The sequence below is a fragment of the Lissotriton helveticus genome, chromosome 9 (assembly GCF_964261635.1).
Source record: "Lissotriton helveticus chromosome 9, aLisHel1.1, whole genome shotgun sequence".
Classification (NCBI taxonomy): Eukaryota; Metazoa; Chordata; class Amphibia; order Caudata; family Salamandridae; genus Lissotriton; species Lissotriton helveticus.
Window position 1 is genome coordinate 1249034016 of NC_136070.1, and position 288358 is coordinate 1249322373.

General features: G+C 46.9%; 1 protein-coding gene across 3 annotated transcripts; it reads right to left on the reverse strand.

The window, feature by feature from the left end:
* Positions 1 to 862: 862 nt before the first annotated feature.
* On the reverse strand, positions 863 to 236088 carry LOC144782429 (solute carrier family 26 member 6-like). Of its 3 annotated transcripts, none has more exons than XM_078661782.1 (20): positions 235992 to 236088; positions 174013 to 174185; positions 157435 to 157574; positions 151346 to 151456; positions 143926 to 144092; positions 127471 to 127635; positions 125688 to 125840; positions 123155 to 123237; positions 119765 to 119912; positions 116064 to 116177; positions 114450 to 114527; positions 108233 to 108328; positions 94962 to 95068; positions 93460 to 93529; positions 74431 to 74523; positions 60086 to 60220; positions 56793 to 56990; positions 52891 to 52945; positions 23543 to 23676; positions 863 to 1492 (listed from the first exon to the last, which is right to left on the reverse strand). In XM_078661782.1, exons 2-20 carry the CDS (start codon positions 174156 to 174158, stop codon positions 1469 to 1471), a joined length of 2217 nt encoding a protein of 738 aa, XP_078517908.1. In that variant the 5' UTR covers positions 174159 to 174185; positions 235992 to 236088; the 3' UTR covers positions 863 to 1468. The 3 variants fall into 3 exon arrangements, with proteins under 3 accessions (XP_078517908.1, XP_078517907.1, XP_078517909.1); XM_078661781.1 differs by lacking the exon at positions 235992 to 236088 and adding an exon at positions 235434 to 235632; XM_078661783.1 differs by lacking the exon at positions 235992 to 236088 and adding an exon at positions 207482 to 207515.
* Between the last annotated feature and the right edge of the window lie 52270 nt (positions 236089 to 288358).

Here is a 288358-nt window from a genome sequence, read left to right on the forward strand (position 1 = left end):
AGACCTAAACCTTCCGGTTGTCAGTGCCTGGATACCCTCACTGGTGATTAGCTGTGCTTTATAAGTCCTGTTTGGTGATTTTATTTGAATGGTTCATTAGGCGCGCTTAAATACTTTAACAGTGCTGGGGTTTCTTCATATTTTAAGCCCCTCACCTGTTCCTAGGTTAACCAGGAGAGCAATTTTTTTTAGGGACAATAGGATTTTGTTTTCCAAAAACAGAGCTTGAGCTTTTGTGGAAATTGTATTTTCTGGAGTGTGTTCTTGCTTCTCACCTGACCCTTGTAAAATCAGGGATCTCATCTCCCTGATGCTTCATTTTTGTTTTTTTCAGCATCCAATCTTTTATTTGCAACTGCATTCAAATGATATGAAATGTACCACGCCAACACATCTCACAGTTGGATGCATGCTACAAGTAAATGAGTGTGGTTTTGGAGAAGTATAAAGTATCATTTCTTGAAGCAACCTTATTAATACATGGGCCTTTGTCGCCAGTGTTGGAATTCTGAAAGAAAGACTGGACTCTGTAAATAAGTTGAGTTGTAGTTTATTGACCATCCACTCTCCTCACTGGAGAGCACACCAACATTCCACAGAGAGCTTCAATGTGGGGGAAACCAACAGGGACGGAAGGGTAGGGGTGGTCAGAACATACCAACAGCTGATTGCAACAGCCTTGCTGCTGCATTCTGGGATTTTAAGTACTTTCTGGTTCGGGTCCATCACAGTGTGGTCATGGACTCGATGTACCTCCAATTCAAAATTGAGAACACCAAATACCATTGCATGTAGGAGACATCAACGCTTTAGCAACAAGTCTTGCTAAGCAATAGCACAAAGCACCAAAGGATAAAGGCTATTTTAAAAAGTTATTTTAATCATATGCAAATTATTCAGGAAATTTAAATCTTGATGGACAAGAGTAGAGTGCTACTTCCAGGTTCATGTCATTGGAAGTAGACTGAATCAAAGTACACAATATGGTCTAGTGGAGTACGGTCCATGGTGCCTCTCCATGTCGGAGGCGTTACGAAGATCCTGCTCCGAAGGAAGTGCAGCAGCAGAGGAGCTATTTTCATATGTGATTTTAGTGTTATTTCACCTGAAACAGAATGAATCACCCCATTGATCTTCAAAAGTGGATATTCTACCATACAGTAAAAACCATGTTTTACAGCTGAACGAGCACAGAATCTAGCTCCAAGTGATCATTTGAAGAGCACGGTTCAAGGAAGACAATGTACACGTGCCACTGGGCACGGCTATACCCGGCTGATGCGCCCATAAAGTAGCCAAACTGGTCCTGGGTTTCAGCTCAGGAACGTCTTCACATCTTCACAGGAAATGGAGCCATCCAGGGTGGTGACAAGAACCCCCATTAGCTGGTCTCCAGTCAACGTCACAAACCTGTGCAGACGACGGAGACACTCTGATTCCCTCATGTGCTGATTGGCTCATTCGCTGGTTACATTCTCGTATTCGACAGGTCCTAAAAAAAAAAAGAGGATTTTTTAGAAAGACAATGAATAAATGCTACAAGTCGATGTCACACATGTAAGATTCTGTGCTAATGCAAGAAATCAGAGAAGCAGAGAATGCGAGAGAGCACAATAAATATTGAAGCACATACATCGACTTCTTACCATAGACATTTGGTGATGGTTCAGAAGTTGGTATTGAAGCCTCAACCACACGTTTTGTTATAAGCGGGCTACTTTATCAGTCGATTGTTGCTCTACCTAACGCAGGTTTGTTTTGGACTACACGTAAATAGATTTGATGGGACAGCCATGAATATTACTAACTGCAATAAGCCTCACTCCATTCTCTGTGAGCAATACACTACCTCTCATTATTATTAAAATAATGCTCATCTAGCCTCTATCAAAACCATTTATCTCCTTGTTTATTGTGATAGAACCTTCTGAGCCCTTACTGCACTAACCCCTGCTCTGTCCGCCCACAGTAACTCGGAGCCTTCGTGATGGAAATTGCTCCTTTTTGTTGCATCCATAACTATAGGACACAAAACAGGCTTGCTGAGGCATTAGAAGTGCTTTAAAAAGGGGGCGTGGCTTGCGCGCCGTCTGGGATGGCAGCTAGACGGCAGAGCTCCTGCGCTAACCGCCGCTTCTCCATGCTTTCCGGCAGTTGCATCGGGGGATAAACGTAGCGAAGCCCACATTTGGACACCAGAATATGAGGTGAGCCTGGCGCTTAGTATTTCAGCATTTCTAATGGCTTTCCTGGGCTAAAACTCGGCGCAAATCGATTTTCGGATTCCGGCCGCCATTTTGTTTCGCGTTTTCAGGCGATTCTCCCCTCAGCTACATGGCTGTATGGAAGGTTTCTCCCCTTCAACACTTTTCTTGGCTGCCATTTTTAATGCAATACTCTTCTATCCTTGGGCTCTAATTCCCCACTAATACTGCCTGTGTGGTTTTTCCTGCGCTTTTTCTCCTCAATATGACGTCTGACTGAATTTTGCCGCCAATTTGAATACATTTTTTCATGTTTTTCCTCATTTCATCCTCCTGGAAACCTGGACATCCATCTGTGCAGTAAACAATTGATAATTTGAGCCCCTTTTTCACATTATTTTTACTTCTATATGGGGAAATTGCTCAATCTTAAGCTCTCTGCAGCAAAAAAATCAATTATATGCTCAGACTCTGACTCTACTATTCAGGATATGGAAGACAATCCTGCTCCAAGTACTGATTTGCGACCTGGAACTTCTCCCAAAATGCATTCTGCCAGCAAGCTTCTAACAACGACAGTATCTACCAAACGTCTAAAGAAAGACCCACCCTCTCCGAGCTCTGCTTCTTCCTCATCCTCTATGGATCTCATATTGGAAGAAATACGTGCCCTCAAGCCATTTATGGAGATGACCACTAAAACTTTACAAACTATGCATGATAAATGGTCTTCGCTGGATTCTCGTGTTCTGATCCTAGAACAATCAACAGAATCTCTTCACACTTCCTGCTCTCTTATTTCTTCGATGGAAGTGGATATATTCCAACTCAAACGTCAAGCGGAGGATTTGAAAAATCGAAACCGCAGAAACAACCTTCGCCTTTATGGTCTTCCAGAACTTTCAGAGGGGTCAAATCCTACTGCCTTCTTTCAAACTTTTCTCCCGAAGATTCTGGACTTACCCACATCATTTACCATCAACATCCAAAGAGTCCATAGACTGGGTCCCAAAGTGTCTAACAAGCCTCGAGGTGTCATCATGTTGTTCTGCAATACACTGATGTTCTACAGGTTCTCTCAGTGGCTAAAGCTAAAAAGCAGATTATGGGAGGGTCATCGCCTATATCTGTCACAGGACGTAGCTAAAACAACAGCGGACCCTCGGAAAAAGTTTCTGGACATGCGTCCCCAATTGCGAGCCCTCAACGCTAGATATGGCTTGCTCCACCCCTGTCTCTTCAAGGTCACTTACAAAGACAAAACCACCACGTTTGAAGATCCAGTTCCTCTACAAGAGTTCCTTCGTCATCATTGAGCAGATGCAATGGACGCCTCTGGAATTGCTAAGTTGCTTAACTGGTTTTTATAATGTTTTAATTGGTTTTTCATAGCGTTGGTTATATGGTCATGTTTTATGTCTTCTTGGTCTTTAAATGCTGTTCTTGATTATTCCCTTTTGTACGCATATTCCCCTTCTTTTCTCATGTTTCCTTTTCATATTTATCACCCTCATTTCTCTTTTTACAGATGTCTGTCTTCCTTCCTTACCCGATGTGCCCCTTCTGTTTCGTATACTCCAGATGTTTTGTAGCGGTTGTTTGGTGCGCTCTCGTTGTCTGCCGTCGTCATCTTTTGGCGTCGTCACCCTCATTTTTCATTTGTTCCCGTATGTTTTTCAGTTGTCTGTATTGGACTTGTACTGTCTTCTTGTTCCATATCCTTTTTTCTCTTTCTATACTCTAATGCTCTTTTCTCTTTCTTCTTCTCTTTACTTTCATCTTCTCTTTTTTTTACTCTCTTATTCTCTTCATTATTTTTTTCCTTTCTATTCTTTCTTAGTTGAGCTTGTGAGCTAAATTAACTTGTTCATGTTCTCTTATTGATTTCAATTCCGAGTTACTACATGGAATGTTAAAGGTTTAAATAATCCAATTAAAAGGCATCGGGTATTGTCTCATCTTGCTAGGCTTAAGTCTGATATTGCCCTGATTCAAGAATCCCACCTTTCAGATAATGAAGCCTCCTAGCTTAAAAGATGTTGGGTGGGTCATGTTTTTAACTCCCCTGCTATGGGCAAGAAAAATGGCGTTGTGATTTTATGCCATAAAAAATTGAATGTTCCTCTTATTTTTCATGAATTTGATGATAATGGCCAATGGGTGATTGTTAACTTACTTATAGATAAGATTCCTATTGTTATTTTCAAAGTTTACGCTCCTACTGGTGTTGATAAATCCTTCTGGCCTTCCATCTCTGAAAAACTGTATTCTCTTAACTATGATTATCTTATTCTTGGAGGTGATTGTAATCAAGTCCTTGATCCTATCCTTGACCGTAATTCTAAAGTTAAATTTTGTACATCCAAAATGCACACTCAATTTACCAATTCTATACATCATAAAGCTCTAGTCGATATTTGGAGACTATGTCATCCTGACATAGAGAATACAGTTTCTATTCCCCTTCCCATCATTCCCAGTCCCGTATAGATTACCTTTTCCTTAGTAAATCACTAGCTCAGCATGCCACTTCCTCTGACATTGGGTCCATTTTAATTTCAGACCATGCTCCTGTACACGTAGATATCGATCTCATTCCCTTCTCTCCTCATCCTGGTCGATGGAGATTTAATAACTCCCTTCTCCTTGATTCCAATTTTTGTACTAAATTTACTGAATTTGCCACTGAATTTTTTCTGATCAATCATACCCTAGATTCATCCTTTGTTATGATATGGGATTCTTTTAAGGCAACTGCTCGAGGCTTTATTATTAATTTTGTCTCACAGAGGAAGAAATCCTTGGAGACTAAGTCGACCCAACTCCTTAATAAAATAAAACTCCTTGAGAACACGTATTATCATTCCAATACAGAAGTTTCCCTCAAAGAACTTATTGATGCCAAAATTACGTTTAATGAATTAACTACAGATGCAGCCTCAAATTACTTGTTAAAATGCAATTCCCGCTATTATGGAGGACAAAATAAAATGGGAAAATTGCTTGCCAATTATTTGAAGGTAAGGAAGGAGAGAACTAAAATTAATTCTATTTAAAGTCCTACTGGTGAAGCTTTATTCAAAGACAAAGATATTCTCCATGAGTTTGTCAATTTTTATCAAAATATATACACCCCTGAATCCACCCCAAATTCGTCCGATCTCCTGTCTTATTTTCAATCTATTCCTTCCCCTCCTTCTGCTCACATTGATTTTACCTCTTTGGATTTGGACATCTCTCTCAATGAGATTTCTCACGCTGTCTCAGTTTTACGCCGGGGGAAAGCACCTGGCCCCGATGGATTTCCCATTGAATTTTACAGTCACTTTGCTTCACTTCTTTTACCAAATTTACTTCTTTTATTTCAATCTTTTTTAGACACTGGTTCCTCTCAAGGTTCATTTCAAGAAGCTATGATATGTTTAATCCCTAAAGATGGCAAGGATCATACTCTCTGCAAAAACTACTGCCCTATTTCTTTGGTTAACCCAGACTATAACATTTTTGCCAAGATGTTATGTTAAAATGTTATGTTAAAAATTCTTGTAGAGCGCACTTACACCCAACGGTTTTATGGCGCTAGTGGCAAAACAGAGACAAAACAGAGAGAAATGCAGGCAACAGGAGAGAAGAGAGGAGAAGGGGGACAAGAGTACCTAATCATGTGCCATACGGAACAGATAGGTTTTCAGAAGTGATCTGAAATGGGCGTAAGAAGTAGTAAGTCTGAATTCTAGAGGGAGCGCGTTCCAGAAGGAGGGAGCAAGGAATGAAAATCTGAGCCCTCCATACTTCTTGCACTTAAAAATGGGTGTCGTGAGCAGGGCGAGATGGGTGGACTGGAGGTTGCGCGATGGAGAGTAATGATGGAGGAGAGAGGAGATGAAGGCTGGGCCAAGGCCGGCCAGGGCTTTAAAAATGATACAGCCTAGTTTAAATTCACAGCGCTTGGCTACCGGGAGCCAGTGAAGGACTTTAAGCAAGGGACGGCCATGACGGTGCCTGGGCAGACAATTCAGCTGGTAGGCAGGGATACCGACAGAGGGAATTGGCATAATCTATCTTGGAGATTACGAGAGCCAGGAGTGCCAAGGTGAGGGCCTCCGTAGTCAGGAAGCGAGATATCTTCCAAACCTTACGTAAATGAAAGAAACAGGAGGAGACCACGGCATTAATATGAGGCTTCATCAAGAGGTCCTTGCAAATGGTGACTCCGAGGCTTTTAGCAGAGTCAACAGGGCGGGGAGGAAGGCCCAGGCATGGGGACCAAAAGTTGGAACTCCAAGGGTTGGAGACACCCCGATCAGGACCAACTCGGTCTTGTCGGGGTTGAGCTTCAAGTGGTTTCCCCCCATCCAGTTGCTAATAAAACACAGGGTGGATTGAAAATTGTGGATAGATTGGATCGATGAGTCGATGTCAAAGACCAGCTGGATGTCATCTGCATAATTAAATGCAGTGACATTACAGCCTCGTAAGGAACGAATAAGAGGGGTGAGGTACAAATTAAAAAGGAGGGGAGAAAGGGAAGAGCCCTGGGTGACGCCACATGTCAACCTAACTTTCTCAGCAGAAAAGTGGGAGAGACGGACAGCCTGGCGACGGTCGCTTAAGAAAGAGCGAACCCACTCGAGGGCCAGCCCCTGGATGCCGGCATCACTGACACGGCCGACCAGGATGTCATGGTCGACCGTGTCAAATGCGGCCGACAAATCCAGGAGCACCAGGATCTGGCTAGTCTTAAGGTCCGCCCCCCCTCCGCAGCTCCTCCATCACAGAGTATGACCGATTCAGTTGAGTAGGCGGGTCTAAAACCAGCCTGTTGAGGGTCGAGAAATTGGGTGCGTTCGATGAAGGAGCACAAAAAGTTGGTGACATGGGCCTCCAGAACTTTACTAAGGTAGGGGAGCAGGGAAATGGGAAGGAAATTGCTCATGAGAGACGGGTCAGCGTTAGGTTTCTTTAAGATGGGCACTACTTCAGCGATCTTAAAGGAACTGGGGACCGAGCCCATTTTAAGTGAGTCATTAAGAAGTGTCAGAGGGGGCATAGGACAGCCAGTGAAGGCCCCTTGCAGGACATGAGGGGGGCAGCAATCAGTGGGGGAGCCAGAGGCCACCTTTTTTAGCAGGGCCAAGAATTCCTCCTCAGGGATCGGGGGTATCTGATTGACTGAGTGGGGGTTGGAGGTGACAGGGGTAGTGATCGGAGTAGGCAAGGCTGAGGGAATCTGACAGGAAATACTATTTTTAATTTTTACTATGTTATCAACAAAAAAGGAGTTAAGGGAGTCACAGAGAGCCTGAGAGGGAAGGGGTATAATGGTCACCCTATCTGGGTGCGACAATTCTGCCACAATAGAGAAGATATATTTTGCTTGCTTATATTCTTTGAGCCGAGCCGCAAATACCAGCTTCTTCTCTGGGGCGTAATCACGCCGCCAGCAATGCTCGGCTTGTCTAAGCTTAAGTTTCATAGCTTTGAGTTCCTCTGAGAACCATCTTTGCGCGTCGTGGGGGCGTTTTAGTTTGACACGTTTAAGGGGAGCTACAGTGTCACTAGCTGATTCGAGCCATCGCCTTAAGCCCAGGGCCTGGGCGTCTAAAGAGTCACACTCAGCAGGGGGGGGGGAGACCCTGAGTAGGGTGACAAATTCACCAAGGTCGGCCCTATTCCAATTCCTGGCAAAGAGGTTTCCCTCGAGGATTCGGCTGGTGTGAGAGATAATGGCACAGGAGAACGAGATAATAAAATGGTCAGACCAGGGGCAAGGAAGAATGAGAGGTGTGGAGATATCCAGGTTAGAACGAAGTCCAAACCTGGTCTAAGGTATGGCCCTTGATGTGGGTTGCTGATTGGATATGTTGAGAACAGTTCATGCCGACTAACAGGTCGGTGAAGGTAGATGAGCAAGCGCTCTCTCTGACGTCAGAAGGCCAGTAATTAAAATCCCCTATAATCAGAATTTTCGAATTATTTATTACCAGCTGGGAAAGCATGTCACCAAACAGTGAGGGGAAACTGGGCATGGGCTGGGGGGGCCGGTATATGGGGACGCAAATAAGAGGGGCCACCGAGGATTCAAGTCTTAAAATCAGGCAATCAATCAGAGGGATGGTGGCCACATCTATCGAGGAGAATCTGATAGAGTGTTTGATGATGGCTGCAACCCCACCACCCGGCTTGCCCGAAGATCTATTAGCTTGAAGGATGTAGTAGCCCGGCGGGACTGCCGCGAGAATGTCAGGAGATGACTCCTCGTTAAGCCAAGTTTCGGTGACCAGCAGTATATCTGGTTTCTCCGCATCTAAGAGCTGAAAGATCTCCAACTGATGTTTAACCAGCGAGCAGGTATTCAAGTAGCTCACCGTAAAGTTGGAGTTTACATCTCTTTTAGCAGGAGAAGGAGAAGCGGGCCGAGAAGCTAGCAGGGGAAGTGGAGGTGTCATATCCAGGGGGGGGTTAAATTCCAGGAAAGCCTTCAGGGACAGAGGAGTCCCAGAGTTTCAAGTCTAGGAAATATGGTGGGGCAGAGGGGCCAGTGGTCATGCAAACGTATCAACTCTGGGGCTGGGTAAAAAATAAAATTGGCAGAGTTTTCTGCCCCTGGCCCCGGCCGCCGCAGACAGGCGCAGACGGGCTTACCTTTGGCGTGCCTTCGGTGCGTCAGTGGCGCGCCCGCTGCGCGCGAAGTTTTAAAAGGTACAGAACTGTAGTAAATTCAACTAAAAAGAGCAGCAGAGGGTACAGTGGTAGAACGGGTAACAGAAGAGCTCCGCACCTCACACAAGCTCGCAGTCTGTCCCCAAATGCACGAGCGGGTCCTTGTGAGTGCTGCCACCACCCTTCAAGCACCGCAAGGCACCCCACGCCTCTGGTCGATTTATGGCTTAGCCCCACCCCCATCTAGACCGCAGCGAGCGGCCCCACCGGGATCCGGGTACCTCACCCAAGATGGCGCCTGCCCTCCACAACAATCGGCACGTCAGCCGCGGTGGAACGGGGCAGGGAGGCACACCCTGGAGCGGTAGCTGGTATTGAATCACCCGCGATGTTGGCTCTCAGAATGGATCCACTGTTACCTGACTTAATTGGCCCGGAACAGTCAAGTTTTGTCAAGGGTAGACTCTCTTCTGACAATTCTCGCGTCTTCTTTAATGTCCTGAGTAAAGCTTCTTCGCTTAACCATCCTTTGGCCGCCATCTCTCTTGATGCAGAAAAAGCATTTGATAGGATTAGTTGGGACTTCATGTTTCATGCTTTGCAATGGGCTGGTTTCCCTCCTAAATTCATTACTTTAATTCTTTGCTTTACTCTGGTCCCCGAGCCTCTATCTTTGCTAATGGTATGGTCTCCGATTACTTTTCCTTGCATAAAGGTGTTAGGCAAGGCTGCCCACTATCTCCTTTATTATTTGTTCTGGCCCTGGAACCTTTTTTGACCAAAATTCGACTGTATGATAATATTTCTGGTTTCCATTTTGGTTCTCAACAAGTTAAGCTTTCTGTTTATGCCGACGATATTCTTTTATATTGTTCTGACCCTCAATCTTCTCCTCCTTTCTTCCTTCAACAGGTCTCTTCTTTTTCTCAAGTTTCTGGTTACCGACTTAATGTAGATAAATGTGAGATTCTCTCCTTAAACAATTTATGTCAAAAACATCTTTTTGAGCAATCTGGTTTCTTTTGGCAACCCTCTAAGATTAAATATTTAGGAATTTGGTTTGCTCCTCTTTTGTCGGAAACTTTGAAAACAAATTTTGATTCTATACTTAAAAAACTTGACTCAGCTATATCCCGCTGGAATCCTCTCTTCCTTTCTTGGTGGGTCGCCTAGATTCTATTAAAATGATGTTATCTCCGCTTGTACTATATACTATTTCTATGATGCCTGTCCATATTCCTGGTTATTACTTTAAGAGAATTGATGCTTCTCTACAAAAATGTCTATGGAAAGGTAAATGTTCTCGCATATCTCTGACATCTCTGAAGAAAGATAAATCCTATGGTGGTCTTCGCTTTCCTGACTTTTCAACTTTATCATCATGCTTTCTCATTGAAACAAGCTGCTCGTTGGATTACCACTGATTTCTCGTTTTACCCCCCTTTATGGCTAAAAATAGAATATTCCTTCTTCTCTCCCTTTGACTTTCGGGAAATTCTTTCTTTCTCTACCAAATTATCATTTCTTCGCCACCCTGTTACATCACATTCTCGTACTCGACTTTTACCTTTTTTATCCTCCTCTTATCCATCTCTTCATTCCATTGATCTCCAACCTATTTGGCATAACAAGCATATTCAAATTCCTAATCACACTATTTACTGGAAGTCCTGGCATTCCAAAGGTATAAAGTGGATTTCTCAGCTTCTTTCTCACAATCAACCTCTTCCCTTCTCGGAACTTAGGTCTCAATTCTCCCTTCCCCTATCTTCTCGCACACAATATGACTTGCTTTATCCTGTCCTAGTTCAATATATCCAATCTTTACCCATGTCCACTGCTATTCCCGTCACTTCTCAATCCATTTCTTCCGCATTAGATCAATCTCCATCTGCTTCTTTTCTTTATAAGTCCTTTCAATCTCTCTTAGATAGGCCTAAAACTAAAACTGAATTAACCTGGGAGAAAGACTTATCTCAGGATTGGTCAATTCCTCTCTGGGACAAAATATCGTTTAAGATTCATAAGACCTCCAGAGCTGCCAACACTACTCAAACCCTTTCTTTCATTTACAATCGGATTTTATTTACTCCACTAACTTTGTCTATCTTCTCACCAGATACCCCTTCCACATGTTGGTCTTGTGCACATCCTTCTGCAGATTTAAAACACATGCTTTTTGAATGTCCCCCCATCTCCCAGTTCTGGAACCGCGTTTGGTCCCAAATTCAATTAATTTTCCATGTCCAAATTCCCTTCTCCATCACTAATGCCTTTCTAGGTACTCTCTCCCCTATATGGCCTCAATCTTCACAAAACACTAAGCTCCTTGACCTCTTAATTGCAATTGCATTCCACCTCATCACCTCTAACTGGAAAGATGCGAAGAATGTCACCTTTCGCTCTTGGTGGAACGCGGTTTGTTTTCACCACCGACTAGACACCAATTATTGTCACTCCCATCTCCTTAGCAATCAAAAGGGATCTCCTGTGGCTACCTTTATCTAATTATCTAACTCTATTTACTTCCCCGCCCACCTCATCCACATCCCACTCTGATGATGTAGGTAAACCTCCTTGAATTTCTTCCCATTGCCTTTTTTACCACTACCTTAATTAATTGATAGTTTTTATCTTTTTGACATGATGTTTCTTTGTCTCTTTTGCTTGATTATGCTTACGATGTTGCCTTCTCTTTGTAGAATTTTTGACTGATTTTCTTCTATGTCTCTTTATACTTTACTGAGTTTTTTATCATTATGTTTTTTATCATACATTTTGTAAGATCATAACATTTACCTGTTTTCTTCATTTATGTTCCTGTTTTTTGTTCTCAATAAATTCAAACTTAAAAGAACCACTTTAAAATAGCAATTTCACTACTAGGGGGCGCAAATTACCATGAAGTTGAACTTGATGGTAATTTGCAAAAACTAAAGTGCATTTTTCAAAGTTGTAGGTTACACACACATGCCCTCGGGGCATGTGTGTGCGCAACATGTGTGCACAGAGAAATTTCAGGGTTGCAACAGGGTGTCCTTTGGACAACCTTGCACCCTCAAAAGTGCATGCGCAATTTGCGAGTACCTATTGGTACTCGCAAATTGCGCATGCAAACTCCCATTCATTCCTATGGGCCTGTAGGGCCATAGGAATGAATAGGAAGGCATTCCTTAATTGTGAGTCGCAATTTGCGAGTCGCAATTAAGGAATGTTTAGGAATCGCTATTGTAATAGTGATTCCTACACGCGTAGGCTTTTGAGAGTCCTTAATTGCGATTCCTTAATAATCGCAATTAAGGACTCGCAAAAACCTTTCTTGATGCATGTGCCTGTTAATGTTCTAATATGTGCATCTCACTCTGTCAGGCTGAGAACAGAGCCTATTGTGTTTCTACCCCCTGCACTGAAATGTCTGCATTTTAAACATGCGATTTCCTTATGGATGGCCCACCATGGCGTTAATAGTAGGTTAGATGTAGTATAAAAAGGCAGCACCAGGCTCTGGGCAGCACCTTGATCCTGCCTGTTCTCAGGTTTAAACTTTGCAGGACAGACGCTGTGATGGATGCCAGAGCTGAGCATCAGAGACGGGTATGCATGAGCCTTTCCCTGAGTGCCTTAAAACCATCTCTCATTGACAGCAAATACATAGACTGGAATATTTCTACATAGCAAGAAGGTAAGTAATGGTGCCCTGAAGAGTTCTGAAAAGACACCGCAGGCCGAGTAACCAATCGGCACCTGCCCGAACACCCCAAATTCAGGTCACATCTATTTGGGTGCTGCAGGAAACAGGGATGTAGGCCTTGCTTGTTATTCAAAAGCACTGGTATCAAGCTAGTTTTATTTTTATAATTTTAGTCATCGTCGTTGGTTCAAACATTCCAAACTGGAAGGTGGTTTATCATATGACAGTATTTATATGCAGACCACATCAGAGTAAACAGCGGAAGAATTAAGTGCCAAAGAGACATTTCAAGTTCAGCATGCCCTGAAACTCACCTGAGGGTTTGATCAGTGTAAAGTGCTATTTAATTTTTAGAACCAGTAAAGCTATACTTTCCTGCCACACTAGTTCGCTTGTTGAATTCAGAAAAATAATACATGGCATTTTGAATAAGGCTTTTGTGTAACAAATTAAATGTTTTATTTACAGAGACATAATCCAAGGAAGAGTTATTAATATTTACAGTAGACTGTTGTCATAAGCAACATGTTATTCACTAGGTTTATTTGTAGGCTATATACATACGAAAGCATCAACATTATTTTCTTTAACCTGCATAATATAAGTTAATGCCTTGTTTAATTCCTCCAATGTATTTAACCTTCTTGAAATGTGACAATATCTCCATCTGTTCCGCATAGTTCCTAGAGGCGATTAGTTGGTGTGGAGGCACTATGGTAATTTATAAATATATTTGTGCTACTATTGTCGATTTCTAGGTTATGCTGCTTTGAAGAGTCTTTTGTATGTTAGGTATCAAGGTCAACAAAAAGTCAGCCTTGGGAAATCAAGAGAGTGAGACCTCCTTCTCCGGGTGAAAAATGTTAAAAAATAGTGCACACAATCCTTAGTCTATAGGACACACACTCAATTTCTGGCTGGATAATTTACTATTAAAAAAGAGACTACACTATTTAACATCTAAATCCACCAGGTTCATTGTAATACAATATTTTGAATTGATGCTATGTGTGTAGTTATTAACACATTATTTTCCTTAAACAGCTACTTGTGCTCATCTGACCTAACAGGAGTGGTAATAATCACTATATGTCCTTAACCCAGACTCCATCACCAGGGCACTTATTTGTGGTGCGCACTCCCACAACAATGCGTCTTTTTCATTTGTTATCAGCTGCACTGACTCTTATGCGTGCACAATCACCAACACATCTTCCCTTACAAAAATGTCCTCCACAAGCAGATACCATACACCTTTTTAGATTTCCCCTCACAGTGCTTGCACTATGTTTGTGAAATGTACTGTATTCAATATATCTTAAAAGGGACTTACATCCTGCCTCCTCTTCTTGTTGTTAGTTTACTTTTCCTCCATTTTATTGGTTGTAGACTTTTCTCCCTTCTGTATTTCTCTTATCAGTTTCCCAAGGCCCAAGTATTCATTCCCATCCGCTTTGGAGGCTGGAACTTTTTCTCTTTTGGTAAAGGCTGCATAGCCTTTACTGTTTACATTTTGTTATTTTTTCCTGGCTGCATACATTTAATGCATGCTTGTGTTTTGTTGTTTTTCTCATCCTGTCTGCAAACAATTCGAATCTGCTTGAGACGCTCTGAATATTTTACTGAATTCCTGCTTTCCTTTTGGTACAATAACCTGTTCCCTTACCTTTGTGCCGCCAAGGGACCTCGTGGTGAAGCCCTTCCAGTGCCCAAACAATTATCACCTTCTCTCCCGCGGACCGCAGACTGCCGGGGCACTACAACCCCCAGAAGGCAGTGCGGCCGCGCAGGAATTGCCGCAAGAGGACCGGCGCTAAGTACAAAATTACCAGTGAGACCCCGTGGCGCGGGATGCTCTGAATATTTTACTGGATTCCTGCTTTCCTTTTGGTACAATAAACTGTTCCCTTAGTATTATTTTGTAAGTACTACACTCAAGAACGCGTAAGGTGGATTAAGCAATATCTGAAGCAGGGCGCATGGCGGCAATACCGCCGAGCTTATTTATCTTTGCAACAGCTGGATAATGAATATTGCACTGTAATTATAACCGTTTTTTTAAAGAGTATATTGCAGAAGCGGAATGTAATAACTTGTTAGCCATGGTATGGAAAGAAATAAGTGCCATTTTATGTACGGTATACCCTTTTATATATTACAGATGTACAGTTTTCTTTTTACTGTTTGTATAGATTGATGTATTTTAAAAAGGACACTGTATGAACTTGACTATCCTTTTTAACTGCTGCTTTTATGATTTTGTATTTTTGCTAAAATCGAATAAAGCATGATTTGATTTGATTTGATTTGTTACATTCTTGGCCTCCAACGTCTTGCAACTCATCATGTCATTTTTTGGACCATGCATTTATGCCTTTGAACTACTTATCTCACTTTTTTTTTAACACGCAATTGGTGAAATATTGTTGTGGCAGCAACATACATTTTAGGCATTTTGCGGACTGTAATTTTGGTTTAGTTAAAAAATCTACCCTCTGATGCCTTTGGATTAATTGGCTTGTGCTTTGTACCTTGCATTCTGTGAAATATTTTCATGGCAGGAGCACACATTTTATGTATTTGATGCCTGCATGTTATTTGCTTTAACTTTGGACCCTTCCTTAATTTATTACAGTCAGAACTCTGACTCCTTTCAAATAATTCTCATTTTTTGGGAACATTCCCTTTTGTGAAATATTGTCATGGCAGGAGCACATATTTCATGCCTGTTTGCTGCCTGCATGTTCTTGTTTTTTTCCAAATACTTTCCTCTGATGCCTTTAAAGTACTTATCTCGCTCTTTATCACATATTCTGTGGAATATTGTTAGGGCAACAGCATGCATTTTAAGCGTGTTGGCCGACTGCAAATTATGTTTTTTTCACATTTTTCACTCAAAGGCCTTTAAACAAATTATTTAGTTTTTTCCACCACGCATTCTGTGAAATATTGTTGCGCCAGCAGCACGCATTTTATGCATATTTGCTGTCTGCATGTTTAGGTCGAGCCTGTCCCATTCCGCAGGAATGGATAGGATCGAATTCAAGTGCTCGATCGGCTAGTGAAACCACTGGCGTTTCTACACAGTGCATGTGAGGTCACGTGGCCACAAAGCGGGTCACGTGACCACACAAGCACGCGCATCTCCCTAATCTGCCTGCCTCCCCTCGCTCGCATTCACGCCCCAGGCTCTCCCACCCCCATCCGGCTTCCCGGCTTCCCTCCTCGCTCGCTCACATTCACTCCCCAGGCTCTCCCACCCCCATCCGGCTTCCCGGCTTCCCTCCTCGCTCGCTCGCATTCACTCCCCAGGCTCTCCCACCCCCATCCGGCTTCCCGGCTTCCCTCCTCGCTCGCTCGCATTCACGCCCCAGGCCCGAGGACCTTCGTTTTTTTTTCCGGAGAAATGAAACAAGGCGCTTTTGTCATTTAAGCTTACAACTAAGAGCTGCTCTAAGGATCGAGGCTCGACACCAGCTGCAAAATCTTGCCATCACTCTTATGTCGGACTAACAAAAGCGATGACACGGTTTACACGGCCACATCCCCAGGCTCTCCCACCCCCATCAGGCTTCCCGGCTTCCCTCCTCGCTCGCTTGCATTCACTCCCCAGGCTCTGCCACCCCCATCCGGCTTCCCGGCTTCCCTCCTCGCTCGCTCGCATTCACGCCCCAGGCCCGAGGACCTTCGTTTTTTTTTTCGGAGAAATGAAACAAGGCGCTTTTGTCATTTAAGCTTACAACTAAGAGCTGCTCTAAGGATCGAGGCTCGACACCAGCTGCAAAATCTTGCCATCACTCTTATGTCGGACTAACAAAAGCGATGACACGGTTTACACGGCCACATGGCAGTGTCGCATTGAGATCCATGCACAGCCCATGGGCCTCCCACCAGAGCATGAGAAACCCACACGTGTCCCTTCGCTCTGACTATACCCGCACCTGCTCCCCATGTAGCGCGCTCTGCCCTGGTAACCCCTGAAACAATGCCACGTTCGGGTGGCTCCCTCGCCATCTTGATTTATTCTATCCTCTCGCAGCTTCCGGTCCAGACTGCTTTATCTGGGTGGGTAAGGGAAGGGGCTGGTCGGAGCATGTGTCGCCTCAACGCCAGGCAAGCTCCAACAAGGCACAGCCTCAGATGCGAAACAGCACAGAACGTGAATAAATATACATGTCCAGCAGAAGGTATGCACACCGTAATGTAGCCCAGCAAATAATTTATTTTTACAAATATCACTTACTTTAAATCTCGAAGTTTTTCAACCGTAGTTATTTTAATAACACTGTGATGATGAAAAGCTTACCCAACAACGCTTTAAAAACACAAAAATAAATAAATGCTTTTATTTGAAGATGCAATTTACAGATTGACCAAAGTTCTGTAAAACGGATGCACAGCCGACCACACTATCTTACTGGCGCAAATTTAAATCTCTCATCCAACTGTAGCCCTCTCAAAGTACGTGAATGCAAACCACCATAATCTCTATATTTCAAAACAAGCGTATATTGTACGACCCGTACAAATGTGCTTTATACATCAAATAAATCACGTTAGTGCCACTCGGTTGCAGGAAACTGACATTTCAAATAACTACAGTAAAAAAATTAAAAAAATGTTAAAAAAAAATTCTCAACTGCAGTACTTAGTAGAAAATAAATATTTCCTGTTTTGAATGAATCCTACAATTTCATATTCACTCTCCTCATTCAGTCAGGTACCGTGAAAGGAAACAATTTCCTTTTATCACTGCTCAACAAAGGATTGCAACTAATTCTATATGAACATAGATCTGAGCAAACACAATCATTGCCCGTTGCAAAGTATTACATGCAGATCTACCCAAGATATCCACTGACAAGATATACAGACCTGCTGCAAAACATAACAAGCATTGGCATAGCCTATAGGTCTCGCTTGTGGGACCTTATAAGTATTTAGTTACAAGGATATTGTGCTGCAAAACAAAATACTTATAAGGTCCCACAAGCGAGACCTATTGGCTATGCCAATGCTTGTTTTGCTTTGTCTTTGGCCTTTTGTTTAATTTATTACATTCTTGCCTCACACGCCTTCCAAAATGCTCTCGTTTTGGCACCATGCAATTTGTGACATATTGTAGTCACAGCAGCACATATTTTATGCATGTTTGTTGCAGGTGGAGTCCATATTTAAAAGGGCTTTTTGGGCTAACCTTCGATGTAACCGCGCCCAATAATTTCACAGTGCATTCACCAATCAACCACTCACCCTTCGCAAGGACAAGCTTGCAGCCCCATTCCCCACGCACATTAAAATTAATAATACTGTGCGCTTACACTGTAAAGAGCCAGATGCTTCAGCAGCGATAGCCAGGGCGTAGGGTACAGCCCCCCACAAAATCTCAGTTACCTGCAGAGCTGTCTGTTTTCTAAATAAAGCAAGCTTCAAAGGATTTCATCGTCTTCTTTTATTCCAGACATTTGGTTTTATAAATTTGCTGTTATAGCGTTTATAATAAAAATAAATACTACAATAATTTGCCTTTCTTAAAAATCAAGTCCTAACACTTCAAGACAGTTTAAATAAATTATATTGCACAACTATACACCAAACTACAACTTGCACAATTTTTTTTTATTATTAATCACATAGGCGAAACCGAATGCATTTACCAATGATTGTTTACTAGCAGTTCTGACTGCCTATATGCCCACTTTGTGCATACTGGATTGGGACTATAAAGCTGCAATGATCAGAGATGTATCTATAGCTGTATGGATCTTGGCATACTGACAGCAGATGCACCATATAAGTACCCTTTGCCTCAGCACCTACACAACTGGCACCACCAGAGAGGGACGGGGAGGGTTAAGGAGCCAGGAGAGCTGCCAGTCTGTCCATCTCGGCATGTTTCATTGTGTATGAAATGATGCAACTAATTCCCAGCAGATTCACTTTACTACAACTCATCCCCAGCAGCTACACTACACTTCCAGCAGCACTGACCCTCTCCAACTAGGTCTTGCCAACATTCCACCTCCTGCTGTTACCCCAAAAGCAAACATACCCCTCCCTGAAAATCTCTAGAATTTATCCCATCCTTTCAAATAGGTACCCCGATCCTCGTATAGCTAGATTCAACCCCGCTCCTATGATACTTAGATTCACCCCGCCCCACTGATAGCTGGATTCGCACCCGCCCCTATAATAGCTAGATTCACACCCGCCCCTATAGTAGCTAGATTCACCCAGCCCCTATAGTAGCTAGATTCACCCCGCCCCTATAATAGCTAGATTCAACCCACCCCTAAAATAGCTAGATTCACACCCGCCCCTATAATAGCTAGATTCACCCCGCCCCTGTAATAGCTAGATTCACACCCGCCCCTATAATAGCTAGATTCAACCCGCCCCTAAAATAGCTAGATTCACACAGGCCCCTAAAATAGCTAGATTCGCACCCGCCCCTATAATAGCTAGATTCACACCGGCCCCTAAAATAGCTAGATTCAACCCGCCCCTAAAATAGCTAGATTCAACCCGCCCCTAAAATAGCTAGATTCACACTCGCCCCTAAAATAGCTAGATTCACACTCGCCCCTAAAATAGCTAGATTCACACCTGCCCCTAAAATAGCTAGATTCACACCTGCCCCTATAATAGCTAGATTCGCACCCGCCCCTATATTAGCTAGATTCACACCGGCCCCTAAAATAGCTAGATTCAACCCGCCCCTAAAATAGCTAGATTCACACTCGCCCCTAAAATAGCTAGATTCGCACCCGCCCCTATAATAGCTAGATTAACACCCGCCCATATAGTAGCTAGATTCACACCAGCCCCTATAATAGCTAGATCCACACCAGCCCCTACAATAGCTAGATTCGCACCCGCCCATATAGTAGCTAGATTCACACCCGCCCCTATATTAGCTAGAGTCACACCAGCCCCTATAATAGCTAGATCCACACCAGCCCCTACAATAGCTAGATTCACACATGCCCCTAGAATAGCTAGATTCACCCTTCACCTCTGTAGCTAGGGTTCACCTTGCCCCACTGAAAGCTAGATTCATCCCCGCTCCTCTAATAGCTAGATTCACCCCCACCCCACAGATAGCTAAATTCACCTTTGCCCCACTGAAAGTTAGATTCACCCCCACCCCACTGATAGCTAGATTCACCTTTGCTCCCCATCCACAATATTTTTCTTATCTGTTCCTTGCTACTGGTGTCTTTTGCCTCTCAGCCCCTACAACCTCCTTTAACTTCCACTGTCCACACTCACCCTCACTATCCACATCTTTTCTCATTATCAGCAACATTCACATGCCCCACCTACAGGTCTTGTTTGTCTCACTTCAAGCCTCACCACATCACCAGTCACATGAGGGTCTGTGCTCAGAACCTTGCAGAAATTTCCTGGCATCACTGAAAGTGCTTCTATGTTTGTAACGCACAAGCCAACACCTGCGGATACCTTGACGCAACTGTCAAAAATGGATGCCCGGTCAAAACTCCCCCAAAAAAAACCATAGACTAAGATGACAGCTATTGCCAAGTCTTGAATAGTTTTCTAAATATCACTACAGAAGTCTGCAAGTGAAGAAGGAATGGTCAAAAGTTCCAACCTCTAGCAGCAGTACCAGAGAAAGCCCTGCCCCCCAGGGTGACCTGCTGTTGCCTGGGGTGAAAATTGCAAAAAACACAGTTGATGGACAGAATGTAGAACAATGTCATACATTCACCCCAGTATAAGGATCTGGGCCTAAATCCATCGTTTTTTTACACTCCACACCACCCTGGGTTAGACACTGGCTATACACAAATCAGCTCTGACCCTGTGCCTCATGGGAACAGTCCAGTCCGAACTACCAAGCCATGTCTTTCCCAGACCGGAATCAAGCATCCAAGGACCGGTTTCTGGCTATCAGCCTTCATCAGCCTGGATAGCTTGACTCCAGTGGTGTGGAGAGCCTGGGACTAACGTCTGAGCATACCCAGCCCACTCGGGGTGAAAATTGCAAAAAACACAGTTGATGGACAGAATATAGAACAATGTCATACATTCACCCCAGTACAAGGATCCGGGCCTAAATCCATCGTTTTTTTGCACTCCACTCCCCATCCACAATATTTTTCTTATCTGTTCCTTGCTACTGGTGTCTTTTGCCTCCCAGCCCCTACAACCTCCTTTAACTTCCACTGTCCACACTCACCCTCACTATCCACATCTTTTCTCATTATCAGCAACATTCACATGCCCCACCTACAGGTCTTGTTTGTCTCACTTCAAGCCTCACCACATCACCAGTCACAAGAGGGTCTGTGCTCAGAAGCTTGCAGAAAGTTCCTGGCATCACTGAAAGTGCTTCTGTGTTTGTAACGCACAAGCCAACACCTGCGGATAACTTGACGCAACTGTCAAAAATTGACGCGACTGTCAAAAATTGATGCCCGGTCAAAACTCCCCCAAAAAACCCCACAGACTAAGATGACAGCTGTTGCCAGGTCTTGAATATTTTTCTAATCATCACTAAAGATAGCTGCAAGTGAAGAGGGAATGGTCAAATGTTCCAACCTCTAGCAGCAGTACCAGAGAAAGCCCTGCCCCCCGGGTGACCTGCTGTTACCTGGGTCCAGAAGGAGGTTGGGATTTTAACCTTCTTTTTGGAATATAGGTCACAATGTGTTCTGCAAGAGGCTTGTTAGACTGAGCATCAAGAGCTTTATGTGGTAGGCAAAATGAATTAAAACTAATCTTTTGCTGTTCAGGAATCCAGGGCACAGAAGCCAAGCTGAGCAGGTGGAATCAGATTACTTTAGGCTGAAGATAAGTCGTGCCACAGAATTTTACAGGAGTTGGATTTGCTGAGCTGGTTTAGTAGGCAATGGAAGGTAAACAGCATTACGAAAGCTCAATTTTTTATTTTTTTATTCTCTTTTTATTAAACAGTTGTGATAGTACAGTGGGTGTCCAATCTTGAGGAAATAAATGGATTTCGGATCTGGATGTTTGGGAAAGGGAAAACCAATACAGAATCCACCTCAGAGTGCGGTGATGGGAAAATCACAAACTTACAGCGGCACTGATATGAGCAGATATTGTTGGACAGGAGTAAAATGTGACACTTAGATTTTTAACAAAATTTGCTAGCGTGGGTTGTAAGCAAACACTTTAACCGTATACTTCTTTCCTTTTCATACCCTGACACCAGGGCACGTGCAAGGATTTTTGAAGCTCTAAGTGAAATTAAACATTTGCACCCCTCCCCCCTCCTTCATGCCATGTGAAGTAGCCAAGCCACACCTGACTGAAGAGACCCAAATAGACTGAAACTGGTCTTGGGTTACTTGCGTTCTGGTTCAGTGAGAACCTTAGCAGTTCGGCCTGGACTAGTCCATTCATCTAAACCCTACCTAGTTTATATAGATTGCAGCCAGACGTTCAGCAGCTGTGTGGCAATACTGCCAAACAAAGCTTCATTGTGCCAATAAACAAAGGTAGGTTTTCCTGCATATCTTATGACGCTGTCGGGTTTTCAGTAGGGGTGGGCGGAATTTGCGTAATCGCGTTACGCAAATCTCCGTGAAATGGTAAAAAACTTCGCGAAACACTCAGAAATTCCACGAACACGCGGAATTGCTTGTTCGCGATACTTTTTTCCTATTCGCAAACACTGTTTGCGTGCTGGGGGAAATATCTCGCAAACACGCATTTTGAAAACACGAACAAGCAAAAAATTTCACAAAGTTGCGGAAGGCAGAATTTTGGACAATTTTGCGTTCTCCGCAGAATGCGAAATTACCCAAATTCCACGAGCGAAACGGAATTTACCACCCAGGCCTAGTTTTCAGTTTGAATTCAGTTATTCAGCAACTCCGCTCAGGACCCTGTCCAAGTGTTCTGCCCTTTCCTGATTCTGGCCTCTATATATACCTCAATCCTCAATGAATCCTTCGGAGGAGTGGCACTCCTGCTCAGCTCTAATATTGTTACCTTGGTGCTACCAATGCTTCTTTTGCAGAAGTGCCCAGAAGGCAAGCAAAGGTACTGTCGCTGCTTTCTTCCAAGTTGCATCAGCAGAAGGCAAAAAGACCTTGTGATTGTGAAGATATGTAAACAAGAGAACGGAAAGCGTTCTTTGTCTGCTCTGTTAACATAAATAATGTCATATTTCGTATAAAATACGCCCACCAAGCACACATTTTTTAGCATTATCATTCAGACAGTTCACGCCTAAGCTGTAAGCCTGTCACGCATTCCTTAATGTTTTAGCTTACTCCTCTTGGCTTACAATCACGCCTGCCTTGTATGTCCCAGGAATATTTTGCATGAAAAGCCCTGCCTCCTACAACACTCTTTTGTATTGTTTTGTACTGCAGGTCATTCAACTTTCATTGCCTTATGTGCCTTTTTGTATTCTACTGCACCGGTAAAGTTTCAGTAATATATATCCCTCTTCCTGTACTCCACTTTACCTAAATTACTTGTAATGTATTGCTCCAGCTCCTGTTTTATTCCATCCTGATATGTAATTATGTTGTTTACTTTGATATTTCACACTGCTTTTTCCCTACCCTTGTTTTTATGATTTTATACCATGTTTGCCTTATACTATCCTGATCATGTAAAGCGCTATGATACCTCTGTGTCTAGCCAGCGCTATATAAAACGTTTAAAATAAAAAAAATAAAAAAAGAACTTACTGGCTAGCGAGTTGCCACTCCCGCTTTTGAATGGATCTTCAAATTCGGCGGCCATTTTTAAAGATAGGGAGGTCAGTCGCTACCAATTGGACAGTAATTTGCACTCTTACTTTCGATTGGCTGCCAATTAGTCTTTGACAGCTATTGGTTAACAGGCTTACATCATTCACAAATGATTGGATAGCGAGGTCTGCACTCTTACACGGACGGAATTTGCACATTGATTATTTTACTACATTAAATGCCTTTGAGGTAAATTAAACCATAAAAATGTGCTATCGTGAACTTACCTTCATTTCCTGCATCATAAACTGTTCATCTCTCGAGAAACAAGTCACCGCGTCGTGGACAGAGGGGAAAAGTTTAGCCTTTGTGATGACTTCGCTGAACAAGTTGCCCGTCTCAAGTTGCCTAATCACGGATTCTGTTTTAAGAATAAAATTTAATTTCATAATTCCATTAATATTTTTTTCACATTAATAAAAACAGAGAATATGGAGGCAGCATCTAATAATGTGTATTGAAGTATGGAGAGTCAAACAAAATTACATACAGAGCGGGGTACCACTGCTGGCAGACTCAATGGCGTGTCTGCCAATAGTGGGGCGAAACGTGTAGTCGAGAGCCAGGAAGAGTCAACGAAAGTCATCATGACCAATAGCGACAGCAGTAGAGTAGATATGCAAGTCAAAGCGTAACATGTGCACCATGTAATAGAAAAGGCACCGGAGTTTGGTAGTAAACAGGGCCAGATTGGCCGTAGCGGGCAACAGGCATTTCCCCAGCGGACCGCCAGGGTGGAGACCAGTTTTGGCCCACCTGGGAGGCCGGCTTTGTTAACAGGGGCTGGTTTTGCAGCATAGCTGCAATATCAGCACCCTGTAACAAAATTCGGCCGAAACTGGCCCTAGCAAATAGCCGGCCGAGCAGTTCCCTGTCCGGCCCTGGTAGTAAAGACAAACTATTGCCGCCTCATAACGGCACAGTCTACTCACGCAAGGAAAGGACCTGGTTGACAGAATAAGCATGGCGTCCGAACAAAGCTTCCTAGCTCCTGACCCAGGCTGAACCCAAAGCAGGGGCAGGTTGGACTGGGGGGAACGGCATTATCAACATGGTCAGAACCACGCGTGCCGCAAGAACACCAGCGTTACCACGCATATGCCTTTACCATGCATGTGCCTTTACAATGATTTCTGTCGTAAACGCATAGGCGTAGTAAAGGGAGTCAGTAAAGGGAGTCAGCGCTCTAGACTTGGAGCAAATAGGCGGGGTGAGAGGTGTTGGAGACTTCCTGCCCAGCTTTCTGCTTACTTCCTGCCTGCCTGTGACTTGGTGAGTAGTTTTTTGGGTAGGGTTGAGGTCGGGTTAGTTTTCAGGTCTGGATTTTAGGGCTCAGGGTGGGGGCGAGGGCACTTTTAAGGGCTGGGTTATAGGGCTCAGGGTGGGAAGCTGGGGCAGTTTTAAGGGCTGGGGGAATGATTATTAGGGCCCAGGGAGGGAGACTTAGATGTAACCTTTACCACTCATTTACCTTTACCCATCAGGCCTTTACAACGAAATTTGTTGTAAAGGCATGCGTGGTAAAGGCATGGTAAACACTGCGTTATTAAGGCATGCAAAGTAATTGCATGTGTTGTACCATCATACAACCCGGACTAAGTTTAGTGGTCCAGAGAAGGGAAGTTTCTGCTGCTCTCACCCGTCATAGTCTTATTTTCATATGATAAAAACACATAAGTACATAAAATAACTCCAGAATGCAGAAGACAGTCTTACAAAGAATATAATATTGTGCATTAATGGTAGGAGTGAAAAAGAACCAGTATATGCTTTCGAAGAAGGATATAAACTAGCAAAGTGTTAGAGTCGAAGAGCTTCTCGACTTACTGAAATGGATCTGATCTTCATGTGCCGACATCCACTAGAGATATACGAACCGTATACGGTGAGGCTTGTGAAAGTTAAGTTTAGGTAGGTGATTATATTTTTGTACAGAGCACCATTATCAGAGGAGTCTCTTGGCTGTGAGGATTACATGTTGGTCATAGTGGGGCAACAGAGACAACAAACAAAAAGGGGGGGGGTAATCACGTGGAGCTTGTGAGCAGGTCAAATGCCTGAATCTAATAGGAGTAGAGAGGTCGAGGAGTTAGTGGGGGCAGGAGCCCAGCGAGAAGGGCCTGAAGGGCCTGAAGGCTGCAGCCGACTGATAATCTGCATTTGAACATACACGTGATACTGTGTTGGTGGAAATGACACTAACCAGAGCGGGCTGGAAGATGGAGAGGACGAAGGCAAAAAATGTGGTGGTGGGCACCATCGGGGGTAAAATGCTGGTGATGCATAATAAAGTCATTAAGCTACAAGCAAAAAGCAGTGAAGCATTAGTGGAGGAAGCCAAATGTAGATTATGTTACAATGATCTAAATTAACTGGAATTTTCAGAGGGAACCTAAAATATCTTTGAACAGTGGATCCTGGAAACTTTGATACCCAGAGGACTATGCGTGACGATCTCCATTGAGAGAGCCCACCGGCTGCTGGTACCTCCTCCCAACCCTGGGGCTTCTCCACCAACAGTGAAAGCCCCGTTCGTACATTTTAGAGCAAGATATGTGATACTGCTAGGGCAAGAGATGGCCCAAGGGTTGCAGTACAATGGATTTAGAATTCAAATATTTCTGGATTACACACAAATAATTCAATGTCAACATAAATCCTTTGAGGCAGTCAAATCGTGCAGGAATGGACTGAAATGCAGACTACAGGCTAAAGTGCATTCACTCAAAAATGGTAAATCACAATTTTTAAATCACAACCTAGGATTAGATAGAGGGCTGGGAGACACATAAGTGACTCCACAGACATACAAAAGCCCAGGATGAATTCTCCGGGGACACCAGCATGTTTGACAGACGCATTGGCGTTACCTTTGAGAAACTGTGGAAATCTCTCTTGGGGCCAATTGTTGACGGAGATCTTATATCTTGGCCGCATTTATCAGCTGTAACTGGTAATTCGATCTCAAAGTTTAAATATTACCAATTAACAAGCTGGACAAAAGCAGTCGGAAAAGACCTGAAAGGGAATTCGTATTTACCATTAAAGATTTGCTCTAAAAGCAATACAGGAAAGGAGGGGGCAGATTGGTACTGGCTATTGGTACAAAATGGAGAAGAGGAGCAGGCCTCATTTATGGAAATTTGGAAGAAGGACTTGCCAGATGAAGATCTTGAATCTATGGGGCAAGTATCAATGTCACTTCTTTGGTCATGTATAAATGCCGCACCATTAAAAAAAGAATCACCTTTTTACAGCTCATAAAGCAGATTAAGACACACTTAAGACAAAATCCTAACTTAAGTCTGTCTTAAGACAAACTTAAGACAAAATCCTAACTTCTGTGAATACCAAAAGTAGTAAGTTTAGGATTTTGTCTTAAGTTAGTTCTGTGAATCAGGCCCCATATGTTTTGGAGCTGTCTGGTAATATATGAACTCTGGAACAAAGTGGGTAAGACCATATCAGATGTTATGGGGATGGAAATAAAATTAACTTCTAAATCAGTAATTTTTGGGATACCTCCTAGTGGGGGGGGGGGGATAATTTAATACTAACAAAGAAGCATAAAGCTTTGTTTTTTACCCTGATTCTTCTAGCTCGAAGGGAATTATGTATTAAATGGATATTAGCATGCCCTCCCACAGAGAACGAATGGATTTATTCCATTCAGAGGACAGCACGTCTAGACCAAGCAGGCAATTTCACAAAAAAGACCGAATATTGGGAAATCTGGGATAATTGGGTTGAGACAGGGGCTTGACATATATTATGAGGAACTGTTTTTTTAAATATTCTAGTTTATTGGTTTACATTTCTGTAATTGTTATGTAGATCTTGGTGTTTCTGGGTCCTATGATTAATAATATGCTTCAGACATGGTCCTGGGTACTGGTCTGAAAAGGGACACTCACTGGTAAGTGAGAATATATGGGCCGCTTTCCTTTTTAATATTGTGGTTTTTAAACCCTAAAGAAGTGGTCGAAGGTGCGGCTCAGGAGATACATAGTATCCTTTCTCCTCTGTAGGCGTGAAACCGGACCGGTAATTAAAAGTTCATCCTTCAGACACTAGAAGGGGTCAGAAAAGAACCATCTTTCTTGTTTTTTATGGAAGCATATTATCTTTATATGAGGACGAAAAAAAAAAGCCCAGGATGATGGAGCATCCAGAGAGAAGGAACCAGCTGTGCTGCACAACACAGGGGAGCTAGAGAACGGAGGTCAAGGAAATGCCACCGATCATCAGAATCCTGGTGAATGAAGAATCAAGTCTGAATGTGGAGAAGTGACTCTGTAAAGAAGTGGACACTGACAGCAAAGAAGCGTACGTGCAAACACAGTTAGAGCAGCAGGTGGGATGACTAGAACAGAAGACTAAATGACTGGTGGATGATGAGTGCCTCCCTTTTGGTCCCTAGAGGACTTGGGTGGTGCCGAATGGTGGGGGGTGGTTTGCCTGGACCTCGGCCTGGACTACGTGATACACTGAGTGGATAATGTAGATTGGGATGGTGGAGGTGGTGTTCGGTTGGGTGGAACTTTAGAGAGTTATTTTAATTAGAGTAGATGCAGATATGATTGAGATTTTTATGGTCCGTGAGGGGGGGGACATCCTTTACGACGTGGATGTTACCCCGCAGTACTGTTACGACACGTCTTTACAACACGTCGTAACCACGACTTGCGCTGGAGGGCGCTCTAAGATAAGGAATAGTAGATTTACTATTCCAACACATTCCCTACTGTACGTAGTCTGGTGGTGGGATAGTAAAGTAAACTATTCCTAAGTCCGCACCCCTACAGCGCAAGTCGTGGTAACGACTTGCGTTGTAAAAAACACGTTGTAACGGTACGCGTGGTAATACCACGTGTTGTACCGTCGTACATCCGTGAGGGGGAGATGGAAGGGATTTATACACGGAGTGCTTCAGGATGGTGTAGCAAAGAGCAGTGTAGGTAGATTAAATGGAAGGGCGGTGTAACTGAGGGATTAATTGGCGAAGTCCTACTAGTATACAGAAGGTCCAGTCCATGGTGGCTGAAACACGTGGTAGATATGTCCTAGTGCACAGAGTGCTACAGGGTTCAAAATATCTGCCTGCTTAATATGAACGCCCCCATGGTCCCCGATAAGCCCTTTGCTAAGTCGATGGACACAGTTGCCCATGGCTTCATATTCTCATGATGTTGTTTGTTGATGGGCAAGGAATTTCAACTTGGGTGGTTTGGAATGATGCAATGAAAAGAGGCTACCTTCCGAACACCATGGAGGAAATGTTGATTGAAATGGTGCCAAAACCAGGGGAATACCCAGAGTGCTTTGAGTCCTAAAGGCCACTCCCGATGGTCCTACTGGACACCAGAATCACAGTGATGATAATGTTGAAGGTGTCACCAGACCTGATCCACACCGATCAATTAGGATTCCTCTCTAACCGTAATGCCATACACAATCATATAACTGTATCTAATGGACTTGTGCATTATTGTGATAATTAGTGGGTGCTGGGTCATTTGTCCTGGTGAAGGTTACAGAGTTTTCTCCTGTGTGGAAGTTTAATGTGACTGGTCTTCCAGATTCGTGCCCGCTGTTTTGTACTTATAAACCTACCATAGTGATAGGTGTGTCCTCATATTGCCTCATTCTTTTTTTGTAAATCACTCGTAATGCCTTAGACAACCTGCACCCGAGGCCCATGTACAATCCTATCTAGATAACATTGAAAGGAAATACAACGCGGCCGCCCTCGACGTCAAGAAAACCTTTGATTCAACATTATGTTCCAAGACCTGGAGAAACACAGCCGAACCACTAATCTGGTCAGTTAGATCCAACAGCTATTTACAAGATGCCGAGCATGGGTGAAAATGAGTAAGGAGGTCCCTGTAAATGGATAGCACTTGTCGGGTTGCCCATTATCACTGCTGCTGTTTGCACTGGAAGCGGAACACTTGGCTTTTATGCTGCAAGCCAAACTGAGAAAAAGGGGAATAAAGATAGGTGAGGCTCTACATGTAGTTTCGCAGTATGCCCATAACATGCAGGAGTTAAAGACTCGCAAGGCTCCATCCCAGACTTATGGAGCCCCTTTGATGAATACGGTCAATATTGGGACTGCACACTAATTGGTCAAAATGCAGTATTTTTCCATTATGCAAGTAGGCAGATCATGGGAAAGGTTTGCCAACCTAAAATGGAAGATGTCTGCACTGAAATTTCTAAGCATACACGGGACATGTGAAGTAAAGACATGCGTAGAATTGAACACAGAGCGGGTCAATGAGGTAATCTGCGAATCCCTATCATGAGGGGAAGCAGAGCCATAAGCAAAATGGCAGTGATACCACAATGTCTAGATATGGTTCAGGAAACGAAAGGGTGCCACTACTCAATAATCTTAATGTTGTGGTTGTAGGACTGGGTTTCAAAAAAAATTATTAGGGCAAGGAGAACGAGCTCCCTTGTTCGTCCTTCAGACATAACAGACCCTACATAAAGAGGCAAAAGAAACCTCGAACAAGGATGGGAGAAGATGGGGGGCCTTTATAAGGAAGATGAACGGAGCACCGTTGTGGTGGGATGGAAGTAGTAACGAGTTAGAAGCTGCCCGTTACTCTTCAACGCCAGGCTGTCTCAGGGAATATGACCCCTGGGTGGGATTCCTTGGGAGACCCCTGAATCTGGCATGCTGGCAGAGGTACTATGACATAGGGAACAACCATTATGGAGGAAACCATCCAATACAGAGAAGGGAACTGAAGTAGACAAGAAAGTCTTCTACGAAGGAGGAAGGGCTGATACACCCACTTGGTGTCACACTCGTACAACGCAGTCTGCACCACACAGCAGAACCAGTCTGTAGCGAGACTTCAAAAAGATCAAGAAATAACCCAGAGGCCTGGCGTCGGCCAAGATGGCCGCATAGAAGGAGAGCTCCGCCGGGGCCTATGCAAAAAGCCCACACAATCCTGAACTTCTCCTGAGTTGCGGTGTAGCGGCGGTCCGCAGCGACGTCAGCAACCTACTGGATCACATTGAGCCCGAATTCATGGAGCTGCACCAAGTTACGGCTGAAGCAAGCACAGAACAGGCCGCGAGAGCGCACACAGGCCCCAGGAGGTGAGGGGTGGTGCTCCCCACGCATATTATCGGACCGCACACACTACCAGAGCATTGCGGTACCGAGGGCCCTGTAAGAGATCGACGGCGTGTGGCCCCGCCCTACTACCAAGTTTGAACGTTGGGCTCCAAAATAAAGGGACACTATTGCCGAAGCGTCGATGCCCTCAATAACTCGCTTTCATCTGCCCGGTGGAGGAAGGCAGGCATCCGACCTTCGTCCTGGTCGGCTCGCCTCAACAGTAGACTCAACAGACCACGACCCTGAGCAACCACCTATGCCTCGGGGCAAATACAACTTTGCAGAGTCCCCTGCCACTTTATATCAACGCAGAGCGATCGCCCTCGGCACCAATCCACCTGAGTGACCTGATTGGCAGTAGCGACGACACCCGCACCTCAACGGCCTACCTGAGAAGGTGATTCTTCCAGGACGTACTAAAGGGATTAAGTATCGCAAACTCACAACCTGGCTCCGAGGGCAGGGGACCGGGCCAAGTTGGCAGACTCTACTACCAATACCGCCAGGCGCACCACAGGCAGCAGAGAAGTGACCCCCTGGGGGACTGGCCAACTCAGGGACCCAACCCAATTGCCACAGGGAGTAGGTGGAGCAGAAACAAAGATACACCTACCAAGGTGTGGGGTCTCAAAGGCAGATCTCCTCCCATCTGCCCTTCCTTCCTCCTCCGTGGAGTTCTCGTCAATGGCAAGTACTTGTCGTGGTAATCAGAACCGCCTGAAGGGAGCAAGAGAGTCTGGGTGACCGCTGGGAGCCGCTCCTTACAACCCTCACTATATCGCCATGAAGCTGAAAGGGGCACAACCGGTGCAGTCGAACTAACTGGACAAATACACGTGCCCGAAACAGACACTACAGGACGAGGGGGTCCCGGGTAGCCGGGCAGACACCCCTGAGCCATCTCTTGGCTCAATCATGGCAGCCATCCAGGTATTGGGGACTATGCTGGAAACAAAAATTGACAAGGTCTCAATCGAGATGAACCTTCTCAGGGCAGATATGAATAAAACATCAGAATAGGTCACCACAGTAGAAAAGAATGATACAGAGCTGCAATCTACCACACGTAAACTAGAAGAAAAGGTACAACAACTAGTCCATCAACATCGTTAGGTGGCCCTGAGACTAGAAGACCAGGAAGGTCGGGCCCACCGGAACAACATCAGAGTGGTGGGGGTCCCGGAGGAACTTGAAGGGCCCAGTATGGACCTCTTTCTCGAAGACTTAATTCTCGACCATCTTAAACCAAAACGACTCTCTGCCTGTTTTTATGGTAGAGAGGGCACATAGAGCCCCGGTCCCTCTACCCAAGCCTGGCGCCTCCCCGAGAACTATCATTGCCAGGATCCTTAATTACACGGACCGAGACGCCATCTTGCAAGCCGCACGGCTCCATGGGGACCTTTCACCCGAAAGCGGCACTGTGAGGTTTTTCACAGACTTGACCCTCAAGGTGCAGCAGGAGCGACCCTCCTTTGACGGAGTGAAGCGAGCCCTCCGAGAAAGAGGCATCAAATACATGATGTTCTTCCCGGCAAAACTCAAGATCATATCTAACGGACGATTTTGGTTCTTCACAACCCCATCGGAGGCGCAGGCCTGCCTGGATGAGAGGTGCCCACAGGCGACGGACCTCCGTACAACAGATAAGTGGAGGGCAATTGCGAGCGCTCACCGGGCTCATCAAACGGGCGGGGGGACTGGACGATCGGAGCTACTCGAGAGACTCGTGAGCACTGATCCTGCCGCTAGGAACAATGGGACGCTTGGACATTCTAAGCCTCTAACAGTACATACTATTAGTAATTGCAAGTAGGGTGAAACTTCTTTATTGTTGGCCTCGGGCTGTAGATCTACTGCTGCACTGTGATGTACACTCTTTAAATTGGGCTGGCACAGGCCTCAGGAGCCTCACTGAGGCGACGCCCGGCGACCCCAGCACGAGTTGATCACTTTTTTGGTGCAACAGGCACTCTGCTAGTTGGGGATGTGGGTAGTTTCAAACTTAAGTAGCAGGGTAGAAGGGAGGGGAGAAGGCTTATGGGAAGTTTTGTTTGGTTAATCTGTTGCAAATTGTTTGGCCGCTTGCTTGTACAGGTATTATTATCCTGTGTTTTGGACCACACAGTACCACATTGCAGTTTGAGGGTGGGGGGTGGCCCAGCACTGGGAAGATGGGGGGTGGGGATAGATTTTAGATTGCTACAAAGAATTTTGAAATATAGGGAGGGCGGTTGTTGGGTGGGAGATAGATGGTCATGCCTTACACAACTTAGATTGCTAGAACTGGGAGGACGAGCAATAAACATGCATCACCTTACCCTAAAGGAGTAAGCATTGGGACAAGAGCCTTAAGCTCCTAAGTTGGAACGTTAACAGACTTGGAGAAAAGGTGAAACGAAGTATCGTGCTCCAATACATAAAACGATTCCAAAGGGGATGGACAGAGCGCTTGAACAAATCAAACACTCACCCCCAGTTAACTGATCTGGGTTTAATCCATCATCATTCTTTAGCTCACTCCACCACCCCAGTTCAGACATGGCCATATGCAAATCAGTTTGAGTCTCTGCCTCATGGGAACAGTCCAGCCCGAACTGCCAAGCCATGTCTTCCCTGGATGGAAACAAGCATCCTAGGACCGGTTTCTGGCTAATCAGCCGTCATCAGCCAGGCTAGCTTGAATCCAGTGGCAAAGTGAGCAAGGGACCCATGTCTGGGCATACCCTGCTAACTTAGGGCGGACAAAGCGATACCAAAGGGGATGATGAACGGAGCGCTTGAGCAAATCAAACACTCACCCCCAGTCAACTGATCTGGGTTTAATCCATCATCATTCTTTAGCTCACTCCACCCCCCCAGTTCAGACATGGCCATATGCAAATCAGTCTGACCCTGTGCCTCATGGGAACAGTCCAGCCCGAACTGCCAAGCCATGGCCTTAAACCTATGTAGATTACACAGCATGTTGGGACGACTGGACACGATCCGGGAAGAAGCGATCATGGCCTTGCTAGACGCCACTATCGCGTTCGACACTATTGAGTGGCCATACTTATTTGCAGTCCTTAAGAAGTTGGGTTTCGGCCCTTGTTTCATTGGGTGGGTACAGCTACTCTACTCTGCCCCTTTGGCACAAGTAGTAGTTAACAACAAGAAATCTGGAATATTCACCCTGGGTCGTGGGACTCGGCAGGGCTGTCCACTCTCGCCCTTACTTTTCGCTCTCTCATTGGAACCGCTAACGGCAAGATCCACTGATCAGGGGGCTTAAGTGGACCGAGGGGTTGAAAGACCGTATCTCACTGTATGCTGATGACATTCTCCTATACCTTGCATCTCCAAAAACATCACTGCATGCAGTCCTCAATATCTCCACGATCTACGGGAAAGAATCTGAGTACAGAATTAACTGGAGCAAATCTTAGCTTTATGCCCTGCATCGGGACCCACCTATCCCACCTAAAGACTGCCCCATCCGAGTGGCACAGGCGGGCTTTAAATATCTTGGAATCGTTATCTCCTCTGACGCTAAACTCCGCTACGAGCGCAACCTCCTCCCCCCACTGCAAAGATTGAAGCAAAACGCAGTGAGCTGGAAGACGCTACCGATCTCATGAAGAGGTGTGGTGCCGTGGCTAGGGCGACTGACTCCGGAAACTGGGGTTCACGGTTCGATCCCAGCAACCGGCGGCAGATTAGCCCAGCACCATGTAACTCTGGGCAATAGCTTGCTTAATCTTCCCGACGGCCCCCAGCGCCTAGAGACCCTTAAGGGTGATTGTACGCTTTACAAATGTGGATTTATTTATTTGTTTATTGCTGGGCAGAGCTGCACTCTTTAAAATGATGTCCCTGCCACACTTCCTCTATGTCCTGCAAAACTCCCCGGACCCAGTCCCGGCCAAATATTTCCATCAAATAGACAGCATTCAGCGAAAATTACTGTGGGACGGTAGACCCCGAATAGCCTTACACAAACTTATATGTAGTTGGTTTGATTGAGGTATAGGGCTCCCAGATATCAGAAAGTACTACGGGCGGCCCACCAACAGCCGTAAACCACTGCACTTACCGCCCTGAGGATGATCCAGGGTACAGAATGGACAGATGGATACTCCCCGGAGGCAACTTCAATGGAGCGCTCTACTCCAAACTCCGCAAATACTGTGTAACAGGACCAACAAAACACTCAGTCCAAGTTTGGCCCGCAGTGAACCGTAACCTAGGGCGGGACCGAAAACTCACACTGGCCACCCCGCTCTGGGATTCGAAACAACTTGGCACCCTGGGAAGGTCAAAGGGGTTTGATAAATAGAACCTCATTGGGTTATCACAGATCGGCGACCTATGGGAAGCAGGCACAGTGGTGGCCTTTGACTCACTCAAGCGCACACATCAGTTGGCAGACACCGAATATTTTAGATACTTGCAAGTGACACTCCCTCCAAATGACCCGGACAGAGGGAAGATCCCACCCGACTCCTCTACACTGGAGGACAGATTGTTTGACGGTTATCTGCCAGATAAAATAATCTCCCTTACATATAAAGAACTCATCAATAACACTACAGGCCCCCTTGCGCCGCTGCAGGAACGTGGGAGAGGGATGGGTTGGGACTGGACGAGGAGGAGTAGTAGAAGGCAACAGCCTTGCCACAGGAAGCGGCGATCTCGTCTAGATTGCGCCTTGTTCAACTTAAAATTTTACACAGAGTGTACGTCTCTGGACCCAGATTAGCACAAATGGGTAGGGCGACGGATGGACAGTGCAAGAGACTATGTGGTCACGAGGGTTTATTTCTGCACATTATATGGGAGTGTGGGTACGTCCAGAAATATTGGAAGAGGGTACATGATTGTATGAGTGAAGTACTGGAAATCGTGATTAGGCCGCAAGCAAAGAGATGTCTCCTAAATGTGCAGGAACCCAGAGATCTTAACAGTAAAAAACAAAACTATGTGCAACCCTGGGTCAAATGGTGGTGAAGAGAAACATTGCACAACTATGGGGGGCAGCAACACCTAAGCTTAACGCCTGGAAAGTAGATACGAACTGGTGCATGATCAGGGAAAAAACCGTCTACGTTGCACGTGGCTGCCGAAAAAAGTGAACTAATGTTTGGGGAAAATGGAATGCCTATCGCGGATATATATGTGAGCCTCCTGTTCTTTCTTCACAAGACGATCCAACAACACCATAATTAGAACCACTCACGCTGTCTTAATGAAAAAGTGCTTTGTAATGTGTAATTGTAATCGCTGTACACCTATTGTCCGTACCCTGAAGTATGTAGTTATGCGAAGCTCTGACCATCAAATGTTTATTAAAAAGAACTGTTAAAAAAAAGAAATAACCCAGAGTCAGTGCAGGTTTGTAGAGAGGACCACAGTCTTCCTTTGAAACATTAAGCGCAAAGGACTGTGGTTCACTGGCCTTCTGAGGCAATTCAGTGCGAATGTAGCACCTACTTGGAGAGCAGTGAGAGAGAGACACTTTTAGCCAGTTACACAACCTGGCAGTGCAGGTTCTCTGAGGGAGAGGGGAGGAGATCAGCAGCGCCTGAAGTTTCGGGGTAGAATTTGTGGCACACCAGTAGGCACCTTCGCCTCTCCACTCTCTCTTCTTCCTTCAGTGCTAATCTTTATCAAAAGTTAAACAAGCATTGCGGGGAGTGGTGTTGTGTGGAGCGGAGTTTTGCTGCGTGGAGTGCCGATGCATGGAGTGCCGTTGCATGGAGTTTCCATGCTTGGAGTTGGGTTGCGTTGAGTGGTGCTGTGTAGAGTGGTGTTGCATGTAGTTGGGTGCACTGTGCAGTTGAGTGGAGTGGCATTGCGTGAAGTGGCGTTGTGTCGAGCGCAGTGGGGGTGCATAGAGTGGCATTGCATGGATTGGTACTGGGCAGAGTGGCATTGCCGTAAGTGCCCCTGCTTGAAGTGGCGTTGCATGGAGTGGCGCTGTGTAGAGTAGCATTGTATGGAGTGGTGAGTGGTGTGCAGCAGCATTGCCTAGATAGAGTGGGGTTGCATGGAGTGGTGTTGTATAGAGTACACTGGTGATGCGTGGTGTTGCGTTGTGTGCAGCAGAGAGGCACTGAGTAGAGGGGTGTTGCATGAAGTGGAGTGGTGTTGTGAGAAGTGGGGTTGTGTGGTGTGGAGTGGCATTGCATAGAGTGGCGTTATCTTGAGTGTTGCTGCATGGAGTGGAGCTGCATAGCATGGAGTGGGTTGGGTAGAGTGAAGTGCACTTTTATGGAGTAGAGTTACGTAGAGTGAATTAGGCTTGCGTGGTGTGGCACTGCATAAAATGGTGTGGATTTGCATAGAGCAGGGTGGCGTTCCAATAGAGCGGGGTCGGGTGGTGTTTGTCTGGAGTGATATTGTACTAAGTGGCATTGGTTAGAGTGTCACTACTTGGAGTGTTGCTGCGTACAGTGTCACTGTGTACAGTGTCGCTGTGTAGACTGGCACTGCCTAGAGTGCCAGTGCTTGAAGTGGTGTGTAGAGTGGCGCTGTGTAGAGTGGCATTGCATAGAGTGGTTTGCGGCATGCACTTGTGTGGAGTGTAGCAGAGTGGTGTGGCGTTGAGTGGAGTGGCGTTGTGTAGAGTAGATTTGTGTGGAGCGGGGTTGCGTGGAGCAACATTGCGTGGAGTGGCGTTGTGTCGAGCGGCGCTGCGTGGAGTGATGTTGCCCTGAGTGCCAATGCTTGGAGTGGCATTACATAGAGTGGTGTGTGTTGGGTAGGGTGAAGTGCAGTTGTATGGAGTACAGATGCATTTTACGTTGCATAGAGTTGCATAAAATGGAGTGGCGTTGCGTAGAGCATGTTGGTGTGGCAGTATATGGAGTGACATTGTACTGAATGGGGTTGCCTTGAGTGTAGAGTGGCACTGCAAAGAGTGGAGCTGCAGGGAGTGTCGCTACATAGAGTGTCGCTACATAGAGTGTCGCTACATAGAGTGTCGCTACATAGAGTGTCGCTGCCGTGAGTCCCAGTTATTGGAGTGGCATTGCGTGGAGTGGTGCTGTGTAGAGGTGCGTTGCATGGAGTGGCGCTGTGTAGAGTGGCATTGGGTGGAGTGGCGTGTGGCATGCAGTTGTGTGAAGTGGAGCTGCGTGGGGTGGTACTGCGTGGAGCAGAGTTGTGCGTAGTGGCGCTGCATAGAGTGGCACTGCATAGAGTGGGGTTGTGTAGAGTGGTGCTGCATAGAGTGTCGCTAAATAGAGTGGCACCGCCGTGAGTGCCTTTGCATGGAGTGGCGTGTGGAGCGGCGTTGTGTGAAGCGGCTTTGCGTAGACTGGTGTTGTCCTGAGTGTCAGTGCTTGGAGTGGCATTGCATGGAGTGGAGTGGGTTGGATAAGGTGAAGTGCTGTTGTATGGAGTACAGTTGTATAGAGTGAATTTGCGTAAAATGGAGTGGCGTTGCGTAGAGTAGGGCGGAGTGGCAGTGTATGGAGTGGCATTATACTGAGTGGTATTGCCTTCAGTGTTATTGCTTGGAGTGGCATTGCCTGGAGTGGCGCTGCGTAGAGTGGCGCTACGTGGAGTGGCCGTGCGCGGAGTGGCATGCAGCATGCAGTTGTGTGGAGTGGCGCTACGTAGGGTGGCGTTGCGTGGAGAGGAGTTGGGTAGAGTGGTGCTGCCTATAGTGACGCTGCATAGAGTGGCGCTGCTGTGAGGGCCAGTGCTTGGAGTGGCGTTGCGTGGAGTGGCATTGCATGGAGTGGTGTGTGGCATGCAGTTATGTGGATTGGAGTGGAGTGCTCTAGGGTGGTGCTGCACGAGCAGCGTTGCATGGAGCTGCACTGCTTGGAGTGGCATTGCATAGAGTGGAGTGGGTTGGATAGGGTGAAGTGCAGTTGTATGGAGTACAGTTGCCGGGAATTAATTAGCATTGTGTGAAGTTGTGTAAAATGGAGTGGTGTTGCGTAGAGCGGGGTGGCGTGGTGGTGTATTGAGTGGCATTGCCTTGAGTGTTATTGCTTGGAGGGGCATTGCATAAAGTGGCGTTGCGTGGAGCAGAGTGGTGCTGCGAGGAGTGGTGTTGGGTGAAGTGGGGTGCAGCGGGCAGTTGCATGGAGTGCAGCGGCGTGGAGTGGTGTTGCTGGAGTGGTGTTACGTGGAGTGGCGCTGCGTGGACTGACATTGGGTGGAGTGGTATTGCGTGGAGTGACATTGCGCGGTGTGTAGAGTGGCGCTATGTAGAGTGGCATTGCCTTGTGTGTCATTTCTTAGAGTGGCGTTGCATAGAGCGGAGTGGTACTTCATGGAATGGAGTTATGTGGAGTGCCTTGGCGCTGCATGTAGTGGAGCTTCGTGGAGCAGTGTTGCGCTACCTAGAATGACATTGCCTTGAGTGTCACTGCTTGGAGTGATGTTGCATAGGGTGGAGTGTGAGGACCGTCTGGCTGGATTGGGATGGGTAAAGAGGCTAGATAGAAGAGAGTGAGTGAAGAGACATCTATTGCAAATAAGTGGCCAGGGCATGCACCAAGGCTTCCCAGAGCTGAACACAAGGACAAGGGAAACAGGGAAAGGAAGGGTTAACCACCTGTACATGCCGCCGCCACTGCCTAAGCAAACAGAGGCAGGCAGTGGGGGGAGAGCTGGTGCTGGAGGGGGATTCACAGTGCAAGGTCTCTCTGCCATGAGAAACCCTCAGCTGTGTGTGTGCTTGGAGGGAGGGGGAGGGCTCCGAGGGAGGGGGAAGCCACAAACGGGCAGACAGAAGGGATTATCAATGCCTTTGTGAAGCCGAGCGAAGGGAAATGAAAAGAGAGTGCGCAGGAACAAACATATATGAAAAACAGAGCACTGCCACAGTAACAGGGGCCGTTGCCTGGGAGGGTCCAAAACGGCAAAAGGCAGGACTAATTTACCATAATCACCAAACAAAAGCAGGCATTGAAGACGGGCAGTAGCAGAAGCCAATAGAAAAGATGGGAGGTTCTTCACCCACACATACCAAATACACCATGCCTCGCAGAGCAGCGCATGCGCACTGCGCTACGCTCAACCTAAAATTAACCCCGGGTGGATACCTCCGTTCTGCCTGCGGAGTGTGCAGAGATTTGCCTACTCCGCATTCCGCAGAGAACGCGGAGTAGGCAAATCTCCACACACTCCGAAGCGGAGTTGGCCAGCCCCCACCTCCTACCCCCCTATTAACAATTGATTAAAACTTAAATAAAAAGAGTTTGAAGTAAAGAAAAAACACTTCCCTTGGTTTACCTAAAATAGGATTTAAATTAAGGCTTTCAAGGCTTAATTGATCCATCACAAAAAGCCAGAAACAGACAGGCTCTACGCAGACCTCTTCAGTGGTTGCATTAGTCTACTGAGCTATCTCATGAGTCCCTCTCATCAGCTAAACTGAATCCTTTGATCTTCAACTCATTGTATCTCATCAGAGGCTTAATCCCTTCAGCTGAGCAAAGGTACAAGATGGACAAAGAATGAAACGTGCCCATGTTCTCGCTAGACTCGTTTTCAATTTAGGTCTCACCTGAGACAGCGTATGCGCCCTCCCTCTCCAGATCTTTTATTACTTAAAAAATAAACTAAAAGGGCTTAGAGTCTGTCCATTACTGACCACTGTCTTTACAAAGATGTGTATCTTTATCCCCAGTGTGTATAGTCCTATTAGATGTTCTTTATTCAAAAGAAAAAAACATTTATTCTCCATTATATAGGGCTTTAATGATGCCTTCTGTAAATTTTCCAAGGATATCACATATGATTACTTACAAGTGTCAGCTATTCAGCTCCTCGTTACGTCATAGGGATACACCTTGCCACAAAGTCCCGAGATTCATATAGGATTGATCTTAATGCAGCCAACACGTGTTTCGCCCTTTGAATGGCTACCGAGCCTAGGACTTCCTCAAGGCTCAGAATTGTAGGATTCGATATTAGGAAGGAGTTAAGATGAAATCACAAGGAATCCACACGTTTTTTGGAATCCAAGACAGGAATGACAGTCCTAAGAAAGGGCATTTATCCTGTGTCCGACATCTATTAAGCAATAACTATTCGAAAGAAACTTGAGAATTCCAAATTATTTCATCTTAACTCGTTCCTTACATAGAATCATGAACATCTGAGCCTTGAGAAAGCCTGAGTGCTTCCCCGTACACTCGGCCCAGCTGCCTCCCACCAGAAAAAAGTGCTACAACACAGCCAGCGCTGGCCCTGTGCCATAGTGATTTTTTTTCCCCAAAGCGATGGCAAAGCCAATATGTCTGGCGTATGTGTGATCTATTGCCATTGTCAATGCTTTCGTTTTTTTGCCATGTTGTACGGCAGTGTGGCTGCTTTCACCATTGATGAAAGTTCAATAAAAAAAAGTGTGATGACAGGGCCAACGTAGACTGCGTAACAGTGCTTTTTTAGGTCTCGCTACGACGAACGCGCGCTAAGCGCGTTCTCGACGCGAGAACTATAGTCGGCGTCTCAGCCCAAAAACCAGCATGGAGACAAGACCTGGCCGCGCAGCGTTTCCCCATAGGGATAACGTTGGGCGCGTCCGCTTCTGCCGACAGCATGGCAGGAAAGATTCGGATCGCGTCGCGGGCCTCGTGGAATGCAGGGGGAGTCTGCAGAGAGGCGCTCGGCGCTGATAAACAGGCAGGCTTCAGGCAAGAGACACCACACCACTTGATTCGACGTGGGTTAAGCAGAAGGGCTGCTGCTCCGAACTACCTTTGCAAACGACCTTACAGCGGCCCCCCATGTCACCCTATTGATATGGGTTGGATTCAGAGCACAATTCCCCCCCCCCCTTACAGAACCCCACCCTAGGGAAACCGCTCACTCTCCAGGGCCAAATCACACGTATGAGCCAGGGGCTGCAGACTATTCCTTGCACCAGGGGTAATGCCCTGCGAGCCAAATCAGAGAAGCACAGACGTGTCTGCTGATATCACGCGCCAAGAGGCCACGTAGGATGGTGCTATGTGGAAAAATATATCACGTAACTTAATATCATCATCTAACATCCATCTCTGCCAGAAATCAGCGCGCGCCTCGGAATGCCTCTCCGCCAGAAGAGCTGCTGTAGAATCTTACGGCTGGGAGACTTACAGAATCAAGAGAAATCAAACTAGTAATAATAAAAATTACTCGAAATTGTGATAAACTCAGGGAGGTTTTACAGAACATTTTCGGTTAAGAGCGAGAATATATATAAGACCTCGGAATAGTGTGGAATTGCACGCTGCTCACTTTGCAAGAAATATGCTGAATTCTTCGGTATTAATGCAATTGTTGTTTGCGTCCTTGGCCTGCTCTGAAATTCATAGCAGCCTCTTATTATGGTATTGTATTGTAAGTGCATTTATATAGCTCCTACCATCACCGACGAGGTGCTAAAAGTAGAACAGCCTCTGGTGTAAGTGAGAATAGGCTCAGACAGAGGGCACTTCGGCTCATGGGTTTAGCTATCAATGGTGCAGGAGGTGCAGTTTCACCGGGACCCAGGGGGCTCACTGGATCACTGTATCCCGCTTATACCTGTCTTTTAACTGCCAATCCAGGGAATGTTGAGGCATTTTCCTTCTTTGCACAATGGCCGGTGTTACGCCACTGCTTTGACCACGTCATTACCTGCATGTATATTCTTGTGTTTTTAACGTCACCCTCTGTGCTTTCACTTATGCAATGAGGCTGTCCAGCAGCTGCAGCCCTTTTACATGAACCTGATGGGCGAGTGGGGCGAAGGGGGGGCAGATGGAATTGTGACTCAGTGGGCATATTATATATTTTCTCACTAAGGAAAGGTTGTGTATTTCTCTCACTTCCGCAGTATTCGATGTCTTTCAGTCTCCGATCTTGAGAGAAATTTGATATGTTTTTTTTATTTATTTATTTTTACTTCGGTGATGCTCCGATCTTTGCCCCTGCTGCCATCTTCCTGTCCCTTCACTAGTTTTATAGTGACGGAATCCTGCCCTGTTCGAATGGAATGACCCTTTCTGAAAGGTCAGTTTGACTGAAAAGTAATCATGCCCTCAGGAGCGTTCTCATGCCCTCCAGGATGGCATCGCCCTCCACTGATGTATTGATCTAACCCCAATGGCAGAGGCAGTGTAGCGCCACCAGATGCTCTTGTAGTTAGTTCCCAGGGAGGGACACGACTGCTTCTAGAGTCATGCTGATGAGCGTGGGCATGCCAAGAAACACCCATTTCTTTCAGACATTTCCATGCACTGTTCTGTTTATTAACTCTTCGATATCTATTACGTGTTGAGTGCAGTGCATGTATGTATAAACAAACAAGCATTTGCAATGCAATAGGTCTCGCATTTATGCGAGTTTAAGACATTTGCATTGTAAATGACAATGCCTTTTATTTATGTTTTGAAAACAAAAATAAAAGGCGTTGTTATTTGCAATGTCAATAGCTCAAACTTGCGCAAATGCGAGACCTATTGCATTGCAAATGCTTGTTTTTATTTTACTTTTAGCTATGCAGCAACTCAGATGTAAAACATGGCTATAAAACATGGACAAAGCCAATAGATCATGCACAGGGACAACTTAAGGATTTGGGGGCCCTGGGCCAAACGTATTTTGTGGTCCCCTTTTTGCAACAGCTTTGAATTTATGATCCAGTTTCAGCTCTTTCATGCCCCCTTTGGCCGGGTCACTAACGGTGCAGAGGGACACTAGTCCAAATTCTAAATATATTTACATCTAATATTTAGGGCTAATGATGTGTATTTTCAATACTGTAACACAGCAGCATCTCACAGATATTACTGTAAATAATCGGTGACATATTAATATGTGACGTCCTGTTCTGATCTAAAAGAAACTTTTTGCGATTTTTTATGAAACAAACATTTATCTGCAAAATGTCTGTAATAGACACACACATCACCCATATTAAAAATAAATTAAAGGATGACGGTATTTGAAACAATATGTTTAAGAATTGTTCAAGGTCATCACTGCACGACTCTGCAAATCAGAGCTGGTTCTTTCAGCCCCTCCCCCCCCCCACCCCCCACTCCCCCCCACCCAAAAGGCTTGGGCCCTGGGCCAGAGCACACTTTGCCCTTGCCTTAAAACATCTCTGATCTCGCATAGGCAAGACCAATTGACTTTGTCAGTGCTTGTTTTAACAAAAGCTTGATCAGCATCTGAATCACATTCACTCAGCCCTATTGCCAAGAAAGCATGTCCCTCGGCAGGCCTCGTGCAATCTGCTTCCCGAAGCCAAACCACAGACAATATATTGTGCCTTCCCAGTACTTCATTTGAGCCGGTGGTTTCCGGTGCTGGGCACCGTCATACTTAATTATCAGCACCGGTTCTAGTGACAGCCCCGGCTGCTATCTGTTAAACTTTGAGACGAGCACAACACGTGTTTACTAAGTCAAATTGCATTGAAAATGAACTATGCCCGTCTCTCACGCCATTATAATAGCCTGGTGGCCTTTAATAGTTAGGGGTGTGATGTTTAGGTGTCATGTTGGTGCCATAATTGGCAGCGCTGGCAGAGGCAATGTTGAAGTGAAAGCTGAAAGGTCAAGCTGAAGTGGTCTTCCGAGAAGGGCCCTGGCATTTTTTTTTTTTACAAATGTAGAACTGTCTTCAGCACATACTCTTCGCTCTCTGAGTACACTCGTCACTTCCTGAATCAGCTTCCCTTCAGCTCCTGGCTCTTGTCCGCCTTAGTCGTCGGTTTCACGGGCGCTCAGGAGTACCATACATTAAGGACCACCGGGCATATTTCAAATGGATAGACTGCAATTAAATTAACTTCGCATTAATTCGGCAGATATATCGCACAATAATCTTATGGTTCACAATTTCACATTCATGGCATTCTGGCGCCACCCTGTGTCTAGTGTTAGTATGACAGGTATGCAACTCAAACGTATTTGCAGTTAATTAACACTTTCTCTGCAGCTTAATTTTACTAACATATTCCCTTATTGTGTTCTACATACCTTTTTCCAGGTAATCACTAGTGGTCTTTAGTAAGCATGGACCACCTTGCAATTAGATATAAAAAAAAACCTGAACATAAAGCAAAAGGAAAATTCTACAAACTAGCTTGCAGATTAGTTTTCACTTCCACTTGTTTAATTTTGTAATTTATAAAATAATGTGGTCCTGAAATTACAGAATCAATAAAAGGTTTGGTTTACTTGATATCATTTGATGTAGGTGCTGTCACTTTGGAAGCATTTTAGACGTCTCGTGATGTATGATGAATGTATCAACAGTCTCACGGTGTTACATCTGTTCATGCTCTCTCTGGCTTATGAGCAAATCCAGTAAAATCATGTGCTAAGGCTTCCTGAAAAATCATCTTAGTCCTAACTCTTGAAACCTCATAAAGCAGACACTCAGAGTGCAGACTACAAACATATTCTGCCTCAGGTTGCTTCTTGATCTTGTTTCTCCTCTGATTTGCCCAGTGAAGATGTGGTACTCAAATACCCAAAAGGTACCCTCAAGTGGTTTACTTAGATGTGTCATGGTACTGTGGGAATGTTGGCCAAGAATGACGATAGTGGTGACCCGTATATAGAATTATGCAGACTATGGTAATCCTGCTGTAATACTAAGAATCCTCAGGCATAATAAATGAGGCTAGTTTTCTGAGAAAACCACACAACATTTATTTGGCACCTAACTAGGTAAAAGGTCAGTGCCAGAACCGTTATGTAGAGCAAGGTAGGACAAATGTAGGTAGGAGGTTGTGTAACTACCAAGGCATATATTGGGATACATTGGGGTTCATAACACCCACTCCTTATCCAACTGGACGACAGAAGTAACAAATGCTAAAATATGCCTGGTTAAAAAAAGCATAAAAACAATGCTAAAATAGAAGTTTAAAAACATCCAAAAACATGGTACGTGTCAGAACAAAGCAAAAGTTAGAAAGCTCTATGAGTCCTCTAAATAGTCAATATACTGCTAGATGAACTGAGCGCGCCAAAAGTCATAGTGCTCCGTGAGAGCAAAAGAGGAAAAATAAAACAAAAATTATGTTCTTGAATTCCAATTTGGGTTGTTTTTGAAAAAGGCCAAATTGCTCCCATCACACGGAGGGTCAAATGTTTGTGTGTCCTGTGTCGAACTGAAAAGTCAGTCTTATTAAGTCGTAGAAAAGTTTTACTTTTTCTACATAATCCAAAATGTATGTTCTGTCAAAATTTAACATCTTAAAGTGGACTATGGATTTTTCAGAGTCTTTGGAGGGTGGAGCAGTGCACATTCTTCTAAAAAATTAGCAGCTCGGCTTTTCCCTTCACTTGAAAGCTCATATCCTAAAAATAGGACATTGAGGTGGGCAATATTTGATTATATTTATAGCCCTCCGAGACAAACCCCAAAATGATGTTGTTCACCCTGGCCAAATGATACAATAGTTAATCATCCGTCAGATAAATATCATCTACATAGGACAATGCCTCCTCATCAAAATTTTGAAGTAACTCTGATACTCTTGCTGAGAACAACCAGGGGCTATTAGTATACCCTTGAGGCAATCTACAGAATCGGTATTAAGAGCCGAGGGCTGAAAATGCTGTTAAATATCTGATTTCAGGTGCTATATTTTGGCAAAAGTATCCATTTCAGATATCTAGTGTTGTTTTGTATTTTTGCCGCACAATGTTATTCACTGTGTGCATTCTGTACTGCAAATATTTTCGTGCAAATGTTCAAACGCCTTTAGTCTAATACTAGACAGTATGAATTGTCGGGTTTCATTACGGGGAAAAAAAAGAATATTCATGGAAGCGGTGCATTCTCTATTACACTTTGGTATTCAAGTTGATCAAAGATTCCCCTGACCTGTTTTTTTGCATCATGGTTTATTGGGTACTGTCTCTGTGGAGTTGGAGTCGTTTTAACTGGGATCTCATGATGAGGTGACTCAGCATACCACCCTACATGACTGCAGTATAAGGCAGGAGATAGTGCTACTGCCCACTCCTGTGCAAATTAATGTTTTAGTGATTCTGGAACAAGGTCGGAGAAAGCCGGTAAAATTACTGTTTCTCTTTTTGGCCAGTCCATAACGAACTCGGTGGCCAATCTTTTTCAGCCAAAAGGATATTGTATCCATATGTACGGTTCTCCCAAAAGTGACCCTTCACTTTCCTTGGTATGTCCCCCTCCATCTGGAGTGTTATTTCATGTAACTGATGTGGGATGCTTATCCTTGTGTCAGAGGTTTCCACCGTGATATGTTCATTCAACGCTGTCACTGGAAATTCCATCAGGTTCTGGCAAGCTATTGTTACTTCTGCAGAGCTGTCTAGCATCGTCAGAGCCCATTCCCAGTGTCCTCAGTAGCCTGGGCATTTCTTATTTTAAGGTCTGCTACCTTCTTTTTAAATTGAAGTTTGGATTTTCATTTATCTTTTTCGATAATGTAGTCTGAAGTGCGATGTGTGTCTCTTGGCTTGCTCTTCTGATCTGCGTTTTGACCGTCCTTCCCTCTCCGAGTAATTTAATGAACCCTGAAAGCAACGAGAGGAATGTGCATCAGTATCTGATACCGGTCAGGTGTTTTAATATTATCACGATTTATATTTCCAGTGAGAGGGCTCTTGTTGAGGAGACCCAACCCATGATTGTGATGCATTCCGCTTGTTCTTTTCGTTGTTTGTTATCCCATTTCTTCTTGGAGGAATCGGGTGCTTGCTTTGAGTTATCCTTTTCAGGAGTACCCATTAATTGTGGTTTCACGGGTCTAGCTCCCAAATTATCTCTACCCAGCAAAGCATAGGTCTTTTCGATAATTTTAGGTAATTTTCACTTCTGTTGTGCAGGAGTGCATTCAGTCAGGCATTGGCGTATAGCCACCACTGCTACCTCCCATTTTATGTTGGCTAACATAATTGTATATACCTGGGCAAAACTGCCTATCAATTTCATCCCTAGGTCCAGGGCAGGTACTGCCCTGTGTTTTTTCTGTATTTGCTTCAATACACCTGGTGTATCTGCTATTGAAGGGGTACCATGTGTTCAGGTATAAATAGCAGCGAAGATTGTACCCCAAGTGGTACAATCCTCAAAAAGGGAGCTATCCCCTTCGGCAAGCAAATTGTCAGTATTCTGTGTTTTTCTTGCGGGCCAGTATGTGGAAACACTTCCTCAAGCTGCGCTATTTTCTGTGCTATCCAGAATGGCATTAGCTCACATTTAGTGGGCATTCTTCCCATAATTGCGTTCAGAGTTTGTTGGGTGATTTTTGTTGCAGTCCCTTGTAGTTGACCTGTTTGACCATTGGGGGTTGAAGCGTGAGTGTTCGGATAATGAACTATGGAAGATTTATGTATAGCTTTATTATTTCTTTATGAAGTGGATGTTAGTCTGCTGATGGCAATTTGTGAATGTCTGGTTGCAGTGTGTAAGCAGCTAGGACCGGCCAAGTCGCTCCATCTCTGCTGAGCGGACCGAGTCTCACTTTATCTGTTGTATGGGGAAGGGCGCCTTTATACCAGTTTATATGTTTCTGGTACTTCAACTGGACTTCTAAGTCTTCGTATGGAGAGTATTCATCTGGTATTTCATCCGTAGTATAAGCATGAAATGTATGTGAGCGTGCATCTGCAGGTGGAAATTAGACCCAAGAATAGAACACCTTTGTTCTGGATGTCTCGTGTGCCTCAATCACGAAGGTAACGGTCCCACCTAATGCTGGGACTCCAAAATCTGCTAATTTTAAAGTAAGTACATTTCTGCAATTTTCTGAAATCTTTATAGCACCTTACTGCTCTCCTTCCTCTGCTGCATTTGCTTTTAGTGCTGCTGCAGCCTCATCTAGGACAGACATCTCATAAGGAAATTCAAGAAATAGAGATAAGGTCTATGCACAATGAAGGGAACTATAATCCTTCAAACTTGAAAAAACCTACAGCCAACACATAGGGTATACCTACTCACTGTGGCAGATTTTCCCTCCTCACTAAAGACATCTCTGGGTACATGTGAGTAGGGGTCTCTGAGAAAGCATGCCTGAACTACTCAGATTTGACCATTAAATAAGAACCAAACCAACATTGGCGGTGCCATGTCGTGTAGTTCCTACAAATCTATATAGGATCTGTGCATTTAGACAAGAAAGTGCGGGATAGGTGTCCAGGCTAATACCAGACACCCCGATGGATTTCTTAGTCGGTAGACTTTAGGGTCTTGTGTCAGCATGGAAGTTTGTCCTCTTGTTTGCCCAGCGAAGATGTGGTACTTATATACCCAAAGGTACCCTCAGGGGTTCTTATTTATTTTATTTATTTATTTAACTTATAAAGCGCGCTATCACCAAAAAGGCATCCTGGCGCTGTTGAGTCAAGATAAGAGAGGACAAGAGAGAGCGGATCCGGCATCCGACTAGGTTTTGGGAATCAACCAGGTTTTGAGTCTCCTTCTGAAGACACACAGATCACTAACTTGTCTTAGCTACAAAGGGAGTTGATTCCAAAGTTTGGCAGCAGCGTGGCCAAAGGTTCGACCACCTGCCCTGACTTTCCTAATTCTGGGAGTTATCACAAGTCTTGCCAAAGAAGAGCGAAGACATCTCGCAGGAGCATACCACTCAAACTTTCTCTGCATAGAGACATGCCCCATCCTATGCAAGGCTTTGAACACTATGCAGAGAGACTTGAACTGGACTCTTTGTCTAAACGGAAGCCAGTGTAGTTCTGCCATAGCCGCTGAAGAGACAGATCTTCTAGGCCACCCCAAGGCCAGTTTGGCAGCAGTAGACTGGATCCTCTGCAACCTATCAACCAAAAATTTAGGAGACTCGAGAAACAAGGCATTACAGTAGTCAAGTCTACTAAGAATGGTGCTACAAACTATCAAAGCCCGAGCATAGGATGGAAGCAGAGGGAGGATCTTCCGCAGAGACCTAATAATAGTCAGACAGCAGGACACAGTTTTCATGACCTGTGATTCCAGAGTAAGTTTGGAGTCTAACAGGATGCCGAGATTACGGACCTTCTTCACAGGTTGAACCATGGACGAGGTAGTGGCCGGCCAGAAATTACATGGCAAGACAGATGGAATTCTATCCCTCGGACAGTAGAGCACCTCAGTCTTATCTGCGTTGAATTGCAGCGAGTTCTCTTTCAGCCAAATGGCCGTATCACGCAGGCAATTATGAAACACTTCTGTTGATATGGATTGATCTCCCTCAAGGGAGAAGATCAGCTGCGTGTCATCAGCATAATTAACTATGTTAATGTTATGCTTTTTGATGACAGCAATCAGAGGTTTCATGTAGATGTTGAATAAAATAGGGCTGAAAGCCGAGCCCTGTGGTACGCCATGCGAGATATTTGAGTAGGTGGATTCTACCTAGATGTGTCATGGTACTGTGGGCATATCAGCCAAGGACGACGATAGCGGTGACTGTTATACAGAGTTATTATGCGGAAGATGGTAATCCTGCTGTGATACTAAGAATCCTCATGCATAATAAATTAGGCTAATTTTCGGAGAAAACCACACTACATTTTTTCGACACCTTACTAGGTAAAAGGTCAGCGCCAGAACCTTTATGTAGAGCAAGGTAGGACAAATGTAGGTAAAAGGTTGTGCAACTACCTAGGCCTATATTGAAGTACTATGGGGTTCATAACAATCTGATCGGTTGAGCACCGTGGCCGCTTGACAGCATCCACCTATTTTCAGGTGTTTCCAGCACAGGGCTTCTTGTGGTGTCCCCCTCCTGGCAGAGCATCATCACTCCTGGGATGTTGACTAGCATCCTTTCCTCCACACGACAAAAAACTACTCTGATGATCAGTTCACTCTCATATCATTTCACATCAGGGCTGCCTCTTCCAAAATCAGAGCAGAAAGACTCCATCATCAAGGAAGGGAGCAGAGGAAATGAGTTTGTGTTGGATAAAATAATCTCCATCTGGCAGGATTACTGAAAATATCTTCCTGTTTTATCCATCCACAATCAGGAAACCATGACAGCAGAACCGTAACCATGACAGCAGAAAACTGACAAAAACTGACAATCACTGTGGGTAAGGATTAATTGTGAACAAGTGACCCAAACCCCCGTCTTTTTGGCTCTGCACATAAAAGAACAAATTTTACTAATGCGTGCACCATCAGTATGTTTTAAGTGCATGAAGGGTGCACTGCAATAAGATTCAAAGACAAGAAATATGCAATCAGGACTGGACACAAATAAAGGCCACATGAGGCTCCTCCCACATTCTCTTAATATAAATGATTTTGCCGAAGCCAATTGTGCCCTTATGTCCTTTAGAGAAATAATGGACTTCTAGCTAGCAAGGCACACATGTGAGACCCAACACGCCTTGGTTCTTCTAAAACATGTATACACTTAAGAGCATTGGCCAACATCACTATACCCACTGAGTAAATTCACACAAGTCTCCCATATTGTGCAAGTAGGCTCTGGGTAATATGTTAATTTGTTCACTAGAGGTGCATTTATATAATTTTTGTCATATGTGTTTTTATGTACAATGCATGAAACAGCTTTTATGTTTGTTTATATATTTTTAAAATGATGCACAATAGACTGTGTTTTCTGATATTGTACTGTTGAATTCAAGTGTACATAAGAACTCAACCTCACGTTCATTTTTGAGTAGTTATTATGACGTTTCGGTATTAGCTGGACAATTCATGATTGATAAGCAGGGTACAGCGAGGTGGAATAAAGTTTCGTTTTGAACAGATATGCCGGGAACATAGTCCGTTGTTTGTTTTTAGTGGCAGAATAGCGGAAGTTTTGGTTCTTAAGGGAGGAGGATGACACGGAAGTGCATCCACCTCCATTGTAGAACGTGAAAGGAAGAGTCCGGATCGGGCGGTAAAAATGGTTAGCGTTTTCGTATAATATTGGGTTACGAGTTACCCGGGAAGCGTCCGTAAGCACTTTTGTAAAACCGCGGTGTGCTTTTTGTTTCGCAGACGCTTGGAGAACTTCGCTCCTGACGTGCCTGAGCTCGAATATTTTTGAGCAGGTGAGACTCGTATTTTGTTAAAAGCAATGAATGCTTTTGAGTTAGTTTGGTTGCAATTTTTCGATATGTGTCCAGAACTCATGAGTATTTATGTGCTCTTGACAGGTCCGGTTAGTGGCACAGTGGCGAATACAGGAATAGGTGAGCACTCATTTAGTGAAGTTTCACCTTTAAAAAGAGCACAATAAGGATACGCTTTTCTAAGCACATGGTTGTTTTTATTTATTTTTTGCATTATTTCATTATAGATCTGAAGGCCTTTTGAATAAGGTTCAGTGACAGGAGCTAATCAAGAGCTGCATTTAAGAGGTGAGACAGGGTTAATAAGTAGGAGGCGGACTGGTGATAGGGCAGCAATGCTACATGTACATCAAGGTGATATAGGATTGTGTTGGAATAGGATATACATTTGAGATTGACGTTGGACTTCGGACAAACACTCGTGATTGATGCCAAATATGGCATGCAGTAAGTTTTGTTAGTTTAGTGAACATCAGAGGCATTGGATAAATACGTTTCCTTGTTTTGTTTCTTTTTGACAGGAACCCCTGACGAAGGGACAAGGAAGTCCCGAAATGCATTGGGTGCTCAGCTAATGTGGTTCCCTATTGTATTAATGTGTATAATTTAAATCTTATATGCACAGAAACTGTAACAAAGATGATGTACGAAAAAGTTATGATGTAAAATTGATGATACATAAGGATTGTTCTGAAAATTGAATTAAAAAATTGTTGCTTGCTTAAAACATAATTTGTAGTTGCCTGCTGGGGTTAGGCCACTTTCAGTTCTTATGGCTCTACAGAGGAGGAGTAGAACAGAAAGTCACTGTGCTGGAGATGCACCCTGGATCACTGCGGAACCCTACAAATACGACCACTTCACCACATAATTAATACTGGGAGGCCATTGGCATAACACTGTCAAGTGCAAGCTACCAAGGCTCTTTCACACATAACAGTGAAGCCATCAATAAGAGGGCCTTTTGTCCAATCTCAGAACTTCTTCAGATGTTACTAGAATTGTCCAATCTCAGAACTTCTTCAGATGTTACTAGATTTGTCCAATCTCAGAACTTCTTCAGATGTTACTAGATTTGTCCAATCTCAGAACTTCTTCAGATGTTACTAGATTTGTCCAATCACAGAACTTCTTCAGCTATTACTAGATTTGTCCAACCTCAGAACTTCTTCAGATGTTACTGGATTCAAAATTATGTGGCAGAGAATTGAGTCAGAACTTTCGATCGCTGTGCAAAATCAAAACTTCTGCGACCAGGAGTTTGTAGCAGGAAATTATCAGCTTTTGCTCTATTTTGTTGCTGGTTTTAGTTTATATACACACAAGCTTTCAGTTGGAAAATCCTATACTTTGCATAATTTTAAAGCAACAATTCACTCACACATTCACATTTTCTTTTCGGGTGTGGTATATGACTTACCCTGGCAGCCAATGAGATAAACATTCACTTCAATTTCTGCAAATTCCTTGAAAATCTAAAACCGATAAAAACAAATGTAAAGAAAGCAGAAGAGAAGCATCAAAACCCACTGGATGACTGGCCTCTCTTGAGCCACAGCACGTTCCCAACACTCAACAGTGGTAATAAATAGCATATTTACTCTCTGGACATCGGCACATACGCTATATAATATTTAAAAACGTGTACAGGACTATTCATTTAGTCAAACTGAAGGCGGAAAAAGAGGTCCATGTAACTGCAACTCAAAGAAAAAGGACAACGAGGCTTCAAAAAAGATTTTTTTGAAAGTGTGATCAAATTGTAAAATACAATTGAATTTAAAATTCGTCGCTAGCTTGAATGATTTTCCATTGTTTGGAAGGAGTAATGTTGGAGGTTAACACCCTCCCCCTGCTTATTTGTACAGTTTTAGAGAATAATTTGATTTCTCCTTCACAATATGACCATAGAGTAGTAAAAGAAATTGTGGTAATTTGGGCACCAGGAATTTTTATACTGCGCTGTATTTAAATAAATGGAATTTACCACCCGTTATACAGCCAGCTAAATAGTGGTCAACAACAAATATGAAAAGATGTAGAAATTACTGTCAGCAACCAAGCTGCTGCTGGGTATTATTCCTTATAAGTCAGGTAAATCCCACAAACGCAGCAGTAACTCTCTACGGTAATGCCAAAATTGCTACAGGTCATTTGTGTTTTATTGAGTGCAATGGCATCAATCATACATAACTTTAATGTTTCTCAAAATGTAATGAATGATCAAGCAAAAACATATTCTATATTTTAATTTTTGTTTCTCTTAGCCCACATTAAGAGGAGTCGTTTTCTGGGGAGACTGAAATACCCCTTTGCCCCAGATAGCCGTAAACACTCTTGGCATGGACAACTCTTCTCAAACTCCAGAGAGATGGAGGCACACACACACACAAAACACACACACACATACAAAACACACACACATACAAACCACTCACACATACAAAACACTCACACACTCACACTCTCTATCTCTCCTACCTTCCCATCTTAACTTTGAAGGCACAAACACTTTGTTCAGAGTACACCGTAATGTGTGTAACCTCTTTGGTTTGTTTGAGCTTTATACGTTATTCACTATATCTTTACTTACCAAATGTGTTGTATTTACGCCATGTACTAAAGCAACTTCTCAATTCCTCATTATCTGAGTCACATGTCCCACAGGAGTGGAAGCATGCTATGATTGTTCCTTTATTGAAAAAGGCTGGAGCTGATGTTGCCAACTTGTCCAACTTCAGACCAATTTCATTGCTTCCTGTTCTTTCAAAGATCCTGGAAAGGCATATCAATACACAATTAACCCAACTTGTTGAGAGCTCGGGATTTTTACATCCGTCCCAGTCAGGCTTTAGAGCACATCATTCGACCGAAACCACACTTCTAGGAGTTACCGAGAGCCTGCGACACAGTGTCGATCGCGGAGAGACATCCGCTCTCATTCTTCTCGATCTGAGCGCGGCGTTCGACACTGTGTCTCATTCCATCCTCCTTGCGACTCTCCGGTCCCTGGGAGTGGAGGGCGCTGCACTAGCCTGGATAGCTTCTTTTTTAAGAGGTTGCACCTTTCAGGTTTTCTCTGCCTCTGCCTCCTCTATCGTTTGTCCATCGGCGTACGGCGTTCCCCAGGGGTCCATACTTAGTCCTTTACTATTTAATATCTATGTGAGACCCCTGGCCACTATTGTGGAGGAAGCCGGTCTTATTTTATACTCCTACGCCGACGATACACAAATTATTTTTCCTCTCTCTAACAAAGAGTGCAACGATACCTCTGCTCTGAAAGAAGATTTGACTCGAGTATCCGATTGGATGAAGAGCAATTTTCTGAAATTAAACGGTGACAAGACCGAGGTTGTGATATTGGGCAAGGGTAAGGATCTTTGGGGCCCCCACCATTGGCCCAAGGATATGGGATCTACCCCTCAGCCCGCTACTGTAGTACGCAATCTCGGGTTCCTCATCGATGAGAAACTCACAATGAGACAGCAGGCTGTGAAGGTGGCCTCCATGTGTTTTGCCACTTTAAGATGGCTTCAAAAAATCCTTTGGATGTTGCCCCCCTCCACACAAAGAACCGTAGTCCAGGCGTTGGTTGTTTCCCGCCTGGATTACGGCAACGTACGGCAACGTCCTTTACCTTGGAGCCGACCTGACAACCATAAAAAAACTCCAGGTTGTTCAGAATGCGGCTGCCCGGCTCCTCTGCAATGTTCCCAGGAGAACATCTGCCTCTCTCGCACTTTGTGACCTTCACTGGCTCAAAATCCCGAGCCGAATCAAATTCAAAGCCCTCTGCCACGTTTTCAAAATCAAACAAGGCTTAGCCCCCAAATATCTTCAGGGCCTTATCCAGGCCTATAAGCCAAGCCGAACTCTGCGATCCTCAGGGAATGGTGATTTCTCCGTTCCTAGATTTAGGCTAGCAAAAATGGGAGGCCGCTCTATTGCCCATTTGGGTCCCAAATTCTGGAATGCCCTTCCTGTGACCCTGAAGACAGAAACCAATCTTTTTCGTTTCCGCAAGGGACTTAAAACTTGTCTTTTTCAGCAGTGAATGGAAGTTTCCTTTCAGTAAAATCAACATGCAAGTTTTTCTTCTTTAGTCTGTCCCGGAGCGCCGGGAAACCCACTGCGGGTAGCTGTGCGCTTTATAAGTTTAAATAAATAAATACATTTACCAGGTAAGTGACCCAATGAAATTCACTAGCACAGTTTAAAAGAGCTTATATCTATGACAAAGCAGGTTAACTTATTGAGCACCCCCTATATCATTCAATGGCACCGTAGCCCCTACAAGTAGCTGTTGACCACCATAGTCAAAAACCATGACAATTTCAGGTTCATCCTCTAAAAATCACCCCCACAGGCAGCGCTAGTGCCTTCATGGCTAGGGCCATCACAAGGGATGGGCAGAGAGGGCATTGTGCCCCTAGGCCCAGCGCTTCCAGGGTCTTGCTGTTTCAGAATGATTTTTTTTTTTAGACTTGGCCAGACATGGCACTTAGCAAACATGGAAAAAGCATCCAGAACACCTTGCCTCAGACTAGACTGAGACATATGCAAATTGGCCAAGGTCCTGCTCTGATAGGATAACTCTAACGTGAACTGCCACGCCACTGTACCGCCACAACGAAGTCGCGTCCGACTGAAGAGGCCCAACTAGGCTGAAACCAGTCTTGGGTCTCTTGTGTTACGATTCAGAGAGGACCGGACTTGGGAGTTGGAGACGGATTGTTCCCAGACCTGCCAACTCACACAGTGCCACTGTGTGACACACAATATTGGCTCCTATCACACAGTCTCCTGGTGAGCAGCCGATATTACATGGTGGCAGGGAAAACAAGCAGAAAAGCACTGTAAATAGTGGTTTTCCAGCTAATTTTCTGAGGCTTTGAAGTGCCGACATCCATTAAGAGGCATGAGAACACCCCAGGACATCGGCACCAGCCTCAGCAAGTTTTTTTGTTTTTGGGAGGAGGGGCTTAGGGGCTGGGTGGGGTTCAGAAGTACCTCATAGGCACTTCTCGGAACGAGGCCCCACACCGTTTAAGGCCCTACCCACTCCTCACACAGAGATTGTTCTTCAAGTTGGCAGGTATGTTGTTCCTGTTGGAGCAGGACCAAGGCTGATTTGCATAAGTCTGGGTCTTAACTAAAGTGGCATGATTGTAAAGAAGATGGGTTGGAATGCGACCCGAGCGATTGCCAGTGGTTGGACTGTTTGCACTCATTCCTCCCATCACCATTTGTGCGTTTGCTGTATCAATATCTCATCAGATCTGAGATTGGTCGAAGACTGGTACCTGCTGTTCTACTTACATTCTTAAGAACCTTCACACTGACAGAATCCACTGAGCTGACCGCAGTCAGGTCCAGTATCAGAGAGATGAATGGTGGATGAGCCAGACCCAGGGATTTCAGTGTGGTCTCTTCGGTTGTGTTTGGGTACTTGTTGCTTTTATCCTCTATCTCCAGAACAACTCCATTGGACACTGCCATATAATCCACAGTATTCTCCTAGAAAGGAAACACATGTTAAGGTTGTACTTTGCCACTTAAAAAGTCGATTTTTAGTGATTATGACGATAAGCTTCTTTTTTGTATTTTGATATTGTAGTCTGTTCTTGTGTTGATGAAAGGCTACGTCATATTTTACTTCTAGTTAAGAATCCCCCATTCAAAAAAATGAAGGGTGGATAAGCAGGCCACCATATAAAATTACAAAACACTTACATCTACGTCTCGATGCAGGTCCAGCCCACCCCTTGCGTAGGGAGTACCAAGAAAAAGATGCCCTGAAGTTGGATGAGTCACAAGCAGGGACTTTATTTCAACATACATTTTATCGTACTTAATTGGGAGAATGTATATTGCTCAAATTTCTCCATATGGGTGTCTAAGGGATTTATGTACTACAGGGTTTACATGAGGGTACATGGTGGTTATAAAGGCATAGACAGATGTTTGCCGAAGGTGGTGGCGTAAGACAAAAGTTCATTTAAAAGATGCACACATCAAACAGAACATCAGGGTTAGACCTGGCAGCCTTAGGGTGATTTTCCCTGAACTTTGCACCTTCCTCCCCCTATTTTTGCTATCCTCAGGATTATGTGCACCTTACCACTGCTAACCAGTGTTAAAGTGGATGTGCTCACTCCTTAAAACAAGGTAATTTAAGTAGCCCTTTAGATGGGTCTCAGGTCTGCCATTGCAGCCTGTGTGTGTAGTTGTAAACTGCCATTTCAATCTAGCAAAATAAACCTTTTGTCAGGCCCAAACCTTCCTTTTTAATACATGTGAGATAACCCTAAGGTAGGCCTTGAACAGCAAGGAACCTGCAGTGTACATAAAAATGAGGACATGTACATTTAAGTTTTACATGCCCAGGTAGCGAAAACCCTTACATTCATTTTTCACTGCTGCATGGCTTACTCCATAGGCTAACATTGAAGATGCCTTGTTACACTCAAGTTGTAACTTCTAAATGGAATTAGGTATTCAATTCATGTGTGGTGTCTTTGAAATTGTGATGAAAAATCCTGTCTCCCTGTAAAGTCAAATTTTAAATTACAATTTTGGAAATGCCACTTTTAGAAAGGTTACCACCTGCACTAGGTGTTGGTCCCATAAGTTGTTAAGGCTAGGCCACTGAAACTTCAACCATCACATAAATGCCAATACGAACTATACTTCTGAAACCTTTGTTTTCTTTCATGACACCTGTACTTAATACCAGTGATCCCATTTATTTTTTCAATTCTTTAGTCATAAATTTTTTTTCAATCTTTGGTTAGAATTGCAATACACAAAAGCAAAACATGACCATATCACAAAAATACAGTACCTTACATTTAATCCACCCCAAACTATATATATTCAATAACAATACATAATAAAACATCAAGTACCACAACGACTGAAGCAGTTCCGATTTTGGCTGCCCAGGAGGAAATGCTTTTTTACAGATACTGAATCAATCATTCTAAACACCTCATTAATGGGCGAATCAACCTAACAGTGCCAGGCCGGTAAAAACCCAGGTAATGACTATGTAAGTATAAGACTGCATCTAACCCTAGGTACCAGCACCAATTATTGCGAAAACATTGGTTGGTAACTTGTCAAAGCGTTTCAAACCCGTCTCTTTTTCCGGGTTCTCCTCAGGACTTAGAACTGTAGACCACTCATGTAAACTTATTGGTAGATGCAAACACTGTTCATAACACCTTCCTTGGCTTTAGTCCACCTCTAACAACAATCTCCACATGAGTTATGACAATTCCACTCTTGATGCAATCCTTCATCTCACATGGAGAGAAAACCAATATTTATGCTGTGTGATCCGCTTCCGACGCCACGGCAGTGACGAATCGAATAGCCTTACTCCCGAGCATACTGTAAAGCTGGTCTTTGATTTGGGATCAGAGTTTGCCATGGATTTTGAGTTTGAATTTGAACATAGGTGGTTTAAGTTTGAGACAAACTAAAGACATCCAGGATTGAACGTGGTCCAATCAGCACCTTCAGAGTATGTAATTTAACATTCTTTCTTTGAAGCCCAAAGGACGATACCCTGTCTTTTAAGTGAGCACAAGTTATCCTGTTACCCAGGGAGATATTCAATGTGCACTCAAACTTCTCCCAATTACGCTACAATGTCAGACTGCCCGGCCATATTCTCATGACCGCATCCAAACCTTTAATACACGACCTGCTGATGTGTAAACCAGGCGGCCGATAACATGGCCTGGCGGACTTCGAGAACACCCTGGTGCACAAGCCATGATGGCAGGTCCATCTGCTTCCGTGGCCTCCGGCGCCTTGCCACACATTGTGAGAAGCCACAATACCAGTATCATGAATAGACAATGGAGCCCTCTTCTTTCTACCAAACTTAGTGGGAGACAAAAGCAGTACGGACAAACAATCTTGTCAGACTTGAGGCCTCATGGCAGTGCTACATACCACCATCCATCCCACACCCAGTCCCAAAGCTACTACTCGTGAGGTCTTGAGCCTGGAACATCTAATTATTAAACATTGCTCTCCATGAAGCAGCTCTAAAGGTGACGCAGGCCTGTCCTACATTTTACGAGATAAAATAAAAGTAAGGAGGCCGATGATGGCTTGCAATGCAATGTTTGCTTCTTATGGACTGTTGATACCAACAAGTAGAGTGTTGTTGGTTTACACAATGAGAGTACCGCTCTAGCCACCCGAAGATGCGTACTGCATTCCAAGTCAAGTTGAGGAGCTTGCCACTACATTAAGATCACTACAGCAAAACCCCAGAACATCGGTGTATCACGACAAAGACACCATCACAATGATGCAAATACTATGAGCTGCAGAGAGGGTGGCAGCTAGGGCTAGTGATGGAGTAACTGCTTCCATGATGTTGAGGTTCCATGTGGTTGTAGGTCAATGTACTGGCAGATGACATAGTAACACGTAAGAGCGCCCCTACTAACAAGCGATCTGGACACCAGTAACTGTATGGTTTAATCTATGGCGCACAATCACTTCTCTGTGCTTACATTATAAGGCCCGTGAAAACATGCAATGCAAAACTTTCTCCGGGCCTCAGAATGCCCAGCACCAACAGCGCTCACCTTTTTCAGTCTGCGCTTCTTCTTTTTCTTGTTCTGCTCTTTTTTAGCTTGTTGCGCTGCTTTCTCCTCGTCCTTCTTCAGTTTCTTTATAGCTTTCTTCTTCTGCTCGATCAGTTCGTCAACACAAAACCCACACTGAGGATGAGAAAGAGAGATCAAATCAAGACATGGTTTCAGCTCTCTATAATCTCTCAACTTGTCCTACTTTGGGCCACGTCGCCTAAAAGTGAAGCTCAAGGTCCTCATCCTGAGTTTGATGGAGTCTGGGCACAGTGACATATTGGCCATGTTCCTACCTTGGCAAACTCTTGGTTTCCCAACTCAATGAAACTGGGAAAACCATAGAGTTTCTAATGGCAGAGGGCCAACGGGATGCAGTGATGCTCATCCCACCCTACTGAGGCTGGGTCGATCATCAGAGGTTTTTTCCTACCCGGGTCAGGCATGAAAGGCATTGTGGGTAAATGCAGAGCAGGCCAGAAAAATCAGGTGTCTTTTGCCATATCACACTGGCAGACGCCCTTCAGGCTTTGATTCCTGCCAGGGAAGTGGGGATCTCCAAGTATGGTGAATGGTCTACTACCGGTTGCGGGAGGGGTGGTCTACAACAAGTAGAGCGGGCCAGAGGCAGGAACTGCGATGGCATTATGGGGCAGGCAGCGTACTTTAAATGAGGCCACAATTCTCCGGACTATTCTAGTAAGGATAAGTCTTGCATTTGTGTAGTGACGTTGATGCATTCATAGTTAATTCCCTGCACTGTCACTGAAGGATCCACACTACTCAATGGAGATCAAGGGGAATTGTACTGACCAGCAGTACCGTGTCCTGGTCAAACCATGTTAAAAACAACGGGTAAACCACAGTCATCCATGTTTTACTATGGAGAAACCATGAATAACAAAAGTTTCTCAACAAACAAAGGTGATACGAGGGTCCATTCGGGCTGCTCCTGCTCTCTACCGGACACACAGATGGTAAATTGTTCAATACTTCACCCCAGGTGTCTCGTGACTGTTTCTGCTATGACCTGCTTAGGCTCTGTAAACACTGATATTCTAATGTCCCATACTGGCCAAGAAAGTGTCTACCAGAAAGCTACAGTTGGATCAGGCCTCTTGAGAGTTATATAGCTGTTGACACTTGTATCGCATACAACACAATTCCTAGCAATACTTGTAAATCCTAGTGAGTGGAGAGCACGAACAGAGCTATTAACAGAATGGAGTTGCATGACTGAGTGAGGTGGCAAGGTTTAGGGTAGAAAGATAGCAGGTGAGGCTGGTGCAAGTGGTCAAAATAGAAGTTTTTTTATTTTTTCCAAAAAGACATTCAGCTGGGTGTGCTAAGTATGTGGGATGAATGGAAGTGCAGAAACTGGGATCAGTGACAGAGGCGAGTATCCTCTCCTTTTTCATTCTGGGTATCACAAAGAGATTATCTTGGTAGGAGCATGGGTTGCGGTGTTAATATATTTTTCCTGCATATTGGAGAAAGGGCCTTCCATACATTTTATAGGTGTGGCATATGGCTTTGCATGAGCTTCTGCAGTTGGTTGGGAACCAGTGTAAGCTTTTGCATTGTAGGGTGGTGGCCTACATTTTAAGAATAATGTAAACAAGGCTGGCTGCAGCATTTTTATTTTTACAAGAATAAGGCAGGCAGAGGCCTTTCCTGTGGCGCACCGACCTCTGTGGAGTAATTTCATTTAGAAGAAATTAATTTTAAGAAATTTGACCTTGACTATTAATCCTATGTACTCTTTAGGCAAGGATAAGTGTTACAGAATGTTTATTATATTCATTACTTTTTTTTCTAGATACTTTTTCTACAAAGATTCTAGGTGTGTGGCAGAAAAGTGGCAATTTTTATTCATCTTGTCCTGGTGGTCTGTGGTGTTGTGTTCCTTTGCTTCACACGTGTTAAACAAGGTGCCAGTGGAATTCTGGAAGGGTGGTTCTTTGATGATTGTAAATGTCAATTGAAGCTAGGCCAGAGAGAGGAAAGTGCTTGCACATTGCTGGGGTTCTTGATAAAAAGAATATTTCAATCACTTCACCAATGTGTGAAATTTTAGAAATTAAAACTAGTGTATATCGACAAACACAGTTGCCAACACAAACAAGCACTGGCAAAGCCAATAAGTCTCGCCTATGTAAGAGCAATTGAATTTGGCAATGTGTTTTAGCCATGTTGTACACCAGTGTGACTGCTGTTTAGAATGGCTAAATGTTAGTGGTGTGGTGTGGGGTGGAGCATTTGGAGAGAGGTACACTGAGGTAGTGTGAAGTGGGGTAGGTTGGTTTAGAGTTGTGTGGAGTGGGATAGATTGGGGTAGCAAGGAAGAACAATAGTTACTTACCTGTAATCTGTGGTTCTCCAGTATTGGTGTCTTTCATAGATACACATGCCTGAATCATTCCCCGTCGTCGGAGTGGGAGTCCCATGGTACATAAAAAAGCAATAATATGCTATAAATACATAGTAAATACCAATAAAAACAAACCAGGAAGTAAAGTAGCCAAAGCTACAGTAGAAAAAACTTCCACACCTATGACTATCCTAGTAATTTTGTATAGTCCAAAATACAGCCAACCAGGCGCCAGCACCCACCAGAAGGTTCTCCCCAGAGGCTCAGGCTCTCAGATTTTCTTGCAAGGAGTGAAGGTAAACCAAAATAGCCTAAATGCCTCGGAGGGGAGGTGGGCGGGTTGCATGTGAATCTATGAAAGACACCAATACTGGAGAACCACAGATTACAGGTAAGTAACTATTGTTCTTCTCCAGTATTAGGGGTGTCTTTCATAGATTCACATGCCTGAATCAGAGTAGTTAGCAGTACATCCGTGCTAGGCAGACGCTAATTGTAGTCAAGCTTGTCAGCATATAAGGCATACAACAGTGTAAACTGAGAATACACATATCATTTTAAGCATAGCAGAGTGCAATCATGCAAGCATGTGTAATAAATAGAATATAGGAAGCGTCTGACAGCAGTAAAAGGAGGTCGGAAACAGAGGCTCACCTTAGTTGAAAAGATTCCGTAGCACTGCTCGACCCACAGAAGTATCAGCTTCGCTGGTTGCCTCCAGACAATAATGTCTGGTAAATGTATGGCGACTGGACCAAGTAGCCGCCCTGCAGATCTGCTGAAGGGGAACTCCAGCAAATAAAGCCTTAGATGACGACATTGCTCTTGTAGAGTGCGCTCTAGGAGCTGCTTGCAACGGTCGTCCTGCTTGTGTATGGCAAAAGGCAATGGCAGAAGATATCCATCTTGCAATAGTCTGTTTAGAAACTGCCTGCCCCTTACGAATTGAACCATAGGTGATGAATAGTTGGTCAGAACTGCGCAAAGCGGATGTTCTCTGCAGATAAAATTTAAGGCACCTTTTGACGTCCAGCGTATGCAACACTCTTTCCGTCGGTGTTTGCGGGTTAGGAAAGAATGACTTTAGAATTATCAGTTCGTTGAGGTGAAAATCCGAAGGTACCTTGGGGATATACTTCGGATTAGTGCGGAGCATTACAGAGTCACTTGTAAACTGCAGGAAAGGATGGTGAACAGTGAACGCCTGAATATCACTGACTCTCCTGGAGGACGTTAAAGCCAGCAGCTATGATACCTTCCACGAGAGATATTTCAAGTCTGCCTTGTGGATGGGTTCGAATGGGTGACGCATGAGTTGTGCCAGGACCACATTTAGATGCCACACCGGAGGTGGACGGCGTACTGGAGGGAACATTCTAAAAAGGCCCTTAAAGAATTGTTGTATAATCCTCGCAGAATAAAGGGAATTGGTCCCATCCTGTCGATACCTTGAGATCGCAGCCAGAAAGACCTTCAAGGTTGCGTGAGATAGGCCTGATTTTGCTAATTGCAGGAAGAAAGGCAGAATCTCCTCCGGCTTTGCTGAAAAAGGGTGAACCCCGGCTAAGCGACACCAGATGCAAAAACGCTTCCATTTAAGACTGTTTGTCTTTATGGTAGCGGGCGCCCTTGCCTTGGCCAGAACCTCTTTGCAGTCTTCCGGGATGTTTGGGTGGGCGAACTCACGGTACTCAGGCGCCAGCCCGCTAATTTCAATTATGCTGGATCCGGATGGTACACTTGTCCGTTCTGAATGCTGAGTAAGTTCGGGATTGGATTCAGCTGAATTGGTTCGCACTCCGACAGAATAAGGAGCTCTGTAAACCAATACTGGCGTGGCCATCTGGGAGCAATTAGAATCAGTCGGCATGGTTCCCTCTACATTTTCCGCAGGACCTTGGGGACTAGTGGAATCGGTGGAAAAGCGTACGCATATGTCAGAGACCAATCTATCGAAAAGGCATTCCCCTGAGAGTTCTGTTGGGGATGCCAGCTTGCGAAGAATTGGCATTTGCTGTTGGTCTTTGTTGCAAATAGGTCTATGTTTGGTCGACCCCACAGGTGAAAGATGCGTTCCACTGTCTGCTGATGCAGTTCCCACTCGTGAGTGGAGACCGTCGTCCTGCTGAGTGCGTCTGCCAGGACGTTCTCTGTTCCCGGAACATGCACTGCTTGAAGAGTTATGTTGTGCTTTAAAGCCCATGCCCATAGGTCTTGTGCTTCTTGGGACAGGAGAAGTGATCGTATTCCTCCCTGCTTGTTGACGTAGTGCATGCTTGTTGTGTTGTCTGGTCTCACCAACACATTGGCATCCTGAATGATTGCACAAAACGCCTTGAGTGCAAGAGAAATGGCTCTCAGTTCCAGACGGTTGATGTGCCACTGCCTTTGTTGAGCAGTCTACTTGCCACTGATCGTGAGGCCTTGAAGATGCGCTCCCCAGCCCTCTAGAGACGCATCTGTAGTGATGGTAAGGCATGGTGCCTCTTGAAGGAATGCGCACCCCTTCTGGAGATGTCGTTTTTGTGTCCACCAGAGGAGAGAATTCCGCATGAGCGGTGTAATCCTGATGAGCTCTTCGAAGGTGCCGGAGACCTGTAGCCACTGTAGGCTCAGTTCCTCCTGAAGCGGTCTCATCCTGAGGCGGCAGTTTGGTATTAATGGGATACAAGAAGATATCATCCCCAGAAAAGACTTGTACAGTCGAACTGAAACTAATCTTCTTGATAGCAGATTCTGTGCCATGTGTTTGATCTTCATTTGCCTTTCCTCCGAGACAAAGGCTTGGAGCTTTTGGGTGTCCAATGTTGCTCCTAAAAAAGCTTGTCTTTGAGAAGGTTTCATTTGGGATTTGTCGAGGTTGACGGACAGACCCAGAGACTGAAACAGGTGTAGACACTGTTGTAGATGATAATGTGCAACCTCTCGAGAACTGGCCTTTATAAGGCAGTCGTCTAAATATGGGAAAATTTGAATTCCCTCCAGTCGGAGGTGTGCCGCCACCGGGGCTAAAACTTTCGTAAATACTCTTGCCGCTGACTGTAGTTCGAAAGGTAGGACCTTGAATTGGTAATCCCTGCCAGCCACCCTGAAGCGCAGGAATTTTGTGTGGCGAGGTAGAATGGGGATATGGAAATATGCATCTTTGAGATCTAAGGTGACCATGAAATCTCCCTCTGCCAAAAGATGTAATATTTCCTGAAGCGATAACATCCTGAATGTTAACTTCTTTAAATACTTGTTTAGAGCGTGAAGATCTAGGATCGGGAGCCACTCTCCGTTTTTCTTCTTTATTAGGAAAAATCTGGAGTAAAACCCCATGCCTTTCATCTTCTGAGGTACGCTCTCGATCGCTCCTTTTTGAATCATCAATTTGATTTGGGCAAACAACTCCTTCAGGTGAGCTGGAGGTGGTCCTTTCGGTGGGACATTTGGAGGAAATTTCTCGAATTCTAGGGCATGGCCCCTGGCCACGACCTCCAGGACCCATTTGTCTGACGTTATCAACAGCCAATTTGAGTAAAATTTTGATATTCGTCCTCCAATTTTTTCTCGAGAGTGGGGCTGTGGTGGTGGCAGGTGAAATGTCTCATTAGCGCTTATCCTTTCCACGGTAATTTGTCTTTCCCCTGTTTTGGGTATAAGAAGACTTTCTCTGGCCATAAGATTGGTAGCGCTGAGTGTGAAAGCGCTGATTGCCCTGTCTGTAGGAGGATTGCTGGTTATATCCACCTCTGTTAGAGGACGATCCCCGTCCTCTCGCTCCTCGAAAAGGCGGCTTGCAGAATTGAAGGCTGCCTAAGGATTTCGCAGTTTCCGTATCCTTTTTAATCGTCTGCAAGGCTTCCTCCACTTGGGGGGCCACACAGATATTCACCATCATATGGCATGTCCAATACTTTATTCTGGACCTCTTGTCTGAAGGAAGTGGAACGTAGCCACCCCTGCCTACGGAGGACCGCAGCACCCGCTAGTTGTCGAAAGGCAGTGGAGGCTACATCAACTGCTGAATCAATAATCTCTTCTGAGATTCTTTGGCCTTCTTGAAGGATCTTCAGCGCCTCAGCCTTGGAAGGCTCAGGAAGGAGGTCAATGAACGGTGCGATGTCGGACCACATCTGTTGATCATATCTTCCCAAGATGGCCAATGAATTAGCCGCTCGAACAGTCGTAGCCGCCATGGTGGAGACGCGCTTCCCAATGGAATCTAGGCGTTTGCCATCTCTGTCTGGCGGAGCTGAAACAGGAAAAGAAGGATTTCTAGCCCTCTTTTGTGCTGCTTGGACAATTATAGAGTCAAGCTTAGGCTGTCCAATAAGGCACGCAGGTGATTTGTCCGGTGCCCTGTACTTTTTCTCTGGAGGAATGGACGCCGGTGTTGCCATGACCTTAATTCCTTCTTGCCAAATAAAATCGATGATGGGAATAGACTTGATCTGTTTTCTGGGCTGGTCTTTAAAATCATATAGAAAACAGTCTTGTTCCATGTGTTCCATATTAATATGAAAGCGTTTAGTAGCACGCTCCATTAAAAGGTGGAAACTGCCCACGTCCACCAGCGGTGAAATTGAGACAGTCTGAGGTGAAGGAGAAGGAGTTTGCACCTGGTATTCATCCCACTCCGCCTCATCCGGTACCTCTCCTTCTTCTCTTTGATCATCTTCATCCGAAGACTGAACATCCACAGGCTGATCGTGTGGTGGAGGTGAAGAAGGATTTGCTGCTTGAGAAACTGGCAAAGGCTCTTCAGTAGCCGGAGTAACAGGTAGATTCAGATGGTGGAAACCTTCTATAATAATCATCCAACATATATTGTAAGTTGGTAAGTAAAGCAACTGGCACTTGCGAGACAGGGACTCTGTCTACAGGAGACGCCATACGTACAGGTGATTGTATATACTCCTGTTCTTCTTCTTCTTGATATTTTATATTTATCTCAGAAGGACTAGTGGCTGCACCGAATGTCCTTTGAACCACTTCATCCTCACTGTCGGAGTCTAGAAGCTGGTCCGGAACCTGCGACGACGATCTTTGAGGTGAAATATGTAGAGGTGAGAGGTGGAAAGCTGGTTCACGCCTTTGAACTAAAGACTGTTTTGGTGTCAAGAACACCGTAAATGGTGACCAGACTTGCAACGCAGTGCAAGATGACAATTGCGGCGTCGACGGTGGGTTCACCATTGCCGATGAGGCAGACATCAATGGTTCCGTCGTCGACGGCATAGACTTCGTCAACGGCACAGGCTTCGTCGACGGTATGGACTTCGTCGACGGTATGGACTTCGTCGACGGAACGAGCGTCGTCGACGGTACAGGCTTCGTCGACGGTATAGACTTCGTCGACGGGACAGGCTTCGTCGACGGCATGGCAGTCGTCGACGGATTGGTCTTAGTCGACGGTAGGATCGTCGTCGTCGGTATCGGCTTCGTCGACGGTGGCAACTTCGTCGACGGCGCGGAGCTCGCCGACGAGCCCGTCGACGGTATCTTCTTCGTCGATGGTAGAGCTTTCAGAGGAGTCGACGACGAGGCATCAGAGGTCTAACGGATACATAGACCATAGTTGGTGAAGAAGCTGCCATCGACATGATCATCTGAGGCTTGGGAGATGAGAATGTCACCGTCGACGTAGATGTAGAGTCGACGGAGGTCTTCGTCGATGATGAGACAGAAGATGGCGTCGTCGACGGTAAAGGAATAGTCTGAGGTGAAATTTTGTCAACTGCCTGAGGTAATCTTTTGGTGGACCGTATTTGAGGTGCAGAAGAGCCCTCCCTATTCTTGCCTGCGGGATTAGCCTTAGAGGTGGAAGGCTTGTCAGATCCCTTAGAAGGTTGATGTTTTTTAGCAACCTTAGCTCCAGAAGAAGGCAATACCTCAGACGCAGGCCTCTTTCTAGACGCTGAAGTGGATCCAGAGGCTATACTGCCAACCTCAGACACAGGATTATCAGAATCCTTAAGCTTTTGTAGCCACAAAAGCAACCAACCCTCTCTGTCTCTGAGAGTTTTCTGAGGAAAAGTCCTGCAGATCTTACAGTCCTTGACTTGGTGATCTGGGTACAGGCAATAAATACATTTCTTGTTGGGGTCCTCTTTAAAAAGCCGAAGCTTACCACAAGAATCACAGGCTCTAAACAGAGATTTCTTTGTAGACATCCTTGTAGAAAAGATCCAAAAGGAAGAAAGAGAAGAAAACTGAGCAGAGCTCAGGGAGACTCCCTTCACACGACGTGCGGTAGAAAATCTGAGAGCCTGAGCCTCTGGGGATAACCTTCTGGTGGGTGCTGGCGCCTGATTGGCTGTATTTTGGACTATACAAAATGACTAGGATAGTCATAGGTGTGGAAGTTTTTTCTACTGTAGCTTTGGCTACTTTACTTCCTGGTTTGTTTTTATTGGTATTTACTATGTATTTATAGCATATTATTGCTTTATGTACCGTGGGACTCCCACTCTGACGACGGGGAATGATTCAGGCATGTGAATCTATGAAAGACACCCCTAAAACTGGAGAATAGGGTATATTGGTTTACAGTAGAGTGGGGTAGATTGGAGCAGCGTGGAGTGGGGTGGATTGGTTTAGAGTGGAGTGACGTAGACTGGAGTTGGGCAGGTTGTAGTGGTGTAGAGTAGAGTAGGTTCGAGTGGTCCTGGGCATTACTTGCTGTCCATTCCAACCATTACTCAGGGGACTGCCGCACACAATTGTGGCTACCATATATGTGCTGCCCAGCTTTGACTTCCCCCCAACCTCTATCTCCAACTCAGCCTATTCTGTCCCCATGTGGGCACCCCAGAAGCTGCGATAGTATGCCCCCAATTGAGTGGCATGCTACAGTGGGATTTGAGGAACTACTTCAGGATTCAAGGAACCTGGGATATGAGGATCTATTGCAGGTTTCAAGGAGCCCAGCATCTATAAACGCCACTTCCAGGGTATGTCCAGTTTACTGGCTGTCCTCAATGTTAAGAAGAAGCCGCTGCTTGAGCTCTGCCCTTCAACTGTGCTCCTTGATCTGCAGGCAAGACAGTCTTCAAGCTGGACACTGAGCTCACCTGCGCAGATGTTTTCTGCTGGTCGCACATCTTGGAAACTTCCTCTGCAGCGTTACTTTAAGAATCTCCTTAGGTTCTTACAACGCTTCAACCTCTTCCAGTGCTGTCCTCCGAGGCCTCATCTTAGCGACTAGCTAGGAAAAGTTAGATTTGTTTGGCTTGAGAAACTACTGTTGGAATCTTAAACTCCCCCTTGCACCCATGTCCTGGAACTCTGCCTCTCCTGCCAAGCTGTGGTGCAACTACCGCCTCTTGGCCCTTTGCAGGGTTACTGACAAATCCTGCATGAACCCTTTTTTCTGTTCAGTGCCTCAAGGTGTGGAGCTTTAACAGCTGTGTATTGGACATCAGAATGAAACCATTTTCAGTATGATGCTCTTGCAAGGTAAAGGAACATCATTATTGATTCATTGAGTGTTCACTATGATGCATCTGTTGCTAGGTTAATAATTGGCTTATTTTTTAGTTTCTGTAGAATATTATCATTGATGTGAAGTCCAAGAAATAGAAAACAATGCATGCAACTGAAATTGATATGTACTAGTAGAGAGTAACAGCAGTCTTGGGTTCTGTTTGGCACAAACGAGCCATCTCTAGGGAGAGGCCGCAGAACACCCAAGAGAGCCACCATTTGGCGAGACAAGCTGTGTGGGCTGTGTGGCTACAATTTAACAAGGTCTCTTCTGGACCTTCTCTTATATTCCTATCTCCAGTCCCCCCTCTAAGTCACCAGCGTTGAACAGAGTCTTGAGTGCTTTTGGTACTTTCGATAGGAAATTAAACTGGTTGGTCCCACGCGGTCCTTGCAGCAATATTCAGAACCACAGATTAGAGGTAACTTGACTCTGGTAAGAGTCGATGCATTCACAGCACCTCTCAAGCAGTTGGACATGCTTCCCCTGCACCTTCAGGTTCCTGCACCCTCGCCTCATGTCTGCCCAAGGAGGAGCCTAGAGATCAGTAAACTGGGCGGGGGCCTCATGCATCTTCACACTTGACTAGGAAGTGCCTGGGTAAATGACCATCACCGTGTGCACCCTGTGCCACACTGGAGCATTGTCCAGCGATGATTCCGATTACTATTCTTGCTTATGTGCACATCATTGAATTTAATAGATAGTATGGTGAAACCAGTGCTCCTGCGTAGACAATGAGTTGAATACATTTTTCAACAGAAGCAGCAACTTATGTTAGAAACCACTATCCTCCACATGATTGTATGTCAGAATTACGCATGTGTTTAGGACGCATGCCTTTATAGGCCAGCATTAGTATGAACTAATCATAACAACACATTTCTTTTACACGCAAGTCTTTACAACAACTTGCCCTACGGGGTGCTGGAGTTTGGATTAGTATAATTTACCAATCCAACTCCAGTCTGCGTACCAGTAGGGAAGGTGTTGTTTTTTAAATCCAACACCTCTGCACCAATGCGCCCCCGAAAGCAAGTTGTTGTAATGACTTGCGTGACCAAAGAATGCGTGTTAATGACACATTTGTTTAAATGCCAGTGCCGTATATGCACAGCATGAGTCTGGCGTCGTGCTGAAGGCTGTTTCTTCCTCCACAGATTCAGTGTTTGCAGCTTATGAACATGGCTATGGTTCAACCTTTCCGGGTGTTCCTTGCATCTGTATGTGGTCTTTGTACGCAATGTTAACAGTGGAAGGAGAACTTTTTAGCAACTGTGGAAGATGACACTTTTACCAATGGAAAAAGGAAAATGTAATTCCATTCTCTATGTCCTTAACCATTATGAGTGTTTAATGAAATGCACAAAGCTGTACTAGGAGCTTGGGATAGTAATGTAATCGAAACACATTGGCTGTCCTGGATACTTACTTTCACCAACTGTTTGTGTAGTTAATAATAGGTAGATATTTTATGACATAATTTTTTTTTTTTTTAACACTTTATTTACAGTTATAGCAGTACACTGGGATCAGAAAAAATCTTTCAGTGAGTACATGCAGGTGAGTTATACATTTCCCATGATACAGTCAACAATGCTGTGCTTTCGTACGCCGCCCCAAAGTGTGTAACTCAAATCCCCACATCCCTAATGCACTAGACATTTCAATCACATGGTTTACAGAAGCAGTGCATACACTCAAGGCCTGGACATATATCAACTGCAGCAGCAAAAATAGAGTACAATCAAAGCGGGTGCGGTGACATGCGCCGTGTGATAATTTAGCCCACACCGGTAGGAACTATAACGGGGTCTGTCTGCCTGGGGTGGGCTTGTTGCTGAGCCTGGAGATGTGCCCTGAAGGGTCCCCAAACATCTTTGGGCCTGGAAGGGGGCGGAGGGAGTGTTGTTGCATAAATATCACTATTTGTGGAGCAGGATGCCATGCTCTTCAGCCATCCCTTTACCGAGGGCGCTGCCCCGCCGCCCCAGCAGATTGCCACTTCCCTTTTGGCCAGGAGTAAACTAATGGCTACGAACCTGTGGGCTGCCTGCTGGAACTGTGTAACATATCCCAGCAATGCAATCTCAGGCAACAGGGTCATAGGTACCTTGATCATGCCGCTCACCATCCCACGAATGGCCACCTAGTGCGAGTGTACGTTCGGACAGGACCAAGCAAGATGAGCGAAGTCGCCGTTCGGAGCATGGCATCTGGCGCAATGATGCGATCTGGTAGGGTCTATCCTAGTAGTCTAGCAGGGGTAACGTACATCCTACAAAGAAACTTAAAGTGAAGTAATTTGTGTCGGCTGTTGAGGGAGACCTTTTCCATGACCGCACAGCAGGCAGCCCATTGTTCGTCTGAGATCCGACCTCCCAAGTCCTCCTACCATGCCTTGCGTATTTTATCATCCTTGATTGGAATAGTAGCAGCGCATGCCTAATAAAGCTGGGACTCTATGTGTACTCCTCTCTCGCTGCCAATCACCTTAGTGAGCGGGAGGAAGGAAGGGGGCTACAGAGGGTAGTCTGGGAAGGTAGCCCACAGGGCAGAGCGAATTCGCAGAAGGACAAATCTGTCCTTGAATGTGGCGTCGGAAAAGAGAGATTCATCATAAGGGTCAAATACATGCCCGTTTGGGAATAGGTCGCCCATCTTAGTAATGTCAAATTTATGGCATGTCTTCTATATCAACTTTTCGCTAGTAATAGTTAACATTTTAGGGTTTGGGAGTGGGAGATCTGAGGAGTAGAGCAGCGGAGTGTGCGTAACATAACACAGTTGTTCCCAAGCCCAGCTAGTGGTCGATGCGGGTTGGATATCGTTGGGGTCTTTGGGGAAACCTTTCTGCAGTATTGCCGCTAGCGTGTCCAGTAGGACTAGGTCAGATTCTGGTCGGAGATATAGAATTCTGGCGTCTAGGAGGTACCATGCTTGTGCGAAACTGCACTGCGCCTCTAAATAGTATAGTCTGAGGTCGGGAACCCCGAAACCACCTCTATCGCAGGGGATCGTCATCACCGTCCGGTTGACCCTGAGATGCCCCCCCCCCCCCCCCCCAAGACCAGCCTTATTAAATGGGAGCGAAGAGTTAAAAAGAATTTCCTTGTGAGTGGACTAGAGATGTTTTGAAATAAATATAAGAATTTAGGAAGCACAACCATTTTAATGAGGGAAACCCGACCCGCCATGGACAATGGGAGTTGCAGCCATTTCTCAATCTGTGTCTCCAATTTAGCAACAGCTGTCCCGTAATTACGGCGAATAATCTGCTCCGTGTTGAGGTGTTTACGACAGAAACTTTGTAGATGACTGTGCTGCAGCATTCCAGTAATTGGCTACTGGCTATTAACTGATGATTTGGTAAGCATTACGATGAACTGACCAATCCAGGGCCTGCCTTCGGAGACCAGGGGTCATCAAATATATTATAAGTAACAGTGTCCCTGAAACTTTTCATGCACAAACTAGACAAAAAAAAGAGCACTTTTTGGGTAAGTTGCGTGAAGATTGGTGAAGCTGTGCCAAGTTATTAACAACACAAACTATATAACTATAACTAGCCATTGGCATCTATGACTGGGAAAGTATATGTGTGTGTATATATTATATATTACTATATACACACACAAAAACAAATAATGTTATGGTTAAATTTAGGGTATTGGGGTGGTTCGTGGTTAACGGTGGTAAGGGTAATTTTAGGGGTGGGCAGGGGTAAAGGAAGGTTAGGAGGTTTTTTTTTTTTAAATATGGTGTTTCGTGGGTTTACCCCATAAAAAAGATAACAAATTAAATATCTAGTTTAAGGTTTTGGCAGTGGGTAAAGGGAGGTATAGGTGATTTTAGGGTTTACGGGTAGGTAGTAGTAAAGGGAGGTAAGGGTCATTCTAAGGATTAGGGGTGGATAGGTTGTAATTTACATTATTATGCTTACCATGCTTACCATGTATGGTGAAGGCATGTGTTGTATTGTCATACTACCTTTTTGGGGGAAGAAGGAGGATAAAAACAACAATGCAGTTTAGTGTCACATATTTTGGTAACCGATATTGTAACCTTCTTAGGCTTGTAAAGCCGTGTCCTCTATTGAAATACATTATTCATCAACATTTTCTTTTCAATGAAAATGATATGTTTAAAAAGGAACATTATTTGAAATGTGTCTATAGTAAAATACATGTATGATAGCAGGTTGTCGAGCACGCAGTGAATAGTAATAATTTAGCTTTGTAAATGCTAGCGTCTTTTGGGGCGACGAGAGTGGGCATACAAATGCAGCCCCACACCTTATTCTAAAGAAATCCTTTCCTATACATTGGAATGCTGTTTAGAACACACAATAGGCTTCTTTAGGACTATGGTCGAAGCAGGCATGCATGAAGTTATCCTAGCGGTAGCATTTCGTGCCACTTTTAACTGGGGTGAGGGGCAGGTGCTCGCTTGAGAGGCTTGTCAAAATGACATTAAACAACATTACTAACCTTATTCTCTTACCTTAGCCTTTAATGCCTCGGCGTAGAGGTCAGCATTAGCGTAATGGAGGGTGGCCGAGGAACGGAAGATCTTGACACCTGGAATTTCTTTAGCCTAAAAAATAAAAATAAATAGAAAAAACAAGAAAAGAAGAAGTAAGTGGAAATTGGGTGAAGAGGGAATAAAAATGCAATAGGGCCTTGAAGGATGAGATATCGCTATGCTAGATTTCCATTAAGCGTGGATTTAACTCATATAATTTGCTGTAGATTGTTAATGTGAAATAGCAAGAACAATTATGAGAGATCACACAGACTGATATGAGGAGGGTAACCATGCATTAACTGCTATTTTCTTAGTGCGAAATGCATCCTTGTGTCCAAAATGAACCAGAGGATGTATTTTGCATTAAGAAAATTGCACTAAATGTAACAGAACAGCAACAGCAGCTGTAAGCACTCTGTTCCTGTTCTCTTGGGTTGGCATTTTTCCCTAAATTACAAAAAACTTTGCAAACTGGTGTAATTGCATAATTTTTTAATAATTTTGTGTCACAAGAGTTACGCAAAATTACTCTGATTACGCCAACATAATTAAAATGTTGTCACACCTAATTTCCAGACTGAAACATATCACGTTGTCACTCAGAATGCAGGCTTATGATTAGCTGGGGTATTCCTGGACCCCAAGCTGCACATTTTAAAGTATACTTGAGCAGACTGTACTGAGTATGGGGGCACAGCCCCCAAGAACTATTCCCAGGTTTGGGTTATCAAGTTACTCTCTAGCTATCAGTTGTATGTGTAGTTCAGAAGCAATATAGCAACAACAGTTCACCTAATACATGTGTGCCTGGTATAGTGTTTGGCGGACAGGGTACTCAAGGTACCCTTGCCATAAAAAGCTCTGTGTCCCCACCTTATTGTGAGATGGGCAGACTATAACTTTTTCCGACAGTGCTACCTTTGCTGTCAGATACATAGTCTGATGGCCCGATGGAGTAGCGGCTGTCAGAGTGAGGCCTAGTGGTCACAAAAAAATAACAATGCCCCCAAAAACATGCTGGGTGTTTACAGTCATTGTTTTTGAGGAAAAAACTCAGGCTTTGGAAGTTTGTTTCTGAAAAGCGAACAAGCTTGGTGCAGAACCAACAAAAAAAACTAGCAAGAGGGTCCTCTAGGAGCTGCGTGTGTGCGCGTGTGTTCCTACCGCCGCAAAATGAAATACATTTTAAACAAGCATTTACAATGCAATGGTCTCGGCATCATTAAAGGTAGAGCTATTGGCATTGCTCATGACATTTCTTTTTTTTTCTTTAAATCATAAATAAATGGCATTGTCATTTACATTGTCAATACACACCACTCTGCACTCCACTGCACTCACCTGCACTGCACTCACCTGCACTGCACTCACCTGCACTGCACTCACCTGCACTGCACTGCACTCACCTGCACTGCACTCACCTGCACTGCACTGCACTCACCTGCACTCACCTGCACTCACCTGCACTGCACTCACCTGCACTGCACTGCACTGCACTCACCTGCACTGCACTGCACTCACCTGCACTGCACTGCACTCACCTGCACTGCACTCACCTGCACTGCACTCACCTGCACTGCACTCACCTGCACTGCACTCACCTGCACTGCACTGCACTCACCTGCACTGCACTCACCTGCACTGCACTCACCTGCACTGCACTGCACTCACCTGCACTGCACTGCACTCACCTGCACTGCACTGCACTCACCTGCACTGCACTCACCTGCACTGCACTCACCTGCACTGCACTCACCTGCACTGCACTCACCTGCACTGCACTGCACTCACCTGCACTGCACTCACCTGCACTGCACTCACCTGCACTGCACTCACCTGCACTGCACTGCACTCACCTGCACTGCACTGCACTCACCTGCACTGCACTGCACTCACCTGCACTGCACTGCACTCACCTGCACTGCACTCACCTGCACTGCACTGCACTGCACTCACCTGCACTGCACTCACCTGCACTGCACTCACCTGCACTGCACTCACCTGCACTGCACTCACCTGCACTGCACTGCACTCACCTGCACTGCACTCAACTGCACTGCACTGCACTCACCTGCACCACACTCACCTGCACTGCACTCCCCTGCACTGCACTCACCTGCACCGCACTCACCTGCACCGCACTCACCTGCACCGCACTCACCAGCACTGCACTCACCTGCCCTCACCTGCACTGCACTGCACTCACCTGCACTCCACTGCACTGCACTCACCTGCACTGCACTGCACTCACCTGCACTGCACTCACCTGCACTGCACTGCACTCACCTGCACTGCACTGCACTCACCTGCACTGCACTACACTCACCTGCACTGCATTCACCTGCACTGCACTCACCTGCACTGCACTCACCTGCACTGCACTGCACTCACCTGCACTGCACTCACCTGCACTGCACTCACCTGCACTGCACTCACCTGCACTGCACTCACCTGCACTGCACTGCACTCACCTGCACTGCACTCACCTGCACTGCACTCACCTGTACTGCACTGCACTCACCTGCACTGCACTGCACTCCACTGCACTCACCTGCACTGCACTCAACTGCACTGCACTGCACTCACCTGCACTGCACTCACCTGCACTGCACTCCCCTGCACTGCACTGCACTCCCCTGCACTGCACTCCACTGCACTGCACTCCACTGCACTGCACTCACCTGCACTGCACTGCACTCACCTGCCCTCACCTGCACTCACCTGCACTCCACTGCACTGCACTCACCTGCACTGCACTCACCTGCACTGCACTGCACTCACCTGCACTGCACTCACCTGCACTGCACTGCACTGCACTCACCTGCACTGCACTCACCTGCACTGCACTGCACTGCACTCACCTGCACTGCACTCACCTGCACTGCACTGCACTCACCTGCACTGCACTACACTCACCTGCACTGCATTCACCTGCACTGCACTCACCTGCACTGCACTGCACTCACCTGCACTGCACTCACCTGCACTGCACTCACCTGCACTGCACTGCACTCACCTGCACTGCACTGCACTCACCTGCACTGCACTCACCTGTACTGCACTGCACTCACCTGTACTGCACTGCACTCACCTGCTCTGCACTCACCTGTACTGCACTGCACTCACCTGCACTGCACTCACCTGCTCTGCACTCACCTGCACTGCACTGCACTCACCTGCACTGCACTCCACTGCACTGCACTCCCCTGCACTGCACTGCACTCACCTGCACTGCACTCCACTGCACTGCACTGCACTGCACTGCACTGCACTGCACTCACCTGCACTGCACTGCACTCACCTGCACTGCACTCACCTGTACTGCACTGCACTGCACTCACCTGCACTGCACTGCACTGCACTCACCTGCACTGCACTGCACTCACCTGCACTGCACTGCACTCACCTGCACTGCACTGCACTCACCTGCACTGCACTCACCTGCACTGCACTGCACTCACCTGCACTGCACTCACCTGCACTGCACTCACCTGCACTGCACTCACCTGCACTGCACTCACCTGCACTGCACTTCACTCACCTGCACTGCACTCACCTGCACTGCACTCACCTGCACTGCACTCACCTGCACTGCACTCACCTGCACTGCACTGCACTGCACTCACCTGCACTCCACTCACCTGCACTCCACTCACCTGCACTCCACTCCACTGCACTCACCTGCACTCCACTGCACTCACCTGCACTGCACTCACCTGCACTGCACTGCACTCACCTGCACTGCACTCACCTGCACTGCACTGCACTCACCTGCACTGCACTCACCTGCACTGCACTGCACTCACCTGCACTGCACTACACTCACCTGCACTGCATTCACCTGCACTGCACTCACCTGCACTGCACTCACCTGCACTGCACTGCACTCACCTGCACTGCACTCACCTGCACTGCACTCACCTGCACTGCACTCACCTGCACTGCACTCACCTGCACTGCACTGCACTCACCTGCACTGCACTCACCTGCACTGCACTCACCTGTACTGCACTGCACTCACCTGCACTGCACTGCACTCCACTGCACTCACCTGCACTGCACTCAACTGCACTGCACTGCACTCACCTGCACTGCACTCACCTGCACTGCACTCCCCTGCACTGCACTGCACTCCCCTGCACTGCACTCCACTGCACTGCACTCACCTGCACTGCACTGCACTCACCTGCCCTCACCTGCACTCACCTGCACTCCACTGCACTGCACTCACCTGCACTGCACTCACCTGCACTGCACTGCACTCACCTGCACTGCACTCACCTGCACTGCACTGCACTGCACTCACCTGCACTGCACTGCACTGCACTCACCTGCACTGCACTCACCTGCACTGCACTCACCTGCACTGCACTCACCTGCACTGCACTGCACTCACCTGCACTGCACTACACTCACCTGCACTGCATTCACCTGCACTGCACTCACCTGCACTGCACTCACCTGCACTGCACTGCACTCACCTGCACTGCACTCACCTGCACTGCACTCACCTGCACTGCACTGCACTCACCTGCACTGCACTGCACTCACCTGCACTGCACTCACCTGTACTGCACTGCACTCACCTGCACTGCACTCACCTGCTCTGCACTCACCTGTACTGCACTGCACTCACCTGCACTGCACTGCACTCACCTGCTCTGCACTCCCCTGCACTGCACTGCACTCACCTGCACTGCACTCCACTGCACTGCACTCCCCTGCACTGCACTGCACTCACCTGCACTGCACTGCACTCACCTGCACTGCACTGCACTCACCTGCACTGCACTCACCTGTACTGCACTGCACTGCACTCACCTGCACTGCACTGCACTGCACTCACCTGCACTGCACTGCACTCACCTGCACTGCACTGCACTCACCTGCACTGCACTGCACTCACCTGCACTGCACTCACCTGCACTGCACTGCACTCACCTGCACTGCACTCACCTGCACTGCACTCACCTGCACTGCACTCACCTGCACTGCACTCACCTGCACTGCACTGCACTCACCTGCACTGCACTCACCTGCACTGCACTCACCTGCACTGCACTCACCTGCACTGCACTCACCTGCACTGCACTGCACTGCACTCACCTGCACTCCACTCACCTGCACTCCACTCACCTGCACTCCACTCCACTGCACTCACCTGCACTCCACTGCACTCACCTGCACTGCACTCACCTGCACTGCACTGCACTCTGCACTCACTACTCTGCACTCTGCACTCACTACTCTGCACTCACTACTCACTACTCTGCACTCACTACTCACTACTCTGCACTCACTACTCTGCACTCACTACTCTGCACTCACTACTCTGCACTCACTACTCTGCACTCACTACTCTGAACTCACTACTCTGCACTCACTACTCTGAACTCACTACTCTGAACTCACTACTCTGAACTCACTACTCACTACTCTGCACTCACTACTCTGCACTCACTACTCTGCACTCACTACTCTGCACTCACTACTCTGCACTCACTACTCTGCACTCACTACTCTGCACTCACTACTCACTACTCTGCACTCACTACTCACTACTCTGCACTCACTACTCACTACTCTGCACTCACTACTCACTACTCACTACTCTGCACTCACTACTCTGCACTCACTACTCTGCACTCACTACTCTGCACTCACTACTCTGCACTCACTACTCTGCACTCACTACTCACTACTCTGCACTCACTACTCACTACTCTGCACTCACTACTCTGCACTCACTACTCTGCACTCACTACTCTGCACTCTGCACTCACTACTCTGCACTCACTACTCTGCACTCACTACTCTGCACTCACTACTCTGCACTCACTACTCTGCACTCACTACTTTGCAGAGTAGTGAGTGCAGAGTAGTGAGTGCAGAGTAGTGAGTGCAGAGTAGTGAGTGCAGAGTAGTGCACTCACTACTCTGCACACTCACTCTGCACTCACTACTCTGCACTCACTACTCTGCACGTAGTGAGTGCAGAGTAGTGAGTGCAGAGTAGTGCACTCATTACTCTGCACTCACTACTCTGCACTCACTACTCTGCACTCACTACTCTGCACTCACTACTCTGCACTCACTACTCTGCACTCACTACTCTGCACTCACTACTCACTACTCTGCACTCACTACTCTGCACACTCACTCCTCTGCACACTCACTCCTCTGCACACTCACTCCTCTGCACACTCACTCCTCTGCACTCACTCCTCTGCACTCACTCCTCTGCACTCACTCCTCTGCACTCACTCCTCTGCACTCACTCCTCTGCACTCACTCCTCTGCACTCACTCCTCTGCACTCACTACTCTGCACGCCGCTGATATCATTGAATCTTCCACCACACTTTCTAAAACTCTATAGTCAGAAGCATAATAGGCACAGAACCAAAAGAAGGGTAGACATTGCTTAAAATAATCTTATTGTATTTATGAGAAGCAAAAGCGAGACTGTGAAATGTGCTGAGTATCAGTTTGTTAGGAATCAACAGAGTGGAGTTAGAGAACCAAGAAATAGTAGTTTAGAATCCGGGTTAGAAGGAGTAGTAATCACAAGCTGAGGATCAACGGGCGCGAAACAGCGTGGTGGGCGCGCACGACGCAGCGTGGGCGTGCACATCAGCTGAAGATCGCCGGAGCAGACACGAGTCTGCCTTCTGCCGTGACTGACCCGATGCGGAGGGAAAGAGCCCGGTGAGTGGGGGGGGGGCGGCAGAGAGAGAGAGTGTGAGAGTGTGTGTGTGTGTGTGTGCATGCATGCATGCGTGCGTGCGTGTGTCTGTCTGTCTGTGTGTGTGTCTGGCGCATGCCTGCCTGCCTGCCTGCCTTTGTGCGCGTCCACAGACCCTGGTCGGCTCGTCCACCTCTCTGTAGTCCCTTGCTAGCTTACTAGGCGACAATAGTTCTCGTTGCCGAGACCTAAAAAACGAGAGTGGTGATGTGTGTAGTGTGCACGTGCTTCACCGCAAGTGCTCCCTTGCCGGCGATCAGCATGCTATAATGCGCATGCGCGGGCGCTCTCTTGTGCGCGTTCTAGCAAGCTGATCGCCCCCAAAGTAGCATTTTTCAGAGCCCTACTGAAGGTCTCGGCCGAGACCAGCGCATGCTCTAGATCAGGCCGAGACCTAAAGAGGGGGTTGCACATCAAACTTTTCAATGCCTTCACAGGATCCACCATGTCAGCGTATCTTGTGAATGTACATAGATCACCACTGGGTGATCTCTGAATCTGGTAGGCATCAGCAAGTCAGGGTGGTGGACATAAGGTTCCCCCCCACAGTGATGGAGAGAGTAAAGACTGCCATACCCTACGTCAAGCCCTTTATCACATGCTGCATTTACTCCTGAGAGGGCTAACAGAGGTGTAGATGGTTAACAAAAGGTCACGTATCTGCCCCCTCCCATTGCACTTACAGGACCTCCTATTAAAATGTTTCATCCATGTTTTCAAGTAAAAATTAAATGTCTGCAACTCAAACCGCTACAAGAGACCAGTCACAATTAGCACTATAAAAAAAGAATGCACAAAATGAATCATTAAGTGTTATGTAAATACAATGTTACACATCCTATGCATACCTAAATGTGTAGCTAAAGCTAAAACTCTGCTCTCCAACACCACTCACAGCCACTCTGCCTCCTCCTCACACCAGAATCTGTGGCCTGCACCACTCTGCTCTTACCTGTTGATAGCCAAACCAAAACTGATCTCCCCTCATCATCCCCCACCACCTCTTAAATCATTATGCCGCTGTCCATTTTAAAGAAACGTATTTGCGAGTATTGACGAGGATAGCAACTGAATTTAAGAATAAATGAGCATTTTAAGCATTTTTAAGCCTCGTCAGATCGAAATTATATTTCCATGCAGAAGAAGTGGCTACTAACGTATTGAGAATTTGGCTTAGTTATTCTGACTACCTATCATGTTTGCTCTGTTTAATTGTTTATGCCGCATTCCATCATGACCTTGGCAAGCACAGCAATACATACCCTACAACAGTGAGAACATTTGCCTACTACTGGGACCTGCACATATCAATGCAAAGGAAAGTCACTGAAATTGAAGAACTAGTTGAGGAAAGAATGGAAGCTTAGTAAGAAGTTTAGACTGATCCTCTAGCGTAGGGAAACCACTATCGTCTTACTTGACACACACATGCTTTATCTGGCTGCAACTTTGGTGAGTCCACCCGCCACTTATGAGTTGTTGTTATGGTACAAGGTTTGTACAACTACCACACGGGGCAGCTAAAGATGCTCAATGAGTACCAAATACGGGCAGTAATTATAGAGAATTTTACAAAGGAAAAAGTTATGGATTATTCGCATAATATTTCCTAAAAGCCTGCAACATTTACAAATAAATCCACAACAATGGGAATTACATTTTAACATCGAGCTCGAATGAAAGAAAGCATTTGTTTCAATAGAAGGCTCTCAACTTCTGTTTATCAACCATGATAGAGAATACCGCCACCTTCAGGTTAAACAAGCATTTACAATGCAACGGTCTCGCCTTTGCAAAAGTTAGCGCTTTTGGCATTGTAAATGACAAATGTTTTATTTATGTGTTGGTTTTGGAAACAGATAAATTAATGGCATTGTCATGAGCAGTAGAGAGTGAGTAGTAGAGAGTGAGTAGTAGAGAGAGTAGTAGAGAGTAATAGTGAGTAGTAGAGAGAGTAGTAGTGAGTAGTAGAGAGTGAGTAGAGAGTAGTAAGTGAGTAGTAGAGTGTGTAGTAGAGAGTAGTGAGTGTGTAGTAGAGACTAGTGAGTGTGTAGTAGAGAGTGTGTAGTAGAGAGTGTGTAGTAGAGAGTGTGTAGTAGAGAGTGAGCAGTAGAGACTAGTGAGTGTGTAGTAGAGTGGTGAGTGTGTAGTAGAGTGGTCAGTGTGTAGTAGAGTGTGTAGTAGAGTGTGTAGGAGAATGTGTAGTAGGGAGTGTAGTAGAGTGTGTAGTAGAGAGTGTGTAGTAGAGAGTAGTGAGTGTGTAGTAGAGAGTGTGTAATACAGAATGTGAAGTAGAGAGATTGAAGTAGAGAGATTGAAGTAGAGAGATTGAAGTAGAGAGATTGAAGTAGAGAGATTGAGGTAGAGAGATTGAATTAGAGAGATTGAGGTAGAGAGATTGAAGTAGAGAGTGTGGAGTAGAGAGTGTGGAGTAGAGAGTGGAGAGTCTGTAGTAGAGTGTAGTAGAAAGTAGTGAGTGTGTAGTAGAGTAGTAGAGAATGTGTAGTAGAGTAGTAGAGAGTAGTAGAGGGTGTGTAGTAGAGTGTGTAGTAGAGGGTGTGTGTAGCAGAGTGTGTAGTAGAGTGTAGTAGAGTGTGTAGTGTAGAGTGTGTAGTAGAGAGTGTGTAGTAGAGAGTGTGTAATGTAGAGTGTGTAATGTAGAGTGTGTAATGTAGAGTGTGTAATGTAGAGTGTGTAATGTAGAGTGTGTAGTAGAGTGTGTAGTAGAGTGTGTAGTAGAGTGTGTAGTAGAGTGTGTAGTAGAGTGTGTAGTAGAGTGTGTAGTAGAGTGTGTAGTAGAGAGTGTAGTAAGTAGTGACTGTAGTAGATAGTGTGTAGTAGAGAGTGTCTAGTATAGAGTGTGTCGAAGAGAGTAGTGGCTGTAGTAGTGAGTGTGTAGTGAGTGTGTAGTAGAGTGTGTAGTAGAGAGTAGTGACTGTAGTAGAGAGTGTGTAGTAGTGTGTAGTAGAGAGTAGTGACTGTAGTAGAGTGTGTAGTACAGTGTGTAGTAGAGAGTTGTGACTGTAGTAGATAGTGTGTAGTAGAGAGTGTCTAGTATAGAGTGTGTCGAAGAGAGTAGTGGCTGTAGTAGTGAGTGTGTAGTGAGTGTGTAGTAGAGAGTAGTGACTGTAGTAGAGAGTGGGTAGTAGTGTGTAGTAGAGAGTAGTGACTGTAGTAGAGTGTGTAGTACAGTGTGTAGTAGAGAGTAGCGACTGTAGTAGAGAGTGTGTAGTAGAGTGTGTAGTAGAGAGTGTGTAGTAGAGTGTGTAGTAGAGAGTAGAGTGCGTAGCAGAGAGTAGTGACTGTAGTAGAGAGTGTGTAGTAGAGTGTGTAGTAGAGAGTGTGTAGTAGAGTGTAGTAGAGAGTAGAGTGCGTAGCAGAGAGTAGTGACTGTAGTAGAGAGTGTGTAGCAGAATGTGTAGTAGAGAGTAGTGACTGTAGTAGGGAGTGTGTAGTAGAGAGTAGTGACTGTAGTAGAGAGTGTGTAGTAGAGAGTGTGTAGTAGAGAGTGTGCAGTGATTTGAGTTTTACATCAAATTAAAAACGGGAACGGAACAAACTCATCCTATACATTATTGTGGTAGGTGCCCACGCATATAGGGTTAAATGATGCGTTAGATGCCACAGGTCCCACCAACACGCTTCCTTTATGATAGGAGAATGCCCAACATCGCGGAGATTTGCTCTCTGCTCTTCCCGGATATTTGTATTTTCAAATGTATAATGTTATCCTGCTAAACGAAGACGATGCTCAAACTATAAAAGAAGAGGGTTTCACAGATATGTTAGTCCTTCCGGGCAAACGAAATGACCCAAAGAAAGATCAAGTGACAGTTTAGAGCTCCAAGTGAGTCTTAATAAAATCAGTGTCTGGAACGCATAGCATCAAAGACGAGCGGGGCATCAAACTGCAGTGTCATTCAATCAAAGCTTCAAGACTTCTGAGCGCTAGCCGAGAATTATTTTTTGTGAAGCACTAATCACTGTGGAAGGTGCCCCTGCTATCCCAGATGTGAGAAGTCAGTCTGATATGAAAATAAGCAGTATTTGGAATGAATGTATTTGGCAGGGGGAAGGTGGGGCGGCGCAAGACCGTACTGACGAGTGAACAGGAGCCATTTTGTACCGAGTGATTCTGCCTGTGTGCATGTAGACAAACCAGGCAGCAGCATGAGCATGTGATTCGGTAAAATAACAAGCATTTACAATGCAATGGTTTTGCCTTTGTTAAAGTTAGAGCTATTGGCATTGCTCTTGACACTCTGAGGCTCCACTCTGCACTCTGAAGCTCCACTCTGCACTCTGAAGCTCCACTCTGCACTCTGAAGCTCCACTCTGCACTCTGAAGCTCCACTCTGAAGCTCCACTCTGAAGCTCCACTCTGAAGCTCCACTCTGAAGCTCCACTCTGAAGCTCCACTCTGAAGCTCCACTCTGAAGCTCCACTCTGAAGCTCCACTCTGAAGCTCCACTCTGAAGCTCCACTCTGAAGCTGCACTCTGAAGCTCCACTCTGCACTCTGAAGCTCCACTCTGAATCTGAACTCTGAAGCTCCACTCTGAATCTGCACTCTGCACTCTGAATTTGCACTCTGAATCTCCACTCTGCACTCTGAAGCTCCACTCTGCACTCTGAAGCTCCACTCTGCACTCTGAAGCTCCACTCTGAATCTCCACTCTGCAGCTCCACTCTGAATCTCCACTCTGCACTCTGAAGCTCCACTCTGAATCTCCACTCTGCACTCTGAAGCTCCACTCTGCACTCTGAAGCTCCACTCTGCACTCTGAAGCTCCACTCTGAAGCTCCACTCTCCACTCTGAATCTCCACTCTGAAGCTCCACTCTCCACTCTGAATCTCCACTCTGAAGCTCCACTCTCCACTCTGAATCTCCACTCTGAATCTCCACTCTCCACTCTGAAGCTCCACTCTGAAGCTCCACTCTGAAGCTCCACTCTGAAGCTCCACTCCACTCTGAAGCTCCACTCTGAAGCTCCACTCTGAAGCTCCACTCTGAAGCTCCACTCCACTCTGAAGCTCCACTCCGAATCTGCACTCTGAATCTGCACTCTGCACTCCGAAGCTCCACTCTGAAGCTCCACTCTGAAGCTCCACTCTGAAGCTCCACTCTGAAGCTCCACTCTGAAGCTCCACTCTGCACTCTGAAGCTCCACTCTGAAGCTCCACTCTGCACTCTGAAGCTCCACTCTGAAGCTCCACTCTGCACTCTGAAGCTCCACTCTGAAGCTCCACTCCACTCTGAAGCTCCACTCCGAAGCTCCACTCCGAAGCTCCACTCCGAAGCTCCACTCTGAAGCTCCACTCTGAAGCTCCACTCTGAAGCTCCACTCTGAAGCTCCACTCTGCACTCTGAAGCTCCACTCTGAAGCTCCACTCTGCACTCTGAAGCTCCACTCTGAAGCTCCACTCTGAAGCTCCACTCTGAAGCTCCACTCTGAAGCTCCACTCTGCACTCTGAAGCTCCACTCTGAAGCTCCACTCTGCACTCTGAAGCTCCACTCTGCACTCTGAAGCTCCACTCTGAAGCTCAGCTCCACTCCGAAGCTCCACTCCGAATCTGCACTCTGAATCTGCACTCTGAATCTGCACTCTGAATCTGCACTCTGAATCTGCACTCTGAATCTGCACTCTGAATCTGCACTCTGAAGCTCCACTCTGAAGCTCCACTCTGAAGCTCCACTCTGAAGCTCCACTCTGAAGCTCCACTCTGAAGCTCCACTCTGAAGCTCCACTCTGAAGCTCCACTCTCCACTCTGAATCTCCACTCTGAATCTCCACTCTCCACTCTGAAGCTCCACTCTGAAGCTCCACTCTGAAGCTCCACTCTGCACTCTGAAGCTCCACTCTGAAGCTCCACTCTGCACTCTGAAGCTCCACTCTGAAGCTCCACTCTGAAGCTCCACTCTGAAGCTCCACTCTGAAGCTCCACTTTGCACTCTGAAGCTCCACTCTGCACTCTGAAGCTCCACTCTGCACTCTGAAGCTCCACTCTGAAGCTCCACTCTGAAGCTCCACTCTGAAGCTCCACTCTGAAGCTCCACTCTGAAGCTCCACTCTGAAGCTCCACTCTGAAGCTCCACTCTGAAGCTCCACTCTGAAGCTCCACTCTGAAGCTCCACTCTGCACTCTGAAGCTCCACTCTGAATCTCCACTCTGCACTCTGAAGCTCCACTCTGAATCTCCACTCTGCACTCTGAAGCTCCACTCTGCACTCTGAAGCTCCACTCTGCACTCTGAAGCTCCACTCTGCACTCTGAAGCTCCACTCTGAAGCTCCACTCTGAAGCTCCACTCTGAAGCTCCACTCTGAAGCTCCACTCTGAAGCTCCACTCTGAAGCTCCACTCTGAAGCTCCACTCTGCACTCTGAAGCTCCACTCTGCACTCTGAAGCTCCACTCTGCACTCTGAAGCTCCACTCTGCACTCTGAAGCTCCACTCTGCACTCTGAAGCTCCACTCTGAAGCTCCACTCTGCACTCTGAAGCTCCACTCTGCACTCTGAAGCTCCACTCTGCACTCTGAAGCTCCACTCTCCACTCTGAAGCTCCACTCTGCACTCTGAAGCTCCACTCTGCACTCTGAATCTCAACTCTGAAGCTCCACTCTCCACTCTGAAGCTCCACTCTGAAGCTCCACTCTGAAGCTCCACTCTGAAGCTCCACTCTGCACTCTGAAGCTCCACTCTGCACTCTGAAGCTCCACTCTGCACTCTGAAGCTCCACTCTGCACTCTGAAGCTCCACTCTGAAGCTCCACTCTGAAGCTCCACTCTGAAGCTCCACTCTGAAGCTCCACTCTGCACTCTGAAGCTCCACTCTGCACTCTGAAGCTCCACTCTGCACTCTGAAGCTCCACTCTGAAGCTCCACTCTGAAGCTCCACTCTGAAGCTCCACTCTGAAGCTCCACTCTGAAGCTCCACTCTGCACTCTGAAGCTCCACTCTGAATCTGAACTCTGAAGCTCCACTCTGAATCTGCACTCTGCACTCTGAATTTGCACTCTGAATCTCCACTCTGCACTCTGAAGCTCCACTCTGCACTCTGAAGCTCCACTCTGCACTCTGAATCTCCACTCTGCACTCTGAAGCTCCACTCTGAATCTCCACTCTGCAGCTCCACTCTGAATCTCCACTCTGCACTCTGAAGCTCCACTCTGAATCTCCACTCTGCACTCTGAAGCTCCACTCTGCACTCTGAATCTCAACTCTGAAGCTCCACTCTCCACTCTGAAGCTCCACTCTGCACTCTGAATCTCAACTCTGAAGCTCCACTCTCCACTCTGAAGCTCCACTCTGAAGCTCCACTCTGAAGCTCCACTCTGAAGCTCCACTCTGAAGCTCCACTCTGAAGCTCCACTCTGAAGCTCCACTCTGAAGCTCCACTCTGAAGCTCCACTCTGAAGCTCCACTCTGCACTCTGAAGCTCCACTCTGAAGCTCCACTCTGAAGCTCCACTCTGAAGCTCCACTCTGAAGCTCCACTCTGAAGCTCCACTCTGAAGCTCCACTCTGAAGCTCCACTCTGAAGCTCCACTCTGAAGCTCCACTCTGCACTCGGAAGCTCCACTCGGAAGCTCCACTCGGAAGCTCCACTCGGAAGCTCCACTCGGAAGCTCCACTCGGAAGCTCCACTCGGAAGCTCCACTCGGAAGGGGCAAAGATCGGAGCATCACGGAACTAAAACAAATATAAACAAGGCAGTGAGTGCAGCACCGCCTTAGCAGTGGGATAGCAGCCTTGATAACATCGGAGCAGCCCCTGCGCCCGGCCTCAAAACAATAAAGGCAACTCTAGAATGCAGATTTACCTGTATCCCGCAAGTGATGTACGCAGATGGGAAAGAAACAAATAGCAACCTTGGAGAGCTGGCGGGGCAGGCAAACACAGCATCGGGAGACGCAATATAAATAAAATAACAGCTAGTATCAAATTATACAAAAGCCCAACGTAACGAATTGCTCAAAAAAGTCAAACATCATGTGTACATGAAGACGCAATATAAATAAAAAAAAAAAACAGCCACCAACAGATTAAAGAAAAGCCCCTCCATAGCGGATCGGTAAATAAACTCCAAACGCATCTGTTTATGCAGCATCACACAACCCACATGCCCGTAATATTAAACAAACAAGTGATAGCCGCAAACCTTATCATTTAAATTAGTTAAAAAGCCGTTGTCCGAGCACCCGTGAATTGCCTGAGAGCTGGGGTACAAGCCTTCGCCAATGCAGAACGGGCACAGAGAGGCAGCCTGCTGTGGCGGAGCGCAAAATGATGCCCCCCTGCAGAATGCGAAGAGGCCCCTAGGCTCTTGAGTATAAAGCATGCCTCGCAGATATGTAATGAGCTTGGGCTGAATAGGATCCCCCCGAAAGGCTGCAGGGTTTCTGCATGTTAGCCCCTAAAGAGAGGTAACATTATTAAAGCCGGTTTATGAGGTAATGGACAAAGTAAATGACTTCAACTAAAAAGGGTGTAAAAAAGGGCCGTGTCTTGATTTCGAGTGCTCGATCGGTTTATGAATTATGTGATGACTCGGTTCAGATATGGGGTCCAGGATCAGTACATATCCAAACGCCTTACGCTATCGGCTTGGATAGAAAGTATTGTAACCAAACTCGAGGGGACTTCAGAAGTACAGTGCCATAAAATTCAGCCATCAATGTTTAAAACTAAATAAAAAGGTAGCGTCCCAAAAAAATAAATAAATAAATACCGCCTTCGGGTAAAGTCCGCGCTATATAAAAATGCATAAATAACTAACTAAATACATACCGCAAATCACTGCCGTCACTCTGCCGGCCTGCGACCAGGAAGTCAGGCAGGCCGGCGCGTCAACAGGAAACAGGAAGTAGGAGGGCGGGAGCCTACCCCCCCTCCCACGGAAGAGCCGCGATTGGACGGAGCCGCCGTGTTTGGAGCACCGGAGCAGGCAGGAGCCTACCCTGCGCCCCGGTGCAGAAGGAGGTAAGAAGAGTCCTGCTGCCGGGCCCTGCAGCTGAGGAGAGCCGCCGCACGAAGGAAGCCGGTGAGTGCGTTGCTGAGCGGGGAAGGGGGAGGCGGGGGGCGCGGGGAAGGGGGAGGCGGGGGGCGCGGGGAAGGGGGGGGGCGCGGGGAAAGCATGTGCGGGCGGGCGGCCTTTGTATGTATGTGTGCGTGCGTGTGACTGTGGGGGAGGGGGGTGTGTGTGTGTGAGCGAGTGTCTGTGTGCCTGTATGTGTGTGCCTGCGTGTGCATGCGCTCGCCTGTGTGTGCGTGCGTGCGTGCATGCAGAGGGGTGGGGGCTGCCTGCCTGCGTCTGTAAAAGCAAGGGCTGTGAGTTACTCTGCGCATGCGCGGGGGCAAGCCTGTTCATTCCAAGCCAGCCTCAGCCAGCCTCGGGAAAAACGAAAGTAATAAAAAAGCGAAACTGACACTGCCACTGCAGACAATGCTGCGCGCTCCCGAGGTGAAATCCGGCACTGAAAACGCTCGTAACACTTTGGTGTCCACTCTCCTAAAAACGGATCACATTAGTTGTCGAGCTGACAGCATTCATGCTTCGCATGAATGCTAACGTCAGCTCGACCTAAAAAGTATTAATGAAGGGGACAAAAAAAAAAGATTTTTTAAAATACTTGGACAAAAAGAATTTTCTCATCATAAAACAAAATGATACATAAAAGGAGGAGCCAAATGGAGAAGAAATATCCCACCTACTCTGCTTTTTTCTACATAGTGAATTCATTAATATCATTATTGACACTACAGCTGGTGAATATTGACTGGTATTGAATATTACCTGTCGTAGGTCAGATGGGTGGTTAAAATTAGACAGTGACTAATCCATGGTACTTTAATATCATTAAACAGGAACAAGTCAGATTTCTGCCCTTATTTTTACCTTGTCTACCATGTGTCAGACTGGTCAAGCTACCAAAACAGAATTTCAGGCAAGCGTGTTGAGCCTGGAGTAGTCAGGAACTGGTCTTCTAAGTGACTCTTCAACTCCTCGGGGTTGCCAGGATCTAGCGATGCAGGTGATTCTTCATAGTGGAATCAGGAACAAGTTTTAGAGCTGACTCTGGCCTTACAGGTGACCATACCCTGGGGTAAATCAGGATCTAGTCTTGCAGATGAATCTCCTGCCTATAGTGGAATCAGGTTCTAGTTTTACAGGTGAATCTGGCCTCACAGGTGATTTTTTTTTACCATTGGGTAGTCAGGATGTAGTCTAACAAGTTACTCTTTGTATCCAGGGGTAGTCAGGATCTAGTCTTACAACATATAGGAGAACAGTCAGCATGATCCCACATCGCCTCGAGACCCTCACGGGTGAAGCAGCAGTGCTCTACAAATCCTGCTTGATTGATTACGGGTGACATTTTGGCCCTAGGGTAGTCCGCATCTAGTCTTACAGGCAACTTAGGATCCAGGATGAATGAGGATCTAGTTTTACAGGTGACTATTTTGGTCCTGTGGTATTAAGGATCTAGACTAACAGGGGTCACATTCCTAAAGGTGACTTATTGGTTCTAGGGAAGTCAGGATCCATTCTTACAGGTGACAACATTGACTGCATTTGCTTTAACGCAATCAGGATTTAGACTCACAGGTTACTCTTTGGATCCAGTAGTAGTCAGGATTTAGTCTTACAGGTGGAATTTTGGCCCTGGGGTAGTCCCCATCTAGTCTTACATGTGATTTCGGATAATGGACGATTAAGGATCTAATCTTACAGGTGACTATTTTGACCCTGAGGTTGTCGGGATCTAATCTTACAGGTGACTATTTTGACCCTGAGGTTGTCGGGATCTAATCTTACAGGTGACTATTTTGACCCTGAGGTTGTCGGGATCTAATCTTACAGGTGACTATTTTGACCCTGAGGTTGTCGGGATCTAATCTTACAGGTGACTATTTTGACCCTGAGGTAGTCTGGATCTAGACTCACAGGTGTCAGTTGTCCATGGAAGAATCAGGATCTAATACCAAACGTGACTTATTGGTTCTGGGGAAGTCAGGATCCATTCTTACAGGTGACTCCAATGGCTTCAAGGTAATCAGGATCTAATCCTACAGGTGACTCATTTGATAGTAGTCAGCTTTTAGCCTTACATGTGACTTTGGATTCAGTGGCAGTCAGGATCTAGTCTTACATGTGACTCTTGATCTAGTGGCAGTCAGGATCTAGTCTTACAGGTGACTCTTGATCTAGTGGCAGTCAGGATCTAGTCTTACATGTGACTCTTGATCTAGTGGCAGTCAGGATCTAGTCTTACAGGTGACTCTTGATCTAGTGGCAGTCAGGATCTCGTCTTTCCATTGACTCTTTTGACCCTAGGGTATACAAGATCGAGTCTTACAGGTGACTTTGGATTCAGTGGCAGTCAGGATCTAGTCTTTCCAGTGACTCTTTTGACCTTATCATATCCAAGATTGAGACTTACAGGCAACTCTGTGGCTCTTGTAGTGAGCGTCTAGTTTTACAGGTGACTCTTGTAACTCTGAGGTAGCCACAATAGAGACATACAGGTGATTCATTAGCTCCTTTTGTAGCCCTACAGTTTAGGATCTAGTTTTACAGGTGACTTTTCTCACACAGGGCTACACTGTGCCCCCCCCCCTTCAGGGGATTCTGTTGGTCACTGGGTAGTCACAAACTATCCTCGAAGGAGACTCAACAGATCTTGTGGTAACCAGGAACTAGTCTTATGCTTTGTTAATAAAGTTTATAACGCGTAAGATAGACCGGACCGAGATCGTAAAGAGCAGCATGAGCCGTAAAGACCACGCGAGGACCTAGTCTTACTCGTGACTAGAGGTCCAGGAGTAGTAAGGGCTCAGTGTAGTTTTCAGAATCACACTTCCAGCGGTGCTTTCACCCTCTACACCTGAGCGAGGGAGAGGTCTCCTGGACGGTGGCCACACGCGCTGCAACTACCAGTCTCCCGGAATCCAAAGCATCTCTCCCTACTGTACTACACCCACCTAAGCATCCCCAACATTAACCTTTTCTCACAACAATCAGTGAGCATTACTTTGACGCTGACTGCTGGGCTAAGACTCTGAATGTGATGACACTAATAGGTTGCTCCTGTAAACAACAGCCAAACACATCTTCCTAGTTACCAGGACAGGGCCACAATCGCCACCACACCTCAGATGGCCTTCCCACAGTAGGGTCACAGCAGTCAGTGACAGCTCCCCAATTAACATATGAATATTGATAAGTTTTTATGATTGACCACACAGATGTGCACTTTCACCTGAGGGTATTCAGCTATGTCTCTGTAGATTGCAGTTTCAGGAATCTGACCCAAGATCGAATAGCGAGGCCTGTGGGGAAAAAGAAATAAAAATCATCAAATAGAGAGCTTGCATCTTCAGACTAGACAAACATGAAGTTACTCCTTTTATTCAGAGAGATCAGTAGTGAGTTTCCTCCTAACTGCCTTTAAGTGTATATGTTGCCCTTCCGCTTCTAGTCTGTCAACGGGGTCCCTAATTGAATCACTTCCAGGTTCACTGAAAAATGGCAGACTGCAGCTTAATTAAGGTGTGAATTACCCACAACCTGATTATAATCATGAGCAACAATGCTGAAATTGGAAAAAATGTACTCCGGGAACCCATAAATTGGGGGCCAAGGTGTGGTAGAAGAAAGGGGGTGGAGTCACGAGGGCGGAAAGCAGAGTTTGACCCTCAACAAAATTTTTTTTTTCTAAAACTGCTGTACACTCTCCACAGACTACAACACATGTACCATGTACCATGATGCTACTCCTCGATGTTGGAGGGGGTGCGGCAACCTTAGGGATGCACTCCATATTTGATCCAGATCCCTTTCATGCCAGAGGTGATGATGCTGGCCCACAACTCTGAAAGCAATGACAAATAACGAATGGCACATGAGCATCCAGGGCTTGAAAGCCGAAGAACTGATGATAGTCTATCACTGGTAGGAGGGCCGAGTGCCCCGCATTCGACCAGTGGTACCATAGTTTGGGACTCTAAGGGCCACGGAATGTTTGATATGAATGACACCTATCTCATGTTTGATATCAAATGGAAACCACTCCATGAGTGACTCAGTAGTGGCCCGTCCAAATTCAGAGAGGAGAGGAGTTGACATAACGGCTAGGGCGGGCGACCTCGAATCTGGGAAACTGGGTTCGAGTCTCGGCAATGACGCTGAACATCCTGTGATTCTGGGAAAATCACTTAATCTCCGCGTGCCTAACAAAAAAAAATGTTTTTAAAATGAATGTGTCCTCATGTAATGCAACTATTGCTATGTAAAAATCTCATACCCGATTCGGGCCAGGTTTGCGCTATATAAACTCTGTAAAAAATTTAAATTAAAAAAATCTCTCCCGCTGTGCTGGAGAGCCTCTTCCACTAGTGTTGCAGCAATGAGTCACATCCTAGTGCATTATACCCAAACCCTTGCTGGAGAGGTGGTACTAGGACACCTGGGGGTCAGCGGAGTAGGCAAGAACCGCTTTCTGGAGGGGGAGGGACACTGTTAAGGGGGGCTACACCCTGCAAGCTGGCAGCATTTGTAAAAATAAATACATTAAAAAAAGCTTCAAAGCAAAGACAGAGTTGAACACTAAATAGAGACAGCCAATGGTGAACAGACACAGACATGTTGCATAATTATCTATTTAGTAACTAGGCAACAAGGTAAAAAAAAATACTGCCTGTGTACTTCAAAATCCATGCACATTCACTTCCGCTTGCTCATATTGTGGGTGATTGTACTTACAACTGTGTTTTGAAGATGACAGTGAGCAGAGCAAACACCACGGAGACAACGAGCCCCACGTCCATGTTCAGTAAGATGGTGGCCACAAACGTCACCGCCCAGACCAGCTGCAAGAGACAGGAGAAGACAGCCTTGAAAAGCAGTGCTCACGTTTAAGAGTCATGCTGTATAAAGTGTTGCGTTATGGTGAAGACAGCCTATTTTGTAATGGCAATGTGTTAGAGTGCTGTGGTTGAGACTTGCATTTAAATGTTTGCTGTGTTACCGTGGCACTCTATGGTAAGGTGTTGTTTACATTAGGAAATTACATGCCATCAGATTTCAATGCACAGACCTGCCTACGACAGAGTGGCTGTGTGCCGCAAGGACACGCAAAAGGGTTTTGCGGCTACTGATGCAGGAGGGGTGAAGAGTTAAGCTGCATGTGGTCCCTTCTGTCCTGGGTGATTGTTTTAATCTGGTGGAGGGGTTTGGAATTGACTAAACAGAAAACCCCCACCATAGCCAAGAAGAGGGCGAAGTGTTGGTGAAATTGTTTGGTGGGAGGCAGAAAGAGCCAAGGAATGTTCTGTGGACTTATTCTCCCTAAGGGCCATATGTATCATGCCCAAATGCATTCGCGTTTGCGAACGCATTTTCGCAAAATGGTATGTATCACACAAATCTGCATGCAAAATAAGGAATCACACAAATCTGCATGCAAAATAAGGAATCGCAAAATTTGCGATTCCTTATTTTGCGATTGCATTTAAGGAATTGCAAATTTTGCGATTCCTTAAATGCAATGTAAGAAGCCAAAAATGTTTGCAAAATGTCCTTAAGGAATCGCAAATTGAATTCCTTGAAAAATGCACATTTTTGCATTTTTCTAAGTGCCATGTGACGCACATACATGCCCTTAGGGCATGTATGTGCGCCACATGTGCACCCATGCATATTTCAGGGGCGCAACAGGGTGTCCTTTGGACACCCCTGCACCCTTGAAATTATTCTCAATTTGCGATTAGCAAATTGCGACTCGCAAATTGAGAATAACTTATCATTCATTCCTATGGGCCTCCTGGCCCACAGAAATGAATGGGAAAGTATTCCTTAATTGAGATTCGCAATTTGCTAATCGCAATTAAGGAATTTTAAGAAATCGCAAAAAAAAGCGATTTGGTGCAATCATACATATTTGCGATTCTCAAATAGCGATTTCTTAAAAATCGCTATTTGAGAATCGCAAAACTGGATGATGATACATAGGGCTCTAAATCTTTTCAGGGCTGAATGTGCTTTTTCACCAGAGAGGCGAGAGCCACCAAACAACATGTCCACCAGTGATGCTAGGACATCCCAAAGAAGCTTGTAGACCTGATCCTGGCATGGAGAAAAAGTGCCACACTGGTGCCGATTGCTTGACCTAAACAGTCGGTCATGCCCAAACCAGAATGCAGGACTAATTTCACTGCATCACGAACATCCTGGGAAGCTTGAATAAGGGCAGGTCAACAATGAACAGTTGGCTAAACATGCCCAACAGGTTCCAAAGGGCGTGGGACTAGGGACCTAGATGACAGCTGGCGTTTGCAGACCAAGAGCTTTTTTTTCAATCAATCTTTTTATATGGAATTTATATTAAAAGAACAGTCTTACACAACAGCATAGAAATACTGGTCCCTATAAGGCCAGCATTATTGTTTCAGCATGCATACCAATGCGCCCCATGCAGGCCCTCAATGGGACACCGGATGCATGTGAATGAGGTTGGATGTACTGCTTGCTTTTTGTTGTTAGGGTGTTGCGAAATGATGTTGAGCCGCCAGGAATTTAGACTCCGAAGAGAGTGGCTCCGTGGGTTAGTGCAGGATATTAGGATCTTGATCGGGGCATGATCAGATAGGCCCCACACATGAGTGGTCAATGTGGTTAATAGATGCAGACAGCTGGTGGTGGAAGTGAAGAAATAATGTGGACTGGAGAAGGATTTGTGTACTCCTGATAGGAATGTGAATCTCCCTGCCTCAGGACTGAAGAGTTTCCAAACGTTGGTAAGTACAAGTCTTCAGGTGAATGATGCAAGAGGGGATGAGGATGGGGGAGGCCACCAGAGTGAGTCCAGCCTTATCAAGGTCACTCTTTATAAGGCAATTACAGTCACCTCTTGTTGGACCCGGCCTCATGGCGTGGTCCTACCCCTCCCCCCTGGCGGGCCCAGGATGACATCGGCCCTCCATCGAGCCACGGTCACCCCCTGGGCACGACCCTACACGAACTACCGACGAGAGCAACCACCCTGGCAAACCACGGCTCTACCCCCTGGAACATGGCGTACCCTGCACGCCCCACCACTGCCGGTCTGGCTACCACTCCGGATCACCCCTTCAGGCCCGACTCCAGCTTGGGCCCATCACGTCCCGAGCACATGGCCTCGCCCGACTCCATCTTGGGCCCATCACGTCCCGATCACGTGGCCTCGGCCCTGGCCAAGGCCCCAGCGGAGCCCCGACATCGAGGCACCAAGATCCCCCCGGGTGGTAGAGTGGCCGCTCAACGGATCCAAGAGGAGGGGAGTTTCGATGGCCCTCCAGCCGTCCCCGGACGCCTGGTATCGATCGCCCTCCGGACTCCCTGGACACCACCATCCCGGCCCCTCTGACCCCCAGGCGCGAGGGTCCGGACATCAAAGGACTCCAGTCCTATATCTGGGCCAGCGCTGGAGTAGGACGCCAGTTGTATCCTGGAGTCAAGAGCCCTGCTGACGCTGTCGCGGCTGACCCGAGAAGAACTCATTACCCTGAAGCCTGAACCCATCTTTGGAGCCTGCTGGCGCTGCCGCGGTCCATCTTAGCTGAATCATCTTTGGAGCCTGCTGGCGCTGCCGCGGTCCATCTTAGCTGAACCATCTCTGGAGCCTGCTGGCGCTGCCGCGGTCCATCTTAGCTGAACCATCTTTGGAGCCTGCTGGCGCTGCAGCGGTCCATCTTAGCTGAACCATCTTTGGAGCCTGCTGGCGCTGCCGCGGCCCATCTTCGCCGAAACCACCTCGAGGCCTGCTGGCGCTGCTGCGGCCCCCTCTCCGTTAGAGACCATCTGTCGAGTTCTGCTGGCGCTGCCGCGACTCGACCTCTCGGAACCCCCCGGCTCGAGGATTGAGAGCTGTGCGCAGGGTATCCCGTCCCTCACCAGTATTGAGACTGTCCCGCTACCCTGTCCCTTATTTACGAGACTTTTCAGATCCCTCGATCTGCCTGTACATATCGCTGAAGACAAGCAACCTTTATTCTTGATAAAGCCTAAGAACTTATCCTCTTGTGTGGTGTCCATTTGTAGTGGTGTGGTTACTCTGCTGTACGATCCTAGGAGAGGACCCTCACCCAGGAGGCCTCTCGATAACGCTCGGCTACTTCTAGACGGAGGGGTGGACCTAGGGGTGGTCATTCAGACATCTTCTGCCTCCCCCGGGATCACCTTTCTAACATTGGTGGCAGGCGGTGCGATCCGAGCCAACGCAAATCGTACAGAGAGTGATTCACCCGCTACCGATAAAAACACACCGCGACCATGACTACTCAAGAAACCAGACCGACTGCAGAATTCCGGAAAGAGAAAATGGAAGAGTTCAGTCATAAGGAATTGAAACAATTCTGCAAAGACCTGGGGATCGCTACCACTGGCCTAAGCACCAAGGAAGACTTTAAATCGGCCCTGCAAACATGGGTGGAAGCCGAAGACACGCCACCCCAGAATGAAGATAACCCGGGCCCGAACGGACGCCCGGAGACCGATGCGTCCCCAGCGAGGGAAAGACCCGCAAACCTAGACACGGGCCTCTCCCACGAAGACGCCCGAGAACGAGAGAGGAACCGGCTCCACGAACTAGAGCTAGCCCGACTCCGGCTAGACGGAGAACTACAGGTGGCGGAAAGAAAAATAGCCCTCGAGCAACTACGGCTAAAAGGAGACCTGGAGGAGAAACGAAGACAAAGAGACCTCGAAGAAAAGAAACTCACGTTCGAGCATGAGCGTGGCTTAAAGGAACTAGAGATCAAGGCCAAGACGAATGAGGCCAGCGCCTCCGGGGTCAAGACCTCGCCCCCTCCTGTGGACACGAAGGTGCACATACCCAAGGATGTCGTCAAAGAGTACTATAAGAACGATGACATCCAACAGTGGTTCAAAGCCTATGAAGTAGCCATGACCGCCCATCGAGTACCCCTCAGGGACTGGGGCGCCGGCCTGTGGGGGAAGTTCGTCAACGAAGGGAGGGACGCCCTGCTAGAGCTCCCCGATGCCGAGATGACCTCGTACGAACACATGAAAACCGCCCTCCTCACTCGCTACGGACTCACCCCCGAAATGTACCGGCAGCGATTCCGAGACTGTAAAAAAATCCCCGGTACCACATGGGTGGAATACGTGAATTTTTATAGCAGAGCCTTCGAGGGGTGGATCAAAGGCAGTCAGGTCACCACCTACCAGCAGTTGGTCGACCTCATTATATGGGAACATCTTTCCAACAACTGCTTCATCGAACTCCGGCAGCATCTCCTCGACAGCAAACTGACAGAGCCACGAAAACTCGATGTCGAGGCTGATAGATGGGTGAGCACCCGAGTCCCCCAGAGTCCGATGGGAGACTACGGCCGGGGATCCCCGGGGAACCACCGACCACGAGGTGGCGGAGGAGGCCAGAGCAGGGGCCGAGACGCCCCCACGGGGTCCTCCCCTACCTCCACTTCGCCAGCCCTGGGCCGAAGGGGGGGCCCCTCCAGCACGACCGGGGCCCCGCCCGAACGTTACTTGCCACAGATGCCAGCGGCCGGGTCACTATGCTAATGATCCTCTCTGCCCGATGAACCAACGACCCGGCACCACCGGTCCTCCAAACCGCCAGATCGCGGACGCCGCCCTGGGTGAAGAAAGAGGCGAGGAAGAGGATGACGACCCCGAGCAGGCTGAGTGGGAGCCCGCCGCTATGTCGTTGGTGTGCCTGGGTGAAAGAGACATGATCCCCCGAGCCCCGATCCCAGGCAACACACAAAAGTACCGCCAATGGGTCACCATTAATGGACACCGGGCCGAAGCCCTCCGTGACACTGGAGCCAGCGTGACGGCGGTCCGCTGCCATTTGGTGACCCCTGAACAAATTTTGCCCAACGTCCTGTGCCCATTACGGTCAGCGGACAACTCCGAGAGCTTGTGCCAGATGGCCCGTATCCCCTTCGAATGGGGAGGAGTGTCGGGCATGCTGAAGGTGACCGTCCGGGACGATGTCCCCGTGGACTGCCTCCTCGGCAACGACCTGGAAAGTTCCCCCTGGGCCCACGTCGAGCGGAGAGAGCATCTGGGGATGCTAGGCCTTCCCGAGTGGGCCTGTGCGACCACTCGATCCATGACCGCCCGGGCCTCCGCCCCGAACGAAGACAGCCCGCCTGAAGAACCGGAGTGGCCCGCACCTCCGCTGCCCGCCGTCCCCGAGGACGCCGACCCTGAACCCAGGCCCCAGGGGCCCAACCACGAAGACCTCACCGAGCTCGCCCACCTTCCGGAACTAGCCCAATGGCGCCAAGAAGGTGGCCCCACCCGCGAGCAGTTCCGGCAGGAACAGAAAACGTGTCCCTCCCTCGAGGGAATCCGACAACAAGCCGCCACGCAAGCCGCCGGAGACCCATCGGGGTCCCACTGGGTCTATTGAGACCACGATCTCCTATACAGTGAGCAGAAAATTGCCGAACTGGGGGCCAGCCGAGTGCATGTGGTCCCCCTACGATTCAGAGACTTCCTCTTGAACCTGGCACATGACGTGCCCCTCGCCGGGCACCTGGGGCAGGACAAAACCTACAGCCGCCTGGTGACCCATTTTTACTGGCCGAAAATGCTCAACGATGTGAACAATCACTGCAGAACCTGTCCGACCCGTCAAGCCAGCGGGAAGAGCGGGGGGAAAGTCAAGGCCCCGCTCCAACCTTTTCCCGTGGTAACAACACCCTTCGAGCGAGTGGGGATCGACATAGTGGGGCCCTTGGACCCCAGCACCTCTCAGGGACACCGCTTCATCCTCATTCTGGTGGACCATGCCACCCGCTATCCCGAAGCCATCCCCCTCCGAACCATCACGGCCCCCGTGGTGGGCCGAGCGCTAATGGGGATCTTCTCCAGAGTCGGCTTCCCCCGAGAGGTCGTGAGTGATCGGGGCACAAACTTTATATCTAAATATATGCGGTCCCTGTGGCAACAGTGCGGGGTCACATATAAGTTCACCACCCCGTATCACCCCCAAGGAAATGGACTTGTAGAGCGGTTTAACCGAACACTGAAGGGGATGATCAAGGGCTTAGAAGAGCCGCTACGACGCAGATGGGATGTCCTGCTGCCCTGCCTCCTGTTTGCCTATCGAGAGGTGCCCCAGAAGTCCCTGGGGTTCAGCCCCTTCGAACTGTTGTATGGGCATCCTGTCCGAGGTCCCCTCAGCCTGGTCAAAGAAGGCTGGGAGACGGCTGTCCGAGATGCTCCACCGGATGTCTACCGGTACCTCCTGACCCTCCGCAACCAGAGTCGGAAGTTCTGGGAACTTGCCGAGGCCAACCTGGAGGCCAGTCAGGAGGAGATGAAACGCTGGTATGACCACAACGCCTCGTCCATCGAGTTCAAGCCGGGCCAGCAGGTCTGGGTCATGTCCCCGGTCGAACCTTGTGCCCTCCAGGACAAATGGACGGGGCCCTTCAAAGTGGTGGAGCGCAAGAGCCCCGTCACTTACTTGGTGGACATGGAGTCCCCCCGGAACCCCCTCCGGGTTCTACACGCTAACCGGCTCAAGCCTCACTTTGCCCGCACTGAACTGAGCCTGCTGCTAGCTACAGATGACGGAGCTGAAGACGACTCCGAGCCCCTACCCGATCTCCTGAGCACCACCGAGAAGGACGGCTCCGTCGAAGGGGTCACGCTCTCCTCTACCCTGACCCCCGGACAGCACCAAGACTGCCGAAAGCTGTTGGGGCAATTTGCAGACCTATTTTCCCTCACTCCCGGGGTCACCCGGTGGTGTGTCCACGATGTAGACACCGGGGACAGCCGCCTGTACAACACCGGGCTTTTCGAGTTCCCGACCGAGTTCGGGCCTGCATTCAGTCCGAAGTTGCCAAGATGCTAGCTCTGGGGGTAGTCGAACCCTCAAACAGTCCCTGGGTCAGTCCCATTGTCCTGGTCCCTAAAGCCGCCGCCCCCGGCGCACCCCCGGAGCTCCGGTTCTGTGTCGACTACCGGGGGCTGAATGCCGTCACCAGGACCGACGCCCATCCCATCCCCCGGGCAGATGAACTGATCAATCGCCTGGGGGCCGCCAAGTATCTCAGCACCTTCGACCTCACGGCCAGTTATTGGCAGATCGGCCTCACCCCTGGTGCACAAGAGCGATCTGCCTTCTCGACCCCCGACGGCCACTTCCACTTCAAAGTGATGCCCTTTGGCATGAAAAACGCTCCGGCCACCTTCCAGAGACTAGTGAATAGAGTGCTGGCGGGGCTAGAAGAGTTCAGTGCCGCATATCTGGACGATATTGCGGTATACAGCCTCCACTGGGACGAGCACCTGACACACCTCTGGGAGGACCTGACGGCCCTCCGACGGGCCGGACTGACAATAAAAGCCAGCAAGTGCCAGATAGGCTAAGGGTCCGTGACCTATCTGGGGCACCAAGTAGGGAGCGGCCAGGTGGCTCCCCTCCAGCCAAAGATTGACGCCATCCGGGCCTGGGAGCCCCCGGTCACCCAGGCAGCAGTCCGAGCCTTCCTGGGGCTCACTGGATATTATCGGCGCTTCATAAAAGACTATGGGAGCATTGTGGGGCCCCTCACAGAACTGACCTCCAAAAGACTACCACAGAAGGTGCACTGGACCCCCGAGTGCCAAGCAGCCTTCGAGACTCTAAAGACTGCCATGTGCACCGCCCCTGTGCTCCAGGCCCCCGACTACAGCCGAGAGTTTGTGGTCCAAACCGACTCCTCGGAGCACGGCATTGGGGCGGTCCTATCCCAAGTAAACCCTGAGGGAGTCGACCTTCCCGTGGCCTTCATCAGTCGGCGCCTACTGGCTAGAGAACAACGATGGAGCACCATCGAGAGGGAAGCCTTCGCCGTCGTGTGGGCCCTAAAGAAACTCCGGCCCTACCTCTTCGGCACCCACTTCCGGGTACAGACCGACCACCGGCCCCTGCGGTGGCTGATGCAGATGCGGGGCGAGAACCCGAAGCTACTGCGATGGTCCATCTCCCTCCAAGGGATGGAATTCACTATGGAGCATCGCCCTGGCAACGACCACGCCAATGCGGATGGCCTGTCCCGGTTCTTCCGCCTCGGCGAGGAGAACCCCCAAGAAGATGGGTGACTCTCCCCTGCCTTCAGCTGGGGGGGGACGCGTGTTGGACCCGCCCTCATGGCATGGTCCTACCCCTCCCGCATGGCGGGCCCAGGACGACATCGGCCCTCCATCGAGCCACGGTCACCCCCTGGGCATGACCCTACACGAACTACCGACGAGAGCAACCACCCTGGCAAACCACGGCTCTCCCCCCTGGAACATGGCGTACCCTGCACGCCCCACCACTGCCGGTCCGGCTACCACTCCGGATCACCCCTACAGGCCCGACTCCAGCTTGGGCCCATCACGTCCCGAGCACGTGGCCTCGCCCGACTCCATCTTGGGCTCATCACGTCCCGAGCACGTGGCCTCGGCCCCGGCCAAGGCCCCAGCGAAGCCCCGACATCGAGGCACCAAGATCCCCCCGGGTGGTAGAGTGGCCACTCAACGGATCCAAGAGGAGGGGAGTTTCGATGGCCCTCCAGCCGTCCCCGGACGCCTGGTATCGATCGCCCTCCGGCCTCCCTGGGCACTGGCTCCACCCCCCTGCTGGGTGTCTGGACACCACCATCCCGGCCCCTCTGACCCCCAGGCGCGAGGGTCCGGACATCAAAGGACTCCAGTCCTATATCTGGGCCAGCGCTGGAGTAGGACGCCAGTTGTATCCTGGAGTCAAGAGCCCTGCTGACGCTGTCGCGGCTGACCCGAGAAGAACTCATTACCCTGAAGCCTGAACCCATCTTTGGAGCCTGCTGGTGCTGCCGCGGTCCATCTTAGCTGAATCATCTTTGGAGCCTGCTGGCGCTCCCGCGGTCCATCTTAGCTGAACCATCTTTGGAGCCTGCTGGCGCTGCCGCTGTCCATCTTAGCTGAACCATCTTTGGAGCCTGCTGGCGCTGCCGCGGTCCATCTTAGCTGAACCATCTTTGGAGCCTGCTGGCGCTGCCGCGGTCCATCTTAGCTGAACCATCTTTGGAGCCTGATGGTGCTGCCGCGGCCCATCTTCGCCGAAACCACCTCGAGGCCTGCTGGCGCTGCCGCGGCCCTCTCTCCGTTAAAGACCATCTGTCGAGTTCGGCTGGCACTGCTGCGACTCGACCTCTCGGAACCCCCCGGCTCGAGGATTGAGAGCTGTGCGCAGGGTATCCCGTCCCTCACCAGTACTGAGACTGTCCCGCTACCCTGTCCCTTATTTATGAGACTTTTCAGATCCCTCGATCTGCCTGTACATATCGCTGAAGACAAGCAACCTTTATTCTTGATAAAGCCTAAGAACTTATCCTCTTGTGTGGTGTCCATTTGTAGTGGTGTGGTTACTCTGCTGTACGATCCTAGGAGAGGACCCTCACCCAGGAGGCCTCTCGATAACGCTCGGCTACTTCTAGACGGAGGGGTGGACCTAGGGGTGGTCAGTCAGACATCTTCTGCCTCCCCCGGGATCACCTTTCTAACACCTCTATTACAGTAAGAAGAGGTGCGGAGGCCAGTAGAGTAATACGGAGATGCCCTAAAAAAGATTGTGTTGTCGGCTGTGCCAAATATACAGACAACATCGTAATAAAAGATCAGTACACTAGCCTTGCTACCACCATGTACAGTCCAAGTTTGTGCGTTTTGTATAGTTGATTTGTACCAGGAGCGGATTGTGGGTAGAATTGCTACACCAATTGATCCCTTATGGAATCCAGCCTGGTATACCATGATGGATGAGGCCAATTCTCGCTTTGACTTCTTATGCTTTTCCTTGGACTTACCTTAAGACTTCAATTCTGATGAGGATATGCCGCAAGAACGATCAGGAAGGGCACATTCGTCTCAACTTTGACCTGTCCCGTCATGGACTTTTATGTTTGGCAACATAAAGTTGGCCTTGCGGTCCTGTATGGCCTTCGGATTCACAGGGGGGCTATCATCACAGGTCTTAAAGTTATGTTCCAACCCCCAGGTAAGAAAGACACAGGGGCCTGTTTGCGACAGTCCCTACGTGTTTGAATCCAGTTGTCTTAGGGAGGTGACATTTTCCCATGCACACTGGCAATTGTTTTTATGAAAAATAGGTCTTGAAAACCAAGGAGAAGCTCAGGATCCGCGTCTGACGGAGTGAAAACAGAGGACTGGACAACAGCACACATGGGTGGCACTTTTATGCTGGCTCCGCTTGTCACTTTTGGAGCGGTACGATATCTGCGCAAAGCTGCACGATTCCTCCTACTGGCATACAGGCATAATTCTTAAAAGTTTCTAGAGCCAGGAAGACTCCTCGGAAATATTCACATGGTAAGGAATCAGTGGTTAGAAGTGTCCACAGGGAAAATGGTGACAGAGCACCCTTCTGTATGGGCAGATTTTGGTAGAGTCTCCTGGTATGAAACCTATATTTTTAGAGAGGTTTCTGCTGCTAAAGGTTCATGCTGAAACTTGCTGCTCATCTGTCTGAATGTTGCCTCCTGTTGAGCATCAGACATCTGTCCTTTCTTGGATCGAAATACATGCTTGCAGCTTGCTCAGTAGTAGGTTTAAGACTATGTACTGAACAGAGTAATGATCATGTATTGTCACTCTGTTCATACTTTCATTGCACAACAGAGCACTTTTCAGATATGGTTAATTGATCTCTTGGTATTACACCTCTAGTCATGTTCCCATGGACCTCAGGTATAAATCCTACTACAACTACATTGTAAGAGTAGGACACAAGGAGGGTAATACTGCCCTGCACAAGAGAACTGCAAAGGGTAATTGTGCGGGTCTAATACTGAGGGGCTCCAACTTAGGGCTGTTGTGATCCAGGTAAGTAAAATACTGATTGCTGCTCCAGTATTTTGTGATGAAAGTCACTGGCAGTACACCCCAGAATTTCATGAAGAAAACGGCAGACTGGAAACCCTGGCAACTTAGAGAAAGAGGCAACAACCAAAGGGGCTGAAAATACACAAGAGTCAGAGATGCATCTGAAACTGGTCAAATCAGTTTAGACCTTTAAGTTCAATGAGAAGAAACGGAGGATGGTGGCCGATGCGTTTAGGAGGCTATGGCAAATCTTGATCACTCGTGCGGAGATGTGTTTACCAAGGTTTCAGGGATAACCTTTTTCAGGCCGATCAAAAATGTGTTCTAGTCTTGCGACATGATATTGTTCAAGAGTAGCAGCAGCAAGGCTACCACCAACTCCAATCTCCTGGACCTGTGACTCAAACTGCATCATCCAAGAGTACCATCTCTCTTACTCTTTGGATCACTACCGCAGGTGTGCTAAAGTGTCTTAACCTCATCCCTCTGACAAGTGCTCAGACCAGATGTGCAAATCTCATTCCGTCTCCATGAGCCTCACTCAGTTTAACCCCACAACACCATCATTTCTTCTGAAAAAACCTGAGTCCACATAAATGCACATTAAAATGCTTCAATCATAGTTTAGGCGAGAACGGTTGAGCGGTAACATATGGGAAGGACAAAGACAAACCCAGTCCTGCCTATGTGCTGATCTCTTCACTCTAGATCGCAACACAGGAGTAGTACTTGGACTTCAGAGAACTGGATATTGTCTCTATGAGCATAAACTCATCATAGACAATATAGTTGGTCAATATGTTTTCTAATGAATGATGATGGGTGCAATGCTTACAAAATGTTCAGCTGCTGCAAATCACTTGCAAACTATTACTTATTTGGCCAATGTGCCTCTCCAGACAGAAAGCAACCATTTGCAATTAAACCATGGTGGTACTCCAATCAGAACAGTCCAGACCAAACTGTCAGAAAATCTTTAAATGGAAATGCAAGCAACTCCAGACCGGTTCCAGCCTTTTAGGGCTTCAGCAGTAGGGTGCAGTTTTACTCCTGCGGCATAGTGAGCTTGGGACCCACCATGGCCATATCCAATGGCCTTAGGGTGGCGCATTAAAACAGCAAAAAGTGAGGAGTTTAATGCCTGCAGACGACTCGGCCACTGGCAATCACTTGGTGTGGCATTTGGGTCTATATCTTTTCTACGGCATGCCTTAGAGAATGTGTCACCCCTGCCCCAATAAGAGCTTTGCAATGTAGAAAACAACCAAGTGATGTACTATGTGAGCAAGACAAGTTTTAACCTGGATTAAACCATGGGTAAATATTCTTACAGATGGGCTATTGTCATGTGCAGTTATAGGACTTGGGCTACTGCACCAGCGCTATAGAAAACACACTCACAAGACTGCACTGTAGAAAGTTATTCTGTGCTTACCAAACATTACTGACACACCCATTGATCTTGAACAATGATTCATTCATCAAAGCAATCAAGAAATTAGGTCAGAGAAAAGTAGTATGTTAGTGTCATATTGCATGCTGCAAGACCAAATGTACAGAATTTAGTAGTTAGAAGTTGAGGGACAATGGAGCAGGCCTTGTGACTGTGAAAATGTCTGCATTGTTCATGGTTGGTGGACTCAGAAGACCACATGGGCTTTTCTAAATGTGGCAAACAGGCAAGGAAGGTAAACACATTTGTACATCACCCAACACATTTATGAAATAAGGCACACAGAGAACTATACACAGCATTCAAAGCCATGTTGACCAATCAAAGTGGAATGCTGCATAAAGGCTCTGAAGATTTCCTGAGAACCTGAATTTATCAGGAAGCATCTTTGACAAAGTAGTCAATGTGCATCCCACCTTAACTCCTTAACTGCGCCGAACGTTCCGCGCTAGTGCAGAACGTTCTATTGCGTGGGCGGGGCCGCGACGGCCAACGGACGTGCGCAGCACTCCCAAGGTAGTGCACACGACGGCCGTTGGCAGCAGCGATAAGGTTAACGTTCTTCCATAGACTAAGGAATGAGGTTTATGAAAAAACATTTAGGAAAACATGTTTTGATCACTGTAGGCTTGAAGTATAAAAATCAGAAAGAGATTAGCTCTAACGGCTGATCTCATCCCATCCTCACCAGGTCGATCTGGTTGGTTCCCCAGTAGAGTTGGATATCTGCAAACTGTTTGTACATTCCCTGAAGATTGGCAATGACAATCGCAGATAATACTGCCTGGAAAACAAAAGGGAAATACAGGATTGAACAATAAAGGCACCAGTATTTGATTTATTACCAATGTATTTTTCGAATTTATGATTTGCAAAGTCAAAGCCACCCATTCCTAACCATTAGAAATACATGGATGAAGTGTGGTTTAAGATATAAAATTCCAAATATCTCTTGTTGCTTTTACCTTCGATTAGCTATATTAATTTCAGGAGGTGTTTCCACCGATCAGGTACATTTATACAAGGCACTTTCTTTCACTTTGTTATTTATAGTATAGAATGATGAGTTGGGATGAGAGAGAATCCTTTAACTGGAACTACTGAGACAAGGGGTGTGTCTTCCCTTTGGCCAACTGTATTTAACCCCATCGCCGCGGGGCTAATTCCCCTGCGATGCGGGGGGCCGCAGTGCTGATAACGAGCTTGGCTCGTCATGCAGCACGGTGGAACAATTGCACAGTTTTAGAAAAGAGCTGCTCTTGCACTGGGGACATGGTTGGTATGAAACCAGTGCACTTTCAGTCAAAATCACATCATGTACCAGGCTATACGTGGGCGTAACCATGTCAAAAAGGGGCACTTTCGTACAAGGTTCATTGGTAATAAGTATTCAGTGATGTGAATTAATGCATTTGTACTAATAAACCACAAATCTTTACAGCTTTATAGAAATGGAGTGTTGCACAAGAGGAGAGGTGAGATGTAAGAGGTGAATCCTTAATGTGGCTGTACAGAGACAGTTGAAAGTGTGTTTTACTTTTCCTATCCGTATTTATTAGAGAGGTCGAGAGAGACAGAATGAACAAGAAAATAGTGTGAGTGTGTGTTTGTTACAGTAGATCATAAGATACTGATTGGCTGGCTAGTGGAGGATGGCTTCACAGCTTCTGCCCTCCACTAGGTTCAGTTCTCTTTTTTTTATAGACATTGCTTATTGGTTTTAGCAAAATAACAGCAACAAATACATAAACAAGAGCCATCCCCAACCGTGTGACAGAGGAACGGTTAGCACAGCTTGTGTCATACATCAACACAGGAGTATTACACCCAAATCGAACTCCTCCACCACTATGAAATAGGTTGTCAAGTATCTGTTTCAGTAGAGCTTACATCGTCATTTGGAGACAGCAATTTGGCCAGGAGTTTCATCCAGACTACAAAATCCCCTCCGCCTTTTCATCGCGTCTACATTGGTTTTAGTCAAACCTCCTCAGCGACATCCCATTCAGCCACATCTCCACCCATCTCTCCCAGTTCCTCCTCTCTAATGGAAATAAGGACATGGCTTCACGCTTTCGTATGAGCTGCTAGAGGGCTTGGACTGCATCCACATTTGTTTGCATAACCACTGGCGTTGGTGCGGTCCATTAATTTCAAGACATTCTCCGGGGTCGATAACACTTGGGTGATATTTAGATTTGATCAGACATCAACCAAGATTAGCAGCAATTTAGGAGACTGTCTTACAGCAATCCAAGGGTAGATGGTAAACTACTTTTTGAAACTGAATGGGGATAAACTTGTAATATATTTTAGTTTTTATTGGTGTGTGTGTTGTTTGTGGTATTATGGCTAATAATGAATTTTATGACTGACTGATACAAAGTGCTTATTCTTCACAGACACACTTCTAAGTGAAGAAATCTGAACTCTTACTCAGGGGTCTCACTGATACTTAGTCCATTCAAACCAATAATAAAGAATTTGAGCATGAAGCTGAAATACAAAAGAACATTTTTATTAACCTTGAATGAGGTGAGACTACGTCACACAGAAGCCTTAGCAACTGAATGAGGCAGTCTGCTAGAATGGTCTTACTTCACATATTATATACTCTTTATCCTGCCCCAGGCATGTAATGGAGTTGTACCAATTACATTCCTAAACAAATGGAAAATCTGGAGGGTCAGCAGGTGAGTAGCCTTTGGGGTTTTAGCAGGATATGGGCAAAACATTATAATTACATAGTTCACAAAGGTTAATCTGATTTAAATGGCACTGCAGGGCATGGCATGATTACATGTACAGTATCCTAACCCAAAAGTTAATCATTAGGAATGTCCCAAATTCAATCTCCAAAAGCCGGACAAACCTATAATTGAAAGCATAACCCATGTAATGAAGAAACATAAAAAAGAAACAGTAACAGATGATGAACAAGATAAGGCATATGCAAGGAAACTAAAAAGTTAACGATGTCCTGAACATTGATTGGCAATCTCAGACAAAGATCGATCAGGGAAATTGGCTTTGCGAGGTCAGTTTCAGGTGAAGAGGTCAGTTTCTTACAGTTCATTCCAGAGTCAGAAAGAACCCTAGTTAATGTATACATGGACTAAGAAGGCCAGGTCACTTTGTTCGCCAGGCTACCTTCACAGGCCTACGTGAGGGCAACACAAAATGGTGGCACAATATAAAATGGAGTCAGTCTCGAGAATTACAGAACCTCATAAGTCCACCCAGGGAGAGGTTCCACTGCCATGCATGGGCGCTAAATCACCCCTACATTTCAATGGAGGATTGGCTTAACATGTCACACATGGCTGGTATGGCGGTGGTTAGTGGTTCATAATGAGATCTGTGCACTATGCTATGTAAGTGCAGCATCTGTTATTGAAGCCTTTACGACAATGAACACACACCTAAATAAGCCAGACCTACTGATTTTGCCATTGGTTGTTTAATTTGTATTTTATGATGGACTTTATGTAATGTGCTATTCCTATGGCATGAGATGCATCTTTCAGCTGGAGAGGATGCAGTGCGTAATTTGAGCCGGTGATTTCCGGTGCTCAGCACCAGCATTTAATTGTCAGCACCAGGACGTTTGACAGTCTGCCAGATGGTGGCGCCGTTTATCTCATTTAGAGATCAGGGCACAAACAGTTGTTTATTCATTCAATACAACTTAAAAATTACTAATACCTGCCGCCCAAGCCATTCTTATAGGATTGGGGGCATGGGACAGTCTGAACTGTCAAACTTGAACAAGTGTGATGGTTAGCAGGTATGTTGGTACGGTCTTATACAGCTCTGGCAAGGGGCTGTAGGTTTCACAAGCTGCAGTTGCCTCTTGTCGAGGGTCCTGGCAAATTTGAAAAATTAAGTACTGAGAGGATGAGGCTATCTGATGTCAGTATTTTATAACAGTACATATGGATTTTTGCCCGGGGGATGGGGGTAACTGTAACTTGCGCCCTCGCCATTCAGCGGCTTTGTACGTTTGGAATGTTATGTTGTCACTGAATTAAAACTTTATCCAGAAAAAAACCAAAGGGTAAAGTAACGTTATAGTGAGGTGTGAATTTTCAGTGACAATGTAACATTCTAACCTTACAAAACCGCTGAAATTCACCAGTCCAGTAACTATAACTCGTGCCCCAAGGTAACTATAGCTTGTGCCCCAACATGCACAGTTTTTTCTTCAATGAATTAATTGCAACTGTGGCAGTGATATTATCAATTACATCATAGAAGATGTCACATGTGATGTCATATATATGGTAATTAGCAGTGCATGGCGAGGGCGCAAGTTACAGTTACCCCTATCCCCGGGCAAAATTCCATCATTAAGAGATGGAGCATGTGCCCCCCCCCCATCCCCCTGATTCTTGTAGAGAGGAGCAACCGAAAAGCAACCCAATGGAGGTACTGTTAAATCACCAGCAGGTACTGCAAGGAGTATAGTCAGGAGCAACAGGGGAGCGTCATTATAGCAAACCATTGGCGGCACTATTGACCCGCCACGGAGTATTAGAAGAAGCGCACTCAGGATAGACAGAGGAGAAACAGAAAAGCAGTCCACTGGAGGCACTGCCAAACTATCAAGGGGTATTATCAGTAGACTACCCTATATTAGCCTAGGAGTCAATCCTTTGAAGACATGATTAACTTGTCAGAGAATCTACACAGCTGTGAAAGGAAACAACCCATAAGAGGCAATGTTAAACAACTAACTAGTATTACTCGGATACTACCCAACAGGGAGAGAGGAGCAACAAAAAAGCAACCTAAAAGGGATGTATGATGGTACAACGCGTGCTTTTACAACGCGTACCGTTAAGACACAGGTTTTACTACGCAAGCCGTTACAACGAATTGCGTTGGGGGGCGCTGGATAGTGAATAGTTTAATTTACTATTCCAACTCCAGTCCCCGTGGAAGGTGTTGGATAGTAAATTAAACTATTACCTATCCTAGAGCGCCCTCCAGCGAAAGTCGTTGTAATGACTTTCGTTGTTAAACCTGTGTCGTAACGGTACTTCGTTGTAAAAGTTCCGTTGTAAAGGACGTTCCCCCTTAAAAGAGGCACTGTTAAACTACCAGTAGGTACTGTAAGGAGTTTATTCAGGAGAAACAGGGGGGCATCATTAGATCAACCCATTGGCAGCACTATTAACCCACCAGGAAGTATTAGAAGCAGTGCACTCAGGGTAGACAGAGGAGAAAGAGCAAGCTGTTGAATGAACTGTTAAACAACCAGGAAGTATAATATGGAGTCCACCTGGTAGCGACAGACGGTCAGCAGAGCAACTCAACGGAAGCACTGTTAAACTACCAAGTAATATATTTTACCCAGTAGCTACATAGACACAACACTGGAGGTACTGTTAAGCCGCCAGGAACTATGATACTGATTTTGCCCAGGAGTGGCAGAGGAGCAACCCATTGGAGGCACCATTACACTCCCAAGGAATAATATAGGAGTCTATTGAGGAATGACAGAAGGGTGACCCACTGGAGGCGGTGTTCAACCAGCAAAGACCATTGAATAGAGTCTCCCCAGAAGCAACCCTTTTGGAGACACTGTTGAAATACCAAGCAGATTTATATGGAATCTATCTAGGAGTGATAGGTGAGCGACAAATGGAAGCACGGCTAAACCACCAAGGAGTATTATATGGTGGAGTCTACCTGGGAGCGACAGGAGCATCATGTTGGAAACATTCTTAAACCACCAGGGAGTATTATTTGGAGTCTACCCAGGAAGGACAGAGGAGAACAAATTGGAGACACTGTTAAACCAGTGGATATATATCGTAAGGGAGTTCACGGATGATTGAGTGGTGATGGTTTTAGGGAGGGACAGAATAAAGGAAGAAACAGGGGCTATGGCCAAGGGCTCCAACAGCCCCAAAATGGGAGGACGCCACAGGGTGATGCCCTCAATCTTCCACCCCCACCTTAACGCTCTGGCTGGATGACTCAGTAGGAGAGGATCAAACAGGCAAAGGAAGCGGAGGAGTCAAAGAGCGGAAACGAGTCAGAGCGGAACGTGGAAGTCTTGGAATTCAGTGGGGAAGGACTCTGTAGTTTGGGTCACTGGACAGGGGCAAAAATGAAGAAAGGGACAGACTGGGAGAGAAAGAAAAGGATTATAAAGAGCCCTCCACTGTCAACCAAATATGTCTACACTCTGTGTTACGAATACAACAAAAATATTCTAGGACAGGAGTTAGACTAATAGACTGCCCATTGCCCCATTATTTAGACGCATATTTGTTAAATAACATTGCCCCCATACTTCTGTGGTACCCCAGCCTCCTGCATGACCTCCTTATTCCACTCTCCGCAGCTTCACCTCCCGCCCACCTCTGTAATGCTACTGCTATGTTTACAGTGTTCCTTTGCTTTGTAGCTAGGTTTGCATTGCATAAGTCCACATACACGGCTATTCTATATTTCTATGCTCTAGTAAACATTTTCAAGCTGTTGTCTCTACTATGAGGTGTGGGGAAGGAATAAATGGGGGACAAAAGTTTGGAACAGAGTTAGGAATCCATAGTTGTAGCCCTTCTCCAATGGGGCATGGTAGAAGGTGTCCCTTCCTCATTTAGTGCATTTATATACACTTCAGGAAGCATAGGGGCTAGACCTAGGGGTAATAAAGATACCGTAGTACCTTAGCCTTCCAGAATATGAGAGGTGAGAGTTCTTGTTCTCATTTTTGAGTTTTCTTCCAACACCACTTCTGGCAAAAAGTGGTTCGAGGTATTGCATGTTTACATGGAGGTTTCTCTGTCATGGCCTTGGTGGCAGAGGGACACCATCACACATGGATACAGCACAAGTTGAAAAATTCACTGAATGCCCTTTAAGAGCATAGCTGCATTGCTGTGACATACCTTGGGAAGGTGGACGAAGAGTTCTCCAGCTTTAAGGATGATTGCTAAGATGACAAGCGAAGCGATTATACCAACCAGCTGCAAAGGGAATGAACACAAGAAAAACAAGACATTCAGTTAGACACTGATAATCAGATCCTAGCCAGGAGGACATGTGTCAAAAAGTGCACTAATCCATTCATGTATGGAACTACAATTCATTTTTATCAAGGGGCTTGCATACTTGTCACAGAGGTTTCCCAGTTTACCCGCACACATTTTTCATTGCTCTACAGCCTCTTCTACACTGCTCCATTTCTCCTCACTGTTTTGCTCTTCACAAATACAAAAATCTATACAAAACAGACCCATAAAACAAAACAAAAAAAGTCAGAAACTCCAGTAGTCACTGAATTTACAAAACCTGGATAAAATAGTCATAGTAGAAATGGTTCTGCTACGTTTAAATGTTAAAATTCTAACACGCTCATCATTTCCTACTTTGTTGTTCTTACATTGGTAGATAAGTGCCTGGTGTAGGGTGGGTTGGTGATTGTTGATATACACTAGGACACTCCTTACTGTAATTCATCAGAGCTTTGTAGGGTGAATTAATGCAAGTTCTGTCACCGCTTGCACTGAGGCACTATAGCTAGTCGGACCCGGGATCATAGATGCTGCGGTGGTATGGTGACTCAGTCCCTACATACTCATGTTCTATTATTCCAAGCATAGTTCTGTTCCTGAGCTGAATCCCTGCAACACTACCTTCCGTCACTACCTGAAGGTAATACGCTGGTGACTGCCAAGCACTTAGTCAGCGGCTGCTGGCATCGAGATGTCTTAGTAAGTCGCTTAGATCCTAGTCAGTCCTATTATCTTACTTGACTAGTGTGCTACAGAGGATCATGGGGATTAAAAAAATATGTAAGGGGAGGACTTAGAACCCTAGCTACTTAGATGTGGAATATGATGTATTCCACCAGATCCGTAGGATCATTAACATTCATTTAATAGGGAGGGAAGAAGGGAGTAGGACACTGGGTGGAGGGGCAGGGGGGGGGGGGGGTTAAACAAAACAGGGTTTGAGATGTAGGGAGCATCACAATGCAGACTTGGTATTTGTGAGATCTGGGATGAGAAGGGAGATAACATCACAACTGTAAGCTATGCCATGTATAGTAAAATAAAAACATTAACCCTAAATGTGCATAATGAGGAACCCACAAGCAACTTTTGAGTTGGTTTGCTTTAGAAGATACTTAGCCTAATTGCTTGTAAAGTCACAGAACCAGTCTGCAAATCACAAAATATTGTTGTGGCGGTCTCTACTATTCCGAGGAAACACAATTAGAACATGATGTGTAATAGAATTGTTTGTTAAGTCTATAAAGCATTATGCTTATCCTTTATTTCATTGTAAAATGGATCAAATTACAATTCAATGACAATAATACAAATGTGCATAAATGGAGTAATCACAATGTACCTTAATGTACCAATATGATAGCAACAGTTCTGAAAAGTAAGTGTAAACTAAGGCGGGTAGAGTGAGCTTGGTCAAGCTTGAAACCAGCACACAAAGACCATAGTGATGAAACCAACCAGGCAGCTGTCTGACACCAGGGAACAGACCTGAGTGTTTCCTCCGGTGTTCTCCTGCACCAGGCTCCGAGACATGGCCGTGCCAATGGTGAAGCACTGAAAGAAGCTCCCAAACAGGTTGCAAAGGCCCAAAGCGATCAGTTCCTGCAAGAAAGGAAACAGTAGAGCAAAGTCAAGAGGATCCACAGAGATGTGTAACCACAGTCAATCCACCCCGGAAGCGAACCGTGCTCAATTAATGCCAAGGCTGCATGTTGTGGACACCGGCACCTACTTTCAGGGACTTTTATTCCATCATGAGAGCATGAAAGGCACTGGAATCTCTAGATCCCAGATGGAATTCACACCCCAGCTATATGGCCTCCTCCTGCCACACTACCCTTGAGCCTGACCCCCACAGCTGTTGAACGTACAAAGAGGCAACACAGAAAATAAAAAAGTTATTGCACCTTGCCACACACATTAATTTGACCAATTATCTTTCATTGCAAAGCCTCGTTGTGTGCTGCAGTGTACAGCACTGGCCTGTCGCATTTCCTGCCATGGCGACAGACGTTTCTATTGTTTGCCAAGAAGGTTCTAAGCAGTACTTGGAGGATCTGATCCAAGACACTCCAAAGATGCTTAGGTACCATGCATTTTATTTTCAAATTATCCATTCTATTTTTCTGCTGATTGATCTGTACTTTGACGTAGCGAGAACATGACATAGGTGGCTATTTCAGAGCACCTTCAACAAGACAGGGGACCAAAAGGAGCATAGCTTTTACTGTGAGTCAATGTGACCTACTCCTGAAAGTTCAGGAGTAAGTGAGGAAGTCACACCTACTTGTAGAAAAAATGTTTGTACATAGGGCCTTATGAGAGGCACGAGAAAGGAAAAAAAGTTAATGAAATATGTGTCCAAACTATCTACAAGGGTCAAAACCAAGCCAGATTTTCAGAAAGAAAAGCTGACAGTGTAAATAATTTCCATTCAGAGTCTAGTAAATGCATTTCATGCAAAGATTGTGAAAATCTGGACGGGTTCTGGTCATCACAGGCCAACGCTGGACACATCAGGTCAGAATAATACCGAGCAAAAGAACAAGGAGGATACTATTTACAAATAACTAATTGAAATGGCCGAATTTTAAGCTGGTTTCTAATTACACAATGGTCTTATGTGTGTCAACGCCAGTAAGAAGGAGGTTTTGTGGTAAGGCAGAAAGCTAATGTCACAAGTTTTTCTTACCTTTACTTATTCCCCTCAGCAGCAAAGTACAAGCTTTTACAATCTCTGAACAAGATTTAAATCAGTCTTAATACAGAATATCAATAGAACAAAATCGTGCACAACTTTCAGATATAATCTTTACTTCTGGTGGGGTGAGATGTCATGTGACCATCTGACCAAGTGCTGCTACTGGTTCATTTTTGTGTACTAGGGCAAACTCTACAACGAGCAATGCTAGATTTGATTTATCATGGGCAACAGGCGCTCTAAAGGGGAGGAGAGAGACTGCCTACAAAACAAGAGAGCATTAATAAATTATGTGTCTCATGACCCTTTCGAGCATATGATTAGCTAAGACAGTAGATGAACACTTATAGGGGAGTTTGTTGATGAGACTGAAGTTGAACAAAAAGAACTTGAGGGTTTTTTCCAGAAAGCATGAAGAATGTGAGGTTGAGACTTCCAGGAGCTAGAAACTAAATCATATGTCGTGAAGCAGTTAAGGTAATCGGTGGCACCGTGACATTCATCAGAAGCTCACGTGTATGTTGGAGCCCTGGTGTGTATTGGATTATGTATTCTACAGCCCTTGACAAAGACTGACATGATATATAATTTCTTTTTCTGGTGTGTATGTTCCCAAGAGTGTTCACTTTGCAATGGATTTGCAATCCTCAATCAAGACAAGTTTTTTGTGTGAAGAACGTGCACCATATGCCTTCAAATTGTAGAAAATGTACACAGTAGTATTTTCTGCTAGCAACTAACCGGGAAACCTGCATGTGTTGAATGACCATGTCAAGAGAATCTCTCGCCCAAAGTAAGCGTGGAGTACTGGCCGGTGGAGGACTTGCCCGGAATCCTTTTCTCCACAAAGGTCAAGGCTATCCGTTTCCTTCTGGTAACTAAGGAAACCTACCTGTGACCCCCAGAAAGAGGGGGGGGTACACAACAGCACCAATTACATGAGATGGAATGTTTGTAAAAAATTCTTTGGATAGATTACTGGGGAAAAACATGGAGGCTGGTTTGGTGCTTTGAAACACTGTTAAGTGCAGGAGAGATCCAAGATGAGAGGATCGAACATTGGAAAGGGTTTCAGAGGTTCAACAGAGACCAGGTGTCTAATGCATTAGCATGTGTCTATTGGACAGCGACGTAGAGGATATTAATTTTAATGCATCCTGGAATTAATTCAAAGGTTTGAGAAAGGGATGGGTTTCTGTTGCATTCTTTGTTGAGGTGTTTAGGGAAGAGGTACTCACACTTAATAGTACCACACATGACCAGGAAAGGTGCAAAGCCTGCAAAAGTGTTATTTCATGCGAAAATACACAGTTTGGCCAAATGGTTTTATTTCCAGAGTGGAGTAAATTAGGTAGAGCAGGGGTGTACTTTTTACGCTTGGTCAAATGCGAGATGGTACCCTTCTTTTGACTGATAATGTTTGTACAATGTTGAGAAAAGCATGCATAAGGCAGGGAGAGGATGAGAAGGAAAAAGTGGAGGAAGAAATAGGGGAGGAAGGAAAAGGGGTGGAAGGACAAAGAGGAGAAAGAAAACGAGGAAGGAGAACCATTATGAGAGAAAAAAAAGGAAACCAAAGAGAGGAAGTAGAGAAGATGGCAGCAGGAAGAGAAATAGGAAGAAGGACAAAGAGGAAGAAAGGAGAAGAGTAAGCAGAAACAAATGAAATAGGAATTCCACAAGTGGAGACAATAGAGGAAAGAAAAAGAAGAAGCTAAAGAGGAAGTGGGACAAGAGGAAGGAGGAGTAGAACAAGAGGAGATGGAAAACGTGGGGTAAGAAGTAGGGGAGGAAGGAGAAGAAGAGGATGAAAGAAGATAAAGGAAGGAGAAGGAGAATGAGAAGAGTGGAGAAAGAAGAAGTAAAAAGGAAAAAGTGAAAGAAGAAATAAGGGAGGAAAGACAAAAAGAGGTCCACAAGTGGAGGAAATGGAGGAAAGGGCATAAGAGAAAGACACAAAGGAAGAAGAGAAACAAGGAAAATGTGAATGCAGACGATGGGGAGGAGAGGGAAGAAAGGGATGAAGGAGACAAAAGGAAGGATAGAAAATAGACGAAAAGGAAGAAGCAACAGAGGAAGTCAAAATGGAGGAAGAAGAGAAAAGTGGAGAAAGATTTAGGGGGGAGAAGAAGAATAGGAAGAAGAAAAAGATGAAGATGGGCAACCATAAGGGGAGGAAACAGAGGAAGAGGAAGACGTGGAAGAGTACCAAGGAGATGAAAAAGGAAAGGAAAAAAAGAGAAGTAAAGTAAGAATAATATTTAAGAAAAATGGAAAACGAGCAGGGAAAGGAGAAAAAGAAAATAGCAGAAGAAGAGGGGGAAAAGAAGGGGAGGAGGGAAGGAGGAAGATGAGTGAAGGACAGGAAAGAACGAGGAAGAAGAGGTGGAGGGAAAGAAGAGGAAGAATAAGAATCATAAAAAGAGGAAGAAAGGAGAAGGACAAAGAGTAAGAAGAGGAGGGTGAGGTGTAGGAGGCTCATATTCACCTGGTTGCTATCCACCTTGTAAGCATGCTTCATGGAAAACATTTTGCAGACTGAGATGGTGAAGGCATACGTTACCACGGCAACCGCAAATGCATTGCCCACCAGACTCCCAAAGAGGCTACTATCCGGTACCGAGGGGGGTCGCATGCTGAAACAACAAAACAAAGTCATTCTTGTCAAAGGATTTACTTTAAAAAAATCTATATTTATTTCTAGTAAAGGCTGCTCAATTATAAAAATAATTACCTACTAGCACTCAAAGAATGGTATATCCAAGTGTGTCAGTCATAAACTGGTGGGTACAAATGGAGGAGCTGGAGTAAAGATGGGGGAGGTAGAAGAAGGGACACTGGGGTTGGGGTGTAAAGAAATACAGAGAGATCAGAATGGGGGGGAGTAGACAATGAGAAACAGGGAGGAGAAGTAAAGCTGAGAGTTGTACGGTTACAGTCGTTATTTGAGCATTCAAATGTTCTGCACTTGTAGTGTGCTAGAATTATGGCCATTCTAGTTGTGGAGTTATATTTGCAGATCTAAAATATGTAGCAGTAGTGTTACTTTCTAGTGGTAGTATGTTAGCTATAATATTGCAGATTTCAGTTGTGTAGTCAGGAGTGTAGAGCTTCATTGGAAATGTTTGGGGTGTGACAGCCCCCACCCACCCCAAATAAAAGTCTACTTGCTTGGTAGTTTGGTCTGGAGAGCCCGAGTCATAACTGCTTTGTCTGTGTCAGTTTTTATCATTGTTAATTTTTTGCTAAGAGGTTTTATCTTGTTAATTATTTGGACTGGGAAACTTAAATATACATAGTTTATCAAAAAAGTAGTACATCTGCACTCACAGACATACTCAGTGAATGGGTGTAAATCTACTACTTTTTGGAATCCACAAACATTGGCAGTAGCAGGCTTGGAAAGTTTCAAGGCATTCTACAGGCAATCCAACACCCAAAGGTGATGGTATGAATGCTTGCAAATAGACCACAGGCTGGCAATCGCTTGAGGTAGCATTCCAACCCATTGTTTTTTTGCCAACTGGGCACTCTATTCAGAGGCCTACCTAATGCAAATCAGTACTGATCCTGTTCCTTCCATCCAGAACCTTGGCCATCTCACTCCTAGAACCAGCAGCCCACGACTTTAGTTGGGATATTTGAGATTCACACCCCCTGAATCCCACTGATTACGCTATGCCCCTGATTGTTGTAGGTGTATCATGTGGTGTAGTCTGGAGTATAGCAAGTGTAATCAACACGTAGATGCCTCTTGCATTCTTTAATTATATGGAACATGTTTCAAGAAAGGAACACAGAGCTGGCTTCAAGTCTCTCCTAAGTTAGTCCCTAAATACCCATAGGGCAGGGTGCATGGTACGTAAAAAGTACGACATGAATATTTAATGTTATAAATGTACTGGCAGTAAAAAAAACAAAGTTGTTTTTTCATAGTACCAAGGTACAACTTCTAATGCTTAATTTTAGTTTTGGTGGAGCTAGAAAAATGGTTCAAGGACCCATTTAAATAGAACGTTAAAATCCAAATTAAGGGTCAATCCGCATTTTATATTACTATTTAAGAAATTACACTTTTGTAAACTTGTCATTTTCCTGCCTAAGCCAGATGGGCCTTTTTTACCAGTGCCACCGGACCGGTGAATGGCTCCCCTTTGGGGAGATGTGGATTTCTCCTAGACAGTGGACAAAATGCTTGGGTATGGAGAGATTTTTCCTCCTTGAGCCAGATGACTTGGGGGTTGTGCTCAGCCCCATCCTGAGTTTCAAATAATACCTACCCAGCCATTGACAGATGTAGTTCACAACTGGGCCTGCCTCTCTTTGTCTTACTAGCCAGCTTGGCTCCAAACCCAGTAGGACGGGAGAGGTGCCCCACAACTGGTTTGGAGAGACCTCAAAAGAGTTTACCTATTATCATAGCCACACCTTCAGGCGGGCACAGAGATTTCCGACTAGGGGAGAAGAGTTCTGCTATGTTGGATTTAGGTAGAGAAGGGCACAGTGTGACAGTGCACAGTAAAACCCACAGGAAGTATTGTAAAAGTGGGCAGAGTCAGCCCTGTGCACTTTTTTCCTCCATTGGTTAGGAGAAGAGTTAGCAGAGTTGGTTAGGAGTAGAGTTTCCCGAAACCCACAAGCCGTCACTGGGCACAGTTGTGGCAGCCCACAGCACCCTCCTCAGAACACTTGTAGACTTGTGAACAATCAGGAAGGCCCTGCTGTCTGAAGGACCTGGAGGAAAACTAGACCTCCTTCCCTTGACCCCAAGGGTTAGTTGGCTATCGCCTGTTTGAGCTATAAAAACCCAACAAGCTTTCAGAATTCTCTCTCCCTGCAACTTCCCAGTTGACCATCCCTACTGGAACTGCCCTGGACCCTACTGTTGGCCTCTGGAGAGTAAGTCTTAACCCTTAAGTGGTGCCTCCCAGGACATTTGGCTGGTGCTAGAGTGTACTACACTTGACCAAACTGCAAAAACTGGAACTTGGAAACTTTTCGCCAACTTTCCCTCCAGAGAACTGGCACGAGACCGGACTGATTGTCGACCGTCTGATTTAATTTACTGGTTTGCCCCTCTGAGGGAGATCTGACTTCCATAAAAATGCCTAAGTCTGAATGTAGATGGATTCATCAGGACCAATGGGGAGCGGCAACCCCTCGACATCGAAGCTTTCCTGGGCACAGACAACCAGCTATGAAAAGTCCCAACTTCACTGAAACTTTCCACCTGGATGAACCAAGTACATGTGTCTCACCCGCCCTCCATAGCGGTCTGCCTTGACTGTTGACTTAGCCCTAGTCTAGCACGACCATATAATCACGTTGCTGCATTGTGTTTTTTTCTGCAGCATTTTTCATTTAAACTTTAAAAATGTACATCTCTGGTTCTACCAATTGGATTTTTGCTGTTTAGGTGTCCTTTTATTTATGAAAATGTACTTTATTTTTCTACATTTGTTTGGGATTTTTCCTGTGTTGTAGGTTTACTTTATTACTGTTTGAGCACTGCATAAATACTTTAAACATTGCCTGGAAGTTAAACCGGACTGCTTTGTGCCAAGCTACCAGAGGGTTAAGGACAAGTTTATTTGGGGACTCTAGCAATTCACCCTGAAAAAGATTGTGATTAATATTTAAGGCGAGTTCACACCTCCCCCCTCAACTAACACTCCAATTTCTTACATGCATTGTATATTGAAAACAAAAAATATGTGTTTTTTCAGTGCAGAAAGCTCTTTATGTTTATGTCAGGACTCAGAACCCAAGCCAGACCTATTGGCTATCCCCACAACTGAGCAGCTTGGTTTGTGATGCACAATACACTGGAAGTGATATCCATTTTAAATTAACTATATAAAGAATTACACTAACGTACCCCACTGGTATGTCACCCACGATGGCTATTCCAAACTGGGCATGCAGCTGTGCTCCATAGGATATTCCAGTGGCAACAAAAAGCTGGAAAAAAATGAAACAAAGGAGAATACATTATTAGGAAAGAATGACTTTTCATACAATTAACATCCCACGCTATCTGAAGTCACTGGAGCTTCTCTTGTGGTATTGTAGTGAATGTGGCATATGATGTACCATTGCAAAATGAATAGCAACACAGAGAACCAAGGGTTAGTAGATGCGCATATAGGTAATGAACGGTAGTATAAATAATAACGGAAAGGTGTAGAGTTTAATATTACTACTTTACATTAAGAGCCAAGAACTGCAGGAGACATGGATCAGTAAAGGGCACTCAAACCAAGATCTAAGGACGTTGTCTGTGAATAGTTGTCAACAGGTACCATGTGGATGAGTTCTTACCAAGAAGGATGCAGGTGTTGATCAGCAATGCATGACAATAAGGGTAAGGATCAGTGTGAGCTGCATACAGCCAATCATTATGATCAGCAGGACAAAGGCCTAGTGGAAACCAGCATATCGATAAGAGGCACCAACATCATCAAATCCTTAATAATGGATAGATACCACAACCGGACCCAATATGCCCTATGTTTGCGTTTGCCGGTGTTACTTTTTCCTAGTATTGATAATGTTTGGGAAAACTGAATAAATAAACTGTATTTAAACAACAACAAAAACCAAGGAATCAGGAGAGAAGTTTGTATCAGCAATGGATGGATGTCAAAATTCTTTCAAACCGGTTCCCTTGTCATGTCCTTACTCTTGATTATTTCTACAGCACATCACTATAGCTACAGCTAGCTACATCCTGTAAAAGAAATCAGGGATATGTAGATGGCAAGGGATAAGTATTTCATAACTATCACAAAACAACGATTAATGGAAACAGAACTGTGGGCTATAGACTCATCAAGGACTAGTGCAGGTGTCTTTAACCAGTCGATCGAGAACTACCAGAAGCTCATAGACACCTTCAGAGTAGTTCACAGCCTTGAGCTGATTTAACAAAAGCTCAGAGTTAGATTTTTCTTTTTTAAGTTAAAGGAAGGCTGTGTTTATTTTACATTATGTTCACCAGGCTGCAGAGCAGAGCCCGATAATGAGCAATGTTCATTCAGATTGACGACCGAGACTGGGGCACCGACTTGAAAAAACAGTTTGACACACACATGGGGAAACATAATATGGCAGGCGGTGGCCCACTCCTGCAAGGCTAAACTCACAATCAGGCCCTTATTGTTTTTCTCCACTTTCAATTCCTCCCATTTCAACAAATGATTGTATATTTTCTAATATAAATTTGGCACCATGTCTACAGGCCACTGGGAATAAGTTGCCTGCTGTTTGTAAATATGACACTTGGAAATGGATTCACATAAACAAAGTTTTCTCTCATTTCAAAGTTTCACCGTTACACACACTGGGCATCTTGCTCCCAGGGGCTGGTAGTCATGGTGTCATATTTATAACAGAAAAATACAGCCTTTATTTTAAGTCGGAGAAAGTTTAAGTGCAGAAAAATTATTATGGACATTTTTGCAGAAAATGTTTTGCACTTTAAATTTTTCCCATTTAAAAAATGGTTCTAGATTTGTGTTACATATGTAATGGTGCCACATATGGTGAAAGGTATGTTCTGTGCCACAAGTACATACAACACAGTCTCTCAGCCACCAGTACAAATATATCCCATTCATACGCATGCATGTTCATACATCCCCAAAGACTGCACTCTCAATGACACATGGCAGCCCTGTCATAGTGCCTTCTAGTCAAAGTGCTTTACTCAAACCATAGTATCTAGCTCTATGGACATTAGGCTTAAAGTCAATGGAGCTGGGCGTGAGGTTGTCTGGTAATGTGCAAGTGGCTTAGCCTTCAGTAGCTCACGATGATATTCACTGATCAGAAGTAGCTCTCACTACAAAGCAGTTTGGAGACTAGTGTATGTATATGTCGTAATGTACCCATTAGATAAGAACATCATAAACCCATTACTAGTGGAGACATGCACCGGTATTGCGGTTAATCAGTCTCTGTGGTCTTGGTACAGCTGCCAACTTGAGCCAAAGTTTGAATACGAAGTCCGTTTTCTGTGTAGAGATCATTACTAGATGTATTGTGTTCCATACACAGACCAGCACAGAAGAGGTTTTAAAAACAAGCCCTCTTCATTTTTGCTTAAACCTAACAGTAGATGTTGCTGTGCTTAACTAAAAGGGATGCAACCTTTAAAAAACCTTCAGAGGGAGTCTGGACAATGAGGACGTGTTGCAAACCCCCACATAACACATTAGATATTGCAGTTTAAAACCATGTCTTTCCTTCAAGAAAGCAAACTGTTCAACATTCTCGTGATAGGGATTCAGTGGTCTACGGACTACGCTGCAATCGCTGTTGAGGATTCTTCTTCTAAACTCCATTGGCTATGGTTCTCCAGCTCAAGCACCATCCCTCGCATCACATCTGGAGGGAATGTAAGGTCTTACCACAATCAGTTCAATAGGAATGGGCATCTTTAGCTTGGAACTGAACTTCTGGTTCAGGAACTTGACTCCAAAGAGGGTCACCAAGGCAACGAGGCTGACCACGAGCGTTCCCAGGTTCGTCTGTGGCAGTTTGGAGCAAATCGTAATGATGGTCTATGGGAAAGACAAAGAGATGGTTTGGTAAGAGTGTACATAACTGTACCGCAAACATGTCACTGTCACACATATATCACAAAGATTTTCAGAAGAAGCCCAGAACGCCACCTTTGAGAGAGGTGCAAACATTTCTTTTGTTTCACTCAGTCTTTATTGTATGCTGTTTGTTCAAACCTGAATGGACCTACAGCAGAATAAATATACATCCAAAGTTAAAGTATCATTTAAGTTCTTGAAATGCAACTTTGAGAAAGTTTTCTACAAACCTTATCTGGTTCCGCAAGAGGCAAGCTAAAATTACATATGTGTTTCCTAAGATTTCCAGTGCATGATTCACACAACTCAATATTTTAAATTTACTAACATACATGTACACCTTAATTTGGAGTAAAAGTACATTTTTGTTGGCTGAGGGGGAATTCTTGGGAGTATTTCTAGGAAACTGCAACACTAGCAGCTTTCTAGAAATAATATCACAGGCATACATAAATGCACACAATGCAGGTTAATGTGTAAGAAACTTATTGGCAACAGTAAATTTTCACTTTTATTTCTTTTTTCAACAATGAAAATATGCTTCCCTGTGAAAAGTCAGCTCTTTCTCGAGCAATGCCCCTAAAATCTGGAACTTCATCCCAGTACATTTCAGAACAAACCCTCCCTTCTTGAGCTTAACAAGACAACTGATGCTGCGCTGTATTGCACACCCCTGTTGCAATAGTGGCATCGATACGAATGCATGGATTACCCATGCTGTTTTTAGGTTTCGCCTGCACAGCTTGTGAAATCTATTGTATTCAATATAAATCTTAAAAGGGGCTTACATCTCACCCTCCTGCTTTTCATTGGTTTGTGTGCTTGCCACGTACTTGTCCTCCATTTCTATTGGCTGTAGCCTACAATTTCCTATTGTTTCTCTTGTGTGTTTCACTCATCAGTGTCCTTAGGCTCAAGTACTGTTTTCATCCACTTTGCGGGACTTTTTTTTTTTTTACGTTTTTGCCTGCACTGTGCTTGCCCTGTGCTTGTTGTTTCATTGTATTCACTGTTGGATTAACTGGATTCTTTGTTGCTGTTTCTTAAAATAAAATTTGGGACTGGATTTCCAACGGATTCTTTTGCCAGGCTATAAAAACGACGTTCTTAGCTCTCAATCAGTTTTTTCGCATTCAGACCTTTTGTCAGCCTTTTTGGAACAATGTTGCTGGGAGCACTTCTATATCAGCACGCCAGACTAGCCAAACTATAACTTACTCTATACCAGCTAATCATCCTTTAGAATTGAATTGTTCTATTACTGGAAATATTAAAAGCCTGGACGTCAACACAAACATTTGAACAGACTTTCAGTAACTTATATTGCACAACTATTCACCAAGCTACAACTTGCAACAAAAAACAGCTTATTATGAACCACATAGGCAAACCTAATGCATTTACTAAGGCTTGTTTTTCGTGTTATTGTTTAAATAAAATCTTAATTAAAAAACTTGGTTAAAAAAAAAATGAATTTAGCCCATCTTTAGCGCTTTGAAGTAACCCTAAGGGAACTTGTAGCAAACTACAAAGTGAATGGTAAATACATGAATTAAATTTAGAAAAAGCAGCATCTTTTTTCCGGTCTTACGTAAATCAGGGAGAGAGGTTGGTTGGTTTGGCTTAGACGCAGTCCAAAGAGGTTCTTCATCTGTGACACAGTGACGTGAATGGAGGCGGCTGTTGTGTAGCCCCGGACCAGTGGCTCCGACAAGTAAGTGACGACAAAGCCAAACTGCAGCAGGCCCAGAACAATCTGGAAAGAAAAGACAAGGTTAAGTCAAGGTTACTGATAACACAGACACCTATGCCATGCACTGTGGTGTGGCCCCCAAGTCAAGAGGAGGAGGAGAGCTGGGAAGGCCCGGGACATAGATTGTGATGGTCAGTAGACACTGTGTCTAAAGTGATCCCTTTGCCCCATAGTCTAAGCGTCAAACCATCATCATGTTTAAATCTTGTATAAATGTCACACTGCTGTTCAGAAAGTGTGAGGGTAACAAACTGAGACATGAAATGAAGCCTTAACATTGTTTAACTGTGCAGAAAATGTTACGTCTTTTGGCTACAATCAATTAGAAATCACAGAATGTGTCAAATACCTGGTTTCACAAGCAAGGTCAACATTTTGAAACCTGCATCTCATGCAGCACATTCATGGTGTATTTTTATTTTTTTGTCACAGCTAACTAGAAAGTGAATGTAATTATCTAAAATGTTTGCTTGTCTGTTAGAACAGAATTTTGTGTTGTTGAGACAGAAAGACCGAGAGAGAAGCGAAGAGGGAAAGAGAAAGAGGGAGAGAAAAGGAGAGAAATTGAAAAATGAATAAGGGAAAGAGAGAAAGAGCTTGGAAGAGGGAAAGAGAAATAAAGACAGAAAGGGAAAAATAAGGGGAAAGCGAAAAAAATGAAGAGGGAGGATGCGAGGGAGAGAAACCTAGAAATCGAGCCTTGAGAGATGGTGTGAGGCCAGAGAGTACAGGCAGTACTGTAGTAAAGGAAATCAGATTTGATTTTATAATACCAACCAGTGCAAATGGATCTTTAAGTGTTTGCTGTGGCTGACCTAAGACGGTATGTTGTTTATTTGTAACGTGCTCTAAGTCACATTAAGATTGCATCAAGCATGTAGGGGAACAAAGTGAGATGGAAAAGAGGAAGCAGGAGACAGGAAGGGAAAAGGAAAGGGGAAGATTTGTTGACTCAGTACTCGTTTAAGAAAATGCTTGCACCTTGCTGGGCAGTGCAGCAGTGCACTGTGGGTAGCTTTCTTGGGGGGTCTGACCAACTAGTATGCAAGTTTGGACTGCAATCACAATATCCTTCATCTGAAGTTTTGTACGGCACTCTATATTTTTTTTTATTTTAAAACAATCATTATTATCTCTGAGAAAACAGCTGTAACCTCCCATAAAGGTTTTTCAGGGCATTGGGGCTTTTATTTATATATTTTCACCCTTTGAAATCACTGTGCATTTGCAGATGACATGGCTGGCATTATTGCCCTGCGCTTACCACCATGCCCCCTACCACCACGCCCCTTAACTGGCTGAGGACCGCCTTTAGCCATGTGCAGCATGACCCTCAACTCCTACAAATCACTCATCCCACAACCATACTTTAACCAGGGCTATCCCAGAGCCATAAAAATGAACTTTTTAAAGTACAGACTGGGGATTCTTCCACGCACCCTGCATCTACCACCATGGCTGAGGACACATGGACAAAATACTTGCAGGCTGTGTAACATCAACAATGGAGACATCCTTCATGCAATCTGCCTATACAAAGAACTGCACCAAGCAGTGCAACAGTTCCTTAAAGAACCATTTAAACAGAAAGGCATCCGCACCGGAAGGCAAGCGGTGATGGCCTGCTTAAACCCAACAAATATCCAACTAAACTGCAGATTGGTAAAATTTCTGACGTGGCTGAACGAAAAATGCCAAAAGTATCGAAACTTTTTCTACAAAGCCTGCCGTCTCAAGCTGACCAGCAGACGGGTAAAATGACTTAGCAGAACCTTATTAAGGATACCTATCAGCAGCAGAAGGACACATCTTGCAACAAGCATAGTCCATTCGGAAGATGCAACAAATGGGCTTGCTGGGCTGGAGTAAGGAAAATCTGAGACACACACATTCCAAAATCCAGTGAATCAATGACTTTCCCTAATCAGCACAATTTACTATGATTTTAAACTGTAATGATTTTTCACTCTTTGGCTTTTTTATTGGTTTTAAACATGGATGTTTTAGGAATTTTGTAATGGTGTTATTGCAATGGTTTTGATTAACTATGCAAAAATAAAATAAACTTGTAAACTTGCATGATCTGAGCAGTGTGGCGATGTGGGATTCCTGTTTTTTTTGTTTTAATAAAGCTGCCAATGTGGGATTCTTAGTTGTTTTTTGTTTTTTATAGGGCTGCAATGTGGGATTCCTTGCTTTTTTTTTTTTTAAAGCTGTCAATGTGGGACTACTTTTTTTTTTTTAATCCTCAGATCTCATGTGCCTTACACAGGTGGCACCCATCATCGAAGTTTTTTGACATGCAAGGTCTAGACAGAACCGTGGGTCTGCGGATCTCCATGCATTTCTGCAGATCCCAGAGCCCAACATACATATTCTCACTGCCTCGCTATAATCTCCCCTCACAATTTCTAGGATCATGTACCACTTCCCATGCCCCATTAGAACATCCAAAGTTTTGTCTTTTCTGAGACTCAGGACCCCGCAAATATTTCCAAGTCCATTTCATCATATAATGGCAGAAACAACATTTTCAGTCAAGACCATTTTCAATATTTTCACTCAAGTTGGTCCGGCATCCACCAATTTATAAATTTGTAGCAACAAGAGAAAAGCGTCTATCAAAAAATCAGATTTCTAAAATTGCACTTTTTTTTTTTTTTTTACACTTCGATCCCCCACAGATAGGGGATCTGCAAATAAATAGTAGAATGTAGGTTGGAAGCTTGACTAACACCTGTTTGCAATGCAGGTGACTGATAGTGAACGGAATTACATCCAACTACAAAAAAGGGTTTTTCAGGCTAATTTTGATACTATTCCAGTTTTGCTGTCGTAGTATTGTGTTTTTATCTAGGAACCTAAATCGATATTTCTATTTTATGCCCTTGTCCGGTTATAATCAATAATATCCCTACAACGGCATAGTAATCATATCCATATTCAGTCGTAGCACATGCTGTCACATTAAGCAAGGCTACTTCCCCGGCCTCCTAGAAAGCACAACGAGTTCTCTAACCAAACCAAACCTCCAGCAACCTGGGAAATCCCCCTTGATTTTGTTTTGATTTCATCCTAGAACTCCTGTAAAGCACTGTAAGAACGGCCAGTTCTTAGTGACATCTTTATGACGTCTTATGTCCAGCCTTATGTCAAACCCGGCACCTTTCAGGTATAAATATACCAACGTTGCCTTAAGCAAACACACGGTGGTGGTTTTGGAGCAGCTATCTACTTGCCCGAGAGCCCAGCTGATGCGAGAGCCCACGGACGCTGCCCCTCCCTTTTGACGCACTGAGAGAGACGCTGTCTTTTCTCCTGCCGAGAAATCCAGCTCCGGTGTTTCCAGATACCTTCGCGGGTTACTGGGATATCGAGTCCTCCTGCTTTCTAATTACCCAGGTACGGAGCTGACTAAACCCTTAAAGAGAATTCTTGAGTCAGATTCTTGGCAAAACAAACTTAACTTAAACTGCTACTTATTTACTCCGTCCCACGTATTAGGCTTAGGTCAGGTACACAGGGGCAGGCGTATTTAGAAGCACCAGTTGAGTACGTTAGTCAATGTATATATGTATTTATATTTTATCTATTTTAAAGTATCATATGGCTAAGAAACCATATCAATGCTTTTACAGTATTATTTTATAATCCTCCTTTTACTGTACGCACTTTACTTTGAGTATTGCAATTGTGGCAATTCATTTCTCTTGCATGAGAAAGAAGACTGCTCAATAAATAACATCTTTTATTGAAAACGCCCGTCTCTCTTTTCTCTGCACTCTGGTGAAACTAAGTATGCACACTTGACTGAGTGAAATAGCTGTCTATTGTTTTCACACAACTCTAGAGATACACTCTTATTCTGAGGGAGCAAAGTTGTCATGTTATATGGTTGTCGGAAGCTAATCCCTTCTTGTCTAATCAGGAAAGTTAATTCCTTCTAGAACATTCGAGAAAGTTTCTAGTGACCTCTGAGCTAGCTGGCAAACCTTAAGTCTAATATAGTCAGTAGAGACCTAGTTAACCTCAGTCCTACGTCTACACTGCGGAATATATTATTCCAATGCGCAGAGCCTATTGGGAATATAGGAACTACACTACATGGCGCCCAACGTTTGGTAAGGCGATAAATCTAACGCAAGACGTTAGAGTAACTCAGTCGTGCTTTTTCACACAGACCCTTTTTCCCGTAAATACTCCAAAGACGTCTGGAGTGGGTAAAAGGTTAAAATCCGCCGGAACTTAGTAGGAAGAGATTTCTATGTATAGTTTTTGGTTTAGTCAACGTTGAAGGATACAGTGTTCCAAAAATATTGTGCACCTAATCTTTGTTTCCTTGAAACTTGATCTGCAACAAAAACCTTTCTGCCAGTAAAATGGGGGAAAGTGAAGACGAAAGGGAGGAAGCTAGAATAGCAGCTCAACTCCTAGAGGATGACACGAGTCTCCTACAGAATGACCCGAATGCTATAATCATTCCGGTCAACATAAGAAAAACTATAACTCTTAAACTTATAGAAAATGGACTAACACCGAGAGGTGGAATAGTCGTATTCGTAATTGAGGCCCATGAATATCGACATTTTATTAAGGAAAACAGTGGTCCTTAGAGTAAAGGATTACTAACAATTCAAATGGCATATAGACTCCAATCAGTACTATATCTGAGAGTTTTTTCAGTACCCAGCCGGGCCTGAATTTTTATTCAAGTACAGGTATAAATACAGCGACCAAACAAGAGGTCTGATTTAAAATTTGATAGGGTACAAGCCTGCACCTATCCAGAGCACACTCGAACAAGGTTCGGGGGTAGGGAATTAGGAAGAGAAAAGCGGGGGGTAAAGAATTTCAGGCAAAAAGAACGTGGGAGCCAATTGTCCCTTGCATCATTAATACAGTTTCAAAGCAAGTTAAGACAAACAATAACTGCAACAAAAATAACATAATAGACAGGTTACAGAATTGTAAAAAGTGTCGACGGCGTTTCGATCCCCGGGCTCCTATTGAACTGGGATCATCATCAGGACTTTCTAATTTTTTGCCTGTAAGTACTTTTGTCACAAGCCTTTCAGAGCCTTGATTACTCTGTTCCAACGAGTCAAAATGATGGAAGTGGGCGATGCCTCGGTTCCTACTTGGTAGACATGATAATGTCACCAGTCTTTAGGGATTCTTCCGTGCCGCAATTATGCGAGTTAGTTCCGGTCTCACGAGGGCGGATTTTCAATTTTGGCACACTCTTTAATGCGCAGACGGTGCTGCCTTGCTCCAGAATCGAGCAGGAATCAAACGGTGTGCTCAATGGCAGTGAGCCGACTTCACGATAATCCGGATTATTAAGGACCACTGTTTTCCTTAATAGTCATTTGCCCAAGGTCCTTGGTACTTTTTGGGTTCCCTTGTTTTTCTGAAAAGACATGAATATCGACAGACAGAGGTATTCTACACATGGATAAACTTTCCAGCAGCAAACGCTGTAACACACGACTTCCACTATTACAAAATAGAGGAACCTCCGGATGAATACACTCCTTTCGAGGAGGTTGAAATCCCATTAAAATACCAAGAGCACCTGCTCTGGTTTAAAGGCGCCCTAAAACATAATAATCACATCAGCAGGCTTGGTCCACTAGGTAGACCAGGAGCAACAAGGCCGGTTCTAGCCAGCTACACACCACATCCAGACATCGAAAAAATGTTGGTACCAGAACTTTTAGTCCAGCTAAAAGTAATAATTAAAATACATAGACAATTAGGCCAATATGTAATGCGGACTTCAACAGTCCAACCAGCTATTAACATTCCACACCTGACCCCTCATCAGGGGAACACAAACATAATTACACCACAGAACATACAATCATGTCTGGGCAAAGTACCCCAAAATGGGAACAAATTCCATTCTGGTTAGCACAAAAAATAACTCAAATAGAGGCAGTATTTCCGGATACTACCCCTACTGAGAAACACAGAATTCTGACAATCTGTCTTCCAATGGGGATCGCACCACATGTGGTGGACTGTGACACTTGGGGCACAGTCTTTGCTTCCATTTACACAAAAACACATGGTGTTCCGTTTATGGCGATAATACCAGATGTGCTAAGACAGATTCAAAATGAATACGGTGCAGAACCTGCTTTAACTCTGGGTATGAAATTACTGAAAGACTTCAGGCATGTCTCGGCTATATTATTAGCCAACATAAAAGGAGAAGCAGCATCTGTGGCGATCCGCCAGAAATTGAAAGAAACAGATATAGCAGACCAACCAATTTAACTTGCCAGAATCATAGAAAAATCCTATGAAGAACTAGGTAGAGATAGTTTGGGTGGGAAACCAGTAAAACCCCAACTAACTGAAAATCCTGAAAAGTTATTTATTAAAAATAATCTGAACACTCCAAAAAAGAGCTGGGATGGAAATAAACAATCCACTCCCAAAGAAAAAAGATTCCAGTCCAGAGGTAGGTCTCCTCGGCGGAGAGAAAGATCTCCGGACCAAGGACACAAGTCTCCCCAGAGGGAGCCCTCTGAGAAAAGATACAACCTTAGAAATAGGGATAATCTGAAAAAACCTGATAGATATCAAGACATTGATACACGTCCCTCTCGATCTTTTCAGACTTCCTCGCAGAAATCGGAAAGAAGAGGACGGTCAGAACACAGGGAAGAGCACGTCAAGTCCAAAGACAAGGAACCTGCTCATCAAAGTAAAAAATTACAATTTCCAAGAAAGAAGGTAGCCAGTATTAAAATAGTTAAACATGCCGAGGATACTGAGGACACAACTGAAAAACGGAGAGTGAGCCCAGACAATGCTAGACAGCGCAGCAGAAGTGACCATAGCTCGCAGGATCCTGATGAATCATCTGGAGATAGTGGACACGAATGAATACATTCAGGTGGAAACTGCAGATACCAGAGTTAGCGAACCTCATACAATATACAAAATACCATTACGTATAGAGGGAGATAAGACTAGGAAAGTAAGGGGTCTATTTTGGGATAACCTTTCCAAAGGCTATGACATCCTTTTAGCTGAGAAAGACTGGCCACCAGAGTTTGTCAGGGAGTGCCCTCATGGCGAAGAAATGATTATGCCTGCCTTCTCAAATCATATTCCAATTCATAAAATATATACATATGCAAGAAAATGGGCAATAGCCCAAGCTCCTGCACTATATAAAAATCATGTAGGATGGGATGAGGACTCTCCTCCTCACAAAATCCAGTTAAAATGTCAACCAACTGCACAAAGGCAGTACCCAATTAAGCAAGAAGCTAAAAAACAAGTCAGGGAGATCTTAGATCAACTTGAATACCAGGGGGTGATTGAAACATGCACCTCACAAATGAACAATCCTTTGTTTCCTGTCTCCAAACCAGACTATTCATATCGTCTAGTTTTGGACTTCAGACACCTTAACTCATGTTGCAAGACATTTGCAGTACAAAACTCATACAGTGTAGCACTAATGAATAACATCGTGCGCAAAAAATACAAAAGAACATTAGACATCTCTAATGGATTCTTTTGTCAAAACATAGCACCTGAAAGCAGGTATTTGACCGCTTTCTCAATAATGGGGTCGCAGAAATTTCTGTCGACTCCCACAGGGATTCAAGAATAGCCCAGGATTATTCTCAGCAAGAGTAACAGAGTTACTACAAATATATGATGATGAAGCATTATCTTATGTCGATGACATCTATCTAACAGATGATGACTTGGATAGGCACTTGAAAAGAGTGAACACCATAATACTTGGGTTCGCAGCAGAGGGTTACAAATTCAACTTTAAAAAGTCACGAATTGCCCATCTAACTGTCCTGTTTTTAGGATTTGAATTATCAAGTGAAGGCAAAAGCCTAGCGGACAATTTCTTAGAGAAGTGTGCTGTACTCCAAGCACCTATAACGCTGAAGAACTTGCAATCAATACTAGGTTTCCTGAACTTCGGAAGAACTTACATTCTAAATTATGCAGAGAGGGTTAAACCTCTCTATGAATTAATAAAACCTGATTTTAAACCAATCATTTGGACTCAAAAACACACAGAAATGTTGAGATCATTGCAAACAGACATGTTAGCTAAAACAAAATTGCAAACTCGCGATAATACACGCAACCTTGTAATCTGAGTCATCCCAGGAAAATGCGGATTCACGTACCTGACCTCTAATAAGGGAGAAAAGGTACCAATAGCTTACAAATCACACTTGTACACACAAGCTGAAAAAACATTCAGTCTTGCGGAAAATGTTGTAAATGCGGTTCAAACAGCTGTAGCAAAAGAAAAAGCCCAAGGCAAAAGGATAACTGTTTTGACAGCAGAATCAGCCTTCGAGGCATTAACAAGCCCACGCAATTTAACTACCGTGGCATTAGATCCAAAATGGATACAATGGGAAAATTCTCTTGCTACAGAAAAGGTGAAATACTATTTTGACCCAGAAATGAAAAAACTAGAAAATCTAGAATATGAAGAAGAATATCCTCTGCCAATCGAAATTCTGCCTCTCAAACAGTACAAATGCGTAATCTACATGGACAGATTTGCACAACACTACGATGTAGAGAAGAATTCCTACAGTGCAGCGTGCGCGATTGTTAATGGTCGCTGGCGTTTAGGTAAATTCAGACCGTTAATTACCAAAACTGAATCACTCAGAAACTGTTCAACTCAGCGAGCTGAAGCTGAAATAAGATCTTTAAAGATGGCGCTTGAAAATGCCGATTGCGAATTCCCCACACTAATAGTGTGCGATTCGCATTACTGCGTCAAATCTTACAATCATGACTTGCAGAACTGGGTTCAAAACGATTACAAAGATGACACAGGTGCCGCAATAAAGCATAAAAAGCTTTGGGAACAGGTAGTTCTTTTGCAGAAAGAACTACAAAAGACTCACGTGATACATACACTGAGTCATTAACGTGATGGCGTTCACGTTGCAGGGAATTCATTGGCTGACACAACCACAGCGGAAGCAACTAAACCGGCTTCCGTAGCCACAAAAAAGCGTTCAGAAAAATACATAGATGGGGGAAACCATGCTGGCAGTAAAAACGACTTCAAAAGGCGACCGTGCAGCATTACCCATGAACTATCCACTCAATTATACATACATAATCGATGCATACTCCGTTCCTTTTGCTCGAATCCCTGGAGTGGGGGATAGAGTAATTCCAAACACGAACAGGAGAATCCTATTAATAGCAGACGCACACATGGGAGAAGGTCTAGGGCATCGAGAGATCTTGAAATCTCTGAGAGAATTACAATCAGAATACTGGTGTGCAAAACTATAAATTTGCAATAAGCTGTCCAAACTGCAACAGAGATCGCAGTGGCGAACTGCCCGGAGTATTGCCATGACCCTTCTTTTAGATAGCATAAAACTATCAATACGAAATACCCAGAAAAAAATGCGTCCCAATAATATTTAAGACTAAATTCACTTAAAAATGTAGACACCAGCGCTCGGCTGACGCCAGAACTGTTATAAAAGATTTGCGAGTCTATATCGGCACATACGCAATTGGCATGCTACATTCTGACCAGGGTCCTGCTTTTAGCTCTCGAGCTTATAAGGAGGCCATGACCAGCATGGGCATTGCATTGCGGTACTCTTGTCACTTCCATCCTGAGGGAAATGGGATTGTGGAAAGAAAAAACCAAGACATAAAGCAATCTATAACGGCGAGGGTATTAGGTTCGGGTGATGGGTGGGTCCAACATTTAACAAGTGTCCAACGTAGTCTTAACAATCTGCCAAGAAATTCTCTAAAAGGTTTCAGCCCGTACAAACTATTGTTCGGTACTAGAATGCATATTCAGGACTTAGATAGTCAGACTTCAGTGGTAGAAGAAAAATGCTTTGATATCAAAGATCGTTTGGCTATTTTACAGGACTTAAATGAAACAAGAAAAGACCTGAGCAACGTAAAGTTAAAACAGCAGCCAACAGCCACTGAAGATAAACCACCTGTCCCAGCAAGGCCTGTCTGGATTCCAAAGATTGGGGATCTAGTCAGAGAGAAGATTGTGGTGAAGGAGGAATTTGGGCCTTCTTACAGAAAAGCAGTACCTGTCTTAGCTGTCAGCGGAACAAGATCAGTTGTACTACCGCCCCTTGCTGGTAAAAAGGAGAACCGAGTTGTATCCATCGACCTGGTAAAACCACAATCATGTGGCCAATAATAAGTAGTAGGCCCAGTGGACTCCCAAGAAGTAGCAGAGTACCCACACTTGCTACAATACAAGAGGTTCAAACTGAGAGACTAATCACATTTGATAAACCTGCAGTGAATAAAAAAAGGACTATCCAACAATGCCATGGAACTTGTGCCTCTTGAAACCCAAATTGCAACAGTTCGTCAAGAAACACCTGTCTACAACGATGTAGCCTCAGCCTATGCTAATGAAACAAAGAAAATTCCAAAAGCAAATGAAAATCCGGAAGCGATTCCAACAATTGACAGAACTGCATCTGGCTACTTCATCAATTTCGATGACTTTTCTGAAGATCCAAGCGAGCCTGAAGAACAGCCAACAACAAAAACTTTTAAAGACAAAGTAACAGAACTCTTTCATCAACTCAAAGAAACCTATCTGATTTCTCCATGGATTGAATTTTGGATTGTGTTAGGTGTACTTTTTATCCTGCTTTGGCTCATCATGGTTCTTTGTTTGGGAAAATTCATTGAGGGAAAATACAGTACAATGGACACAGCAAGTCAGAACATCAACTTGGTCCTAAAGCCACACAAGTCATCTCACATCGAGAAAAGAGAACTATCATCAGTGAATGTGACAGCCAATTCAATACCCGGTGGGGTAGCTTGGGACCAAACTGATTACGAAATATATGGCCCGGTCGAGCTCTTGAAATTTCCACACCAGTTTAAGGTTTCATTAAGTGACTTTGTAAAACCGAGTACATTCTCTGATGATTGGGACTTTGAAAGTATTAATGATATGATGTCAGATTTAGTAATGTCAGCAAAATTTACAGAACATGATTATTTACAGGGTTCATCTAATTATGAAGAAATGTACTGCTACAACCACTTTGCACATCACTATTTGCATAAATCTGCTCAGCCTAGGAATGTTTTTAATTATAATCAATGGGAACATTGTGCAACTCCTCCAAAAGGTAGTTCTAAGACATTTTACAAGAAATTCCCATACTTCTCAGGGTTTAACACAAGTGATGCTGAAACGTATTATTTCAAAATGTTAAATAAGACAGGAATGAAAACAATGCTGACAAACACTAAATTAATCTATTCAGAAGCATTTTATGAAAAAATGACTACATTTGGTTTTGATTTTTGGAAAAACAACATTGAAACAAAAACCATCTGGGGTACCAAAGATTGGCAGGTCAAAGGTATAGAATCATTATTTAGAGCCTGCATGATCCCAGAACAAATAATATTCTTGAATGATACCATTCACCAGACAACCTGTCTTAGCCTAGCCAAAATAAAAGATTTAAACAAACCGTCTATTCCAAAGCCAACACCTGACAGTAATAGCACTACAGATGTTGAGATAGACGTATCCCATATTTTTAACCAAAACAGAACACATCCTGATTGGAAAAAATGGTTGATCTTGCCCACAGACACAAATAACTGTCAAGATAGATTCCTGATCAAAATACAGGGGTTCAAATTGACCAGGCCAGGCCCTAGATACTCCCAGAGACAACATCCAGGGATAGTTACAACATACAGTGTAGGAAAACTCTGCCTCGATTGGCTACAGACATCCACACTGGCAGAAATTAAGCAACACTTGACTTTACTTAAAGACGGTGCTGACTTCGCGATTTCATAATGGGACCACGCAAACAGAGTCAAAAACGTTTCATAGCGGCCGGTGTATACGCTGCATACAACGAAGCTTGAAAAGTAATGCAAATTGAAACAGCAGAAAAAATACGGGAAATTGACCGTATTAATTTGGAAAAATCACTTTCTGCTGTTGATATAATAGAGCAGGACTTACTAATGTTACAACACGGTCATCCCAATTGCGTTCTATTGTACAGCTTGGCTGGACGTTGCAAAATCTGCGTTCAGGCTACGTGCCCTGGCGTTTAATCAACACAACGTCATTATTCTCTATCTTTAACCTTACTGATACACAAATCAGTTTGGCACAAAAAGGAGCAGACTATACAATTCTGAGCATTGAAAAACTTGAGAGATTACCATTGACAATGTCAGAAAGACCTGTCATTGAATGGATAATACACGGAATAATAACAATTCCGATAACAACTTTCCGATTTAAATACTGTCAAGAGTATATACCAGCAGGCCAGTATGAAAGGTTGGGTAAAGGGTACATTAAGTCATCATGGAAATTACCTTACACACACACGTTATAGTGAAAAGGAACAGAATGTATTTCTTAGTGGTAACAATTGTAAAAGATCACTGAGCGGTATACTTCTGTGTCAAGGTATTAATTTGCATGGGGCCTGTGAGGGGACTTCAAATAACCTTTCATGCCACCAGCATGGCACACCTGCAACTCGAATAGAGCCATTCTTTAGACAGCTTTCTAACGGGAGCTATATTCTAATAGTGGACCACAGATGTTGTGGTGCCAGGAAAAGCTTATTTCGTGAGCGTTAGTTCCATGGTCACTTGCTGTATGCAAGTATTGTATCCAAACAGCACTCCAGACACGGAGGCGAAAATTTGGCCTTTTTTGAATATCTCTTCTATTCGAATTGATACTTTAAGCAGAATGAAGTCTGTTCTTTTATAGACAACTGTGCCCTTGACGTCATCAAAAGAAACGTATGATCTGCAAGTTGCAAGGACAACGGCAGAGATACATACCCTTTTATCAACAAATTGCCCCGTGCATTTCGCAGAAATGCTAAGCCAAATCCTAAATATGTCTGATACCAGCGGTATCCCACATATATTTAAGACAATTTTTTTGGGACTGTTAACACCCTTCAAAACAGTTCTGGGCATTTTTCCTAATGTTGTCCATTCTGTCTTTGGCGGCCTACCACTTCTATTGGGACTCGTAGCAGGCATTTTATTTTTGATACTTCTGCTTCGATATGGCAAGCCAAATCGCAGACAAGACTCCAGCTTCGATGGAAGAAACGATCCTAGCTATACGCTATCGCGACCGCATAACTAAAGTCCTTGGATTAGCCCGGCTAAGAGATCTGAATATGACCTGGTTTCTTTCATTCAGACCCATCTGGCAGAATTGCATCTTACCTGTGCTTCGATGTATGCTATGCAGAGAAGAATGGGTGTTGGACGTCTGTCTTACACTACCATCAGCAGTACCTTTGGATACAGATACTTTGCTAAGTCCTGTAACGGCTCATGCATCGTGTTGTCCCCAGCGGCTACCCATTCTGATGACGGCATTCGTTGAGACTTCAGCACTGCGATTAGGGGGTAGTGAAGTACGAGATTAGAGCAACATCACCCAGGTACGACCTTCTGTGAGCATTGCTGATCCTGACATCGATGATAGCAATCATTCTCACGACTGCACAGTTGCGGCATTTTCCAACTTGGTCGAACTTGCACCTGAAGCGGTAAACCACTTTTTTGAAAGTCTGTCTGAAGTGATGTTCTCCCCTGAACAAAAAGAATAACTTTTAAGTAAACTAGTACACAGCGTTACCTGAACTCTGAATTCGGCCTTCGGCTTTGATAAACAAAAGCTACTGAACATATTTGGAACTATATTTTTTGTCTCTCCCCTGAAAGCGAAAACATTTTTTTTTCCCCAATTCCAAAATATGTACCTTTTTTCTGGCACATGTACTCTGCTTAAAGTAGAACTATTCTTAGAGAACAGAGCTTCTATTTTAGGAACTCTAGAGACAATATATTACCTAAGCCTCTGGCACATTTACAGCCACTGTATTTATATGTGATGGAATGGTCTCGACCTTCTTTTCTGTATTAAGAGCCATTTTATGTGTAAATTTCGCAAATCATTCATGCTGATATATATATGCATCTTTTTTACTGAATGATTACACTGCTTGAATAGCGTACAGTACCTATAATCATTTTCGTGTATATCTATGCACCATTTCAAATGCTAAAATGTATTTTGGGGTGGGTTGAAATACACATGCACTTTTATATGTTTACTATTGCTTAGTTTTAGTAATGATGGACATTAGATCGTGGAGTGGGTATTGTGTTTTTATCTAGGAACCTAAATCGATATTTCTATTTTATGCTCTTGTCCGGTTATAATCAATAATATCCCTACAACGGCATAGTAATCATATCCATATTCAGTCGTAGCACATGCTGTCACATTAAGCAAGGCTACTTCCCCGGCATCCTAGAAAGCACAACGAGTTCTCTAAACAAACCAAACCTCCAGCAACCTGGGAAATCCCCCTTGCTTTTGTTTTGATTTCGTCCTAGAACTCCTGTAAAGCACTGTAAGAACGGCCGGTTCTTAGTGACATCTTTATTGACGTCTTATGTCCAGCCTTACGTCAAACCCAGCACCTTTCAGGTATAAACATACCAACGTTGCCTTAAGCAAACACACGGTGGTGGTTTTGGAGCAGCTATCTACTTGCCCGAGAGCCCAGCTGATGAGAGAGCCCACGGACGCTGTCCCTCCCTTTAGACGCACTGAGAGAGACGCTGTCTTTTCTCCTGCCGAGAAATCCAGCTCCGGTGTTTCCAAATACCTTCGCAGGTTACTGGGATATCGAGTCCTGAGAGAGAGATACAAGACCTCCTGCTTTCTAATTACCCAGGTACGGAGCTGACTAAACCCTTAAAGAGAATTCTTGAGTCAGATTCTTGGCAAAACAAACTTAACTTAAACTGCTACTTATTTACTCCTTCCCACATATTAGGCTTAGGTCAGGTACACAGGGGTAGGCGTATTTAGAAGCACCAGTTGAGTACGTTAGTCAATGTATATATGTATATATATTTTATCTATTTTAAAGTATCATATGGCTAAGAAACCATATCAATGCTTTTACAGTATTATTTTATAATCCTCCTTTTACTGTACGCCCTTTACTTTACTATGAGTATTGCAATTGTGGCAATTAATTTCTCTTGCATGAGAAAGAAGACTGCTCAATAAATAACATTTTATTGAAAACTCCTGTCTCGCTTTTCTCTGCACTCTGGTGAAACTAAGTATGCACACTTGACTGAGTGAAATAGCGGTCTATTGTTTTCACACGACTCTAGAGATACACTCTTATTCTGAGGGAGCAAAGTTGTCATGTTATATGGTTGTCGGAAGCTAATCCCTTCTTGTCTAATCAGGAAAGTTAATTCCTTCTTGAACATTCGAGAAAGTTTCTAGTGACCTCTGAGCTAGCTGGCAAACCTTAAGTCTAATATAGTCAGTAGAGACCTAGTTAACCTCAGTCCTACGTCTACACTGCTGATTATATTATTCCAATGCGCAGAGCCTATTGGGAATATAGGAACTACACTACAGTAGAGCACAAACATTACTATTAGATTTATCATTTTAAATGATTTTTTTAGATCACCCATAATTAGTTTGGCGATTATGGACAAACCTGTTGAATTTTTAGCACATTTTTCAATCAGTGCCAAGTTTTGTTCGGATTTATAAAATTGGTTCCAGGCTAATTAACAAATCATAAATACAATTCAAGTCCAAACCAAACCCATAACTTCATCACTGATTTTACAATATGTGGATTAGTTCACACTTTACAAACGACATATCTCTGAATTACAGATGTTAAAAGCATGATACCACAATGGATTCAGAATTACACTAAGCCGCACCTTCAGTACACTCACTTCTATTGATCAGTCATTGACTGGGTCAGTACTACCCAATAATATCAGTTATCCATCTTAATTTATAGAAAGGTAAGTGCCAGGGCCCTTCTCAGCAGGCCACTAACTGCCTCTTTCACCACCCCACTGCCCCGCCAGCGCTGCTAATGGCAGTACGAACATAACTACTAACCACCACACTCCTACAAATGTGACAATTCAGACTATTCTGCCAACTCAAAGGTACAATAATTGTGTGGACGACAAGCAATATTCATTTTTAATGCATACCGAATAGTTAAACAGCTATTGTTGTTCTCATCTCAAAATTCTACAACAGCTCCACCATGTGGCAGACTTATTAAGAGCAGGTGCTGAGAATTAAGTGCTGGTGTCGGGCACCTGAAATGACCGGCTCAAATTAAGCACTGCCTCCGCCCCCCACTAGATTGGCAATTTAAACAAATCTCACACCTGAAAGATTCCAACCAGGAAGTTTAAGGCAACTGATATGTCCACCCGGGCCTGGTCCCTCGCTGCCACGTCCAGGACCGTCTCATTGTCAGGTAGCATGAAGTTCTCATTGGGGGCCATGGACTCGGTCACACTGCCAATCATGACAGCGATGATGGAGAAGGTACCTGCAGTAAGGGAAACAGACTCTTTAGACCTTGAGCGCTATGTTGTAAATACAAAGAAACACTCAACAGCTGTGGGCCACATAAATGCGGTCATTCGGACACAGAATTCAAACAAAGGTGTAAATTATGCGGCAGAGTTGACTAAATTATGCAGCATGGAAAAGCAAATTATGCAGGATAATGTGCCATATTTTGCAATAGCATTGCTTGATTATTTTGACACTTTTAAAGACGGTAACAGGCTCTGACCATAGATCACCTTATTGGCGCCAGTTTAAAACCCAATCACAACAATAAGCGAATCAAAGATGACCAGTCAAGCTTTGTGTATGGCCTTCCACTACACAGGAACATGCATAGTCAAGTTTTAAGTAACTCCTGAACAGTTTGATCTTGAAACTAGTTATTTGGTTAAAATCTGCAGATTATGCAGGAGATTATGTATTAGGTGGCAAATGTGGCAACTCCATATGAAGAGGTGTGGCTCCGCGGCCAGGGCGACTGACGCTGGAATCTGGGGATCACGGTTCGATACCTGGCTCCAGCGGCAGGTTAGCCCAGCACCTTGTAACTCTGGGCAATAGCTTGCTTAATCTTCCCGACGGCCCCCAGCGCCTAGAGACCCTTATGGGTGATTGTGCGCTTTACAAATGTGGATTATTATTATTATTATATTTATGCAGAAAACGCTGCAGTTATAGAATTATATGATTATATGTATGTATTTGTAAATTTCTTGTATAAATATGTACTTATGTATCTATGTATTTATTACTTTAGTCCTACTGTAAAAAAAAAAAATGACGCACCACCCTATATTTCACTCTATACCTCTCAATACATTCTCTACCTCCACTTAATTCATTCCAAACCTCATTTTACTACTATGATCTCCTAAACAACCCTTCTACATTCTTCCCTCACCTATCCCTCATCCCACAACAACAATTGTACTACTGTGATCTCCCAATAAACATTTTCTAGACTCTTCCCTCTTCTATCCCCCCATTATCCTATTTAATCCAACTAATAGAGTCACATATCCACCACTCAAATTTCAGTATACTAATCCGCCACTAATCCTTTGTGGGTTCCAGAGTAGTGTGCTACTCACCAAAAAAGTGCTTTGACGCCACGTCATGGGTAGTAAGCACTATATAAATGCAATTACAATACAATACTTAATTCCAGTGGCTCTGCGTATGAGTCCTGCATTACCTGTGGCATCCATAGATTGCATCTTTCCCCATGGATTGGACTGTCATCACACCCCTGGCTTCAATTGCGGCCTGAGCTACTGCCACCACCAAGAACTCTGGTTTTCCATCCCACTAGCCCTGGCCTGGGTGAAAGGAACCAAGGCGCGTGCACCCATGCCAAAGATGGAGCACACCCATCTGGAGTGGAGACCACTGGAAGGAATGCAGTTGCAAGGGAGACCATGGTTCCATGGAGGACCCAGGAGTTACTAGGCCTCACCTGGAACTGTGCATGGAAAGGGAAGTGGCACTGCTCTGCTTTCTTTGTATTGGACGAGGGTCTAGCATGGTGCTCTAATGAACACTCATGTTCAAACACAGCTCTGTGCACTGTTGTTTCTGTTCCTTTCATTATGGCTCAGGACCCCCTTTCCTTTCTGGGCCCAAGCTAGCCCTGGGGAAATGGCACATCGGGTCATAAGCACTGAGAGACCTGAAAACCATGTAATAGTTGAGAGAAGAGAGCTGAAATAGGAACAAAGTTCAGCACAGTTATGCACATATTAGAGAACTGAGCCAAGGAGGTCTTCGTGGAAGTGCCATTCAGGTGGAAATACTGCGGATCTCCCTTTAATGTTGTCCCTGCACTAGTGTGCCAAACACAAGAACTGGGCAGGAGGCCAACTAAACTGGGTAGGATAAATTATAACTTCCTTCAATTAGAAAGAAATGAGAGATGGATGAGGCAGGCATCAAGTGGAGAAGATGTGAGGCTCTCTGCGAAGCCGCAGAAGGAACAATGCCTGCTCTGTGGAAGAACCCGATCACAGAAGGACCAATGGGAAGTCAGTCACCAGGAGCTCAAAGGGGCCATCTTTGAGTCCTGCACAGGCACCTCAGAAGACATATGCTGCACTCTCTTGTGAAATCTGATTAAGGACAGGCAGTTAAGCAGGACCTTCAGGGCAGGTATTGTACTGCTAAGGAATCATGGTTGGGGGGCGGGGGGACCCTAGTAGACCTAGGGGGTAATACCAGATCATCATCCAGAAATGAATAAGAGTATAGTGGTTAAACAGGGAACATTAAGCAACAAACACTTAACAATAACACTGTACACATCACGAGCAATGCAGTTGGGGAGGGACTGAACAGCAAAAAGGTCATGCCTGACTTTGGAACCAGCAGGATGCTCTACAAATCTGAAAGAACTGCCTACAATAAGGAACAGGAGAGGGGTACAGTGGCTTCTGTGTGACAGAGTTGTGATAAACTAAGATTCAGCTACAAGGCCATGAGCTCGTCAATAAACTGGGGGCACAAGAGTAAATCAGACCCCCTATGCACAGTGTGAGAAACCACTGATGAATTTGGTACAAAGGTGATTGTTGTCAAGCCAACTACAGTTGAAGGGCCGCAAGCTGTGAGTGAACTAAAGCAGAAGGGATAGCAGAAGACACAATAACAAGGAAAGAGACACTTATCCAGGAATCTTGGCATGCATTCCACACGAGTGGGCAGAATGATAAGGAAAAAAACGGATATATTAAGATAGGAAAACAAAACGGACAAATACATCATCTCAGTGATCAGAAATGAAGTGCTGCCAGGAGGGAAAGTAGAACAGGAGGCTGGACAAGAATACTATAGCAAACAATATAGAAGTAATGTCCAGATGGCTTTTAGGGCGTGTGGTACCATCTGGGAACCAAAAGGAGTTGGTAGGAATTACACTGAAATTAATCATAGCTGACCTCAAAAAAACATCAGACAGAGGGAAAGGAACACAGGTTGAAAAAGATAGCCTACATCAAGACATAAAGGGCTTTAAAAGTACAAAGTTAATAGAATGGTGCACTGAGCACACAAATTGAAATAAAGAGCGGAGGATACAGAAGGAAAGCCATATAGTAATAATTTAAGGATTGTGGATCTAACTGAGAAGAACAAAGGCCATAAAGTGAACCTCCTTCTGGAACAACAAGGTTGTACAAGAGTTGTGCCCTACAAGTATGTCTTAATTGTTCTTTTTTGAAGGCATGACACCCACCAGTCCACCACAAGGGGTGACCCACAGAGCACTAGTAGCTTGATTGTTCAATTAGTGGGATGAGTGCACCATACTTAAGAGGAGAATAATGAAAAGAGCTATTGAAACCTAGCATGAAAAAAGGGATGAGCTGGTTGACCACAGCTGGTGCCTCCAAAATATGAGGAAGATATTCAAAAGGTTTTAGAACAATTGCACAGCATGGACATATACCAGATGCTACTACTCACAGCTAATATTAGGTTACTGCTGGACAGCAAATCTTTTTTTAAAAACAGACTACCAGAAAGCATAGATTCAGGTGATGGATGTTGTAAGACAAAAGTCTGACATCTCAGCACATCAAAACCAGGACTCGATCAGACGGTAAACGTTTGAAAGCAAAGATAGTGGAACAGAGCCAGAGGACAACATCTGCATGCGTTACAATCCTGGGAGAAAGTCTGCTCCAGATGGTGGTAGGAGAACGATGAAGACCCTGACAATGAGAGTGATGCTTAGAAAGAGTGGCTTGGTCAGATTGTTGGACTGAGCACTGGTGTTGCACAATGATCCAAGTTGTAGTTCAGGCAAGTGATATTTGGTAGCTGGGACTCCGAGCCAGTGGTTAATCTGTGCCAGTGAGGGGCACCAATACTTTTTTTATGGGACTGGGCCTCTTTTCAGTCGCTCCTGCAGGTTTTGCCTCCCACAGGACTCTTGTTTAAATCACGGACGAATTTCTGGACTATTCTTTTGAACTGTACAAATGTTCACCTTTTATATCTGACATAGTGAAGTTTTTATTTTAAATCAAAAGTATGCCGTGTTATTGCTTCCCCAGTGCAACTGCAGTATCACCACCCAGAAACACTTTCCTGCCCAGCTCCTTCAAGCAGAGACTGCTTCCTGCATGAACCTGCCAGTCCAGGCACCTTACACAAGCCACTAAGGCTGCTGCTGGGCTCCTTGGCAGCACCGTAACCTGCAGCCTACTCTTGAAAATGGTGCTCTAGCGGGGAGTGGTGGTGTTGTGCAGCAGAGGTCACAACACGCACCACAAGGCAGTTAAGGCACAAACTGCTAATGTTCAGGCTGCTGCCACCCTCCCCTCTTGCAGCCTCTGGAACTTGGCACTCATAGCCCTCAGCTGGTTTCAGCTGGTGTTCCACACTCTTGACCAAGTGCCCTCTTGCTTGCAGCCCCAACCCCTCCACCATCCTACTTCAGGGTCTGCCGGGGTTTGCGAAAGAGGTCTCAAGCTCCTCTGGGCCCAGGATGAGTACTCCATAGCCCAGTGTCTCATTCCAGCAGACATCAAGCGCACCCGATGGAGGGGTTGAGGCTCCACTTCATGCAGTCGACCACTTGAACACCGCATTGTCCAGAACCAGCAACCCCAACAGGAACACCGAGGCAAGCAGTCGCCGGCCGGAGGGCTCTCTTCTGGTCTTCCATAACTTTTTCAGTGCCTCTCCATGGGGACACTATAAAACTAGGCACTCAGGGCAGGGGCTTGTCCCTGCAAACTGTGCCCCCTCTATTTTCAGGCACTATGTGGCTTTCAAAACCCTGCCCGCTTCTTCAGGGAAATCTCCAAAGAGGATGTAAGGGGGATGGAGCTGAGGTGAGACTTGTAGCCAGGGAGGCCCTGGGAGAGAGGGAGTACTCTTGTGGGCTATGACACAGGAGAATGAAGGTGAAGGGATTATGCTGAACTACTGGGCAGATTGAGGTGCCAGCAAGTTAGACACTTGGAGGAACACTACTGGATTTGGGCAAAAACTCTCACTGGACAATTGAGTGTAAAACACTTTCTAAATTGTCCAGTAAATTGAGGGTCACAGTAGGCATTCTCCACGTACACCCCTCCATTTACAAATGTTTGCATCAGGGAATACACTTAGGGCCATATTGTTAGAGTCTCAGGGAACTCAAAACACTGTTTGCCAAATAGATGGGTGTTGTGTTGCTTTTGTTCGTATTATTTTTAGAGAGAACACATAGGTTTTGTTTTTGTTTTAATTGACTTCAGTAGATGTATTGTTATGACTTTTGTATTTGTGGTTTATTTATTATGAGGTATGATGTCATTTCGTACAGAACACCATTGCTTTTTAAATCCTATGGTCGAACCTGGTACTGTTTTAAATAAAAAACAAATACTTCAAGATAATGACTCAGACATGTTTAGTGTTGGTATTTGTGTTTTTTAGGTATGAGGGGGCACAGTATACGTTGAATGCTTGTACAAATGAACATTTTTAAATACAATGTTAAAGCATAAGAAGAAAGCAAAGTGTTTGAAGATACATTCTTGTTTTAAATGCAGTAGAATGACAGACAGTGAAGAAGCTCAGACTGGCTGCCATAAACCTTTCCTTTCAAAGAGGTGATCACAGTCTTGAATAGGTGGGTTCTAGGACTGTGAATTTGCATGTTAAAAGGATAGAATCCAGCAGGAAGTCATACACTATACCGCTCCCAAGGTCTCCAGCCTACATAATTAGGAGAGGGGAGCGGCTTGTTTCGCAAAACAAGATTAAAAAAGGCACCTAAAGGTGTGCTTCAAATCATGACATTTTGTGAACGTGTAGTTTGTATTGTAATGGATCACAAACCACGCGACTCTCCACAAAATGCCAAAACAGTCTTTAAACGTTACAGAAACAGCAAAATTCTGCTGAATTCAGTGCGGTGGAACAGTTTTGTGGAACCTGCATGAATCTGTTCCATGTGTGAAGCTCCTTCACAGGCGTGTTCTGCAGTTCACAGCAGTGTTTCTCCCCATGCCTGCCTGGAATGATGCATGATCGGTTATAAACCTGCATGTGGGGACCGTGTCAGGATTCTACACGAACACGCTTCGGTTGGTCACCGGTCCTCAGAAGCAGCCAGTCTGAAGATTAATTGCAAGGATGTTTGCATCCTCCAGGTGAACTGACATTTTATTGCCTTAATGCTCCTGCTTCCGAAGCAACAAGGCCATCTCAAGCCAAGCGCTGCAATCTGGTGGCCACTTGTGGTAGAGTCAAAAGATAGCTCCCTAAAGTCACCATACTAAAGCACCCACCCAGTAGCCGAGTTCTACTTAGAAGACTTTGCAGTCTCCCAGACCACTCTAAAGTCCTTCCAATCATTGGCAGATCCATTGGTGGTAGCACTCTGCAATACATGGGGTCTAATTTCCATTTTGCTACTTCAACCTGCACAACAACTTTCAGACCCTCTTGGCTCCAATGTCGTCCCTCTCAAAAGCAATTGGAGGAGAACTTTCCTGCTTACCTAAAACATGTATCATTGGTTTCAGAATATGCCTTAATCTCTTAATTTTTGGGAAAGCAATGGAGACTAATCTTTCTTCCAACCACTAGAGACCAGCCAAAGAGGGGCACTGCAGTTTTAAAGTACTTAAGTTTGGGTACAATAAAAATGCATACTGCGTAAGTCTGAGGGGATGTTATGAAATGACAACGTGTGTTAAGGTAGGACAGTCATCGCCAGGTCCATCATGCGGGACGGGGGAGCCAGGGCGCTTTCACCCTGGCCCGCAAATCTTAGGGCTCGCTTCACAAACACATAATGGATAATAAGACAGAAGGCGGGAGTTGTTTCTTCTTAATGCAGCTAATGTGACATCACCACTCAATAAGTGAAACCTGAGATTAGCCCCTCAAAGATGTTAGCCCCTGCTACACCAAAGGTTCCGATATGCCTGCGGACAGTGTGCCATCTGAGAAGTAGAGACACACTGTGAGAAATAAGATGTAAAGATAATTAGATAAACAAAGAGAAACACTGTGGACAAAACAGAACAGGGGTGTGAGAGAAAGAAATGAGATGAGGGGATAGGTGGGATGAAAGGAATTGAGCACTCCCATAGACGTCATCTCAAGTGCATAAGCCCCATCACACACACACAAAAACAACAAGCACCCAACCACAAGCCTACACAAACACATACAAGATGTAGCAAATGTTCACCCAGTATTGTCCGGCTTGCATCCTTAAGAGGCTCTGCTCACCTGCGGAGATGTGCCGCGATGTCCCGAAGATGGAATACAGTAGCACAGGGTAGAAGGAGGAGTACAGTCCAAACACTGCAGGGACACTGGCAAGGAGGGCATAAGCCAGACCTACAAATAAAAGGAAGAGAGAAGAAAACCCATTAATGCACATTCTTGAGACCAGGATAACAGAGAGCAAGTCATCATAAAAGCTGGCACTGTCGCTTAGCTTCCAAATCCAAAGGAATACAAACAGCCACCCATGTGACTGGCAATTTACCAAATATCAAAGCCTAGTTTAAGCTTGTTACTCAGCGCAGGCAAACTGGGTGATAACTAAGAAAGTGGAGTGTGGCTCAATGGTTAGAGCGGCAGACCCTGATGCAGAGTTCTGGCCAGGGACCAGGGTTCGATTCCCGCCTCGGCGGGGTCTCGGGCTCAATTTCCTCGGACCTATTAATTCTCGCCTCGGTGCCTATTCTAATCACGGGCCCCACGCTGCAACTCTGGGCAATAGCTTGCTTAGCCTCCACACCGGCCCCAACAGCGCTAAGGATGCCTGGCTTCAACCTGGGGGTGCCCAGGAGTGGACACCTCACAGGGAAAGCCAGGAGGGGTTCCACAGCGGTATGAGTATCAGCGCCAGGAAGCCGAATAGGCGACACCGCAAGGTGACCATCTGGTGACAGTGCGCTCTATAAGTATAAGTACCATGACATTTAAGAAAGGCAGATATACTTCTGGTCGAGCAATGTTGGAGCATGAGTTATAACTGAGCACACCTGACCACTCTGGTGCTAGGTGGGAAGTTAACATCCACCTAGATGACAGTGAAGCTAACACGGAGGTAAAAGTGCCTGCAGATGACAAAGAGTAAACAATCCAGAAATGGCACTGTGTTTAGACCAAGAACCCCACCACCTCTTCTGCAGTCAGACAACTCTGTATTGAAGGGTATAAGGGGGTGGATGTGTCTGAAAAAAGACAGAAGATGACCACATAAATAATCCCGGACACTTCTCCTTTGGCAGCTCAATCAATCAATCAATCAGGGAATTGTAAGCGCACTACTCACACACGAGGGTCTCAAGGCGCTCGGGCGGAGTGGGGTAGGGGAGGAGAGGTAGCAGTTCCGCTTAGTCGAAAAGCTAGGTCTTTAGAGCCTTCCTGAAGGTGTTCAGGGAGGGGGTGAGTCTGATGTTGATAGGGAGCTCGTTCCAGGTCTTGGCTGCGATGTAGGAGAAGGCTCTTCCCCCTGTTCTTAAACCGTTGATGCCCGGGGTTTCAGTGAGGGCGAGGTTGGCTGAGTGGAGGTTTCTTTTGGGTATGTGGAAGGTGATTCTTTGGTTGAGGTATTGGGGGCCTGTGTTGTGTAGGAATTTACAGCTGTGGGTGAGTATCTTGAAAGGGACTATTTTCTCCATGGGAAGCAGTGGAACTTCCGTAGGTTTGGCTGATGTGCTCGATGCGGGGGATGCCGAGCACGAGTCAGGCTGTGGTGTTCTGTATCATCGGGAGTTTGTGGAGGAGGGACTTGTTGATGCCAACATAGAGGGCGCTTCCGTAGTCCAGTCTTCTGGTTTGAGTGCATGGGTGACTGTCTTCCTTGACTCGGGGGGGGGGGTCCATTTGAAGCAGCTGGGGAAGCTGGAAGCTTCACTGTGGAACCCTTAGCTGTGCATGTGAGAAGGACAGCATTGGACGCTGGGTGGTGGAGGCAGAAGAGGATGCAGAGGTGCACCAGAGCTGTTAAAGGGAGAAATGCTTGGAATGCGCTGAACCAGTGAGAACCGTACAGAGACACAAAGTATATCTAATACGCCAATCATGGAAAACCAAACCATGAACATAATTTACACAGGGAGCACTTGCCCTTCGGCACTGATCAGCTGTGGCAAAGGGCCAAAAGCATCTAGACCAGCAAAAACTAAATCTAGCACACAGCAGAAATATAGGAAGTAGAGGCAAAAATACAGGGGAAACCACGCCAAGGATGCCAGGTCTAACAATCGGACTAGTATAAAACTATCCAAAATCCACCAAAACAACTTTCATATCAGGCTTTTTAAGTTCTTCTTCAACTCCTGCTTGTATCATGATGTTTGCCTCTCCAAGCCATCAATACGCCCGCTCATCTAATCTATTCTGCCAATAATCTGATCCGACATGGTTTGAATTTTGCCTGGTATTTGTTTAAGAAGCTTCTGTACCACCGCCGTCCGGTCCTGTACGCTTTTGGGGTTGGTTTCAGCCATGTATTCAGCCTCTGTTGCTTTGAAGGGTGCTCCTTTAATATATGGGAGCATTGATGGAACGCAAAGTGCAATTTTAGACCAGTGATGGAATGCTTACCCTGCTTACGTCATAGCCCTAGCCCCTTCAATGTGGATTTCTGCAATAAGAGCAGCAATTGCTCTGTGGTTGTGATTTAATATCACTCTGGGGGGGTGGGTGAGCACACAAGGTGCAACCCTGTCTATTCTTAGGGGCCCTGCATTTCCAATTTACAGCAGCCTAAATCCTTTGATGGTTTGTCAGAAGCACAGTTCTTGAGTGTTGGGATGTTAGAATCATAAGACCAATGTTTGCAGCCTCAAGTGTATGGATAGCCTGATGAATCGATGGATAACTCTGCCAGTTCCTCATTGGCAGGGGCCTTTCCATGTATTTCCCATGATTATTCATGCAACCCTCTTGCTTCTTCTACTACAGTCCTAGTGTGCTGATGAGACATCAACTACCAAGCTCCCTCAATGCATTTTTGATTCTTAATGAGTGCACGCCTGCTTTCAGGAATGATTGTCCAGGCAAGTTGTTGCTTCTCTTTGGAGTAGCGGGAGGGTCTATAGGGCTGGAGGGCTAGATAAGCTGGCATTCTTCTAGGAGGAACCTATACAAGCTACAGCCCCTGACCTTTTCTGGTCAAAAAGTCTTTTCACTCTCTGAAAAAGCCCTCCTTTGACTCAGACAGCCTGGGGCACCTACTGGAATAAACAGCACAGCTTTACATGCAGCAGAACTACAAGTTACCCAAGGAACTGTGCTGTGTCTGAAAGACAGCATAGGCGCAAGCTCAGTACTCCGCGACAACACATAAGAGGTACAGCAAAAAGCCAGCTGACAGCAGTGCTGGCTGAATGTCCTCTGCCTGGAATGCTGTAAGGAATGGACAGTCATGCTGCTGCTGCTCTTAGAAGGCCCAGCGGGGCGGCTCTTGCTTGCCACTGCAGTACTACAGAAGGGAACCCCTGGCCAGTAGGGGGAGGATGAAAGAGAGGAACAGGGCAGGGCATACGAGTAATCTTGCTCTAGATTCCAGGACAACGCTGAAACCAGCACGGCATGCTGCACATACTGAGGCAAAGAAGAAACCGGCACGGCAATACTGCTTTGCATTGTGGGCGAGGTGTGCTGCACATACAGAGGCAAAGAAGAAACTATCATAGCAATTCTGCTTCGCATAGTGGACGAGGAGTGCTGCACATACTGAGGCAAAGAAGAAACCGGCACGGCAATACTGCTTTGCATTGTGGGCGAGGTGTGCTGCACATACAGAGGCAAAGAAGAAACTATCATAGCAATTCTGCTTCGCATAGTGGACCAGGAGTGCTGCACATACTGAGGCAAAGAAGAAAGCGGCATGGTAATGCTGCTTTGCATAGTGGGCGAAGAGTGCTGCACATACTGAGGCAAAGAAGAAACCGGCATGGCGATGCTGCTTCGCATAGTGTGCAAGGAGTTCTGCACATAATTAAGCAAAGAAGAAACCGGCAAGGCAATGCTGCTACGTAGTGGACGAGAAGTGTTGCACATACTGAGGCAAAGAAGAAACTGGCTTTGGCAATGCTGCTTCGCATAGTGGGTTAGGAGTTCTGCCCATACTGAGGCAAAGATGAAACCGGCATGGAAATGCTGCTTTGCGTAGTGGGTGAGGAGTTCTGCGAATACTGAAGCAAAGAAGAAACCGGCAAGGCAATGCTGCTTCGCATAGTGGGCTAGGAATGCTGCACATACGGAGGCAAAGAAGAAACCGACAAGGCAATGCTGCTTCGCATAGTGGGAGAGGAGAGCTGCACATACTGAGGCAAAGAAGAAACCGGCATCGCGATGCTGGCATGGCGATGCTGCTTCGCATAGTGGGCGAGGAGTGCTGCACATACTGAGGCAAAGAAGAAACCGGCACGGCAACGCTGCTTCGCATAGTGGGTAAGGAGTGCTGCACATACTGAGGCAAAGAAGAAACCGGCAAGGCAATGCTGCTTCGCATAGTGGGTAAGGAGTGCTGCACATACTGAGGCAAAGAAGAAACCAGCATGGCAATGCTGCTTCGCATAGTGGGGGAGAAGTGCTGCACATACTGAGGCAAAGAAGAAACCGGCATGGAAATGCTGCTTTGCGTTGTGGGTGAGGAGTTCTGCACATACTGAGGCAAAGAAGAAACCGGCAAGGCAATGCTGCTTCGCATAGTGGGCTAGGAATGCTGCACATACGGAGGCAAAGAAGAAACCGACAAGGCAATGCTGCTTCGCATAGTGGGTAAGGAGTGCTGCACATACTAAGGTATAGAAGAAACCGGCACGGCAATGCTGCTTCGCATAGTGCGCAAGGAGTGCTGCACATACTGAGGCAAAGAAGAAACCAGCATGGCAATGCTGCTTCGCATAGTGGGCGAAGAGTGCTGCACATACTGAGGCAAAGAAGAAACCAGCATGGCAATGCTGCTTCGCATAGTGGGCGAGGAGTGCTGGACTTAATGAGGCAAAGAAAAAAACGGGATGGCAACGGTGCTTTACAAATGGAAAACAAGGTAAATGAGGTTTTAATATCTGCTTTACACATAGATGGAAATGTACAAATTGGCTTGAAAATGGTGCTTATGGAGTAAACGTGGAACTGAATCATCATTGGTGCTTGTGTGCTGAGTTGGCCAAAGGTACAATACATAATAGGAGCAGAGTGAAGTTGCCATGACAAGGAGTGCATGGCATAGTGAAGGAAACCTTGAACTTGCACAGTCATTCTATGGCAAGATGAACGCTGGCAACATGGCATGGTCTGTTAATTCATATACGACTAATAGAAAACTCAGTCATCGGACCTAGGGCCCGCACCCACTCCCTGTGATCATTTCAGAGACATCATTGACAACAAGCTCACCATGGAATCACAGATCAATCCCATATCCTCCACCTGCTTCCTCACTCTGCGCATGCTACATACAATCTTTAATTGGCTACCCCTACACATGAGACGCACCGTGACACAGGCCCTTATCACCAGCCAACTGGACTACGACAACGCCCTCTACATAGGAATCTCTGCACACCTCCTACAGAGACTACAGACCGTACAGAACACCACAGCCAGACTCATCCTCTGCCTTCCCCAACAAACCCACGTCACATCCCACCTCAGGCAACTTCACTGGCTCCCCATACAGAAGAGTTGCAAGTTCAAACAGCTGACCCATGTACACAAGGCTCTACACAACTAAGGACCTCCCTACATTAACCACCACCTGAACTTCCACCAACCATCGAGAAGACTACGCTTGCCTCCCTTTCACTTGTCAAAACTCCTCGCATCTACTGAAGCAGAAGTGGAGGACGCTCCTTCTCCCACATTGCAGCAAAGACCTGGAACAGCCTCCCCAGACACCTCTGGACCATCACCTCACTTCCGGAATACTCAAGAACGCTCAAGACCTGGCCGTACGAATAAGCCCCGGGATAGCCTATTGGGTTATTAGCCGCACCTCATGATTGAATGGAAGATTGAGGCCTGCAAGATCAGTAGCTGGAGCCAACAGGCAACCTGCATCAATCTTGCATCTTGAGCATCCACCTGGGCTCTTGGTCATCTGGCGATGGACAATGGACATGCCTATAAAGAGCCCTCACCTACCTGTGTATATTAAGCAGGACAACTATTCTCTTTCAGCAGCACAGCTGGCAGGCTGCGTTATTGAGAATCCAGACACCCTGGAACATGTGAGCGCCATTCAGAGACATCTTTTATGCACTTGGTCCCATAATGATGGCACCCTAGCAAATAATAGAATTGACATTGAAAACAGTGTAAAAAGTACAGGACACGTAGAAACATACCTTGTGGAAGCTGCATGATTCCAACACTGAGGCCAGACATGATGTCTCCGAGGAGCCATTCCTTGACGCGGTACTGTGGGAGCCAGCGCAGCACCGGGATGAACTTCAGCAGCAGGGATTTGGCAATAGGTCCCGAACATCTGGAAGGATTGAAGGTAATGGTGAAAGTTACAAGTCACTGGAGCAGGACGCATTTCAATTTATGTGGGTTTGGTTTTGCACAAAAGAGTATGGGTGAGAGGAAATGTATAGGTGCAGGAAGTTCTATTGGAGGACAGACATCATGGAGCTGCACACAGAGGAAGAGGAGTAACAAGATAGAGCTCAGATCAGGAGCACAAGGGGGGGAGAGCATAATGCAAGGAACGACACAGCGGGTAGATTTGAAAAAGGCTGGAATGGATGCAGAAGTATACAGGAGGACGCTGAAGTGATAAACATGGTCAAACCTAGGGATGAAACAAGGATCAGAAATGTGTAAGATCAAGAAAGGAGTCGCAGGGCAAGAAGTAAGACCCAGAACAGCCAAACAGAGAGAACTGGAAAGAGATTGGACAGCACTGAGCTGGCTGGGAGTGCAAAAGTCACAACAGAGAAGGGGAGGTACTTAGGAGATGGAGTACATAGGAAAAGTGGTGGCATTCTAGCGCTAACATGACATAATATGACAACAATCACCAGGGCCGGCTCTAGGGCGGTGCGACCGGTGCCTCCGTACCGGGTGCAGACTTCGCGTGGGGGCACCTGTTTGCTAATTTATATTGTGCTTACAAGAACCGCTACCGTGTTCCTGGCCCCCAGCAAATTTTCAGACAACAATTAAAAATGTCAAGAAAGCTCCAGAATACAGTTCTACCTGGCGAGATCGGAGTTTTGTCTAGTAGAAGTTTCGACTTGTGGAAGATTTGATTCATGGTAAGGTAGCACAGAGGGTTAATATGCCTGCTGCAAAGAACATGTACCATGCAGTTCACAAAATGAATATAATGTAAACAGGTCAGTGGGTTACTGCTTTTGTCATACCTCCTTTTGTTAGTTGCAGTTTACTGTGAGCTAGTAACTGTCATCAAAGAACTGCGTGCAGACTTCAAAGCATTGATGAGAGTGTATGGATTTTTTCCCCAGACGTTCATTATTCTAATGTTGCAAAAAGGGTTCATTTGGGTACAAATCAGGTCTTGTTATTAAAGAGAGCCCCAATCCATTGCGTTACATTTTAAATTCAGAGTTTGTGCCTCTCCAGACCAAGTACTCTTCAACTATACTGCCTACATGTATGGATGACATATGAATCCACCCCTTGTTGCCTCTGTCTTATGTAACATTTCCTATACACTAATTTACACACCTATGACTGGCTCTGTGTAATGTGTGTGTTATGTAAAGTGCTCTGACGCCCTTCACTTTTATGAGTGACGCTATAAAATTAATTAAATGCATCTGAGAGAGAGTGGTTATGGAGACTGTTAAAGAGTGGTAGGGAGGAAATCCATGGCGGAGGTGGTCATTGGAGGGCGCCAAAAAACATTGTTGCAATGGGCGCCACCAGTGCTAAAGCCGGCACTGACAATCACACATTTACGACACCACATCCAGGGAGGAATGGTGGTGGAGACCCTAAAAAGACATGTCAGGGAGACCCTGGGCGCTTGAGTCTCATGCATTTCTGTAGCCCATGGACAGGGGACCCTTGGCAGGTGAAGAGAAGGTGGTGCCGCATTAGAACACGTGACCGAGAGATACCCTCACGATAAATAAACTTTCCATCCATGATCAGGATAATTCTGTCTCACGGTCTCCCTGATAGAGGAACGATGCAGTGAAGACCAATGATGATCGGACAATGGCCGAAGAGCAGGAGTCTCCTGGCCAACAGGAGGGGTTCACCTCAATAACGCAGGACTCTAGAGTTCAAAGCAGAAAGTTTGAGCTGGGGAACATAGTCTTTACAAATTTGTTAATAACTGAGGAGCAGTCAGACAGCAGTGTCTCTGGGCGCTAGGAAGAAGTGAGACCAATCAACTCTTATTTTTATTTTTATTTAATAAAGTGCAGACATAGCACGAAGGCATCGGCGGGCTTTACAACAGTAGAAGGATACATGGGTTACAGCGAGTTACAGTTACAGTCATTAAATTTAGCTGTTAACATTGCTAGCTGTGTGCAGGAGTTACCACATGAGACAATTACGGCAGTTAGTTAAAGGTCGTGCATAGTTAATGCAACGATATAGATGCTGGGGGTCACATTACAAAAATAGTTCAGATCCGGGTAGAGAGAGTACTTAAGTATGGTTGAGGAGGATTAAAAAAGGTGTCTGTCAAATAGGAGGAGCCAGAGATCCTTTTTGAAGGGGAGAAGAGTTGGCCTAAGGGCTAGGGCGGTCAACCTCAAATCTGGGGAACTGGGTTCGAGTCGGCAATGACGCTGAACATCCTGTGATTCTGGGCAAATCACTTAATCTCCCCGTGCTTAACAGAAATGAATGTGTCCTCATGTAACCCAACTGGTGCTATATAAAGCGTTCTGATAAGCGATTCGGGTCAAGTCGCGCTATATAAAACTCTGGAGCAAGAGAGTTCCAGATTCTAGTGGCTCTACCAGAGAATGACTGGCTCATATTTCGTTCTCGACTGAAGGTGGGGGGTTTCCAGGAGTAGGGATCGGGCGTTTCTGGAATCCCTATTTGCCTCAAATATTTTCACTTTCTCGTGTAGACAGGACTGGTGGCTCATGGTTGCCTGTTTGATGTGCAGCAACTGGAGGTGAACACATTCCAAGCACAAGTTACAGTGGTTGGTTCTCCCTTGATCATTCCAGTTCATTGGGCTAGTTCCACGGACGAGCAACCACTACCTCTGCAGCCAGTGATGAACTTGGAGAGGATGATAAACCATGTGTTCTGCAGACTTGAGGTCCAGTGTATCACTGTGTGGAGAACTTTCATTTCCACCAGAGACTAGTGTCGGACTGGCCTACAGGGCTGCCTGGCAATGCCTGAAGGGCTGGTCTGCATGTGTAGGCCGTTTTGGGGCTGTTTGTGGGTCTGTTTATGGTCTTATGAACCATTTATTTCCTGTGGATTTCTGTGATGTTATTAACACCTTCCATACTCATGACGAGCTCAGCTCGTTATGAGCCACAGTGCTCGGTGCTCGGTGCTCATGAGGAGCTGAGCTCGTCATGACCGTTAGAACGCTAGCACGATGGGCAAATTCCCCTGCTGTGCGAGTGTTCTAAAGAAACGGGTGTGGTCATGACGAGCTCAGCTCGTTATGAGCACACGACCACCGTGGCTCATGATGAGCTGAGGTCGTCATGAGCAGCGGGGCGTTCAAAACAGAGCTGACCAACTTTTTTAGCTATCTGATTTGCTAGTAATAGAGGCCACTTATTTTGGTGTCCGGGTCTAACCCAGTCCGACCCGGAGAGAAGGTTTGAAAACAAAACACTGCATTCGAGTCGAACATTTTCTTGACGGACTGGTATTTGACAACAGGACTGACGCCCTGGACGCACTATCACAAAATATAATTGAAGACTTTGTCGATATGGGTTGAAGGTTTGAGAAGCATAAATCACTGCTTGCCTTAGTAGTTTACAATTGGTTGATAAATGTTGTAGGCCTGTAATGCGTTGAGCATGTTGGTGGGGAATTAGATAAACATCCAGGTCTCCTGAGACAAGACGAAGAGAAGGAAATAGGTCCCAGATGAAGAGACCAAAAAGACCCCCCAACAGCCCCCCTCACACCTCCCACCCACATGCGCCGATAACATCAATAGATTCACCAGTTATGGATGGCCCGAATCATAAGTAAGGCTCCCCGTTTTCCATTTTTACTGATTTTTACAGATAAATACAGACAGAAAACCATTTATTTCTTTGTCCGTATTTATTTTTAAATGGGGATAAAACCAGAAATTGGGTGCTTTTTGAGTGATTCTAAATGCTCAGTACCATGACTGGAAGGCTAATGGCTGTGTGGATTGATAGGTAAGGTGGTTAAAATAGAATTGAAGTTTAATAAAGAGGCTTAAACAGCAGTAGATATGCACAAGGTTGATAATGAAATGTGCATATTCTCATAAAAGTACATTGATTTATGTTCTGCGGGTCTTCATATCACTGAAACCCGGCAGGCATTCAAGCATAAGAGCTTATTTATCAGTTAAATAAATGTGGAAATATACCAGTTTAACCCGTTCCGTGTTTATGACGGAACCACGCCGGCATGAGCCAACGGCAGCGTGTGCTCATGACGGCGTGTGTCCGTGATGCGGCTGCCGCTCCGCCCACGCAGCATTAATTACCCACCTGGGGGGCGAATTAATGAGCGGGAGTGGCCGTGATGGAACTACGCCATCATGAGCACAGGCTGCCCGTAACTCATGACGGCGTGGTTCCGTCACGAGCACAGCGACGCCGCGCTCACGACGCTGCAGCAAAATTCGTGCAGCAGCGAAGGAGTTAAACTTCATTTATTTCACAAAACCTACAAAAAAATATGGATAAACTACAGATAAAATTAGCAAAAAATAAATATGGATACATACAGACGGAAATGTAAAAAAAAAGGAATTACCATAAAACCGGGAGCTCTAATCATAAGTGACCTCGCCATCCAGACCATAACCCGCGGTCAGGGGAGGAGATTGGTGAAAGTTTTAGGCATCTAGAATAGCATGCGACTTAAAACCCACAAAACGGAGCAGGACTGCCACCTTGTGGAAAGAGGGGATCGCGCTCTCGTACAGAAAAATAACTGCGAGAAAGTCAAAACCAAAAATACTAAAAGGATAGACCAGACTCATCAGGCCGAAAGTAATGTCGCTCTCCATTATAGAAATAAGAAATTAGCTTCTTTTTGATCCTAAAAAAGCAAATTAAGATTCTAAAGTCATTAGCTTTATTTCAGCACTAGCAGCCCGTCCCGACCTTGTCCGGGTATGAAATAGAACGTGTGTAATGTGTGTATTTGGCAAGGGCAATTTATTTTAAAATCTCGCGGTAGACAACATTTTTTGTTTCATTAGAATAGGGACGGAGAAGGCTCAGCTGCAGCCCTGGTTGATGTTAGCAGGCGCGTGTAATTGGTGTAGTGTTCCGCCGCCTGAGCCCGGCTACAGCCCTGGTTGATGTTAGCAGGTGCGTGTAATGTCGTTGAATGAGAGAGTTATTAGCCGCGGGTAAATTCGTTTAATGAGAGAGTTGAGTGACAGCGAGAAGGAGAGGCTGCAGTAATTGTCCCCGCAGACACGCTCATTTGCGTGTTCCCCCGCTTGAGGCCCAGATGTCCTGGTTGATGTTATCAGGCGCGTGTAATTAGTGTACTAATCCGCAGCCTGAGCCCGGCTAGAGCCCTGGTTGCTGGTAGCAGGTGCGTGTAATTTCGTTGAATGAGAGAGTTCAGTAACAGCACGCAGGAAAGGCTGCAGTAACGTTACTTACCAGGCCTCCAGGTGAACGCGTTTGTCACGCCCCCAGCATACGGCCACAGCAGACGATCTTCTGATTAATGTACGACCCACATGGCATGAAGGGCGGAACATAGCACACGCCCCCAGCGTTTCTCATGCCCCCAGTGTGCCCCTTGATGCGGCGCAATTGCGTTCACATGGCATGAAGGCCGGACACACGCCCCCAGCGTGCCCCTTGATGCTGCGCAGCAACGTAATTGGCGCTTGTATGTACGACTCATATGGCATGAAGGGCGGACGCACGCCCCCAGCGTTTGTCACGCCCCCAGCCCACGCCCACAGCACAACGCAGACACGTCCACAAGGGACTACTTTGCTGGCACGGTTCTTTTACCTTTTAAATGTATAGAGGAGTTGGCCTAACGGCTAAGGCGCTCGACCTCGGACCTGGGGATCTGGGTTCGAGTCTTGGTAACGACGCCAAACATCCTGTGGTTCTGAGCAAATCACTTAATCTGCCCGTGCCTAACAAAAATGAATGTGTGTCCTCATGTAACGTAACTGGTGCTATGTAAAGCGCTCTGATATCTGATTCAGTTCGGGTCAAGTTCGTGCTATATAAAACTCTGCAAAAAAAAATATATATATGGTGGCCGTCTGCATAGCCTATGTCCTTCTGCTGCAACTGCCCTTTCCAACGCTGTATTGGGTGTTGTGATTGGTGCTGTGGTTACTGAGATTACCCGCCTCAAAGGTTTGGGCTCTCTCTTTATAACATTAGTATGAATACAACAGAGAGCACAATGAGGCACGCCAGATACTATGTAGAACTTGGAGACTTAAAACTGTGGGATCAAAATTGACAACCGACCTCAGATTACCTTTCGAAGGTCAAAATCACTCGGGGATAAACTTACATCAAGTCACCACTCGAAATAGAAACCTACGAAAATATTTTAGAAAGGCACTACATTTAAATCTTGTAAGGTCCGTATTTTCTGTACAAATACACTCCTCCAGTCCTCAACCGTATTCTTGAGCACTTAAGAACAGTACGCAATAAGAACAAAGAGTATCCTGCAGCCAGCCATTTTGAGATGTTTCATGAGAGTGATGATAAATCACTTCGATATTTTGTAATAGACGGCAAAGCCTGAAATATGAGATTACGTGACAGAACACTAGCATTGAGACGGTTTCAATCCAGGGAGGGCCCATATTTACGGAGGGCAACGCAAGCCCTTAAGTCAGATTTACCCAGCCACGCAAAACCACCTTGCGTGGCTCTGTGTGGGTTTGTACATCCAGTGTAACACAAGACAGAGCAAGTGGCGGACTTGTGTTACTCTGCGCTGGGAACGCATTCAATGGGCGGAGTGTGGGCGTTCGCACGCATTCACCCGCGGATTTTGATGCATTCCCAAATTTATTAAGAACAATAAACTTGTAGCGCGCTTTATAAATGCAGTGATTGATTGATTGATTGACCCAGGATGAAGTCCAAGGCAAAGTAGGGAAGAGGCCAGACACTCATTCCGAATGTTTACGCCCAACCACTTTCAAATGTCACCAGCCGCCACAGATTTTAACCAGTTTTTCAACAAGCTCCCGAGTTCAGTCGTGTTTAGTCTGACACTGAGTGACAAGCTCTTGGGTCCAACATTTAACCATATGCTGACACTGTTCAAAATGTTCCAGTCTAAACTTTTTTTAGTGTTTATCTTAACAGTTTATAGTAGGTTCCTTGGCCAAACCCTACAAATCCTCCCCGGTCGGCTATAGGAGTGAGTCCAGCTGAGCACCAGGGATATCGGACAAGAAAGTTGCTGTGTATTCTGAGCCTTCACAGACTTATGACCGAGATTGCAGGCTTGCTATCCAGAGAGAACAGTGGGGACTTACTGATCTGAAAACAAGCATGCCAAGATGACCCACCTTTGAAATTCAGAATTAGGCAAATTATTCACCAATCTGCTATACATTGCACAGTGATTAGAGATAGCACAAAAAGAGTGCCATCGCTATGAAATGTAACGACCTGGTTAAAAATGTTCTTGTAGTTTCATTATTTATAAACATGTTTTGCTGCATTACTGTGTGTTTTCGGTGTGGTTAAAATCATTTTATATGCATGCACCAGGTAGGGATTTTAAAATACATATATTACATAAAGATTCTGTTTTCTACTGCTTTTTTGTGCACCATTCCTTTAAGAGGGTTTGGTGTCCACTATTGTCCCTGGCCCATCTTATCAGCCTGATCATTAGCAGACCAATTTATTGGGCAAATATTGCTGAGTGGGTTGTGTATTGGTTGCAGTTCAACTGGTTTTCTGATTCCGATTGACACACGGGCTGAGTCCTTGGTGTCAGAAATCCAAGACCTGAAACTCGAACAGGGACCTAGAGAAGGTATCAGCAGCAGAGGCAACCGATGGTGGGAGGAGGAGGATGGAGGGAGAGGGGCGGGAGGTAAGGTGGACAGCATGCCATGGGTACTTGCCCGCAAACATGGCTTGTAATCATATGACAATTTGATGTCTGTGTGACAGTTGCCTTGTACATACCAGTCATCTGTGGGGTCAGGCTTAGAAATGAAGTTCTACGTAGCTCACTAGACAGTCTGGATTCTAGCATGATTGTCAGTGGTAATGGGCAAATCAGGCCAATGCAGAAACTGGCATCACAATGGTGTTTTACATACTGAAGACATTTGGTTGGTTTCTGGCATGACAATGGTTCTTTCCCTTCTAGTGCAACACAAGGACTACTATGCAAATTGAGGTGCTCGGTCTGCTCAGTTATGTTATGTTATCAGAGTATTTGTAGAGGGCACAGCTCCTCGACAGAGCGTCCCGGCGCTAGTTTAGAGTGGCAGCTGAACTGCAAGCAATGGCGCAAAGGCCACTGCTGGAACAGCCAAGTTTTCAAAGACTTCCTAAAAGGGAGAAGATCTTGCATATGTCTTAAATTAGGCGGCAAAGTTCCACAGTTTGGCGACTTGAACCTGGTAGGATCGACCTTCTATTCGAGATCGACAGAACACAGGGGTCCGTGCCAGTGACTGGGATGCAGAGGATGCAGATCTTAGGGAGCGCCGGGGAAGATAGAATTGTACTCTCTTCCTTAAATAAGGCGCACCGGAATTGTGAAGTGCCTTGAAGGCCAGAACAAGGGGCTTGTAAAGGATCTTCTTGTGGATCGGGAGCCAGTGGAGAGACATAAGATGTAAAGACATCCGCGTTCTCGGGCCAAGTAGAAGTATCGCCCTGGCTGCGGCGTTTTGGACCACCTGAAGACGAGTAAGTAAATACTCCGGCAGTCCTAAATAAAGAATGTTAACTTAATCCAGCCTGGATCCAATCAAGGCCTGGACCACTGTTTTCCTGTGGGGGAATCGACAGGAGAGGTGGAAACTGCTTCAGGGTACTTAGGAGGCCGAAACATTATCCCGTTACCACTTGGATCTGAGATTTCATATTGAGGGTGTCATCCATTTTCACCCCCAAGTTTTTGAATACTCTGACCAAGTTTAGCAGAGGATGCATATCCTGTGGCCACCAGCTGCGCCACATATGTTAGGAGGCAGACCAAAGAAGATGATTTCAGATTTTTCGGAATTACATTTCAATTGGTTCCGCAGGAGCCAAGCAAATAACTCTGATAAACAGGAGTTGATCATTTCACCGTCCCTGTCGCAGGTAAAGAGCAGCTGCGTGTCATTCGCATATGACACTATTTTTGCTCCATGAGTCTTGGCCAGGTGTGCTAAGGGGGACAAGTAAATGTTAAAAAGTGTGGGGCTAAGAATGGAGCCTTGAGGGACTCCCACCTTTAACCCCTTGGGCGCGGGCGCGATTCTGCACCTGTGCGGCACATTCCGATCGCTGGTGCGGTCATGAAGGTCGGGAGCCGTCATGAGCACACGAGCACTGTGTGCCATGACGGCTCCCGGCCGTCATCAGCATGGAAGGGGTTAAGGGGGAAATGGGGGCCGAAAAAGGAGGAGTCCAAACTGTTTGTTGATGATCTGAAAGAAAGGAGGTGAACCACTTTAGTACCGTCCCACCGAAACCAGACTCCTGGAGCCTCAACAGGAGACTATTGTGAGGGACGGTGTTGGTTGGGATGCTGCCTCTTACTCTGGGATGCCTTTGGGTCGCCATGCGCTCTATAAATGATATAAATAGAATGTGTGGTGTTCATGGAGAAGCAATTGCGACACTGCCATCAAAGCAGTATCTGTTCCCTAATCGACAACACTAAAGTCTGAGGCCTGAGCCTGTATAATGAGAAACATCCATCAATCCTGGAAGCTGCAATATAGCACAGTCAAATATCTATTCACAAAAATATCACATTCAATATTTCGCCTACCACTACATCGTCAAAGTAAGTAAATATTTATTATAACTGATGCAAAGCCACTGGAGTCAAGCTATCCTGGCTGAAGACGGCTGATAGCCAGAAACCGGTCCTAGGATGCTTGATTCCGGTGCAGGAAAGACATGGCTTGGCAGTTCGGGCTGGACTGTTCCCATGAGGCACAGGGTCAAGACTGATTTGCATATGGCCATGTCTGAACTGGGGTGGCTTGGTGTGCAAAATAACGATGGATTAAACCCAGATCTGTGACTGGGGGTGAATGTTTTGCCATTGAGCAACATTCCGTCCATCATCTTGTGTGTTTTAATATTTATTATAACTCCACACCACTTACCTGGACTTACGTAATAACATGGAGGGAAGTTCAATCTTACGGACACATTATTTTTGTAGGGCAAGATTTCTACTGCATAATAGTGGCAGATGGCTCTCCTTAACACCCTGAACAGTACAACAGCCCTGGCATCCTGAGATGCCTGCTGACACAGCAGACTGTTTCCTGCCACAAGGAGCAGCTTTGACCTAGTGGAGCATACGTGATCACCCCAGGCCGCCATTTTGGGTCATACGCTGACATACTCGAACAGCGTACCAGGCAGACTAGCAGATGTAATATTATTTTATTTGCACCATAGAATACTATCAAGGACTACACCACTTTTTAAAATGGTGTTATTTATATCGGCAGAGGATTCTGTATCAACATTTATTACTGAGGCACATATTATCACATGGACACTGCCTCTTCTGTGACGCAAATATTTTCTTGCTGCTTGTTCATTTTATGTACCCCACACATCATTTCTTTACAGACACGTACAAAATGTATTGCTTTAGAAAAATATTGCTCCTAGGTACTAGAGAAGACTTTGTTGTATTGTAACAACTAATTAGTTCCCAATCAGAACTGCCTGTAAACCCTGTGGATTCCTAGCCAATATATTTGAAATATAGTGATTTTAAATGACAGTTTCTTCCAATTTCTTTTTTCAATCCTGTGGTCCCTGGAGCGAGACAGGTTAGCTCGCCACACTTGTTTGCAGGTTGGAAGGCGAGGCTGCTTTGGAACTCGTCAGGCCTGCCCTGGCTGAAGGCCAACGTTAAGACAATCTATCACTGGAATTTCAAAGAATGGGCACAACCAGTCGTGAACACAAAGTTCCTGTATAGACTGTTATATTTCTATTGTTTTTGTCCGATCAAAAGTAGAAGAAGTATAGTTTGGAATAGTAATGCACTTACCATACGATATTTTGGTCTTCAATACTTTGTAAAGATATGCTTCTATACCGATATTTATATTCTCGATGTTAAATAGATCATTAGGTCTCGGCTAGACAGCGCATGCGCTGTCTCGAAGAGAAGTGTTGTATTCTAACTATGGGCTTACAGGCCGTCCATCTCTTTCCATTTATGTAGATCCCAAACTTGACCCTCATGGGTATCAGAACACTTAAGAAATATATAGAGAGCAGAATAATAGAAACAATAACAATATATTCGAGAAAAATACAGGGTACAGCAATACCGGGAAACGAAGGGCACACTTTACAATGAAAAACAGCAGGTCCATGAAGTATCGAGAAAAGGGAAGGTAATGTCAGAACTGAGAAGTCGAAAACACAAGGTAGTCGGTATGCCCTAGTCAAGAGGAAAGTTGAGTAATCGGGAAGAGTATCTAAGGATCCCGGGAAGAAATTTGTTCATCAGGAGTACTTTGACTTTTTTCTTGAAGCATACAGTTGAGGGATTCATTCTGCTTTCAGGGGGCAAGATGTTCCGAATTCTTGGTGCACTCCCAGAGAAAGATCGGTTGTAAGTTTTCTTCTTGTGGAATCTCGGAGGTTTCAGAAGTAAGGTGGGGGAGCTTCTGGATGATCTGGAACCACCAGAGAGTTCTAGTTTCTGAGCAAGATCTCTAGGGGTTTTGATGTGAAGGGATTTGTGAGTCATGCAGGCAATGTTCTGCTGGATGCTTGCTTCGAAAGAGAGCCAGTTGTGGGCTTTCAGATCAGGGGCGATGTGGCTGTTTCTTATTGAGCTGGTGATGAGCCTGGCAGCAGATTTGAGTGACGCTCCCCGAGAAGACAGTTTGGATCTGGGCAGTCCAGATAGGGTTGCACTTCCATAGTCCAACCTGGGAATCACTAGAGCTGGCACTGCACGCTTGAAGTCTTAAGAGGAGAGGGAGGGTTTTAATTTTCTTAGAATGTTCATTTGGTGATTCACTCCTTTGGTGGCTGCACTGATGTGTTTTTGCATGTTGAGTTTCTTGGTAAACTTTTGGCAAACCGTTGTTAAACGTCAACATTGCTCTAATTTTCTTTGATGTCATTTGATATGACATGTAGGTGTAATGCCCTCTTCTTGTATTTGGCCCTCCTATGGCACATGGACCAACTGCATGTCACCTTACACTGCTCCCAGTTTGTGGAGCTATTCTTTTCTTCGTTTTCAAGCACTCCAAAGGGTGTATTTCTTAAAAACGTTGCTACAATACGAACAGCATTTGTTTGTTTATTTATTATTATTTTTTAAATGATCCGATGGTATTTGAGCACTTGCTCCGTCCTCCATCTTGCCACAGCATGAACATGAATCCATGGTTTTGGGGCACTTTTAGCTCTCACCAGTTATATTCTGCAATGACAAAATCATTTTGGTCACTGATCTTGCTTCAATGTAGGCATTTTTTGCCCCCTTCATTTTCGCTTCTTGCCGCCCTATTCGGTCGTTACTTGCCCATCTCCCCTTTTCAGCCGACCCGAGATTTGAACCTGGATCCCCATTCCCCCTTTTGGCAGCTCTGGTCGTTACGCCACATCCTCATTTCACTTTAAAGCTCCTAAACTGTTTCTCACTATCATTTCTACATTTGTTGAGCAAGAATCCTTCAACACTGAACAACCATTCAGCAATGTCTGAGCTATTGGAGTTGTCAATGTTAATGTGTAGGACCTGTTTTCATGGTTACCCCCACTTTTTGCTGGTGTTGTTCGGTTTTATGACTTGTCTGACTGGGACCCTGTTAATCAGGACCACAGTCACTGTGCTTTCTCCCTAAATTTGACAGTGGTAAGTACTTTGGTACCTTTCTAATTGGCTACTAGTAAACCCATGGAAGTCCTCATCTTATGGCACTAAGGTACCCAGGGCAAACGGTACACCACGGGTCTGCCATGTGTTGCAGCACATATCATGCCACCCATGAAAGACCACTCAAACTGTGACTACGGGCCTGCCAATGCAGGCGGTGTAAGTTGGTGCTAGCACCACTTACAACAGATATAAGTTTTCTTATATCTGTGGTCACTGCACTTACAACCTATAAGTCAGCCCTAAGGCAGGTCTTTCAGTCCTGAAGGCAGGGTGCTGGGGTATAAGTGGGAGGGTGCCATACAAACCCCGGAGTCCATTCTCCAGGTTTTGTATGTGCGGTCAGCAATTTTTGATACATATAGTAGGTATGCATCCTTACGCGACGGCTAACTATATATTGGCTGTGCCGAACCTGGGCATGTTTGGTATCAAACATGTTGGAATCATACCCCAACACCGATACTGGTGTTGGAGGTATGATTCCATGCACACGGGGGCTCCTCCGGAAACCCCCCAGTACTCCCGGTAACAGCCTTCCAGGGTCTGACAGCAGGCTAGTGCTGCTGCCGACCCCCAGACACGATTCTGTCCTCCTGCTGCTGAGCTGAATTCAAGCAGGGGAAGTTAGAACAATAGATTTCCTGTCACAGGGCGGTGTGACCACCTCCCAGACAGGACTTGGTGTATTGGGCTAGGGTGAGGGTGCTTGCCAGCAACACCACAATGCTTTGAAGGGCACATTCGGTGCCGTCCTTGCAAACTCAAGTTGGAACCAGTTCGGGGAGCTGTTGGCTCCCGCTCTGATGCAAACCGGACAAAGGACATGGGAGTATCCTCCCCTCTGTCCAGTCCCTCTCCTGAATCATTTCAAACCTTTTTCTAGGGTACTTAAGGGTTTACCTGCGGGTGGCTCTTCAGATTAGTCATGGAACAAGATTCAAACCCGAACCCACTTCAACCGTCTGGGACCCTGGACTTCACCTGGAACTGAGACTCCACCAAGGAAACTCCTGCTGTTCCTGGTCTCTCTGTTCCGCAACTCTTCTTTGTTGTCTGTGCCTGTGCTTCCTCCAGGATTCTCTACAGGCCTATGGGCATCAAAGACACCCAAATGAATCTCCCTTGGCGTGAAGGAGTGACTCCCCAGCATCTGTAGACACCGCAAAGAAGCGGACCGGTGTGCTGAGCCTGACGTCCCACTGACTCCGAAAGGCTTAGCAACGCAGGTGGTGGTTCTGCAACTCCTTCGAGGCCTGACCCGTTCTTTCAGCAGGTTTGAGGCAAGTATCTCTCGTGGAACCGCTGGAACAGAACCCCTGTGCACTACATCGATTTGCCGTTGCCAAGAATTGCTGGCTATGTACTTAAGAGATCTTCGGGCTACAAGAAGATCAAGCATTTCCTCCTGCCAAGATCTGTGTCCTCACTGCATCCTCTGCACCGTGGGCCTGCATCTTTGGTGAGCTGCTTGAGGTCCTCTTGCAACTCAAGTGCCTTCGGCCTGTTGGTCCTCTTGAGGGTCTTCTTGGCCTTCAGTGGGCTTCCCTACTTGCTCAGGCCTGCTATGACTCTCTGGCAACTGGCAAGTCTCATGAACCTTGCTGGTCCCAACGTTGTTCCTTTATCGTTTACCATGTCTGTTTCTGCTGCTAAGGCTTGTTGGTGCTCCCGCCGGACACTGATCCCCTGAATCTCACCTTCTGACGTGGGACAGCTTGTGTACGGCTCCTGGTCTTCCACTGCGTCACCTCGTCATTACTCCTGCATATTCCGACATCCGTGGTCATTGCTCTTCCGTGAATCCTGGTTACCTCCAAGTGGCTTAGACTCTGTCCCCTCTGCTTGCAGGTTCTTCTCTTCAAGAATCAACCCTTGGATTCCACCTGACTATTTCACCTTCTTTGCCAGCGACATCTTTCCTCAAGTCCTCCGTTGTGGTCCACAGCAACTTCCGGCTTCACTTCGCACCTATGCACACAGCTTCCCTTGTGTAGTTATCCTGGTTCCTGGGGTATTCACGTGTGGGGTGACTCTCCAGCCTTCGGTCTTTCATGGGGTTTCTTCAGGGTCGACTGGGAGGGATCCTTCTTCTTGAAAACTGCAACAGCAGCTTTCTCCTCGACTTTCATTGAGTGCGCAGTTGTGTGCCCACTCTGCACATCGCCTCCTTGGGGTTCCTCCATACTTACCGTGGGAGGTACCTTGGGTCCCCAACTATTTTGAGTCTCCTGGTCCAATTCCCGACTTCAGTTGCAGTTCGCATTCAGGTTTTTAGTATATGGTTTGGTCTTCGCCTGGAGACCACGGTGTATTTGTGCTTACTTACCTGTTGCAATTGAAGTATTGTGTGTATTTGTGTGATATCTCCGGGTAGGAGGTATCAATGTGTTAGTGATTGTGTATAATAAATAGACCTCTTTTTTATTACGACACTGTGTGGTACTTTTCCGTTTAACCTACAATGTATGGTTAGTTCTGGTAAAACAAGCTGCTTACCACTCCTTCTGGACTGAGACTGACGGCTGCTCTCCACAGCTACCACTTAGAGAGATTTCTAAGGTTGTCTAAGACCACCAAAAATCACCAGAAGTGTAGTCTGGATTACTGCAAGTTGCTTCACTTAAATAAGAGTGCACCATATAATTAGCCAGCCTCCTACAGAATGTCTTTGAGCCATGTGGTCCAGCAGCTCATCTGCTGTATAACATGGCCAAAAGGCACTATGATGCGGCCAGCACAGACTACGTTATATCGCTTTTTGTGTTATGAGGGGTAGGACAATGAACTCAACATGGCGGGGTGAAGAGATTCTGCATCAGCTCAGCATCCTGTGAACCTGGGCTTTCAGTGATTTTCATACATACTGATCAGCAGATGTGCTGGTACACAACATGACTAAAAGATATTCACATTGACAAGGCCAATGGCTCGACATTGCTGCGACCTTTTGACTTTGCCAATGCTTGTTTAGATGTAGCACTCAGCCACCAGATGGCCTATTTGAAACTTTGAAACAGGCAACCAACTTAATATTTAGTAATCTACACAGACAACAGTAGCGGCTGCCAGAGAAAATTACCTGGGGGCATGGTGGGGGGGGGAGGGGTTGTAGAGTAAAAAAATATATATAGGCTGGGGTAAGGGGGGGGTGGAGGAAAAAAATTTGACTTACCTGGCTGCCAGCCGCCGCCTCACCTCCAACCTCTTCTATTCCAGCAGGAAGCACGCACAGGTTCCCCTAAGCCAATCACGACTCTACTGTCACCATGACAGAAGCGTGGGGATTGGTCTGAGCGCAGTGGTTCGGTGCTCAGACGGGACTATGAGCCTGTGCATGTTCCTCACCAGGCTGTGCACAATAGGCTGGTGCGGAACATGCAAAGTGCACATGACTGTTTGGCCGGCCCAAGACAGCCGGTCAAACTGGCATGAGCACTTATGTGCCCCAACCACTCCTCCCCTGCTGCCATCACAGACCAGCTCCACCACGCCCCGTAAACCTCGCTCAATGGAGAAACATAATTATTATCATTTTATTTTTACTTTTTTCCACAGTGAGGCAGCGCTCCTCCGCCTTAGCAGGAGCCGTCACCGACAGACAATGACATTTGATCTTGAGGAATACACATTATTAAAAGTCAGTTTTCCCCCCCCATGTCCCACCTCTGTGGTACCTTATTTTCTTCCTCAGTCGTCTCCAGAGGGGAGGAGCCTCGGCCCGGCTTGTGGGCGCGATCGTTTCCAGCTCCGCCTCACTCAGCCCAGAGCGGGTGACCTGTGGGGTCGCCACCAGCCGGTGGTGCAGCTGCGGCTCCTCCATCCTGGGGCGCGGTCGAGCTGCCGCGACCTGCAAAAGAAGGCATGGCCTTGAAAACTCAGGGCTGCATCCAACATGTATCTCTGCGTATAGGAGAGTCGACACATGCCCTAACAAACAGAAGGAGAGTTCTAGAGCATGAGGAAAGTAAATTGCCTTTGTAAAATATATGTAAATCGTGCTTACATCAAACAACTAAAATGGCCTGTATGTACTCCAGCATATACGGGTGAATGACTGCACAGGAAGAGCCAGACAGTAGAATGGATAGGTGAAAAGCATAACACTTATGATCCAAAAATGCAAATGTACAACAACAAAAATGGAAATGACGTGAGCATTATTATAAAATAATACAGAAACTACTGTTCAGCGTGGAGAGCCCCTTTCAATATGCACAAACTGCAGCTAGGTGCCAGCCAGCCTTGTGGTGGGGTCTGGCCAGCTTTGAGTTACATTTCCTGGAACTGCCCAAAGTTTCACTAATTCCGGGGGGATTTTGGTGCAGTGCATTGGATTTACAGTGGAACATTGAAAGGGTAATTTCTGGAGTCAACTCTTTGCTAAGATTGTTTTAGGAGCCTCAGAAACAATTTCACAAACTCCTTTCTATGGCCAGACAAAGGGGCGTTGCATTGTGGGTATCCGGTGCCCAGTGTAAACCCTGGACCGAGGACATCAGCGGGGTGCCCTACGTCACAGTGTTGATATTTACAAGGAGAGGGGCCTGGGAACAAGAATGATACTTAGAGATTACCCCACAACCAATACTCAAAGAGTAGGAAAACACTGCCACCCACTGCAGTTTAAGAGTTGAGCTGTGCACAGTAATCAACTTACTTTGGGGTTTTGTGTAAATGTGATATCTGAGTGCAGAGGGTGGTGTGGTGCAAATGCTGGAGTGCATTGTTCTTTTCTACCCCTAACCCTGTTTACCTACTTCTTGCGTCTGTTTCATTTAAAATGAGAAGCAGGGTGATTTGCAAACGGTATTTTCCTCTAGGATAATTCATCACTCACACGGAAGATGAGCAAAGAATACAATGTGCACTGCCATTGGCTTGTATTTGTATTTGTGTTTGTATAGCGCGTAAATCACCCGTAGGTCTCAGTGCGCTTGCAGATGCTAGAAAGGAGTAACCGGTACAACAGATAGCTAAAAGAGCCATGTTTTTAGGAGTCTTTGAAATCTCATGTGGTTGGATTCGGTCCTGATGTTTAGGGGGAGGGCATTCCAGGTGTCTGGAGCTAATTTGGAGAAGGACCTATCAACATTCCTGACAGTGCGAACTTTGGGAACGGTGAGGAGAGACTTGTTGGCGGACCAAAGTTTTCTGACCGGACAATGGTTTACAAGTTTCTTCTCTAGGTATTTGGGACTTTGTCCATTGATGGTTTTGTGGACTAGGCAGCAGACTTTAAAGTGTATGCGCTTTCTAATGGGGAGCCAGTGAAGAGTTCTAAGATTAGGCACGGATGGGGAGCGGGGAGGGAGATCAAGAACCATTCTGGCTGCGGTATTTTGTAGGACCTGGAGTTTAGCAAGGAGACTCTCATTGATGGATGCAAGTAGTACGTTACCATAATCCAACCGGCAAATGATTAGGCCTTGGACTAGGGGCATACGAGAGGAAAGGTGTATCCATTTGAAAATGTTCTTGAGGTTACGCATCAGCCCGAAACTTGTGTGCACTATCTTGTTGACATGGCTGGCCATGGACAGTTTGTCATCAATTGTCACTCCCAGGTTACGAACCGAGGTCTTGGCTTAACGCCCTATACTCGCTTTTGTATGCATTTTGGGTTGTTTTTGTGTTTTTACCCTCAAAGTATTTTATACAGTACTTTTTGTTTGTGAGGAAGCTGCCAGGGCTTCATCTATCAAAAATAAGAAAAGTGGCTAAAAACAAAAATATTTTTGGGTCTCAAGCAGCACACATTGCCATAGAAGTCCTTTGCATGGAAGGGAACTACTTTGTGTGCGGATGTGCTCCTTGTGAAAGGGAGGAACGCCGTCACCCCACAGAGAAGGCAGCCAATGACTGAAGTGCCCCACCGCCCCATACTGTATGCTGTAGTGGGCGGAAGAAAAATGTGAATGACGCAGTAACAGACCAATCAATGAAGAGGGCTGGCTGAAAGCCACCATGAATGTTATATGTAAAGTTTTCCTGAAATCAAAAGTTCTTGGCTCTTACCAAACTAAAAAAAAAAAAAAAAAAAAAAAACTTTAGACAGAGGTGCTGAAACAATATGGCTGACTATTTAATTTACAGTTAGACCTTACAGCATCTGCAGTAATTTAAAATTCACTTTTTCACACCACATGGCTGCATAATGATGCATTGACACCAAAAACACATGAAGACCAGGGTACGTATCACCAATCTGGAAACACAGGGGTATTTTTAGGTGTTCCCTGCAAATATTCTGGGAGCCTAGACAAGCCTGAAAGCTCCCTTCCATCAGCAGCAGCAAATGTCACTGAGCCAAGTGGGGTGGACAATCTGGAATAAAAGGAACCGTCACCAGTGGAGAAGCCGGGAACAGTCCAGGTAGGCAGCAGGACCGGTGTCTGCTAACTCCCTGATGAGGGAGGGTGAGTTACCTAGGATTTGCAGAGCATCTCTCACCTGGCCAAGCTGTTTGTCCCTAGCAAGTTTTGCTCAGTGTCACTGCCAGAGCCCTACTATCAATGATTGTACCAGTGGCAGCTCTTCCCCAGGAGCTTCAGGGCACAGCCCAACCACCCTCGAGGCCGGTGCACATGCTGCTAATTATTTAACTTAGCAGTGTTTTCATGAGCATTACCAGTGGACCGGTCAGTCCTTTCAGCCTCTGGTTCAGGCTCCTGATAATAGAAGGCGGGAGGGGTCTGGGCCACAATCCATCCAACAGAGTGTTGTTTAAAAACAGTTCAAAACTGGGCTGATTTGCCAATGTGGGCCACTTTCTTTTTTTTTAAACTATCTTGTTATTTAATGGGAGCCACTTTTATTTTGGCGCCATGGCCTATTTTTTGTCCCAGTCGGACCTTGATTGACCACCACTTCAAAGGGTTGTCCAGGTAGTAGTAAGCCTCATTAAAGGACCGAGAATGTATAGAACTATAGGAGCCAGGATCCCCCCAAACCTCAATCGATCTACTGAATCATGTTCAGATCTGAACCTCCAACACACCATACGGTCTCGCAGACAAGATGAAGATATGTGGTAGCAATCAATGTAATCTCATTTAATAACCCAATCAAGAGCAAAGTAATCAAAGCAATCAAATTCAGTCATCTCTTCCATGTTACTTCAGAAGCAGAAAGATTCTGGAGTACTAAACCATCCATAACCCATCTTCTAAAGCTCAAAGAGGAATGCAGGAAATACAATAACCATGTTGTGAAGGAAAAAGCCACACTCTTCCGCAGAGCACTAGATGAAACAAAATACCACCCTAAAGAACTTTTCAACATCATTAAACAACAAACCTATAAACCAGCAAAACAGAATCCTCATGTCTCAAAAGAACGCTGCGACAATCTCTAAAAATTCTTCAACAATAAAATCACGAAGATCGAGCTCTCCTTAGAGCATCAATACCCAGCCAACTAGTGAAATCTCGCCCTCTTTGCTCCCTCCGAAATCCAAAGCAACAGCCTCCCTCCCTGCGCCCACAGGATGCAACCGAATCCCAGGATACTCCTCAAATGCCAGGGGCTTGAAGATATTCAACTCAGGAGGATATCTCAAAGATGCCTGTGAAATCTGAGCCTCCTCCCACCTAGCAGACCCTCTGCCAGCCTCCTTGGTGAAAAGTCTAAACCACGCCCCACCCCCTGGCTGGATTAAGATAATAAACAAACAGTTCCTGAGCAATGGAGTTATGCCTGACTACCTCAAACTAGGTCAAACCACCCCCATGCTAAAAAAAGAAGTGGCTGACCCAGATGATCTCAACAACTTCAGGTCCATCTCCAACCTTCCATTCTTGGCAAAAATTCTTGAGAAATGCATTCCATCCCAACTCAACCAACACAGTGACTCCAAAAATCTTCGACTTATTCCATTTGGGTTTCAGGAAGGGATGCAGCACGGAAACAGCTCTATTGAATATAGCAGATGACATGCACAAGTCACTGGACGCTGATAGATGCTGCTTACTCATCCTCCTAGACTGATCAGCGGCCTCTGACATGATCGACCATAAGCTGCTTTTAGGATCCCTCCAGAAAACAGATCGGAGCAGACGGCTTGGTTTTGAAATGGTTCACCTCACATCTACATAACCGTCCCCAACAAATAAAAATAAACAGCTCAACCTCAAATACTTCCACAATAACCAGGGTTGAACCCCAAGATTCAGTGCTTTCACCATCACTCTTCAATATCGAGACGGAACCCCTCACCACCTTACTCGAACAAGCTAACATCCCATACCACCTTTATGCAAACGACACCCAGCACTACCTACAAATATCCTCGCTAGAGGACTTAAGACTGCTAAATACTATGCTCATAAAAGCCAAAAGCTGGCTATCACACAATCTCCTGAAATTCAACCAAGACAAGGTGGAAATCCTCCTCCGATCAAACAATGGACAGTCCACCCAAGTGCAAGAGTGAATAAAAACAAGTTACGCTTTTAACTGCAAATTGACTCCGGCTGATTCCATCAAATCCCTGGACCACAGTCCGAGCATGAACCCACGCAAAGAATACAGTGAAGAGTACATTCTACAACCTAAACTTCCTACATAAAATCAAGCCCTTCCTCCCCCGGAATGATCTAAAAACCGCCATGCAAGCTACAGTTCGATCAAGACTAGATCACAGGAACGCCACCCTCCCTGGCACCGCGAAGTCGCACATAGCGCCCTTCGGAGCCACACTTCAAGCAGCAGCAAGGCTGGTCACTGCAGTCAAAATTCACAATCACATTGCCCCTCTCCCGGAAAAATCAAAACTAGCTCCACATTGAAATCTGTTGCTGCTTCTAAACTGCCTGTCTCTCTCACAAAGTCTTCACACAGGAAAACCAGCTTACCTTGCGTCCAAACTCTCAAAGGCAGGACAGAGGAGCAGGCCCAGACTGGCCGTAGCGGGCATCGGGCAATCCCCTGGTGCGCCGCGCGGGTGGGGGCCTGACTTTGCCAGAACCGGTTTTGGTTCCCAGTCCGGCCCTGCAGACGAGAAATGCAGGGAGCTCAAACACTTTACTTCTCACCCCCCCCCCAAAATCAAAAACAAAAAGCCCCAACACGCACTTTCTCGGGCAATGCCCCCAAAATCTGGAACTCCCTTCCAGTAAATATCAGGATGAACTGCTCTTTCGTGAGCTTCAAAAGACAACATAAAGATCTTCTCCTCAATCAGCACCTTGACCCCTCGGGCTGTAACGCCTAGCTCACAACTTGAAGCTCAACTGGAATCTCTTCCCCTTGCTGAACATTGTTGGTTTGTTCCTCTCCAGGAAATGCTTTGAATTTACTTTAGCAAGACTTTATTCTGTAACTTATATTATGCAACACTCCCTTTGACAAAGTTTGTAAAGTGCTCTGATACCCTCGGGACTTGCCAGCACTATATAAAACTCTTTAAATAAACTATTTTAAGTAAATACATTGGTGAACAGACATATGCCACACACCATATTACTGGACAGACGCCAATACACTGGCAGGCAGCCACACAACTCTCTTCTAACCGCACGCCAAGCCAACACATGACACCCCACTGATCACCTGCCATTAAAACTAACATGAATCCACACTCAACACCACTGACCACAAATAAATAAACATGCATGCAGCCTCGTGTCAACACCCATAGTATTAACATGCGTTGGACATCCGACGTCACGGTGGGCGTGTGCGGACGGCCGGCGGAATCGCGCACGTGTGGAATTCGCCCGCACCGCAGGGGGAATTCCACACGCATTCAAGGGGTTAAAACGAGTGAGTAGGCTCAAACACCACTCAAACTGGTAAGCAGCCACACACCATGCTCTGGCCTCCTGTCAAACTGCAGCCAATACCTTGCCAAGCACCACGCGTCAGACTGGAGGCCGTCACGTGCGATACCTAGTGCTTAATTTGTAAAAGAATAGGTGCAAGGGCTAAACGTTTTCTTCTGAGCCCACTGATAGCACTGCCAAATACCAGAACTGATGAATACCAAAGCTTTCTGGTACGGATTCCACCTACTGCCTCTTTCTTCCATTACCTTACACCACACTTGAAAGCAATTCAGAACAAGAAAGTGGGAGATTTCGGAGGAAAAATAAATGGGGGAATATATTTTCCCTGTTGACTTGTATTGAAGCAAAGGCAAATTCAGGCGGAAGTTAGCCAAAAAAAAAGCCCTTTTTAACTTTAAAAAAAAATCTGGATTCTCCCATGTAAATTAGGTCTGCTGACATGTATGCCTCGACTTCCTTGTCTCAATCTTCCAGCTTCTTTTGAATCCCAGCTTCCGCCTCAAGGCGCTGTGTTCGTACCTTTCTCAAACCCCTCTCTTTCTTTACTGCCTCCCTCTCTTTTACTGAGGTCACAGACTCTATGAAAAGTTATGAGGCCCTGCACGAGAAGGACTGAGCCATCCTACAGAAATGAGGCTCTGAAGAGAGAGGCTTTTGTGGGCGCTTCAGCAGAGCCCAGCCAGCAGGTGCCAACAGGGCCCTTGATAAACTCGGCTCTTCCAACTCTCAGTGAAAGGAAAATGTAAAATCATGAAAATGAAAGAATTCAAGATAATGCAGTGGTTCAAATGTCTTCTGCTTTATTTTTCGAGTCAATCTAAGAAAGCCTTGTGCTATTTTATACCTTTTCAGTCCCAAAACAACCTGTTCATAAGCAGCCTTTTAGGTCTGGCTTGACAGCACAGCTAAGTGAATGACCTGTGGTTACCAATAATTTAAAATATACAAGGAGGGGGGTTCAGCTCCATCCAGGAGCGTCACACGTACACCTTATTCTGCTGGGTGTTTCCTGTACCATTATTACACCACCCATGGAGTGCTTGAATTGCGGTGTAGGAGGGACTATTTTACACCCAAAAATACACTGAATCATCACATATGCATGTTTTTAATCTCTTAAATGCATTGTATACCAGAATAGTTGACTACAAACATATATTGTTAACATTTCTTTAAAACATTTAAAAAAGATATAGCATCAGCTTTGGGTCCACCCAGATGGGTTTTACTCTCCTCAAGCTGTTGGCTGTTAGATGCACCATTCTGTTTCCTCTAGGGTGTGCACATTGGAATTCATAGTTTACATCTTTATGCATTCATTTGTTTCTCTCATGGATATCCTACATACTGAAAGCATTAGTTTTATTTTTTTCACTGCAGCAGACTTTGAAAAATATTTTAAGCAGGACTCTAAATACAAGCGGCACTTACTGCTAGGATGATGCTTGTGTAACCGGCCTCTTGGGGACAACGTCCACATCAGAGGGCAGTTCTGCCACGGTTCCTATGGTATGGCTGTTCGTCACTCTAAGAAATTGGATTATTATTTGGGGTCAGCTACTATCTGCCCCAAGGAGCGAACACAACGCTTGTCAGGGTCAACCTCAAAGTCACCAAATTAACCTGAGCTCAACCCCCAGTATCTATGTTAAGAGCAGACAGGTTTAATTTTTGGCAATGAGTACATTATTTATGAAGTACTAAAAGTGCAATTTAGTCAAATTGCAAAACAATAGAAACCCGAAACGGAATTCAAAAAATAGAGTGGAATTTAATAAACAAAATGATGACAAAATAACAAACAAAAAAAAGCATAACGGCAACTGGAAGTATTATTTTTAAAGTTTCATAGAAATAGTGCCAGAAAGGACCAATGATCTTCAAGCTCAAACCCCAAGCCAAGCTTCCATGTGGCGGCTGCTGCCAATTCATGTACCATGGCAGATACTTTTGATTTTATATGGTTGTTGGAAATGGCCCTTTTTGCAGGGTTATCTCCAAACTTTTTCCTTCTTCGCCCTTTGTTTTTCCTGACCCGTGGCTGTTGGCAATAGGACTCTGCGCACTTTACCACTGCTGATCAGTGCTAAAGTGCATATGCTCTCTGTGTAAATTGTTATTGTGATTGGTTATCCATGATTGGCATATTTGTGTCACCATGAAGTCCCTAGTAAAGTGCACTGGGTGTGCCAGGGCTGATGATTCAAATGCTACTAGTGGGCCTACAGCACTGATTGTGCCACCCACACGAGTAGCCCTAAAATGGTGTCTCAGGCCTGCCACCGCAGTGCCTGTGTGCAGTCTGTGAACTGCCATGTCCGCCTGGCCAGTGTCCCTACTGACCAGGCCTAACCCTTCTCTTTCTGTACACATTGGTCACCACTATAGATGGTCCAAGGTACCCCCCTGGGCAGGCTGCAGTGTATGTGAAAGGTAGGACATGTACTAGTGCAGGTGACATGCTCTGGTAGTGAATTACAGACATTTTCGTTTTCCCCTATTGTAAGGCTATCTTGCCCATAGGCTATCATGTGGAATCCTGGCTACAGTGGCTACCAGCATATCTTCCCATAGAAGCAAGATAGGACATAAAAGTCTGGTTTTCCTGAACTCAGAATTTAATAACACATCTTTTAGAAAAGGTGGTTTTTAAATCCTGTGTTTGAGAACACCACTTTTAGAAAGTGGCTGTTCTCTTGTCTGACCTTTCTGTGTGCCTTGGCCTGTTTGTGAATTGACTATCTTGTTTGTGAGTGACAAGGCTAGGGGATTCCAGGAGACAGAATGAGTCCACCCAGTGGTGAATAGAGAGATCTGCATCTAGATGGGAGGGAGGAGTTGCACCTGAGACCTGAATAGAACTGTGCCTGTCCCTCACTTTGCTGGCTCCACCCCCTGTAGTGCGTCTGATGTCCCTGCCCTGCACTGTAAAAGGAGAGAAGGAATCATGTCAACAAAGTGCTCTAGGGCTGTGCTTTCCCTCCACAATGCTGGCTCCACCTCCTGTGGGGCGTCTGATGTTTCTGCCCTGCACTCCGAAAGGAAAGGAGAAGCCAGGAAAACAAAGTACTCAAGGAACACCCAGAACTGGTTCAGGCCAGGCTCAGAGCCCTCCTGCACGAAGGAAACAAAGACTTTAAGGGGTATAAATACAGGACCCCTGACTACAGAAAATTAGATCATCCTGGAATAAAGAAGGAACCTCTGCCAAGGAGAAAGCTGGAAGACTGAAGAAGGACGACTGTCCTGCTGTTGCTCTGCTGGACTGACCTGCAGTTGCTTTGCTGCCAAGGAGAGGGGAAGGACTTTGCTTTGTGCTGCGTCCCCTTGCTTGAAGGAATCTCCAAGGGCCTGAGAAGAGCTGACTCTCTGTTAAGAAGTCCCAGGAACAAAAGGACTTCACCCCCAGCTTCCCTGAACTCTGCTGAGAGAGTTCTGTCCTTCCTAGAGTGCTTGACCCATGTGTGGTGCCTCTGGAAATTGTACCTGTGTTGGGAAGCTGGAAACCAAGATTTAAGGAACTTTCTGCAAAGTTTATCACATCGCTCGCTTGCGGAGCGCATCCCCGTCAGTGCGAGGAAATATCCGCTGCTACAAAGGCCGAGATCGTCACAGCGCCTGTTGCCGCTGCGAGTCGTCGCATCCTTCGTTTGCGGGACGCACCAGTCCGGTACAGGAAGATACCATCTCTGCAAGTATCGTCGCAGAGCCTGTCGTCACTGGGTGAGATAGTCGCACCGCTTGCTTGCGGACCACATCACGTTGCTGCGAGAGTCGTCGCAGAGCCATCGCATCGAGGGGCCGCAAGAGGAGAAAATCGCCGCTGAGCCGCGCATCATTGTCGCACAGGAGATAGTCGCCGCCCCGGAGATCATCGCATCATACCTTTTGCGAGCCGCTTCCACCGAAACCTGTGCACCGGAATCCACGCAAGGTATCACATCCCTCCCCATACAGACCGGAGTCACCGCAACACGCCTGCTGCGTCCAGCGGGGTTGTCGCATCGCCTCCCCAGGGTCTCAGGAGTGACGCATCGCTTGTTTTCCATCGCTACAGCTTTTTACTTGGAACTTTGTTGCATCTAAAAGGTACTGTTGGCTAAAACGTGAAGCAACTGTGGATTATTTTAACGCAACCTTAAGAACTCTTTTGAAACAATATTCTTGAACTGTGTATGTTGGATTTTTGTCGTTTTGGTCTTGTGTAGTTTAGATTAAAATACCTTTATTTTTCTAAACTGTTGTGAAGTCAGTTTGTGGTGTTTTCACTGTGTTATTGTGAGTGTTGGTACAAATACTTTACACATTGCATGGGGGTTGGGAGCACACTGCCCCACAGTCCCAGCACAGTTCGCCCCTTTGCATCCTGGTAAATGCAGTACACATTTCAAACTTACTTCAAAATTAGCTGGAGTTTTTCACCAAAGTTGGTGCAGACATTGCTGTATATCTCTAGACACGTGTTTCTGGGTTGAGCCCGTCTTCAGTAGACAGCAAAAAACACAGTGATGGACAGAATGTAGAACAATGTCATACATTCACCCCAGTACAAGGATCTGGGCCTAAATCCATCATTTTTTTGCACTCCACACCACCCTGGGTTAGACACTGGCTATATGCAAATCAGCTCTGACCCTGTGCCTCATGGGAACAGTCCAGTCCGAACTACCAAGCCATGTCTTTCCCAGACCGGAATCAAGCATCCAAGGACCAGTTTCTGGCTATCAGCCTTCATCAGCCTGGATAGCTTGACTCCAGTGGTGTGGAGAGCCTGGGACTCACGTCTGAGCATACCCAGCACACTCGGGGTGAAAATTGCAAAAAACACAGTGATGGACAGAATGTAGAACAATGTCATACATTCACCCCAGTACAAGGATCTGGGCCTAAATCCATCGTTTTTTTGCACTCCACACCACCCTGGGTTAGACACTGGCTATATGCAAATCAGCTCTGACCCTGTGCCTCATGGGAACAGTCCAGTCCGAACTACCAAGCCATGTCTTTCCCAGACCGGAATCAAGCATCCAAGGACCGGTTTCTGGCTATCAGCCTTCATCAGCCTGGATAGCTTGACTCCAGTGGTGTGGAGAGCCTGGGACTCACGTCTGAGCATACCCAGCACACTCGGGGTGAAAATTGCAAAAAACACAGTGATGGACAGAATGTAGATTCCGGTCTGGGAAAGACATGCCTTGGTAGTTCGGACTGGACTGTTCCCATGAGGCACAGGGTCAGAGCTGATTTGCATATAGCCAGTGTCTAACCCAGGGTGGTGTGGAGTGCAAAAAAACGATGGATTTAGGCCCAGATCCTTGTACTGGGGTGAATGTATGACATTGTTCTACATTCTGTCCATCAACTGTGTTTTTTGCAATTTTCACCCAGAGTGGGCTGGGTATGCTCAGACGTGAGTCCCAGGCTCTCCACACCACTGGAGTCAAGCTATCCAGGCTGAATGAAGGCTGATAGCCAGAAACCGGTCCTTGGATGCTTGATTCCGGTCTGGGAAAGACATGGCTTGGTAGTTCGGACTGGACTGTTCCCATGAGGCACAGGGTCAGAGCTGATTTGCATATAGCCAGTGTCTAACCCAGGGTGGTGTGGAGTGCAAAAAAACCATGGATTTAGGCCCAGATCCTTGTACTGGGGTGAATGTATGACATTGTTCTACATTCTGTCCATCAACTGTGTTTTTTGCAATTTTCAGTAGACAGCAGCAGTATTAGAGAGCAAAGAAAAGTCATCTGGGGTTGCTGGAAATGCTGCCAAGCTTCTCTCAGGTCACAGTACCCCTCACAGGCACACAGGTGCATCTCCAAAGCTCGTCAGCTTGCTGGCTCAAGCAAGCCTTTTAAACAGAATGGGGGTTGGGAGCACACTGCCTCACAGTCCCAGCACAGTTCGCCCTTTGCATCCTGGTAAATGCAGTACACAGTTCAAACTTACTTCGAAATTAGCTGGAGTTTTTCACCAAAGTTGCTGCAGACATTGCTGTATATCTCTAGACTGTGCTGGGACTGTGAGGCAGTGTGCTCCCAACCCCTATTCACTTTACACATTGCCTTTGATAAGCCTGACTGCTCGTGACAAGCTACCAAGGGGGTAAGCAGGGGTTATCTAAAGAGTGTATCTGTCATGTTCCGCGGTGTTTACGGTTCCCGGGCTGGCGCAGGGAGCAAGGAAACTACAGTTCCCGGCATGCCTCGCGTATGTCACGTATGACGCCGAGTGCGCGCGCATGCCAGGAAATAAAGGAGCGGAACCAACGGCGGTGAAACGCCGATAATTCCGTGGATACAGGGATGTGTATTGGAGCTCCGGACCATTGGTAGTATCCGACTTGTTTTCCCAAGTCCAACCGAACCGTGAGTAAAGGGCTTACAGGTGGCGGTGTGAGGCGTTGGTTCTATCGATCCCAACAGCACACCGGCCGGCTGTTTCAGAAAAAAGGAAGCTTCACTCGGCTGAGTGTAACTAAGTTTCCAATCCTTGTTTGTTGGTCCAGAACCGTGTTTGCCATTTCAAGGGCATTTGGAGCTACAGAGACCTTGCGCAGCTTCATTGCCAAACACAACTCTAAGTGTATATATGTGTGTATATATCTCGTTCAAAAAAGCGATGGGACTCACTTGCACATGAACACTGAGCCTCGCTATTTATTTACCCTGAAGGAGTAAAACATTGACTCCTTTATGAAGTAAGGCACATTAAGTAATTCTGCAAAGTAGTGTGACAACAACACTGCATTCCGTTCTAAAGGAGCCTTGCTCTTGGTGTATTCCGGGGAGGTTCCGCATGAAGCAGAATTTATTGTTCTTTTGTTTTCGTTTCTACAGGAGACAGGAGGGGTCTTGAGAGAGGGACTTGTGGTTTACCCATACAAGTAGATATGAAGCAATATTCAGGGTATGTGTAGGGTACTTGCTGTTATACAACCGTTATTCATGTTCCCCTTCACCCGTATACGTTATACAGTGTATGTTTTGTCTTGCAGCTGGGTACAAGTCCTCTTACCTCCTCCACATCAGTGTCTCCGCTAGGATCAAAGCCTTGTGTATTTTCCTTTACAGGTATTACTCACACATAGTGGGATGTTCTTTGGTTAGTGAAGGTCACTGTAGAATACCCTTTATAGAGTGAGGGAGATAGGGTGTTCTAATCTTTTGTTATTTGTCATTACAGATCTCCCTCCCCGCTGTCCCCTTCCTTTCCCGCGCCCCGTTGAATTATCTCGATTGTTCGTGTCGCTGCATATTGAGCATTGAGGTAGTTTGGTAGGGCCGGGTATTGGACGCAACACAGCCCCGAGGAAGCCTAAAGCCGAACCGGACAGTATCCTCCTTACCCTGACTAGAAGCATGGGTCCCTATTTGGAGGTGAACAACCTTTACAACGAAACTTTTACAACGCACTACCATTACAACGCGGTCATTACAACGCAAACTATTACAACGCATTGCGCTGGGGGGCGCTCTAGGATAGGGAATAAGTTTAATTTTCTATCCAACACCTTCCCTAGTGTCCACGGGGACTGGAGTTGGAATAGAAAATTAAACTTTTTACTATCCAGCACCTCTAAGCGCTATGCGTTGTAAAGGTTTGCGATGTAAAAACCGCGTTGTAAAGGCAGGCGTTGTAATAGCCTGCGTTGTAACGTCATACATCCCTATTTGGACAGTGGTACCTACCGCGACCAACTAGAGACCCCCAGTTCTAACAATGGTTGAGAGAAAAAGATACCTCTGTAGTGGCTGAACTGCACAATGTTAAACCAGAAAACCGATCATCAATCCCAGCGTCCCCGCTAGACAAACTGTGTGTTCCTAGGTAATTATTTTTATTTTACTGAGCCTCATTTCTCTGCATTATTACACGCGAGAGCAGCTACATATAAGTGTGTTCGGGATGTGCGCTGTTAGAGATGTGTGAGCCAGCTTGAGCCTGACTCGGACTGAGCTTGAGGTTCTCGTGGAACCTCGAGCCCAAAACAAGCCTAATATTTATGGAGGAGATGTGGCCCAGTGGCTAGAGCTGCGACCTTTGAACATGGAGAACCTCTTGGAATCCCGGCCTCGAGTCAGCATTCTCTGAAACTGGGTAAATCATTCAATCTTCATGGGTCTAAAAAAGATTTCAGGTAGTCTGGGTGGGAGGGGCTCTTATGTCTCCAGACAGGTTTGTGCTATGAAAACTGCAAAATGTGGCATATGCTGCCAACCCCGCCCCCCACTCTAAACTCATGCATCAAGAATTAAAGACAAAGCGTTAGCCTTTGATTTGAGAAAAATACCCAGCCAGCAAAGCTGCAATGCCTGGTCTTAATCCCAGCTTCCCTGCTTAACCAAACTGTGTGATCTTTTCACCAAGCCTCCTTTTTCTTCATCAGCACATATACGAGAACCTACAAATACGTGAGTTCAGGCCAGATGTGCGCCTTAAAAAATACAACTTGTTAAATAAGCTATAATGTTGCTCCTTGTATATTAAAAATCTAAGCCACACATGGGGTGGAAAAGACAACTGACTTGCCTCTTAGCTCACTGGAGGTGTGGTCTTCAGGGCGGCCGGGGTGGAAATTAAAAACTTACTTTTAACGAATTCTGTTTAGTGCAGTGATATAATCTAATGTACCTGGGTGCGTTAGAGAAATACACATTTTTGACTGTCGAAGACAGTTCAACCCATGAGATTTTTTGCAGGATTTATACACCACACCCGCGGAGGGGACGCTATCCGCCTCCGCTGGGTCACATGTTTCACTAGACGTGCACTCCCTCTCTGGGTCACAAGTCTCACTGGACGTGCAGTCGCTGGTGCAAGGCCTCCCAGGCGCACTCCCTGTCTGGGTCACAAGTCTTACTAAGTGAGTAAGCGAGCACTAACTGGTGCAAAGGCCTGGGGACGCTTCCGCTGGGTCACAAGTCTCACTAAGCATGCACTCTCTGGTGGAAGGCCTCCTAGGCACACTCCCTCTCTGGGTCACAAATCTCACTAAGCGAGCAAGCGTGTACTCACTGATGCAAAGGCCCGGGAACGCTCCCTCTGGGTCACAAGTCTCACTAAGCACGTACTCACTGGTGGAAAGGTCTGGGGACGCTTCCCGCCTCCGCTGGGTTACAAGTCTTACTAGGCATGCACTCACTGGTGCAAGGCCTCCCAGGCGTGCTCCCTCTGGGTCACAAGTCTTACTAGACATTCACTCAATTGTGCAAAGGCCTGGTGATGCTTCCTGCCTACACTGGGTTACAAGCCTCACTAGATGTGCACCCACTGGTGCAAAGGCCTGGAGACGTTTCCCGCCTCCGCTGGGCTACAAGCCTCACTAGATGTGCACTCACTGGTGCAAAGGCCTGGGGACGCTTCCGCTGGGTTACAAGTCTTACTAGGCATGCACTCACTGGTGCAAGGCCTCCCAGGTGCACTCTCTCTGGGTCACAAGTCTCACTAGACATGTACTCACTGGTGTAAAGGTCTGGGGATGCTTCCCACCTCCGCTGGGTTACAAGCCTCACTAGACGTGCACTCACTGGTGCAAAGGCCTCCCATGCACACTCTCTGGGTCACAAGTCTCACTAGACATGCACTCACTGGTGCAAAGGCCTCCCAGGCACACTCTCTGGGTCACAAGTCTCACTAGACATGCACTCACTGGTGCAAAGGCCTGGTGACTATTCCCGCCTACGCTGGGTTACAAGCCTCACTAGACATGCACCCACTGGGGCAAAGCCCTGGGGACGTTTCCCGCCTCCGCTGGGCTACAAGCCTCACTAGACGTGCACTCACTGGTGCAAAGGCCTCCCATGCACACTCTCTGGGTCACTCATTGGTGCAAAGGCCTGGTGACTATTCCCGCCTACGCTGGGTTACAAGCCTCACTAGACGTGCACCCACTGGGGCAAAGCCCTGGGGACGTTTCCCGCCTCCGCTGGGTTATAAGCCTCACTAGACGTGCACCCACTGGGGCAAAGCCCTGGGGAAGTTTCCCGCCTCCGCTGGGCTACAAGCCTCACTAGACGTGCACTCACTGGTGCAACGGCCTCCCATGCACACTCTCTGGGTCACAGGTCTCACTAGACATGCACTCAATGGGGCAAAGGCCTGGTGACTATTCCCGCCTACGCTGGGTTACAAGCCTCACTAGACGTGCACTCAGTTCAGTTCATAAACTTTATTCGATTCACATAAGAATCATAAAAGTCAAATAATACATTTTAGAACATACTTTAAAATTCATTTAGAAGCAGTTTTTAAATTTGTACAGTAAATTAATAACATACATTGATTAATAGGAAAAGTTATGGCCCATTGCTATTCGATCAGGTTCAATTAATCATGAATACTTCATATCAATGTTGTGTTTAAAAATAAAACAACAGTATACCTGAGCAACAAAACTGGTTCTGGGAGCCAAAATTAGCTATACCGTTTTCTGATCATGAGTGACACACGTATAAAATTTAACATTGCACAACAGACGTCAGATGTAGACAAAGCTAACAAATGGTCATAGCCCTCTTTATAATGGCAAAGTTGTTTTTCCTTAAGGATCGGCTTAATGAACCTCATTCTCGGATCCTTGTATAAAGAACAGAAAAGAACAACATGCAACGTGCTTTGGCTATCTTTGTTGTTACAGGGACAGGGGGGCAGTCTCTCACACCAGCTCCCCTGTCTAGGGAACGCAAAAAGAAAATGCAAAATGTGTAACCTAAACCTTGTCAAATAGAATCGCCATTGCACATGATTTATAAAGGTTAAATAAAACTGGTGATATAAAGTAACCTTAAATTCTTGAGGGCTAACCAAAGGGTGCACAAGTGAGGATTTCAAATAACTTATTTTGATAACAGATTTGATATCTCCCTGAATGTTTTCAGGACTATCAAAAATATCACCCAGGCCTATTTTATGAAGTGTTTCATTTACATAAGACAACCATGGGATCTTATTCATGTGTGTCAATTTTAGACAATCCCGAAGGATGTCTCTAGACAATTGTAGATCCTCTGACAGCCATATTTTGCCCCATAATAGAAGAGGGGAGAGACGGATTGTGTCACTCACATAACTCAAACCTACCTCATCATGGGCAAATCTATTTGAGGAACTTAGTGGAATAGCCAATACACGTTTTAAAAATTTATTCTCCATAATTTGTATTGCATCAGGGCTTTCGGTTCCCCAGACCCCTGCCCCATAAATAGCTACTGACAAGCATTTTGCTTTATACAGGGTTTTTAGATGTTTGACGGGTTTTTGGCCTAACTTCCCACAGAAACGAAACAGTCCTTCAATAGAGCGGCTAGCACTCTGGACTCGAGTCTTAATTAACGGGGCCCTAGACGTGCACTCACTGGTGCAAAGGCCTGGGGACGCTATCCCGCCTCCGCTGGGTCACAAGCCTAACTGGACGTGCACTCACTGGTGCAAGGTCTCCCAGGCGCGCTCCCTCTGCTCCACTGGTTCCTTCCTGTTGAACTCTGCATGTGACACACAAATGAATCATCACTTTTATCAACAGTGTAAAAACAAGCCCCGCTGCCAGGGGCACAAGGACTGCCCACGACCCCTCACTCCTGCACACAAAAGGAATGTAAAACAGCAAAATAACAGTACAGGCAATGTGCAAGATTTGTGAACCACCGATCTTAAAGATTGGGACACAATATCATGAACCGAGACTCCCTCCAGGCTACTGGTGAAGCGTCATAGGCATATATGGAGTGGGAGGGATCCGAGCATATTCATATATGGAGTGGGAGGGGTCCCTAGAGACCCAGCTCTCAGCAGAAGCTAACCTGCCTCTCAAACGACCACGGCTGGGCCTCCATTAAGGGTGGGCCGAATTTGCATAATCGCATTACGCAAATCTCAGCGAACACGCAGAAATTCCGCGGATAGGAGGACTTGCTTGTTCGCAATGCTTTTTTCCTGTTCGCAATTGCTGTTTGCATGCTTGGTGGGAAATATCTCGCAAATACGCATTTTGAGAACGTGAATAAGCAAAAAATTTCGCGAAGTCGCGGAACACAGAATTTTGGGCAATTTTGCGTTCTCCGCGGAACGCGAAATACGCAAATTCCCCGAGCGGAACAGAATTTACCGCCCAGGCCTAGCCTCCATGTCAATTCAGCGGGAGGCACATTACAAATTAAATTACCTGTTTTGGACCCAGGGTCACACAGCAGCAAAGCATGAGAAAAAAAACGAGAGTTCAGTCCCTGTCGCAATATGAAAACGAAACGAACATGCATGTTTCTCGGCTCGGTTGGTTTAGCACACCAGAAGCCAAAATAGGCACAGAGTTTAAAAAACATCATACGTGGAGCCTGCTACAGGACCGTCTCTAGGGCGAGACAGACCTAGTGGTCTCCAAAGAATCACCCTTATTGGGTCTCCAATTTCCCCCTTACCAGCTATGAGTGGGGCATCAACCTCAGTGGGGGGCGAGATGTGTTAAAAATAAAAGTATACGTCACCGGGCTGCCATAAAACCTTGCTGTCCCTCTGCCCGGATCACATTTTCCCCTGCAAACCTGTGTCCTAATAAGGGGCCTGAAAAGTAGCAACGGTTTCAGGGGCCCTGGTTATAATCAGGCTGCTCAGGCCCTATAGGACCCGGTGCCACTGCACCTGCTGCACCATTGATAGCGCCATCCCTGTTATTGTAAGGTGACCAGATGCCTACATGTCACTGGCACACCACTTTTCCAGTCCTGCTTTCCATTGCTTTTATGTCACAGTGCATGCTGGGAGTTGCAGTCTTGATTCATTTAAATTGAGAACATTGCACCATCACACCTGAAAATGAGATGTAAAAGCAAAGTCCAGGAATGCAAGAGAGGTTTCCTGGTGAGCAGGAGTCCTCTGGTCACCTAGGGAGAGGCTCCAGCCTGCCACCTTCATAAGAAAAATACAGCCAGGCCCTGGGGGTCAGTAGGAATCTGTGAAAATTCCCCAGTGTGCTGTTTGAGCGCGAAAATCAAGTCTCCTTTTACTACTTAGTACTTCACCTGGAATTATGGGCAGATGAGACCGTGTCATTCTTTCTATACGTCACATCCTGTTTTAAAGTTTGCTTTCATCCGACAAGGCGGCTCGTCGAGTTAAATGTTCGCCTCTGACCTGCAAATCGAACCGGAAATCATAAGTCTGAATACCAGCCCTGCCGGTCTCATATTCAGGGCTTACTTTGAGCCAGTGCGGCCACCGGCCCATATTTTTCCCCTATCAGATATGGACTGCTAGCAGGACAGAAAAAAAAAACACCAATGGGAAAGGAGAAGGAAGAGAAAGAAGAAAAAAAAAAAGGGTACAAAGTGAGGACGCTGGGGTTAGCTAGAGTGAGATTAGGAGGCAGCAGAGTGTAGTAGAAGATTGCAGCGGCTTGAAGTGAATTAAACCCTATGCAGCCTTGACACTCGGGTGCCGATTTTTAACCTCTTCGACGCTCATGACGAGCTCAGCTCGTCATGAGTTACACCTCTCGTACGCTCATGACGAGCTCAGCTCGTCATGAACCGCGGGATTTTCAAATCTTCAGCGCACAGTGGGAGCAGAGCTTTGGGCCCCAGGACTCATTCTTTTACAAATTAAGCGTACCAAGTACGCTAATCATGGGTAGTCGCAACAATTATATTTACAGCGCTTAGAAGCGGCAGAAGCTTGAACAGTAAAACCCAGTGAGGTTTACTTGTGAATGATAGCGATTAACATACAATGAATTGCAAGTCTGCAAGCCGGTATTATTCGTGCTTAATTTGTAAATAAATAAATTCCAGAGTCCATGCCAGGAGGCCACTGCTGCTTGCGTCAACCAATTGCCTCTACCAGTGACAGTACTAACACAACAACTAACCATCATACATCTGTCTACAAGTTAAAAAACGAACTGAGAAAGCGGTGAGGAAAAACAACATACATAAAGTCCCAAATCAGGGCTGGGAGAAAATAAAGAATATCAAGAAGCAGCACAAAAATCAAATCTGGAAGGACCGGAAAGCACAACAGGAGACATTCTGGACAAAGTTACTTTTTTGTGCTAAACAAACGAACAACAGGCTCTTCTGGGAATTAGTAAATGGCACAACAAGATCAAAAGAAGTAATAAATAATCCATCTGTAACAGAGTCTGGTTGGGTAGTTCATTTAAGTAAAATATTTCAAGATCTCACAACATTCCTGAAAAGCATAACAAACAGTAACAGCAGATCTCTGGACCCCAAACTCTCTGGGAGGAATCACCCTGGACCACACGACCTCGGTACCTCCCTAGCCCCACCACCAGCCCTGGAAGGTAAACATCCTTCACAACGCGGTCAAAACACCGCGGTGCCATTACGACGGGTCTTTTACAACGCAAGTCGTTACCACGACTTGCGCTGGAGGGCGCTCTAGACTAAGGAATAGTAGATTTACTATTCCAACACCTTCCCTACTGTACGTAGGCTGGAGTTGGAATAGTAAATCTTACTATTCCTAAGTCCAGCGCCCTCCAGCGCAAGTCGTGGTAACGACTTGCGTTGTAAAAGATGCGTTGTGATGCACCGTGATCATTTTGATCGCATTGTAACATCATTTATCCGCCCTGGAAAGTCAACATTACACCGCAGAAGATATCTCCAGAATTATAAAACAGGGTCGCAATGATGGGGCTTCGGGCCCAAATGTCATCCCGCAGGCCATCTTCAGGGGTGAGCCTGACTATTGGGCAAAATCGTCAACAGGTCTCTACAACGAAATTGGTCTAACAAATACCCTTCCCTCAAGCTGGAAAGGGTCAATCATTAACCCGATCTTCAAGGCAGGCGACAGGGCAGACCCAGAAAACTACAGGCTAATCGCACTTATTGATGTGGAAGCAAAATATTTTGCCTCATTAATCCTGGAGGACTTGGTAGGGCTGATTCCATTCAACCAAACAGGGTTCCGCAAAGGATGTGGCACAAAAACAAATATTTTAGCCCTTGCCACTATAGCAGATACGTGCAAACGCCTGCAAAGACCACTACACTGTGCTTTATAGACTTCAAAGCGGCGTTCGACCGTGTGAACTGCGGTCTGTTATGGAGTAAACTACAGATTCTGGGTCTCCGGGAAACAATGTTACGACCCATTATACAACTGTATACGTGTACGTGGGTCCGTGTGAAAAATAGCAAATGGCACAAAATTGTCCAGGGAGATACAAACAGAGATCGGACTGAAACAAGGCTGTGTACTAGCCCCCCATTTATTTAACCTATTTATGGAAACAAGGCTGTGTACTAGCCCCCCATTTATTTAACCTATTTATGGCAGATCTCTCAACCTGATTGGATCAGGCAAATACACATCCTCCGCGACTGGCACCATTGCCCATAACGCACCTCTCGTATGCAGACGATATAGCCTTGCTTAGTCTAACCAGAATAGGCCTACAAAGAGCACTTAACGAGCTATTAATGTTTGCTAACTCCAACGCCTTGCAAATTAACAACACCAAAACAAAAACTATGTCACTCACAAACAGTGCGCGACACCAGTATTAATTTAAGCTTTGAAAGATGAGCCTTGGAATAGCTAGTATTTATAAGTATCTGGGTGTATATATAGACAACAGATTACATTTCCAATTTCAGAAACAATATCTGGAAAAAAAAGGAAACAACATTATTTATGCTTTCTGTGCCCTTGCGAAAAAACGACATGGTCCTTCCTTTACGCCACTAATAGCAGTGATGGCCGCTAAACTACTACCTGCAGTAACCTATGCAAGCATAGTGTTAAATGGCAAAGACGGAAAACTTCTAGACTCTCTGCAAACAAAGGCCTACAAAAAAGTCTTTAGACTACCTCAGACAAGATCCCCGGCTCAGGTCCGACTGGAATTCGGCCTCATCAAACAGGAGATAGGGAGAAAATACGCCACGATTAAAATTTGGTACAAACTCTGGCAGAACCGATCTAATACTTTAAATGACGCCTTGTGGCGAGCCCAGGAAGACGATCCAAGCTCAAGTTATGGAAAATTCCTGAAAATGGCATTGAATGAAACAGAGATAACCAAACTTTGGGGGCAGAACCCTTCCTTCCAAGTCTTCCGTAGCATAACAAACAAAGCGGCTAAGCTACAATCATCACTAGAAGACAAATGTACCTTAGCCAAAATATTGCATACCTGGGTGGTTCTCCAATCTTATACATAACTCCGACCCGCGGAATACCTCGGTACAACATATTCGCCCCACATGACACGAAAGCTAATGGCAATTAGATTTGGGGTTTTACCAAGCCTGGCTGATCAACCTGCATAGAAGTATAAAGGCGTCAAAACATGTAGCTTATGTGGTGCAGCATGCCAAGATTTTATCCATCTCATGTGTGTCTGCCCCAGTTTAAAATCGAACTGCGTATCGCTCCTAAAAAAGGCTTTTAACGACAGAGGGATCCAAACTTGTAGATCGGCCATCATTAGAGGACTTGGTACAACAGACCCTCAGTTGACCTGTAAAATGATGAAATTTGTATTACTTTATGAAAAAACTATATGGCTGATGGAAGCAGGCACTGCCAACCCAGTAATGTTTAGTATCTCTACTGCAATTTTAAAATGTTACAAAGTTTTTAATGTTAATATCTGATGAAACCTGAATCCTGACAACAACTTTACGATACAGAATTATGAACTAATTTTAACTGGTCTCATGATAGGGACATTACTTCCAGCTTTTAGGATAAAATAAGTAACATGCGCTTTTTTATATTTTAAATCACTTATATGTTGTTAAACTATTGATACCTTATTTGCACTATGTCATTGTTATGGTTTTAATTTACTTAAACAATAAAGAATTGAGAGACTATCTACAAGTGCAACATTTTAGACAATTCCAGGCCTTCAAAACTATAAGAATAGCTTGGGCAGCATGTATTAGTCATTTTTTAATGTGCCCTGCTTCAATTGGACAAACATATCAACTCATTCAATCTCTTGGACGCTTTACAATCAGGCCTTAGAAAGGGCTGTAGCACTGAAACTGCAATGCTCAACATTATCGATGACATCCATTGCTCCCTAGAGAAGGGTGAATCTTCCCTTCTCATTCTTCTAGACCTCTCTGCTGCCTTTGATACCGTTAACCACGTAGCTTTACTCAATATTCTCAAAGACCGTTTTGGCTTGGATGGTGCTGTGCTCAAGTGGTTCACCTCATATTTCCAACATAGAACCCAACAAATTAAAGCCTGTGACTGCCTTTCTAAACCTCAGCCAGTCACCTTGGGCGTCCCTCAGGGCTCTATTCTCTCTCCTACTCTATTCAAGCTCTTCATGGAACCACTCACCCTTATACTTAAACAAGCAGGAATTAGTTTAGGCCTGGGCGGTAAATTCCGTTCCGCTCGCAGAATTTGCGGAATGTGGGTAATTTCGCGTTCCGTGGAGAACGCGAAATTGCCCAAAAATCTGCATTCCACGACTTCGTGAAATTGTTTGATTGTTTGCGTTCTCAAAGTGCGTGTTCGCAAGATATTTTCCCCCGAGCTCGTAAACAGCGATTGTGAACAGTAAAAAAGCACTGCGAACAAGCCATTCTGCGTATTCACGGAATTTCTGCGTGTTTGCAGAGATTTGTTACAGTTTCGTGGAGATTTGCGTAACGCGATTACGCAAATTCCGCCCACCCCTAAATTAGTTACCACCCCTATGCAGATGACACCTAACTTTACTACAGGATCAAATCCCATGACGACGTCTTACATCTTAATGACACTTTGACTAAGATTCAATTGTGGTTCCATTACAACCACCTCAAACTAAACCCTAAAAAAAAAGTCATTCTATTCACTCCTAAAAACAACCCGCTCCCTATTCAACACTGGGTCTCCGACATCAAAGCTCTCAACTGCTCTCTCACCATCTCTAACTCGGTCAAGTCCCTCGGCATCAGCGTCGACAAGAGCCTCAGTCTTACTCCCCACATAAAAAACTTGGCCAAAGGTACTCTCTTCACACTGCACCATCTTAAAAAAATTAAACCCTTTATTTCTGCAGATGACTTTAAATCAGTTGTACAATCATTGGTCCTGTCCAGAATCGATTACGGTAACACCAATCTTGCTGGAACTCCCAAAGTCCACCTAGCCCCTATCAAATCTGTTCTTAACCTTGCTGCCAGGCTTATTACTGACTGCAAACGCTTCGATTACATCTCCCCCATTCTCAAAAACCTTAAATGGCTCCCGATCGAAGGCAGATCTACCTACAAGACCGCATACATCACACACAAAGCCCTCCACCAAAATACCCCTTCCTACCTCTCTGACAAACTCCACAAAGCGGGCTGCACTAGAACAATGAGGAGCACTAACACACTTGTCCCTCCTTTGTTAAAAAAGACATCAACGCAGTCTCGCCCTTTCTCTGGAAGCGCGCCTACCGTCTGAAATGCCCTTCCCAAAGATCTGTGTTGCACCCCTCCTACCCCTGCTTCAAAAAAGACCCCAAGATGCTCCTTCTCAATAAATACTGGGGTTCCTAATATATAGTTCACCGATTACTAATTTCTTCCGCCTTACATTGTCATTATTGGTTCCCTTTCCCACTCTATTCTCTCTTCCCGACCACCCTCTCCCCCCTTTTTTATTTTTCAGGTTTTCACCCACCCTCTGTCACCTGCTTTCCCCTTACTCCTCACTCGCCACAATTGCCCTTGCCCTTCACTCTCTCCCCCGCCCCCCTTCTCACTTACTTTACAATCTCTGCTGTCCTCCAGTTCTTCCTGCTTCAATCTGTTACTTTTCTTAGGTCTTCCTAGCTTACTTACCCTTTCCCAAATATATCAAAGTGTCCTGCCTCATTACCTCAATGTTCTAAAATTATCTGTAACTCTATTATTACCAAATATTGTAAAGCGCTCCGATACTCTTGGGTCCAGCCAGCGCTATATAAAACCTTTAAATAAATAAACATTGAACTAATAAACTGCTGTTGTTGTGCTGATCTTTAAATTTGACAAACAGTGACATTATGTGGCAGCTTGTCACAAGTGCCAGTGTTGACAATTAAGTTCCGGTGCCGAGCACACGGAAACCACCTGCTCAAATTAAGCACTGGTATAAATACATTCATCTATGTTAAATTTGTTGCACAGATTTATAGGTAGTAGTTTTATACCCCATTTTACTGCATACATTGGTGCGAATATCATAATTGTGACCCAAAAACAAAATGAGACCTAGTACTGTAACCATAATCTCTGACAAGCAGACTGCTACATACAATATACATTGCCCACTCTTGTAAGGTGGAAAGAACGTGCACACGGTGAAGTGCTGGGTCGCCACTGCTCTATAAACAACATGCTATAAAAATTAATAAAACGCAAACCTGCCAACTTGAACAATCTCACAGTGGGAAGAAGGGGCGGAGCCTATAAGGGGGTGGGTCCTCATGCCGAGGAGTACCTAGGAGGCACTTTTGAACCCCACCCTGCCCCCAAGCCCCCTCCTTCTCCCCCCTAAAAATATACCTGATGCAGTTGTCCTGGGGAGTTTTCACACTCCTAATGGAGGTCGGCAGTTCAAAGTCTCGCAAACGAGCTAGAAAACCACTTTTTACAGTAATTATTAGCTAGTTTTCCTTGTCACTTTGTGAAATCGGCTCCTCACCCGGAGACCGTGAGTCACACTGTGGTAGGGCCACCAAGGAAGGGGCACAGATGCACAGTCCTGCTTACCTCCATGCGCGGCACGTGCTGCCTCTGCTGTGCCCACGGGACTGGATGCATTGCAGGAGGGTACAAATGTCACATGTATTCTTAGTCATCCCCAGTCAAGCATTAACTTCCTGGGAAGGCTCCCACATTGTCTTACAGTTTACATATTGGCTTGAGAGGCCTCTGCTATGGTGCTCCAGTTAGTTTAGGAATTTTTCAGAGTTTGTCTTTTTCTTGTAAGAAAGTAAACCAAACAAGCATTGGTAATGCCAGTAGTTCTGGCCTGCACACAAAAGTGACTTTTGTGTCATGGATGCATTTTTAGGCACTGAAGTCATCAAATTGGACCCTGTCATTCATCTTTGTACTCATGCATTCACTCATCCATCCATGGACTCCTTCTTGTATTCACCCTCTGACTCAACTAGGAAAAAATAAACAAACACAAACTCAACAATGTATGCATGAAGAATTAAATGAATACAAGTAGAAAAAAATGAAACATACTGCTTTCTAAACATCGGAAGCATAGCCTTGCACTGATAAAACTAAACATGGCAGTGGGAGTCCATCTTGCAGTGGGATTGCACATGGCCAATCATCATTTTGAAGTTTCAGCATGGCCACCATTTTCAGAACCTATGTTCTGGCCATCTTGGAATGGTTAAACAATAATACACATCTGACAATAGCATTCCATACTAGTCAGCTGATGTAGAGGAAGCGGCCATTAGGGATGCGGAGAAGTGCACAGGAAATGAGCAGCAAGGAAGCAGTCCCTTAGTACTCCTAGGCAGCTGTAGTATGCACATAAGAATTAAAATAAATAAACAAAAGAAGAGGAGAAGCCAAGAAATAAAAGAGGAACTGTAGAATGATAACATTGAAAATGAAGGGACTGGACAACCACCTCAAACATTGAAGCACAATAATTTTTAGGTGGATGTGCCCATGAGATCAGAAATGCCATCATTCGAAAGGCAAGAGACCCAATGACTGATGTGGACTGAACCATTTCTCCATGCAGTCCACTGCCATAGGTGGAAGCAGAGTATAAATGACACTCAGACAGACCAATGGCAGAACATGGCTGACCCAAAGGTCCTCAATGTATCTATATGGATATATCTATATATAAGTTGTACGCATAATTTTTTAATTTTTTATTACAAGCTTCTGGCAGACAGCTAAGCCTGCAAATCCTTCATAAAATATTCTAGCAAGAATTATTTTAGTGGAAATCCTCTACCCGTAGGACTTGTCAAAGCTGCTAACCAACACCAAAATCCATCCCTAGAAAGGTGATCTGTGAACGTTTATGTGACAAAATACCTGATTGCAGGCTTCAACACAGTGCGAAAACAATTTACCCGTAACCTGTTTACAGCGGCCGGAAAATCCGCAGCAGTGCTGCAGCTTTGAAGAGTGGGCAGGCCACGTCGGCCAATGGACGTGCGCAGCACTACAGAGGTAGTGCTCACGACGGCCCTAGGCCGACAGAAGCAGCGAATGAGTTAAAAGCCTATTGGCTTTGGCAGGTGTTACATAGTAAATAAATCAGTCCTACTGCTCTTGTAGTAACGTTTAATAATAAACAACTCAGACCTATGACATCTGAAATACCTTTTCAAGTGAACCCATCATCTGTATAGCTGTTATCATTGACTTGTCACCATTGCCAACTCAGGTCTAATGTATTGAGCTTTCCCACAAGGCGACCATCAGGCAGGCATAGTAATATAATGACAAAAGTATACACAATTACGGTGGGCACAGCAACATACTATCTCTCCCATGGAGGTCTTGCAAGAAATCTCACAGTGCAAATCTTCTATACCCATGGTTTGTCAGAGGGGATAATGCAAGGCTTAATTTGTAAAATAATACGTGCCAATACCCAAAGGTTTCTCAGAAGTCCCCAGGCAGCGCTGCTGAATGTCGGGTGCTTAATATCTAGGCTGATTAGTCTTGTTTGCACCTCATGCATTTCATCCACCACCAGGCTCTCTCTGTCCCTTTGGCTCATATTTGCAGATTCTTTTCTGTCCCTTCTTTCCCATCTCTCCTATCCTCGTCATGTGTGGGATCGGGCCAGTAAGTCGCGTGACCCTGTGATACAGGTGGGCCTCAATATACATGTGGGAAGGTGAGCACTTGAATGTGTGGATTGTCCCAGCACCAGTTTGAGGTTACTCTGCAGATTCCAGCGATTTGAGGAGTTTCCCTCGTTGACCTGCACTTAAAAAAGTGCACCTCTCAGTCACCTCCATATCCTGAGTGGACACAAACTGGCTGGGCCTGCGTTTCAGGTTCATTCTGTACCACCAGGAGCTCAGTCGAGACGCAGGAGAACAGCCGCAGGTACTAGGTGCACAAACGTTTAAGCATTTACATTACTGACAATTACCACAGGAGCTTGGTCAGTTATTCTAACTCTTTGTAGTGCTTCACTTGCTGATTGAAGGGAGCGTGTTGTGGATTCTGTGATTAGATCACTTAAAAAAAAATTCAGTAGTGCTTGGTTTACTCTCCAGGTTGAATTAAAAAAATGTAGCTAGCCAATTGAATTCCAGGCAAAACGGAGGCTCTCAGTCCCTCGCAAGTAGTAAAATATGAAGTCAAAACTGGTAAGAAATCCCCACTGAACCCGGGGCAGCTTCTCCGCTATGGCGGAGGAGCGTCGTCCCACTGATTTTAAGATGTGTGAGGAAGAATAAACCTAAAATGATAACGGAGTTATTATCATTTTATGTTTCCGGCCTTTTGGGGGCTGGCAGAGCTGCTCTGCTCTCAGGGCCGGGCAGGGGAGGAGTGGTTTGCCCAGTCCTAAGTGCACATGACTGTTTGGTCAGCCCTCTCGGGCCGCCCAAACCAATCACGCGCACTATCCCTGTGCTCCAGGAAGGCTGCATTACAGCCTGCGTGGAGAACAACCCCAGGCCACCATTCCCTGGTTGAGCGTCGAACCAGGGCACGCAAAATTACTCATAATGCTGCATTGCAGAGTTGTGATTGGTCAGGGGTACGCAAACAAATGATCGACGGAATGCTGAATAAATCATACATTCACCCCCAGACTAGAGATTTGGGTTAAATCCATTGTTATTTAGCTCACCATGCCACCCAAGCTTAGACCCAGCCATATGCAAATTAGTCATGACCCTGTGCCTCATGGGAACAGTCCAGACCAAAGTGCCAGGCCAGGTCCTCCCTGGACCAGAAACAAGCATCCTGGGACCGGTTTCTGGGTATTACCCTTCATCAGCCAGGCTAGCTTGAATCCAGTGGCACAGTGAGCCTGGCTTTACTTCCTGTGCCTGTCGGATGAGGAGAGCAGAGACGCGGGACCCGGCACGGCAAGGTAAGTGTTATTTTAAATTATATATATATTTTTAATTGTGCACCGAACTTGCTGAGTTGGACATAAGCTCTCTCATAAGGCAACCAACCGATATACCGTACTAAAATGACAAATGTGCAAAATTACAACTGTCAAAATTATATAAAAGTCCATCAAATAGAGCCAAATACGGCATACTTTCCTGCAACTTTCAGCGGGCCATGCAAGCTTTCACTTTCGAAGCAGCCTGGGGCAATAGTGACAGAGGTCTCATTTACAAGAGTTTGAGCTATTGCCATTGTAAATGAAAAAGCAAAATACGAAATCCGGATAATTGTAAATGATCCTAAATAGTTTGTAATGGTCCCGCCCTTATTCACTCTTCTGTTCCTCCCTTTCAGTGCTCAGTTTCTCTCTAGTTAGGTTAACCCTCTACAAATAATTAAACATGCAAACATGAAAAACAAGAACAGGATGTAATTGCTAACTGATTAGCTAGATGTTTGAATGTTCTCAATTTGTTATATAAATAAATGCATTTATTGTTTACAATAATACGTTCGGGGACCCCACCCCTCCACCCACCTCACAGTTTACACATGCATAAAAATACGGTCACATGGAACTTTGTGTATTACACCGTGAAAGACCCTTTCATAAACCCCGAAATACTCGAAATCGCCATCTTCCCCGTCCAAATTTTGGATTTCTCATCTAGCTAAATTAATATTTGTAGTTACTGCCAATACAAAGGCTTTCAATCCACCCCCCTTTTTTTCCATTAGTGCTTGGGTAATGCACTCTTACACTATGACATTTCACCATGTTAAATTTGATGATTGCGGATGTCTGTGTGTAACTAAAGCGTTTCAGAACTGAACCTATGTTGGCGCATTAGAAAATAGTGACATGCGCATTTAGTGATTTGAGTTCCTAGCCTCTGAAGATAGCACTGTGAATATGTAAATCATTATTTTAAAATGTTATTACACACAGTATATGGCTGCTACAAAGAGTGCAAAAAGATTTAGGGTTTAATATAAAACAAGTGCTTTCAAAATATATATTTTACCAATACACAATCAGACTGTACCAAGTGCAAACATTTTTTTGGAAGTGTCCATTAAAAGAATGCAGTCCAGAACTCGGCTGCTAACACCTTCAAGTTACCTCTCAAAAATAAAAAATCTTTGACATCATGAGGCTTTAAGTAACTTCAGCAATTAAAGTCTATTCTAGTTCCCAATCAGCTTTTCCATTTGGTGATTAATCAGACCCACACAAAATATGCATTTGCTAGCAGGCACCATGGTGAGAAGTCTGGTTTTTTCTTTACTTCTGTTTCTCCCCCTACTTTCATTCGCTTTCAGATGGCGGAACCTCAAGGTTGGCATTAACCATTCAGGGACGGTTTTATATTAAAACTAAGGCTCCCTGTTTTCCGTTTTTACAGATGAATACAGACAGAAAACCATTTATTTTCCGGTCTGTATTTATTTTTAAATGTGGATAAAAACGGAAATGGGGTTGATTTTGAGTGATTCTGAATGCTGTCAAACATGACTGCCAGGCCAAAAGCTGTGCGGATTGACACACAAGGGATTCAAAAAAACAAAGGAACTTTAGTACAGAGCCTTAAACTGCAGTAGATTTGCAGAACCTTGATACTAAAATGTGCAAGTTTTCTTATAAGTGTGTAGTTTATCATCCGAGTGTGTACATATCATTGAAACCTGTGAGGCGTTCAGGCACAAGTGTGCATTAACTGGTCATATAAATGCAGAAATATACACATTTCAGCTTCATTTTTTCACAAAACCTGAAACATATATGGATAAATACAGGTAAAATTACCAAAAAATAAATATGGATAAATACAGACGGAAATGACAATAATATAAATACCGTAAAACCGGAAGCCCTAATTAAAAGCCTTCTTGAAACGGCTTTATCAAATAAATTTTTTTTCTTTTTTTAAAACAGGGGCACGTCATACCCCATAGATCTCGCTCACTTGAGCCTTAAGTGTTTCATCGTCCCTTCACAACTTGTGCATGCTTCTGTTTCACAGAGTCAGACAGGATGCCGCTCCAAGCATGTGCATGGTGTTTAAAGGATGTTGAGGGCTATTTTCACCGAAATAACTTTTGCAAATATCAATAAGCCATTTCTTCCAAATTGAGCAGTGCTTTAAAAAAATGTATGCACAGTTGCCATGACGCATGTTTTTCATACAAAAGCATTGCACTTTGCACAGTAGAGTACTATTGTGTTTATGTTACATATTTAAATTGCCATGCATTACTTGAAGTATATAAAACAAAAGAGCTTTTCAAAATAACAAAAGGGCACTTAATGCTGTACAAAATACCACAAAAAAACATACAACAGAGTTCTTTATTGTATTATGGTGGGGAGGGCATATCTGCAGAATATGTACAAAATATTGGCATTTACAATGCCAGTAGCTCCAACTCCACCAAATGCACCGACTATTGCATTTCCAATGCTTGTTTACAGATGGGCCACGAGAGTTCGAGCTAAATCTCAATATTGTCCCACTTGCCATGGTGAATGGATGCACGTTTTAGGGTTTGGTAGATGCCAACTTGGGAAACCTATCAGACCTGGACATTTCTGAAACTAGACATCCAGGGGTGTTCAGGGTGGTAAGTCCTACGTGGATCCCATGATGGTTTCTTACCCACAATGCTCTGCTCACTTCAAACTTTGCCTACAATCACACATTATCTTCACATTACTGTGATGCAAACTTTCTGAATCCACAGGAAGCCACAATTCCTACTGCCCAGAGTTCCCCCGCTTGTTCCGATACAATTGCTGCCCACTTGTTTGGATGGACCTCGTGCAAGTGACAGGAATGGATCAAACCAGGGTTAATGGGAGACTTTTCGGTTGTTGTATATCTGCCCAGTATGGAAAGCGTAAAGTACGCCAGTTGCTTTACATTGGGAAATTCATCAGGCAACTTGGAAAGAATGATTTGCAATTTCTGCTCAGTTTTGCAGAGTTACTGAAAGGTTCAAGGTGAAGGAAGTGACCCAATTAGGCCACCCGGGTCACTCGCGACCACCTTTCAGCCTTCCATACAAATGAAGTCGGTAAGACAGTAAAGAATACAAACCAAGTATAATTTATTCAGATACACTCGAGCGGAGTCCAGTCTGACCAGCCTCCTGGGAGTGCTGCAGAGGGACTAACTTCAGCAAACAGGGTGATACATTATGTACAATTCAGAACCAATGAAGACACGCCCTGACTGGAAATTTCCAGTTGGAGGCAGCTGGACAAAGAAGGTACAGAAGGATGAGTTTCGATCCTGAGACTTGTGACGCGCTATCTTAATGCCAAGGTCGTTCTGCCTGTGCCCGCCGCTCCAAAGATGGGAGCAGGCCTCTATCTAGTGGGAAAGGTATGCGCTAATAAGAACAGTATATTCATTGGTACGGCAAGGCCCAACCATGGAGAAACGAAAACTACCACAGCTGCTTTCAGCAGAGGCAGAGAGCAAAATTAGTTTCTCAAAATAGCGACTAAACATACAATGGTGCCGCAAATGCTAACTTAAGGCGTACAATACATAAACAACATAGCTTAAACATCATTATTCCAACAAAGGAAGTCACAGGGCTGGGTCTACACCAAATCCAGCTTCAGCAGCAGCCTCACAGCGCCACTACAAATGGCAGACAGATTTCAGCATATGTCCTGGATGCGGGGGTATAGTCAGGACCACTTGAGGTAGAAGGCAATGGATTACTAAATAATGTGGCAGAGTGAGGCTAGAAAAAGCAAATTGTGTGGCGTCATAGAACATAGTCTGTGGCAATAGACATTCATTTGCAATTTTAACAAACATTAATAGGGTCTGGTAAAAAGGACTCACTTCATTAGGTCCAGTTCAAGTCCCGGGAAGAGGGATCAGCAACTAAAAGGTGTTCCATCAACATTGCAAAGTGTTTGTCACTCTGCAGGAATGCATTGGGACAGATGGGGGAACTTTCACTTTTGAGCTGCTTGAGCTAGAAACATTACTTCGTTAAAACCACCAATTTACGCAGCAGATAGTAAATGATGTAGCGAGTCTGTGAGTGGAATATGCAACTGCAATTGCAGTGGACAACGCCACGGAGAAAGTGGAATGAGCTAAACCTTGCACCTGTGCAGTAAACAAGTTCAGTGTCACCAGCAAAGATGTCGAGGGAAGGAGAAAACGCAATAAAGACCACAAAAGTTCACCTGGACAACCGAGGTGGCGAGAGATGGACCTGAACAGATTTTTCGAAATGAAACAGACCTTTAAGCAGACATATTCAAGCCGGCAGCAGGATTCGAACCATCGCCCGTTAGGCTGAGGATTTCAGACCAAATCGACTAGGCCTCAACCAGCATTCTAGTCTGAAAGCAGCCATCCCATTGGCTGCCAGACAGCAACATTCAAGTACCAGCACATGCGTCTGTTGTAGGATTGGAGACGGACAACGAGCATATATCTGAATTAACAAACACAGCGTGTACCTCACGGACAGGTGGGCACCCAAGTTTCGCCTTAAAAGTGCTGTACAGCTGCAAATGTACACACAGCATCACGCTACCATTTGAAGAAACGAGCTATGCAAAACAAAAGTCCATGGGGCAATTCACAGAAGCATTTAGGAGTACCGCAGAAGTACTGCATCAGTTCTTCTTCACATGCCTTTGTCAATAGGCCCCCAAACGTCAAACTCCCTAATAGTGCAAGTGCCCAGAGGCCACATTCTTTTCTATTTGTACTAATTGTATAAGAATATTCTCTGAATATTTACGTTTTATTCCCATTTTAGATGTCTTGGGGCTAATTCATAAAGGCATGCAGGAGTGATTTAAAGAGTACTAATTTACTTACTCCCATAAGCCTTTGTGAATAGGCCCGCTTGTTGTAATGGTAGGAAACTTCGATCCTGCATAGGTAAAATAGTAAAACAAGCATTGGCAAAGCCAGTAGATCGCTGCAACGTGAGCAGTGGTGTCACTAGTTGGGTGCGGACCGCACGGGGTGACACCGTGACGAGACAACGTTCGAAACGTCACTCACGTGACGTGGCTCCCTGACCCGCTGTTTTCATCACTGCCCACGCCGAGCTCCGTTCTCCTATTTTTGGATAGACTCCCCCCCACACATCCTTGACAGATGATCCCCTCCTGCGCCCCCACCCTCCTGTCATTGATAGATGGTTCCATCCACCCCTTCCGCACAAGCCCGCGGAGACACTTGGCCCGACTCCCGTATCCCCTCCCGGGGGTGTGCGCGTCTCTCCTCCTCCTCCTCCTCCTGCCGCCGTCCGCTCGCAGCGCAGGGTGAATATGACAGCTGCTCGGGGGGGGGGGGGGGGGGGGGGGGGTTTGTCCACTGCTCACAGCATTTCTGTGAGCGGCACGTAGGCTGGGGGGTCTGGGAACTCTGCCCGCTCGAACATGCTCCTGAAGGCCCGGGTGTCGCTGCACGGACAATACAACAGACCCCACAGCAGGCCAGCGTTGCGTTTATTGCTTGTAACCAGAGACCAGTACATGCCAGAGACACAAGTTTACGAGAAACCTGCATGCAGCGAATGCAGGCACGCACATTCACGCGCATACACCACCCCATGCAAAGACCACTGGGGGGCCCGTCTGTCAGGAGACCCCACGGGGAGACTGTTTCAAACGCAGAAAGACTCCAACCCAAATATGAACCGGCGACACACACACACACACCAAAAGCAGACAAACACACTCGGAACTCACTGTACTGAAATGCAAAACAGGGTGAGATCTGTACAGAAAAGAAAACACCCAGGGGCGCAGCTACCCTTGGTGCAGAGGGTGCAGTGGCACCAGAGCCCTGATTAATGCTATATAACGCAGTTCAAACGGCGGAGGGAGCATTTCTTTCCTTGCACCAGGTCCACTGAAAGCACGCAGACCTCTCTGCATATTGTTTGATGCCACAAACAATGTCGGTGTAATACTAAACCCTAAACCAGAAGAGGATAAACCGGCACAGTAAGATAAACACACTGGGAGGAGTTATGAAAGGATGGGTAACACCTCTGCGGTGCTTTAGACTCCGGTGTAGAGGAGTGGGCTTGGAAAGGCCCCAGAAGAAGGACCCCCCCGTGGGTGCTGCACAGATGAATACATCTCCTCGAGGAGGTCAATCATGGATTCATGGGGTAAGTCGTGAGGGGGTGACACCATGAGTTACCCGCACTGGGTGACTCCAACCCTAGTGATGCCACTGAACGTGAGAGCTATTGGCGTTGTCAATGTCTTTTAGCCATTTGGTATAGCAGTACGGCTGCCGTTCAACATGGCTGGAAGTCGTGTAAAAAAGTGCTATGATATGGCCAGCGCGGGCCATGTCATAGCACTTTCTGGTCTGGCAGGAGGGGCGGGACAAGCAACACAACACATTGAATACAACAGTCTCTTCAAGACAGCGCATGTGCTGTCTAGCCGAGATCTAAAAACATCAGCTATCGCACTTAATACACATAAAGGCTCTTGATTCCGCATTACACGGCAGGGTCGTGGACCAGGGTCAGCGGACTCGATAATTCTCGCCTCGGTGCCTACTCTAACCAGGGATCACACTCGGCAACTCTGGGCATTAGCTTGCCTCATCTCTACAACGCCCCCCCACATATGCCGGGGATGCCTGGTTTCACCTTGGAGATACCCAGTAGGGACCATCTCACAGGGATAGCCAGGACGGGTTCCCCAGCGGTCTACAGCGCCACGACGCCTCAGGGCAGCAGTGCACTTTACAAGACACATACATTTACATTTACATTAAAGCCATAGAAAAGGGAGCATTGGTTGTGATAATAACCACTTTATGTACGATGAGAACAGGACCACAAACACAGGCTCCAAGCTATTTTCCACACACTTATTTATTATTAAAGCAGGCTTTTCCAGAGTAAACAGTATATGCCCCCCGCATCCTCCAAAGCCTGGTAATAGCATGTTAATTAATTTTTATCAAATTGCTTCTAGATCGCTATTAAGTGCGGACTAGTTCTTATATTTCTTTTGTAACCGTTCTCTGCCCCGGGGATCACCACCTCCCCGGGGCAGGCCCTTGAAAATTAAAGGAGGGGCTACGCAGCCACCCTCCTGCAGCCACTAATGGCCCTGGGAACCGCCACTCCCCAGGTATGGCACCCTATGTCCCGGGATATTCACCCATGGGGCATAGCTGTTTGTTCTCACTTGGCAGGAGCTTTGACATCTCCCACCAAGTGAGAGCAAACAGTGAGTCCACTCCCAGTGGGTAGGAAGAGGACAACTGCTCCAGCTCGCTGGGAGCAAGAGTCTTCATCTGTTTTCCTGCCTGCTGTCAAGCAGGCAGGAAAACAGATGACAGAATTGCTCCTACACGCAGGGACCATGCGGGAGCAAGGCCGGCTCCTGTTTGAGGCGTGGAGCCGACAGAGACCGCAGGGGAATTGGGGCTCCCCCCACAGTCTCCAAACCGGCCCACTGGGTGTCCTGGATGTGATCCAATGCCCTCAGGAGCAAGAGGGCAGGCCTGGGGGGTGGGGTCCCTGGGCTGATTTTGCACGCCCCAAATAATGTTTGACCAGGCCCCAGGGGCTGAAATCAGCCCAGGGAGGGAGGCCGCGCAGTCCCCCTCCCCTTTCAAAAATGTGTCAGACCCTGGGGGTTGGGGTCCCCTGGGCTAAAATCAATCTGGTGAGGGGTGCTGCACAGCCACCATCCTCCACTAATTCTTGGCTGGACTCCAATCTTTAGTGACTGTGACAAGTGGGTTATTTCTTGTCGTTAACTGGTGAGAGCAGAGTCCATGATTCGCCCTTTAAATTACTAGGAGTATGTAAATGTGCAAATCACTTGGAAGCTTTGCCCGTTTGGCCCGTCCACCTTAGTAGTATGCATAGCTCTTCCCACTTTTTGTCAGGATGATTGACAGTTTAAGAAGAGACCCCCCCAGCAGATATCTGCCGATTTGAGAGGCGTTCTTGATGCAGATGAATGAGGACATCTCTACCAAACAAAGAAACACTTACTTCATATAGTTAAGAAGAAGGACCTTTGTTTGGTGGAGATTTACTTCTTTGTAGTCTCTGTGTCTTCTCTATAGGAATATTCATGTTATCAAAGATTTCAGGATAAAGATGCATGAGGAACAATCACACTGTCTAAGGTCACTGGTGACATTTCCTCCTGGCCGTACTGAATATTTTCTTAATGAGGTAACACTTAGTAATTAACTAGTAGAAAGTACTCCACTTGGATAAATATTTTGTGCACAACTGTGGACTCTTGCTGGATAAAGGAGATGGTGGTTCTGTTGTGGAACACCACAGACCCAGGCACCCACTCACATACCCGCTCAGACACTGATACACCCACTTACACACCCAGCGAGACACATATGCACCTGCTCAGACACTCACACACCCACTTTTACACTTACTCACTGAGACACTCAAGCACTCGCATAAACACTGAGACAAACGCACCCACTCACATTCCCACTGAGATACTCACATTAGTCAGACACTCACGCACCCACTCACAGATCCATTCAGATACTCACGCATCCACTAACAGATTCACTCAGACACTCACGCACCCCCAGTCACTCATAGACCCACACAGAAACTAACACACCCAGTCACAGACCCACACCACAGACAATCTCACACCCACTCAAAGATCTGTAGAGCCACACACACACACTCACTGTCAAAGGTTACAATTAGTGAACGTGTAAGCTTTTTAAAATTTTATTTTCTAATAAAAATAAAGTTGACAGGGACTTCATAGTCAGGAAGTTGACTAAAAAAACTTAGAAATTCACTGCAAAAAACAAAGGTTACAGGGACGTTATATTTAGGCTCAGATTTCTCTTGTACAAAACCAGTGAAATTCCGCAGTTATAGTTACCTGAGCTAACTATACCCGCACCCTGGTCAATGACATCACTATTGACATCTAAAATGACATAACTGATTACATTATCTACCGAACCACTCACTCACACATCCACTCACTCACACAACAACGGACATACCTTTATCCACTTACATACCAACACAACCATAGATCTACTCACACAGTCACTCACCCATACAGCCTCTCAGAGTCACTCACACAACCACTTACATACCCATTCACACATCTATACATGCACTCATGCGTCTACTCACTCATCCATACAGCTACTCACTAACCCATACAGTTACTCACACAGCCAATAATTAACCCATTCAGCTACACAAACACCCACTTATTCACCTACTCATACAGCCACTCACTAACCCATACAGCTACTCACACAGCAATCACTAACCCATACAGCAACTCACACACCCACTTATTCACCTACACAGCCAACCAGTCACACACACATCCATTCACACACGGAAACAAACAGCCACTAAAATGTTATATGTTAAAAAAAATCGAATTACTCATTAGTAGTACACAAGGTATACTAATTTAACTTTTGTGGTATCTTAGTATATATGTTAAACATGCAGAAATCTAAAAAAACACTTGCAATCAATGGATGATGTCATCAGTGAAGTAATTAGTGAGGTCACCAGTGATGTCATTGATCATGTTATCAGTGATGCAATATGTGGTCGTAAGCAGTGCATTGCGGTGGTCGTAAGTTATAGTTAGCTCAAGCAGCTATACCTTCTGTTTTTCACGAGTGAAATCTGAGTCTAACTATAACGCCCTAGTAACCTTGTTTTTTTAGCGGAGTACATACATACCCTTAAAATGTAATTTGAAGGGACCTTGCAGTTATGAAACAAAAACTAAAGAATACTGAACTTCCCCAGTTATGGTGAGCCCCCGAGTAACTCCTTACAATGAACTGCTCATTCCCTCACAAACTATGAAACCTGCACATTACCGGGTGTGAGCACTTCAGATCAAAGTGTTGGGCCAAGCCGAAAGACAGATCCTGTACCCACAATACATCAAGCAAGACTTCTACCATGCCCAGTCTGGCTTTTGGATGGTCATCTGAGGGCAAGAGCTGCTCACCAGCTAAGTTATGGGCCTTTATTGTGCACTCCTTACAAATGGGGTCGTCTCAGACCATAGCAACTTTACACAAACAAGGACTAGTAGGCTCTGCTTAATGGCCAAAAGCACAACGTATTCTCAGCATTACCCGGATTTCTCTTTCTCGTCATATGATTTACTGACAGCTACCCCAGCCAAGGTTCTTTCTAGTTTTTCATTTTGGAACTCTGAATTTTTGTACGTTGTCTGTGGACTGGGGTCTTCTGAAGAGACCAAAGACACATGTCCTCGGACTGAGTTTGTTTACTTACTGCTTCCTCAGTGCTGTGAGTTGATTCTAGCAGGTCGCCAAGTCCTGGTAACAGGTTAATATCTCACTCCTTGTTGGTCACAGTATGTTTGCTCCAGATGGGACGTTTATGAAAGATGGGGTGCAGAATACATCATCCACACATTGACTTTCTTATTACACAGCTCATGCTGCCAAGGTAGAGGCAGCTCCAGTTCACTGCTGGGGACTTGGCACATTGCCTCTTTCTCTCTTTACCACTTCTAAACAGGCTGACAAGCCTGCCATCAACTCAGGGTGGTCTTCTGGAAGGGATCCACCAGAGCTGAATGAAGGCTTTTATGGCCACCTACAGAACATCTTAAAAGGGAGTGGGTGCAAACAAATTAACAGGATGAATAACCTTCCCCAGTCATCAAGGTGGGAACAGATCTTAATGATGGATATAAACCTTTCTTCCAGATGGAAGCCAGCACCACCCGATGGCCTCTCCCAGTTCTCTTGATAGAGAGAATGTTTTCAGGTCTACTAGTTCAATCTCCACCCTGAAGTCAGGGGCCTGTTAGTTTTGGACAGGAGAGGAGGCGGCTACAACAAAGGGGGGTTAACCGCCAACATCTACAAAGGTTCATCAGCCACCAGTATAAGCAGTAGGAAGAGCAACAATTTCCAAAAACATGGGGTCTTAAGTATCACCTTCACTTCTCTTCCTGATCTTTAAAAGGTTATTTGTTAGTTTCAAAAAAAGGGGGAAAGCAACACCTGTGGTGAGTGGTATATTGGGTATCTATTCTCACATATTGGGATCTGGTCCCCAATAGTTAAACTTATGTATAATCATGTCCTGAATCAGAGGTCAAACTCTGATGTCCCAAGCGAGTTACAAAGTTCTCTCAAAACAATCTCTGAGCCCAAGAATGCCTGAGATTGAGGGAAGAAACGGTTGAGATGATTTGCAACAACAATTTCCATTCCTTCGATGTTGCTCACCGCCAAAGACAGCAGATGGACCAGGACTCCGCCAAAATGCACACATCCGTCATCAGTCGAGAGACCTTGCTTTACACAAACACAGATGATCAAAGAACTGTCCATCAACATCTGTACTAATCTATGGAAAGTAAAGTCCTTGAGAGAATAGTGCACTGCCACAGGGTCCTTCCACTTGGCTGACCGTGCCCCCAGATCCAGTGGTCACCTGCCTTGGAGTCCTGCAAGCAAAGAATCACACCCAACTTTCTAGTGGTGTGGGAAATAGTTCAACAACAGGGTAGCAAGGGACTACTGTAACGATTGTAGCCTTTCATCTCTTTTTTCCTGTGTTCACCCTACGATTGGACCAGCTGCATAGCAATGGGATGCAGGGGGAGCGGTGCACCCCGGGCGGCAAGAGTTTTGGGGCGGCAGTCTCCCCCACCTCCAGGGGGAGGCGCTCTTACCTGCGGCTGCATAGGCGGCAAATGCTGGATTTGTTTGCCAGCACCACCACCACCCTCCTCCCCTTTTTGCTCTTACGGCCACTGCAGGGCGGCAAAGCCTGGAACCACCAGGCGGCAGAAGGCCGAGCTACACCACTGCCCAAAACTGAGCACCTTGTAGATACATTTGGAATTTAATCCTCAGGGTAGTGAAGCTGAGCAGACCAAGGCTTATTCAAGAGTTGGTGTGGGCTAGTGACTTAGAATGTGAACATTCTTAATAAGTCACTATACAACCCATATTTAGTCTCGTAAAGAAAAGTACCTTATTTTTCACAAGCGAAATCGCTACACATGAATAGTTATCTTTCACCTGGAAATCACAAAAACAAGTAGGATGGTCAAAACATCACTGTGCTAGGAAGGCGGCTTTCTTAGAACTGTTCATTAGTCTCAAATCCATAAGACAGTATATTTAGGGCCTTATTACGACTTTGGCAGTGCTCCAGTGGCACCCCCTCCTCACCATCTGCTGGAGGACCGCCAAAGCGGTGGTGTGCACTCCCGATTACAAGTTAAATCCTGGTCGGGCAGGCGGTGCTGGGGCAGTCTCGCGGCAGTAGGCTCAGGCTGTAAGGCTCATAGGAGAGCCTAACATACAGTCCGCCACCATGAGATCACCGACTGCATGTTCCTGGAGGCTGTGGTAGGAACGGGGGGTGCAAACCCAGGGTGGCACAGCATGAGCACGACCACCCCTCCCCCGCATCCACCCCCAGGGCCCAGGCGCGGTATGGGGGCCCTGCTGGACCCCTTTGTTGCCTCTCAGCCACCCTCTTCATGGCAGACTCACCGCAATGAAAGGGGCGGCAGGCAGGTGACTCATAATACGCTCTTCGGTGCTGTAGTGTTGCTGCAGCGGGGCGTACCACTGCAGCACACGCCCCCTCCCATTTGTTCCTGTGCATCCCCCCCCTGGGACGTGCAGGGTCTTTGGTTTGCCCTAACGTGAGCGCCGTTGCGCTCCCCTTCTGAATAAATAGCCCAGAGCCCTGGGCGTGGTCAGTGAGAAACTAGCCACCACCACAACTGCACGTGTCCCAGTGTGTCTCTTGTTCAGGCCTACACCGGGACACTACATTGGCGACGAGGGGGCCTCCCCCCGCTCATCGCGTGCATCTTCGAACCCGTGACCCTGCCGGTCACCCACGCCTGGCCCGCTGCCCCGCAGCGCGCATCCTGTCGGCGGCGCGCCTCCCTGTCTGCCGAGGCCGCCCAGCAGCTTGGCCCGCGTCTCCCGCCCTCACCTGGCCCGCCTGTGCCCCAGCGGGGTTCCCGAGTGCTCCGCCTGCCTCCGGCGCGACGTCTGGCCTTCCGGCTGCCTGTGCCGCTGTCCAACCCGCCCACGTGGCCTCCTCCAGGTACGGGCTGCTGCCTGCCGCACCTCACGGCTGCCCCTGTGCCCTGCCTCCAGCTCTGTCCTACCGCCCGGAAGCCTGCGGCCCGCTCCCTGCCGGCCGCCAGCCTGCCCGTCCTCCCGGAACTCCCGCGCATGCGCAGTTCCGACGGCTGCCATCTCTCACGCTTCTCGCGTGCCGGCGGGAACGGGAGGGTGCCATTCCTCACGCATCTGGCGGAGTGGGGCCTGTGTGTTCGCCGGAAGTGCCTCTTTCTTCCTGTTGGGCCTGGGCGACCCCGAGGGACCTGTTTCTGCCTACAAAGTGCTAGGGGTGTATCCCTTTCCTCCTTCCAGCTGCCAGCATGGCCACTGTGCCCCCCCTGGAGCCTTTTTCTGTCACCGGCACGCCGCCCTCCCAGGCTTCTCGGTGGAAGAAGTGGATAGAACGTCTGGAGACCTACTTTATTGCGGCGGAGGTCGCAGCGGAACGACGCAGGGCGATGCTCCTACACCTGGGTGGGGAGGAAATCCACGACATCTCCAAGGAAGTCACTGAAGACGATCCGCCCCTCACATACGCCACCCTGCGAGATGCCATCACCAAGTATTTCGAACCTTTCACCAGCGCGGACTACGAACGTTTCCTGCTCCGACAGGCGCGCCAACTCCCTGAGGAGTCAGTTGATGTGTTCTACGCGCGCCTTAAGAAATTGGCGAGCACGTGTACACTCCCAGACGCAGAAGACGAAATTCGCGCACAGTTCATTCAGGGGTGCGCATCTCTGAAACTGAGAGAGAGAGTCCTCGAAACGGACGCCATGCCCATGCGAGAAATACTCGCCTTAGGACGGTCCAAGGAACTCTCCAAAGCCCGGGCGGCCCACATGGAGCCGGGCCCAGCCGTCAAGATCAAGCAAGAGCCAGTGTGCGCTGTCCGGACGCAACGTCCAGATAGCCGGTCCAGGCCGCAGAGGACCCCCCAGCCCCAGCACTCCCAGTCTACCCGGGATCGAACCTGCATGTGGTGTGGGGGTACCACTCCGCACAAAGGAGCCTGCCCAGCTCAAGGGAAAATCTGCAGTGCATGCGGCAAAGCCAACCACTTTGCCAGTGTCTGTCTGTCGTCCCAACGGAAGAAGCCCAGCGGCCCACCCAGGAGAGCGCGGCAGGTGGCGCCACTCCCGGATACATCACCCGGCAGTGACATGGACGACGACGACGAGGACGCCGCATCTGTCCACGTGGTGCGCATGCTCAACTCCCTGACGGCTGCTTCCTCGTCCGAGCCGATGTGCACTGTCCAAGTCCACGACCAGGCCATCCGAGCTCTCATCGACACCGGGGCGACGATAAACCTCATGGCTGCCAGTGTATACCAGGACCTAACGGACGCTCCCGCACTCCACCCCACCAGAGTGCAAGTGTTTGCCTACGGAACTCGGCGGCCCCTACGCCTGTGCGGAGTATTCAGAACCACCATTTCACATGACACCCGGCAGCTGCAAACAAAAGTCTATGTGTCCCAAGAGGGATCAGGGTTCCTCCTCGGTTGCAAGACGGCCCGTGAACTTGGACTTATACATTTCGCCCTGACCGTACAAGCTCAAAGCCTGGACAATCTAGTCACTGAACACTCCTCACTGTTTGAGGGCATCGGATGCCTCCGTGGACCCCCTGTCCAGCTCCACATTGACCAGTCGGTAGCCCCAGTAGCTCTGCGACACCGGCGGATAGCGTTCCACCTCCGCCCCAAGGTAGAAGCAGAGTTGAGAATGCTGGAACAAGCAGGAATCATCGAACGTGTGACCGGGCCCACCCCGTGGGTGTCCCCCATCGTAGTGGCGAAAAAACCTAAGCAGCCCGACGCGGTACGGATATGTGTGGACATGCGTATCCCCAACCTGGCCATTAAGAGGGAACGCCACCTAACGCCCACCATTGACGACATCATCGGAGAACTCGCAGGGTCCAAGTGGTTCTCCAAAATGGACCTAAGATCCGGGTACCACCAGATTCCGCTCCACCCAGACTCACGCCCCATCACCACATTCTCGACACATGCTGGCCTGTGGAGGTACACGAGGCTCAACTTCGGCATCTCAAGCGCCGCCGAAGTGTTTCAGAACATTATACACAACGTCCTCCAAGGTCTCGTCGGGGTACTCAACGTGAGTGACGACATCCTAGTGCATGCCCCGACGCTGGAGGAACACATCCGGCGCGTCCACGCAGTGTTCGATCGCCTCAAGGAGAGAGGGTTGACTCTTCACAAAGACAAGTGCGAGTTCCTGCGAAGAGACATAAGCTTCTTCGGGTACAAGTTCTCCGACCAAGGGGTAGGCCCAGACCCAGAAAAGGTCCGAGACATCCACGACGCACCCGCCCCCACCTCGGTGACCGCAGTCCGCAGTTTCTTGGGCATGGTGACCTACTGCGGGCGTTTCATCCAGGACCTGTCCGATCTCACGGGGCCACTAAGGAATCTCACAAAATCAAATGCCGCGTGGCTCTGGGGTCCGGAACAACAGGAGTCGTTTGAGAACACGAAAGCGGCTCTCTCAGCCGACACCACGCTAGTGTATTTCAACCCTCAAAACGAATCACAGCTGCTTGTAGACGCCAGCCCCACTGGCCTGGGTGCCGTCCTATCACAGCGTCAGCGAGGCGGAGAGTGGGCCCCCGTTGCTTACGCCAGCCGCACCCTCACACCCACTGAACAACGCTACTCCCAGATCGAGCGGGAGGCCATTGCAATTCTGTGGGGGTGCCGCCACTTTCATATCTACCTCTATGGACACCCGTTCTCAGTGGTCACTGATCACAAGCCCCTGATACCACTATTCCAAGGCTCCTCCTCTCGCCCTCCCCCACGGATCGAGAAGTGGGTGCTGCAGCTGCAGGAGTTCCAGTTCACAGTGGAGTACCAGCCTGGCTCGCGCAACCCGGCGGACTATCTGTCGAGGCACGCCCGACCCGTCTCGGATGCCGAAGCAGCCGAAGCAGCCGACACCGAGGAGTATGTCCGACTGATCATCGAGCGGTCAAGACCTCGCCCCATGTCCCTGGACGAGGTGTCGCGCGCCACCAAGGAAGACGATTGCCTCCAGATCGCGATCCAGGCCATAGAGAGCGGTGACTGGAAAACACTCCAGAGCCCAGCTTCGTTCCGCACGCCTGAGGCCCAAACCATCCTGAAGGCGTTCTTTCAAGTCCGGCACGAACTGTCCGTATCTACAGAAGGGTGCCTCCTGCGAGGCCCTCGCCTAGTACTTCCCAGCAGGTTGACCCAGCAAGCCGCGGTCCTTGCACACGGATCACACCAAGGAATTGTCAAGTCCAAGAACAGGCTCCGGAGCAAAGTGTGGTTTCCGGGGTTAGATAAAGCAGTTGAGGAAGTGATCCATCGGTGCCCAGTGTGTCTAGCGACGAGCCTCCCAAACCCTCCGGCGCCCATCGTGACCGAAGATGGCCCCACATCCCCGTGGGTGCGAGTGAGCGCGGACTTCGGCAGCCTCCCGGGAGGCAAGTACATGCTTGTAGTGGTAGATGACTTCTCCCGCTACCCAGAAGTGGAGATTGTGTCGTCGACGGCTACGTGGGAAGTCATACCTAAATTTGAGAAGATACTGGCCACCCATGGGCTCGTGAGCGAGGTCCGCACCGACAACGGACCCCCCTTTAACGGCAATGAATTCACGGAATACCTCCAAAGCCATGGTATCAAGCACAGACGGATCACCCCCCGGTGGCCCCAGGCCAATGGAGAGGTCGAGCGCCTAATGAGGACTTTGAACAAAACTATACAAATTGCGGTTGTGGACGGCCAATGTCTGGAGCTAGCCATCTACCAGTTCCTCAGAGAATACCGTTTGACCCCCCACTGTACTACAGGAGTCTCCCCAAGCCGACTTTCCTTCAATAGAGTCGTGGCAGATACCATCCCGCACCACCCGGCATGGGAACAGGCCACACCCCCACAGAACCGGTCCATGGAACAGCGCACCAAAACAAATCAGGAAGCGTCCCGACGAAGACGAGCAATGGATAGGCCGGTTCAAGTCGGGAGCAGGGTTCTGGTAAAGGACCGCCACCCCGGAGGGAAATTCCGAATGCCTTTTGAGCTGGATCCGTGGACAGTGACAGAGGTAAACGGAACCATGATCACAGCCACCAGAGCTGGCGAGTCTGTCACCAGGAATGTATCGTTTTTCAAGCAGGTGCCTGAAGAGAACATAGACTATGACCAAGATGAGTGGCACCCGACCACTCCTCATCAGCTCCCAAGTTCGGCGGATGTCAGTGCCGCAGCCAGCCAAGCAGAGAACAATAATCCCGGCATGCAAGTCGCTCAGAGACCCGCAGAAGACCCCACTGGTCAAGAGACTAGAGACTCGGATGGGTCACCTGCAGCCACCGGCGAGAGTCGAAGTCAGACAAGGTACAGCCTACGTCCATGCCCGAAGCCGTCTCAGAGGTACCGTGACTTTGTAGCACAATGCTGGCGTTGAAGAAATCGAGATGGCTGACCCCGCCGAGAACTGAAGTAAGAATGTTTTGTTTTGAAGTTAAAAAAAATGTTATCCCATGTTTGCAGGTTGACCAGAGACTATACCAGATACAATTGGTGAACTTTCACATGGACGTTGGTTCTCTCATGCCTCACCATGGTCGCCGACCAGAGAGTATATGAACAATAGACTGTGGCTCCTAACTGTTTTGTATGGTCCTGTTTCTCCCCTAGGTAAAGGAGGAATGTAGTGTTGCTGCAGCGGGGCGTACCACTGCAGCACACGCCCCCTCCCATTTGTTCCTGTGCATCCCCCCCCTGGGACGTGCAGGGTCTTTGGTTTGCCCTAACGTGAGCGCCGTTGCGCTCCCCTTCTGAATAAATAGCCCAGAGCCCTGGGCGTGGTCAGTGAGAAACTAGCCACCACCACAACTGCACGTGTCCCAGTGTGTCTCTTGTTCAGGCCTACACCGGGACACTACAGGTGCAACAGAAGCGCCAGCACATTGCAGCTCCCTGACCGCTGCGCGACCACCTCAGTATCCTGGATCCCCGCAGATGCAGCGGTCCTGTGGCGGTCCGACTGCCCAACTCTTAATACTTCGGGCAGGCCCGCAGTGTGGAAAAAAGTGCTCAAATTCATTGCAAAGCTGTATTTAAATTCTGACCTATTTTGAACAATGTTTCTGTCCCAAAATGCTTCGTGTGCTGCTAATTTCCCCCAAACACTACTTGAACGACACTTCCATTATTCCTATTTAAACCTGGGTTCACTGCTTTCCAGCTTTACTGACTGAAGGTTTTTTTAATAGATGCAGTAAACATATGAGAAATTACTAAAGGGGCCCCTGTCACCTACCTGTGAAATTCTATTGTCTTAGACCAAAGTTACGAGCCAAACGTGCTACAAAATGAACGGTATTGTACTTGGCTTTCCAAGTGTTTCTTGGGTAAAACATATTCATGTTCTACCCAAGGATCCTTAGATTAACAGTTCAATATAATGTAAATCTCACAACAATAAAATAGCTTTTCTAACACAATTCTACTGGAGAGCCCACTCCACCAAACCTCATTCACATTGTTGTCATTGCAACGGGCCAGTCCCCCAAAATATATCCTCCTAGCTGTGGGATTGTGGGTCCAATATAGATGGTATAAAAGACCCGTATGAAAGGAACTGGGATACCAGCTTAACCAGGAGATGCCGCCAGGCTACTCTTCCAATCAAAGTAAAAAGTCCTAGTATTGTACGTTTTTCCTGTCCAGTGAGATGATAGTAGTCATTATGAGAAAAAGATCGGTGCACATTATGTGCCACTCTAGACCGAGCTCATAGCGACGGAGTCTGGGTCACCACTGTAGATCTCACAGCTGTCCACAGCACGGGTACGCTCCACTGAGGCTTGCTGGGGACATCACTGTTCCAGTATTTGTAATCTGTGGTGATGATGGATTAGGAGGGAGGACGTAACTTTGACCCTTTCTTGAGATACTCTCTCTGGAGCCCCCTCTAAGACTGCCACTGAGCTTGAGGAGCAACCAGCAGCCCCAGATCCAACTGGGTCAGCATCTGGCACTCAAGGGATACTGTGCGCACAAGGTACTTCAGATGAAACTACACCCAAGGCCCATCTCATTGTTGCCATGTCTGAGTAAAATTGCAGAGAAACTAGTTAAAACCCAACTCAATGAATTCATGCAAGAATCTAACATCTTACACCCTAAGCAATCAGGTTTCAGATCTGGCCATTCATCAGAATCCGTACTACTCCATACCACCGAGACCTTAAAGATTGCCCTGGATCAGGGTAAGGGTACGGTACTGGTTCTGTTGGACTTATCAGCGGTGTTTGACACGGTCTCTCATGACATCTTGAGAAATAGGCTTGCGCACAGTGGAATCACGAATAAAGCACTGGCCTGGAACACTTTTTTTTTTTTAGAAAACTGGCATCAGATTGTAACATTGGGAAGTTACAAATCGGGAGAAAAATGGTGGTCATCAGGGGTTCCTCAGGGTTCGTCCCCGAGCCAAACCAACCCTTTTCAAGCTTTACATGGCACCATTTCTTTTTCTGATGGATACTTACAATGTTGAATTCATTGCTTATGCAGATGACACTCAACTAACCCTCACCCTCGATAAAAACTCTACAGTGGCGGAAGTAAAGTTTCACCACTGTTTAACAGCAGTGATGGATTGGATGAAACTGAATCATCTTAAATGTAACAGCACTAAAACAGAGTTTATGCTTGCGGGGGGAGGGGGGGGGGAGGTGTTGGATTTAAAACCCAACACCTTCCCTAGTGTCCGCACAGACTGGAGTTGGAATAGTAAATTATACTATTCCAACATCCAGCGCCCCTCCCCCCCGCAAGTCGTTGTTCCGACTTGCGGAGTAATGGTATGCGGAATCAGAACGCGGTTGTTGTAACATCCGCATTGTGATTCCCTGCGGGGAGAAATACAGCGGGATAGCATCAGACATTCGCTGCCGTTGTTTGTTATATTAAGGGTATTTGTAGAGTCCACGACCAGCACTAGGAGAGTATCCTGGAGCTGACAGGCAGGGGGTGAGTGGATGAGCAAGGGACGAGACTAGGTGAAGAGCCACAACTTCCATTTCTTGCAAAACCCAAGAATTGAGGAGGAGGCTCTGATATGCAGGGGTAGGTCATTCCAGGCTTAAGGAGTGGGGTAGGAGAACGCCTACTCTACAAAGAGTAAATGCACAATGGGCCAAGTAGTGAGGCCGCTGAGAGACTGGACCAGGTGTAAACCTCCTTGTTAGCTGGTGCCTCAGATTCCTTAGATGAACCCGGGGCACAGGAGAGTAGCGCAATAGTTGGACTGACGGGCTATAGGCACTGACTCAGCAACGGGTTGGTGTCGCTCAGAGGTTCTTCATTCCCTCAAACCGCTCTGAGAGATGGAGTGTCCTTAGAGCCATTGGTGCCTCCTTGGAATGCAGACATAGAGCAGCAAGTTAGCAGGCCTGGTGGGTCACCCAAGTCCTGGGTGGGTGTTTGCACCTGTGCTGGTAGTCTTCCAGGTAGCAAATGGAAATAGCACAATGAGTTAGGAGTCTTGGCAACCCAGCCCTCTTCAGTTAATCTGAAGGTGGCTATGGAAGGCCACCCGCCCACTAGAGACCAGCATGCCCCGCAGTGCCCTCGCATGAGAAGGTCCTTCACTTTCCACTGAGCCCAGGGTGCGATCCAGTCCAGAAAGCCTCTGGGACCAGGTATGGGCAACCTGGTTGATACCAGCTTAAAACATAACAGAGGAACCCCTTGGTGTTCTCCCAGTGTCACTACTGCAGCCCCTGATCAAGTGCAAGGCCAGAGTGAGTCAGAGCCCTGCTTATTGAGTGCACGTTGTATGTGTCCAGGCAGGGTCCGGGTGGCCTCTAGTCATCCCCCAAAAGTGACATCCTGATTCAATTCCCCCGCCTTAGGAGCAGAACCAGCACCTGTATGGTGTCATGTGTACCTTCCAATAAGAGTCTGTGCTGGCTGAAAGCACTATACTTGCTTGTGGTAGTTGTGTGAGGGGTCAGAAAGCGGGTTAGACCGCGGGTGGGGAAGCATCCGTGGGACACCTTGTTTCTGGTCCTGTCTACTTCACAAATCATTACTGCCAGGAATCCCGAACCAAACCCAACTGAAGCAAACAGAGCCCACAACTCCCAGAATGCACTGATTTGTTAATTGAAAGTCTGGAACTGAAGACAAGGAGCTTGATTTAGAGGATGGCATGGAGATGGGCGAGCCAACAAATTAGCAGGGAGAGCCGAGTCAAGGGGATGACTGATCTTAGAACATGTGCACAAGCCGAACCCTGAACATTTTACTATGTAAATTATCCAACAAACATCACATAAAATATGATAAAGGCCCAAATTATTATAGAGCAACAGTATTGTCTATTAAATCAGATACAATAGGTTTTTGTACTACTAGCATTCTGAACTCTCATATTTTAAAGTGCTTTCATACAAGATACCGAAAGTAAAGGAGCTATGGTAATCTAAAACGTCCCTTACACATATATGATTTTTTTTTTAAATAAACAATGGTCCCTCACAACACGTATGGAAATAGAAGTTAATATAGAAATCCAATGAGATCTATATGGGTCTGTAAATGGTGGTGCAAGCACTCCTGTGTTTAAACAGGGAAGTTAATCAAATTCACAAAGTTCTGCATGCAGATCGGGTATCGCTCACTGGTGCAAAAGAGTCTCTATAAAACACGACGGCGTCTCCCCAGGGGGGGCGTCCCCTCAGTGCACAGCAATATCTCCAAACGAGTGGAGTAATTCCATTCAAAATGCTTTACCGCATATGGATTTCATCAATTGAATTTATTGTTTTTTCATATATTCCTTTTTCTTAGTTTTTTGTAAGCAAACCTGCTTTGATTCAACAGAGGAAACAATTATTTTCTGAATAACAATATTGTTTGGGTCCCAATTAATCAGTCCCAATGCATTTCGGGCTCTAGGGGCCCTTCATCAGGGGAATTTCAGTATCTGTTTGAGTGGAGGCCAAAGGGGCTGGGTTACCAACAATGTAAAGATATAGTCTATAGCCGAGGTCGCCCTATGCGAATCTCCAGTCACCTGACAAAGTCCACTTTCACTTTCTATTTTTCACGCTGCGTCTTGACTGAGACGTTTTAAACACTGGCGTCCTACAGCCAGTTGATTCCGACTATGGTAACTTCGGTTATCTTTGGTGTTTAACCACGAGGTGAGCGTTTGCTCAATTCTGTGTATATTTGTTTTATTCTATATGTATATATGTTTCTTGAATGTTCCATTTCAGACCCTCTAGGTCATGATACGCGGATTGCAGCAGGTTACTATCTTAGCTTGATGTTCCATTGCTCGCCTTCAGCATGGGTAATTAGGAGCTCATTAAGATGGCGGGCATCAGTCTGCCGCCATCATAGCGGTGCTGGTACCGCCCGCCAGACGTGTGGCGGTCCCACCAGCCCAATTAGGATGCGCACACCAGTATGGCAGGAGCATCCTGGCCTTTTAACATAGCGGACGGTGCTGCTGGCTGCAGTACCGTTCGCAATAGTAAAATGATGTGCATTTCCATGCACAACATGGCAGGCACCACGCGGTGCTTGCCACATTGTGCATTGAAATGTAGGGGGTACCACCCCAGTGCACCTACACCCTCCCCCCACACAGAGGGGGCCCACAATGGGCCCCCAAACCCAATCTCTGCCAGCCTATACATGGCAGCATCGCCACCATGGAAAGGCCACTACCAGGACACATACTAATATGGCAGACGGTGCCTACTAGGCCCTGCCACCATATTAGTGGCCCTGCTCCGCCCGCCAGGCAATTGGTGCGGTTGCCACCGGCGAAAAAGCGGCGGACGGACTTTGTATCCGCTGCGATACTCACCGCCATCCTATTATGGTGGAGGGTAAATCCCAATGTGATGGCGGAACGATCGCCACCGCTGGCCCGGTGGTGCCGATCGTTCCGCCATCGTAATGAGCCCCTTAGTCACTGAAGGCATACGCCGTATGTCTCAACCGGTTTAATGATTGTTTTTGCACTTCTTTCACTTCACTTCTTTCATTTGTCCCAGAGCTCTGTCACAGACACAGCATGGGGAGATAAACTGCTTGGATCACGGTTTACTGTAAACATACAGCACAGTGAAAAACTTTCATATTTAGTGGACCTGCTTGCCCTATATTATGGCAACACAGTTTATTAATTGAAGGGCATGTTACGGCTTGAACGCACAACCATCATCATGCGTCAAGAGACTCTATGCTCCGTCACCACCACGATAACGCCACTCCTACTCTTACCTCCCTCTGCATGAAACGGAGGCATTTCCATTTTACTTTCCGTTTTAACTTCACTTTTTTGTTGAGTTGGGTTGAGTAATTTCTTGCTCGTTTTATTCATGTGCATATACTTGCATGTCTGTCATCACACGAGTGAAACAGGTTTTCTGCAAAACGACCCACACACAATATAGACTATATTTATACATTGTTGGTAACCCAGTCCTTTTGAGCTTCACTCACACAGATACTGAATATTCCCCTGATGAAGGGCCCCTGGAGCCTGAAATGTATTGGGACTGACCAATTAGGACCCAAACAATTTTGTTATTCAGTAAATCATTTTTTGCTCTGTGGAATCAAACAAGTTTGCTTACAACAAACTACGAAAGAGGAATTTAAGAAAAAACAAGGAATTCAATTGATGAAATCCATACACGTGAAAACGTTTTGAATGGAATTACTCCACTCGTTTGGAGACATTGATGTGCACTGAGGGGACGTCTCCCCTAGGGGGGGACACCGTTGTGATCTATATGGGTCTGCCCATCTGGGCAAATAATCTTTAATACATATTAAAATTAAACAAACCGTAAATATTCAAGTGGGGACACACACAACCTAAAGGGAGAAAAAGGGTCAGGCATTTACAGACGCTTGGGTTTGAAGTATATAATCTTCCAAGCAAATGCGTAAAGCAACACCGTAAACACAATCCAATGAAAGAGACAATAATGATTGTGTCAAGGTGTGCTAATCCTGTGCTTAAAAACTTTACTGCAGAAATGGCAAAAGGCTTTGTCCCTTTCTATCTCGACGTGGATGGCACTGTGATAATCCTATGCTTAAAATCTTTGCTGTAGAAATGGCAAAAGACTTTGTGTCCCTTTCTATCTCGACGTGGATGGCACTGTGCTAATTCTATGCTTAAAATCTTTGCTGTAGAAATGGCAAAAGACTTTGTGTCCCTTTCTATCTCGACGTGGATGGCACTGTGCTAATCCTATGCTTTAAAACTTTGCAGTAGAAATGGCAAAAGACGTTGTCCCTTTCTATCTCGACGTGGATGCCACTACGCCAATCCTATGCTTAAAGACTTTGATAGAAATGCAGATATTTGAGGTGAGCAGATTCAGAGGGTCTCTGGTGTGGAGAATGCTCCATACTGGAGCTGCTTTCCGCCTACACCTGGGAACTATCCAGAGTTCTCTGCTTCTTTTTTGTGTAATTTAGGAGTCACTCTATGCCTGAAAGGGTATTATTTTGACTTATACTGGGTGCTCCCTTGTGTCTGGACAAAGCTAAACCTCTCTGAAGAGCTATAATGATAGCAAAACACTGTCAAGTGTTGCTTTTAATCATTTCAGGTTGGCATTTTACCAATTCAAAGCTTTAATCATGTGCCTGGAGTGGTAAAAGGGGTTTTTTCATTTTACATTGTGGCACGGATGGCTCTGTGCTAAACCTATGCTTAAATACTTTGCTGTAGAAATGACAAAAGACTTTGTCCCTTTCTATCTCAGCCTGGACGGCACTGTGCTAATCCTTTTCTTAAAGATTTTGATAGAAAAGCAGACATTTGAGGTGAGCAGATCTGTAGTATCACTGTTGTTGCAGGGTGCTCTATACAGGAGCTGCTCTCCAAGGGCGTAAGAGACACTATGTGTCTAGGGGGGACAAGGACAACCTTTTGGACTTTCCAGTGACCCGATACAAATCGACTACGGTTTGAGAACTGTACACTCCGCTAAACGAATACAAACGCATAGTTTTGTGGTTAACCATTGATAAAGGCAGGCATATAGTCACAGTTTGCAAGTATGCTTTAATTGTTATTTACATTCAGAAAGTAATTAGACCAAATGTGAAAAAAAACATGTTTTTGAATCCTACATTGTCATGCACCAAGCAAACAAAGGTGGGACGAAAAAGGAAAAATAAACTGAATGCTCTTTGCGACATTCCTAAACCTCAAATGCAATTGGCTTAATATTGGAGTGTATTGGAGACAGGCTACAAGCACACAGAGCTGTAAGAGCAGAGAAATGTCCACTTTGTAAAAGTGGCATATCTAAAATCGTAATATGAAATCAAACCTTACCAGTAAAGAGATTTATCGTTGCCATTCCAAAGATGCAAAACATGGTACAGATACTCCTTTCTAAAAAGGAATTACAGCTCAAAAGAGTATATTGAAGAATTCCCAATTGTAATCTATGAGAGGAGTAGGCCTCACAGAAGTGAAAAATGAATGTAGGTGTTTTTCACTACAAGGACATGCAAAACTTAAAAAGTACATAGCCTACCTTTTAGCAACATAGCGTCCTGCCCTATGGGCTACCTAGGACCTACCTTAGGGGTGACTTATGTGCAATAAAAGAAAAGTTTATGGGGTGGCAAGGAGTTTTTAATACCAAGTTGACATGGCAGTAAAACTGCACCCACAGGCTCTGCAGTAGCAGGCCTGAGACATGTTTTAAGGGGTACTTGTATGGGTGGCACAATCCGTGCTGCAGACCCACTAATAGTATTTAATTTACAGGCCCTGGGTCTATGGTATATTACTGTACGGGGTACTTACAAGTAAATTAAACATGCCAGTTGTGTATACACCAATGTTACCATGTTTAGAGGAGAAGCACATGACTTTAGCACTGGTCAGCAATGGTAAAGTGCTCAGAGTCCTAAGGCCAAAAAAGAAAATCTGCACAAAGAGGAGGTAAGCAGGCAAACAGTTTGGCCTAAGGCTGGAATGTTTAATAGTATGGTATAGGATTTTGTGTGTCTGTTTGAGTATTGTAGACAGTTGTATCCCATGTGGAAGCCCCTGGTTTAGCAGGGCACAAGAAGGAGAGCAAGATTCGTTTCTCAAACACTGGAAGTTTATCGCCTGCTTTCCTGTGACTGGAGAGTGAATAAACCCTTAATGCATCGCAAAGTATACAGCACAATACAGAAACTTTTGTTGTCTAATAAATGAGAAGCGTTATTGAAGATGGATGTGCGAGTGAAGAGTGCACTCAAACTGCATTATCGTGCACAAAGATATAAGAAGCCCTATGAGATGAATTTGCAATAAGAATTAGCCTTGTGTGGGATGCTAAAAAAATGGGATGTACAGTGTTTTTGTGAAAGAGAGATGCTTACCAATGTAAAAAGGCCTGCTGTGCGAGACATGTATGAGATGCTCACAGAAGATAGGTATAGTGAGATATGCAGAATGAGGTGTGTGGCAAAGCTCGGATATGAGGTGTAAGTGATGAACATCAGAAACTTACTGTTTGATGTGTGTGAAGCTTACACATGAATTAAGTGGGTGGAAAGTCACAAATGAGTAATGCATGCAATGCACTAAAGCACAAAAACTCTGTTATAAGGGAGGCTCACAAAAACTATAAAATGTTCAAAACAAGCAAATAGGCCTCGGGCTAGGATTATTCAAGCCACAATATTGAGCATTTAATTGAAACAATGATTGAAGCATGGAGGCCTTGCTCAAGACTCTGCCGCTCTGAGAGTGAGTTCTTGCCTGCTGTGCCCCTGATCGCCGCTGTCTGGAGTGAGTGAACTGTTGTCACTATTCTGTACTGTGCTTAATCTTACTTTGTGCTCTGTTCCGGTTGTGTCAATTGTACTTGGTGCCCTTTTTATTTTTTCCGTTTTCGCTCTGTTGCCGTCTCTGCCCTCACGTCGTCCCCTCCCCCTTTTCTCTTGTGTATCTCTGCCCAATCCCGCCACTGCGTCCCTGCTGCCCAGCTCCCTTGCGTCCCATTCACCGCCCCGCCTCCTAGCTGATCCTCCCTCCCTCCCAGCCTTAAATGGCGGCCGCGCAGCGGGCACGCCGCTGGCATGCCTGAGGCAAGCCCGTCTGCGCCTGTCCACGTCTGGACCATGCCCAGCACCAGAACCCCGCGACCCCGCGACCGCCACGTAGCCAGACTCCGATACAACGCCAACACACTCCACGCACTCAACACCGGCCGAGACTACAGCTGCCTCCAGGCCGCCCCGAAACGCACCCATGGACCCTTCTCCTGCCGCACATGCAGCTTCACCTGCCACAGAGCCACCAAACCACTAAGGACCGGACCCAACCACCTCTGCTGCACACTCCTCAACACCCGCTCTGCACGCAAGCACGCCGTCGAACACTGGGACCTGCTCGACACCACCGCCCCAGACGTCGCCTTCCTAACCAAGACCTGGTGGAACAGCCCCTCGGCACCTGACATTGCCATAGCCATCCCGGACGGCTACAAGATCGCCCCCAGAGACTGCACCAACGGACTCGGTGGGGGAATCGCCATCGTCCATAAATCCACCCTCAACGTCTCCACCCACTCGGACGACACCCTCAGCACCGCCGAACACATGCACTTCAGGATCCACACCGACCCTAACACCACCCTCAGAGGAACCCTCATCTACAGACCCCCCCTGTACCCCTGCCACAGTTCAGCAACACCATCGCCGACTTCGTCAGCACCCACGGACTCGCCTCCACGGACTACATCCTCCTCGGGGACCTGAACTACCACCTCGAGAACAACAACGACGCCAACTCCACCACCCTGATCGACAACCTCGCCAAACTTGGCTTCAGACAGCTCGTCACCGCACCCACCCACGCCACTGGCCACACGCTCGATCCCATCTTCTCCACGAGCAACCACGTCTCCTTCGACCACACCATTGAACTCCACTGGACTGACCACCGCTGCATCCACTTCACCTACAAGAAGCCCACCATGCACAATAGCATCCAACAACCGCCCCGAAGGCACTGGAGCAAAATCACCGAGGACCAGCTGGCCGCCACCCTCGCCCTGAATGCTCCCACCAACCACACCGACCCCGACGACGACGCCTGCAACTGCAGACAATGGATCGACGACTGCGCCAACACCCTCGCCCCACTCAAGAAGCCTACCAACAACCGCACCACCTGGTTCACCGAAGAACTCCAGGTCTCCAAACGCACTTGCCGGAGACCGGAGGAAAAATGGCTCCATGAACGAACACCGGAGAGCCACGCAGACCACAAGGACGCCACCTGAAAACACCACCATCTCATCAGACTCACCAAGAGAGCTGCCTTCAAAGCCCGCCTAGACAACAACGCACACAACAGCAAAGAGCTCTTCAGCATCGTGAAGGAACTCTCCAACCCCAGCGCCAATGCCAATGACATCCCGCCCTCACAAGAACTCTGCGACTCACTGGCCACCTTCTTCCACCGCAAGATCACAGACATCCACAACAGCTTCAACACAACGACCCCCCCGGCATCACCAGACCCCACCCCACCCGCAAACCTCACCCGCATCAAACGCCTGACATCCTGGACCTACGTCAACGACGACGAAACATGCAAGAGCATGAACTCCATCCACTCAGGATCACCGTCAGACCCCTGACCCCACCACATATTAAACAATGCCGACGCCACCATCGCACCCCAACTTCGGAAAGTGATCAACACCTCCTTCAAGACTACCACTTTCTGGGAAAGCTGGAAAGACGCCGAAATCAACGCCCTTCTCAAGAAACCCAAGGCGGACCCCAGGGAGCTCAAGAACTTCCGGTCCATCTCCCTGCTCCCGTTCCCGGCGAAGGTCATGGAGAAAATCGTCAACACCCAACTGACCAGACAACCCGAGGACAACATCCTGGAGCCGTCCCAGTCTGGATTCCGCAGAAACCACAGCACTGAGACAGCCCTCATCGCCGCCACAGACGACATGAGGGCCCAGCTGGACAATTGCGAAACATCAGCCCTCATCCTCCTGGACATGTCAGCCGCCTACAACACGGTCTGCCACCATACCCTAAAGACATGCCTCCAAGAAGCCAGAATTCAAGAGAGGGCCCTGGACTGGACCACATCCTTCCTCTCCGACAGAACCCAGAGCTTCCGCCTCCCTCCCTTCCGATCCGAAGCCACCAACATCATCTGCGGCGTACCCCACAGATCTTCCCTCAGCCCAACGCCATTCAACGTCTACATGGCCCCCCTCGCCAATGTCACCCGACAGCACGACCTCACCATCATCTCCTACACCGACGACACCCAGCTCATCCTCTCACTCACCAAGGACCCGCACACCGCCAAATCCAACCTCCACGAGGGCATGACTGCCGTCGCCGAATGGATGAGAAACAGCCGACTGAAGCTGAACTCAGACAAGACGGAGGTCCTCATCCTCGGATTCTCCCCCTCGCCTGGGACGACTCCTGGTGGTCGGCCACACTGGGAACACCACCGACACCCACCGACCATGTAGGATTCATCCTAGACTCCTCCCTCTCCATGTCAAAACAGGTCAACGCCGTCTCCTCCTCCTGCTACAACACCCTCCGCATGCTTCACAGGATCTACAAGTGGATCCCCACCGAAACAAGACGGACAGTGACACAGGCCCTCGTCAGCAGTAGGCTGGACTACGGCAACACTCTCTACGCAGGTATCCCAGCCAAGCACCTACAATGCCTACAACGTATCCTAAACGCCTCCGCCCGACTGATCCTCGACGTCCCCTGCCGCAGCCATATCACTCCACACCTGAGGGACCTACACTGGCTCCCCGTCGACAAGAGGATCACTTTCAAGCTGCTCACCCACGCACACAAGGCACTCCACAACAACGCACCAGCCTACCTCAACAGCAGACTCAGCTTCTACACCCCCCCCGCCAGCTCTGCTCTGCCAGCCTCGCCCTTGCCGCCGTCCCCTGCATCCAGCGCACAACCACCGGCGGAAGATCCTTCTCCTTCCTCGCCGCCAAGACCTGGAACTCCCTCCCCACCCACCTGCGGCAGACCCAAGACCTGCTCACCTTCAGAAAACTCCTCAAGACCTGGCTCTTCGACCGGTAGCGGCGCTGCCTGCACCCCTCCCCCCCACCCCCCCCCCCCAGCGCCTTGAGACCCTCACGGGTATGTAGTGCGCTTTATAAATACAGTGATTGATTGATTAAGACCTCGCATATGTTAAGCAGGTCTATCATGAGTAAATTAGAGCGTGTTACAATATTTAACAAATTAGAGTTTGCGTTGGAGTTGTGCAAAAAAAGTGATGCAGCACCGGTGCAAGATATAGGTATCCACTTATACATTTATTTATTAAAACTCTGCCAGAAAGGAATTGGCAAAAAGGAGAAAGGTGTCAATATATCTGTTCTGCTTAACTGGTTACAGTCTGCATTTTAAAATATCTTATTGGTGTTAAGGCACCTGCTGCATAGATCGTTATGTACCCAGTACATCTCAGGAAATTATAATAATGGCAAGATAACTCTGGAGGTTAATGCTGTTGCTGGAGAGACAGGTCTTTTGTCTAGTACCAGTTTCGAATCAATATAGCAGAGAGGGTTAATATGTCTCACGCAAAGCATATCATATGATATACAGATGACGGATTTTTTTTATGTAGATGGGTAAGTGGGTTACTGCTTTTATCACAGAAATCCTTTAGTTACTTGCAATTCATAAATTGTAATCCTTCTCATATAGCAAAGAGAATTATAAAGGAAAGGACATGTGAAACCGACACCTTGTAACCCTCACTATCATATGTAACACATCCTGTAAATTGATTTACATACATATAGTTGTCAATATATAATGTGTATGTGTGATTTAAGGAGCCCCGACATCCTGGATTGGGTTGGGTTGGGTAGCGATATAAAACAAATCAAACAGAATAGTGACGTTCAAATAGATGTTTGTGTAAATATTAGGACAGACCAACACATCTGACACAATGTACTGCGCAAGATTTGTGCTTAGACTATGTCTGATTATAATTGTTATCATGTTCCAGAGCAAGGTCTGGAGGGATATATCCCCGAGTCCCCCACACTTCCTACGCCCATGCTGCTCACCACCTAAACTTGGGAACTACCCAGAGTTCTCTGATTCTTTTTTTGCATAGTTTATGTGTTACTCTATGCCTGAAAGAGTATATATATATATATATATATATAAATATTTATATAGTCATAGACATAGAAATAGGGCCAAATGTTGACGCTGCGCTGACCAGTGCCAACATCTAGTCCCCTTTTTGTGTCAATGGCTGTCCTGATTTTTTTTTGTTCTAAATATCTGGTCATCCTAGGCAAGTCTGGGGACCGCACAAAGATCCGCCAGGGGGGAACTTGTGGTGATCGTCCCCCGAAAGGTAAATTCAGTGACTCTAACGTGCAGGTAAACATTCCCAATATTCTTAACAACACTAGTCCTGTGGGTATTAAAAATATACAACCCATTTTGGGGCCACATTTCCAGGTCACAGGTGGTGGCAGACATTCTACTTCTGGCACTTGAGGGATACTGGGCACAAAAGGTACTTGATAACAGGTCAGAGATCTCAAAAGAAGGTGAATTTTCCACTAACGGTAATGGCCAAAAAAGACCCCAAAGACGGACAGAAAGAAATCCCACCAGCAAAACCTGATCATGCATGCCAACAGACCCGATTCAGGCGGGAGACTCTCGATTTCTGAAGCAAAACCATGGCTTTCATTGGTGTGGCTGTCTCCTGCCTCATATTGCCTCTACTTAAATATGTCAGTGGGGGAAATACAGTTTCCCGATAATGTTTTTTTAAGTGTCCCACTTTCCTCTTCTAATGTACATGTGTGCCTGGCGGGTGCCCCACTGATAGGTTACCGTCTGGCAGAATCGTCACGCTGTACGCTAAGAAACAGAATGGGATCTTACGAGTGAGTGGATATACACGTAGCGCCCACTCGATCGCCTCGAAGCACTTACGAGTATTCTCGGTGGAGGATCGGTGCCTGGGCTTTGTCCACAAGAAGGCAGGCTCGCACGTGCACCGCAGTGTGCCGAAAACCAGGCAGTGGGGAAAGCTCTCCGCGTCTGGTTTCCTTTTCCCTCTGACCTTTTCTAGGGCTACTACTTTCTGACTCGGCATGAGTCGCTTATTTGTGGCTGGGGTGTTTTGCAACTGACACGTGACCGTCCGAAGTCACGTGACCGTTTCAGGTACTCGTGGCTCTCTGGAGCCAGCTGTCAGTGTTTTGTGTTTTCCGATTTGCCACCCCAATCGTATTCTGGGAATCGTGAAACTACAGGTCCCAGAATGCAAAGTTCTCTCGACTCAGGAGCTGAAAAGGTTAACGGAGTTCTGCCGCACACTGCACGGAGAATACTCAGTAGTCGTGTTAAAACACCAAGCTTTGTTCCAGGACTAAATAATTTGTAAATTGCAAAAGGAAAACCCGCCCAAATTCAACACAGATTGAGGCATGGTAGGAACGGGGTAGGACCCACGCGGGGCGAATAAAGTCGATTTTCTGCGTTCTGTACCTGAACCGCAGCTTCCGTCTTCTCGGCGCTCGGAAGGTGTTATCACCTTTGTGACAAGCACTCCAGGACGTGGAGAGGACCTTCCCGCCCCTCCCAGGCCTGCCCCGCGCTCGCTGACTTAAAGGGCCAATGTTTCCCTGGAATCCTTCCAGCCAAGCCTGTTTTATTGCTCCCAAGCGCCTCGCCCTTCACGCTCCTCGGCTGCCTAGCAGGCAACGCTCCACGCCACGTGCGGGCCTGGCCTTTCAGACACAAGAAAACTGCACAGTTTAACTTCTTTCGTATTAACTGTGAAATGGAGGGTTCAGAAAGAATGCAAGGTGTAGTCGGCTACAAAACCAGAAAAGGCACATCCTAGGCTCATGAAACACACCATGGGTGATGATGGGAGGCTGCTTGCAATATGTCTAACCAGTGGCAATAGCTCAGGGTATCATTCCAATCCATTGTTCTTCTGCTCACTACGCCACCTCAGATTGGACCTAGCCATATGCCAATCAGCTTTGACCCTGCCACCTCAGTTTGGACCTAGCCATATGCAAATCAGCTTTGACCCTGCCACCTCAGATTGGACCTAGCCATATGCAAATCAGCTTTGACCCTGCCACCTCAGTTTGGACCTAGCCATATGCAAATCAGCTTTGACCCTGCCACCTCAGATTGGACCTAGCCATATGCAAATCAGCTTTAACCCTGCTCCTCATGGGAGCAGTCCAGCCCGAACTGCCAAGCCTGGCCCTCCTTGAAACAGAACACAAGCAGCCTAGGACCTATCTTGCCCTAGTTATGGGCTCATCAGCTGAGTATAGCTTGGTTCCAGTGACACAGTTAGCATGCAACCCACTTCTGGGCATACCCATGCAACTTAGGGACAGGAGCGGCCGGTGGAGGGAGTTCCGTGGGGGCGGTGGGATGGGGGGTAGTAAACACCGGAATATGGATGAACGGAGGTAAGTAAACAATTAAATAAATAAAACGAATTTCGTTGTGCGTGCTACATCGCAAAATGCGATGTTACTACCCCCATCCCTGCCCCTCCCCCGGCTCACCGTCCCACGGAACTCCCGCTATGGGCCGCTACTGCTTATGGAATACATGAAACACACAAAAGGTGATGGGAGGTTGATTGCCAAGCCAGGTCCTCCTTGTACCGGAACATAAGCAAACCATAACTGGGGCGAAACCAGCCCTGGGTTGTTTGTGTTCCGGTTCAGGAAGGAGCAGTTTCTGCAGTTCGGGCCGGACTGTGCCCATGAGGAGCAGGAGCAAGACTGGTTTGCACATGGATGGGCCCAAACTGAGGTGGCGTGGTGAGCAAAAGAACGATATGTTGGTATGTTACCCTGAGCGATGGCCAGTGGTTAGACTAATTGCACACATTCTGCCCATCACCTTTTGTGCTTTACATTAAAAACACAGTCATGTTTACTGTGGGGACTGAGGCTCAAGCGTCTTGGATACCATTTTGTTCACTTCCCTTTGCTTTGCGTATAGATGTGTATAGGGCCGGGTGCAACAGTACCTCCCTCCACCCAGTAACATATACAAAACCACAAACTCAACAAACATACATGGGATCTACAGGGTCAGAAGTCCCAAATCTGATGGTATCAGCTTATTGCACACAATGTCTTTGAAGGGACATGGTTGACGTCACAGGTTTTCTTGTAGAAACGTGATATGACACCTGAAGAAGGGTCAATGTATAACCCGAAATGCATTGGGTTTCTGCTGAACGTTAATTACTGGTGGAAATATTACGTTGGATTGTGCATGATGATTAATGCACCTTATGAATAAAAATTACGTATCATTGGATGAACTTTTAGTTATAATCTTGAATTACTAAATATGAATTTGGATTAATACCCCACGGTATTGGAAATAGTGCTCCCACCGGCACGAAGAGGTTTCTCTTCCTGCATTCCTACCCAACCACAGGTTATATTGACCATATTCACATGGCAGCCCAGCCAAGTTTCCCAGGTCCATGCATGATGTCCAGGTTTTTTTCTTTGACTTCTGATACGTTTAGTCTTGTTTACCTCCATTATTATAAGACTGGACTATAAAAAAGCAAACCTGGACTGGAGCAGCACATCACGCGTGGACCTAGGAAACTCGGCAGCTAAGCGGAGGCCAGCTGACTGCCCTGTGAGTGGTGGTAGCACCCCCTGTGAGTTGCTCTCTGGCATGGAGGTGCTCTCCAGGGGTGTGGCATTGGTTTATGTGTTTACTGGTCCTGTTGTGGATGAAATGGTTAGACAGTTTATGCAACGTTTGTGAAGAATTACTCTACTAATGTAGAACTGCTGAGAACTATTCTCAAACCAACCTCCAATTCACATGGGAAGGAAAACAGAAAGAGGCATTAATTTCACGCTTGGACTGTATTTAATCAATCAATCAATCATAACATTTGTATAGCGCGCTGCTCACCCGGAAGGGTCTCAAGGCGCTTGGGGGAGGGGGTCCGCTACTGCTCGAACAGCCAGGTCTTGAGTTGTCTCCTGAAGGCGAGGTGGTCCTGGGTCAGCCGAAGGTGGATGGGGAGGGAGTTCCATGTCTTGGCCGCCAGGAAGGAGAAGGACCTGCCTCCGGCGGTGGTTCTTCGGATGCGTGGTACGGCGGCGAGGGCGAGGCTAGTGGACCGTAGCTGGCGGGTGGGCGTGTAGAAGGTCAGGCAGTCGTTGAGGAACTTGGGGCCTAGGTCGTGGAGAGACTTGTGTGCGTGGGTGAGGAGCCTGGACGTGATCCTCTTGTTGACGGGGAGCCAGTGCAGGTCCCTCAGGTGGCAGGAGATATGGCTGCGTCGGGGGATGTTCAGGATGAGTCGGGCGGAGGCGTTCTGGATGCGTTGGAGTCTTTTCTGCAGCTTGGCTGTGGTTCCGGCGTAGAGGGTGTTTCCGTAGTCCAATCGGCTGGTGACGAGAGCCTGGGTGACCGTCTTCCTGGTTTCGGTTGGGATCCATCTGAAGATCTTGCGTAGCATGCGTAGGGTGTGAAAGCATGATGAGGAGACGGCGTTGACTTGTCTGGTCATCGAGAGGGAGGAGTCCAGGATGAAGCCCAGGTTGCGTGCGTGGTCTGTTGGCTCGGGAGCGGTGCCCAGGGCTGGGGGCCACCAGGAGTCGTCCCAGGCGGAGGGTGATGATACGAGGATGAGTACTTCCGTCTTGTCTGAGTTCAGTTTCAGGCGGCTGTTCTTCATCCACTCGGCGACGTCTTTCATCCCTTCGTGTAGGCTGGTTCTGGCGGTGTCGGGGTCTTTGGTGAGGGAGAGGATCAGCTGGGTGTCTTCGGCGTAGGAGATGATGTATTGCCCCCAGTTACCAGTATTTACTTGTGGGGTGCACTCACCTCGGACATGAGAAAGAAGAGGAAGTGAAAAGTGAAACTCTGCTCACCCAATGGGTGTTAGAAAACCAAACCTGCCCATACAACCTCCTGTCCACATCACCCCACTGATGGACAGTGTATTGAGTGGGTTGTAATGACCATGCCGAGGTCGAGTAGGACTAGAACACTGAAGGTTACTGGTAAGAAACTAGACACTATCCCTACATCCCCCATCATTGCCCAGTCATAACTTTTGTGGTATATCAAAGCTTTACTGGCCTTCATAAAACCAAGAATAAAATAAACCAGGTTTAATGTTAATTCAGCACAAACCTTTAATTCTTAACAAATCACTAGTCTAGTACTGAACTTAACTTTCGAAAAAGACAGGGAGACAGAGGGACAGAGAGGCCCGTCCTCCCACCGATTAGTAACCAAACACAGGGAGACCTCAGTTTGCTGCAAAATAACCTTCCACAAGATGAAGAAATCACACACGTTTTCTTATATAACCCTCACCCACCAGGGTTACCCCTTGGTGGCATGCTTCATCAGTGGGTCCATCCCATTCCGCTACAGATCAGGGCATGCTGTGACGTACAAGTTACGTGGGACATTAACAGATGTTTTCATATCTAAATAAGGTATGTGTCTCACGTTTATTTTTATGTTTGATGTAGTATGTGTTTAATGTACTATGTGTTGTATGTCAGAAAGTACACTGATTTTACTAGATGTGTTCACCATTATTTTTCAGCTTGAATTAGTTCACTAGTTAAGACACAATAAGGTGGTGTTCAGTATGAGTTTTTTTGGGTAATCAAGTTTATTGATTTTACAAATTGCAGCAAAAGAAAACAATACCAGCGCTTAGTTCAGTGGTCATTGCATAACAGTGACGAAAAATAAATAACACCCCAGCATACAGTATTCAACATATGAGTAGCAAGCAACATTGTGTGCACCCAAGTCCATAGGTGATCATCAGGAATGTTCAGTCTTCTACCACCTGACCCATTTGTCCTATAGTTTCAAGTTTCAAGTTTATTTGGTTAGCGCAGTTAATTAAAACCATTGCTATAAAATATCGACATTAGCACAGTTATCACATTAAGGAACAAAACTGGGGGGATACACTGTCAGTTTTAAAAAGTCTGTACATATAAAAACAATCTTATAGTTACCAGTGTTATTACATTATTGCTTTAGCCCAGAAATAAAAGGATTGAGACAGGAGGTGTTAAACCAGGGGGCAAAAAAAGTCTGTAATAAGTTTTTGAGATGGAGGGACAGGCAGCTCTGGGGCCGGGGAAGGTGAATAGAGAAGAACCAGGAGTCTCACAAACTTTCCAATCCTAGCGAGCGCTTGAATGGCTGTGGATGTAAAGCACAGGGCCGTCGCCTCCCAGCATGACCTAATGCCCCATTTTAAAAATACAGGTTTTAAGAGTGATCTTCTGGGGGCATCCATGGCAGGGCAACAGCACAACAGATGCGGCCATGATTCTGTGTGGTATGTGCACAGTCTGCACGCCCCCCCCTCCTTTGAGGAGGCCCATCTGTAAGTGGCAGTAGAACACATGCCTAGGAGGCGCACGAACATTATGTTCTTCCGTGCCACTGCGTTCAGGTTTTCCAGCAGATAGAATTGCGGTACCCCAGGCTGGTATGAGGCATTCAGGGATAGCAGGGCAGTAGGTGTGTTTAAGGCCTGGCAGTCCATCCGATAGGAGATTAGTTTCACCTGCTTATTGATGACTTTTTTCCAGACTGAGTATGGAATAGTGTCTGAAGTCAGCAGTGAGTTGTCAATCTCTAGCGAGTTAATGGCCTTTGTAATCTGACGGTTCCATGGATTTCCAGGGCTGGTGAAGATCTCTTTTAAGCGGAATTTTAGGGTGGTGTCTGCAGCTTTTAGTGACCTTATGAAATATTTCTAAGTGTCTGCCTCGCAGTAGATGGACTGTTTTTGTAGACCCAGCTCCAGAAGTAGTCTTGCCCTCTGAATACATTTCGAAAGGTGAAAGATTTTTTTATAGATGGAAACTTGGGCGTGGTCAAGATTAGCAGAGCAAGCACCAGGGAAGGCCTGATGCCCATAGTTTATTTATTTGTCTATACCCTTCTAAACTTTTTGGGACAGGCTCGTGCCGCATACATAGGTGGCTCCTGCCATGGAAGGAGCCGTCGGGTCCAACCAGAGAGCTGCAATATCCCGTTTAGCCTCTGTTAATGCCGTATTTAAACAAAGCTTTTTGGCTCTGGACCCATCCAATCCCTCTGTAACACCCAAAAGTATGGTCATCGGGCTCAAGGGAACCTCCCAACCCAGGATCTTCATAAGTTCCCCTGTCACTAACTCCCAGTAGCGCATGATTATAGGACAGAGCCATACCATGTGATAAAAGTCAGCCTTTGGGCAACTACAGCGGGGACAGGAAGCATCAGGTCGGAGCCCAGCGTGATGAAGACGCAATGGCGTGAGGTAGGCTGCGTGTAAGCAGTATATTTGAACTAACCGGAGCCGCGCTGAAGCTCTAACGTTTTTGTGGGCCATCAGTGCATCCCTCCAGTCAGCGTCGTCGAGGGAGCCAAGCCAACCCTCCCACTTATCCCGGAAATGAGAGAGTGAATTGGGGGTTTTATTTGTGAGGGAACGATAGATGCAGGAAATCTTCCCTTTCCCCAGATTGTCAGTCATGACCTGGGCTTCAGGTGGGCTATATTCGGGTAAGGAGGTCCCTTCTGAGATGTGGGTGTGGAGGGCGTGGCGCAGCTGTAGGTAACAGAAAAACTGGGAGGTGTGGAGGGAGAAGCTGTCCTGCAGATCTGGGAAATCGCATATGTGTCTCCCGCGCCAGACATCCCCAAGTTGTGAAATCCCGATGAGATCCCAGGCTCTAAAACCGGAAAGAGCGGCAACGTCCTTGAACCACGTTCCGCACCACAAAGGGGTATATCGGGTTAATTTGCCTTACCAGTGGGTATGGCGCAGGAGGCCCGCCATGCCAAAAGCATTGCCGTAGAGCATCCCCTGAATATTGGAGAAACCCAAGTTATGCAGCTCTAGGCGGTACGCTGAGTCCGACCAGCCACCATTAAACCAGTCATGCACTTTGAGGAGCCGAGTCACCAAATAATATAAATACAAGTTCGTCATGCCCAACCCACCATCAAAGGGCGGTATCCTGAACTGGGTGAGGGCCAACTTCGGTCTCCGACCTCCCCACAGGAATTTAGTGGCCAAACCGTCCATCTCCCGTAACAAGGACCGTGAGAAGGAGAGGGGTGTGTTCTGAAGCATATAGAGAAATCGGGGCAGAACCATCATTTTAAAATGGGCTATTCTGCCCATAGGGTTTAGTGGCAGCATCTTCCATTTAAGGAGGTCGGCACAAACCCGTTTCACTGAAGGAGTGACGTTGAGAGACCAGGCGAGATCGGGAACAAGGGCCACCCAGATCCCCAAATACTTGAACAACTGCCGGCGAAGAGCAATCAAGGACTGCCAATCAAAGCACTCTTTCGAAGGATGTATGACATTACAACGCATGCTTTTACATCGCATGCCTTTACAACGCGTTTTTTACAACGAAAACCTTTACAACGCATAGCGCTTTGGGGTGCTGGATAGTGAATAGTTTAATTTACTATTCCAACTCCAGTCCCCGTGGACACTAGGGAAGGTGTGGGATAGTAAATTAAACGTATTCCCTATCCTAGAGCGCCCCCCCAGCGCAATGCGTTGTAATGGTTTGCGTTGTAAAAGTTGCGTCGTAAAGGCACTGCGTGGTAAAAGTTGCATTGTAAACGATGTTTCCCCTCTTTCGAAAGATGGAGGGGGACCAAGACCGACTTGGCTGCATTCAAACGGAGGCCAGAGACTTGCTCAAAGAGGCACAGGATTCGGAGACATCGAGGTCCTGATCGAGCTGGGTCTGACAAAAAGATCAGAACATCATCAGCATAAAGGGCAATCTTGTCCTCTGCCAGACCTGGCCATTGCCATCCCGTGCAAAGTGGATCGGTGCGGATAAGAGAAGCAAAGGTCTCCATTGCTAACGCAAAAAGGAGGGGCGAAAGGGGGCAATCCTGCCTCGTGCCACTCCTAATGGGGAAGGGGCGTAAAAGGGTGCCATTGACCATCACCTGGGCTTGCGGCTTGCAGTTAAGTCTCTTGACCAAATTACGAAAGGGGGTACCAAATCCCATCTCCGACTACACTGCCTCCAGATATTGCCAATCACCTGAATCAAATGCTTTCTCAAAGTCCACGAGGAGCAAAGGGAGATAAGGGGTGAGTTGTTGTCGATTCGCCAAAGCAAGGTGGAGCCGTCTGAGGCAGTGCCTGGTTTCCCGTGAGGGGATGAATCCACAGTTGTCCATCTGGACTAGCTTATTCAAGTAGGGACATATGTGGTTTGCCAGGACCGAGGCAAATATTTGCGCTCCGAATTAATGAGGGAGATGGGGCGATAATCGGAGCAGTGGGCCGAGGGAGGCTGAGACTTGGGTATCACCACAATAGTGGCCAGGACTGTTTCAGAATGGAAGGAGCCACGGTCAGCTGCCTCATGATACATTGCTAGGAGGTGGGGGACCAGCGTGTCCCGGTAGGATGCATAAAACTCCTGTGGGAGTCCGGCCGGTCCCGGTGTCTTACCCGCAGCCATGCGGGAGATAGCATCGTTAATTTATTCCGGAGTAAGCGAGAGATCCAGGTCCTCTACCTCAGTGTCACTGGGGGACCCTTTCACGCCAGAGGAGCTCTGGGAGTGTGAGGGCTGGAGGCTGGGCAGAGTATAGAGAGGCATAGTACGAGACAAAGCACTGGGTCACTGCCGTGGGGGTCTGTCACTTCAGGAATACCGTTAGCCATAGGATAAGTGGCTAAGCAGTGGAGGAGCTTCCCATTTTGATCTCCCCATCCATACACTCACGCCACGGAGGACCTCCATGGCAGCTTAGCGGACTCCATGGAGGCTTGTTTGATCGCATCACTCAAAAACTTCAGTTTCCAATCCTGGGCCTCTGTACTCTCTCCTGGCGTGTGGGCTTCCAGCTGGGCAGCCTAGGTCTCCAGGAGTGTGAGCCGGGCCTCCTGTTTCATACATTAGAGTTAGAGTTGGCCCTTGGCAAAGCCATGGATGGTGACCTTACTGGCCTCCCATAAAGTACCAAGAGATGAGACCGGGCCCTGGTTAGTTGTGAAGTATTGATGCAGTTCATCCACTATGTTTTTCCGGAAGTCTTTGTCCTGGAGAAACCAGGCGTTTAGTCTCCAAATCGGGCACGAAGACGCCAGGAGACCGTCCATTTGCATAGAGACTGGGGAGTGATCCGAGAGGCCCCTGGGAAGAATGGTGATGGCCTGGATTGACCAACAGTCCAGGGCTGAAGGAAGAAATAGTCCAGTCTGGCATGAGTGTGGTGGGAAGCTGATGTGTGAGTGAGCATACGAGTAGTCGGGTGCCAGAGTCTCCAGGCATCTCCGAGCCCTGAGTCGCAGCCCAGTTCGAAAGGAGCCCGGATTGGGAAACCCGAGAGGCAGAAGGGGCCGCGGCAGAGTCAAGGCCCGGGTCCATAACTCCATTAAAGTCCCCCCCAACACTGGCCGTCCCAGGGGGCAGGCCAGCCACAAGCGGAGCAAGACGCTGGAGCGTGGAGGACAACAGAGAGGGGGGGAGTACACAGTGATCAGATTCAGGGATTAGTTCCCAATGTTCCCTTCCAGGATGAAAAAGCAGCCTCCCGGATCATGTACTCCTTTACGCGCCACAAATGGAAGAGCGCGGCGCATCAGGACCGCCACCCCCCAAGATCCATGGGTAAAACCAGAGTGCCAAATCCCACCATAGACATAGCATGCCAGAAAGGGACAGTGGTTGCCCACTAGGTGGGTCTCTTGAAGCATCACTATGTCTACATTGTGTGGCTGGGCATAACGCAGGACTGCAGTGTGCTTGACCTTATCTAGGAGGCCGTTAACATTCCAGGAAATAACATGAAGTGATGTCAATCCAGAACGATCGTCAGGCATGGGCAAGCTGGGCAAGTAGTCGAGCACCCAGCACGGGCAGGGAGCGTGGTAGTACAAGTGCGTGGGGTAACAGACATAGAATTACAATGTCGATCACTGTATGGTCGTGTCACAGTGAAGCGGAAGTGCTGGTGCAAACAATAAGAAAAAACAAACAATAAAACTTGGGACAACGGTCCCCCCTCCCCAACCCAACCCCCACCCCCCACCCTATACTTCAACAAAAGACCAAACTAGAACGCTTGGGAATGGGGAAGTGTGGAGGACCCTTCCTCATATCAGGATGTGCATAATCAAGTCTGTCAGGAATTGAAGTGGCGGCGAGCCGATGTGCTGCCTCCGGCTGTGGAGCTATGCCCGGCAGGCAGAAATGAACTCATGCGGTGCCTGTGAGAAGCGTCTGGCTACGTGAGAGATCTGTATCTGGTAGGTCCAGCATCGATGGTCGAGGCGAAGCACCCCCAGGGTCCAGGAGGCCGGAGGAGCCAGACCACCACACAACCAGGGGGTCTCCAGGGAGTGGCTTTGGCTGCCGCGAGGGGCCCAGCGGGGAATGCAAGCAGGCTCTACTCTGGCCACAGTGCCTACGGGAGTGGTTGTGCTGAGGATGGGGGGCAGGGGTCCCCTGATGGGTGCATCACCCAGCTGCACCCCTGGGTGATGGATTGCGGTCACTGTCTCATTGGGGCGCTTCTCCGTGGCCCAAGTCCAAGCCTCCTCAGGGGTGTCAAAGAATAAGGTCTTGTTGGAAAACACCACTTGCAAGCGCGCCGGTAAGAGGGGCCTGTACTGTATGTTAAGAGCGCGGAGCTTCTGCTTGACCTCCTCAAATGAGCGGCGCTGTCCCTGGACCTCGTGAGTATAGTCAGGGAAGATCATGATTGCATGATTGTCATATCTGAGGTGTTGCTGCTTGCAGGCCTCAGCCAGGACAGAGTCACGGTCCTTAAAGTTGAGGATTCGCATTATGACCGGTCTGGGGGCACCCCAGAGGACCGCTTAGGAGCAAGGGAGCGGTGTGCCCGCTCGATCGTGAACCATGGGGAAAGGGAGCCCTCAAGGATCCTTCGCCACTAAGTCCGCTGTGCTGCCCTGTTCCACCCCCTCCGGAAATCCCACCAGGCGAAGGTTGTTGCAGTGGGACCTGTTTTCTGCGTCCTTCGGCCGCTGGTGCAGCTACTGGATGAGAGATTGGAGACGAGCAACTTGTCCCTTAAATTGCTGAACGTTGTCTTCCACGGTGGAGATTTGGGATTTGGTTTCTTTAATCCGGGCCGTGGCGTTCCGAAGGTCTTGCTGGATCAGAGTCATATCCACCCAGACTTCAGCAATCTTGCCCTCCACGGAGGATTGTGAGGCATGGATAGCTTGAAGGATGGTAGATAGGTCCGGAGCTGGTGGGGCATCCTTTTCCTCGCCTCCCACAGTCGCCCCGGAGTCCGTGGTAGTGAACGATACATTTTAGTTTGGGTAGCCGGGGCTTTGGTTGGCTTGTCACGACCCATGGCCACCACCCAACAGGGCAGGAGGCCCAGATGTGCCTCTTACAAAGGTCTCTGCAGCAGGGGCCCACAGCCAGCCTCGAAGGGCCTCAGATCAAGACAGTCACAGGGGCAGTGGAGGAGGCCCTTTCAAGACCTCACACCGCTCAATAAACACAGCCAGTTCCACCGATCCCGGTGAGACGACACGCTGGAAGCAACAGAACAGAGGTCAGACCCCAGGGCCGCAGCAGGGCCTCTGCACCAGGATCCATGGATCACTCCAGGCACCTCAAGAACAGTTTGGGGGCAGGGGGATGGCGGAGGAGGCTCCTTCCAGGACCACACGTTGCTCGCTACATGCGGCCAATTCTACCTCCCCGGGCTGCACTCCCAACCAGAGGCGATGGAATAGAGGCAATGGAGCAATGCAGGGGGGAAGTAGAGTGGCGGGGATGCACCAACTAGGACCTCACGCCGCCCTATGGATGCGGACAGACACCCACTCCCCCGCGCCACAGTACCCGGGTGGCAGCACAGCCGTGGCTCGATTTCAAGGGCAGCAAGAGGTCGCTGCAGCAGAGGGCCCAAGACAGCACTGGAGATACTGAGGTGAGTTGGAGCAGGGTGTGGCAAAGGGCCCCTGACAGGGACCTTGATGGGCACGGCCAGGCCCACCTCTCTCAGGCTTCGTCGCGTCAAGATGAGTATCACGGTCCCAAGGGAATGGCACAGAAGCAGCTCAAGGAGCTCTGTAGGCCGGCTCGGCCGCTGCGGATCACAGCAGGTGGAGAGAAGCTGACCACATCCCAGTCACAGCGCCCAAGGCCCAAGTCACTCCCAGAGCGGGCAGTCCGGGCATGCAGGGGCCGCTCTCGACTCAGTCCCAGCCCCCCCCCGCCGCAGCCAGTTACCGAGACTCTGGGTCCTCCGAGCATCGGACCTCCAATCACACGGTCCAAAGAACGGCAGCCGGTCCCCAGCCGCCGCCTATCCTGGTCTCCCGCCGCCCGAAAATGGCGGTCTGGACCACAGCAAAGCCGCAGGCGTGCCGGGACGTCATCTCAGGGGTTGTAGACAGGTACAGCCAGCGGCCCCAGCCCCTGATCAGGTGCGCCAACCCCAGCACCGGCAGGCAGGAACCATCGGCAGAAGCCGCTCGTGCAGAATCCCAACCGGGTGGGGGGAGGGGAGAACGCAACAGGTGTCTCGCAGAGGGAACCCCCAGTTCACCACCAGTCGCGGCAGCCTCCAGGGTTGTCTCCACCAGCACGTAAGGATAGGATTGCGCCGCGGTAACCCAGTCCGAGGAACGCAGGGGTCCCAGCTCTGAGTAGGGAGGCCGCCATTTTAGGAGAGGCCACCAAGCAGGCCCGCCGACTGCGGTGAAACGCCGGATCCCCAGTCTCCCAACGACCAGGATGTGTTCCAGGGGTTCAGCAAGGCAGCGGCAACAAGATTCAGGGCAGGATGGTTCCTGGAACGAGCGGATTGTGGGCGGATGGCAGAGGGGTCCGGGAGCACACTCAAGGTGCGACCGCCATCTTGGCTCGCAAAGCCACGCCTCCTCCGAATGAGTTTTAACAGCACATACTTGTAGTCATTTTTATGTACGTGTTGGTTGAAATATGTTTCTCTGCCAAATCTTTGGCAGACTAACCCTCTCTTGGTTATATATTGCAGATTACAAAACAGTGAATACCAAGTAGGTATAATCATCTTTTCATAAGTAGCATGCACTGTTTTTGAGAGCGATTAATGCCATCAGCACTACAGGAGTAGTAATAAGGAGGTAGTTCCTTGGTCCTGATGAAAACCAAGGAGATGGCTGGAAACATGTCGACCCCTAGGTAGGCAGAAAATAGTTATCCACCCTTCCCTCTCCCCATGTTTAGGTTTTGCAGGCACAGCGCTTGCACTGGTGTGCACTGTGCTTCTGAAATCGAATGTTTTTAATATATCTTAAAAGGGACTTTAGTTCTTATTGGTCCAAGTGCTTGCCAGTTTGCTTTGCTCAATTCGTATTGGTTGTAGCCTGTTCTCCCTTCTGTGTCTCTCTTATTAGTTTCCTGTCACTTAACTACTCATCCCCATCCTTGTTGGTGGTTTGAACTTTTTTTTTTTTTTTTCAATGTTACATACCATTTACTTTGCTGGCTGAATGAGTGCATTTAGAGCTTCCTTCATTCCCTGCCTTTAGAGATTGCTTTGTGTGTTTTTTACTACACTTCTATTTGTGGCTCCGATGACCGATTTATTTTATGCACAATTTGTCAATTATTTTGAACTCTGCTGCCTTTACCCAGACAACCAGTTTCAACCCCCCCTTCATGCACCCATCCGCATGCACACAAGAGCGTGAACAACGTTTTAAAATATTTTATATTTCTGTATCCGATGTCCAACTTATTTATTGCAAAAATTGATCACCTTTCATGCCTTCGATGCCTCACTCTTTATGCCTCAGATGCCTTCACCCCGACAACACATCTCAAACGCCCCCACCCGCATGCACACAGGTGGAAGCTAAGAGCGAGAACAGCATTTATTTACTATTTTTGGCTCCGATAACCAACTTATATTATGCACACGCTACAAGTTATATTCTCATTCATTCCATTACATATGCATTACTTTAACCAAAAATAAAACCTTTGTAGACTCAGGCCCTGATTTTGATGTCGGTCCAAGGCTTTCCAACCGACATCTTCAGTTTCAATTCTGACCGCCGTATTACGAATACGGCGGTCGCAATTGACACAGACTGGTCATTCCTGCTGGCTTCCGACAGGCTCAAGAAGCTCGTCGGCCAGTCAGAACTGGCACATAATCCCTTAAGGATAGCATTTCCGCTGTTTCGATTACGATTTTGTTTTCCCACAGGCATTTCATGTCGGGTGACCCCCTGTCAATCACTGCACCGAGTGGCAGGCACTGTGCGGTGCCTACCACGCGGTGCAGGGATTAACAAAAACTCCCATTTCTCTACGGGAGCTTGTGCTGCAGACGGTTTCTGACCGCAGCACAAGCTCCCATAAAGATATGAGAGTGTGTGTGACCACACCATGTGTGGTCGCATCCTAATCTTTGGTCTGGACTGCCGACCAGAGGTTGGTCGGTCCATATTCCGCAATGGTGTCACATATGCCCGACATCATAATGAAGCCCTAAGTATTTACCCTAAGAGGGAAAAAACTTTGTACTCATTTAATAGGCATTCCATTTCATAAATAAACCATGTTGTTCATAATGAATTAATTTATATTGTCATGTGCCCTTTTCTGTTTTAAATTATACTTAATACAGTCGCAAAGTTAGTCAATGCTCAATTTCGCTTGTGCACATTTAGGACTGCCTATTCCACACAGGACGATACAAAAGGGGATGATGGACGGAGCGTTTGAGCAAATCAAACACTCACCCCCAGTCAACTGATCTGGGTTTAATCCATCACCATTCTTTAGCTCACTCGGCAACCCCAGTTCAGACATGGCCATATGCAAATCAGTCTGACCCTGTGCCTCATGGGAACAGTGCAGCCCGAACTGCCAAGCCATGTCTTCCCTGGACCGGAAACAAGCATCCTGGGACCGGTTTCGGATACATAATCCTCATCAGCCAGGCTATATTGAATCCAGTGGCCAAGTGAGCCAGGGACTCACGTCTGAGCATACCCTGCAAATCAAACACTCACCCCCAGTCAACTGATCTGGGTTTAATCCATCACCATTCTTTAGCTCACTCGGCCACCCCAGGTCAGACATGGCCATATGCAAATCAGTCTGACCCTGTGCCTCATGGGAACAGTCCAGCTCGAACTGCCAAGCCATGTCTTCCCTGGACCGGAAACAAGCATCCTGGGACCGGTTTCGGATTCATAATCCTCATCAGCCAGGCTATCTTGAATCCAGTGGCCAAGTGAGCAAGGGACTCACTTCTGAGCATACCCTGCCACACTTAGGGCAAACAAAGCGATACAAAAGGGGATGATGGACGGAGTGTTTGAGCAAATCAGACACTCACGCCCAGTCAACTGATCTGGGTTTAATCCATCACCATTCTTTAGCTCACTCGGCCACCCCAGTTCAGACATGGCCATATGCAAATCAGTCTTACCCTGTGCCTCATGGGAACAGTCCAGCCCGAACTGCCAAGCCATGTCTTCCCTGGACCGCAAACAAGCATCCTGGGACTGGTATCGGATTCATAATCCTCATCAGCCAGGCTATCTTGAATCCAGTGGCCAAGTGAGCAAGGGACTCATGTCTGAGCATACCCTGCCACACTTAGGGCAAACAAAGCGATACAAAAGGGGATGATGGACGGAGCGTTTGAGCAAATCAAACACTCACCCCCAGTCAACTGATCTGGGTTTAATCCATCACCATTCTTTAGCTCACTCGGCCACTCCAGTTCAGACATGGCCATATGCAAATCAGTCTGACCCTGTGCCTCATGGGAACAGTCCAGCCCGAACTGCCAAGCCATGTCTTCCCTGGACCAGAAACAAGTATCCTGGGACCGGTTTCGGCTTCATAATCCTCATCAGCCAGGCTATCTTGAATCCAGTGGCCAAGTGAGCAAGGGACTCACTTCTGAGCATACCCTGCCACACTTAGGGCAAACAAAGCGATACAAAAGGGCATGATGGACGGAGCATTTGAGAAAATCAAACACTCACCCCCAGTCAACTGATCTGGGTTTAATCCATCACCATTCTTTAGCTCACTCGGCCACCCCAGTTCAGACATGGCCATATGCAAATCAGTCTGACCCTGTGCCTCATGGGAACAGTCCAGCCCGAACTGCCAAGCCATGTCTTCCCTGGACGGAACCAAGCATCCTGGGACCGGTTTCGGATTCATAATCCTCATCAGCCAGGCTATCTTGAATCCAGTGGCCAAGTGAGCAAGGGACTCACGTCTGAGCATACCCTGCCACACTTGGGGCAAACAAAGCGATAAAAAAGGGGATGATGGACGGAGCGTTTTAGCAAATCAAACACTCACCCCCAGTCAACTGATCTGGGTTTAATCCATCACCATTCTTTAGCTCACTCGGCCACCCCAGTTCAGACATAGCCATATGCCAATCAGTCTGACCCTGTGCCTCATGGGAATAGTCCAGCCCGAACTGCCAAGCCATGTCTTCCCTGGACCGGAAACAAGCATCCTGGGACCGGTTTCGGATTCATAATCCTCATCAGCCAGGCTATCTTGAATCCAGTGGCCAAGTGAGCAAGGGACTCACGTCTGAACATACCCTGCCACACTTAGGGCAAACAAAGCGATACAAAAGGGGATGATGGACGGAGCGTTTGAGCAAATCAAACACTCACCCCCAGTCAACTGATCTGGGTTTAATCCATCACCATTCTTTAGCTCACTTGGCCACCCCAGTTCAGACATGGCCATATGCAAATCAGTCTGACCCTGTGCCTCATGGGAACAGTCCAGCCCGAACTGCCAAGCCATGTCTTCCCTGGACCGGAAACAAGCATCCTGGAACCGGTTTCGGATTCATAATCCTCATCAGCCAGGCTATCTTGAATCCAGTGGCCAAGTGAGCAAGGGACTCACTTCTGAGCATACCCTGCCACACTTAGGGCAAACAAAGCGATACAAAAGGGGATGATCGACGGAGCATTTGAGCAAATCAAACACTCACCCCCAGTCAACTGATCTGGGTTTAATCCATCACCATTCTTTAGCTCACTCGGCCACCCCAGTTCAGACATGGCCATATGCAAATCAGTCTGACCCTGTGCCTCATGGGAACAGTCCAGCCCGAACTGCCAAGCCATGTCTTCCCTGGACCGGAAACAAGCATCCTGGGCCCGGTTTCGGATTCATAATCCTCATCAGCCAGGCTATCTTGAATCCAGTGGCCAAGTGAGCAAGAGACTCACGTCTGAGCATACCCTGCCACACTTAGGGCAAACAAAGCGATACAAAAGGGAATGATGGACGGAGCGTTTGAGCAAATCAAACACTCAGCCCCAGTCAACTGATCTGGGTTTAATTCATTACCATTCTTTAGCTCTCTCGGCCACCCCAGTTCAGACATGGCCATATGCAAATCAGTCTGACCCTGTGCCTCATGGGAACAGTCCAGCCCGAACTGCCAAGCCATGTCTTCCCTGGACCGGAAACAAGCATCCTGGGACCGGTTTCGGATTCATAATCCTCATCAGCCAGGCTATCTTGAATCCAGTGGCCAAGTGAGCAAGGGACTTACGTCTGAGCATACCCTGCCACACTTAGGGCAAACAAAGCAATACAAAAGGGGATGATGGACGGAGCATTTGAGCAAATCAAACACTCACCCCCAGTCAACTGATCTGGGTTTAATCCATCACCATTCTTTAGCTCACTCGGCCACCCCAGTTCAGACATGGCCATATGCAAATCAGTCTGACCCTGTGCCTCATGGGAACAGTCCAGCCCGAACTGCCAAGCCATGTCTTCCCTGGAACGGAAACAAGCATCCTGGGACCGGTTTCGGATTCATAATCCTCATCAGCCAGGCTATCTTGAAACCAGTGGCCAAGTGAGCAAGGGACTCAGGTCTGAGCATTCCCTGCCACACTTAGGGCAAACAAAGCGATACAAAAGGGGATGATGGACGGAGCGTTTGAGCAAATCAAACACTCACCCCCAGTCAACTGATCTGGGTTTAATCCATTACCATTCTTTAGCTCACTCGGCCACCCCAGTTCAGACATGGCCATATGCAAATCAGTCTGACCCTGTGCCTCATGGGAACAGTCCAGCCCGAACTGCCAAGCCATGTCTTCTCTGGACCGGAAACAAGCATCCTGGGACCGGTTTCGGATTCATAATCCTCATCAGCCAGGCTATCTTGAATCCAGTGGCCAAGTGAGCAAGGGACTCACGTCTGAGCATACCCTGCCACACTTAGGGCAAACAAAGCAATACAAAAAGGGGATGATGGACGGAGCGTTTGAGCAAATCAAACACTCACCCCCAGTCAACTGATCTGGGTTTAATCCATCACCATTCTTTAGCTCACTCGGCCACACCAGTTCAGACATGGCCATATGCAAATCAGTCTGACCCTGTGCCTCATGGGAACAGTCCAGCCCGAGCTGCCAAGCCATGTCTTCCCTGGACCGGAAACAAGCACCCTGGGACCGGTTTCGGATTCATAATCCTCATCAGCCAGGCTATCTTGAATCCAGTGGCCAAGTGAGCAAGGGACTCACGTCTGAGCATACCCTGCCACACTTAGGGCAAACAAAGCGATACAAAAGGGGATGATGGACAGAGCGTTTGAGCAAATCAAACACTCACCCCCAGTCAACTGATCTGGGTTTAATCCATTACCATTCTTTAGCTCACTCGGCCCCCCCAGTTCAGACATGGCCATATGCAAATCAGTCTGACCCTGTGCCTCATGGGAACAGTCCAGCCGAACTGCCAAGCCATGTCTTCCCTGGACCGGAAACAAGCATCCTGGGACCGGTTTCGGATTCATAATCCTCATCAGCCAGGCTATCTTGAATCCAGTGGCCAAGTGAGCAAGGGATTAAGCATTTTGCTTAATCTTACTATACCAACATGTCCATGTTCTCCCTTGCATGAACTCCTGTCATATTCTGAAAGAAGATCAAATCCATGTTCCACTCCAAAGTTTCGTTCTGCTCACCTGTTCCATCCTGAAACGTCCATGTACTCCTCACGTTCTACACTCCAACCCGCCAGCTCCGCTCCGCCAGCCTCGCCCTCGCCACCCTCCCACGGATTCGCAGAACCACCACCGGAGGAAGATCATTCTCCTACCTGTCCGGCAAGACTTGGAACTCCCTCCCCACCCACCTACGACTGACCCAGGACCATCTCACCTTCAGGAAACACCTCAAGACCTGGCTTTTCGAGCAGTAGCAGCACCCCCCCTCTTTTCAGCACCTTGAGACCCTCACGGGTGAGTAGCGCGCTCTATAAATGTATTGATTGATTGATTGATCAGGCATAGGGCTGGAGGAGGGACTTTAACTGCTTTCTCCTGCACTGTGCTGCATCTTGCTCACATCTCCTCTGTATTCCAATCACCCAGTGTAGGTGTGAGCTGGAAGGAAAGGTTTGAGATTGGACACTGCATTCAGAATCCGTGTTTCAACTGCTGTTACTGGGAGCTCCTGCTTTCTACCCGTGTGGCCTGCTCTGGTGACTCTTTGAAAACCTGAGAAGAATCCTGTTTCCTGCTGCTGCTTTTTGCAATGTTCTGATTTCCTCTGACTGCCCTCTGCAATGTTGTGTGTTACTTTATGTGTGCACGCCCTCACCTTCTTCCTATCTATCCTTTCTATCCTGAGTTTCTGTGTTTTCCCTGTTGGTCTTCTGAGGACGTACTTGCTGAGTTGGCAGCCGTTTCCTTTGCTTCCTTGTTCTGATTTACTATTTTGACCTTGTTCTTAATTCCTTTGTTTATTCCATGTACCAGCAGGGCATTACTTGCTCCAAGCCTGCCAGGCACAATCTTGAATTTCTTGTTCTGAATCCAAGTTTGAGTTTCCCTGCACCTGCAGACATTACTTGTTCCAGTTGCCTCTAGAGTACATTCTCAACTCCTTCTTCTGAATCCTAGTTAGAGTTTCCCTGTCCCAAAAGGGCATTACATGTCCGAATGCCTCTTAGAGCTAGTCATAATTGCTTCTCTGGGTTTTCTCTTTGTGTCCTTGGTATCTCTATTGTTTCCTGTTTTACTGTAGTATCTGTCTTCCAGCTCTATCTGTTGTTCCTATTTTATCTGGTTACTTGCTCCTGGTCATTGTCCATCCTTTATTTGGTTATTATTTCCACTCTCAGGCCATATTATGGTATGGCCCATTTTCCTGGTTAGCGCTGGGCACAGTTTTCAAAAGATGCGCCCAGCACTAACCAGGTAAATGCACCGCATTATAGTGAATGCACCCCTCCCAGTGCAGCTGCGAACTCATGCTGCCCCGGGGGCCGCACATTCAGGTGAAAAATGGAGCGGCTTTAACCGCTTCCGTGCGGCGCCGATTCCCCCCCTGTGCTGGACATTCCAGAACAGGGTGCGGTCGTGACGGAACCATTCCGTCATCAGCACAGCTCAACCGTGACTGATGACGGAATGGTTCCGTCACAAGCATCGAAGGGGTTAAAGCAAGTGATTAAAGGTCCTCTTGCAGGCGGGTGCAGTGAGTGACTGCTCCGCCTGCAAGGCGATGTCTGGGGGCTCCATAGGATCCCCTTTCCCCCCTCCAGAGGGCTGCCATCAGAGGGCGCATTGACAGTGTGCCACCTTTTAGGTGACGCACTGTCAGTGCGCATCCTGACAGCTTCTTTGCCTCTGGGCCTGTGTAACCCCCTGAGTACCCCGGGGTTGAGAAAACAGCAAGTACACAAATGGTTTGATACTTGGTAGGTTTAATAGCACCACTGAACAAACGAGCACCACAAAACCCCGAAGGGCAAATGACTTGGGGTGTAGCCGATGGTATGAGCGTCCAACCGTCCTCTGCACAACTGCCGGTCCCGACAGTCACCCAACAGAGGACACCGTGCTAAGCAGTGGCCGAAAATGCCAATCGAACTAAGGAATAGTGGTTTTGAGAACGAGTACTCACTAATTCGTCCTCTGCATAGATGCCGGTCCCGACATCTCCCAACAGAGGGCAAAAGAAGGATAAACGGAGAACAAAGGTAGAGCCCCACCGTTCGAATACCTTCGAGCGGGAACTGGGGCGTGCTGGCGCTTCAATGCGCTCTGTATTCTGCTCGAACCCTCGAGCGGGGACTGGGGCGTGATGGCGCTTCAATGCGCTTACAGTTTAGCTCGAACCCTCGAGCGGGGACTGGGGCGTGCTGGCGCTTCAATGCGCTTAAAGTTTAGCTCGAACCCTCGAGCGGGGACTGGGGCGTGCTGGCGCTTCAATGCGCTTAAAGTTTAGCTCGAACCCTCGAGCGGGGACTGGGGCGTGCTGGCGCTTCAATGCGCTTAAAGTTTAGCTCGAACCCTCGAGCGGGGACTGGGGCGTGCTGGCGCTTCAATGCGCTCTGTATCCTGCTCGAACCCTCGAGCGGGGACTGGGGCGTGCTGGCGCTTCAATGCGCTTTGTATCCTGCTCGAACCCTCGAGCGGGGACTGGGGCGTGCTGGCGCTTAAATGCGCTCTGTATCTTGCTCGAACCCTCGAGCGGGGACTGGGGTGTGGAGGCGCTTCAAGGCGCTCTGTATCCTGCTCGTACCCTCGAGCGGGGACTGGGGCGTGCTGGCGCTCCAAGCGCGTGGAACAAAAGACGAGAGTTTCCTCTCCAGAGGAACAGCTCACCTGGTACTTTAAACCCGAACTCCTCGGTGGATGCGATAATATCCGACAGCTTCCTCCTGCTCCCGGTCCGTTTTAAACTGTTCCTTCCGTGTGCGAGGTTTGCGCATGCGCAGCGCAGCATGACGGGAGTCGTAGTTCCCACCGGTTTGACTGTGGGGGTTGTAGTCTGGACACGGCTGTGACTGCGCAGTCAGTTCACCGATCTGTGTCCTAACAGTACATCCTCCTCCATCCAACCACCCCTAATCAGGGCCAGGCTTGCCAGGATGCTTCCGGTGGAAGGCCGACACCAAACGCGGAGCGTGCAACCCCGCCTCCGGTTCCCATGTCTGATCCTCAGGGCCGAACCCCTTCCAAGCTACCAGATACCAAAGCTTGCCTCTGCTCCGTTTCGAATCCCGGATGCCCTCCACTTCGTACTCAGTGTCAGCTTCCACCATGTTTGCATCAGGGACAGGCCTTCTGACCTTGAGGGCCGGTTTGAGCAGCGACACATGAAACACCGGATGGATCCGCATGGTGTTCGGAAGCTCCAACCGCATCGTCACCGGGCTGAGACAGGCCTTGATCTTGTATGGGCCAATGAACCGAGGGTGGAACACGCTATGCTTGCGGAAGCGCAGGTTCTTGGAGGACACCCAGACGAAATCGCCCTGCCGGTATAATGGCCCCGGCCTCCTTCTCCTGTCGGCGCACCTCTTGTAGGCCTCCTTGGCTGTCATCAGACAATGTCGGGCCCTCCCGATCGTTTCTTTGATGTGTGCCACTCTTCTGTTGGTTTCTGGCATCCCTGCTGAGGCCTCTGGATGGGACAACGGAAGGAACCTCGGGTGGTGTCCATAGGAGCAGTAGAAAGGCGACACCTTCGTGGAGCTGTGAGCTGCGTTGTTGTACGCAATTTCTGCAAGCCACAGCAACTCCACCCACTCCTCTTTGCCCTGGTCGATAAAACAGCGGAGGTACTGCTTCAGGGTCTGGTTCAGGCGTTCCGTCTGGCCATCCGTCTGTGGGTGATAGCTGGTGGATAGTGCCGTTGTCACGTGAAGAGCTGAACACCAAGTCTTCCAGAAACGGGCCGTGAATTGGGATCCGCGGTCCGAAACGATCACACTGGGCAGGCCGTGTACCCGTACCACCTCCTTCAGTAGGATGCTTGCCAGTTGTCCCGCTGTGGGTACCCCTTTACAGGCGATAAACCGTCCCATCTTCGTGAGGTAATCCACCACCACGAGAATGGCTGTGCACACTTTGTCCTTGGGCAAACCCACTATGAAGTCCAATGAAATGCGTTCCCAGGGTCGAACTGGAGTTGGTAGAGGACGCAAGAGCCCCTGGGGCTGCCTGTGGTCAGATTTCATGGTTGCGCATACAGGGCATTCAGCAACCCACCCTCGAACATCCGCTCTTACTGAGGGCCACCAGAACTGACGCAACACATAGTCCAGCGTCTTCTTCAACCCAAAGTGTCCTGCGCTGGGTGATTCGTGACACCACTCAAATACCTGTTTCCTTAGGGTGGACGTGGGGACAAGGATGCAAGCCCCTTTGACCGGTATCCCATCCTTAACCCTCCATTCCTCGTGTCGTCTAAGCCATGCCTTCCACTCGAAGGTGCGAATACCTCTCTGGATCCCGAGGAGGAAGGACCCCGGTTGGATGGCTCCTACCACGGCGCTGGGAGAGATGATGGGCCTGATGACTGGTGAGGGGCGCTCCCCATCGTTTGACTGCCTCAATAAAGCGTCAGCTTTCTTGTTTTCCGAGCCCGGCCGGTACGTGATGGTGAAATGAAAGCCAGAGAAGAACTGCATCCACCGTAATTGTCGCGGTGACAGCTGTCTGGCCGAAGTCATGAACTGAAGGTTCCGGTGGTCTGTGAATACCTTAACCACATGTCGTGCCCCCATCAGCAAGTGCCTCCATTCCATGAAGGCTTCCCTGATGGCCAGCAACTCCTTCTCGGCCACGTGGTAGTTCCTCTCTGCGCTGTTCAGCTTCCTGGACATGAAAGCCACCGGATGGAGCACTCCTAATTCGTTCCTCTGCGAGAGGATGGCCCCTACTGCCAGATCGGAGGCGTCCGCCTCCACCACGTATGGTAGTACCGGATCCGGGTGGGCCAACACAGGCGCAGTGATGAAGGCATGTTTCAACGCCTCGAAGGCTCGCTGAGCACCTGCGTCCCACAAAAAAGGCGTAGCTTTTCTCAGCAGATGGGTGATGGGAGCCACCATACCAGAAAACCCCTCGATAAACCTCCTGTAGAAGTTGGCAAAGCCAAGGAAGCTCTGCACTTCCTTAACGTTCGTGGGAGAGGGCCATGCAACAACAGCATTGACTTTCCTTTCTGCCATCGTCTGGCCGTTGGGGCTCAACATCACCCCCAAGAACTCCACTGTGGTGACGTGAAAATCGCACTTGCTGAGTTTGCAAAATAAGGAGTTGTCTCTGAGTATCTGTAAGACCGTTGATACATGTCTCACATGGTCTTCCGTGTTCTCAGAATACACCAATATGTCGTCTATGTACACTACCACGTATACGTCCAGAAGGTCTCGGAGGACGTCATTTAGGAAGAATTGGAATGCAGCGGGGGCGTTACACAGCCCAAAGGGCATTACGCGGTATTCAAAGAGGCCGTATCTGGTTTTGAAGGCTGTCTTCCATTCGTCGCCTCCTCGCATCCGTACTAGGTGATATGCCCCCTTCAGATCCAATTTGGTGTACACCTTCGCGCTCCTGACTTGCTCTAACAGCACGTTAATGAGCGGCAGGGGGTAGCTGTTCTTTACTGTTATGGCGTTCAACGCCCTGAAGTCCACGCATGCGCGCAATTCTCCGTTGGCTTTCGGGATAAAGAAAAGAGGAGAAGCCGCTGGGGACTTGGAAGGCCTTATGAACCCCATCCGTAGCATGTCGTCCAAATATGACCGGAGGTGAACGTTCTCGGGTTCCGAAAGAGCATATAGTCTTCCGCTGGGTACTGTAGCACCTGGAACCAGATCGATTTGGCAGTCGTATGTGCGGTGTGGAGGAAGGGTTTCCGCCTGCCTGTCATCGAACACGTCCTGGTAAGGGAGGTACTCCGGGGGGAGCGCAACTTCTTTTTCGGCTGCCGTAGCCACCTCATACCCTGTTGATTCCTCCGTAATGGCGTCCCCTGTGGACCTGCAGAAACGGGAACAGAACGGTGAATCCATCTGTATGGTGAGGGACTCCCAGTCTATGGAAGGGTTATGTTTCTTCAGCCATGGCAACCCCAAGATGACTCCATACTGCGGGGCACTTATGATATTGAAATCCAGGACTTCCTGATGTTGAGATCCGTAGCGTGCCTCCACATTCCCCGTGTGTTGACTGATGGGCCCAGAAACCAACTGGCGCCCATCCACCGCATACACATCCTCGGGGATCGCACAGGTTAGGAGCGATACCCCTATGCGTTCCGCCTCTTTCTTGTCCATAAACAACCCTGTGGCCCCTGAATCCACCATGGCGGAAACCGCTACCCAAGTCCCCTGTACCTTGACCCGTAGAGGGATGAACAGGTGTTTGGTGCTGTTCACGCTGCGCCTTTGTATGGAAGGGATATATCCATGACTCCAGGAATCCCCTTCTTTGTTCCGGGAGCTCGTTAGTTTTCCGCCTTCTTCTCCACCGAGGTGGTGGACAGCCGGCTGGATCGTGAGGAACCTGTTCGGGGTTTCACTGGACATTCACGGACTTAGTGCCCCTTCTTTCCACAGTATAGACAAAGGCCCTGTTTCCTTCGGGATTCTTTCTCTACGGCCGTGAGAGTGGCTCGGACAGCCCCGATATCCATAGGTTCGTTTTTTGGAGTTGTCACGGGGTCGTTGGCACCTTTGTGACCCGAAACGGAGGTAGACTTGTCCTTGCGAGGCCCCACACCCCGGCGTTCGCTTAGTCGATGCTCCAGGCGGAGCACTAGACTGATAAGGTCTTCGCAATGTGCAGGTTGAGGGTCGATTTGCGCGATAACGTCCTTCAGCTCCTCACTCAGACCCTGGTGGAACAGTGCTGTCTGTTTGGCCGGGGGCCATTTGGTCTCAGCGATGAGTCGCCTGAACGCATTCAAATACTGAACGAGGCCCGTGGAGCCTTGTTTCAACTGTAGCAATTCACGGTCAGCTGTATAGGTATCAGCTCTTCTGTCGAAGACCTTGACGAACTCCTCCTGAAAGGCCTCCCAGTCGTATAACAATGGATCGTCTCTGCTCACCCAAGGAACAGCCCATTGAGCCGCGTTTCCTGCCAGATATGATATCATAAACGCCACCCTTGCCTGATTTGTAGGGAATGCTTTGGGCTTACAGGAGAAGTGCATTGCTACCTGTGTTATGAACACCTGCACTGTTGCCGGGTCTCCACTGTATCGCTCCGGCGTGGCTAATGGTATGGCTACCGGCATTTCCACCACTACCGCTGCCTGCGGGCCTCCTCCATGTGCCCCTGCGTTAAAGGGGTTCCGTTGTACCAGGTCCATCCTGGCCTTTAGATCCGCGGTTTCTTGCCGCGATGTAGCTAGCTCTGTTTGCACATCAAGTAAGGCGGCCAACACGTCGTCCATGGCTGCCATTCTCCTTTCTCAACCAGGAGGTGGATTAAGGTGATTCAAGGTCGGATATTCTGTAACCCCCTGAGTACCCCGGGGTTGAGAAAACAGCAAGTACACAAATGGTTTGATACTTGGTAGGTTTAATAGCACCACTGAACAAACGAGCACCACAAAACCCCGAAGGGCAAATGACTTGGGGTGTAGCCGATGGTATGAGCGTCCAACCGTCCTCTGCACAACTGCCGGTCCCGACAGTCACCCAACAGAGGACACCGTGCTAAGCAGTGGCCGAAAATGCCACTCGAACTAAGGAATAGTGGTTTTGAGAACGAGTACTCACTAATTCGTCCTCTGCATAGATGCCGGTCCCGACATCTCCCAACAGAGGGCAAAAGAAGGATAAACGGAGAACAAAGGTAGAGCCCCACCGTTCGAATTCCTTCGAGCGGGAACTGGGGCGTGCTGGCGCTTCAATGCGCTCTGTATTCTGCTCGAACCCTCGAGCGGGGACTGGGGCGTGATGGCGCTTCAATGCGCTTACAGTTTAGCTCGAACCCTCGAGCGGGGACTGGGGCGTGCTGGCGCTTCAATGCGCTTAAAGTTTAGCTCGAACCCTCGAGCGGGGACTGGGGCGTGCTGGCGCTTCAATGCGCTTAAAGTTTAGCTCGAACCCTCGAGCGGGGACTGGGGCGTGCTGGCGCTTCAATGCGCTTAAAGTTTAGCTCGAACCCTCGAGCGGGGACTGGGGCGTGCTGGCGCTTCAATGTGCTCTGTATCCTGCTCGAACCCTCGAGCGGGGACTGGGGCGTGCTGGCGCTTCAATGCGCTTTGTATCCTGCTCGAACCCTCGAGTGGGGACTGGGGCGTGCTGGCGCTTAAATGCGCTCTGTATCTTGCTCGAACCCTCGAGCGGGGACTGGGGTGTGGAGGCGCTTCAAGGCGCTCTGTATCCTGCTCGAACCCTCGAGCGGGGACTGGGGCGTGCTGGCGCTCCAAGCGCGTGGAACAAAAGACGAGAGTTTCCTCTCCAGAGGAACAGCTCACCTGGTACTTTAAACCCGAACTCCTCGGTGGACGCGATAATATCCGACAGCTTCCTCCTGCTCCCGGTCCGTTTTAAACTGTTCCTTCCGTGTGCGAGGTTCGCGCATGCGCAGCGCGCAGCATGACGGGAGTCGTAGTTCCCACCGGTTTGACTGTGGGGGTTGTAGTCTGGACACGGCTGTGACTGCGCAGTCAGTTCACCGATCTGTGTCCTAACAGCCTGCATCTATAATACGGCGCGGGCGCAGAGGCAAAGGGATTCCCTCATTTGCATGGGGCCCCCATGCAAATGAGGGAGCACCCTCTGATGATAGTACAGGCACCTTATGTGCGCCAGCGCTATTGGTATTATAGAAGGGGACACACAAGTAAGCATGGGCGGATTTTGCGGATTCACGGATTTGCGTATTCACGGATCGTGGATCCGCAAAATCCGCGGATCGGCGGATTTGTGGGTCGGCGGATTTGGGGTGGGGCTTCCATGCCAGGACCATCATGCCAGAATAAACCCTGCCCTTCATATTTATTCAAGAAGACGCCACCGTTTTGTGCCATACCTCTACTCAACTGGAGTACTTTCTACTGGATAATCAGTCAGTGCTGCTACCTCGTTGGGTAAATGTATAGTGCTTTTACTAGACTACAGCTGCCTAAAGTGCCAGAGAGTTGTCTACAGCGACCAAGTGTGTGTTACTATGCAATTGCGCCGAAGGGCGCAGGGGTCCCGTGAGTGAGCTATCATAGTGGGTAAATGGCGGGAAGACGGTGCACACCACGAGTGTGTGGGCGGGGCCAAACGGACGGGGCTTCCATGCGAGTGCACATGCCTCTTGTGTGCATTAAAGGTCAGAGACCGATCAGAGCAGCAGATGAAGATACAGAAGCTCCTGGCCACAGGAACAGCACGAGGATTGCGCTCGTGAAAGTCATTGGATGCAAAGGCCTCTGTCCAGCATCACAGCTGATTTTCGATGGTATATTTGGGAAGAGGCTGCCCAGCCTTGACAACGCTCACGATTGATTTTTGGGCCGATGAATGAGTCACTGAATTTAAGCTACAACTAGGGCACATGCTTACTTGATATCTGTAAGTGCTTCCGGTTGATGTTTAATTTTTGTGCCAGGACCATCGTGCCAGAATGAACCCTGCCCTTCATATTTATTCAAGAAGACGCCACCGTTTTGTGCCTGTTGTAACTATTTTACAATGGCGCCGGCAAGCTGCCAGCGCCATCCTAAAATAGTTACTAAATTAGCTTCAACAGGAAGCTCTAATAGATAAAATAAAGCAGGCGCTCGAGCACCTGCTTTATTTTATCTATTAGAGCTTCCTGTTGAAGCTAATTTAGTAACTATTTTAGGATGGCGCTGGCAGCTTGCCGGCGCCATCGTAAAATAGTTACAACAGGCCTGCAAGGCTTGAACTTTTGCCCCCAGAATCCGCCGCTCGCGGATTTGCGAATTTGCGGTAAATTCGCGGGAGTTCGCGGATCGCGAATTTACCAAAAATTCGCAAAATCCGCGAGCGTAACGGATTTTGCGCTCATACTTACACACAAGAGTCTGTGGCCCCTCCTGTAATACCAAAGTGTCCCAGAGGCACGTAAAGCAGGCGCAAATGCCCTTTGAACTCCTGGGGCACTCCGGTAATACAGCCCCTGGTTTTCTGTCCCATTCCAAATATGGTGCCCTGTCTTTTGTAGTCCATGTCTGTTTACAGTGTGACCTCTGGCTTAGTCTCCGTTCCGGTCAGGTAAGGGAAAGACTTCTGTTGGGTGCACAGTCTAAATATTGAGTTTTTAATATCGACCTACAAAAACATCGAGTTGGAAATATTGAAGGTACAGAATATCGAGGTCAAGAATATCGTTGGACAGAATATCGACCCTTAGGTAAGTAATATCGATTTTTTTATATCGATGTAAGTAATAACGATGTTAGTAATATCGATAGCATATATATCGATGTAACTAATCTCGATGTTACTAATATCGATATTTGTTTTATTGTTATGTATTTTATTATGTCTTTAATATGTAAGTGTTATATGTTTTTTGTTCAGTATTTTACTTGTTTTAAATTATATGTGTACTATTTTTATATATTAATAATGTTATTTTTAAATCAATTTTATGTTTTAGTACCGGAGCGGGTTATGGGTTTATAGGGGAATAGGGTGGGAAGTAATTTAAATATACAAAATTAATTAATAATTTTTAGGAATTATAAATTAATTTTAATTACATTTTGGGGCTGATTCCGATTCGGGAAAAAACACTCCGAATAGCCGTACGGAGCGTTTTTCCCGTACGAATCGTACCCTGCAACCTCCCCGTACGTACGATGAAGTACGATTTGTACCAGGAGCAGGACTCCGTACGAATAGTACAAAGACCGTACAACTCTAATCTCCGCACGATTCTCCCTTGGAACCCGCTGTACGCGACATCCGTATGGTTCGAAGCAGGTTTTCCCGACCCAGCAAGTACGATTTGTGTCGGGTACGCACCGTAAAACGCTTTTTTTACGGGAGCCCAAAACGTCTGGAGAAGCAGAGTACACCTCGAAACAGGTAAGGAACTGCCCCTCCCTTGATCGCAAGGGTACGCACCGTACCCCTGCGATCATGGGGTGTACGCACCGTACGGTGTGTATGTGATTGTGTGGTTGTCTGTACGAATCGCCCTTACCTGACGTGGACCGCACGAATCCTTTCCTCAAACCCCGGTCCGGATCGTACTCGTCGGGTCGTACAGCATGTTTACGAATCGAACGGTTCAGTGTGAGGGTCCGTATCGTACGGTTTCAGCCTTGCAATTCGTACGGTTCGTGACGATTCAGACAGATTGACGAGATACGGATCGTACTACGCAATTCGGACCGACGTGTACAATTCGTACGGCGAGGGCTCCGGATACGATTAGGACGGATGCTTTTTTTCCCGATTCGGAATCGGCCCCTTTGTGTTTATTTCTGTAACGGGTCGTGGGTTTATAGGGGAATTGGGTGGGAAGTAATTTAATTGTAATTAAGTAATGATTTATTTTTATTTATTGGTATTGATTATATTATATTAATTATTAATTGTCATTTTTTATTGGTAATTAATTTTGTTAATTGTCAATTAATGTTTTTAATTGGTAATTATGTTTTATGGATTGGAAATGATTTTAAATTAATTGGTAATTAGTGTTTCATAAGTATTATTTGGTATGAGAAATCATTTTTTTGTTTAATATTTTTTAATTGTTAATTCATTTTTAATAATTAACATTTTTTTGTAATGAAAATATTTTATTGTTCAATATTTATTATTAGGTGACTAATATTTAATAATGAATATTTATTGGTATTTATTGTTAATTAATTGTTAATTAATTATTCAATTGTAATTATGTTTTTAATAATTATTAATGGGTATTTGTAAATGATGTAGAGTTATTTAAAAATAAAATTATTTATTATTTTAAATACAAAAATTATTTATAAGTATAGTATATTTAAATTCTATGCTATCCAGCACTTTCCCTACTGTTGCACCCTCTGGAGTTGGAATAGTAATTGTTACCCCTACGCTATCCAACGCTTTATCTACTGTTGCACCCTAAGGAGTTGGAATAGTAATTTTTACCCCTACGCTATCAAACGCTTTCCCTACTGTTGCACCATTGGGAGTTGGAATAGTAATTTTTACCCCTACGCTATCCAATGCTTTCCCTACTGTTTCACTCTCTGGAGTTGGAATAGTAATTTTTACCCCTACGCTATCCAACGCTTTCCCTACTCTTGCACTTTCCGGAGTGGTAATAGTAATTTTTACCCCTACGCTATCCAACGTTTTCCCTACTGTTTCAATCTCTGGAGTTGGAATAGTAATTTTTACCCCTACGCTATCCAACGCTTTCCCTACTGTTGCACCCTCCGAAGTTGGAATAGTAATTTTTTCCCCTACGCTATCCAACGTTTTCCCTACTGTTGCACTCTCTGGAGTGGAAATAGTAATTTTTACCCCTACGCTATCCAATGTTTTCCCTATTGTTTCAATCTTTGGAGTTGGAATAGTAATTTTTACCCCTACGCTATCCAACGCTTTCCCTACTGTTGCACTTTCTGGAGTGGGAATAGTAATTTTTACCCCTACGCTATCCAATGTTTTCCCTACTGTTTCAATCTCTGGAGTTGGAATAGTAATTTTTACCCCTACGCTATCCAACGCTTTCCCTACTGTTTCGCTCTCTGGAGTTGGAATAGTAATTTTTACCCCTACGCTATCCAACGCTTTCTCTACTGTTGCATTTTCTGAAGGGGGAATAGTAATTTTAAGTGTTACGCTATCCAACGTTTTCATTACTGTAGATTTTTTGGGACTTTGAATAGTAATTTTATTTATTTAGCTATTTAATATTTTTTTATTATTTTTCATAATGTAGTATATAATTAATTTTAAAAATATTGAAAGTATATATATATATATATTTTTATTTATTAAACATAATTATTTACTTTTTATTTATGTTATTGTTTCATGTGTGTAGATATGTTTGTAATTTATAATATGTTTTAATAATTTATAAGTTATTAAAATAATTATTAAAACGTATTATTAAGGGGCCGATTCCGATCCGGTAAAATCCCCCACGATTCGTTGTATGGAGCGCTTTTCCCGTACGATCCGTACACCTACAACGTCCCCGTACGTACAATGAAGTATGATCCTAACACATTGCATATCTACATACGAATCGTACCAAACACCATACGACACAAAAATACATACGATTTATATGCGGGTCACGTAGTACGCGCCGTCCGTACGTAAACAGCCAGCAGTTTCCGGCCCAGCAAGTACGATCCGTGTTGACGACACTCCGTACGACCCTTCTGCTACGGGAGTTGAAAACAGCCGTAAAAGCAGAGTCCGGACCGAACCGCACCCCGGTACGCGACAGACACGCCATGAACCCCCTCGGCCGTGTCATCCCAGCCCTGTACGCCTACGACCTGGTGCATAGAAATCGACGACGGCGCATACGGTGAGTACAACGTACCTCAATAACGGAAGTGTACTTGTACGGTGCATCATTGCAGTAGTGATAAGAGCCGCACAGACGTCACTAATGTTGGGGTACGGTGCGTCACACGCTCGCGTACAGCATCATTGCAGTAGTGATGAGAGCCACACAGACAACATCAATGTAGGGGTACGGTGCGTCACACGCTCGCGTATGGCACCAGTGCAATAGTGACACGAACTGCACAGATGTCAATATTGTTGGGGTACGGTGCATAACATCTGAGTTTGTGGTGGATATGACTCCCAGCAGTGCCCAGACATACGAGGGGTGGGTGGATATGACTCCCAGCAGTGCTCAGACATAGGAGGGGTGGGTGGATATGACTCCCAGCAGTGCCAGACATAAGAGCGGTGGGTGCAGAGGCCTCCCAGCAGTGCCCAGACATAGGAGGGGTGGGTGCAGAGGACTCCCAGCAGTGCCCAGACATGAGAGGGGTGGGTGGATATGACTCCCAGCAGTGCCCAGACATAAGAGGGGTGGGTGCAGAGGACTCCCAGCAGTGCCCAGACATGAGAGGGGTGGATGGATATGACTCCCAGCAGTGCCCAGACATAGGAGGGGTGGGTGGATATGACTCCCAGCAGTGCCCAGACATGAGAGGGGTGGGTGGATATGACTTCCAGCAGCGCCCAGACATAGGAGGGGTGGCTGTATATGACTCCCAGCAGTGCCCAGACATAAGAGGGGTGGTTGCAGAGGACTCCCAGCAGTGCCCAGACATAGGAGGGGTGGGTAGATATGACTCCCAGCAGTGCCCGGACATAAGAGGGGTGGTTGCAGAGGACTCCCAGCAGTGCCCAGACATAGGAGGGGTGGGTGCAGAGGACTCCCAGCAGTGCCCAGACATAGGAGGGGTGGGTGCAGAGGACTCCCAACAGTGCCCAGACATAGGAGCGGTGGGTGGATATGACTCCCAGCAGTGCCTAGACATAAGAGGGGTGGGTGTAGAGGACACACAGCAGTGCCCAGACATATTAGGGATGGGTGGATATGACTCCCAGCAGTGCCCAGACATAAGAGGGGTGGTTGCAGAGGACTCCCAGCAGTGCCCAGACATAGGAGGGGTGGGTGCAGAGGACTCCCTGCAGTGCCCAGACATAGGAGGGGTGGGTGGATATGACTCCCAGCAGTGCTCAGACATAGGAAGGGTGGGTGGATATGACTCCCAGCAGTGCCCAGACATAAGAGCGGTGGGTGCAGAGGCCTCCCAGCAGTGCCCAGACATAGGAGCGGTGGGTGCAGAGGACTCCCAGCAGTGCCCAGACATGAGAGGGGTGGGTGGATATGACTCCCAGCAGTGCCCAGACATAAGAGGGGTGGGTGCAGAGGACTCCCAGCAGTGCCCAGACATGAGAGGGGTGGGTGGATATGACTCCCAGCAGTGCCCAGACATAGGAGGGGTGGGTGGATATGACTCCCAGCAGTGCCCAGACATGAGAGGGGTGGGTGGATATGACTCGCAGCAGCACCCAGACATAGGAGGGGTGGCTGGATATGACTCCCAGCAGTGCCCAGACATAAGAGGGGTGGTTGCAGAGGACTCCCAGCAGTGCCCAGACATAGGAGGGGTGGGTGGATATGACTCCCAGCAGTGCCCGGACATAAGAGGGGTAGTTGCAGAGGACTCCCAGCAGTGCCCAGACATAGGAGGGGTGGGTGCAGAGGACTCCCAGCAGTGCCCAGACATAGGAGGGGTGGGTGCAGAGGACTCCCAACAGTGCCCAGACATAGGAGGGGTGGGTGGATATGACTCCCAGCAGTGCCTAGACATAAGAGGGGTGGGTGTAGAGGACACACAGCAGTGCCCAGACATAGGAGGGGTGGGTGGATATGACTCCCAGCAGTGCCCAGACATACGAGGGGTGGGTGTAGAGGACTCCCAGCAGTGCCCAGACATATTAGGGATGGGTGGATATGACTCCCAGCAGTGCCCAGACATAAGAGGGGTGGTTGCAGAGGACTCCCAGCAGTGCCCAGACATAGGAGGGGTGGGTACAGAGGACTCCCTGCAGTGCCCAGACATAGGAGGGGTGGGTGGATATGACTCCCAGCAGTGCCCAGACATAGGAGGGTGGGTGGATATGACTTCCAGCAGTGCCCAGACATAGGAGGGATGGGTGCAGAGGACTCCCAGCAGTGCCCAGACATAGGAGGGGTGGGTGCAGAGGACTCCCAGCAGGGCACAGTTATAGGGGGGGAGGCATTGTCATCATCATACCACAACTACATGGGGGTATGTTTACAACCCTAACCTGTGAGAGTCCTGATAGTGCCATAGCAACACATCACTTACAGCAGTGTCACACTACACGGATGATGGATTTCTGTCACACACAGCGTGACACACCACATGTGGGTGTGATGTCAGATCCCACATGCATATCCACCCATGGAGGTTGCAGGCAGCCTACCCCCCCTACCATCATGACACAATAGTGTATAGTCATGTAACAGCCCAACAAACAAAGACAGCAAAAGGGAACACACACTGTCATGTACATCCCTGGGCTGATATGGATGTCCAGGTGCTGGTCAGACCACCAACATGTACTTGCTCATGGAAGGAATACGGTTGAAAGACCTTAGATACAATGCACAACATTGTGAGTCATGTGCAGAAATATCCTGCAGAACCAATACAAACATAAGGGTAAGGCATATTGGAGAAAAGGGTGAATGTGTCCATGAATGCATTTCTACATACTCTAAATACAAGTACAGTAAGCAGCATGGATGGCACACAGTCATGATCAGTAGTCATCTGTGAGCAGGCATGGCCATTGTTGAGGGAACGTTCAACAACATAGGGAATATGCACAGATGTCAGCACAACCATTGTGCAACTGTCTGTAGTGAACTTCTCATTGTATAACTGAGGAATGGACACTCCTTGGGACAATGTCTGTAGGCAAACTGAACACACACAACCAAAGATTAATTGCTGCTACTTTGTGATGGCACATAGATACCATGGTCCACCTCATTAACATCATAAAATATACATATTTCACAATCTCTAAACATTAACATGACATCAACTCCTAGGCACACAACACCTAAAGCAAGTAGCTGAAATGCAATAGTTTAGAATGAAAAAGAAAATGCTTTATTCAGCTCCAAAGTAAAAGTAATTTAAAAATAAGTCCTGTCTCAAACAAGGCCAATGGCCAGTCCATTTTCAAGTCTGTTTGGGGGACGTTGTTGAGGTGTCAACCCCCAACTTGCCTGCACATTCTGGAGCTAAAGGTGGGTTGACCCGTGGGGGGCATCATCAGGGTCAGGGCCTGGCACCACAGGGACAGTTGAGGGATGGGTAGGTGTTGTGGGTGCAGGGGGGGGAGGAATCCTCCTCAGTGGCTTGTGCAGCGCCAAAGGTGGAAAGAAATTCAGCGCTGCACACTGCTGCCAGTTCCGCCAGACCACCACCTGCACCCGGGGACACAATGGGAGTGGAGGTAGAGGGCTGTGAGTCAGGCGTACTGTCTCTGTGGCTGCGTGGCTGCCGTCTGACCCCTGGCCCTGTAGGTGTGCCTGCATCCTCCTGAGATTGTGTGCCAGGAGATCTGCGCTTACACTTAGGTGGTGGTGGTGTGCTGGTTGTGGGTGATGGCGTGCGTGATCTTGTGCGTCGGCGTGTGCTTGGGACAGGTATGGGAGAGGGGGGTGTGGATGGGTCAGAAGGAGGGAGGACTGACCGCTGCAGGAGTGAAACTGCTGCCGTCAGTGAGGAGTCCATGGACGCTAGTGTCTGACGTTGGTCAGGCATCGCAGCTGACATACCCTCCATGACTGACAACAACTGTGTCAGAATAGCAGTGTGGGCATGGAGGACAGTCCGCATTGATGTCTGACCAACATGAATCTACCGGAGTAGGTCCACAAACTCTGCACTGAGGGCAGCAGGGGAGACAGGGGCAGGGGCTGCGGTGCCAGGGACGAAGGAGACATGGGGGGGCAGCAGGGACAGAAGGGACGGGAGCAACTGGGAGGGTGGAGATGGGTCTGGAGGAGGTGGGGACGGACACAGTGATGGTATATGCTGTTGCCGCATACTCCCCCTCCTCCTGGGAGTTAGAAGCCGAGCCGTCCCCATGGTAAGAGGTGTCGCATTCCAAAGGTCCGGCCATCTGACTCCCCTCACCCTCCGTGCCACTAGATCCCTCCAACTCCTCTGCGCTGGTGGCACGACAGCTGGGTCCCTCCTCCTGGTCCATGCTGATGTCTCCTCCTGTGTCGGTTGATGATGCTGTTGGCAAGAAGAAGAAACAACAATGCATCAGTCACCTGTACATATCTGACACATGAGCACAACATCATTTGGTCATACTGCAAATCTTGCAGGCATCATGAGTAATAGCCAGATAGCTCAGCACATAATTGATACTAGTACTGCGCAGTTGGTATAGACACAATTCTACTTGGACACAAGGATCCAAAGAACAGACCAGGCCACAACTTGAATGAGAGTCACACTGAGTAGCTTATGTTTGTTTACAGGAGAGCAGATCTATACAATGAAGTGATGCCACCTCAAGTTCACAAAGAAATAAACAGTTGTGTTGCCCCTCAGGGCAAACTAACACACCTCACTCACCAAGGTGACACTACACTCTGAGCCCTGTAAGTACATTTTGGTGAAAACTAATGTCACAAATTGTTGGCATATTGGGACTCACCATACTTTACACATTCAACATGCACTGCATGTGTAAATTTGCCATCATGTGAACATAACACGTAGGTGCCTGCATGAAAGATCTCTCACAAGGAAATGCACACCAAAAACATAGACACATTCATTGAAACAGCTGGCACACTTTTCAATGAAACACTGTCACAAGCAAATGGTGTGGACCATGTACCATAAACATGCTCCAACGGAGGTCTTGATGGCTTGACACGCATTAGTCTGTGCAATTGACAACAAAGGACTCTCAAGCACTCCAGAACACTGTGTGGACATGTCTATGTAGATCAAGGCACACCATCAATCACGAACACTGGCCTCCTCCAAAATCTGCAAAACAATAAAGACCCACTCCCCCGGCGTACGTCCAAATCAGTGACTAGAGGGGGGTGTTCCAAAACGTCCTACTCCCTACAGCTCTCTTACCAATTTTATAAGAGACACTATGCACTGTTCTCCGCCAACGTATAAAAACCTGTTCTCCCGGGCCACACACCAGAACCCACACGTTCGGTGTACCCGAATATCGGGGATCACCACTACATCCACACCCAACGTTGGACACTGCTCCTAATAGAGCAAAAAATGTGAAAGACGCAAGTGACACCTCACGGAAACACCACCATCGGGGTAACTGGTATATAATTTCCAGACAGGCCCCTGTCTCATCATCGGTTGTCACCTGCGTCTTAAAGAAAAATAAGATGAAAGGAAAGAAGTGTCCAAAACAACCAACATATACAGTGACAAACTAGTGAAGGCGCAGAAATATCTGCTGGTGACCAACACATACAAACAAAGTGAAAATAACGTAACAAAGTGCATAAAAACACACACGACAATCCGTCCCTTACCCAATTTTATTCATAGGGCGGAGATTGTGTGCTTGTATAAAAAGGCTGGTAGTTAATCATGCCTACCACAACCTACTGCCAGTGCCTCCTCCAAAATCTGCCTGCTAATCCAAAACATTGCAAATGTTTTTTGGTGTGCACTACCTTGTGAAACAACTATAAAGCAGACACATAAGTGTTACATACACAATTTGTCATATGAACACATTCAAAACATGAACAACTCTTAACAAGTGTTGGGAGTGCCAAGGTACATACCTCAATGTGAGACAACTTCTAATGTGTCAGTCCACACAGGGGCATCTATCACCAGATCATACAGTTGCTAGCACATAAGACCCACTGGATGTCATGTGAAGTGGCCCACATGTCCCAAATCAGGACAATACGTAAGCTAATGTGCCTGCAATTGTGTACTCCAAAACCATTGCTGCATCGTGGACACACCCTTATCCACATGCTAAATGTCAACACCTTAGTGTGCACACCAAGACAAAACAGCGTTGTACCAGAAATACATACATGTGGCTAAAAATATTGAGGCACAATCATCTCTGGAAGCAAATGAAATAGCCTGTAAAGCCCCTAATGAGGCCACTGTCCACCATCACAGGGGAAGTGCCTAGTTGAAAATTCCACCACACAATTTACATCCACAGGTCAAAACTGCCAAGGGCCAAAAAGGCAGGCCCATTACACCACTCCAGCACAACACCCACATCACTCAGTCAATGTGATTGATACAGCCCAAGAAGTGAGAACTCAGATTCAGAGTAACATAAACAGTGCAGCAACTTCACAAAAAGTACACCAAGGTCACTTCGTGGGGCTGGCAATACATATTAGTCACAACCAACCAACAAGAGATTGTTCTGAATAGGCACACAGGCACTGGCCAGTGTGAGCATGCACAAGCCAAATCTTGTATCCATGGCCAGTATTCACATGTAGCAGACACTTGATAAATACAAACTATGCCAGGCACCAATCACACAGACGCTGACCCATCCTGAACACACATAGAATGGGCACAGTGTTGCATGACACACATGATTTGGATACCAGGGTGTCTCAGGGGACTGTAGTGGGCACACAGATCCATGGGTCTAGAAAATGCTGACTGTCTCAGGATTACCCGTCATGACAATATGCATATCTCACAAATGATGTCTGAGAATGCAACATGGGTCATGCATGCTGCAAGTGTGTGCATTTTAAACGGCACACTCCTATGTTGAGACTCATCTTCAGTGAAAACACATGTGAAGGCCAAACACAGTGCACAGGTCAGGGCACAGGCAAGGTACCAACACATGTCACAAACGTCCCTCACACATGACGCGCTAATCAATGTGCAGTCCAATTACCTTGCACCCTAGAGGAACATGTGCAAATGTGAAAACACACAGACCAGGGGACACCTGTGGAGGAGGGGAAGGGATGAAAAAGAGCACCAGCTGAATATGTGGAATTGAAAATACAATGCACACATAGCCTGTCTAACCAGACACTCCAACTGTGGGAGTGTTTCCAGGATTTAGAGAACCTCAAGTAGCAGCTGACACACAACACTACAAACTTCCATGTACCTACCCCCTCCTTGCTGCTGTCCCTCCAGCAACTGCCTATGGAGGTCTGGAAAGACCACTGCCAGGACCCGGAGCATCTGGGGGATGAGGTGGCGGCTTCCACCATGCCGGCGTGGGGCCTCCATCTTCAGCTGGTCCTGGGCAATACGCCGGGTCCAGCACCGGATGTCTTGCCACCTCTTCCTGACGTTCCTCAGCCGCCGGCGATGGCCCCCCACACTCCTGACAGCCCTGTTGATGTCCATCCATATCTCTCCCTTCTCATAGGCAGATACCTGTCAGGAAGAACAAGTGAATCAACATCAGCACACCTGCTCCATGCCCTAGAGACACACACATGCACACCATTGATAATGTGAATAGGGCATAGGATGCTGACAGGACTTGCATTATTGTCCATGTGAATTAGGCATATGGGCAAACCCCAACACACCACATGCCTTTGAAAGTCAACATATGGCATAAGGGGTGCAACACACTGGCCCACACTGTACAACACATGCAAATGCAGGTTGTGGGACAGCACGTGACAACCTGTCACATATCCTACTCCACTTAGGAACCCTCAGCAGACCAGACAGACACACACTGGCACAGATCACTCGCCTGTCAGTGTCAACAGTGTATAAAACCTTCATTTTGCACATGTCCCATTCGACAAAGAGGTGCCACAGGTGTTGTGCTAACTGTGCAAGTCAGGCACACAACATAGCATACTTGTCACATCAGATGGCTACCGCTGCTGCATACGCCATGCAGCTGTGGTGCAAAACATCACATACACACTCAGCAGGTGACAAGGAACATTCACACTGTTCAATGTCCATGAGTTCAAACACAGCATTTGTACAACATCACCACAGGTCCCCAAAAGTCATAAACATCAGTGAGTACATTCAGCTGTCACTCTGGGGTGAACACTATTACAGCTCAGTAAATTATGGGGAAAAAACCTGCAAGGTGTGGCACATCAGAATGTGTAAGTCAGTATGCATTGAATGTCACAGTTAGCATAATGCAAGTAAGGAGGAAACACACTTTAACTACAACATGCTCTGCATGGGAGACAGCACAATGTACACACCCGGCACTCACTGCCAAAACACATTGCATGTCTGTTCCACAAATGCACAATGGCGGTAGTGCCACTCACACAACAGGTGCACAGTCAAAGCAAGTGCAGTCATCATTCACCTGCTCCCCTGGTCTCCCATACAGCTTGCTGTAGTTTTGTAGGAGGGCATCCAGCAGGGCCTGGTTCTCCTCCTCACTAAATGCAGGTGCCCTCTCCATGGCCAGCAAATTCAGAGTCCAGGGAATGCAGAGACAGCAGCAGTGTTGTCCACTCCAATGTTGTGCAGGCAAGTGCTCACTCACAGACACATGCAGCCTTAAATCTGTGGTGCTGAGGGGCTTTCTGTTTCTGGAGTACAGTGTGATAGGCCAGAATACTTTGCATCCTATGTTTCATCCAATCCTTTCAAACATAAGGCCCTGACTCACATTTGCATGCTTTAAAATTTGTGCTTCAGCTCCAAATACTAATTGCAACATTGTATATTTCTGCCCAACTTACTTTTGCAGGACACTGTGGAAAATTAATATGCTTTGGTAAACATTATCTGCGCCATCTTGCCTTTTCCCCGGATGCCACACTTTTGTCGTGCGCACCCGCCATTTTAGGTGCCACGATCAGAACAACCCTTTTTGCATGCCACTGGCCCCCGACATAGCCCTTCGCCCTCACCAAGCCTGCACGCTGACCAACCCCCCCTGCTCGCACATGCCTTGAGTCATAAACCCCTTTTTTTCCCCGTGTGCCCGTTTGTCTTCCTCGTTCCCAGGCCGACGCCTAGCTCTGCCGATACTATTCCTCGCCCCTCCCCGTACAGTAGAAAGCTTCCCTCATCAAAGGACCCCCGAGTTGATCAAAGCCCCCACCCCATGAGATCCGATCGAACCCCCCACATTCCATGAATCGGCGGAATATCCAGCTGCGCGATAATCATCACCTGTTGTGACCGGGGTGGGGACTTCTACTGTAAATGTGTGTGGGAACGGGCCCAAAGGGGAGATTCCGGGAATGTCTTTCCGTACATCAAAGCATTGCCATGAACATGTAATCTGTAATAAAGCAATAAAACCTGTATATAAGAGGCCAGGCCTCAGAGATGCGGTTAGAGCACCTCGTGACGATACTTGCTGTCCGAACCGATGTGTTCTCCTCCGGAGAGAATAAACCTTGTCTCCTGCCTTCCCGCCTCCAGCGCCCGCCTCTTCATTGGTTAATATTCTGTGGGTTCAAGTGGCGACACCGCCGGGCAATACTTAAGGATCTTTGTTCATCAGTTGTCCGCGACCTTTTTATCAATTGGCGTCCCAAGCGTGGGGCCCATCAGCGACTCGTGGATCCAGTGGGAGAGGTCCTGACGACAGAGTGAACGACTGCAACGATCGGGAGCGCGCCTGTCCGATAGACCCTCGTCTGACAGCCGATCATCCGAACTTCACTGGTTCCGAACAGACCTCTCTCGAGTGATCTACAGTCCTGACTGGGAACCATCAGGAGTGCCGCGAAGATTACAAGGAAAAGAGGACGATCGGGCGCTGGATTCGGAAGACAGGAAACTGTCCATGCGGTCCGGGTAAGGTCGTGTAAACACGACGAATGGCGAAATGATTATTTGAATTGTTTAGAAAATACTTGTATTACTCATTGTTAATTTATTTGGAGATCTACTGTCTGCAAACGGAGAAACAACAGGCTCTCTCTTTGCAAGCAGTGGAGGATAGGTAATGCAACCGCCGCGCCTATCTTTCTCCCCCACTGATTAATTATCTGAAACTGAACTATTGTTCGCGGACTGTTTTTCTGGAGATTCTCTGTCTGCAAACAGGAGAGGCCCCCCTCCCCTTTTTGCAGATAGCGAAAGGGTAAGGTAACGCAGACCTTTGCGGGCCTACTTATTCTCCCCACTGAGTTATTTTTACCGAACATTGACTATTTGATATTGGTCCATGAGGTATTCACTGCCTGCAAACAACGTAGAATAGGAATATTCTGTCTAGTCTTTGCACACAGTGATAAGATAGGCAGTGCTGACTTTTTGTCCCCATTGTGCTCCGTCATGTCTGTCTTCTCCCCACTGATTAGTAGCCTGTTTAGCCCGGACCGCTTATTAGAGGTGAACCATCCGGCCCCACTGGAAGGCACCCCTAATAAGGACATGTTCATGAAGCATGGATTGATTGCTATAGCCTATAACAAACTGTGGCATAAATATACGAAAAAGGATCAAGAAAGTCAGTGGCCACTGATAGGATCCTTCGATAATGACAAAATAAAAACATTAGAAACAGCCCTTGGTAAAAACAAGACAACGCCCACTATGCTTGATAGTTTCGGCATGTGGCGCAAAGAAACTGAACAACGTAAAAGGAAAATTGAGAGTAGGTTGGAAAAAGAGCTGCGAAAAGCAGCCCACCTAGCTGCTCAGAAATTAGAAAAAGAGATAAAGGAAAGGGAGAAAGCCAAACAGAAACTAGAAAGGGAAACCTCAAGCCAGTGCCCGGTCAGAACGTCCTCCACGCTTTACCCTGATCTTCCCTCGAAACAACGAGCCAACGATGATCTGCTGTTAGGTCCTCCGATCATCTACATGCCCCCTCCGTATGCCCCCTCCCAACCCTTAGCACAACACTCACCACCCCCAGGTACAAACGAAGGTAGTGCCACAGCTTCGGCCCCCATGGTCTCTGTGCCGGCCGAACCTCTTGCACCAAATACTCCACAAACGACAACGTTAGGTGACCCTGAGACCCGAAGGACCGGTTCCGCGAGAACGAACAGACTAAGCAAAGATGAGCTAACAGGGATCGACAAGATAGTAAGAACACTGGTAGAAAGGAAGGAAGGTGAAGAGTACATCAAGGATATGTTTAAATCGTATACAGGGAGTTACAGACGACACTTTACTGTACGACTGTGTTACCATGTCTTGAACGCATACGAGGACCGATACCAAGACAAAGGTCCCGAGAGCCTAACGACTCTGTACCGGAAGGTCGATATCGGGGATGAGGGCGAGAGTGATGTGACGGACCTCCTTACGCGTACGCTTGAGGTCTTCCGCCACCTCACTGAACGAGAATCGGGAGCTAAATCCCCGACATCCGTGGCGACCGGACCACAAACTGAGCAATCTAACACCATGATGCCGATACGAGAGGCTGCCCCTTACTGGGTTCCTCCGCGAGGTTCAGGGACTCACGATGATGCAAACCATCAAGATGCAAAAGGAAGAGTAGTGTACAACTGGGTCTACCAGCCATGGGACCGACAAGAGATTCTGACATTCCGGAAATCTCTAACCGACCTACGTAAAAACCCCACTGCCTTCTATACTGAATTAGGTACAGCCCTAGGTTCAAAAATAATGACATTGGCTGACATCGACCTGTTTTTTGGGTTATGTCTACCAGCTGATGTGTGGAAGCAAATCCGGAAAGTCGACCACCTTGAGCTGTTCGGACACACTTGGTCACAACTCGATACTGTCGATAAACAACGAGGACCTGGACAAAAGCCTTTAAAAGCCATCCTAGACCTCCCAGATAAAATTGTACAGAAATTAAAAACCCTGATCCCAGAAAAGAAAGTGACTGGTCGATAGTAACGGCCTGTCGCCAGAAACCCCAGGAGGATGTATCAGAATACTTCTCCCGGTTTGAAACGGTGTTCTCCGATTACAGCGGCCAGGACATGACCACTGCAACCGGACACCATCTGTTTGTCCAGAATTATGTCAAGGGTCTGTTGTCGGAGGTCTCCCAGAAACTGCAGGCTAGCGAGAGTAGTTGGGCAGCCTCCAAACCTACGGCTATCCTCCAGATGGCCCAGTATTATGAACACCAGAAAAATGAAAACGATAGGGCAACAGAGAAAAAGAAGAAGGACTTGAAAGAGAGGGTGATGATGGCCCAACTGCAAGGGGTGACTATAGGGCGAGACCAATACCGGGGAAACTACCAGACGAACGCCCCTAAGGCTACATTTCCCCAGGACCGCACTTTGACTCCCCACGCCGGACGTACAGACCTTAGACAGGACCAGTGCGCCTTTTGCAAAGGAACTGGCCACTGGAAATCCCAGTGCCCAGTTCTTCTGGAAATAATCAGAAACAAAGACCCCAAGGACATAGTAAATGGACCAAGAAATAAGGGACAGCAGCGAGGGCTCCCAAGCGACACAACTAACGACAGATCAGGCAGACCAAATACATTCGATCGACCCCGACAGAACCAATACCAGCAATCCGACTACGATGACGTCCACGACTTTGCATAGGACTGCCAGGGACAAGGGAGGGATCCAGTCGAGCTCTATGTTGACCAGCAAGGCCCTTACGTCACTGCTAAGGTCCTGGGTACCAAGTCTCCATTTCTGGTAGACACTGGCGCAACACGTAGTGCGTTATCTAAACGACTGATTCCGGGGGCACCCTTGTCTGGCTCACTTATAACATCGACAGGTTTCGATGGAACGCCCTCCACTAACCCTTTGTCTGCCCCGATCCTCTTTGACGTAGAAAATAACACCACTGACACCACGTTTCTGCTTTCCTCAAATAGCCCTGACGCCATTATGGGACTTGATTTATTGAAACACTTCCGAGCGACAATCAGATGTTCCCAAGACGGAGTTCGAGTTTTCCTTTACGACAACCCTGTTCTGCTTAGACATTGCCCTCCCCGACGCATGTTTTCCATCACCGATGCTGACACATCCCTGCTCGACACCCTGCATCCGTATCTGTGGGCCAAAACGGATTCGGACGTAGGGCGCATGTTGATTGACCCAGTACACATTACTGTCCAACCCGATGCAACACTCCCGAAACTTCCACAATATCGGATATCGCCCGAGGGCGAGAAGGCATTGGTAAAGATTATTCAGTCACTAATAGATGCAGGAGTGGTAGAGGAAGTGGTAAGCAACGTTTGCAATAGCCCTATCTTGCCCATCATCAAGAAACAGGGAGAGGGAGATGAGAAGGCATACCGTTTTATCATCGACCTCCGAGAGGTCAACAAAGTAGTAGTACCCCAGTACCCTGTGGTCTCAGACATCACCACCATCCTGACTTTGATTCCTCCTACTGCCACCACCTTCACTGTCATTGACCTCAAAAACGCGTTCTTTTCCATCCCCATCCACCCAGATAGCCGATACCTCTTCGGCTTCACCCTGAAAAATCGCTCATATAGGTTCTGCCGAGCACCCCAGGGCTACACAGAAAGCCCTAGCATTTACAGCCAGGCCCTCAAGAGACAACTGGATCAAGTCCAGTTACCCGACGGAGTGGTGTTAGTGCAATATGTCGATGACATCCTTCTGGCAGCCGACACCGCCCCCTTAGCAGTCACAGCCACCATTCAACTCCTGCACTTCCTTGCGGAAAATGGCCACAAGGTCTCCATGAAGAAGTTACAATTCTGCTAACCCCAGGTCACTTACCTAGGCCACCTTTTGTCCAAAGAAGGAAGGAAACTCACCCCTGGTCGAATCCAAACCATTCTCGAAATCCCTGTCCCTAAGACCCAGAAACAGGTTCGCTCCCTACTAGGCCTCACCTCCTTCTGCCGACAATGGTTACCAAACTTTAGCCTTGTAGTTAAACCGCTGCTTTCTCTGCTAAGTAAAGACGTCCCCTTCCCACTCCCTTGGACCGCTGAGTGTCAAACCTCCTTCACGGAACTACGAGATGCCCTTTGTTCGGCCCCTGTCCTAGGTACCCCCGATTACAACAAGCCCTTCTTCCTTTACACCCACGAAAGGGAGGGGTGTGCTTTATCTGTCCTGACCCAGGCCGTCGGCCCAAAGCAACGACCGTGTGCTTACTTCTCTGCCACTCTTGACCCTGTAGCCAGAGCCTTGCCTGCCTGCCTTCGAGCTGTAGCTGCTGCTGCAATCTCTATCCGACAGAGTGAGGGGATCGTACTCTCGAACTCTCTCACGGTACTGGTACCCCATGCAGTTGACACCCTCCTGAACCAAACCAAGACACAACACCTAACGAGTGCACGACTGACTGGATACGAACTGACTTTGCTTGCACCCCATATCACCCTGAAAAGATGCACCACACTGAACCCGGCAACTCTGTTACCCTTGCCAGAGAACGATCCCAATGTGCACCCTGTACATGACTGCGTGACTCTTACGGACGAACAGACTAGGAGTAGGGTTGATCTCAGAGACACAGCCTTCCCTGACCCTGACGGGGAGCTGTGGGTGGACGGTTCTTGCATCAAACTCCCCGACGGCACCACTTCCGCTGCCTATGCGGTCACCACGGCTCGAACTGTAGTCGAGACAGCCCGCATCACGCAACGATCTGCCCAGGCAGCGGAACTGATTGCCCTGACACGAGCCTGCATTCTGGCAGCAGGAACCACAGCGAACATTTACACCTACAGCCAGTATGCCTTTGGGGTGGTTCACCATTTTGGGCTCCTCTGGAGAGAAAGGGGATTCCTGACCTCACACGGCACCCCCATTTTACACGGGGACCTAGTCTCCGCCTTGATCGAAGCTGTCCTCCTCCCCAAGAAGCTTGCTGTCATCAAATGCCAGGCACACAAAAAGGTGACAGACATTATTGGACAGGGAAATGCACTAGCCGACATCACTGCCCGAACGACAGCTGAAAACAGGACGACAACACGTATGTACGTGACCCGGTCACAAGCAGAAAAATGGACTGACGCTAGGGACACTATTCGAGACATTCAAATGGCTAGCTCACAGCACGAACTGACGGAATGGGCACGGGTGGGGTTGAAAGATGACGAAGGCTGCTGGCGGACAAAAGACACGAACAAATGGTTGCTACCCGATTCATACCTGATTCCCATACTGACTATGGCACACTCCCTTGCCCACATAGGATCAGCTCCCATGATTGAACTTGTCTCCAGAGTTTGGCACAATGATAAAATCACAGACTCCGCCAAACGTCTGGTTCAACAGTGCTTGATATGCCTGCAGCACAACCCCGGGAAGGGAACTGTAGTGCCCCGGGGGGGATTTGGGGTCCCAGATCACCCGTTCGAAGTCCTGCAGATGGACTACATCCAACTAGACAGATGCCAAGGCCTGAAATATGTACTTGTCGTGGTGTGCGCATTTAGCAAATGGGTGGAAGCATATCCGACCCGTGACAACACTGCTATGGCCACTGCAAAAGTACTGTTAAAGGAGTTTTTTCCCCGTTACGGCCTTTGTCGTATTTTATGGAGCGATAATGGCCCCCACTTCATAGCCGAAGTCATCCAACTCATCTTAAAGGGGTTGGGCATCAAACAGAAGTTCCACGCAGTCTTCCACCCCCAGTCTGCTGGACTTGTTGAACGACACAATGCCACACTGAAGCTTAAACTAGCCAAGATAGTGGCTACCACAGGTCTGAAGTGGCCAGACGCCCTCCCACTGGCATTGCTATCGATGCGTTCCACCCCCACCAAACATCACTTGACACCTTACGAAGTTGTTTTCGGCCGACCCATGAGCGTCTGGTCAGCACCGAAACCGACTTCCATCCATGACGTCCCGGACGTTCTAATGTCTGATTATCTGTATAAACTGACTGAAACTCTGTCTGTCATTCATCAGCAGGTGCAGCAGGCCATCCCCGATGCTTCCAGGGGTCCGGGACACACCATCCAACCCGGGGATTTCGTGCTGATCCGAAATTTTCAGCGGTCGAAGAGTTTGGAACCCCGGTGGACGGGCCCCTGGCAAGTGTTAATCACCACCCGGACAGCTCTTCGTGTGGAGGGGAAAAGACATTGGCTGCACGCACACCACTGTAAGAAGGTCTCCTCGACCCTGGCCACGACAGACAACATCGACAACCAAGAAGAGCTCCTGAACAAGGATCGACCATCGCTAACCTGCTATCCTGATACCAAGACACTTGAACTTTCGAGATTCTCTGATCCCACCGTGCCATCCAGAGAAGGGTATTTCCTGCGTCGAAAGGAGGGAGCTTCGGCTAAGTAGACCACAAACCAAGTTGAATCTCAGAACGGTGGCCCAGAGCAACCAAGGGTTACCTGGAGAGAAGCTAACTAAGTCTGTGGTTCTGCCCACTACCGAGCACCTTGAAAATGAAGATGATGGAAGCGCCGGGGATGCTCTCTGAGTTACTACGCGCTTTACAAAACCATTAAATAAATAAATAAATAAATAAATAAGATAAGAAGATGATGGAAGCGCCAAATAAGAAGATGATGGGGACAACAGGAAATACCCACTACAGAAACCCAAGAACAGACAGACTCCACAGCTCAAAGACAATTGCACTCTTCATCGCAATCCTTTTTTGCTTTCTCCTCATGACCACACTCTGGATTATGGAAGAGAATGCACCCGCTCACGAAACATTCTTGACCACCGCTCAGCCTACCACTATAAAGGAACATTATCTGATTTCGCTCTCTCCTCAACTCCGAGAGAGACGAAAGGAGTTCTGGAATAACTCTTTCGTACAACTACTTCACCAACACAACCTCGCCACCAATGCTACCAACTGTTGGATCTGTGGGTTGCTACCCCACGCCACTGGACACTCGATACCATTCATCCCTTCGCCCTTCTCAGTCCATGGCTCCTGCCTTGCTTGGCTGATCCTCCTGCAAGAAAGCTATAAGGACAATACCACCTCCAGCAAAACCGCAACGCATTTCTCCCACGGGGTCAGGCGAAGACACACTTCTGCCCGCAGACCTCCAACGACTCAACCCAAATGGACATCCCTGCTAAAGAGCGAGTCGAAATGCAAGTGTTCAACAATCCAACCAGGCCCACCTACTCCTACCTACGGAAACGAACGGCCGCCACCTTGACTGTAGCCCTGTCAGTCATCAACGTCACAGGCCACCTATGCATAGAAGGACTTGGGACACAGCTGGTGGGTCACAGTGCTTGCCGTTTTTCCAGAACCTTGGACTCCATGGATCCACCTTCCTTTGTATCGTCCCCAAACATGTATTTCGTCTGTGGCACAAAAGCCTACACCTGGCTCCCCAAAGGCTGGAGGGGCACTTGTTTCATCTCTTTCATCCTTCCTCCGACTTATGTGGCTCCAGCGAATCACCATAGACAAAAACGAGCCAAGGACATTGAGCAAGCCGACTCAACTGGGGCGCAGTTCCTCGATGCTATGAAGGGACTTGTTCCTCTCTGGGGCCCAATGGCGAACAGCCGTGCCATCCGACATCTAGCTCAGGCCGTTGAGACGACAATGAACATCACGGCTGGTATCTTTGCTAACAACACCGCTGAACTCCAAGCGGTCCGCTTGGTGGCCCTTCAGAACCGCCTTGTCCTGGATGTGGTTCTTGCGGACCGTGGTGGAGCATGCCGCATTATTGGGTCCAGCTGCTGTACATACATTCCGGACAACTCGCCCTCAGTGTACAAGGCCATCGAACATCTTCACAGACTCTCTTCAGAAGTCCACCAGGAGCAGGAAGAATGGTCGCTTGGTGGTTGGTTCTGGAACACTGTTAAGGCCTGGGGCTGGAGACTGTGCACCATTATCCTGATTCCTGTAGTTGTAATATGTGGTCTATGCTTAGGAATCCAATGCCTGCCACCCCTGTGCTCATTATGCGCAAACTGTATTTGCCCTAAGACTGTGGACTTTGGAAACGAACGCATGGAAGCTTTATATGACGCCGAGGTTAAGAATTTGATGAAGATTGACATTGAGTAGACAAGTTGGCTAGATATGTTAAAGGGAGGACTGTGGAAAATTAATATGCTTTGGTAAACATTATCTGCGCCATCTTGCCTTTTCCCCGGATGCCACACTTTTGTCGTGCGCACCCGCCATTTTAGGTGCCACGATCAGAACAACCCTTTTTGCATGCCACTGGCCCCCGACATAGCCCTTCGCCCTCACCAAGCCTGCACGCTGACCAACCCCCCCTGCTCGCACATGCCTTGAGTCATAAACCCCTTTTTTTCCCCGTGTGCCCGTTTGTCTTCCTCGTTCCCAGGCCGACACCTAGCTCTGCCGATACTATTCCTCGCCCCTCCCCGTACAGTAGAAAGCTTCCCTCATCAAAGGACCCCCGAGTTGATCAAAGCCCCCACCCCATGAGATCCGATCGAACCCCCCACATTCCATGAATCGGCGGAATATCCAGCTGCGCGATAATCATCACCTGTTGTGACCGGGGTGGGGACTTCTACTGTAAATGTGTGTGGGAACGGGCCCGAAGGGGAGATTCCGGGAATGTCTTTCCGTACATCAAAGCATTGCCATGAACATGTAATCTGTAATAAAGCAATAAAACCTGTATATAAGAGGCCAGGCCTCAGAGATGCGGTTAGAGCACCTCGTGACGATACTTGCTATCCGAACCGATGTGTTCTCCTCCGGAGAGAATAAACCTTGTCTCCTGCCTTCCCGCCTCCAGCGCCCGCCTCTTCATTGGTTAATATTCTGTGGGTTCAAGTGGCGACACCGCCGGGCAATACTTAAGGATCTTTGTTCATCAGTTGTCCGCGACCTTTTTATCAACACCTGTAGAACACACTCAAATCTCAGTATCCATGACAACCAGGCTGCATTCAGGGCCCAATATTCGCCCCATAGGTGTACCCTAGCTAGTTTCTGAGATCAACACACGTCTACGGTGCTTTCCACGTCACGTATGGCACCATTGTAGTAGTGAAACAAGGCGCACACACGCACGTCAGGTCGGGGTACGGTTCGCTCGCGTATGGCACCGTTGTAGTAGTGAAACAAGGCGCACACACGCACGTCAGGTCGGGGTACGGTTCGCTCACGTATGGCACGATGACAATAGTGAAACGAGGCGCACATATGCACGTCAGGTCGGGGTACGGTTCGCTCACGTATGGCACCATTGTAGTAGTGAAACGAGGCACACACACGCACGTCAGGTCGGGGTACGGTTCGCTCATGTATGGCACGATGACAATAGTGAAACGAGGCGCACATATGCACGTCAGGTCGGGGTACGGTTCGCTCACGTATGGCACCATTGTAGTAGTGAAACGAGGCACACACACGCACGTCAGGACGGGGTACGGTTTGCTTGTGTATGGCACGATGACCATATTGAAACGAGGTGCACACATGCACGTCAGGTCGGGGTATGGTTCGCTTGCGTATGTCACGATGACAATAGTGAAACAAGGTGCACACACGCACGTCAGGTCGGGGTATGGTTCGCTCACGTATGGCACCATTGTAGTAGTGAAACGAGGTGCACACACGCATGTCAGGTCACGGAACGGTGCGTTTCACCCGCTGTGGTGAAGGCAGGGGTACGGTGCGTTGCACACGTTCACGTACTGCAACATTACAATAGTGTTACGAGGCGCACACATGGCACCAATGTTTGGGTACGGTTCAAACCAGGATGTATATCAGGCTTTTGTCATTGCATACTTACATGAGTAGTGCTTAGGTGTAGCAGGCTGTGACATAGCACAGGGCATCTGACCCTTTCCTAAATCAGTGTGACGACCTGTTGACACCTGTCATGTGTGATGGGGCAGTAAGTGTAACACATCACCTTAACACTTGTCCCCTATGTATCATTATGCGCATTTACTCATGCACATCAATACTGGGATGGCACAGTCATCACTATGGGCAGCTGTCTCATTATGCCAGTGACCGGGGCCCCTTCTCACTTGACATTTTGACGCTCAACATGACACCATCTGACAATGTCATGTGTGTGTCATGGTAAGAGTTGCAATAGCTGTTTGTGTTGCATTAACTGCATATGCTGTTGGTGCATCTCTTATGCGTCTGTGTTGTGATTGACATGGTTGTCCATGTACGCACACCATGCCACATGTGCTTTTCAAAGAATTTTGTGTCTGATGGCATCATACATCATTTATCCCCAGGCATACATGTCTGCATCGTGACAATGGCTGTGGTGTTGCTTTCACACATGCACACCTCATTTGCAATTTGTCCGATATGAAATGTTGGAGTGCCAGCAAGATGCCATATGTGTCCTGGATGTCTTGCACACGCCGAACCCCATAGTGACTTGATGTGTAGTTGCAGTGTTGCATGTGCTATGTACATTGGTATCGTTGTTGGCTGACAGTTGTGCTCAATTCTTACCAAATATGTCCTGCAAGGCCCCGCCTCTACCAAGGCCTTTTCCTGACTTGGAGACCATGAGGGAACGTGATTGCATCCGACGTTACCGATTCACTCGGGAGTTGATTCAGAACTTGACGGTCAGGCTGGAACCACATCTCCAACCGCGACACAGGTATCCGACTGCGCTGACACCCAA

Excerpts from the sequence above, each read along its gene's own strand:
- LOC144782429 (XM_078661782.1), bottom strand. The coding sequence starts at position 174,158 with ATGGAGGAGCCGCAGCTGCACCACCGGCTGGTGGCGACCCCACAGGTC. Across the intron at positions 127,636-143,925 it reads TCCTGGTTGGAATCTTTCAG|ATTGTTCTGGGCCTGCTGCA; the intron begins GTGTGAGATTTG and ends TTTTCTTTCCAG. Across the intron at positions 60,221-74,430 it reads CCGAGGCATTAAAGGCTAAG|TGTGGGTTTTGTGTTGACGA; the intron begins GTAAGAGAATAA and ends TCTCATCCTCAG.